Genomic DNA, 219,879 nt, shown 5'->3' on the forward strand with positions numbered 1-219,879 from the left:
GTGCACAATGATTAGTGAAAACCTCAACAGTATAAAAAAGGACTAGTCAAAAATGAAGCATACATGATGTTGGGAGATCTGGACAGCTACATGCAAAAAAATGAAATGATCACCAACTTACACCATACCCAAAAGTAAACTCAAGACGGACAAAAGACTTGAATATAAGTTGTGACACCATAAAAATCCTAGTGGAGAACATAGGCAGGAAAATTTCAGATATTCCATGCAGCAATATTTTCACCGATATGTCCCCTAGAGGAAGGGACATAAAGGAAAGAACAAACAAATGGGAATTCATCAAAATCAGAAGTTTCTGCATGGCTAAAGGAAACATCAGCAAAATGAAAAGGGAACCAACCATAGGGGAAAATATATTTGCCAATGACACCTCAGACAAGGGTTTGAGCTCCAAAATATATAAAGAACTCACACAACTCCACTCCAGGAAGACAAACAATCCAATTAAAAAATGGGGAAAGGACCTGACAGATACTTCTCCAAGGAGGATATACAGAGGGCCCAGAGACATATCAAAGGATGCTCAGCATCACTAGCCATCAGAGATGCAAATTAAAACCACAATGAGATACCACTTCACGCCAGTCAGAATAGCTATCTTTAAAAAATCAACAAACAACAAGTGCTGGCGAAGTTGTGGAGAAAAGGGAACCCTAGTACACTGTTGGTAGGAATGCAGACTGGTGCAGCCACTGTGGGAAACTGTATGGAAATGAAAACTAAAACTAAAAACTCAGAAAACTAAAAATGGATTTATCTTTTGATCCGCCAATTCCACTGCTGGGATTATACCCTAAGAATCCCAAAACACCAATTCAAAAGAATCATGCACCCCAATGTTCATGGCAGCACAATTTACAATAGCCAAGTGCTGGGAAGAGCCTAAGTACCTATCAGCAAATGAGTGGATCAAAAAACTGTGGTACATTTACACAATGGAACACTGCACAGCAGAAAGAAAGAAGGAACTCCTACCCTTTGCCACAGCATGGATGGAACTGGAGAGCATTAATCTAAGTGAAATAAGCCATGCAGTGAAAGACAAATACAATATGATACCATCTATAAGTGGAACCTAATCAACAAAACAAACAAGTAAGCAAGATAGACCAGAGACATGGAAATAAAGAACAAAGTGACAGTAACCTGAGGGGGAGTGGGAAGGGAATAACAGGGGAAAGAAGTAGAAGGGTCTTCAAGGAACATATATAAAGGACACATGGACAAAGACAACTGCGGGAAGGATTGAATGTGTGAGGTGGGGGTGGGTAGGGCAGGGAAGAGTAATGGGGAGAAAAATAGGGACAACTGTAATTTCACAACATTGTAAAAAATGAAGGAGTCACTAAGTGAAATGAAGAATAATTTAGAGAGAATCTACAATGGAATAAATCAATGATTTGGAATATAAGGAAGCAGAAAACACCCAAGCAGAAGAGCAAAAAGAAAAATAAAATCCAAAAATATGAAGCTAGTGTAAGGAGTCTCTGGAACAACTTCAAGTGTACCAATGTTTGAATCATGGGGGTGCCAGAAGGAGAAGAGAGACAGCAAGAAATCAAAAACCTATTTGAAAAAATAAAGATAGAAAACTTCCCTAACCTGGTGAAGGAAATAGACATGCAAGTACAGAAAACACAGAGAGTCCCAAACAAGATGAACCCAATGAGACCTACACCAAGAGGCATCATAATTAAAATGCCAAAGGTTAAAGAAAAAGTGAATCTTAAAAGCAGCAAGAGAAAAACAGTTAGTTACCTACAGGGGAGTTTCCATAACACGGTCAGCTGATTTCTCAATAGAAACTTTTCAGACAGAGAGATCGGCAAGAAATGTTCACAATGCTGAAAAGCAAGGGCTTACAACCAAGATTACTCTATCCAGTAGAACTGTTCATTTAGAATTGAAGGACAGATAAATAGCTCCCCCAGACAAGAAAAAAGCTAAAAGAGTTCATCAGCACCAAATCAGTATTATATGAAATGTAAAAGAATCTTCTTTAATAGAAGGAAAAGAAAAAGATAAAAAATATGAACAATAAAATGGTAATAAATATGTATCTATCAACAATTGAATATAAAAAAGCAAAATAAAGAAACAAGCAGAACAAAACCAGATACACAGACCCAGAGAACATTTTGTTGGTTGCCAGATGGGAGGGTGGTTGGGGGATAGGTGAAAAAGGTGAAGGGATTAAGAAGTACAAATTGTCAGTTACAGGATAGTCATAGGATATAAAGTACATCACAGGGAATATAGTCAATAATATTCTAATACCCATGTATGTTGTCAGATGGGTACAAGATTTATTGGGATGATTACTTAGTTATTTAATGTCTAATCACAGGGGTGTACAGCTCAAACTAATAAAACAATGTATGTCAACTGTGATTGAAAAATTAAAAAATAAAGATATCACCAAATCAACCACAGTGATTGATAACAGATCCTTCTTTCCAAAATGAGTCAGCAGTAGACACTTCTGATGAGCATGAGCATTAATTTCTACACTGGGCTGAACTACAGTACCGGCCAAAAGCAAAGATATTGCTGGTAGACTTTGTACAGGTTAGTAAATGGTTTGTAATGAGGGTTATAAAATATGGAAGACTCATCCATCTACACCTCTATCACCCCCAAACCTAAGATTCTAGTGCCGCCAGCTTGAGATCCAGTGCCCTAAGTCATGATCTTGCATACTCTACCTGATAACTCCTGACAACTGACTGAGCAGGATAGACAAACACGGTTTGAAAGACAAAACAGTCAAAAACTAAAGTGGACCTCATTGGTTTGGCCTACCATGGCAGAGATTGCAAGCTATCCACCATTACCCATTCCTTTATTTTGGCATAAAAGAGCATTATGGCTGAAAAGGCTGCATTTTCTCACTAAATGCCAATACCCCCCACCCCCATCCCAGGTAATGTGGCAAAATCCTTGCCCTGGAATGTGAGTGGAAGGGCCATGCACCACATCCAGGCCAGCAGCTTGAGTAGGTGACCTTTCCACATGTGTACCACAGCAGGTGTCACCCTGCCCAGGTCTCCGCATTCAGTTCTATGTGCTGAAGGCTGCTTAGGGCCAACCCGTCACTCTGCCTGAGAGCTTTTCCCAGTACAGGAAGCATGCTCAGCCAGTGCAGAGGGCAAGTTGGAAGGGCTCATAAATGAATGTCCTTAATGCCAGCACCCCAACTAAATCCCCAGAGACAGGGAGGTAGTGGACAGATGGTTTCCTAAGGACCTCAAATGGGATAACTCTGAGGCACGTCTGTACTGTCTCCCAGAGATCCGTGCAGTGATTACGCTCCAGTTGCCCACAGAAGTAACTTCCTTGATTATATTCCCTTCATTGACTATCTTCCCACTGCTGTTACGCTTCCCCCATTGCCCTAGAGATGCTTTCTGGGATCACCCTCCATAAGGATAGACTTGAATTTGAACACTTACTTCAGAATCTGCTTCTGGAGGAACTCAAACCAAGATAACTCTCCTATAGGCTGAAATCCACAGATACCCAGTTTCAACCACACCTATGTTGACAATGTCCTAGGGCATGGCAGAGTAACAAAGGGAAGAAGTCTCGATCCCCAAGTGATGGCATGGAAGAGAGTCACCCATCAACCCAGAACTGCTCGGTTAAAAAAATAACCTTTCTGCCATAGCACTTTTCAGAAATTTTTTTACTGCAGCTGTACCTTGCCTTAGCTAGTACACCTGCCCAGCATTCACTTTTTGTCTGGTTATAGCACCCTGCTTTTCTGCTAGGGAGGTGTACTCCCACCACTCCCAGGCCAGAGGTACAGCTGCCCTGCTCTCTCTACCCCTGCTTCAGGGGAGTCAGGAAGCATATCGCTCAATCCTGGGCAAAGAGTGCCCCATATCTCTCAGAGCAAGGTGATTGGCTCAGGGGCAGGCCCAAGAGCCAAATCAGGTTAATCAGGGACTAGAAACATCAACCGAAGATCTTTGGTTAGAATACAAACCCTCCTCCTGCTAGGTTGCTGCACTGTGGGACAGAAGTCCAAGGGGCGTGATCGTACAACTTTCACTTGAGCCAGGCTGTGAAAAAAGCCACCTGGGGGGAAACCTGATAACAGAAAAAAAGATGAAGGATGATGACATATTTAAGCACCTACATCTGGCCACCCCTGAAGTGGGAACAGCCCTCGACTTATTATCTAATACATTCACTTTTCTGTTAAAGACATTTTAAATTGATTTTCCATCACTTGCAACCAAAAGAGTTCTGTTTAATAAAAATCTGACCCTAAAGAGAACATCACATCAGCTAGTTCACAATTCCCTGTGCAAAACAACCCACAGGTCAGATGCCCCAGCTAGGGTAATTTAGATACTCCTTTATAGGAATGTTCATTTTTATTGTCTAATGACCCAGTTAACCATGGAAAGCAAATCAACCACCTTCTAGCCTCTCTCTTCCCTGTATCAAGTGTTAGGAGACACAACACAGTGCCAGCAATTTGCCCATAGAGCCAGAGTTGAGCCCTCAACATAAGCTCTGTCCCTGTAAGCTGCACTTCATCCCATCGTGCAGCTGTGAGCTCCTTTCTCTGGCTGCCAACTGCTGGCCTCTGGTATCACCTCATCTGCTCACAGACACAGAAAGCTGGCCCTTAGCGCTCTGAGGATGGTTCCAGGGAATGTGGGCAGCGCCCCGCAGGTTGTAGGTGCCCTCCAAAGTGGTAGATTTCCTTCCTTTTGAAAGAAAAGTGCTCATTCGAAAGAGAAGTGTTATAGGATATGCTACTGTCCAGACATTGTCATAATGCCTGGCCCACAATGAGAGGGGAGAAAGCGGAGGGAAGGTGGGAGGAAAAGAAGGAAAGAGGGGAGAAAGGAGGATGAGGAACACAGAGATGGAGAAAATAGGAAAATGGCCTCATCATCCAAATGTTTCCCTCGACCAAGGAGCAGCCTGGTCCCAAAGCAAGATTTTCTTTTCTTCCAGGGTGGAAAAGGACTTGAGGCACTCAGGCCAGGCAGTGCCCAGGGGTCAAGGGGCAGGACAACATGGTGCAGCTGACCAGGACTTCACTCAGTTCAGGGAACAAGATAACCACCTCTCCCCATCACGATGGTTTCCTGAGGCTACTGGGTCCTTTGGGCCATTCCTACTGCCCCTCCAGGCATGGGAACACCCTGAAACTTCCTCACCATCCCCTCCCCCTTGGCCTGCTGCCTTCCTTTGGCCCTATCATGGTCTCATGTTGGTTTATTGTTAACCTCCCAGGCCTTCTAGGAGAGGAGATGCAGGTAGTTAAAGGTCACTGTACTCCGCAGTCACATGCTGCTGCTGCAGTCCTTACCAGAAGCGCACTTGCATATGCCAGTGAGCATTCCTTACACGCCAACATTTGCTACACATTGTATCCAGTACTGGACTCAGGGAAGGGAAAAGTGCCTTCAGCCAGTAAGTCCCAGACTCAGGAAGCCAGAGGCGTCTCTTCAGTAACCCCATGGCCACAAAAAGTGACCAAAATATTTTTGAGTTACCTATTGATTTGACTCCAGGCACCTCTGTCCATCAGTGTGGAAGTCAGTTGTTCAGTGCTATCTTTTCATCAGCTATCTGTGCTCCTACCCAGGACTTAAGATTTGCCTCTTCAAACCTACCCACTGATACAAAATAATCAACTCCCAAATAACCTGAAGTTGAATGTCACACAATAAGCCTGAGACAAGGAACTATATAGCTCGATACTTTCCTGTTTTGTTATTATAAGGAAAGTTTCACAAGGACATTTCCTTTACTAAAATAATTCTTGCAAACTCTTTTGGGATAATAAAATTAATTTTTCTTGATTAAGTAGCATTTCAAGTGGAAGTACTTTTATTTCAAGGCACCATAACATGATGGTTTTTCTAAGAACACCTCTGCCTCCATATGTGAAAATCCTATAAGAAGAAGAGTCCTGCACAGTGACCACAGCCACACTTTAAATTTTGTTAATGTGATTGTGTTCAATAGAACATGAGTTATGGGGGAACTGACACCACTATTACAATTGACAGCCTTGGAAGAGATCCCCCTGCTGAGGCCCCAAAAGGACAGAGATATAAACTGAACACTTGTAATTAGAAAGAGCCAATGGGTCCCTCAAAACCAAAAATCCATGTAAACGTGTCAGCACTGGCATCTCTCCCTTTCTCCTCCTCATTTCTCCTCCTCCTCACTCAGGTTGGCATTCCCCTGGAGTGTGGTTGTTAGCTTGTTTTGCAAAAGGGCTGCCAGTTTTTTGGATGTCTTTTTGAGAAATGCACTGCCCGGGTGGGTACTGTTCACATGCAGGTACAGGTCCTCCTGGGTGGGGCCTGTGTAGCCACAATCCTCACAGACATAGAGTTTGTCCCGGCGTTGCTTGTAGGCATACTGTTGCTGTACCCCGTGGATTTTCTTCAGGTGGGACTCCAAGGAGCAGCGCTGGGTGAAGGCTTTGTTGCAAACATCACATTTGTAGGGGCGAATGCCTGCAACGGGGAAGGGCAGACACATCACTGGTTGGTCATGGTTAACCCAGAGCCTTCCAACTAAGAAACCATCGAAAATTACCATCTATAACCTAACTGCAAAAAAACAAACTGCCCAATTCAAAAATCAGGCAGGAAAACTGAGTAGATATTTTTCCAAAAAAGACATACAAATGACCAACATGAAAAGGTGCTCAGCATCAATAATCATCAGGGAAATGCAAATCACAATCACAATGAGATATCACCTCACACATGTTACAATGGCTATTATCAAAAAGACAAGAGATAAGAAGTATTGGCAAGAATGTAGAGAAAAGGGTACCCTTGTGTGCTATTGGTGAGATTATAAATTGGTGCAGCCACTATGAAAAGCATTATGGAGGTTCCTCATAAAACTAAAAATAGATCTACCATATAACCCAGCAATTCCACTTCTAGGATATATATCCAAAGGAAATGAAAATAGTTTCTCAAAGAACCTTCCCATGTTCATGGCAGCATTAATCACAATAGCCAAGATGTAGGAAACAGCCCAAGTGCCCATCAGTGAATGAATGAATAAAAAAGATGGCATTTATTTATGCAATGGAATATTATTCAGCCACAATAAAGAAGGAAATCCTGCCATTTGTGACAACATGGAAGGAACTTGAAGGCATTATGCTAAATGAAATAAGCCAAACAGAGAAAGACAAATACCATATTAGTATCATATATATGTGGAAAAGTCAAACTCATAGAAACAGAGCAGAAAAATGGTTGCTAGGGTTAAGTGTTGGGGAAATAGAAAAAAAAAAAAGTCACCATGACCAAGGATTCAAAAGGAGGAAAATGATTAGGGCAGGAGACAAAACTGTCCACAAAAGTTTACAATATCCACATGAGGAAACAAAATAAAAATGGATGAAAACATAGCAAAAATATACAAACTGGTTTGGGGAGGGGGGATTTTCATTCTTCCCACTTGTATACCTTAATGTTTTGATTTTAGAGTGAGCAAAATAAAAATGTTTTTTATCTTAATTTGGGTTTTCTAGGAAACATACTCTCCAACAAAGATTCCTGTATGAGTTATTTGGGATGGGACTCTAGGAACCACCTGTAGGGAAATGAAGAACTGAGACAGGAATACAGAAAGAAGCCCCAGCAAGGCAGGATCATTGAACCAGTCATTGCTGTAGGCAACCAGAGTCTAATCGGCTGAGCAAGTCAGGAAACACTGTAGAACACTGACCTCTGAGTTACTTTTCCCATGGGAGCTAGGTCTTTACCCACCAGCTCCAGCAGCGCTATTGAGGTCTGCCCTTGGGTGGCACTGATTTTCCCTCCCTGGCACTTCTAGCCTGCCTCATGTAGGTAGAGTGGGCTCCAGCAAGAATACAAGAATAGGGTGCAATGTGGGCAGTTGCTGTGAGGATGGGTATGCCTAGAAATGGCATGGGCTGGGGCAAGGGCAGGACACTCATGGCAGTTGCCACAGTTATGAAAACATTTCTAAACTAGATCTTGTGCTGGCTTTAAAATTGAACTAATATTAGTGGGGTTTTCCTTCTAGATGGAGAGTTCACATGTGCCAAATATACCAGGGTGCTCAGCCTTACTAAAGCACAGTCACTCCTATTTCCACCATCAGTACTCATCCCAACTGTGGGAGGCTGAGTGTCAGATAAAGAGACTTAAGTAAGGTATAACTTAGGGTTTAAAGTTAGGGATCCTGGCTGTAAAGAAAGCACAGAATCACATAAGCATGAAGTCTGGGAGAGGATGAATATCAAACTCAGGGTACATGGAGCAGAAAGGAGGCTGCAACCACAGTCAGACTATCTCAGAGCCTAGAGGCTAGGAGGGTCACTACTTCGAGAAATCCCCAAAGTCTCAGGCATAAAATTTAACGGTACCCCAAAAACTCATCAGTCAAGTAAATATGTTAAAGTCAAAATACACACCAAAAAATCTATGATGACAAGTTATCAAAATTTTAAATGACAGGATCTGACAGTACCATGAAGAGCCACACTGGAGCTTGAGGTGAAAAGGAAAGTGTGCACCCCTATGCTGATACTCTCTCCCTATATAATATTTACCTGTTGAATTAAATGTATCGGAGTAACATTGGTTAATAGCATTACATGGCTTCCAGGTGTAAAAGACTATAATTCAATATCTGTGTTATTTCATTCATGCTCACCATCAAAAGTCTAATTTCCTTTCTGTAGCATATATTTGACTCCTTCACCCACGTCACCTTCCCCTCATTCCCTTTCTTCTCTGGTAACTACCATTCTGTTGCTGTATCTATAAGTTTGTTTTGTTAGTTTGCTTGATTTTTTTTGTTTTATATTCTAAATGAGTATAATCATACAGTTTTATATATTTTTAAATTATTTCTTCCCAGGATGTCTGAGTTGTTGAAAAAAATATCAAAAATTTGAAAATGTTTTGTCAAATTTGAAAAAATTGAAAATATTTGAAAATTTGAAATTAAATGAAAATAAAAACACAATGACCCAAAGTCTGCAGGACACAGAGAGAGCAGTTCTAACAGGAAAATTCAGAGCAATAGAGGCCTACATTAAGTAACAAGAAATACTCAAATAAACAATCTAAACTTACACCTAAAGGATCTTGAAAAAAACAACAAACAAAGCCCAAAGTGAGTAGAAGGAAGGAAATAATAAAGATCAGAGCAAAAATAAGTGAAATAGAGCCTAAAAACCTCAATACAAAAGATCAATGAAACCATGAGCTAGTTCTTGGAAAAGATAAACAAAATTGATAAACCTTTAACGAGATTCATCAAGAAAAAAGGAGGACCCAAATTAATTAAATCAGAAATGAGAGAGAAGAAATAACTAACACCACATAAATACAAAGGATTACAAGAAAATACTACAATTACATACCAACGAATTGAACAATCTGGAAAAAAGTAGATAAATTCCTAAAAACACACCATCTTCTAAGACTGAACCAAGAAGAAACAAAAAACTTGAACAGATTGATTACTACCAGCATAATTAAATCAGTAATTAAAAACTCCCATCAAATACAAGTCCTGGACTGGATCACTTCACAGGTGAATTTCCAATCATTCAAAGAAGAATAAACCCCCTATTCTTCTCAAAAAATTCCAAAAAATTCAGGAGGAAGGAATGCTCCCAAGCACATACTACTCAAAACAATCTATAGATTCAATGCAATCCTTATCAAAATACCAATTGCATTTTTCATTGACTAGAACAAATAATCCTAAAATTTATATGAAACCACCAAAAAACCCCACATGGAATATTACTTAGCCATAAAAAAAGAATGAAACCTTATCATTTGCAACAACATGGATGAACCTAGAGGGTATTAGGCTAAGTGAAATAAGACAGACAGAAAAAGACAAATACCATATGATTTCACTTATATGTGGAATCTAAAGAACAAAATAAATGAACAACAAAACAGACAAACTCATATATACAGACAACATACTGATGGTTGTCAAATGGGAGGGGTATTGAGGGGCTAAGTGAAAAAAGTGAACGGATTAAGAAGTACAAATTGGTATTTACGAAATAGTCATGGGGATGTAAATTACAGCATATGGAATATAATCAATAACATTGTAATAACTATGTATGGTGCCAGGTGGGTACTACACTTATTGGGGATACTACTTTGTAAATTATATAAATGTCTAAGCATTATGCTGTACACCTGAAACACAGGTACACATAAAATAATATTAAATGTCAACTGTCATTAATTTTTTTAATTTAAAAAAAGTAAGTGTATTACAATTCATGTTTAAGATGTTTTATTTATATAATAATGGACTTTACATAATAATAATGATTTTACTATGCTTGCTTTAATGGACTCATATTTATCAAAGATATTTTCAAAATCTATTTTTTTAACTTAACAGTATGCCTGGAGTTTCTTCCATTTTGGTGTTTACAGCTCAATTGCATTCCTTTTTAACAGCACCATGGCATTTTGTTGAACAGCTGTACCCATATCCCACCTTTTAAAGACTACAGAGATTGAAGGAACATTGCTTCAGCCCATACCCTCACATCATGTCATACTGCCTCATACAGCCGGCTCTAATGTGGTCCATGGGCCAATGGTCAAACTGCATCACCTCCAAGCTTGTTGGAAATACAGAGTTTTAGGTCCCACTCCAGAGTCACTGAATGAAATGCAAAAGCTGTGGTTCTCAAACCCAGAAGGCTTGTCAAACAAAACACAATTTTGAAGCCCCTTTGTGGTTCTGGGGTAGGGCTGAGACTGCATTTCTTTTATTTTTTTTAAGGTTTTATTTATTTTTATTTGTTTATTTTTAGACAGAGGGGAAGGGAGGGAGAAAGAGAGGGAAAGAATCGTCAATGTGTAGTTGCTTCTCACACAACCCCAACTGGGGACCAGGCCTGCACCCAGTCATGTGCCCTGACTGGGAATCCAACGGGCGACCCTTTGGTTCACAGGTCAGCACTCAATCCACTGATCCACACGAACCAGGGCTGAGACTGCATTTCTAACACATTTCCCAAGTGATGCTGAAGGTGCTTGTACAGGAACTTCAGCAAATTAAGCGTAAGGCAGTCATGCCCGCCACACCTCCCAATGTCTTTCCTCAAGGTTCAATATCACCAGTTCCTTAATGGTGGTTTGTGGATGAGATAGGGTTCCAAGAGAGCCCCTTCTGTTCATAAAGATTTTTAAAGTATATAGATGATAAAAGAAGTCAAGATGGAGAAGAAATATTCCCCTTATCCCTGTCCAACAACCTGAACAAATCAAGTCACTCATTTTTCTTCAGTCCTGAAACACATTATTTCCTTTAACACTGTGATAAAAACTGTGTTGGATCAGTGTTATGGTGAGATGTTACTCCAGCCTACTGAAGCAGAATGCAGGCCTATATTATATTTCACACAGAAAAACTGCCAAAAGTTAAGAGCCATTTTGAAATAAATTGAATGAATGAGAGTTCACATCTTTGGAGCTAGTTATCTACAAATGTAAGGGCAGTGAGAACTTTCCAAAGGAATAATATGCCCACATACATGGCAGCTGGCTCCCCCGACCTTGGACAGATGAAGCAACAAATCTGATTTCAAATCCACAGCCCATCAAAATAGAAATTTACTCAGAGACCAGTTGCTCCTTTCAATAGTGAATAGAAAGAAAACTGTTTTAAAATATCTAAACTAAGCATGTGGGGAAGCCAGCACACTTATACCAGGCTTTCACTTGGATGCAACAAACCTCCAGATTCCTAGAAATAGATCTTCCAAACTTACAGTAATTGTCTGGAAGTAGCTGCACTACTTTGCCTGATCCCTATACCCTGGGAGAAGCCAATATGCCAGGACCAATTCCTGTGAGCACAGCATCTTGCCTCCTTTCTCTCTCCACTCAGTGGGTCAGCCAAGCATCTTCTTTGGACAAAGCACCCCACAATGCCTGCACAGCAAAGGCTAGAAGATGTCAGAGGCCTGCCTCTGCCAGACATCCAAGAGAATGGGGATGACCGCAGCATGGGTTTCCCCAGCCCCCCAGGGAGGGGTGGGAATGAGCTGGCTTGAAAGATGGGTGACTCACAGACACAGAGATGGAAAGGGAACAGTAGGCCCTGAAAACTCTAGTTATAGCATTCTGACTTTCATCAATCTGCTTACCCTCCCCTCTCTGTAAACACCGCATTCACACCTCACTCGTTTGTTGTAGGCAGAGACTGTCATGCAGCAGCCCTGTGGTGACCCTTTCTGGAGCTGGGAACAAAGCCTCTGCCTCCTGAAGCCCCACATCCTCCACAAATTCATGGTGGGAAGTAAAGGTGGCCTCACAGGCACCCTGGACAAGGGGAACCAATGCCAAGGCCTCCCCGGCATTGGGGCCTCACCCAATTTAGTGCTTTTGAGCAAAGGCCAATCTTGTCCATGTCTGGAGTGGGATACCGAAAAACACCATCCCTGCTCCAGGACTATTAACCTACTGACACCTAGTGAGCAAGAAAGTCCAAGGCCAATGAAAACCCAGGCATTACGTCTACTACTCATTAACTGAGTCAGTCCATGGTCAGATTGTTGGAAACCTCCCACAAGCTTCAGTTTTCTTACCTGTAAAATGGAGATAATATTCATACTCCTTTGTAAGGCTGCTCTGAGGATTAAACGAGACGACACATACTACGTACTCAATGGGACACAGCTGCAAAGCTGCAAGAGCTTACAATGCAGCTCAAAATAACACAAATATGCTTCATACATAAACTGGCTGGTGGGGACATGAGTATTTAGTATGTCTTTAAATTATACCTATATGTATGTATTTTTGAATTTGTATGTACTTTGGGGTGTATTACTTATTTCACAGGAAAAGGTGGGGGATAATTTTTAAAATGGTGGTCACCAAGTGGAGAGAGAAGGGGAGAGGCTTCCTTCACTGTCTGCTCTTGAATATTGTGTTGTAGTGTAACAGGGAACAGCCAGGGTCCCCCCAAAGGGGATTTGTAATGGCATCCAGAAATTGGGGTGTCCAAGAAAAATATAGGATATTCTCACCTCCCCCACAAGGTGGGCTGCCACGGGGAATGGGAGACAAGGAGCAGGGCTATTGAGAGCATTTTGCATGTCAATAGCAGGAGGTTGGCTCCATACTTCCTATGCAAAGATGGTTATTTTGCATATCAACAAAAATTTTGCATATCATCTGGGAAAAGGGAAGGTTTGCATAACTTTAATCCAGGAGGGAACTGGGAAGCAGCTCCCCCTGTTACAGCAGCGCCTGCAGAAGGAGTCGGAGATGGGGTTTCGGGGGAGATTCACGCAGGGTTTTAAAACGGGGTGCGGCAGCCATGCTAGAGGCTTTTGACCACGCGGCTTAGGAAGCAGGATGTAACTGGGAAGGGGAGACAGGGCCTGCAAGAGAGAGCACGGGACACCAACTCTGGGGAGCAATGTGAAGACCATGAGGGAAGGAAAGGGGAGAAAGGACTCTTCCTAGTGGGCCATGTGCTACCAGGTTTTGGATTAAGAACTGCAGATCACGGTGACACAGCTGATTGGCTGGGGACACTGCGAGAGGCCTGCCTAGCAGAGCACCAGACTTCTGTTCTTTTTCTTCTGAAGGACGGTACCCCTGAGTGGCCTAACTGGGTAAAGGGGGAAAGGCAGGACTGTGTGCGTTGGTGGGTATTTTAAAGGGATTTTGAGGTTTTTGCAGCAACATTTAGCCATTTTGAAAAAGTAATCCTTTTTCATGAAACTGCCATTGAGAGCCATAATTTTTAGGGACGGCGGGCAAAGGACCTAGAACCCAGGGACCCCGGGGAAATAGTTGGGGGCGTTGTTCCAGTAATAGCATCTGGGGCTCCCCCAACAACGGGTCCATTTTTCGGTGACAGTAGGCCTGTATTACCTAGTCCAAAAAAATACTGCGTTAGGTTATCAAAAAGGGTTTCTGCTTTTCAAATTTGCTATTTCTACTACTGAAATCAAGCTTTAAATCACTAATGAAAATTCTTCATTATTGGTGCCTTCTGCTTGCTTTCCTTGCTATACCTAAGTGCTCCTTTACTGAACTTTATCCAAACATGAACATCCGTGAGAAACTTTACAGGCCTCCTTGTGGGAATGGATATTTAAGGTGACCTCCTTGGAAAGTAATATGGCAATACTCATAAAAAAAATCCACAGGTAGGCAAAAGATATACAAAAATATTCATGGCAGCGCTGTCTGAAATTAAAATAAATAAATAAATAAATAAATGGAAAATGCTGAAATTGGAAATAAGTGTCTTCATCTGGGAGAAGGGAAAATCATGCTGCCTCCATATTTGAAATTATGTCATAATCTTATTTAAGAAATACTCTGACAATTAAAGTAAGAAGTGTCTACCTGTGCAGATGTGAAACAGTCTCCAAGATATACAGTATGTTAAAAAAGCAATGTGTTCTTAAAATTTCTGGAAAAAACTTTTTGAAAAATGAAGTGGTGGTTCACTTTTAGGAGTGAAACATAATCATGAGAAGGAAGGCTTACTTTTTTTTCTGTTATTTTCCCCTGTTTTTTTTCCCTTTCATGTTACCTTTTTAGCTAAAAAGTAAGTCAAAATAAAATAGAGGAGGGATGGTTTGATGAGTGAAGGAGGCAATCCCATAAAACAGTGTTCAACTGGCTAGAAGTGAAGGACACTTTATTCTTTTTCCTCCATCTGCTCTACTCCAAACTTCTCCCAATCTGCATTTTTCCCAATCCAGTCAACCCTTACCTTTAGGCTCCAAACAAAGACACTATTGTTTCCTATTCAATCAAAATGGGATTTGTTTGCCTTCTGTCCCTCTCAATGTGGCTTATGGAAGACAAGACAGAAGTAATCCTAGGGGGTGAAACAAATACTCCCCTCTGTCCATTGTCCCCTCCCTATTTCCCAGATCTCAGATGGGAATATCCTCACCATCTCTCTTTGGAATTCAGAAGGCCCCCCAGGAATGGTAGGAACCTTGAACCAACTCCTCTAGTACTGTCAGAGTTGTAAAGTTACAATCAACAGGGCATCTATCCCCTGGCACCCTGCCCCCAGAAGACTGAGCTGAGGATCATGCAGATGTGCGTGCCTTTTTCAACTATCTATAGTGGCTTATACTTTGTTCTCTATAGCTTTTATATTGGCTGAAGTCTTTTATAGAATAAGAAGCCATTATACAGAGGAGAAAAATTAAATACTTTCAATAAAAGCTGTACTTGTCTGATGAGCCTGGCACATCTGGTCATACCAGTAAACAATGCCCAGACCATGTCTGACATGTGGCCCTCAATAAATGTGATTCTGAGTTTCTGACATGTTCCCAGGTGCTGCTGGTGCATGGACGACACACACTTGGAGTAGTGAGGGCATAGACAGAGTGCAGAGTCTGGCACAAGCAACTGTTGGTAGTAGTATTTTTTAACCAAATACAGATCTCCCCCCACCAAAAGCAAACCATTCCTTCAACGGATGGCTATTCTTAGAATGCATCCCAGCTGGTTCAACCTAAACACTTAAATTCAAAAGAATATTCTCTAAATTATGATGTTTTTCCATGGCCTGTGAACTGAATATACCTTGGTTTCTTTAAAGCTCGTATCTCCACCTCCTCTCCATTTTGACCTGAGGGAGACCAACAGCCACAATTTCCCATGTTGGCCTCAGCAATCCTGTCATCTTAAACAGAGCAAGTCCCTCTAATAAGTATGTACTGGATACTGTTGGTCCCCACTCCAGACCCTTATTCCAAGCCAGCGCATTGTTCCCCAGCTATCACGTTTACTGAGCTAACAATGCCTGGCTGCCCCCTTCTCCAAGGAATGGGCACTGAGTAGTTGACCTCCCAGGGAAGAGGCAGCCCTCAGCCAACGCCTGACTGACGTGGTGTGGAAATGTTTACGGGTTGCCTGTAGACAGGAAGAGGCTGTGGTGCTGTCCATGCTTGGGAATCGTAGTGGGGTAAGGCTGGGGCTGGACTCCAGCTGAGGGCATGGACCTGCTCCATCCTCCACCCTGTCCCACTCCCTCCTCCGTTATAGGTTTCTTCTGAGTGCTCTCCCTCAAGAAATCATTTTTATAAGAATCGTTATCTCAGAATCTGCTTCTAGGGAACCCAGTGTAAGGCAATTTGAATTGAAAATAGCCATTCGCTCGCTGAAATATTTTCACAAACTGTTATGGAGTTTTTTCTGCTCTAGTTTCTCTCTTCTAGTCTTAATCAGATATCATTTGGCTAGCATCCCTGTTCCCCATCTCACACACACTCCTCTGATTTACTCTTCTCTTGGAGAAGTCATATCCAAAAAAGATGTCTTAATCTTTTCTTTCATCTGCTTGAATATTACGGTAAGACATTTTCAGGCTCTGGTTTCCGTGGATCTTTTCTAAGATGTTCCCTTGTGTTTTGAGTCTTTCCTTAGATGCCCTGTCCCTTCAGTAGTTACAGGGCACAGCAGGAGATGCAGGTGAGGGGGAACTAATCCTGATTCTCTATCCCACTACCTTCCCCTACCTCATCAATACTGTAGCTAAAATCTCAGAAGGGTCCTGGGATCCCAGAGAAGTCTTTGAATCAGCTGTGGCCTGACTAATCAGACTATGAGCAAACATACCCTTCACTCAACTGTCTACTGTGTTTGTGTTAACAGTGTTGATTTCTTTGCTTCTGGTCTAAATACAATATTCACTTAATAGTCAAAAGCAAAAATCCAACATTCACATCTCAATCAAAGCCAAGACCAACACAGAATTCTGGTGAGATATTTTGGAAACAGGGAGATTGTTCAATAAACTAAAAAACGGTCTTAAAATCCCAAATTTTTGCTCATTTTACAGATATTCTCTTTTGCACAGAGCTCAAGAGGTGGCAGGGGCAGGTCTCTCGCACCAGAAGGCCAGGCTTGTTCCTCTAGCTCCGGGCACAGCAGCATCCCCCAACTAATTTGTCAGTAAGCCCATGTTTCCTCTTTCTGGTTCATTATTACTTGAAGGCACATTTCCGTCAGAAAATAAACGAGGGCAGGGAAAACAGGTTGAAGATATTTTCATAGTTCTATTGTTGATCACTTTAAAAGTCAAAATTGTGATTAAAATTTTTAAAAATGGTTATCTGTAGATTTCAATGATCTTAGTGCTGTCCAGCAGAAATTAGAATGCAAGCCACTTTGTAATTTTAAAATGTCTAGCAGCCTCATTAAAGTAAGTAAAAAGAAACAAGTGAAATTAATTTTAATGATAGATTTTGGTCTAATCCAATATATTCAAACATTATCATTTCAAAATGAAATTAACATTAAAATTAAGACACTTTACATTAAGCCTTCAAAATCTAGTACCTGTTTTATAGTTACAGCATGTCTCAATAGAACCTTGGGAAAGCATCAGATGGAAGGCATTTTTATTCACCAACTTCAATGATTTCAGCTTCTCCTATAAGTCACTAGAAGTATCACCTTTTAGTAGCAGCGGATGGAGAAGCCAGCAGTCTGGGGTGAGGGGCATGGAAGCCATCCCCTTTCTTGCTCACTCTGTTGGCAGAGGACATCTAGGCATCCCTGAATACACATGTTCAGGATCCTCTGCAACCTGCTAAACCCCAGGCTAGAGTGTGCAGTTTGTACCAGGTCTGAATTTCCTCCTTTATTTCATCTTCTTGCAGAACAAGCAGGCTTCTAGAAACTGAAATGGGGAAGGCTGGTGAGACCCCAGTCTTAGGGATAATGCTTAGGAAGACATTGGCAGGCAAAGGGGCAGAGAAGGGGATTATATAGAAGATAGAAGAATATAAACTTCAGAACCAGCCAGTCTGGTTCCCAGTTCCACTGCTTCTGGTTGTTTAGCTCTCTGAGCCTTTTCTCATCTGTGAAGTGGGAGTAACAACAGCACCGACTCCTCAGGGTTGTTTTTGATAAGGTGATAAATACTGAGGGCCTGGTATGAAGGAAAGTGACTATTCATGGCTTGCTGCCCTCTGAGGAAGTTGTGTAACCCTTTGCAGGGTCTCCATTCTCTGCCAAGCCACTCCCTTCACTTGCTAACCCTTTTACTTCCTGCAAGGACACTATCAACCACCCACCCAAATCCCCTCAGCCTACCCAACTCTCCACTCAAATCCCCTGAGCCTCCAGCCAGGTTATCTGAGGTAGTTCCTGTAAGGCCAGTGGCTTCCTGCATCTCCTGTCTGAAGATGTTCCCCAGGAAAAATAAGAGGCCTGTAAGGGACTGGGGGTCGAAGACTGCCTAGGACTTGAAGGCCCCAGAATAAACCCCCAAGCAAGGAGGGGTGGGAGTTGATAGATCAATACCTTAACTTTCTCACTCCTAGAGCAATTCTGTAGTGCATATTATGTATTTCTTCAGAGGAACTCCAGTGGGATTGAGTGCCAATAGCCCACAGTGGTAGCCTGCTCATTAACTCACTCATATTGACTGTCTTCTCCTCACTGTGCCTCCTGGCACCGTCTCCCAAATAAACTGCTTACACAGTCAACTAACTCAGATCTAGAGTTCTTTACTACTATACTAGTGATTCAATTTGCAAGCTCTCCCCTGAGAAGCAGTTAGTTCCTAATATTTCCTGGTTAATTCTCCATTGATGGCACTGATGAGGCAGCTCCATCAATTGTTTACTCCAAATGTACCTTACCAACAGCAAGCAATGCTCCCTGAGCCCCCTTCACTTTATCTTAAAGGACAAAATGGAGGAAGTGACCCTAGAACCTACCAGGAGAAGAAGAAATAGGGCATGCCCTCAAGGACATCCTCAGAGATGAAAAATTGAGAAATCCTCCAGGACAACTAATGACAAATGACTGCACGAGTGGCCCCCAATTCTTGCCAGCCCTTGGATCAGTTTTCTGAGCCTAGATTTGCATTCACTTGATGGGTCCATCGATAGCCTTGGGACCTGCCCCCACTTATAGGACCATCCATCACCCCCACCCCCCGCACAGGACCCTCCCCAACCTGACACTCCCTAAGCATTCTCTGTCCCAACCTAAGGTATCAGCCTGGCCACATAGAGGCCAACCTTCTACAGATTTAAGGACTGAAAAAGAAGCCTTACACCCAGACTCAAAACAGTACACACTATAGGATTCCATTTCTGTCATGTTCAAAATCAGGTGACAGCAATTTAGGCTGTTAGAAGTCATGATATAGGTGCCTCTTGAAAGGAACAAGATAATGTTGAAGGGGGAACAAAGGAGGGGACAGTAATTTCCAGGGTCTGGAAATATTCCCTTTCTTGGCCTGGGTGCTAGTTATATGGTGTTCACTTTGTAAAAGTTCCAAAATTTGTTGAATTATACACTTACAATTTGTGCACTTTTCTGGATGTATGTTATATTTAAATATAAAATTCCCTTCAGAAAAGTTTTTAAAAAAGAAGAAAGAAAAAGGAAACCTTTTAGTATGCCAGCCCATCCTCTAAGGTAGAGGACTCTCCCCAGGCCAGGGAGGCAACTTATGGCCACTACTCTAAGAACAAAGAAGCATAGGGCCACGAAAAAAAATCTGAATTGGAGGATCTGAGAAGAGTCCTGTGGGGATCTGGAGGGAGCCATAGACATTTTCCCACCCCCACTAAAATGCCAGGAGAAACCCTAAACTCTGAAAAGGCTTCAGGATCAGGAGCACTATATACAGTAAATTCTATGAGGCTGTAGACAGAATGGGTAGCAACCAGGGGAAGGTTGAATGGGTTAGGATGGGATAGCCTTAAATGATATGAAATGGGATAGGATGGGATGGAATAGGATGGGGATTTAAAGATGGGGTCCAAATATTGAGGGACTTTACAGGAAGCCCATCATGACAAGGAATTTGGATTTCCTCCTGCCCAGAGTTGGAGACTTTTTTAGCAAGGAAGTGGCATCCTCAGAATTCTCCTCAAGGGATCACTCTGGCAAAGGTGTTGACCATGGACCTCAAGGAGAAGCTTGGAGGCCAGATGTTTCTAAGATAAAATAAATGAGGCTGTCGTCAACCAGAAGAGCTTGGAGAGAGGCCCATGAACACCCCCAGGATTCTGCAAAGGACCCAGATTCACACTTCATGTGAAGGGAAACTGAGGAAGGCTGAAGAGGAGGAAGACACTTGCCTGCCAGGCTCAAGCAGGAGGCTCAGTCAGCTCTGAGTAAGTGAGCACTTTCTTCTCTTTTTGAGTTCCCTCAAGAACATGATGTTATTTGGAGACACGTTTACTTCCCAAGAAAGGTGCATAAAATAGCATGAGCAGGACCACAGGAACCATATCTCTGCAGTCAGACAGGACTAAGGGGGCCAGACTATAATATCTCACAGCATTGCATCAGGTATCACAATTCCCAGAACACCTCCAGCCAGTGACTTGTCTTGAGCTGTGCTAAAACTTGTGTCATTATCCCCCATTTTACAGTGGTGAAAACAGGCTTAGAGAGGGGGCTTGCCAGGCCCAAAGTGACACAACTGGGAGGTGGCACAGTCAGGAGATAAATTTAGTTGGGCTGATCCAAATGCCCCAACCTGTGATCTTTCCAGAAATGCGACATTGTTTCATGCTGTCAACCTGGTTCTTTGGTGGGGAAGAAACAAGAGGAACTGTTGGTCAGAAAAACAAAACTAAAATTAAGCACACGCCCCTTCCTCACCTGTATGTGTGCGGACGTGCCTCTTTAGGTCGAAGGTGTCATTGAAGCCCTTGCCGCAGAAGGTGCACAGGTGCCTCTTCACCTGATTGTGGCACTTAAGGTGACGGTTGAGCATACGCTGTAGGCGGAAGCCCTTGCCACACAGGTCACAGCTGTGAACTGCCGAGTCGCTGCATGTGCCTGTGGTGAACTGGGACAGAGAGATAGGCCGTGAGGACTACAGTGCAGGGGAGCACATTCCAGAAGCTTACTCTGGGAGTCCGCCTCCCTAAGTCTCTATGCTTGACCTGGCTGGGGCTTCTGCCTCATAAAACTTCCAGCAGGTTTTGGCTTTGGGGAAGAAGGAACAACTGGCAGCTCCACCCAACATTCATTCTCGCTTTCTTCTTTAAAAGAGACCTCTGATTTCTAGCAGGACACTCGGCCCCAAGCTAAACATCTTCATTTCCCAGCAAGTCATGCTCTATGACTACCTGGCTGATGAAATATATTCTCTCTAAGAGGGGAGGATGTTGCCCCCCCCCCCTTTACTCCTTCTCTGGACAAAAGAAAGCCAGGGCTGAGGATGGAAGAACAGAAAGAAAGGAGTCTAGGTCCTGATGACATGAAACCTGTGATAGAAAGTCCCCAAAGACAGCCACAATCAAATCCTTCCTCCCTGAGCCTGCATGCTGCTATATCCATCAAGAGATGGGAACTATTTCCTCTCCCTATGGATCAACAGGATGCAGAGATAAGGTGCCAGTTCCAGGTATTAAGAGACCCTGCAGCTTCTACCTGTCCATTTAGGAAGCCACCTGCCTTGCTACAACTCCAAGACCACCATGCTATGAGGAAGCCCAAGCAACCATGTGAAGAGCAAAAGGCCTCATGGAGGAACACAGAGTTGTCAGGTATGAATAAAGCCTCCCTTGACCCTCCTTCCCAGCCTTGGTTGCCACCGGCTGAGTGAGTGACCGCAACTAATGCTGCCCAGAATAAAATTGACTAGCTGAGCCATGCCCCAGTTTCTGATGTACAAAATCAGTAATAAAGAAAAGACCATTTTTGGGAAGTGACTTGTTACGGATCTCACAGCTTCATTAGCAGCAAAACCACAACCAAATCGCAGGTTTTGGGCTCCCACCCCAGTGTTCTCTCAGCTGCGTTTGCCAACTCCAAGAAAGTAAACTGAACATATAATTATGTGGTGAAAAATACCAGATATAATATATTCATCGAAGGTGTCGGCCCTGCCTGGAGTGGCTCAGGAGATTGAACACTGGCCTGTGGACTGAGGGGCTGGTTGTTTGGTTCCCAGTCAGGGCAAATGCCTGGGTTGCGGGCCAGTTGGGGGTGTGCAGGAGGCAACTGATAGATTTAAAAAAAAAAAAAAGCTTTCCGAGTTACCAATCAGATCCTTTAGAAGAATGATCCAACTGCTCTGCCAAAATCCTACTCATAAAAGAGCCTAAAAATTTTATTTTCAGACAGATACCATTAGCAAGAAGAATTGGACCTTTCTTGGCTCGAAATCTTCCTAGCCTCAAATACCCTTCTTCTTTTGTTCACCCTGGGTGTTGCCCTCTGCTGATACCCAGCTCAACTGTTCCCTGCCTGACACAACTTCTCTACCTACTGCAGCCCCTGCCTGCACTGTTCTCTGGCCCACAAGACCAGTGCCTCTCAAACCCAGAGTGCACACATATCTCTTGGGGGTCTTACTAAAATGCAGGTTCTGATTCAGAAGGTCTGGTGGGGCTGACACACTGCATTTCTAACCAGCTCCACTCTTGAGACATGAGGCTGGAGCCCTGGCCTTCAGGCAGTTCAGTACTTCATTCCACCTCATTCCAGAGGGTTCCATTACACACAAATGCCTACTCAGAATTCATCAGTTGTCCTCAGCTAAGTGCCCCAAGTAAGCAAGTGTTTGTGCACATTCCTATCCCCCAGGCCCAGACTCAGGTCTGTGCACTTTCAGAAAGTGTTGATGGGCAATGGGTTCACAGGTAGCAAGAGATACAAAGAGACCTGAAGGATGCACAAAACTCCAGAATTGGGTTTTCCAGTTAGCCTCCTCTGTACCAGTTCTCCTTATTTGCTCATAGCTTAATTTGTCTCAGCTGGCTGACTAGTGCCTGATCTATAACTGTCCCTGTGCTCAGAGCTGGAGGGAGTACAATCACCAGGATTACTTGTCCCCAAGAAACTGCCAGCCTAGTGGGGGAGCAGACCAGTCAATAGGCCACTGACATCTGGGAAGCCCAGGTGCAATAAGCACCTCGAAGGGGCACCCACCCAACATATGATAAGAGGGAAGGTGCCTCTAGAGGAAGTGAGTTCCTTAGCCAGGCAAAAATGAGGAGAAAGAAAGGAGGAATGGCAAATAATAATCCAGGAGACGGTGCCAGGAAACAGGGGGACTATATATGTTTTCACAAGACTACCCTGAGCCCCAGAAAAGCAGTTAATGAAGAGATCTATGATAGCAGAGAAGGGCAGGGTCTCCCTTAGGGCTCTACCTATTGGGGAGGTAAGCTTGACTCTGTTCAAAGAGGGTGGGGGGCGGGGACACTGGAAGGAGGACAGGTACAGGGGTTGAATTTGATGACTCAGTTGGGTGGCTGTCCTAGGCCCCCAGCTGCTTCACACCCCACCTCTGCCACGTGTTCCCAAGAGGGATAGGACCTGGCACTCAGCTTCAAGGAGACCCAGCTGTGCCCAAGGCTTTCATATTCCTATCACTAGGACAGGTCATAATCTCCTCCAACAATTGTTAGGCAGTCCCCATTCTGGTCTTGCCTCCCTTGAAGAGATGTGAAAAGACTAACAATGGTCCACGTCTTGGCAAACTGAGTTTTTGAGTCTCTCAAGGCCTAGGCTACAAAGAATAAAAGTCATTTGAGAGGTAGTGAGGTGCTAATAAAATAGAATATAGACAAGTGACACTGGTATGTCTCATTAAAAGCATGTAGAAAGCTAGAGCTATCTTTTGCAAGTCCTGTAGAATATACCTGAGGACTCACCAACTACAGTTCAGACCTGACCTCTTGTTTATTTTAATTTTGGTAAATTCCTATCTTTAAAATGTTTAGCATGTAATATAACCTTCTAATATAGTACAGGATGAAAAATTTAAAGTAACTGGCATTATTTTCTTTGAAAATAATAAAATCTTGAAGGACAGAAGGAAGGGAGATTAGTGACAATTTAAGTGAGTCTGGAGCCAGTGGATCATCTGACAAAGATATAGAAAACTTTTTAACAAGGGGAGAAAATAACTATGGGGAGAGGGGATGGAGAATGAGAGCACCCCACTCCCAGGGAGAGCCTTCCTCTAGTTTACTTGGAGCCAAAATAGAAGTTCTCAAAAGGTGCCTCAGGAAAGGCAATTTTTTTTCATTTCTTCACCTTCATATACACTCCCATTTCACAGTATGGAAAACTGAGCACAAAGTGGCTCATTTAGGGAATTCCCCTAAAGTGCATCCTCCAGTTTGTGAAGTGCTACTTGCCACCTATACACATCTATGACCAATCTAGCCACCACATGTTAAATTATATTCAATGCTTTAAGAGAGCCTGTTGAAACAAGATGTAAGGCTAATTAAATGGCAAAAGATTATGGCTGATGAAGCCAGATTCTGCCAGGCTAGTTCACTTCTCAGAAGGGAAGGAATGGACGTGTGTAGAATAAATTCCTACATGTGAAATTTATCCCACAGAGTTAATTTCACATGTTTTCTGCCTTGAAATGTGGTCTCTAATAGCAAAAGACTGGAAACTACCTATATGCCTATCAAAAGGAACTTGTTTTTTGGTTTTGTTTTGTTTTGTTTTTTAATATAATCATTTAATCAAAGCAACTGGAAAAAGAAAGGAGTTTCAATTGCCAGCCATGTGAGTGAGCCCTCTTGGCTGTCTAGGCCAGTCAAAGCCCTCAAAGAGTCCAGCCCCAGCTGTCGTCTGACTGCAATAGCAGGAGAAGCTCCAAGGAAGACCCACACAGCAGAGAGGAGTCATTCCACAGAACTAGAAGACATAATGATACATTATTTTAAGGTACTAAATTGGAATTATTTGTGAAGCAGAAATAAATTAAATAGAATAGTAACAGATGTATCACATCCTCTCCACAACAAAAGATCCGCCACATTTCTGAATATTCTATCCCAAGATGGGATGCATAACACAGAAGACACATCTGATTCCTGGAATAACATCCTGCGAGCCAGAGGACCAGCAATCCCTCCCAGGGCACAGGTCTGCTCACTAGGCCATCTTTATCATGTTTACACAGGTTTATACCTAACACTCTACCTCCTAAAGTTTCAAAACAGGGTTAAGCAATTGTGCTGTGTTACTGTACTCTGCAAGTAGTAGACCAAAACTAGTTATACCTTAGTAATTGTTGTTACAAAATGAGAGTGGAATGTTGAGAGAAATGCTAAGGATCAAATAAAAACCTAGACCCAGTTAGTTGTATGATGTCATATAATATCCCCAGGCCATAATTTCCCATATGTAAAAATGAAAAAATGATACTAGATGAGCTCCTCAGCAGAATAAGAAGCTAAGAGCAGAGTCTGTTTTCCAACTTCCTAAGTTCAAATGCGGTTATGCCATTTACAGACTGTGAGATGCAGACAATTTATTCGACCTCTCTAAACTTTAATTTCATCACCAGTAAAATGTAGACAATGATGATTTGCGTTTTGGGACTATTAAAGAATTAGATAAGAAAAGCTACTTAAAAAGAAGTGGTGCTGGATAAATCCTAACTCTTATAGTTAGACCAGCTCCAAAATTCTGTGATCCTAACTAAAAGTCAATTGGTTAAAACCCCTTGTTTATCCATTTGGCTTTTGAATTTTTCTCTCTCTGATAAAAGAAAAAGGGGATTAACCTTCAGTGTGAGCCACAAATCCCAAATCCTTTATCTAAAACGGAGGTCCAAAAAGCTCTGAAAACTGACATTCTCTCCCATCTGCTTTGGCAATAAAACTTGCCCCAAGAGGACACAGAGGTACATACAGACTTTATCCCATTTGGTATCAATATTCATGTTTTTTGATATGGAAATTATTCATGTGTTTAATTACAGGGTACTGCTCCAGACCTGCCACAGGTGGCATTTACACCATGCTACCTTCTGAAAAGTTTAATAGTCTCACTCTTAACCAAAATTAACACTTAGCAAAAGCTTATTAATGAAGTGAGAAAGCTACCGTGGAGGGAGGGAGATGACACGAGTCTGGAGATTCATTTAGGGCAAGGAAAATGAAGACAGAGCAAGCAATTCTCCAGCCCCATGGCTGGCACTGTCTTGCTTGCTGTCCTGTTTTCTGCAGTGTCTCGGCTTTCACACAAAAGTCCCCTCTAGTTTTTCTAAAATACAGGCTTCTGCAGCAGAAACAAACCAATCATTGTATCAGTGCTGCTGAAAACTACAGGAGCATTTGGGGAGGTAGGGACTTTGCCTGGCCCTCTGACCAACTTCAAAGCTGGCTAAAGTCACTTACCTGCCAAACTTCTAAAGTAAAAATTTAAAAAAAATCCTTTATTTTGTCTTGGTGCTTCCACCAAACAAATTTGTTAAATTAATGGTCCTATTTTCTATGGGAGGGTACTTTGAGTCCAGCCTACCTTCTGATGGTCAAATGGACAAGATTTCAACCAACACATTTGCTATGCTGATTGCTCAAAGCATATTTCTCCAATTCCTTTGGGGTAAAAATTCCCCTTCTAGTTCCATGTACTATTTTCTTAGGCTTCACTGCCCCTCTATATAGCAATGGAGAACTTTCTCAAATGTAGAGATGGTAAAGGGAATATATCTTTACAATCCAGAAAAAACTGAGGCTCAAACAGCTGTAAGCTGTTCATGGCCATATGACTTACAGGTGCCCACACTGAGATTTTGAATGCGGTTTGTCTGCCAAACTTGTGCCTATAGTTGAACTTTAGGGGAGAGGGAGGGAAGGACCCTGTTGTTTGCCACATACAGTGAGAAACAGCTTGAAATTCCTTTATGTCAGACTGTCAATGCTCATGGCTAAAGTGTTAAAGATACCTCCCATGATGTACTACAATAACATTAGAAGAATAAGGACACATCAGAATAACATTAGAAGAATAAGGACACATCAGTTGGGTTGGTCTTTGCCACTAACAACTATGAGCAATTCAACAAAACCTCTCCAGTTTTTACCTTTCTCACCTTCCAAGTAAGGAGACTAGACCACATAAGCTTTAAAGGTCCCTGCAGTGGATCCTATGGATACTCACTCAGCCTCTATTCCTACTCCTCTTCTGAGCCTTCTTGTACTGCAGAGGCCAGTAAGATAGAAACTACATTTCCCAGACTCCTAGATGTAGCCCCGTAGGAACTTGGATTCCACCAGTTGCATTCATTATCGGGAGATTTAAATTTGGACCTGGGTTAACTGAATAGGGGCAGGCATGTGGCAATTGTTTTGCACTCTGCATTAGCAGAAGCATCATGACGCATGATGAGCAGGCAGCCATATAGAGGCAGCAGCTGCAGGTCCCTAGGTTGCACATTTCTGCAGTGCAGCTCAGCCTAGTCTTTCTTTAGTCCATCTAGTGCCCTATAATTAACCATTCTATGCTTAAGCTAGCTACAGTGAATTCTGTTTTCCGTAACTAAACTCACTCAGTCCCTTCTAATAATAAAAACTCACTTCACCTGCATTAATATTAAAAGCTGATGCAGTTAACACATATTGTTCTCAGATTCCTCCTTTTTTCTCCTTTAAATTAGTTTAAACTTTTTCGAACATCCATTCCAAGCATTTCCCCCAGATCTCCCTTTTCTTCTTATTTCTTATTTCCTCCAAATGTTATCACTTACATCTAAGGACTGTTGATTCCTTCTTCCCTGCCTGTCCTGTTCTTTGTTGACTTATGTCCCCCTATGAGTCAGGAATTGCTGTACCAGGTGCTGAAGATACAAGCCCAGTAGGGGCTTTCTCCCTGCCTTTGGTGTTTTGAGATCAAGAGGGGTCAGGTCTGCCAAATGTGTAGTTAAGGAGATGATTAGTGTGTTACAATGGAGGCAAGAAGAGGGGCACCCAATTCTGTCTTGGGAGACAGAAGACAGTTAGGGATAGTGTTTATGTTCTCTTCCAAATAGCAAATGGATGGGTTTTTATAAACTACTTAAATCCATGACTCACAACAATATTTAAAAATAAACTAATTGGCCACCACTAGAAAATTCTGGTGAACCAACTGATTATCCTGAAAACTGGTAAATAAAGGGAATCTTATTTTACCTTTCCTAAATGAATTATCTCACTGAGAAACCGAACAGTAGATAAAGGGAAGTATCTCCCTATAGAAAATTTCAGCTAATAAATAAGGGACAGAATTAGCATATTACTGTTCTGAAAACTCTAATAACCTAAAATATTTAGACCTTGAGTATCAATGGTTGCTAACATCACAAAGAGACAACCAAACATTATGTACCTCTTGATGAAAATAGACACTTCCCACTGTGACAGATTTTAGCTAAAATAAACCCAAATATCTACTTGTCCAACAGAACTTTGTGTGATGACAGAAATGTTCTAACCTGCATTATACAATACAGTAGGTAATCATCACACATGACTACCAAGCATTTGAAATATGGGTCATGCAAATGAGGAATTTAATTCTTAGTTTTACTTAAATTTAAGTATTTACATGTGACTATGGCTACCATTCTGGACAGTGCAGCTGCAAATCCAACTACCATTTAAAGAAAACCTAGGGGAATAAGAAGCGTTAGACACCAAAGTGATGCATTCTACAAAATCCAGATTGCTGGGAACTCTGCAAAACAAATTAACCATTTCTTCAGCACTTAACTAAGAAAGAGAGGGAGAAAAAATGTATAAATTAAAATACTTGAAAGACATATCAATCAATTACAATGTTTGGACATTATGTAGATCTGATTCAGTAAACTGAAGAAAAAGTATGAATTTATGAGACAATTAGTAATATGAACAGCATTGTCAATATGAGTGTAATAATGTATTTGGTCTTTGTCTATTAAAGACACATTCTAAAATATTTATGATGGCCGAAATTTGTCTTGAAGTAGTGTCAGGGGGTGGATGGGGGATAGATGTGCAGGACTGGCCATGAGTTCATTGCTGCTGGAGCCAGGCGACAGGTACTCTGCCTTTGAAAACCTCCATAATAAAAAATGATGGAGCAAGAAAAAGACTATTCCACCTTCACACATCCATCACTACTGGAAAACCTGGGCTACAGAGCCAGGTAAAAGGCCAAGGATACTTTTGAAGGAATCCTAAACTCAATTCTTTTGAAGAACCCTTGGGAGAAACCGAGGGAAGAGAGAAAAGAATGGGATGGCATAAGAAGACATTGACTTCCTAGTCAGCACTTGCACCTGGGTCCCACCAGCCATTCTGAGTCAAGAATAAATCACATCAGTCAACAAAATGATTTAACTTCAGAGTTACTTTGTTTCTGATAAGCTTTATAAGGACAGTGGTGATTGGGGTTGGAGGTGGGGTGTCTCTACCCCCACAGCTGGAGACCTGCAAATGGGTCCAGCACAAAAGGGATTTAAAGTGACCTGAACCTCTGGCATGAACATTTTCCCAGAGGTATATCATCTTCCCACCCCGATTTGTTTTATAAATTACAGAATCCTCAGTAGTAAACAAACAATATCACAATCTACCCTAAGGCACGCAGTCAGAAGACAGCTAGGCTAGGGAAAAAAGTTTTCTTAACTGGAAACTTTTTTAAAAGTTAAAAAAAAGTCTATGTATTTACTTTTAGACAGAGGGGAAGGGAGGGAGAAAGGGAGGGAGAGAAACATTAATGTGTGGTTGCCTCTTATGTGCCCCCCCACCCCCACTGGGGATTTGGCCTGCAGCCCAGGCATGTGTCCTGATTGGGAATTGAACTGACAACACTTTGGTTTACAGACTGGCACTCACTCCACTGAGCCACACCAGCCAGGGCTTAAGTGGAACCTTTGACTCCTCTCCAGAGCAGCACAGTCAGGTTAGCAAATCCCTTGTCCCTACTGTAGGCAACAAAATGTTGCCATAAGTCATTGTCAGCTAACCTCCTATAGGGCAGTATATGCATGCACAAGAAGTTTTAAACATTTTTACACCCATTATCTCATTTAATTTACACATTTCTGAGAGGCTGATTCTATTATTTCTCCATTTTACACATCAGGGAACTGAGGTTCAGAACAGGTCACATATCCCAAACCACAGCTGATAAGATAGACCCAACTGAGGTTTCCCTCCTCAAAAACCTTTCAGAGCCCCACCTCCACCCCAAGAAAACTTCCACACTTCTTGGCTTAGCCTCTTTACCATCCCACCCGGTACTAGCTGCATTTTGAGCTTCTCATCTTCAACTTTCTCTGACCCCAGCAGTTTCCCATCCTGTAGCCACCATAGTAGAGTCCTCTCCTCAATCAAGTTTTGGGCTGAGCCCACACCACCCTAAAGCCTGCTTCTCCCCTTCTCCATAGGCCTCAAATCCACGCTAAGAAACCTTGCCCTACTCAGAACTTATCACATCTTTACGTGTGCTTCTGTATTAGCATTCCCCTTCCCATAGTAGAGTTAATAATACATATCTGAGTCTCCCCACCAACCCAAATAATTCTAGCTAGAGTTCCTGGGTACCTGACCTTCCATTCTTAACTCATTTATCCTTACAACTCTGTAACTATCATTATTATCCCTTTTTGAAAGACAGGGAAACTGAGGCCAAGAGGGATTAGCAATTTGTCTGAGGCTACACAGCTAAGAATTGACAAAGCCAGAGCCTAGAGGCTTAACACTGCTGTGGGAAGATTCTGGAACACTACGGTGGAAGCATTTTTATCTCCCCACTCTCTGGCACACAGCAGGCATTCCATACTATCAAATGGGATGCTGCTTCTCTCTGCAGGCCACACTTGCCTTTCCTCTGGTTCTAATAGCCAAGTGCCAAGTGTCTTCAAGTCATTGAAAATAAGTCGTTAAAGTAATGCATCATGTATGGGCTCCATTCTTGAGAAGCTTTTCACATCTTCTGGTTAGAAAACTAATTCTTAGAGAGTTCAGCATGCTTTGCATAGAACTCTAGAGTTACATAATGTGGTAAATCACAAGCAATTTGGCCAGTCAATTGAAAATGGCCAATATCACAATTAATCATTCTGGAGGCTCGAAGCATCTTAATGCCAAGATGTCTCCTATGTGGGTGGAAACTGAGAGGGAGAAGGAACCTGACTGTCCTCCTCAGTAACCAATTAAACACTCCTCCTTAAACTGTGTTAACAGTAGAGAGACAAACTCTATGCCCCACCCCATCCCTGGGAAAGCACATAGCTGGTGATCATGGAAGTAAAATCGGTTTATCCATTCCAGTAAACCAGGGCTCCAATGGTGCTGTTTGCCTGGAATAGCAAAGAAAGCTCTTGGATTTTTCTCTAGAGGGTAATCTGGGCATCCAGGGGCAAACTGTCTACAATCCATTCCAAAACAACGTGGCAATTGTCCTTCCATCCTGGTGATAAATATGCAAGTGGGACACTAGAATTTCCTGGAGGGCAGAGCTACCAGCCTCAGGCAATCTGCGCCCTCCCACTTAACCCCATCTAGTCCACAAAGCCTCAGGCTAGCTGACTTTGAATCTCAGCAGAACCCTTAACACTAAGTAGCATGCCCTAGCTGGCAGCATCCTTTAAAGACGTCTTTCCCTAAGGATTCCAGCGCAGGCCTCCGGCCTCAATTCATAACCAAATACACCCCAGCCCACCTCCAGTCAAGCCCTAGGTGCAAGGAGTCAGAAATATGCATAGGGTCTCCCTCTGGAAAAGTAACGGAAACTTTCCTAAAACACAGCAAACGCTAGGGACCTCCCCCAGGTCCCCTTGCTCCCCGCCCGCGCCAAGCTCTTGGAGCCAGGAATACGCATTGTGGGGAGCCGGCCACTCCCGGGAAGAGTAACGGAAGCTTTCCCAATCCTCAGCAAACGCTTCAGTTCCTCTCTCTATCCTTCCCTGCCCCCTCCCGCAACCCAGGGCAGGGACTGCAGGAACGCCCCCAAATTATCACCTACACCGAGGGCCTGGGGCCTGCAAAGGGTCACTTTCTGGCCCACCCGGCTAGGAACTGGGTTTATGTGATTCTTAAACCACCACTCCCTGACTCCAGCTGGCTGTGAGTCAGTGGAATGGGATTCCTTAACCTAGGGGGTAGCGGATATCTTTGAGCAGGCAGTCACAGAAGCACAGATCGGCGTCCGGATAAGATGTCACCTACAATTCTAGAAGACTGGGCGGTGGCAGGGGTGGGGGTGGGGGGCAATAGTGGGAGACTGAAGCGTGATGTTGGAGAGGAACAAACACTACAACCCGCTGGGGCGCGGCACTGAGGCAATTTGCAGTTGAACTCATTTATTCATCATTTTAATTCAAGAAAATTTGAGACAGAACAAACTTAAAGTGACCAGCAAAGACCTCTTTTCTAACGGGCACTCACTCCACAATTGGCACTGGGAATCGCTGTTATTTTGAGAGGCCCACTGTGTGCCAAGCTGCTGCCACTGTCCCCAAAACGCAAGAAAGGGTATGATATTCAGAATTCACGTAGCGCTAGGAACTGAGCCTCAGCGGGTGGAATTCCGATGTCTGCGTCTCTACTTTCCCACCACTGGAACCCCGACTGTCTGGTAATTCCTTGGGCCTTGCGCACCGAAGAGGAAGTTTCACCTGAGCCTTTCAGGTAGTTCCAGAGGCCACCAGGAGGACTGTGACCTCTCGGGAAGCTGGCCTCGGGGCCCTAGCGGCGCAGATGTCTGGCTCCCCAGTCGGCGGGAGGACTCGCGGAGGCGCCCTGGCCACAGCCCAGGGGCAGGTGCAGGAACGGCGCGGCGGGCACGCTGAGTGCCTCGGTGCCCGGGTGCGCGGGCGGGCGCGGCAGGGAAGGGCGCGGGCCCCGGGAGCCCGACGCCAGGGTGTGGTGCAGGTGGTGGCGGGGGCAGAGTCGGCACCGTACCTTGATTTTCGACCTGGCGACTGGGCGCTGCTTCCCCGCCAGGTGTCCACCGGGGCCCTCGGCGTCTCCACGCTCCAGGATTTGGCGCTCGGGGGCGCGCGGGGACGAGTTGCTCTCGGTGCCTCCAGGCTCCCCCGCGCTGCTGCTGCCGCCACCGCTGCTGCTGCCGCCGTCGCTGCGGCAGTCCTCGGGGGGGTCGCAGGGCAGACGGCCCAAGCCCACTGCGGAGGGAGGGGCCGAGCCGGAACAGACACGCGGCGTCAGGCCTGGGCGCCCGGGGTAGTTTGACCTTCGGGCGGTGCCGCTGCCGCCGCCCTGCCCCGGACCTGGGCATCTCGCCAAGTGGGCAACGCCGAGGGGGTAGGCGAGTGAGCCCTCAGCTCGGCTTCCCGAGTGAGCTCGGAGTTCTGGGGGCCGCTCCTCGGCCCCGGTCCTCGCGCCCACGAGGAACTGAAGGACCCCCGCGCACCAAGTTTCCTCTCCCTGGGATGGGGGTGGAGGGTCTGGCATCTACCCACCCAGCCCCAGAGAGGACCACGGATCCTTGTGCAATCCCACGACGATGTGGACTGGGGGTAGCCCCTGCTGGCCTTCAACCTCACCCCCCTCCTGGACCACCTCGACTCGGACTGCAGCCAACGGTCCCGCCGCCGGGCAATTAGCGACGCCCACTAGGGGGAAAGGGGAGCACGATGCCTCGGGGTTCCCAGCCTCTCACTCTCAGTCTTCCCGCGTCTCAGAGACCTCCTACTACCCCCGGAAGAGAAGCAGGGGTTGGGGAGTCCAGGCCCAGCCCGTGAGCAGAAGGGACCCGGTCACCTCTACCCGCACGCCAGGAGCCCCGCGCCCAGGCCCGGCCCCCGCGCCGTGCTCACCTGGGATGTAGGTGTCTGCCCTTTCCTCGTCCGGGAGCTCATCCCAGTTGCGGACCGAGACCCCCGGGCTCCTCCTCTTTACCAGGAAGACTTTGGGCATGGTGGGGCCCCCTCCCCGGACTGCAGCCCCCTCTTCCCGGCTGCTCCCCGCTATGGGCGGCGGCGATGGCTGGGTCCCCGGCTCCTGGAGGCCAGAGCCCACCTTCCCGCCTAGCTGGTCTCTCCCTCCGCCCCCTGCCGCAGCGCCGCCCCGGCCTCTCTCCCGCACTTCGGGCGACTCCCAGCTTCCCGGCTCGGCGACACCTATGCCTTAAACCGTGGGTGAGACCACGCTGAGGAAAAAGTTTCATAAGGTGGAATAGAAAAGGCACCAGGAAACTTAGGAGTGAGCATGCGCCCTGCAACATAACGGTGTCAACAAGCTCGCTACCTGTCCGACCGGTTCCGGCGGCCGCGGCTGCTTGTTCCAGCCCTTCCTTAGGCATGAATGTTTGCAAAAGAATTTAACGTCTGATTCTCCCCCCTCCCCTTTTTTAAAAAGGGAAGGACTTTTTTTGATCAGCCTCCAACACCATTCCCCATCACCGGCATCTCGGGCGCGAACTATGAGGTAAACCCCAGGTCCGTTTCCTAGGGCATCCCTCCTGAGAGCTGGAGCCTCTCGGGAATGCCCTCCCCCACCGCCCCCCGAGTGTTTTTGTCTCCGACAAGCAAGCCAGAAAATGGCTCAGTTCCTCTGGACTTTGAGGCTCGTTCCCTTGGCTTGTTGAAACCTTGGCGGGCGGTAGGGAGAGGCTGCGGGAGAGGCCCAGGGCTGTGATCTGGTAAAGGGGGCTGTTCGGGTTGGGGGTTTAAGCTTCCATCAACTACAACAGTGCCCCCAAATAAACACAGTAATACTAAGCTAAAAAAAATTCAGTGTCTTTAGAACACATTTATATTTCGTGCCGTACAATGAAAGAAAAACAAGTCGGCTTGTTCCACCAAAGCAGCTTCCACCCCAAGACCTTGCACTGCAAGAGCAGCATCACCACAAATTATAGCACGATGGAAATAAAAGCCAAGTTTATGTTATGCAAACGCAGCTTAGGAACGAATTTCTTATCCTCGCCTACTCCCATTATAGCCTCGTCTAACCGTCTCCTCCCCAAATTCTGAGGCTAGGAAATACCTTTTCAGGAAGCCAGTAAAGATGGCTACAGCCCCTTACTGCCCCAACTGCGGAGGTGGTGGAGAGTTTGTATTTATTTTTTTAATTTTGGATTTCCCTATCTTCCTTTATACCTGAAGCGGGGAGGGAGAGAGAAAAAGATACCAAGTTTCTAAGAGAAGTCTGCCCGCGTTGGGGAATACGCTACCCTCCCATGGCCCCTGCTCCGGTGCGCCCAGGGGAGCACAGCTCTGCCTCCAACGCTGCGGTCGGCGCACCCCTCCAAGGGGGCGGTCAGACGTGTGCCAGCTCCGGGGACCGCGGGGCTGCGTCTGAGCAGGAGTTCCCTGGAGCCCTCCGCTCTCCCATCCGCCGGACTCACCTGTCTGTAACCTGAGCTGCTCCGCGCCCAGCCCACAGGCCTGGGGAAAGTACACAGCGGTTTCCCCGTCCTCTTCCGCCCTGGAATAGCCTTTAGGGACACAGCCTCCTGGTAACGGATTTCTCGGCTCCCCAGGCGGGCTCCCGGGGAAGGCAGAGGGGGCGCAGCTCTCTCCCGACTACGGAGGCAACTGACGCGCGTTGCCTCCGGGTCTGCCCTCAAGGTGTCGCCTTCTCTGGGCTGTACCCTGTCTGGACTCCAGATTTTCTCTGAGAACCACCAAGAATGAAAAAAAGACTTTGATCTGGGTAGCCGGAGCGGGGGTGGGGTGGGAGGCGGGAGAGTGAAGAAGGAAAACATTTGTACTGCAGCGTAAGGAAACGAGTCTTCCTTCTAATCTACGAGGCTGATACCGCAGCTTCTGGGAGATTGCGAATGTACTTTTATCTGCCAAAAACCTAGAAATTTGTTAGAAAGAAGGAACTTGGTTGAATGAAAGTAAAAATAAAACAAAACTACAAAATCAGAATTATCCCTTATTTCATAAATATCTTTGAAACTTCATTCACTTTGTTCAAAATTCCTTATTTTATAAACACAACTCCATTAACAGCTTTTTTTTCCTTTTACTGGATTTCAAAGTGATGAGTGACTGAATCACTTTGTCCGTTATTTAAAGATTATAGAGTAATGAAATATAAAACTAAACACCTCAAAAATGCAACATTTAGGTAATTGAGAATGAAAAAGAATATGGATAACCTCACTTTTATTCAACGACTGTTGGATGCACACCAACTATGATATTTACTGCGTGTTTCTGAGCGAAAAGAATTCGAATGTGTTATTTTTCTGTCTCGATAGGCTTGATAGGAGTTTATCAATATTATTAACATTTTCAAAGAACCTATTTTGCCTTTGATGACTTTTCTCTATTTGTAAAGTTAGTTTTTTAAAGTATTATGACAGGAGTTCATAGAACACCCCATAACATTGGGATAGGAAATGAACCTAATTCTGGAAAAATCTCAAATCTTGGAGCTGGAAGAGACAGCTGACATGAAATGGTCTACACCCCACCCACTACTGGGGAGAGAAGATGGCCCTGCATAGAATACTTGGCAGGTGTGTATCCAGTCCTGCTAGAATACTCCAGTGCTGGGGAGCTCACTTTTTCAAAAAGCATACTATTTTCTGATTAGACAACAATGATGTTAGAAGGCTTTTCATTCTTTATGGAAATCTGTTTCCCTGTATTTTTATCTCCCCTCCCCTTTTTGCTCTCAGGGACTACTGAGACTATGCCTGGGCCTCCTCTTCCTGGTAGTTCTTGAAATCCATGAAAATATCCATCCTCATTCTCACTTAAGACTTGTTTTCTCCAGTAATGTGTAGTCAGGTTGAAAATAGACAGGTACAAACCTGCTCAGTGACATCCTTAGAGCGTATGGTTATAAGAAAAGGTTAGGGTCAACTGTAATTGAAAAATAAAAAATATTTTTAAAATAAAATAAACAAATTAAATCTAAAAAAAGTATAAGATGTTGGGGAAGTATTCATAAATTAAAAAACTTTTTATTGAGGTATAACATAGTGTTAGAAAAAATGCATAAATCATAAGTATACAGCTAGATAAATTTTCACAAACTGAATTCACCTGAGGTGACAGCACCCCAAAACAAGACAAAGCTGCCTGCTCTCATCACTCTTTTCAATGTTAGACTGGCTTCCTTGAAGGTATGGTAAGACAAAAAATAAATAAATAAATAAATAAAAGGAAAGAAAGATATAAACATTATAATGGAAAAAACAAAACTCTCATTATTTGTAATTAACATGATTGTCTATGTGAAAAACTCAAAAGAACCTATAAATAATTAGAATTAATAAGAATTTAGCAAGGTTGTATAGAAAATCTGTGTATATGAGTGTGTATGTCAATTGTACTTCTACATGTCAGTAAGAGGAAGATAAATGAAGTCTAATGAAAAAATGACCTACAGGCTGATAGCGTGAAAATGACCTGCACCCAAAATTCAAAGTGCTTTGAAATAAAAATTTAAAAATATTGTGCAAGCTCTTTGTGGATTAGATTAGAAAACATATTATTGAAAGACATTTAAAAAGATACTAATCAATGGAAATTTTACCATATTAATAGATTAGAAGACTTTGAAGAAGTTAGAAACCCCCAAATTCATCTGCAAATTTAATACAACTCTTTAAAATACTTGAAAAGAGATATTTTTGTGGGACATGACAAATTTGTTCTAAAGTTTATATGAAAGAACAACCAAATATCCTGAAGAACAACAAGGTATGGAACTTGTTCTCTCAGATATTAATAGTAATCAAAATAGCACGCCATTTGTGCACAGCTAAACCACCAGTGCAGAACAGAGAGGCCAGAATCAGATCCACACATGTATGGACATTTGATTTATGAAAAAGGGCATTGTAGAGCAGTGAGGAAAGATGTGCTACTCAACAATGTGGATGTGGAACTGGAACAGTTGGTTATCTATTGGGTGGGAAGAGAAAATAGAATAATACACACATATCAATTTATGGTGGATTTAACACTTAAATGTGTGTGTACACCAAAAGAAAAAAGAAAAAAAAAAGAAAGAGAGAGAGAGAGAGAGATAATGTAGAAGAATATCTTTATGAGCATAGGATAGAGGAGAATTTCTTAAAATACAAAAACCAAACCATAAAAAACTTGATGTTTGACTACAGAAAATATTTTTTTTCTTTTATTTCCATGGATGTGAGAGAAACATTGACTGGTTGCCTCCCATATGTATCTGACTGGGTATCTAACTCACAACCTAGGTATGTGCCCTGACTGGGAATCGAACCTGCACCTTTTTTTTTTTTTTTTAGTGTATGGACCAATGTTCCAACCAACTGAGCCACCCAGCCAGGGCTGACTACAGAAAAATTAAAAATGACAATCAAAAGACACAATAAAGAGTAAGCTAAGCAAAAAACAGAGGACTTTTTGCAGCAATTTATCTTACAAATTATTAGAATCCAAGATATATAAAGAACTCTAATAAATGAACAAGAAAAAGACAAACTCAGTATAAAGATGACAAAGAAACATGAATAGGCATTTTCCAGAAGAGAAAACATGAATGGCTCATCAACATATAAAAAGATGCTCAACTCACTAGTAAACAGGAAAATGTAAGTTAAAACAACAAAGAAATACTACTTTATGTTTACCAGACTGGCAAAATTTTAAAGTCTGACAATACTAAGTGTGGATGAGGATTTGGAGCAATGAGACTGTTCACACATTGTTAGTTGGCATGTAAACTGAGTCAAATATTTTGGAAAAGATTTTAACTTTATTTAGTAAAATTGGATATATACATATTAAATGAGCCAGAAATCCCACTCCAAATTTTGTAATCTAGAAAAAATCTTGAACTTTTGTATCAAGACTCATGAATAAGAATATTCATAGTAGCCTTGGTTGGTGTGGCTTAGTGGATAGAGTGCTGGCCTGTGAACCAAAGAGTTGCTGGTTGGATTCCCAACCTAGGGCACATGCCTGGGTTGCAGGCCAGGTCCCCAGTAGGGGGCGGGTGAGAGGCAGCCACACACTGGTGTTTTTCTCCCTCTCTCCTTCCCTTCTCCTCTCTATAAATAAATAAATAAATAAATAAATAAATAAATAAATAAATCTTTAAAAAAATTTTAAAAAAGAATATTCATAGTAGCATCATTCCTCACACTAAAAAAAATGTAAGGCCTCAACACAACCCAAATGCCCATCAATAACTAATTGGATTAATATATGGTAATAAATCCATGCAGTGAAGATTCATGGTCCATAGCCACATACATTAACTTAGGTAATCTCAAAAACATATTGTTGAATGAAAAAATAAAAGCAAGCTACAGGATTGGACTATGAGATCCAAACTATTTTTAAAAAACAGATCAAAGTAAGCCATATTTTCTTTAGGAACATAAACCCATATATTAAAACCATTAAATAACAAGCAACTTGGAGGAATGTCTGGAGAGCTCTGCTAAATAAAAAAAGCAATCCCAAAGGTTACCAATTGTATGATTCCATTTAAATAACATTCTTAAAATGACAAAGTCATAAAAATGGAGCAAAGATTAGTGGCTGTGAGAAGTTAAGAATTATAAAAGGGAAACATATAAAAGGATCCTCTTGGTGATGGAATCGTTCCATATCTGTGGTAGATGATACTTGAACCTACCTGCATGATACAATTGTATAGAACTAAATACACACATACTTGCACACACACACAAAATTAGTACAAGTAAAACTTGTTAAATCTGAATAAGACATCCTGCAGGTGATTTATACTCCAGTTCTGAAAATTTTACCACTGGGAAAACTGGATGAAAAGAACATAGCTGCATGCAGACTGAATGACTTTGAGACTTTCCCCCTGTTACTTCACCAAATCCTCTCCTTTAGAATCCTGGCAGGCTCTGTGACAGCTTTAACCAATAGGATAAGTGATGTGCCAGGTTCCAGGCTATAAGAGATCAGAAGTTTCCGTTTCCTATTTCCTTGAATGCTCACTCTGGGGGAAGCCAGCTGTTATGTACAAAGTCCCAAGTATCCTGAGGGGAAGACCAAGCTAGGTATTAGGTTGAGGCCACATGGGGTGGGGGGTGGGGGGGAGAGAGAGAGAGAGAGAGATGGAGAGAGAGAGATGCTTTACCAGCTCTAGCTGCTCCAGAAACTCCAGTCTACAGCCCAGCATGCAACTGAAGACAACCAACTGACAGCAAACATTCAAGGGACCCCAAGGAACAGCTGCCCAGCTGAGACCATCAACCCCTCAGAATCATAGGAGATCATTAATAGTGTGTTTAAGCTTTTCAATTTTGGGGTGGATTGTTTCACACCAGTACCCAGGAGAGGTTAGACACCATTCTTATTGTCACTTTAGAGATGGGGAGATGGAGAGAGTGCTTTTCTAGTAAGAGCAAGCCAAGATGTGGCCAGCCTGATGTGAACCCTTGCTATCTGATTCCAGTTGTCCTGGTTTGAAGAGTTTGAAAAGGGGTGTGGCCAATATTGCCATAGTTGAGAGCAGAAAAGTGTTCCTTGACTATGAAGTCCTACGGAACTTAGCCTGAGCACCTGGGCAGATACAGGGAGCATGGTTAGAGGAATGAATGGAAAGTAAGGATGTAAAACAGCAACAGAGATAATTCCTTCAAGATGTTTGACTATGAAAGGAAGGAGAGAGGCAGGTTCTTATCTGGAAACAGTGTCCAGAATAAGAAGGATTATTATTTTTTAATTTTTATTTGTTTTTTTTACTCCTTACCCGAGGACATTTTTCACTGCTTTCAGAGAAACATCAGTGCAAGAGAGAAGCATGAACTAGTTGCCTCATGTAAGCACCTGGACCAGAGATTAAACCTGCAACCCAAGTATGTTCCCTGATCAGTAATCAAACCTGCAACCCTTCTGTTACAGGACAATGCTACAACCAACTGAGCCACATCAACCATGTCAGGAAGAATTTTTTAAAAGATATTATTTATTTATTTTTAGAGAGAGGGAAGGGAGGGAGAAAGAGAAGAAGAGAAACATCAATGTAAGAGAGAAATATCAATTGGTTCCCTCTCAGACTTACCTCAGCTAGGAAACGAACCAACAACAACGCATGTGCCCTCACCTGGAATCAAACCTGTGACCATTCGTTTTGCAGGACAGCTCCCAACCAACTGAGCCACCCTGGTCAGGGCAGGATTATTTTTATTTAACCTTTTTATTATGAAAAATTTCACATATACATAAAAAAGAAAGGTTAGCATGATGAAGATCCAGATATGCATCACCAGCTACACTAATCATCAAATGGCCCTCTCTTCTTTCATTTATGCCCCCACCACTGAGAATATTTTGAAATACATCCCAGATATATAATTTCACTTGTTAATAATTCAGTGTATATCACTGAAAAACAAGAACACCTAAAATATATCACAATATCATTATTTTTGATATGTCTCATAAATCTCTTTTCAATTCTTTTCCCCCTTGCAAATTAATTTGTTGAAAAAACCAAATTGTTTATCTAGTAGAATTTTCCACAGTCTAGATTTTACTGATTCTATCTCACTTACGCTAACATGTTCTGTAAATTTGTTGTTGGATCTAGAAGGTTGATCAGACTAAGGGTTGATTTTTTTTTTTTTTTTGCAAGGATGTATCAGGTGGTGTTGAGTTCTTCCATCAAGAAACACAAAATATCTTGTCCCTCTTTTTTAGTGGTTTTAGCAGCCATTGATGAGCATTGCCTACATCCATTATTTCATTAGGGACTTACAGATAGTTGACTCTAATTCTATCACTCCTTTATTATCTGAAATACTATATAAAGAAAAACTCTCCCTTGTCAACAATTTATTCTTGAGATAGAAAAAGTAACATAATGCTTTATTCTAGAAGGGTCATTTTAATAGTGAGGAAAACTTCTGAGTCTTCTTGGCTGCATTACTCTTCTTGTCTCCTGTCATGTACTAGACACTAGTCCTGCATTATATCACTGTATCCCAAGTACCCTTGACTCTTTGGCCCTCTCTCTTTTTGTCCAACTTATCTTGGAAAAATCTAATCTTGAAAGAATTGCATCCTCGACCTTCTCTGGGCCTGTTGCTGAGCTGGCAACTGTTGCTGGAGAAAAATTACAAACCAGGTCCGGCTGGTTTCGTAAGTCTGAAGTATATCCTCAACACAGCTCCACAGCTCAACTCTATTACACTAAGAGTGTACCATTGATACTTGAGATACGGCGAGTGAGTATAAGAAACTAAATTTCTGTTTCTATTTCATTTTAATTCATTTAAATATAATTGTCTCCTGTGGCTAGTGGCTGCCATATTAGGCAGCACAAATTATAGAACATTTTCCCAATTACAAAGAGTGCTATTAGGCTGGTCCAGTAAACTTGACTTCCTGTTCTGTAAGTCAAGTAGTTCATGCCTTCTTCCCTTGTCTCAAATCTCCTCCTTCAGTTTCTCTACTCTTCCTCATTCTTCCTTGAAAATATAGAATGTAGAAGCTTTCAGAACAAAGACTACAGAAGCTTGTGCAATCTCCTACCTCTAATCTTCTAAACCTATGAACACTTGTAACCATGGGGTAAATGTCCATTCTTCCATCAGAGGCCAAAATCCCCATGCTGCTCCAAATTCAGCCCCTTTTGAATTATCAAGGACTTTGTTTCTCTATTTATTCCCTTTCCTTCTGCATCACCCATCATCCCCTCTATCAGATCATTTCCATCAGGAAGCAAATATGGTTACCTCTTATCCTTAGAAATCATCCTTCATCCTCACTTTCCTCCAGTTCTTTGATGCCTACTCATAGCCAACCATATCAAAACTGTTTATTCTGGCAGTGGTTCTCAGGCTAGAGGCATCAGCATCACCCAGGAATTTTTTAGAATTGCAAAATCCTAGGTACCATCCTAGACCTACCTACTGAGTCAGAAACTTGACACAGAAATCTAGGTTTTACAAGCCCTGCAGGTGATTCTGATAACCCTGTGTGTTTGAGAACCACAATACGTGCTCTGCAATATGTACCCACACGTAACTTTCTGTTCATTCTTCCTTTCATGGAAAACCCTACAGCTTGGATTTTGTTCTCAGCTCTTCCTCAGTCCTTAGTCCTGGCTTCTTTCATCTTCCATATCTGCATTCTTTCCCACAAAGGTCTTACTTATTCCTTAGTGTTAAATTTTATGACCTTCAAAGTCAGATGTACAACCCATGTAAGTCTGAAAAAAGTCTTGATATTCTCTCCTAAATCTCTCCTTCCCCATATTTCTGCCCCAGGCTTCCTGATCTCAATAAATAGCACTTAGCAAGAAAATAAAAGTCGTCTTTGATTCCTCCTTTTTCTCAACACCCCTCCACATCCTTAATTCCTCTTTGCTGTGTAATGTATTGACAGGTTTGGGGATTAGGACATGGACATCTTTGAGGAGAGTATTATTCTGCCTACTGCACCATCCTCCAGAGGTGCAGCATAACTCTCTACTCCTTAAGTGTGGGTTGCACGGTGACTTATTTCCAAAGAGGATCATGTGGAACAGGAAAACATAAGAGTAACTTCAGTGGAGAAACCAGACAAAGATTATCTCAAGGTCAACATCAAGAGTGGCAAGTTATTTGGATAATATACACTGTTGGTAAGATGTGATGAGAACAGCGCTTTACTTCTATGGTCTTTTCCCCAAAAACCCATAATCTGAGTCTAATCAGTAGAAAAACCTCAGATAAATTCCAAGAGAGAGATGTTCTACAAAATACCTACTTGTATGCCTCAAAACTGACAATGTCATCAAAAATAAGGAAAGTCTGAAAAACTATCACAGTCAGGAGACATAATGACTAAATATAATGTTATCTGGAGTTTTACAGAGAAAGTTTACTGACCACCTCTTTCCTCAAAGCCTGTGGTTTGGCTTAGGGATGTCAAACTTGAGTGTTCATTAGCATCCCTTATGAACAAACACATTGCTGAGTCCCATTCCCAGATTTATGATTTATTCCATCTGGGGTGGAACCCAAGAATTTGCTTTTCTAATAAGCTCCCAGTGATACTAATGCTGCTGTTCTGGGCTTATCTTTGAGAACCACTGCTCCACCCTCACTATATCGGTATTTAACATAAAGCCATTTCTTTCAGTGCTCTTTGACAGTTATAGCTGAAATAGCCCCAGGCTACATGGTAATTCTGACTGACTTCAACCCATTAGAAAATTCTGCAGCTGCAGCCCATGAGCTCCAAGTCTCTGCTACTTGTGGCTGTAAGATGACAGCTGCACCAAGAAATATCTGGGAAAAGGCAGAGGCTTAGCTGTTGCAACAAAGAGACCCCAAAATATAACAGCTTAATTAAGAAAGAGGTTTTTTTCTCTCACATCACCATTCTAGATTACCCAGGATGACGGTGTGATTCTGAAGCACATGGTCACTGTGGCTATGCCATCCCCCAACATGTGATTCTGGTCTGCACAGTCTAAAATGGGTCCTTGCCATCTCCATATTCAGGCACCTGAGAAAGAGTAAAAGCCAAAGTCCACGGCAAATGGCTCATCATATGATGGAGATAACCAGAAAGTCTCCTCTCTTTCACTTCTGCCTATTTCCCATTGGCTCAATACGAGAGGTTGGGAAATGCAACCTCTTCTTAGGTAGCTTGTATCCAGGAATGTGGAGAAGAGATTTGAGAGGACAACTAGCCAGCTACCATAGAGCACTCACTATTTTCTGGTGACTTAAGAAAACAAAGGCTTCATTCTTTCTCATGCTATATTTCCATGCTCAGTAGCTAGAAGCTTGCTCCAGCTTGATGTTGTCCTCATCTTTGACCCAGATTGAAAATGAAGTGCTATATATTTCAAATTTTCTTTTTAAATACTTGTATTAAAATACAACATGTACAGAAAAATGCACAAATCAAAAGCATATAGCTCAGCAATTTTTTTCACAAAGTGAATATACCCACATAACCAGCTCATGGACAAAACGATAGCATGGACAAAACTTGAAAGTCCTCTCATAGCCCATTGAGAATCATCCTCCTATCAAGAATAACCACTGTTATGCTAAAACCATAGATCAGTTTTTATTGCTGTGCAATGCTCCACTGATAATATATTGTTTATCCATTCTACTGTTGATAGACACTATTTGTTTCTAATGTTTGACTATTACTAACAGTGCTTCTGTGCACATTCTGATATATGTCTCCTGATTAACATATATTGCATTTCTCTTGGATTTTTACCTTGGAATGGTACTGCTGGGCCAGAGGGATAGCCTTATTGCCAAACATTTCTCCAAAGTGGGTGTACCAGTTGACACACCCACTAGCAGTGTGTGAGAGCTCTGGTTGCTCTACATCTCCACCGACACTTAGTACATCAAGCACTACGTCTATTTTGATTGGACATTGATGGAACACACATATACACAGGCCAATTTACATTTTCAAAAGCCACAGGATGTCCAGAAAGATTCACAACGTATGCAATGTATGTTGAGTATGACACCTAATCTGGTGCTCTCATTCTCTGGACCAGGATGCTGAAATTGGCAACAAAATATATTATAGCACAGATATAAAATCTAGATATTTTATGTAAAACAAAGTCTGGCTATTTGGCTTCTGAAAAAAAAAATAGATGATCTAGCAATACAGGGCCCATGTTCCCTCATGGCTATAATTGGCTGGAGTGGATCATGTACCAGTGGCTCCCAATTCACTATTCCCACCATTCTCTGTCTTTCATAACTGACCCACTTTATTCATTTACCTTATCTCCCTCACCATAGCAAATATATCATTGAGTTTCAACACATGTAGTAGGCTTTCCAGCTTCCCTCCTAACCCTGATCAAGTCATCCAACGTGACCAATCAAGACACGCCTTACCCTTGTTAGGATATGAGGAATGTATCAGAAATATTTTCTGCCCCCAAATATCTCCACTATTACAAATTTTACTTTGTATTAAGAATTGCTCTTTTCTCACAGTCATATCTTAAACAGAATAAAAACTATTGGCAATGATGAAACTGTAAATTGTCCTTTTGATCATGAATATCTTCTGCTTCAGATATTTCTTGCTGTGTAACAAAGCACCCCGAAATGGCTTAAAACAACATTTTATGAGTTTATCTCATAGTTTTGCCCAGAAACCTGCCACTTAACTGGCACTTGTCACATTGAGGCAAAAGTTCCTTGAGAAAACACACAAGCCCTTGTTTGTTTAAGCCACTGCATGTTAGGTTTTCTGTGGGTTGCAGTCAATATCTAGTTTTTCTAACAGCATACACAGAAAGCGAGGCCTTTGGTTTGGAGGATGGAGAAATAGATGCTGCAAAGCTTCCCAAAGTGTGGGGTGAGTTTCCTTAGAAGCACAGCCAAAAATGGGAATTCTCCAATTTCTTTTTCTTTTTTAAATTTTTATTTATTTATTTTTAGAGAGCGGGGAGGGAGGGAGATAGGGAGCAGAACATCAATCGCCTACCGGCTACCTCTCGTACATCCCCAACTGGAGAACCAGCCTGCAAGCCAGGCATGTGTCCTGACTGGGAATCGAACCTGAACTCAATCCACAGCTCTTCTCTGCTTTCTTTATTGAGGTTGTGCTCACAGGAAAATCTTGTAAGGGAGTGAGGGGAGCAGGACTGGGCAGGAGGAAAAGCCAAAGGAGGATATGGTTTCAGGTGAAGTCACTCTCAGCCTGATCTCCTGGGTTGCCTAAAGGTATATAATCGCAACATTGTGAATGTCTGCCTTGAGACAACAGAACTGGGCTTTTGTACCCCTTAACAGTCAGCATTGCCTGTGAACACTGGTGCAGTGCGTTTGGGGACCCTGGTGATAAAAACTGTGTGGCAGCTCTAATGGCCCAAGGGCCAGCGCGGGATAGGGTTGCAGGTGTGAGCCATTAGCAATGCACCTGCAGCAGCCCTGGGACAGTAAAAAAGATCCCGGAGATCTGAGCAGAGCACCAATAGCTTCTGCTACAAAAGACGACTAATTCTCTCCATGATTTATGACAAACCCTAAAATCTAATTTGCATACACATCTGTGAGAATGACTAAATGTACAATCACACTGACCAGGATGTTTCCCAAATGCTGGTGAAGACAGGGAGCAATCAGAACTGTCTTACATTGCTTACTCAACCACTTAGGAAAAATATTTGGCTGTATCTAGTAAAGTGAAATATATGATGAAACTATGACCAAGCTATAGCCCTCCTGAAAGTACACTCAATAGTTGTGTAACTCATGGAGGGTTATCAGCGGGGAGGGGGAGGAAGGAGAGTGGAGGAAAAGGTATGGGGAATAAGAAGCATAAATGGTAGGAACAAAATAGACAGGGGGGAGGCTAAGAATAGGAAATGGAGAGGCCAAAGAACTTATATGTATGACCCATGGACATAAGTGTGGAGGGGGGGATGTCTGAAGGGTGCAGGGAGGATGGGAATAAAGGGGACAAAAAAATAGGACAACTGTAATAGCATAATTAATAAAATATACTTGAAAAAAATAAAATAAATTTTCCTTTAAGATTCAAAAAATATATATTTGTGATATCTTTGCCTGGTGCCAGTTGGGGTACTGGAGATATCGAGGGGAACACTATGCAAAGTATATGATTGTCTAATCACTAAGTTGTACACCCAAAGCCAATATACAATAATAATTTTAAAAGCTAAAGAAGAAGTATACCCAATAGAAGTGAGTGTTATGTCTACCAAAAAGCATGTAATAATCTCGGCAGTAAAAAGGAAGGTACTAGTGTTGGATATCAAAGGAATTATTTGAATGGAAGAAGCCAGTCTCCAATAGTTACATAGTCCACAATTCCATCTATCAATATATGACAGTCTAAAAAGGCAAATTTGTAGTGATGGAGACTAGATTGGTGATTGTCAGAAATTAGGGGCAAGGACTAGTAGGGAGTTTTTTGTATCTTGATTGTTTGGTAGTCATATAAATCTATACACATATTAAAATTCATAAATGGTACACCAAAAAGTCAATAAATAAACAAGAATAAGTTTTTTAAAAGCTATGTGTACAAATGTTCATAGCAGTTTATTTATGATAGCCTAAACTGGGAACCTCCCAAGTGTCCTTTCAGAAGACTAGGTAAGTAAACTGTGATATGTTTATATTAAGAAACACTGCCCAACACTGAAAAAGAACAAACTACTGGTATATGCAGTAGCATACATAAATCAAGTGAAAGTGGCAAGACACAAAAGAGACAATACTATGTGATCCTATTTACATAATGTTTAAAAACAGGCACGATGAATCTAAAATGATACAAACGTGACCGTGACTGGGACGGGACAGACTTAAGGGTGTGTTGTGGCATGGTAGAAATGTGCTTGATGAACATATTCATTTGTAAAAGTTCATTATGCTATATACTTCAGATTTGTACTTTAACTTGTATAAGTAATACCCCAGCATTTTAATATGCTTACAAAATTTATGGAATTATTTTAATCTGCCTTGTATATGTCTAGGTGGTATTGTACAAAAGCGCTGAACTTCCCTGTGGACTGTTGATTCCTTGAGAGCAGGCTTCCTGCCTTCACTTGACAAACATAGACTGGGTGCTGTGCTAGGTTCTAGGGACCCAAGAGGGCAAAGACTTGGTCTCTGCATTTAAAAAATATACCTGTCACTAACAAAGGAGAAGATGATGATATTTGGAATGCACCAAATCCCCAATTATATTTTGTTCTTTTTGGTAAAAATGCAGCTGCATGAGAACAAATGACCATTTTCCTCAGGAGGAAAAAAGTTCTTAAAAGGACCTGTAACACCGCCACTGGGACCAGATTAGACCTTACTTATTACAGACCACTTCTAAAGGAAATGATTTGACATGATCTATGAGAAAGCATGGATCAGAAATGACCAGAGGAGCAAGGATTTTGTGTGCTATTTACCTTCCAGTAGAGCTTCCTGGGAATACAGTATTCCTTCTTTTCATCCTCATGTTAGTTTGATTTATGTATGCTTTATCTTGTGTTTCCATGTTCCTCACAGAAAGTTCCCAAGTAAAATGGTAAGTTCGTTCATTTTAAGAAAAATCTTAAACCTTGACTCACTTATTTAAGGTTATTTATATTTTAGGTTTGTGTGATATTCTTTTCTTTACATTTTTATTTTTCTTTTTTAAATTTATGAATCATGTTTTTTCTATTACAGTTGTCTCAATTTTCCCCCCTTTACCCCCTTCTATCCATCCCACTCTCACAGTCAATTCCGACTCTGTTGTCCATGCCCATGGGTCATTCATGCATGTTCTTTGTCTAGTCCCTTCCCCTTCTTTCCACCATTGTCCTCTTTCCCCATCCCCTCTAGTCACTTTAAGTTTGCTCCATGTCTCTGTGCCTGTGGTGTATTTTGTTCGTTAGTTTATTTTGTTGAATAGAGTCCACTTATAGGTGAGATCATATGGTATTTGTCTTTTATTAACTGACTTATTTCACTTAGCTTAATATTCTCCACTTCCATCCATGTTGTTGCAAAAGGTAGGAGTTCCATCTTTCTTTCTTCCTTTCTTCCTTCCTTTCCTTCTTCCTTCCTTTCTTCCTTCCTTTCTTCCTTCCTTCCTTCCTTCCTTTCTTTCTTCTTAAATGCAGATTGATTTCATTTATTTTTTTAAATGTCAAAGTTAATTATAAAATATTAAAAAATTTAAAATCATTATAAAGTCTCAGTGATTAAACCAACATAACACCAGCACAGAAATAATCAATTAGATCAATGAAATATAATGAACTGTCTAGAGACAAACATATATATCTATCTAACAATATAATATATGATTAAGTTGGTATTTCAAATCAATGGGCAAAATAAGGCTTATTCAACAAATAAGGTGCATGGACCACTACTACTTAAAATAAAACAAATATTCAGGTGATTTAAAAATCAATATGTAGAATCTAAGGAGTTTTAGCAGAAAATAGAAGTGATATTTTTCATGACCTGAAGTAAAATATTCAACCCCAGGAGCTATAAAGTAAAATATTGAAAAATGACTATATTAAACATTTAAGACTATACAGTAATATACATTTAAAAAGAAGTTAAAGGACAAAGAATAGAACAGGAATATTTGCAACATAGCTAAAACATGGTTAACAGGGTTTTTATGTTTGTCTTTTTTTTTTTAGGGAAAAAATTTCTACAAACTTCTAAACAATAAATGGATAAAGAATACCACTTGATATTTGGTAATATCAAGTATTGGCAGAGGTGAAAGGAACTGGGTATTCATAGACTCTTTATCTTCATCTTAAAGCAGTCCCTTTAGCATATTTTGCAGTGCTGGTTTGGCAGAGGTATATTCTTTTGGCCTTCTTTTGCCTGGGAAATTCCTTATTTCACCTTCCAGTTTAATTGAGAGCCTTGCTGGGTAGAGAGTCTTGGTGGCAGGCCTTTGCTTCTCATGACTTGGAATATTTCTTGCCATTCCCTTCTGGCTTGCAGTGCTTCTGTTGAGAAGTTAGCTGCTAGCTGTTTCAGGGCTTCCTTGTATGTTACTACCTCTTTATCCTTTGGTGCCTTTAGGATTCTCTGTCTCTGATATTTGCCATTTTAATGATGATGTGTCTTGGAGTGGGCCTCATTGGGTTCCTCTTGAATGGGACCCTCTGTGCTTCCTCGACTTGTGTGACTTTTTCTCTCTTCCAATTAGGGAAGTTTTCCATCACGACTTTTTCAACAGGTTCTCTATCCCTTCCTCATCCTCTTCTCTTTCTGGTATCCCTATTATATGGATATTATTACATTTCAGGTTGTCCTTCATTTCCCTAAATGCCTCTTCATTCTTTTTGAGTCTTTTTTCATTTCCTTGCTCTTTCTGGGAGCTTTTTTCTACATTGTCCTCCAGCTTGCTGATTCGGTCCCTCAGCTTCCTCTAGCCTGCTTCTGATTCCTTCTACTGTGTTCTTCAATTCAGAAAGTGTATTCTTCATTTCCTCTTGTCTCTTATTGATAGTTTCTATGTCCTTTCTCATCGTGATATAGTTTGCAGTAAGTTCCTCATAGTTTCTCTGTAGATTTTGGTAATTCTTTCTGAGCTCACTGAGCTCATTGAGCTTCCTTAGAACTGTTGTTTGGAACTCAATATCTGAGAGTTTACTTGCCTCTATTTCATTTAGTTCTCTTTCTGGGGATTCCTCCTTTCTCTTTGACTGGGGCGTATTTCTTTGTCTTCCCATTGTTTGTGAGACTCTCCTTTTTTGCTTCTGCGTCTTACGTTGATCTGTTTTGATTTCCTGACTCTGTGGTATGAACTTCTGTGGTAGGAGAATGCTGTATTTACTTTCTGGATCTGCCTGTGATGATGTCAGATGTTGACCCTGTCTGACCTTAGGGAGTCTGTTTGAGACTTCCAGGAATCTGCTGTCTGTGGCTGTCTCCTTCAGTGTTAATCTAGCCACTCCGCACTCAGCAGGCCTCCTTAGACAGCTCAGGGCGGGGTGAAGTCCCTACTGGGGGTGAGGTTATTGGGTCCTCTCTGGCTGCTGCTGTTGGGGGAGGAGTCAGCACTGGGATCCCGCCGGCTACTCTCTCCATTCTGTCCCCAAAGCCTCGGTCCCCAATCTCTCCTCAAGTGTCTCCAGATCTCTCTGTGTCCCCTTTAGCCAGATATCTAATATCTGCGGCTGCCACTCTGCACTCAGCAGGTGGCTTAGACAGCACAGGGCAGGGTGGAATCCCACCTAGGGGCGGGGCTATTGAGTCCTTTGACGCTGGTGCCATTCAGGAGTGGGTCTGCCTGAGCAAGATGGCTGCTGTCGCATGGGAGAGGAGTCAGCACTGAGATCCTGCCAGCTATTCTCTCAGTTCTCTTCCCAAAGCCTCTTTCCCTAGTCTCTCCTCAGGTGTCTCTAGCCCACTCTGCCCCTGCCTTTGCCAGATCCAGCATAAGTGGCTGCAAATAAAAATTTATGCGTTGGTTCTTTAAATGGTTCTTTACGTCTCTAGCTGCCTGTCTCTGGCAGAGAGCACCCCTGCCACTTTTTGCAGCTGGCTGTTTTCTGTGTACTTTTTGGGCTCTGGTGGTTTGGGCTAGAGATCCTCACTTTTGGTTTAGACCTTGCTCTTCTCAGGGGGATCCAACTGGCCATTTCAATATCCTTCTGGTGCTGCTACCAGTGGGCACCCCGCCCACCTTGTCAGGTCTCTACCGTACCCCTTACCAGTTAGGTTGAGCTAAAGCCGATTCTTTTGTCTCCGAGGTTATAAGGCTCCTGTCTTGTTGTTCAGTTGTTTGTTCCAGGAGATTTCTCTCCAATTTAGTTGTAATTCCAGGCTGGTCCTGAGAGGAGGTCAGTGTGACTTCCACTTACTCCTCTGCCATCTTTAAAATCCTTGTGTGACATTTTGATATGATTTTTACACTTGTCTTTTTCCAAGCTCTCAAATACATAAAGTGCAAAAAACAATCATTTCAAACAGAAGAAAACTGAGACAACTATACATTATAAATGGTATAAGCATAGTGTTTATAAAATTGGTTACTATTAGAAAAGAATAGGTGTTACATATATTTTCATAATTTTATAACTCACTTATTCCACATAGATCTGTCCTTCATCCTTTTCAATTTAGCTTATGTTGCCTTTTTCAGTAAAAAAGAGGAAAAAATATTTGTATTTGCTTATATATACTTAAAGATTGATAAAATACTAAGAAATTATCCTGGGGCAGTGAGGTAAACTGGGCAAATGAGAAAAAGAGTTCTCACTGAGTATCATCTTATACTCAGAAACTTTGTGAAATTTACAAATTTGTTTTAAAATTACTCAGGATTTGTTTTAATCAAGTATGGTAAGTCACAGACACAGAAATGGCTGTTACAAAGGAAGAAATTTATACTCACAGTTCCCTAGAAACAGGAAGTACAACATGCAAGACCACTCAGGGAAGCACCAGGGTTGGTCAGGAGGCAGTGGGAGAGAAAAAGGAAATGTGGTCAAATGCCTTTTGTGATTTCCAAAGGAAGGAATGGGTGAGGTAGGGTGAGCAGGTTGAAGGTTAGCTAGTTGATCATTACTGTAGGGCCTGGGACAAAGGCTGCCCTGGGTTTGCTGGTATCTGACCTGAGTGTGAGAGCCTGTGAGGTGTGAACTCTGGATTAGTGGTTTGCATATGAAAGGCACAATTGCACATAAATCCTTTGTTACCTCTAGGAATTGGCTAGCCAGCCTAGGGAGGGAAGGGAAGTATTTCTAGGATCAGCAAAGCCACAAGATGTCAAAGCATCAGGAAATATAGAAAACAAAAAATGATTACTGTGCTATTGCTTGTGAAATGATTTAATATTAACATGAGTGCATTTTCTTTCTCTTGAGATAAGTGCCTGATTTATAGCTCCATCTTCTTTGATACCCAAGGTGGCACCCACTGGCCAGGTCTTCAATATTACATGATGGCTCCTGGCCATGGCTAATTGGTCCAGAGTAAGCCCAAGACAGACCAATGAGACTCTCTCTTTGGAAGATCTGATACTTTAAACAGAGACACAAGTAAAACAGTTTCTGGAGGCAGTAACAGTTACTTTTCATGCCTGACTGTCCAATGTGGTAGCCATGAGCCACATGTGGCTGTTGAGCACTTGATATGTGGCTGGTCTGAATTAAGATGTATGGTAAGTGCAAATTACCAAATTGTACAGACTTAGTACAAAAAGCAAAAAGTGAAATATCTCAATAAATTTGTATTTTGAGTATGTGCTGAAAGGATTATATTTGGATATATTAGGTCAAATAAAATATATGAAAATTAATTTCATCTCTTTTTATTTTGCAAATGGTACTAGAAAATGTACAATAACACCTATGGCTCATGTTTTGTCTCTTGGACAGCACTACTGTAGACAAAAGAGAGATCTGTGAACATTCATTGAAGACTTTCTAATTTCTTCCCTCTTTATGCCTTGGCCATTTAGCTCTCCTTTCAGTTATTTGAAAATCTCATAATGCTTCATATATATGTGTATATAAACTAGCTGGAGTTCATTTCTATTTTTTGCCACAAAATTAAATCATAGGATATTGCAAGGGTTCAGAAAATTATTGGGTCATCTTGGGTTTGAACCAGTTAGAGAGGGGAGACCATGTATTAAACATGTGGACTAAACACATGTATTGATCCCCACTCCTCCCTAAATCCACTAAAATAACTACATAAGGATTAAAAAAACAAACAAACTAGCAAACCCTATTAGGACACAGAGAACAAGGAAAGTGACAATACAGTTTTGAAAGATGGAAAGTAGACAGTGGGAATGTATTAGTAGATTAGAGAAAGCTGTAAACAAATGCTGCAGTGTGGGACAAGTTTGTGGGGGAAAGCAAGGGGATAAAAATGAAGGAAGCTGTTTTGTTGCTTCGAAATACTGGAAAAGTTCACAAATTAGAGGTACAAGAGACTGCTAAAGATGGGGTGTATTATCTATTGCTAAGTAGCAAATTACCCCCCAAAGCTTAGTGGCTTAATAAAAATATAATTATTTATAATCTGTCATGTTTCCTCTTTGTCAGACATTCACACAGTACAGTGTGAGGATGGCTCGTCTCTGCTCCATAGTGTCTGGGGTTCAGCCAAAAGACTCAAAGGTTAGGGCTAGAGTTACCTGAGGGTTTACTTACTCACATAGGCATGTGAGTTAATGCTGGCTCTTGGTTAGAATCTTAGCTGGGGCTATTGGGCAGAACACCCACATGTGGCCTCTCCATGTGGTATGGATTCCCCCCAAACTGGGTTTTGTGGTGAGCATTCCAAAAGAGGAGAAAGGGCCAAGATAAAGTCCTATCACATTCTTTGACCTGACTTGGAAGTCACAGAGCATCACTTTTGCTGCATTCTGTTGGTCATAGCAGTTTCAAAGTGCCACCCAGATTCAAGAGAAGAGAACATAGACGCACACCTCTTAATAGAGGTATGTCAGCATCAATTTGTAAACAGTGTTTGTGGGTTGGGATATATATTGGTGTGGCTATTTAGGATTTGCCATGGGTTAAGGATTGGGGCATATTACAGGGATATCCATATAAAGAAGGAGCAGTTAGAATGCTGAGGCTGCTCTCCTATCCCATGCTGTCCATCAACTCCTGCCTAGCCCAGGAATGGATAAACCAGAGAATCTTTCTGCTCAGGGACACCAGGCACAGATTCGGTCTTAGTAGAAACAGGAAAATTGACTGCCAGACCTATTATCTCAAAGGCAGGACATTAGAGGATTCTTTTGTGAAGAAATTCTCAGCAAAAGAGCAAAGAACTAAAGGTATAAACATTCAGGTTTCCTCAATTAAATGAAGAGTGAAGTATTATAAAAAAAGACTGTTCATTGACAAAAAGGGGAACTTCTAATTCTAAAATAACAGCGTCAACATTTATTTTTTCTGATATGAAATATCTAAAATCAACAAGGAGACCAAGAAACAGAAATGCAAATTCATCATCGGAAAAGCTAAGACTGCTCTGAAACCTTAAATCAAAATATGGGATTCAAAGAGCGAGAGGTCAATCTCAACTACAAAAAAAGTATAAATAGAGAATACATAAAATTGCAGAGGTCAGAAAATAACTAACATAAAATAATTCCCCAACATAAGTGTTAAATTCTGAGATACTAAGAGCAACAGCCTCCTGTTTGCAAAAGCAGGCAAGGGTTATATAGGCTGTTGGTGGTGTCTTCCCTGAACCCTTTTGCTGGAAGTCTTGAGACATATTCTTTCTCAGGCCTTCCATCCCCATGATTGGAATCAAGAGGGGATACATTTTCCCTAAGACTTCCTTACCTCCATGGATGATGATCAGGAGAGATCCCTAGACCCCCAATCTTGTCTACACCCAATACTCAGCCCAATCCGGGACTTCTATGAGTATGCTTTTGACTTAGGTTTAAGAAGCCCTAGAGGCCCAGCTTAGCCCTCGTCTCTGTACTCCAATCCTAGAAAGGCCCTGTACGTTCCTTGTTCTGTCTCTTTCCCACCAGTGCCTGCTCATGAAATTTTCCTTCTACTGTGCAGCTAAAACTTCTCTACAGGATCCTCCCCTGCCTACTCCAGTGGAAGCCTGAATTCCTTCTGAGACATTGTATCTCCTGCAACCCTACCAAGGGTGGCTGTTTGTTGTTTTTTTCTCCTCCCACACTGGGCTGGAAGTGATAGGTGCCCTTCTCACTCCTCATTGCTGCTTCCAAGTCATTCACCCTCCCTCCTCCTCAAACCTCAGCTTTAAATATAATCTATGAGCATGCATTACCCACTACCTGAGCAGTTGCTCTCATCTGTTCCCCTGAGACATTCTCCCCACCCCTTCTTGATAATTTTAGCTCTTGGCTCAAAATCACTCTAACACTATTCTTATCTTAACATTGGGTGATTTCAACAGACATGTAGGCGATCTTTTCAACCTTTGGCCTTTCACTTTCTTGAAATTTTACAACGAGTTTGGCCTTTATCTCCCTCAGCCACTCATTTTTATGGTCACTCCTGAGACAGAGCTACTTAGTGTGAGCTGTAGGCCAGTGCTAGTAGGCACCCTCTTATTAGTGTTCCACATGAAATAAACATGGAAAATCTAAAGTAAGCATTTAGAAACTTTTTTTAGTTTAAAAATATTTTTAAGTATATTTTATTGATTATGCTATTACCGCTGTCTCATTTTTTCTCTTCCCTTGCAGCCCCACTCTCACAAGCATTCCCCCCCACCCCGACTTAGTTCATATCCATGGGTTATACATGTGAGTTCTTTGATTTCCCCATTTCCTATAGTATCCTTAACCTTCCCCTGTCTATTTTGTACCTACCACTTATGCTTCTTTTTCCTTGTACCTTTTCCCCACTTCTTCCTCCTTCACCTCCCCGTTTATAACTGCAGTGATCTCCATTTCTGTGATTCTGTTTCTGTTCTAGTTGTTTGCTTAGTTTGTTTTTGTTTTTGTTTTTTCTAGGTTCAGTTGTTGATAGTTGTGAGTTTGTTGTCATTTCACTGTTCATAGTTTTTGATCTTCTTTCTCTTAGATTAGCCCCTTTAACATTTCATATAGTAAGGGCTTGGTAATGATGAACTCGTTTAACTTACCCTTATCTGGGAAGCACTTTCTCTGCCCTCTCATTCTAAGTGGTAGCTTTGCTGGATAGAGTAATCTTGGATGTAGGTCCTTGTCTTTCATGACTTTCAATACTTCTTGCCAGCCCCTTCTTGTCTGCAAGATTTCTTTAGAGAAATCAGCTGATAGTTTCATGGGAACTCCTTTGTAGGTAACTGTCTCCTTTTCTCTTGCTGCTTTTAAGATTCTCTCCTTATCTTTAATCTTGGGTAATGTAATTATGATGTGCCTTGGTGTGTGCTTCTTTGAGTCCAACTTCTTTGGGACTCTCTGAACTTCCTGGATCTCCTGAAAGTCTATTTCCTTCACCAGATTGGGGAAGTTGTCCTTCATTATTTTTTCAAATAAGTTTTCAATTTCTTGCTCTTCCTCTTCTCCTTCTGGAACCCCTATGATTCAGATATTGGTACTTTTAAAGTTGTCCTGGAGGTCCCTAAGCCTCTCCTCATTTTTTTGAATTCTTATTTTTTCATTCCGTTCTAGTTGAATGTTTATCTCTTCCTTCTGCTCCAAATCATTGACTTGGGTCCTGGTTTCCTTCCCTTCACTGTTGGTTCCCTGTATGTTTTTCTTTATTTCACTTTGCCTAGCTTTCACTCTTTCCCCCATTTTGCAACCATATTCAACCATTTCTGTGAGCATCCTGATTACCAGTGTTTTGAACTGTACATCTGATAGGTTGGCATTCTCTTCATCACTTTGTTGTTTTTTTTTCCTGGAGTTTTGAGCTGTTCTTTCATTTGGGCCATATTTCTTTGTCTTGGCTCTCTTGTTACATTGTAAGGGGTGTAGCCTTGGGTATTCATCAGGGTGGGGCAACCCACAGCTGTGTTGCGGCACTGCCCATGAGGGAGAGGTCTAAGAGGGAACTATGCCTCATGCTCAGCTCTCGCCCAGATTTCAGTCACTTGCCCTGCTACCCACAGGCAAATTGGGCCCTTCTAGTGCAGATTCCCAGATGGGTGGGTTTGTGCACTTTTTGGGAACCTGCGGGTCTCTCCAACAAATTCTCCTGTGAGGCTGGGAGTTTCCCCTGCTGCTGCAATTCTTACAGGTTTTTACAGCCAGAAATATTGAGGCTTTCTTTTCCCATGTTGGAACCCTGGGTTATGTGGTCTGTCTTGCTCCCCAATTTATCTGAGCACAAATGTGGAACCATCTGGTCTCCCAGCCGCTGCCTTGTTGCACATGCTCTCCACCCTGGCTGCCTGTCTCCGCCCCTCCTACCAGTCTGGATGAATGTTTCTTCTTAAACTCCTTGGTTGTCAGACTTCCATCCAGTTATATTTTCTGGCAGTTCTGGTTGGTTTTTGTTTTTAAATTTGTTGTTGTCCTGCTTTTGGTTGTGTGAGGAAACAAAGTGTATCTACCTATGCCTCCATCTTGACCAGAAGTTTGCATTTAGAAACTTTTATAGCAATTTGACATTACTATGACATCCAACCATGTGATCAGTGCCTTTTTGATCTGTGTATTTTACATGTCTTTAAAACATTTTTTTATTTGTTCTAGCTGTGTGTGTGGTTTGTGACAGATTGGCTGAGAAGAAAAAAGAAAAATCTTGGTTCATCATACAGCTGGCTTAAAAAGCTCTGCCTAGCCCTTGTCAGTACCAGTAACTGCTTCCCTGACATAACCTCTGTTTTCATGAATTCCAATCTATTATCCCTTATTGGATCTTCAATAGTCGTTTGACCCACCTGAACCTCCAATTCATTAATCTTGTTACTTTTGCATCATCTTTTTTGCCCTTTGTCCCATCCTTCCCAGTTTGCTTTCCATGACCAGTATTCATCACACCTTCCCCTTCCTTATTTTTCTTTTTCACTTCATCATACTCATTTGGCAAAAGCTCAAAACTAATTAAACCAACCTTTCCACCTATTCTGGGTCTGTGCCCGTGAAGCTGAACAAGCTGGACAAAAACATTTTAAATACCTATTAAGAGCTTCAGTTGGATCCTTATGCTGTCCAGTATTCGTATTCTACTTCCCTTGTCCATTCACTCCCTATTCTCCTAGATGGCTATTTCATATTTCATACCTTCTCCTTTCTTTTCAAACAACGAATACCTCATTCTCCATTTTCTCTCTCAACTGATGACATTGCTTCATACCTCAGGCATCTTAGATTCTTAGCTTGTAGCTTCTACACACTCCCACTGCTACATCTAATGTAGCTTTATCATCTGTAGTCACATACTCTGTTACCATAGATGCTCTAAATACTATTCATGTTCTTATATGAAGCCAGTACCTCTCCTTGTATCAGATTCCATCCTCTCTTGCTTACTCCAAGAAATCACCCCAGTGTTTCCTTCTTTACTGAGTCATTCTTTTCTGGACAGAACTATGCTGTTCTTGCTCATACCTTAAAAAACAAAGCAAAACAAAAAATTATCTTAATATCACTTTAACCATCATCTACTAGGCTATGTCTTTACTTTGCAGCTAAACTCCTCTGAAGGTTGTCTTTGCTACCATCTTCAGTTTCTTACTGCATTCTCTCTGAAATCCACTCCAATCTGGCTTTCACACCCACAAAGAAAATTCCTGAAATAACTCTTTTCATTATTGCCAAAAACCTCCACATGGAGAAATCTAGCGTTCCGGGATTTCTTAGGAAGAAATGTTAGTCCATCTCTGTCTTGATCTATTAGAATTTGACATAATTGATCAACTCTCTTCTTCACCAAATCTTGGGACATCTGGTCTCTTGGTTTTCTTTCTGCCTTACTGGCTGTTCTCTTCAGTCACCTTTGCTGGTTCTTCATCTTCAAACTTTTCAGGCTAGAGTGTCCCAGAATTCTGCTTTTGGTCTTTTCTATTTACACTTATTTTCTTGGTAATGTCATTCAATCACATGACCTCAAAATCCTATATAAAAACTCTCAAGTTTATATATCTTAACAGACTTCAGTCTTAAATTCTAGACTTGCGTATCAAAATGCTTACTCAACATCTCCTCTTAGTTGTCTAAGTAGACAACTCACATTTTCTATGGGGATGTTGAACCATTGATCTTTGCTCACAAGGTCTCGTGTCCACAGCCTTTTCCATTTTAGTGGATGGTGACTTCATTCTTCTAACTGTTCAATCCAAAAAGCTTGCAGTCATCTTTCATGATCTCTTTCTCTTATACTCCACATCCAAATCATGTGCAAACCTTGTTAGTTCCATTTTAAAAACATATCTAGAATTCACCCACTTATCATCATCTCTGCTGCTGCCACCCAGGAGCAAGCCATCACCATTTCTTGTCTGAAATGGCAGTCTGCCCACCATGGTCTATTCTCTGCCCAACTGTCAGAGTGATGTCTTAAATGGTAAATCATATTGTGCTAGCTGTCTTCTGAAAACCCAGCAATGACCTCCATTCTATTTAGAGTAAAAGCCAAAATCCTTCCCATGTTCTACAGGAAAGTAAGTGATTTGGCTCCACCATTACCACTTTGATTCCCTCTCCTATCATTCTTTACCTGATCACTCCACCCTAGCCACATGGTCCTCCTTGTTATGCTCCAAATACATCAGGCATAATCCTTCTTGGAACCTTTACATACACCTGCTGTTCCCTCTGTCTGGAACATTTCTTTCTCAGATGCTCACATGGCTCTTTTTTCAGCTCCTTCACATCTTTGCTCAAATATTACAAGTCAAGATGCTTACCCTGATCACCTTGTAATTGTAATCTAACTTTCTCTCCTCACCAGTACTCCTAATCCTCCTACCTAGCTCTGCTTTTCTTATCACTTTCTAACACACAAGGCAAGCTATTTCTTTATGTTTATTTGCATTATCTATTTTCTCCACAAGAATCCCTTAAAGCAAGATTTTTGTTTATACACATGTTTCCCAACTACCTAAAACAGTACTTGGCCCATGATAGGCACCAAGCACGTATTTATTGAATAAATGCATGAATAAGATAAGAATGAAGGCAACACAATGAAAAATCATTAGAGAATTTTTATTTGTAAAATCAATTTATCAGTGAATGTGGGGTAGATGAGAGGATGAAGAGAAACTTCCAACTGTGAGCAGTATCAATGTTGGTTGAGGAGAGATAAAGGCTAAAATAATTCACTAACCATATATCTTTTGTCATAGTAGGAGACTTCAACATTCTACTTTCAACTGTTATAGATCAATGAGGAAATAGAAGACTTGAACAACACTATAAACTATTAGACCAAGTAGACATGTACAGAACACTACACACAACAGCAGAATATACATGTTTCTCAAGTGACTTCCTGAACATTCTCCAAAAGATCATGTGTTGTGTTACAAGTCTTCACTAATTTTAAAAGATTAAAATCATACAGAGTATCTTTTATGCCTACAACCGAACGAAATAAATCAATAAAAAAGAGAAAACTGGAAAATTAAAAAATATATGTAAATTAAATAACCAATATGTCATGGAAAAAACCACAGTGGAAATTAGAAAATACCTTGAGACATATGAAAACAAAAACACAACATTCTTTTATTTTTAAATTTTTAAATCATGTTTATTCTATTACAATTGTCTCACTTTTTACCCCTTTGCCCCCTCCACACATCCCACCACCAACCCACCACCAATCCCGCTCCCACAGTCAACTCTGTTGTCCATGTTCATGGGTCATTCATACATGTTCTTTGTCTAGTCCCTTCCCCTTCTTTCCACCATTGTCCTCTTTCCCCATCCCCTCTGGTCATTTTCAGTCTGCTTCCTGTTGCCATGCCTGTAGTTTATTTTGTTCGTTAGTTTATTTTGTTGAATAGAGTCCACTTATAGGTGAGGTCATATGGTATTTGTCTTTCATTAACTGGCTTATTTCACTTAGCTTAATATTCTCCAGTTCCATCCATGTTGTCACAAAAGTTAGGAGTTCCATCTTTCTTTCTTTCTTTCTTTCTTTCTTTCTTTCTTTCTTTCTTTCTTTCTTTCTTTCTTAAATGCCGATTGATTTTATTTATTTTTTAAATGTCAAAGTTAATTACAAAATATTAAAACATTTAAAACCATTATAAAGTCTCAGCAATTAAACCAACATGACACCACCACAGAAATAATCAAGTAGATCATTGAAATATAGAGAGCATTCTAGAGACAAACTTATATATCTGTCTAACAGTGTAATATATGATTAAGTTGATATTTCAAATCAATGGGTAAAATAAGGCTTATTCAACAACTAAGATGCATAGATCACTATTACTTGAAATAAAACAAATATAGAGCCCTATTTCTCACATTATACAGGAAATATTCAGGTGAGTTAAAAATCAATATGTAGAATCTAAGGAGTTTTAGGAGAAAATACAAACCAATATTTTTCTTACCCTGAAGTAAAATATTCAACCCAGAAGCTATAAAGTAAAATATTGAAAAATGACTATATTAAACATTTAAGACTGTACAGTAATATACATTTAAAAAAGTTAAAGGACAATAGAATAAGAAAGCATTTGCAACACATATAAAAAAGGGTTAATGGTTGGTTTGGTTTTGTTTTTTTAAGGAAAAAAATTCTACAAACATTTCAAAAAATGGATAAAGAATACCAAACAGTCATTTAAAGCTTTTTAAAAAAATAGAAATAGGCATGTAATATACAAAGACAGATTTAGTTTCAACAAAAAATAAAGGAACAATTAAAATAACATGTCACAATCAGATTAATACATATTAAAAATATTGGTAATATCAAGTATTGGCAGAGGTGAAAGGAACTGGGTATTCATAGACTCTTTATCTTCATCTTAAAGCAGTCCCTTTAGCATATTTTGCAGTGCTGGTTTGGCAGAGGTATATTCTTTTGGCCTTCTTTTGCCTGGGAAATTCCTTATTTCACCTTCCAGTTTAATTGAGAGCCTTGCTGGGTAGAGAGTCTTGGTGGCAGGCCTTTGCTTCTCATGACTTGGAATATTTCTTGCCATTCCCTTCTGGCTTGCAGTGCTTCTGTTGAGAAGTTAGCTGCTAGCTGTTTCAGGGCTTCCTTGTATGTTACTACCTCTTTATCCTTTGGTGCCTTTAGGATTCTCTGTCTCTGATATTTGCCATTTTAATGATGATGTGTCTTGGAGTGGGCCTCATTGGGTTCCTCTTGAATGGGACCCTCTGTGCTTCCTCGACTTGTGTGACTTTTTCTCTCTTCCAATTAGGGAAGTTTTCCATCACGACTTTTTCAACAGGTTCTCTATCCCTTCCTCATCCTCTTCTCTTTCTGGTATCCCTATTATATGGATATTATTACATTTCAGGTTGTCCTTCATTTCCCTAAATGCCTCTTCATTCTTTTTGAGTCTTTTTTCATTTCCTTGCTCTTTCTGGGAGCTTTTTTCTACATTGTCCTCCAGCTTGCTGATTCGGTCCTCCGCTTCCTCTAGCCTGCTTCTGATTCCTTCTACTGTGTTCTTCAATTCAGAAAGTGTATTCTTCATTTCCTCTTGTCTCTTATTGATAGTTTCTATGTCCTTTCTCATCGTGATATAGTTTGCAGTAAGTTCCTCATAGTTTCTCTGTAGATTTTGGTAATTCTTTCTGAGCTCACTGAGCTCATTGAGCTTCCTTAGAACTGTTGTTTGGAACTCAATATCTGAGAGTTTACTTGCCTCTATTTCATTTAGTTCTCTTTCTGGGGATTCCTCCTTTCTCTTTGACTGGGGCGTATTTCTTTGTCTTCCCATTGTTTGTGAGACTCTCCTTTTTTGCTTCTGCGTCTTACGTTGATCTGTTTTGATTTCCTGACTCTGTGGTATGAACTTCTGTGGTAGGAGAATGCTGTATTTACTTTCTGGATCTGCCTGTGATGATGTCAGATGTTGACCCTGTCTGACCTTAGGGAGTCTGTTTGAGACTTCCAGGAATCTGCTGTCTGTGGCTGTCTCCTTCAGTGTTAATCTAGCCACTCCGCACTCAGCAGGCCTCCTTAGACAGCTCAGGGCGGGGTGAAGTCCCTACTGGGGGTGAGGTTATTGGGTCCTCTCTGGCTGCTGCTGTTGGGGGAGGAGTCAGCACTGGGATCCCGCCGGCTACTCTCTCCATTCTGTCCCCAAAGCCTCGGTCCCCAATCTCTCCTCAAGTGTCTCCAGATCTCTCTGTGTCCCCTTTAGCCAGATATCTAATATCTGCGGCTGCCACTCTGCACTCAGCAGGTGGCTTAGACAGCACAGGGAGGGGTGGAATCCTACCTGGGGACAGGGGTATTTGGTCCTCTGACGGAGTGGTCTCTGCCTGAGCAAGATGGCTGCTGCCACATGGGGGATGAATCCGCACCGATATCCCGCTGGCTACTGTCTCATTTCTCATCCCAAATCTCCTTCCCCAGTCTCTCCTCAGGTGTCTCTAGCCCACTCTGCCCCAACCTTTACCAGAGACCAGGGCTATTGGCTGCAAATAAAAATTTATGTATTGGTCCTTTAAATGGTTCTTTGATGTCTCCAGATGCCTGTCTCTGGCAGAGAGCAACCCTGCCTCTTTTTGCAGCTGGCTGCTTTTTGTGTACTTTTTGGGTTCTGGTGCTGTGGGCTGGAGATCTCCACTTATGGTTTAGACCCTACTCTTCTTCGGGGAATCCAACTGGCCATTTCAATATCCTTCTGGTGCTGCTGCCCGTGGGCACCCCGTCTACCTTCTCAGGTCTGTACCGCACTCCTTACCAGTTAGATAACGCTAAAGCCAATTCTTCTGTCTCTGAGGTTATAAGGCTCGTCTCTTGCTATTGTTCAGTTGTTTATTCCAGGTGATTTCTCCGCAATTTAGTTGTAATTCCAGCTTGATCCTGGGAGAAGGTCAGTGTGACTTCCACTCACTCCTCAGCCATTTTGATTTCCCAATCTCACAACATTCTGTAATGTAAAGAATTCATTTAAAGTAGTGCTAAGAATGAAATTTATAGCTATAAATGTATACATTAAAAAAAGAAAGATCTCAAATTAATAACCTAACCTTATACTGAAAAGAAGAGTGAACTAAACCCAAACCTAGAAAAAAAGAAGGAAATAATAAAGATTAAGGCAGAGATAAATAAAGAATCTAAAAAATCATCAAAACCAAAACTTGATTGTTCATAAAGATCAGTTCAAACCTTTAGATTAACTAATAAAAAAAAGTGATAGAAAACTCAAGTCATTAAAATAAAAAAGTTGAGATTTTACTACTAATTTTACAGAAATAAAAATGATTGTAAGAATACTATGAATGTTTATATGCCCAAAGATTGGATAACCTAGATGAAATAGACAAATTCCTAGAAACACACACTCTAACCAAACTAAATTATGAAAAAATAGAAAATCTGAACAGTACTATATTAAGGAGATAGAACCAGTAATCAAAAGCCTACCAACATAGAAATGCCCCATAGAGATGGCTTTACTGGTAAATTCTACCAAATACTTAAATAAGAGTGAACAGCAAGCCTTTCCAAACTCCGCTGAAAATTGAAGAAGACGGAACACTTTATAACTCATTCTATGAGGCCAGAATTACATGGATACCAAAACCAGATAAAGACATGACAAGAAAAGAAATTTACAGACTAATATCCCTGATGAATATTGATGTAAATATCCCCAATAAAATACTAGCAAATTTAATTCAGCAGCATATTTATAGATTATACACTTTGACTAAATGGGATTTATTTTTGGAATGCAAATGGTTCAATATATGAAAATCAATCAATGTAATGTATACCACAGTAATAGAATAAAGAAAAAACCTTCATGACCACTTCAATTAATACAGAAAAAGCATTTAACATTTTAAACACTCTTTATTGATTTAAAAAAAATAATAAGCCCTGGCTGGTTGGCTCAGTTGGTTGGAACTTTGTCCTGTACACCAATCGATTGTGGGTTCGATCCTTTGTCAGAGCACATATCTATGTTGTGAGTTCCATCCCCAGTTGGGGTGCATATAGGAGGCAACTGATTGGTGCTTCCCTCTCACATTGATGTCTCTCACCCGCCACTTCTTCTCCCTCTAAAATCAATAAACATATATTTGGTTAAGGATTAAAAAAATTAATAAATTACATATAGAAGGAAACTTCCTTAAAACAACAAAGGCCATGTATGAAAAACCCATAGGTAACATCATAGTCAGTGGTAAAAGTCTGAAAGCTCTTTCTCTAAGATCCAGAACAATACAAGGATGCCCATTTTTGCCACTTCCACTCAACATGTACTGAAGTATTAAGCTAGAGCAATTGGCAAGAAAAAAAAGGCATATAAATGGTAAAAGAAGTAAAATGATCTCTATTTACAGATAACATGATTTTATATGTAGAAACCCCTAAAGATTCCACATTCAATAAAACATAAATAATAAATTCAGCCAAGTTGCAGGATACAAAATCAATGTTCAAAAGTCAGTTGCATTTCTACACATGAACAATGAACAATTCAAGAAAGGAATTAAGAAAACAATTCCACTTAAAATAGCATTAAAAATAATAAAATACTTAGGATTAAATTTGACAAAGGTAGAGACTGGAAACTCAAAACATTACCAAAAAATTTAAAGAAGACATAAATAAATGGAAAAACATCTCATGTTCATGAATTGGAAACGTTGATATTGCCAAAGTGACAATATACCCAAGGTGACCTACAGATTCTAGGTAATCCCTATCAAAATCCAAATGGCATTCTTTGCAGAAATAGTAAAACCAATTTAAACATTTATATACAATCTCAAGGGACCCAGAGTATCAAGAACAATCTTGAAAAAGAAGAACAAAGTTGAAGGATTCAAATGCTCTGATTTCAAAACTTATTATAAACCTTTAGTAATCAAAGCACTGTGGCTCTTTCTGGTATAAGGACAGACATATCGACAAATGAAATAGAATAGAGAGCCCAGAAGTAACCCATCATATCTAGGATCAATGATTTCCAAAAAGAGTGCCAAGTTCACAACAAATGATGATGAGAAAATTTGGAAAAAGTAAAGTCTTTTCAACAAATGCTGCTGAAAAAAATGGATACTCACATGCAAAAGATCGAAGTTATAACATTATCTGTATGTTTATAAAAATTAAGTCAAAATGGATTAAAGACCTAAGTGTAAGAACTAAAACTAAAGATTCTTAGGAAAAAAGCATAGCGAAGAATTTTCATGACCTTGGACTTGGCAATGATCTCTCTTCTTTTTTTCTTTCCTTTTTTTCTTTTTCTTCTATTTTTACCTCCGCGCCCCCCCCCCCACCAGCATCACCCCCTCCCTCCAGTTCTTTGGCTTCTCCATTTCCTATGCTATTCTTAACCTCCTCCTGTCTATTTTGTACCTACCATTTATGCTTTTTATTCCCTGTACCTTCTCCCTCTTCCTCCTCCTCCCCCAAGGCTGGGAGTTTCTCCTGCTGCCACAACCCCCACAGAATTTTACAGCCAGCGATTTAGAGGCTTTCTTTTCCTGCGCTGGAACCCTGGGTTGTGTGGTTTGTCTCACACTCCAGCTGTTCCTCCCAGTTTATCCGTGCACAAACGTGGGTCTACCCGGTGTGCGAGCCACTGCCTCACCCACGTGGTCCTCCTGCTGCTGCCTTGCCACATGTCCTCTCTGCCCAGGCTGCCTGTCTCCACTCTTCCTACAAGTCTGGATGAATGTTGCTTCTTTAATTCCTTGGTTGTTGAACTTCCATACAGTTTGATTTTCTGGGAGTTCTCATTATTTTTTGTTTTTAAATTTGTTGTTGTCCTTCTTTTGGTTGTGTGAGGAGGCAAAGTGTATTTACCTATGCCTCCATCTTGACTGGGAGTCCAGATTTGGCAATGTGACATCAAAAAACAAAAGAAAAAGTAGATAAATTGGATGTTATCAAAATTAAAAAATTTTATGCATCATAACAAAATGTCCAGTATCACTAGTTCAAAATCACAATGAAATACCACTTCAAACCCATTAATAAGACTACTTTGAAAAAATAAAAGAAAATAATAAACGTTGACAATGATGTGTGGAAATTGGAACTCTTGTACAGCTCTCATGCATTCTTCATAGGTATGTGAAATGATGTGCCCATTATGGAAAACAATACACACGGTGGTTCTTCAAAAAGTTAAATATAGAATTACTGTATAATCCAGCAAAACCACTTCTAGGTGTATACCTGAAAGAATTAAAAACAGGGAGTCAAGCAAACACTTGTACAACGGTGTTCTTTGAAGCATTATTAATACTAGCCAAAAGGTAGAAACAATCTAAATGTCCATTGACAGTTGAATGAATAAACAAAATGTGATGAATATATACAATAGAATATTATTTAATCTCAAAAAGGAATGAAATTCTGATACATGCGAAATGATGGATATATCTTGAAAACATTATGCTACATGCGAAAAGCCAGATGTAAAAAGTCAAATGTTGTCCTGGCCAGTGTGGTTCAGTTGGTTGGACATTGTCCTGCAAACTGAATGGTTGCCAGTTTGATTCCTGATCAAGGCACATGCCTGAGTTGCAGGTTTGGTCCCCAGTCAGGCGCATATGGAAGACAAACAATCAATGTTTCATTTTCACATTAATGTTTCTCTCTCTGTTTTTCTCCCTCCTTTCCCCTCTCTCTAAAATCAAAAATAAAAATTATACAAGTCAGATGTTGTATAACTCTACTTACTGAGGTTCTTAGAGAAGGCAAATTTATAGAGAGAGAAAGTAGAACACAAGTTACCAGGGCTTTGTTTGGTAGGAAGGTGGAGTATGGCGTATTATTAGTTAATGATACAGAGTTTCTATTTGAGAAGATGAAAAGATTCTAGAAATAGAGACAATGGTTGCAAACTGTTGTGAATGTATTTAATGTCACTATTATTTACCACAATCAAGAAGATAAAATATGAGATGGTAGTATTGAGAAAAGAAGTTAAATTTCAAAAGAGCATCTCAGAAGTTAATGCCAAATGAAATTTGTCAGAGCGTGCACTCTAAGTACTGCTCTCAGTGTAGAATAGACACTGCTGATAATAAAGCTAGAGATCTAGAGAAGAGAGCTTTTAAAAAGTAGACAAAACATAATTGAAATAATCAGAGTTTAAATTAATTAGAAAGAAAATGAGCCCTGGCTGGTGTGACTCAGTGGACTGAGCGCCAGCTGCAAACCAAAGGGTCACCAGTTTGATTCCCAGTCAGGTCACATGCCTGGGTTGCAGGCTAGGTCCCCAGTAGGGGTCATGCAAGAGGCAATCACACAGTGATGTTTCTCCCTTTCTCTTTCTCCCTCCCTTCCCCTCTATAAAAATAAATAAATAAATAAATAAATAAATAAATAAATAAATAAATAAAATCTTTAAAAAAAAAAGAAAAAGAAAACAATAGATGTGAAAATCAGGCAGAAAAAAAATCCAGTATACAAATAATTGGTGTCTCTAAAAAAGAACAAAAAATATATTTATCGATGTAATTTAAGAAATGTTCCAGAACTAAAAGAAGTAGGAATGTACAAAATAAATGGGCACATCATGTCCAAGAAAAAAATTGACTCAAAAACATATTCTAGTAATTACTGGATTTAAAAGATAAATAGCATAGTTACAACAAGCATACAAAATAATTAAGTAGCTGAAAGGGAAAAGTAGGCTGCTCTCAAGTCTGCACAGCTATTTAATATTAGGCAAGAGATGAGCAAAGTCTATGAAATTTTCATGGAAAAAAGTGTGACCAAAATTTTATACCCAGCCCAATTATGCTTTAGGTACAAAGCCAACACAAAAACATTTTTGAGTGTGCAAGAATTCAGGAAATATAGCCCTGACTGCTGTGGCTCAGTGGGTTGGGCATCATACTGCAAACCAAAAGGTTGCCAAATTGATCTCTATTTAGGGCACATGCTTGGGTTGCAGGCTAGGTCCCTGGTTTGGAGCATGCAAGAGGCAACCAATTGATATTTCTCTTACACATTGATGTTCCTCTTTCTCCCTCCCTTCCCCCCACTAAAAATAAATAAATAAAATTTAAAAGAAAAAGACTTCAGGAAAATTTTAAAAGAAAAAGAGCTCTTTTGTGTGGGGCGGGGGGAATACAGCGAAATTTTTTGATGGTGCATGACAAGGTAGAGCTTCTTAAACCCTTCCCATCTTCAGGAGGTCTAGGATGGAAACTGGAGGTCAGGAGATTCTCAGTGTATTGGGGGACGTATTTGGGGCAAGGACTCCCCAGCGCCTGAGGACTTCTCTTCCTATTGTTAGGGCTGGTAGTCCAGGGAGCTCTTACTTCTTGGAGACCATGTGGACCATAACATCCACCACCCTGTTGCTGTAGCCAAACTCATTGTCATACTAAGAAATGAGCTTGGAAAAGTGGTCATTGAAGGTAATGCCAGCCCTAACATCAAAGGTGGAGGAATGGGTGTCACTATTAAAGTCGCAGAAAACAATCTGTTACTCAGTATAGCCCAGGATGACCTTGAGGGAGCCCTCTGATGCCTGCTTCACTATCTTCTTGATTCATTGTATTTGGCATCTTTCTTTGGGCAGTAGGTCAGATACAAAATGACACATTGAGGGTAGAGGCATGGAAGGCTGCGCCAGTGAGCTTCCCATTCAGCTCAAAGGTGCTAGCTTGCCCACAGCCTTGGCAGTGCCAGTAAAAGCCAGGATGTTTTGGGTAGCCCCTCAGCCATCATGCCACAGGTTCTCAGAAGGGCCATCCACGGTCTTCTGGGTGGCAGTGATGGCATGAACTGTAGTCATGAGTCTCTCCATGATGCCAAAGTTGTCATGGATGACATTGGCCAGGGGGACCAAGCAGCTGGTGGTGCAGGAGGCATTGCTGACAATCTTCATAGAGTTGTCATAATTGTCATGGCTCACACCCATCACAAACATGGGGGTATCTGCAGAAGAGACAGAGATGGTGAACCTCTTGTCCCCACCCTTCAAGAGAGCCCCAGACTTTCCCATGGTAGTGAAGACACCAGGGGACTCTACAGCATATTCAGCACCAGCAATATCCCATTTGATGTTGGCAGGATCTTGCTTCTAGAAGATGGAACTTAACTTTCCATTGATGACAAGCTTCCTGTTCTCAGCTTTGACTGTGCCTTTGAATCTGCCATGAGTAGAATCATACTGGAACATGTAGACCATGTAATTGAGGTCAATGAAGGGATCATTGATGGTGACAATATCCATTCTGCCAGAATAAAAAGCAGCCCTGGTGACGAGGTGCCCAGTGCCGTCAAATCCATTCACTCCAACCTTTATCACCATGTCTCAAGGTTGAGGTTGGCCCTAGGCAGGAAGACATGGATATCTGTAGAACAGGAGGAGGAGAGAGCCTATAACCCTTTTTTGAATATGCTAATAGGTAACAGAGAAACAACACAGAAAGAATTGATAATGACCATGAAATCCATTGAAAGTGGGACTAAATTGAAAATAAATGTAGGAATTACACTTATAGAACAGAATGCAAATAATGAAAATTCTGGCAGTGAAAAATGATATAACTAACAAAAGTTGAGAAAAAGAGAGAAGCTGGAAAATAGGGTGAGTACACTGGTTCCCTCTATATTTAAAGCTGGTTGTCAAAACTGTCATTTAAATTGATAAATCAAGTATAGTGGTCTGTATTTCAAACTTAAAAGGCAAAGATTGAAAACAATATTATCTACTACAATTGAGTGATGGGGAAAGTGGATTTGTCAATTCCATAATGTTTATAGAAGTGAGTGAAAAATACTCTTAGAAAGATCCCAGGAAATAATGCATGTTGTGACAAGAAAAATATAACTACTAACTGTATTGTAAATGTAGGAAACAACCTCACTGTTGGGGATGGGGGAAAAGGTGCTGATTTAGTAACTTTGGAATCAGGAACTCTGTAAGACTAAAAGCAAGGGAACTGAAAAAGGCATGGTACTATAGTTGATAAAGTGATATCCCATGAGGGTTAGTGTTAACAATTCTGAGACAGTTTTACAAGTATACTGAAACTGAACAATTCAATAAATGGATGGTGGGTGATGGGAGCCAGGTTTCTTACCGTTGGAGTGGGAATTTGCAGATAAACAAGGGGAGGAGACTAGAATGATCCATGTGGCAAAAGGTTAGAATTGGAGACATCATGTTTAACTTAATGTAGATTCATATGATTACATATAGAGAACTATTTGTAGCTATGTGTCTGTACACAGATTAGGATATGCACATATATTTATTTGGTCTGTCATCTGACAGGGCCTAAACAAAATAACACTGTAGTGACAGCAAGCACATATAGGGCCCAAGTCTTGGTTTTTAATACCATTCTTCAGTTACAAGGAACCAGGGATCCTTGGAGAAATAGCTAATTCTAGGACTGGGTCAGGAAATATATAAGATGAGCCTGGACAATCTTGTAGTGCTATAAAGTAAGGAAGTGTGAAAAAGGAAAAACCAATATTGTTTGGTCAAAGGGTACAGGAGCTGACTTAAAGCTCCCAGTGGTCAAAGCTAGAGCAATTTGAGCAATAAAATAAAGTAATATTGTATTATAACCTAAATATAAAAAAGTATCATGAATTTAAACTTATATAAATGATTGAATAAATTAATTAAAAAGGGAAGAGACAAATATCCTGTGCAGAATTCCAAATCAATTATGTAACTCATCCATTGAATTCCATAATCAATTCCAAGGCCAGGAGAAAAACTATGTAGGACTTACTGCGAGAAAACTTATTGTCTCCAATATGTCACCTTCCTAAGGGATTTTCAATAACAGTTTCGGCTGTGATTTTTGCCTTACATGCTGATGGCTGACTTGAGAACCTAAGCCTGAAGAAGATGGGTTCTCATCAGATTAGTCATCTGTAGAGTCTACTATAGGATCATGCATGAGACAGGGCTCTGTATTTGTTTTTTAAATAGTCATAATAGTGCATTATAGGGTGCGATATGGTGTGCTATTTCCACATTCATTAGGTGCTGAGATTGTATATAATATTTACTCAAAAGTTGATCACTGATGTCAATTCAGCTGACACCCTCCACCTTATTCCTAAAAAAAACACCCCTCAAGCCTCTTCTTCTTTTCTTAACCTCATCCCTTACAACCTTCTAATTCATTGCCTTATGCCTCTGCCCTCACTTGTTATGGTGGTGCCCATCATCTATTCCACTTTCCATCTACCAATGTGTTCCTATTAATACCTCCCACTAGAGTACTGATGATTAATATTCTCTAAGACAGAAATGACTTGGAAACCAGCTTTCCCATAAAAGCTGTGAGGACCTGGCCCTGATTCAAGCCCACAAAACACAAGCCAAATTACACACTCAGTGGTGAAGGCATTTTTCAAGTCCCACCCTTGTATGAGTGAAAGTGAACAAGCATTATGTGACCATGTTGATCAAACACAGGGAGATGACTGTACTCCCCTCCTTTTAGTTTTCATTTCTTGGTTCTTCTCCAAGTCTTCTTTTTGATGTTTCCTCTTACTTAGGAGAGGCTGAAGGGGGTGGGGTGGGAGGGAAGGCATAGGGTGGAATGCTATTGTAAAGAGTTTGGGGCTTTACCTTTTGGAAATGGGGAGCCACTGAGAGGTTTTAAGAAAGTTGGCTTCATATTTTTGTCTTAGAAAGCAAGTTCAATCTGATGGCAGTGGTTCTGTCTCTCAGGGATTTTACGTTAGAAGAATTATCGTGCAGGCAATCAATTTCAAAAAGACTTTTTTGAAACAAGATTTGAAAACATTTGAAAACAACTCAGTAAGGGTGGAGTTTTCTGAAGCTCCTCAGACCTCCAGTACACCTGAGTTTGAGTTTGAGCAGATTTGCTTCTAATGTGTCCTGTTTTAACAGCACCACTAGCCTCTTCTCTAGCTCTTATCAGACCTGCCAATGAAGGGACAGTAGTGTGAATGTAGCACCATTGTCCTTTCCAGGAGAGCAGTAGTCACTCTGGTCACATCTAGGTCAGTCCAAAGCTGAGAGGAATGGGGGCTGATGTGATCTCAGGATACCAAGAGACTAGAATAGAATAAAGTCAGATACACAACGTTTAGAAGTTCTGACCTAAAAAGCACATTATGGTAAATTAGCCATGCTTCCTAATCTTTGTCCTTTCCTGATAAACATTAAAAAGGGGATATGTATAGCTCACTGGGATCTAATTGAAGGAGCTTAGATAATTTTAGATGGATTTGGTGCATAATAATTATTCACATTTCCTGTATATAATATTCTCATTAAAAAATACAAAAAAAATCATGATACTATATATTATGAGAAGAAAAATATAAACAGTATTGGGGTAAATTTAAATATTGAACTTACATAAAATTTTCTGATAACAAGTCTGTAACTTTTTTAAATGAAAAACTAGACACAGGGAAAGAAAATAACAATGAACTTTATAAGGCACTGTATTGCAAAGTGGAAAATACAAGTCTTAAATAAAACTTTTTAAATTGTCAGCATAAAAAAAACTAGAGCTACTTCTCTGAGTAATGTTTTATTTTTTAAAAAGATTTTATTTATTTATTTTTAGAGAGGGGAGGGAGAGAGAAAGAGGGAGAGAAATATTAACGTGTGGTTGCCTCTTAAGGCATCCCCGCCCTGGGGACCTGGCCTGCAACTCAGACACGAGTCCTGACTGGGAATTGAACCAGCAACCCTTTGGTTTGCAGGCCAGTACTCAGTCTACTGAGCCACACCAGCCAGAGCCTGAGTTTAACTTTTTAATATCAAGTTGTATGTTTAAAATGTCTGCACATAATTTCTGATCAAGATGTTTTAAATGATAACCTCTTTAATTCTTGATAGTTATCACGGAGAAACCTCCTTGGTGAAATAAATAATGATAACACATAAAACCATTTGGTCAATTCATAATTTTGCATATGATTTTGCAAAGAAGTTGGTCACACACATAGATATGAGAACAAAATGTGTGTACCACTTGATCAATTTTTATACACACCTAGTACCAACAACCAGGTCAAGCAATTGAATGATACCAGCATCCAGAAGTCCCATTTGCTTTCTCCCAGTGAATACTTTTTTTGCCTTTTCCAACAAGGTGACCACCATGCTGACTTCCGTAAGTGGAATTTATACAGGTATATTTGCACATGTTTTTTGCTACTCACATGTGTGCTGTTCTGCTGGGCCTGTATCTAGGGGTGAAGTTACTGGATTATAGGCTTTGAACCAGTTCAGCTCCAGCAAATACATTAAAGTGGTTCCAGTGGCACTCTTATCACAACTACAGAGTGTTCCAGCTGTTCTGTGTCTTTGTCAACACATGTTATTGTCAGTTAAAGCCACTGTTTTTTAAATAATGATTCATAAATATATAGCAGTCAGAAATTATATTGAACAGATCTAACAGTTCTTTCATTAACAATGGTAATGTTGACAATTTTTTCTGACAATATGACTGGATTTGAATCTGAAAGAACTCAATCACACACCAAGTATTTGGAAATAACAAAACTCTAACCCACAAGCCAGGACAAGCATCTGGAGAGGTGAGAGTGCACATGTTGGGATGTCAACAAAAGACCCAACTGCTGCAAACAGATAGACTTCTCCTAATTTTTTGAAGACAAGGATTCAGGGCCACTGCCCCCAGGGTAGCAACAGAGGTCCTCTTCCTGCCCCCAACCGCCATAGTGAATCTTATGACTCATGGAGGTGGGGCCACTGGAAACTTACTGGCTGGGGTGCTGAGATGCTACTAATTAGTCATTTCAACCAGCAAGCCAAGAGGTAGCAGACATATCACTGTCCCGATAGTACGGAGAAGAAAACTGAGGCCCCCAAACTTAAGGGATTGTCCCCTAAGTGAATCCAGAAGTCCTGCTTCCCACCTCTTTGTTGCAGCAGAGATTGGCTCAAAGAGGCCAATGTCTGAGAACAATATCCTGAGGGAGGGCTGCAAGGCTCTCCTACCAAAGGGAGGAATGGAAGACTCCAAAGCAGAACTACAAAGGGCCACAAGAATGGGCAAGTCTCTCAGAAGTTCATTTAAGGCATCACCCCCGAGGCAAATGCTGTTACCTTAGAACATACCTAGAGAGTTGTTGTCCACTTTTCTGTTCTCTTGTTTATCTTTCTTTCCTCTCACATCTGTTTATCTCCTCATATCGCCCTCCCTCTCTTGCCCGTCTCTCTTCTCCCATTTTTTAAGTAGCTAAAATATAGAATTGGAAAATTCTAAATATACACATTCTCGTAGTATCTATTGACTGAAGATATGTGTTCTCTGTTTCAAATGTTTAAACCAGGCAAATTTAATCTTTTATGTCTTTTGAAAACAAAACTAAAAACCAATCAAGCTGCTCTATAACTTGTGGCCTCTGGCCATGTTTCCTACCTCTCTGTGCCTCAGTTTCCTCACCTGGAAAATAGGGGTACTAATAGCATGTATTTTATAAGGTTACTGTGAAGATGAAATCAGTTTATATGTAAACAGCTTTATTTTTTCACATTCTTTTAACAGCTTTATTAAAATAATGATATACCATAAGATGTACCCTTTTAAAGTTTACAAACCAGTTGTTTTAGTAGCTCCACAGAGTTGTGTACCCATCACCATGATCTAATTCTAGAACATTTTTATCACCCCAAAATGAAACCCATTAGCAGCCTTCATCTCTTAACACCCCCAGTTCTTGACAACAAGTGTTTAATCACAACTTACTGTCTCTATGACATTGCTTATTCTGGACATTTTATATAAATGGAATCATACAATACCTGGTCTTTTGTGAATAGCTTTTTTGTGTTCTTAAAGATTTTATTTATTTTTTTAGAGAGAGGAGAAGGGAGTGAGAAAGAGCAAGAGAAACATCGATGTGTGAGAGAAACATCGCTTGGCCACCCCTTGCATGCCTCTAAACGAGGACCTAGCCTATAACTCAGGCCTGTCCTCTGACCAGGAATGAAACCAGCCACCTTCCAGTTTTCGGGCCAGCACTCAACCCAATGAGCCCCACCAGTCAGGGCATGACTATGCTTCTTTTATTTAGCATAATGTTTTCAAGATATCAAGGTTCATTTATGTTATAGCTGAACTTCATTTCTTTTCTTTTTTTTCTGAGTCTGTGTGTATAAATGTAAATAATTATTTTCTTCTTGGTACTTTTAAAAATATCTAAAATTTATTTTGTTTACAGCTTTATTGGGGCAAAACTTACAAATAAAAATAGTACATATTGAAGGTGTACAATGTGATCGTTTGATATATGTTGGGAAATGATTACTGCAATCAAGGTAATTATACACATCCATCACTTCACATACTTTTTTTGGTGAGGTGAGAATACTTAAGATCTACTCCCTTAGCAAATTTCAAGTATGCACAGAGTATTATTAACTATAGTCACTGTGATATACATTAGATCCCCAGATTTATTGATCTTGTAACTGAAATAGTCAATAGGTATATGAAAAGTTACTCAATATTAATAATCATCAGAGAAATGCAAGTAACGACCACAGCCACAATGAGATGTCACTGAACACCTATTAGAACGGGTATTACCAAAAAGACAAGAGGTACCAAGTGTTAGCAACAATGTGGAGAAAAGGGAACCCTGGTGTGCTGTAAATTGGTACACTGTAAATGTAAATTGGTATAGTCACTATGGAAAACAGTAAGGCAGTTTCTCAAAAAATTAAAATAGAACTACTTTATGACTCAGCAATCCTTGGACATATGTCCAAAAGAAATGAAATTGAGATTTCAATTCTAATTCCCGTGCATTCCCATGTTTACTGCTGCATTATTCAGAATATCCAAGATGTAGAAACCTCAGTTTCTACACTTAGGATAACCTAAGTGTCCATTGATAGATAAATGTATGAAGAAGTTGTGGTATATATACACAATGAAATATCATTCAGCCATCAAAAGAATGAAATTCTGCTATTTGTAACAACATGGATAAACCTAGAGGACATTATGCTAAGTGAAATAAGCAAGGCACAGAAAGACAAATACTTTTTATATGTGGAATCTAGAAAGTCTTAACACGTAAAAGCAGAGTGGTGTGGTGGTTGCCAGGGGCTGAGGGGTGAATGGAAATAGGGAGATGTTAGCTGAAGGATAAACAGCTCTCAAATGTGTGCCTGAATATGCTAAGTGTTTGCTAATATTATGAAGTAATTTTTTTTTCTTTTTACCCTCCTTGTGGGTGAGTGGACCTCAATTTTAAGTCTTATACCTTGTAGTAGAAACTCTACCTGTACTTATTTCTGTGATTATTTCATGAGCACCTTTTCACCCAGAGCCTTCAATGGTTACAGAGGACTGTTCCATTTTTCAGCATTAGAGATAGTTTACCGCTGAGAGGAGGAGAGTGAGAAATTTAAAACCAGCCAGCACCTGGTTCCTGGAAAAGAGTTGCTGGAAGATTCTGACAGAGCACTGGGTCTTGAATCTTTTGTGTCGGGCAGTACTGACTCTAGAGCAGTAGATCTAGACCCACACTTAACTTTGGGGGAACAGTCTACTGCTGTCTTAGCTGTGGCTGCTACAACCAAAAATACCATAGAGTGGGTGGATTAAACAACAGAAATTTATTTCTCAGCGCTTTGGAGCCTGGGATATCTGAGATTAGGTTGCCGGCATGTTACTGAACAGAAATTGGTGTTTTGCTGCCCACCGCCACCCATAGGCAAATTCCAGAGGCAGAGCTTTGGGAGAAAAGGAAAGAGGTCTTTTATTCAAAAGCTGCACAGTCTGGGAGGATGGCAGGGTCCTGCTTCAAAGCCCATCCCTTCCAGAGCACCCAGAGGAAAACCCAGCTGCCCCCTGCCAGACCAGTCCAAGGCTGTGCCCAGAGTTCCTTCTCCCATTCAAAATACTGTCCTTCTGGACTGGCAAATGCAGCTGCACGATCATCCAAGCAGCTCAGCCTCTTTCCTCGTCACTGTAGCGCCTCAGGCTCCCTTCTTTTCAGAGCTGCCATGGGCCACATGGCTTCTGGGACCAGCTGATCTAAAGATGGTTCAGCCCACTGAAGCCCACCTGGTAGGGCCCAGAGGAAGAGAGCATGTTTCTCCCTTCCCTTGATTTAAATCTCCAGCTCAAGTTTCTCCACACTCTGGGAAGGTTCAGTTCCCCCAAGCCTATCCATCCTTTTCCCAGGCTAGACTGATAGGAAAGCACCTCCTCTTGCCACCATATTGACCTGCAGGATATACATGCAGCTGCCCCGTGGTCCCTCCCACATCCAGGGAGGGAGAGCAGATAGGAGAGCTTTTTCCTCTGTCGCTCTTGCTAGCCTCCCAAATGCTCAGGCTCAGGACTTCAGGTAGTGTTAACTTGGTTACCAGGGCAGCAAAGCTGCCCCTGCCTCAGGGCAGGTTCCCTCCCTCCCTGCGTCTCTGTTCCAGCTGGCCAAGCTACTGGTATCAGGCATGGTCAGGTTTTAGTGAGGGTCTTCTTCATTTGCTGATGGCCACCTTCTAGCTGCATCCTCACAGGGTAGAGAGAGTGAGCTCTAGTCTCTTTCCCTTCTTAGTACACTAATCCCATTGTGGAGGAAGCTACCCTCATAGCCTTATCTTAACCTAATTACCTACTAAAGATTCTACCTCTTAATACCATTCCAATGGAGGTTATGATTTGAACATAAGAATGGGGGAGGGGTGTAGACACAAACATGCAGTCCATAATTGCTACTTGTAAACTGCTTTTTTAAATTGTGATTCTTTGATATGCCAGTCTGTCTTCTTTGCAGGAAATGAGCTGCTTGAGGGATGGCATGGGGGTGGGGGTACCTTGAATCCACTGCTCCTAGCACATTCAGTCAAACTTTGTTGGGGAAAGAAAAAGCCAATCAGCAAGTCTGGACTTGTATTCATTAGTAGAAACTCTTCAAGTTGTCCCAGAAAACTGCTTTTGTTTAAACATACTGCACACACTTAAAAATATACTTAGACTAAATGGAAATTATTTTAATGAAAAAAAAGTTGGTTTCAATGTTCGATGGCATGTAGTCATTCTCTCATAACCCAGTAACTTGAGACAATAATATCACAATACATTCTGCCTAGCTTTATAAATATTTAAACAGGTTATCCACTTTTTAATTTGACATTGTTACCATTTAAAGGATCTCTCAAAAGTAGAATAACAAAATATTTCAAGAACACAAGTTGAAAAAATAGCGATCAAGAATGAAAGACCATGCAATTCTCTGCGGCACAGTCCAAGGACATATTGAAGTTTCATTGCCTTAGACAGAAAAAATATTTTGAGAAGACCACAATTAAAAGTAGTCTAATACAGTTTTAATTCTTTACAGAAATATGCATATACACCCCAAATTAAATTGCTTCTAACTTCAAGGTTTATTAGGGCAGGGACCATGTTTTCCAATTCAATGGTACATTTTTCAGACTGAGAAACATGTTGGGGACAAAATGACATTTGAAAAGGGTATTTGAAAAGTTTTATTATATTACATTTCCTAAGAGCAATATCACCTCATGCCATAGGCTGGAATAGCAAAGCGCTACAGAGGTGAATGTAGATGAAGCCCTTGGGTGAGGGTGAGATCGAGCCCAAATTAATATTGTCCAAAGTTGTTTCCACAGGAAGAAGTTTGTTCTCTTTGAATTCTAGTGAGAAAGAATAATTTAATGACAGTTATCTCTTTATTAAAAAGCCAAACATGTTTCTATGCCTTGGACAGGACCTTAAGCTACGATATTTTCGAGGCACTCCATTCCCATCATTTATGTTCCTAGTGATGTGGGCTCATGAATCCTGTCTTAAAAATTGAAGGCACTGAGGCTCTAAGAGTGTAAAAGTGACCTCTTAAGGACTACATGGACAAGGAGGTGGCCAGCCCTTTTCGTAGCAGCAGGCAAGACGGTGTCGCTGCCCGGCTGACATGCTCTTTAGCAAGAAGGCTTTTCGATTTTAAGAAAAATCAGACTGATCGGCCACCCTACAGCGTCGAGTTGAAAGCAGGTGACTGTGTCTGCATTTAACTAGCAAAACTCACCGCCTGGTGGTACCTTCCCTGCCAAAGAAAAAATGAGGAGTGAGTTTGGTGAAGTTGGTATTGAGCAACAGCACCTGGGTCATTAAAGTAGCCCAGTGGGGTGATTCCCCTTTCCCTCCAAGTCCTACGGTCCCTGCCACTGCTGGTGGTAGGGTGATAAAATGAAATGGCTCAGGCATGGGACCCCTCCACGCCATCTCCAGAAAGGTGCTGGGGCCAGCTTTGGGCCCAGGCTCTTCCACAGAATTTGAGTTGGGAGTGTTTTAACTCTGTCGCTCGCAGGTTAGAGGGACATCCCTCCTTTCCCCGGGCCTCAACCAAAGCCGCACTTGCCAAGGAGCTGGGGCGCCATTCGGCTCTCGATTGCTCGCGCCTGGCAGTGGCGGCGGGTGGCGCTCGCAGTGTCTGGAGCTCTGCGTTCTTCATATCGGGTCTGGCTCGCGCCGGCATCTGCGCCCGCAGGCTGCCGTTCTGGGGCGTCGCGGGTGTGGGAGAGAGCGGCCGCGGCGGCCAGCGCGGGAATGTCGAGGAGTTCGCAGCTGGTGCTGGGCCTGTCGGTGGTGCTGACGGTTACCACCGTGGCCGGCGTGCATTTTAAGCAGAGACAGGACCAGCAGGTCGGTGTCACGTGGCGGTCTGTTTCGGGGCCTGCTTGCCTGCGCCCCGGGCCCTCCGGTCTCTTCCCGTGGTTTCCAGTTAGTCCGCGTCTTTCTTTCTCTCCCTTTTCCTTCGCTGCGACGCGGCCCGGCACCCTCACGCTTTCGCCACCGCGGTCGGCTTGCTCCGCCCTGGGCGCTGCAAGCTCCCAGGCCGCGTGCCTGCCCGAAACTCTGGCCACCCTCTCCTGGCCGGCGCCTTGGAGCCTGGCGCTCCGCGCTGAAGTTGTGTGGCTCCCGCGAACGCACTCCTGTGGGGTGGTCAGCGGTCCTGTTTTCAAGTCAGCCACCCTGTCGTGAGACGACTTTTCAGAACGTTCAGAATGGGACCGCAGAAAAGTGGAGGAGGGGATACATCAGCAGGATACCAGCCTCTCCACCTCCCAGGCCCAAGGTTGGGTCCTACTGTGTTTAAATGCTAGTAAGATTTTATCTCGTGATAAAGAAGCATCCCCACACTTGGCCTTCGTGCCTTTGGCCGAGGTAGTTTGGTGAGATGCCTGTATGCTTTTTTTTTTTTTTTTTTTTTTTTTTAATTGGAGGGGGATGGAATTTAAGGAGCAGTTTTCTATGAAAACTAGATTCAGGGAACGTTAGCAATACCAGCCACCAAATTATCTTTTTTTTTTTTTTGTACATCTAGAAATAAGACTTAACTAGTCAGTGGACTGATCGTCCTTTCTGTGTGTCTCGACCCATATTTTCTTTCTCATTCGAGTTAGCAAACATTTAATGACTGATGACTATGTGCCAGGCACCGCATCAGGCACTTTTGGGAACTAAAGATAAGGAAACACAGTTGTTCCTTCCTGAAACTAATGCAAAAATAGTGCCGAATGTTGAGTATGAGAGCGGGAATTAGGTCGTTGATGAACTGTCACAGAGCACGTTGGTGCAAGTATTGGTTGAGCTTTGTCTCTCTAAGGTGGAAGTAATGACCTGAATCAATAGTAAAGTCATTTCTTGCATTGGACTGTGCTGTGTGCTCTGTATACAGCTATGAAACAGATGAGGGCTTTGTCCTCCGTGTTCACCGTCTATGGAAATCAAGGGAAAGGAAGCCTGTGAAGATAAAAGAATTCTGGGGAGGAAGGAAAGGGATGATTAATGATGAAAGGGCATCAACGAGACTAGAGATTTGGGATTCTAAGAGGGTAGCATTTATAATAGAGGCAGGAATCTTCCTCCTCTAAAAAGAGAAATACCATGATCCCAAGAAAAATTGAGATGGAGTAGAGAATGGTGTGTCAGGTGTAACTCTGAGGTCAGTGAACAGAGAATTCCAGAGTGTCAGGTAGGGCTGGGTTATTAGAACTTGGTTCTGAAACCTAGCTACACACCCAATAGTCCTGGGAAGTTTTTACAGTGCAGCTGAGGCTGGGTCTTACTCCAGTCCTGTTAAATCAGAATCTCTTGGGGATGGGGATCCTGCTTTCGTGTATTTTAAAAGTGACCCAGGGGATTCTAATATGCAGCCAGGGTTGAGGATCACTGTGTTAGAGGGCGGAAGAACAGAAAGATTAAGATATTTGGAAGTTAGAGATGAAGAAAAGATTGACCAGAAAAACCTGTGTTTATGTTACATTGAATCATTTATTGTGGGCTTATTTTCTAGCAGTGGGAAAGAGTTGGCCAAATGATTGATATGGTGGATATGTAGGAGGATTCAAGGGGAGCAAGAAATAAAATAATGATTTGTTTCTTCACAGCCTACCACATATGAGGCACTGCACTAAGAACTTTGTATACATCATCTGTAATCCTCATAGGAACCCACAACACAAGTAGTACTTACATGAGGAATCAGAGTTCTAGGTGTTAGAATTGGAATAGTGAAGAGGTCTTAGTGGCTTGTAAGGTAGTAAAAGTGCATGTCACAGGAAGATGACGGAGGCAGTCAGCCATACACATTGAAACTTGGAGGAAGATAGCAAGTGATGTATGGAAAGCAAGATCCTAAGTATATGCTAAAGTCTCAAAAGGCAGGGTAGGATCTCAGGCAGGTGTGGAATGATTCCAGGGGAAGGCGCGGGCTTTAGGAGGTAAAGTGAGTGTGTGGGTATGTCATGGTGTAAGGACCACAGGATAGGAAGAATTCGGGAGGGAGGAATGGAATGAGCACCTACATTTCTGTCTCTGGAGGTCTTGCCAAGGGTTCAGGGATCAAGAGAGTTGGTTTTTAGTTGAGTTATTAGTCTCATGACTCTCTCTTCCCCCATAACATGGAGTGAAGTTCTAGGCCTGGAGGAGGTCCTGCAGGTAGGTAGATAGTTGGTGAGTCTTTTAAATAGACATGATAATAATTACAAAGAAAACCCCAAAACATATTCAGACCCTGCGACCTATCTCCATTAATTCTGCCTTACAAAGTTGCTGTTAAAAACTTACTAGAGCATTTTGTGACCTGTAACTATAAAATGTTAGTCATGACTGGATTGATGCTTTAAAAAGTCTCATCTTAGGTGCCAGGTCCATATTCTGGAATTTTCTACCTTTCTTTAGTGCTTATCAAAGTAACTACTATTAATAGACCTTTATTTTTCTGTCTGTGAGTAGTATTTTATTCTTCTGTGTTATGTAATTGACTAAGTAATTCTGTATAATTTTCACTTTTTCTCCTTATGTATTAGAAGCTGGGTTTTTTACTTTCTTGTAGCACCTTACAGCTTGTTCATATTTTAGTAACCTCTTTTTCTTTGATGTTTATTATTCAGCTAGAATAATTGCTAGGAGGAAAGTAGTTCAAAGAATTACTGTAGTAATTTCTATCAAATTTTTTTAAGTGTCATATATCAATTAAACTTTTAAAATTCAACACAATGGCAGTTTTTTCTTTTTTAATTATTTTAAATTAAGTGTTCTATACTGAACATTCAGGAATTTCTTAAAATATGAAAAATATACTGAATATTCTGAATATATATAGTGAATATTTAAGAATTTCTTAAAATATGATATAAAATATGATAAGATAACATTTAAATACTATCATTTAAGTGATAATATTATAGCACACTACCAGATTAATTTGATGGTTTCTTTATTACATTTTATGTTTATTCAGAAAGTTAAAATAGAGTCTGAAAGTTTTAAGTGTATTTTGGTAATGCTGTTACTTGGATTTGAATGGCACAGGATGGGAACCACCTGTTCAGGTGTTACTGAAATCTGTTTGTTATGTTTTTAGAGGCTTCGTGACGGAGTGATCAGAGACATTGAGAGGCAAAATCGGAAAAAAGAAAACATTCGTCTTTTGGGAGAACAGATTATTTTGACTGAGCAACTTGAAGCAGAAAGAGAGAAGACAGTGTTGGCAAAGGATCTCAAAAAACATGACTTAAAATGAATGTGAAATATTGGTGGGACAGATAGTGTTGAATGTGTGTGCATGTGAGTGTGTTGATGAATAGTAGCTTAGTGAGATCTTCAACCTTTTTTTGGTCACTGTCCTTTTAAACTCAGTCAAATAAAAGGACAGTGAATTACATAGTCTAAATTACTGTTTTAAAAAGTCATTATATCTGAGTAGAGAAGTAGGCACTCTTCTGAAGAGTTTCTGTTTGTGTAATCCTGATGAAAGCCCCTTTAAGTGTGGTGTCCAGAGTTTAGGATTGTGATAAAAAGCACTTCTGACCCTGAGAGAAAAAAAGGGATGGATAGTAACATCCACCTGAGTAGTTTGATAAGTCGCCATGATGATGAAGCCACAAGAACATCTACCTCAGAAGGACTGGAGGAGGGTGAAGTGGAGGGGGAGACTCTCCTGATTGTTGAATCGGAGGACCAGGCATCAGTGGACTTGTCTCATGATCAGAGTGGGGATTCCCTGAACAGTGATGAAGGAGATGTGTCCTGGATGGAGGAGCAGCTGTCCTACTTCTGTGACAAATGCCAGAAATGGATACCAGCCAGTAAGGAGCTTTTAGTTTCCTTTGATTTGTCGGTTTCTACGTGGTTTGTTTTTCTAACCTATGAAGGAAACGTGAATGTCAGGAGAAAGATACTGGACAAAACAGGTATTATTGCTATGAAGGAAACGTGAATGTCAAGAAATGTAAAGTGGACCTAAATAAAAAGATAATTATCTTTAATTTTAGTTTAGTTAACTACAAATTTATATAAATCAGATATATTTATACTAATAAAAACTGTCAACATATATCAAGTTGTTAAATTAATGTCCTTGATGGTAATTCAATAAAGATTAGAAAATTGGAAATCCTGTGTTAAAGAATTAGCCAAATTTTTTCAACAAGGCTAAGTTAAGAATTTGAAGCCAAATTCTAGGCCCAGTGTAGAATTAAAATTCAAGTTCATAAAAATTACTCAATGTTTAATTTAATGGAAAACTCCAGCTATTGTATGCTGAAGTAAGGCTAGAATTAGTAGAGTAAAATTGTTTTGCGCTTATTTTTTCTAGGACTGTTTTTGTTTTCTGCTTGTTGGCCTCTTTGATAATGCTGGCAAGAGAGAGATATACACACATGCTTCTCTGATACTTTAGTTTTTCAACTCAATCTTGTCAACTGCTAGCATCCTAGTTCTTAAGAAAGAGTATGCTTTGCCAGTCATCATGAGTATTACCAAGAAAAGGATTTTTCCATTAGGCCAGACCAGTAAAGACATATGCAGTAGAGGAATTCTCTGTGTAATAGAATTTGTAATTAGGTCAGAGAAAAGTGTGAGTGTGTGTGTAATTGCGAAGTGGGGCATTTTCTGGTATGTGGAAATGTTTTTGTTAAAGATTCAACTATTCAGATTAATAGTTACTACTAATACATAACTTTTTGTAGAAAGTTATTACATCTTGGGTGGTTTTTTGCCTGTGAGCTCTTTCTGCTTATTAATTCAAGGTCTTACCTAAAGATCTCAGTGGCTTTCCCCTTGTCCTCACAGGATACATTTTAAACTGTACTTTATGACTGTGCCCTTGCTAACTTGTTTAGCCTCTCTCTCTAGATGCCTCTTATCCTCACACATAAAGAGAGCTATGCTGGTGAGCTTTTATTGGGTTGGCCAAAAAGTTCGTTTAGTTTTTTCTATATGATGGCTCTGGTTGTGCTTAGTCTTCCTTAACTTCATCTGAAATAATTTTGTTAGGTTGTATTGTGACAGCTGTCATATCAGCGTGCATTAAAAAAAAAAAAGAAAATTGTTGAATTTTTGTGTAGCCATTTAATAATGAAGATGGAGGAAAATAAGCAAGATTTTTGGCGTGTTGTGCTTTATTATTTCAAGAAAGGTAAAAACGCAACCGAAATGCAGAAATAAAAGATTTGTGCAATGTATGGAGAACATGTCAAAAGTGGTTTGCGGTTTCTTGGCACTATTGACATTTTGGCCAAATAATTCTTTGCTGTGGGGCTGTCTTATGCACTGTAAGATGTTTAGCAGCACCCCTGGCCTCTACCCATTAGAAGCCAATAGCGGGGGATAGATGACATACTCAAAATATCCAAATCAATAAAGTTAATCTTTATTGAATATGAAAAACGTCTCTTTTATGGAATAAACTAAATGGACTTTTTGGCCAACCCAATAACTTTCTATAAACAAGTTTTTTTAATCCTTAGGATTTAGCACATTGTAATTTCCTTTCTGCAGTATGCATCACTATAGCTTCTGAGCCCCCCCCCCGCCCCTCCCCTCCCCCGCAAGCACCTCGCTTCCCTAGGCCAATTCTAATCATCTGTAGAGCTCACTTTTTCTAGGTCTCCTATCTTTCCAAATTGGGTCATGCACCTCTTTTATTTACTCTCACATTGCCCTTAGAGTTATAGTGATTTTCATGTCTTACAGAGCATGTGCCACCTGGAGAACTTTAAAAAATGCAGACCTAGGCCCCACTTCAGAGACTGGTTCATTTCATGTGGGGTAGGCCAAGGCATTAAAAGCAAAAAACAAAAACCTCCCTAGGTGATTCTGCTGTATGATGAGGATGGAGAACCACTGTGCTGTTGTGATTACCTGTTTCCTCGTGCTTCCCTTACAGAATTTTTAAAGCTGCTGAGAGCAGTTACTGTCTATGCCTGTTTTGGGCATAGTAGTCCCAGTTCCAGGCCCAGTGCTTGATACTCAGTGGGTGTTCAGATATTGTTTGAATGTGTGAAGAGACCTATATGAGTCAGAAATGTTAACAGCTGGAAAATCCAGTAAGCAGTAATACCTGTTTTGTCCAGTATCTTTCTCCTAAAAGTTAGGGGACCAGTGATCTTAAGTGGGCACACACTTGATGTTGGAAGAATAAAAATCTTTCCCCTCTACTCCCTCCCCTGCCTCCTATTGTGGACTGGCTGTAAAGAAAAACAAAAAGAAAAACAGCATGGAAAACTTGGAAAATCTGGTTGATAAAAATTAAGCCTTTAGGTTACCACTGCTCTATGATAAACCTTTTTGTTTTTTTCCTAGGTCAGCTGAGGGAACAGCTCAGTTACCTTAAGGGTGATAATTTTTTTAGGTTTACTTGTTCCGATTGCTCAGAAGATGGCAAGGAGCAGTATGAAAGGCTGAAGCTAACATGGCAGCAAGTGAGTAAAAGGCTCTTCCTGTAACATTCATGAGGTTGGTCCCCCAAGGAATATACTGGAATATTGGGAGAAAGAGGAACTTCTATGAGCTTTTGAGCTGTTTTGAGGGTCACTTTTTATTTACCCATGAAAATTGTATACTGAATGTGTGGAGAAAGTTCATGGTACTCAGTGCTAACTTACTGAATTGGGTTTGAGATTCCTGAAAACACACGATTTTTCTTTTTTTAAAGATTTTATTTATTTATTTATTTATTTTTAGAGAGAGGGGAAGGGAGGGAGAAAGAGGAAGAGCAACATCAATGTGAGAAACATTGGTTGCCTCTCATATGTGTCCCAACTGGGTACCAGCCCCGCAACCCCGCCATGTACCCTGACTGGGAGTCCAACTAGCAACCTTTTGCTTTGGAGGATGATGGCCAACTGAGTCACACGGGTCAGGGCACGATTTCATTTTTATATAATACTGAACTCTGACTTTAATTGAAAATGAGGTTCACATTTTTCTGGCAGCCTTTTTTGGAACAATGAAACATTTTTAAAAATGGAAAAATGGTCCACTGGAAATAGATTAGGAAGATATAATGTGGCTGATTATAGAAACCAGCACTATCCAGCTTTCCTGCATTTGAACTCAAACATGTTTAAATATTTTTTGCTTAATGAATATTATGTCCACTTTTAATCATCCACAATACCAATACCATAATCCAGCTGCATAGCCTGAACAGTAGCTTTTTATTGATCTTTGGTTGTATTAATTATTTTGGTTTTGTTTTTATATTAATATGTCTATAGTAAGCATAATGTATATACTGTGTTTAAATTCTAAAAAGGAATGGATTATACATACTCAATATTATGTTTATTGATTCAACAATTGTTAAGTACCAGGCACTGTTGTAGGCCTAGAGACTACCGGGATGAACTAGACACCTAAGACACCTGCTTGCCCCATGCACTGACATTCTAGATGTTTATTTTAAATTATAATTAAACAAGTTAATTACCCATAGTACTTTTTTGCTATCAAGGAAATAAACAGGGTAACAAGAAAAGATTGTAAATTATACCATCTAAGCCACTTCAGGTATTCCTTGTAAATTGTAGTTGGTTTAACAGACTTAGATTTATCTTAATTATCAGCTTTATTAGGACATCTCATAAGGAAATCTGTCAGCGGTGAATGGAGGGAGACTTTTTGACTTGTCTGAAAATATATGAGTAGACAATGAAGTTTCTATTGAGGATATATTCTCATGAATATTGTAATTTCAAAATTTTTCTCAAAGTGTACATGTGACCTGCTCTAGGCAGGGTCAGATTAATGTTAATAGATCATTCCAATGTGTGCACATGTAGGCAGATTTGCATTTGGCTTGCAAATAGCTTCTCAAAAGCTGTAAAATGGAAGAGCGAATATATGTATTTTGTTATTTTTCAGGAATATGAGTATTCTGTGAAGGTTTTTTTTAAAAGAACAACTAGTTTTTGATTGTATAGCTCAGAATATAACATTGGCTCAATTTGCATGCTTAATTAGACTGACAGCACTTGAAAATTATTTTATTCCAATGACACATTGGTGGTGGATAATACTGGTGTGATGAAATGATAACTTTGATCAGATGCATCTGGCTCTTGGCAAGCTGTAGACCAGTGTTTCTTGTTGCATCTTAAAAACTCAGTCTCTCATTGAAATGCTGACAGAGACTCAGTTGGTCTTGAATAGGTTTCATTGGAATGTGGGTTTTCTAGGTTTTTAAAAAATCTTAGACTTTGTATTTGTTGCTTTATCAAAGTAATAAATGGAAATGCTTGCTTGTATTACTAAATACCAAGGTCTGGTGTCCTGACTGAAAGTCCTCTTTCTGCCACACCCTCCTTTTGTCTCCTCTCCTCTTTGGTGACTTGTGAACAACAGTTTGAAATATAGGAGAAACTTTATTATGTACTAGGGAAGGAGAGTATAGTTTTTACATTCTTGTCCTGGACAATCATTCTTACTTTGCAGGTAAAGAAAGATACCATGATTGTTTTCAATATACTCATGCCTGCTGTTGCTGTGCCAACCCTGAACTAGGTTCAGGGGATACACTGGTTCGCAAGGCTGGCCTGTTACTGATGAGTGTGTCTGATTGCGTGAGAGCCAAAAACTAAACTGGGATGCATTCTTTTAGATTATGAATTCCAGGAGAGAAGGAAAATCATGTCCTTTATATATTGAGTTTGTAGGTTCCTCAATAAGTATTGTGATAATAGGTAGTTATTTTCAAGTATGTATGTGAATTTTTAACTTTTTAAAGTCATGAAATGTTTGATATATGAAAAAATACAGATTGGAAATAAATTAATAGACACTTATGTATCTACCACTGAGATTAACAGTGAATTATGTTTCTGAGGTACTGTCGAGTGAGTGGGCAGAATTTTGATTCATTCTTTCCTTAGAGTATTTCTTGAAAAATAACTTAAAAATTGTGGTAATATATACATACCATAAACATTTAAAGTTTTAAGCATTTTTAAGCATACAATTCAGTGGAATAAAATGTAATCACATTGTTTGGCAACCATCACCACTATCCATTTCCAGAACTTTTCTTATCATCCCAAACTGAAACTCCATATCCATTAAACAGTAACTCCCTATGAACAATAACTGCTCAAAGGAAGATGCCTGTTGGTTGATGTAGACCTGATGCAAAAATAAATGAAAAGAATTTGAAAAATCTGTTTGTGGGGTTATTCGTCAGGCTGTCCAAAAGTTTAATAAGTTTAAGGATGGGGGAAGTTGAAACTCAGTGGAAGCATCAGAATGGCCTTGAGTCATAGACGTTGTCATGGGACTGTTGGGAGTTAAAGGTGTGGATCCAGATATTGGGGGGATTAACTTTACTAGATTCCTTACAGCTAGCTTCAGATTACTCCTTATGGAAATAAATTCTGTGCTGAGAATATCCCAATATTATCCTTCCTTTATCCCCTCCGTTCTCCAGCATTACCACCTAAAATATAAGACAGATTTTCCCTTCTGAAGATGAACACCCTTAATCATGCCTTTCTCCCAATCCTTTTTTCCTTTGTTTCAGGTTGTCATGTTGGCAATGTACAACTTGTCTCTGGAAGGAAGTGGACGTCAAGGTTATTTCAGGTGGAAAGAGGATATCTGCGCCTTTATAGAGAAACATTGGACTTTTTTACTAGGGAATAGGTAACATGATTTTTAAAGTCTTGAACAAAGATGTGAAGAACAAAGAATATAAGATTATAAGCCTAGTGCAGCCCTCTAGAGCAGCAGTTTTTGACCTTTTTCATCTATCTGGCACACTTATACTAATCAATAAAATTCTGCAGCACACATGAAGATATATTTTTTGCTGATCTGACCCCAAAAAAAAGGTATAATTTTGATTCATTCACACTGGATGGCTAGTGTTGTGTTGCTGTTATTACTCATTTTTTAAAATTTGACAATCTAAGGGAAAAGAGGTCAGTACCCCTGACTAAATAGTCAGATATTGCATGTTTTAAAAATTCTTGTGGCACACTGGTTAAAAATCGCTGTTCTAGAGAATTGGAATATGCGTTTGTTTGTGGCAATTACAGAGAATTTTGTAATTCAGAAAGTGTTGTCCTTACAGGAGATCAGAAGAAGAAAAATAGTGGCAGTTATTGACTGTACCCATTTATATTGCTCTTCATTAACATATACTTGTTGTTAGTATTTGTTTTTATTAACTGGAAGGGAGAAACAGTTTTATACTTTTTGGAATTACAGTGTTTAGCTAAGTCTAGGTACATTAATATACATGTGGCTAATTCATTCATTCATTCTTTTCATAGTCATGCTTTCAGTTTGCTGCTGAGTGCACTTCTCCTTGGTGGCTGCTTTGGTTCATCAGACTTAGGGATGTTAGTATGCAGACATTGAGACCACATGGTTTAACTAAATGTTCATGTGGATCAATAAGACCTTTATTGCTATTTAGGGACTAGTGAGTTTGCAACTGCATTGGCGAATTCTGTTTGAGATCCTGATTGTTAACTGCCATCTGAAGTCCTCTGTGAGATTCATAAATCTTGTATATTGGGTCGGTATAGATGAGATAAAGGCTCTGATCACATCATGTCAGAGCTGGGAGTTTGCACCTGTCCTCACTCGGAACTTGCTGCAGCCTTTATGTCCAGTGCTGAGAAGTCACAGTTCTGCCGATGTTGCTGGGAATTCAGGGAAGGCGTTTGTAAGGAGGGGTGACCTTCTGGAGACTTGCCATGAGGAAAGAATAGAAGAGATTCAGTACATTTTTACAAAAGGAGTTATTTTTATTCTGGAGTATTTTGGTGGTACTAAGAAAAGAAGTGACAGTATAACTGGTTCTTTTTCTCAAAGAAAGGAAATCTGTTATCTTAGTTTAATGATAGCACTATTTGTGGAACTCAATATATCCCATTTATAAGAAAGGAAAAAAAATGATAAAATTAGATCTTGGAATGTTTTCACGATCTCTCAGTGCTGTTCTGTTTAATGGATTGTCTTCTGGAAGAAACTGGATTTAAATTGCCTATTTTTAAGGATATTGCCTTTATTTTAACAGAAGTTATTCAGTTTCATTTGTTAATTTCTACAGCCTGTTCTTTTTAAGTATGTCTGAAAGGCATTAATTATTTTCCAGCTACTGTGTAGTTTAACCATTAAACTAGTGTTTTTGGCCATAATTACGCATCACTTGACTTACTATTTACTTTTTTAAATCAAGCCACTTAAAAATACATTGACTTTATAAAGAAAATTCACACCACCTTGGAAAATGAAAAACTCCTATTATGTGTCATAAATAGGATAAAGCTATTAAAATAAGTATACTGGAAATAAAATACCATTAAGTTGTAGTGAAACCCATGGCCCATAGAGGCAATCTGAGACCCTCTTTTTTCATCAAAAGGGGAGGCTACATGTGTTAGAATTTCAAACAACAAAGTTACTCCTTGATTTAACCTGAAGGAGTAAAGGAGAATTAAAATTTACCCTGTGATTCCTTGTCACTCAGTTTCCCGATGAGCGCTAACCTATATTTTGGAACTCTGTTTTAAACATCAGTGATTGGGAGGTCACCTGGAACTGCTCCTTGATGTGGTCACCACGTGCTCGGATGTCTCTATGTATGAACATAGACAGCATCATTACACCCCAGAGAACCAACTGTGAATAACTTTTGCAGTCAGACTATTTTCATAACTTCTAAAGATGTGAATTCTGCTATTCATAGAACATATTTTAAATTCTTAACAATAATAACCATTTCTTATTTGCCATAAGAACTAAGAGAATAGCATACTGTGTAATGAAGTTCTAAATTTGAACTCATTTTCTTTCAGATATTTACAGGCTTTGCTTTTATGCCCTTGTTATTTTTTTTTTTTTACTTTTTAATTATATTTAATTGATTATGCTATTATAGTTGTCCTGATTTTACCCCTTTGAACCCTTCCAGTGAGCGTCCTCTACTCCCTCGGGCAATCCCCCCACCATTGTTCATGTCCATGGGTCATGTGTATAAGTCCTTTACTCTTTCTTACACTGTACTTTACATCCCCATGGCTATTCTGTAACTACCTATTTGTACTTCTTAATCCCCTCACCTCTTCAACCATTCACCCCCTTTCCCCTCCCATCTGGCAACCTTCTGGTAACTAACTTTTTTTCTTTTGCTTTTAAGAGTCTCTCTTTATCTTTAACCTTTGGCATTTTAATAGTGATGTATCTTGGAGTGGGCCTCTTTGCTTCCATTATAATTGGCACTCTGCTTGGACAGGCATGTCTATTTCCTTCACCAAATTAGGGAAGTTTTCTTCCCCAGGGAATCTCTAGCCCAGCAGAAGTAGCTGCCATCTCAGATTGCTTTATAGCTCATGCAGGGTAGCCCGCGGCAGAACACAGGTGGGAGCTGATTTTGGCCTGAATCACCTGGTGAACCCCAGAGCCTATGCACTGGTGGATAGCTATAGACCACATCAGAGTACCACTGCCCTGCCCCATATAGCAGATTCTTCACAGATGGTAGAGGTTGTTAGTCATTGGTCACAGTCAGTGTTTGCAGCTGACTGGCCTGGGTAAATTCCTCCTATTGACCTGCTAACAGCATCAAGGCTCAACTAGAAGAGGAGAGTGTAGTCAGCTCACACAAAGGGTACACCTCTAGTACCCAGCTTGGGTAATAGGGGAGACTCTGCCACCGAACTGTACAGGACACCTACTACATTAGGCCACAATACCAAGACACTGAGTCAAAGCATCTCTACCTAATACACAGAAAAAAACACAGGGAGACTGCCAAAACAAGGAGACAAAAAAACATGTCCCAAATGAGTAAAGAAATCAAAACTCCATAAAAAGAACTAAAGGAAATGGCGATAAGCAATCTATCAGATGCTGAGTTCAAAACACTGGTTATAAGGATGCTCAAGGAACTAACTGAGGACCACTACAGCATAAAAATGATCAGTCAGAAAGGAAGGAAACACTAACTGAAATTAAAAAAAACAATTTATAGGGAAACAGCTGTAGAATGGTTGAAGCCAAGAATCAAATCAATGATTTGGAACATTAAGAAGCAAAAAACAACCAATTGGAACAACAAGAAGGAAAAAGAATCCAAAAAAAAAAAAAAAAAAGGGATAGTATAAGCAGCCTCTGGGGCAACTTCAGGTATTCCAGCATTTGCATAAGAGGGATGCCAGAAGGAAAAGAGAAAGAGGAAGAAATTGGAAATCTATTTGAAGAAATAATGAAAGAAAACTTACCTAATCTGGTGAAGGAAATAGATGTGCAAATCCAAAAAGCACAGATGGATGATCCACACAAGATGGATGCAAAGAGGACTACACCAAGACACATCATAATTAAAATGCCAAATGTTAAAGAGAGAATCTAAAGAGCAGCAAGAGAAAAGCAGTTACTTATCTAGAGGGGAATCCCAGTAAGACCATGACCTGATTTCTCAGAAGAAACTTTGCAGGCTAGAAGCGATTGGCAGGAAATATTCAAAGTGATGAAAAGCAGGGACTTATAGCCAAAATTGTTCTACCCAGCAAAGCTATCATTTAGAAGTGATGGGCAAATAAAGAGTTTCCCAGACAAGGAAAAAAAAATAAAGGAGTTCATCATCAAACAATTATATGAAGTGTTAATAAGACAATTAAAAAGATGATCCAAACTGTAAGCATTAAAATGGCAATAAATACATATCTATCAACAATGGATCTAAAATGGAAACAAAGCAAACAAGTAGAATTGAGACAAAATCATGGCTACGGAGTTCATTTTGATGGTTGCTAGATTAGACAGGAGTGTAGGGGAATGGGTGAAGAGGTGAGTGGATTAAGTGTGAGTAGGTAGTTACTGAATAGCCATGGGGATGTAAAGTACAGTACAGGAAATGTAGTAGCCAAAGGACTTATACACATGACCCATGGACATGAACGATGGTTAGGGGATTGCCTGAGGGAGTAGGGGGTGCTTGGTGGAGGGAGGCATGGGGAAAAATATTTGTACAATTGTAATACCATAATCAATACAATATAATTTTTTACAAAAGAAGTATTTAACAGGGCAATTGATTCTTCTGCTTGCTTTCTTAAGAGCTGTGTTTAATTCATATATCAAAGCAACTCAAGTTTAATGAAAATTAACCTGTAGAACTCTATGTTGACTGTGGTAAGAAGTGTTTTATGAGTTTTGTTTGAATTATTTAATACACTCAGCAACCTAGCGAGGTACGTGCTATGATCCTAATTTTAAAGATGAAGAAACTGAGTCAGCTAGAAGGTGGTCAGCTAGAAACTGAATCAGCTAGAGCCAGGATTTGAAGCCGGACAGACTAGAGCCTCTCCCTTGATGTATGTTCCTTCAAAGACTGCAGGTTTTGTAGCATATCATAAGCTAGGCTTCATAGGATATATATAGAGAGTGTATTTTCTATATAATGATATAATTAAAGTACCAATAATTTTTAAATTCTTGGACTGCCTAGGAAAAAGACTTCGACCTGGTGGAGCACAGTAGCAGGTTGCCTCAGTGTGGGAAGTCCTATGTACTTCCGTTCAGGCGCTCAGGAATTTGGAGAACCAGGATGGTGGAAACTTGTTCACAACAAGCCCCCAACAATGAAACCTGAAGGAGAGAAGTTGTCTGCCTCTTCCTTGAAAGTAAAAGGTACTATTGCGAGTGCCATATAGAAGGTGCTAGCTATACCAAAGTCAAGCAAATATGAGCTTAGGCATACCTCATCTGCCTCCGGAGTGAGTCGTTTGCCGATTTATTGTGACACTTTTTTTGTATGCCATAAATAAATATTACATTAAAATATTTGATAATTTCTTAATCAAGTTACCAGTCATTAAAATTTCCTTTAATATCTGAAAGGTTCTCTATTTTAATCTGATTTCGTTTTAAACATTTTTAAAAAGATAGGTATTATTATGCTATTCATTTGTCCCAGTTTTTCCCTTTTTTGCCCCCCTCCCGATACCCCTATTCACTCCTGCAGTGCCCTTGCTTAGTTCATGTCTATGGTTCGTGCGCATGATTTTTTCAGCTTCACATTTACAATACTATTCTTAACATCTCTCTATTTTGTACCTACCAATTTATGCTTCTTTATTTTTTACCTACCAATATGCACCTTTTCTCTCATTCTCCCCCTTACCCTTCCCAGCTGATAACCCTCCAAGTGATCTCCATATCTGTGATTGTGTTCCTGTCCTGGTTGTTTGCTTGGTTTGTTTTTGTAGACTCCGTTGTTGATAGCTGTGAATTTGTTGCTATTTTAATGTTCATAGTTTTGATCTTTTTCTTAAATAAGTCCCTTTAACATTTCATATAGTAATGGCTTGGTAATGATGAACTCCTTTAGCTTTACCTTGTCTGTGAAGCACTTTATCTCCCTTCAATTCTAAATGATAGCTTTGCTGAATAGAGTACTCTAGGTTGTAGGGTCTTACTTTTCATCACTTTGAATACTTCTTGCCAGTCCCTTATAGCCAACAGTGTCATTTTAGAAATCAGCTGACAGTTATGGGAATTCCTTTATAGGTTAACTCTCTGCTTTTCTCTTGCTGCTTTTAGGATTCTCTCTTTATTTTTAACCTTTGGCATTTTAATTACGATGTGTCTTGGTGTGGTCCTCTTTGGGTCCCACTTGTTTGGGACTCTCTGTGCTTCCTGGACTTGTGTGTCTATTTCCTTCACCATATTAGGGCAATTTTCTTGTGTTATTTTTCAAATAAGTTTTCAATTTCTTGTTCTTCCTCTTCTCCTTCTGGCATCCTTATGATTCAAATGTTAGTACATTTGGAGCTGTCCCAGAGGCTTCCTATTCTATCCTCGTTTTTTAAAAATCTTTTTTCTTCTTTCTATTCTGATTGAATGCTTTTTATTTCCTTATGTTCTAATTTGTTGATTTGATATTCAATTTCATCCCCTCTACTCTTGGTTCCCTGTAGGTTTTTCTTTATTTCACTTAATGTAACCTTCATTTCTGCCTGGGCCTTTTTTTTATGCTGTTGCCGTACTCAGTATCTTTAAGTAACCTTATAAGCAGTGTTTTGAACTCTGCATATCATAGGTTGGTTATCTCTATTTTGTTTAATTCTTTTTTTCTGAAGTTTTGTTTTGTTTTTTCAATAGGGCCATGTTTCTTTGTCTCCTCATTTTGGCAGCTTCCCTGTGTTTGTTTCGGTGTAATAGGTAGAGCTACTTTGCTCCCTGTCTTAGTAGCCTGGCCAGTTGTAGAAAAGTGGACCTGTAAGTTGTGTGGGACAGAGCCTTAGATAATTTGCAGGGTGGGTCAACCTCTTTTATTGTTTTGTGACTCTGTGTGAGGGGAGCGCTTGGAAAGGAGACAGTGCCACTGCCTGGTTTCTGGAGGTTTGCCTGGGAGGACGCTGTCTCCCAGCACATGCCCTGTTTCCAGTCTCCTTGCCTTCTCCCTGTATGCCACTTGTACCCTTACAGCTATTGCCCTGGTGCTGAATCTCAGAGGGAGTGGGTCTGTGTAAATCCTAAGTCTTTGCAGGACTTTTAAAATGATAATCTGAGAGTTTCTTCTGTGCCTCAACCCCTACTCGTTTTCACAGCCAAAATTTATGGGGATTTATCTTCCTGGCGCTGCAACTCTGGGCTGCTGGGTGGTCTGGTTTGGCCTGGGATCCCTTGCTCTGAAGATATATCACTCCCAGTTTTTATCCACCACATGTGAATGTGGGACGGCCAGTTCTGCTGCCTCTCCGCGCGGCCTCCATGGCACCATGCCCTTCTGCACCTCTCTGCCTCTCTCCACATCTCCACTTCTCTTGCCCATCTAGATGAATGTGGTTTCTGTAAATCCTTGGTTGTAGGACTTCCTTGTAGCTTGATTTTCTGACGGTTCTGGGTGATACTTGTTTTGTAGACTAGATATATTTCTGTAATTGTGTGAGGAGGCGAAGAGTGTTTACCTACACCTCCGTCTTTACCGGAAGTCCTATTTTTAATCTTTTTACTATGGAAAATTTTAAACATGCAAACGTGCAGAGAGTAATATAATGAATACCCACATACCTTTCATCTACCTTCAAATTTTACATTTTAATTTTTTATTGTTATTTTTTTAAATTGAATTTATTGGGGTGACATTGGTTAACAAAATTATACAGGTCAGCTTTTACATTTAAAAAAATATATTGGGGAAAAAATCAAATAGGATTAAAGGGTATACAGTCTGGAAGGTGCCCCTCTGCATGCACCCCTTTCTGCATTTTCACTCCCCAGAGTAACCACTGTTGACTCTTGTGAATGTCTATAGAAATCGTCTCTGCACATTTAAACATTTTGTTACTTTTTAAGAAAAACTGTAAAGGGACTCATGATACTTGTTCTTTAGTTTTCCCCCTGCTTACAATTATATCTTGGATATATTTCCATTTCAGTACATGCAGATCTTTTATTTCATTGCATTCCATTGAATGGCTGTATGGTAATTTATTGAACCCCTGTTGATGGACATTTTGCTTCTAGAACATTTTGCTGTTGTTTTAAACAATATTACATTTGTGTACTTGTGCAAGTTTTTTTGTGATAAATTCCTGGAAGCATGTTGCTATATCAAAAGCTATGCTCATGTAAAACTAATCAGTATTGCCACATAGCCCTCCAAAAAGTTGTAGTAAAATTTATGGTCTGGTATGGAAACATTTATTCCTCCATATGCTTGCTGAGCATTATCAAACTTTTAATGTTTACTAATTCCAATAGGTGAAAGATAGTTGTTTAAATTTGTACTATAACTTTTTTTTCTTGTTAAGAGATCTCTGAGTCCTTATACAAGGCATTCATTGAACATTTCTCTATTTTGAATGTGGTAATAGGTTTACAATAATAAATTAGGAAAAAAACCCTAAAGTTGAATGTTTATTTAAAAATTTAGAGGGAGTTCCAGTCAAGATGGCAGCACAGGCAGACATGACTCACTCCCTTGCAAAACCACATCAAAATTACAACTAAAATGTAGTACAACCATCAGTCAAAACCGTCAGAAATTGAGTTGAATGGAAGTCTGGTAACTATGGAATTAAAGAAACCACATCCATCCAGACTGGTAGGAGGGGTGCAGATGTGAAGCCATGGAGCCAGCTGGTCCCACACCCGTGTGTTGTGGATAAAAATTCAGGATATCTTGGGAGTAAGGAGTCCCAGCCTCACACTAGACCCCCCAGCCCAGGGTCCCAGTGCCAAGAATATAAGTCCCTACAACTTATGGCTGCAAAAACCAGTGGAGTTTGCATTGGTGAAAGAAACTTCTGGAGCCCCAAGCAGTGCCTCTTAAAGAACCCACACACAGACTCACCTACTCAGACTTAATTCTTCTGAACTCCAGCACCGGTGTAGCAGCTTGAAAGGTGCTGGTGGCATAGAGGGAGAAAATGAAGTATCTGGCATCAAGGCGAGCAGAGGCCATTGTCTCTTTTCTGAACTCTCCCCCTGCTAAGCTGCAGAGCCAGCAAGCTGGTGCCATATCTGAGACTCCACAACCTGACTGCAACTGTTTGACCTCCCTTAAAGCTCCCTGGAGACCACCCCACCCAGCTTATGGGTCCACCCAAGCTACTTTTCCATATGACTAGCTGGTCTTGGCTCATGCTTCACAACTTCCAAAATCCTCTCAAAAAAAGGAACAGCTGGCCTCAGTGAGCCCCAGACCCAGCACTAGCTGCAGCCAGCCTAGATTCACAACTTAGCTTTGCCAGGGAATCTCCAGATCCAGCACAAGTAGCAGCTATCTGCAGATTGCTTTATTGCTCATGCAGGGTGTCCCGGGAAGAACACACACAGGGGCTGACCTGCCCAGCACCACTCAGAAAATCCCAGAGCCCATGTACCCAGTGGGCAGCTGCAGACCATGTCAGAGCAGCACCACCCTGCCCCTGCACAGCTGATCCTCCATGAAGGGCAGAGGTTGGTGATCTGTGGTCACAGCCAGTCCTTGCAGCTGACTGGCCTGGATATATCCCTCCCATTGACCTGCCAACAGCAATCAAGGCTCAACTAGAAGAGGAGGATGTAGTCAGCCCACATAAAGGGTGCACCTCGAGTGCCCAGCTTGGATGATAGGGGAGGTTGTGCCACTGGACCCTGCAGGACACCAAGTACATTTGGTCACCCTACCAAGACAGAGAGTCAAAGTAGCACTACCTAATACCTAGAAACAAACACAAGGAGACTGCCAAAATGAGGAGACAAAGAATTGTGCCCGGAATGAAAGAAAAGATTAAAATTCCAGAAAAAGAGCTAAATGAAATGGAGAGAAGCAATCTGTCAGGTGCAGAGTTCAAACCACTGGTTATAAGGATGCTTAAGGAACTTAGTGAGGACCTCAGCAGAACAGAAAGGTCCAGTCAAAATGAACGATACACTAATTGGCATAAAGAACAATATACAGGGAAACAACAGTAGACTGGATGAAGCCAAGAATCAGATCAATGATTCGGAACATAAGGAAGCAAAAAACAACTAATTGAAACAACAAGAAGAAAGGAGAATTCAATAAAATGAGGATAGTGTAAATGCCTCTGGACAACCTTAAGAGGTCCAACATTCGCATCATAGGGGTGCCAGAAGGAGAAGAGAAAGAGCAAGAAATTGGAAATCTATTTAAAAAATAATGAAAGAAAACTTACCTAATTTGGTGAAGGAATAGACATACAAGTCTAGGAAGCACAGAGTCCCAAATAAGACGGATGCACAGCATTCCAAGCACTCCATAATTAAAATACCAATAGCAAATGTGAAAGATAGAAAATATAAGAAGCAGCAAAAGTAGTTACCTTCCTAGAGGAGAGTTCCCAGAAGATTGCCAGCTGATTTCTCAAGAGCAACTTTGCACACTAGAAGGGATTGGCAAGAAACATTCAAAGTCATGGAAAGCAGGGGCTCTCTCTACTCAGCAAATCTGTCATTTAGAATCAAAGGGCAAATAAAGAGCTTCTCAGAGAAGAAAAATCTAAAGGAGTTCATCATCACCAAACCATTATTTGAAATGTTAAAGGGGCTTAATTAAGAAAAAGAAGATCTAAACTATGAATAATAATATGGCAACAAATACATTTCTGTCAACAACTGAATTTAAAAAGCAAATTAGGCCAACAAGAAGAGCAGAGTCAGAATCATGGATACTGAGAGCATTTTCATGGTTGCTCGATGGGAGGAGGTGTGGCAGAATAATGAAGTGGTGAAAGGATTAAGAAATATAAATGGGTAGTTAGAGAATAGCCTTGGTCATGTAAAGTACAGTATAGGAAGTGGAGTAGCGTAAGAACTTACACACATGACTCATGAGCATGAACTGGTGTCGGGATTGCCTGAGGGAATGGGGTGTTGTGGGTGGAGGTGGACAGAGGAGGAAAAAATCAGGACAACTGTAATAGCATAATTAATAAAATATAATTAAGAAATTTAGATATTTATTCTTTTCCAGCAGCTTCAAAACCAACTTTAGATCCCATCATTACTGTAGAGGGACTTAGAAAACGGGCGAGTCGCAATCCTGTGGAATCAGCCATGGAATTAAAAGAGAAAAGGTCTCGTACACAGGAAGCAAAAGACATTAGAAGAGCACAGAAGGAAGCAGCTGGCTTTCTTGACAGGAGCACTTCTTCAACCCCGGTAAAATTCATAAGCCGAGGCCGCCGGCCTGATGTGATTCTAGAAAAAGGAGAAGTGATTGACTTTTCATCCTTGAGCTCCTCTGACCGCACTCCACTGACCAGCCCATCTCCTTCTCCTTCTCTTGATTTCTCTGCCCCTGGGACCCCAGCCTCTCACTCAGCCACACCCAGCTTGCTTTCAGAAGCAGATTTGATTCCAGATGTGATGCCACCACAAGCCTTGTTTCATGGTAAGTCTTAACCTTTTGTGCATGTTTTTATTTTATCTATGGCCCATGATTTAGAAGTGTATGATTTCACCTTGCATGTGGTGTGCTTTGCATTTCTTTTGTTCTGTTCTATACTCTGCACAGATGATGATGAGATGGAAGGTGATGGAGTCATAGACCCAGGGATGGAGTACGTCCCACCCCCTGCTGGGTCAGCAGCTTCTGGGACAGTGGTCGGGGGCAGAAAGAAGGTCAGAGCACCTGAGCAGATAAAGCAGGAGGTAGAGAGTGAGGAGGAAAAACCCGACAGGATGGACATTGACAGCGAAGACACAGATTCCAACACATCTTTGCAAACAAGGGCCCGAGAAAAGAGGAAGCCACAGCTGGAGAAGGACAGGAAACCAAAAGGGCCCAAATATACCCCTGTGAGCATCTATGAGGAGAAACTGCTCCTGAAGAGGCTGGAAGCTTGTGCCAGTGCTGTTGCCATGACACCAGAAGCTCGGAGACTGAAGCGTAAATTAATTATCAGACAAGCAAAAAGGGAGAGGGGATTACCACTTTTTGACTTGGATCAAGTAGTTAATGCTGCTCTTCTGTTAGTTGATGGGATTTATGGGGCCAAAGAAGGAGGAGTTTCCAGCCTTCCTGCTGCCCAGGCCACATACAGAACCACCTGTCAGGACTTCAGAATCCTTGACCGATACCAGGTGAGTTAGCATATACTCTCAAACTCAGGGTGGGAGTGGAGGTGGGGCAGGCAGCACCAAAGAGTAGACACAGTTATGCTGTGACTATTAAAGTCCTGAGTAATTTTGGGAGAGAAAGGAGAAAACAGCAAGAGAGAAAAACACAAAAATTGTTGAGCTTAATTTTTTGAAATAGTTCAGTTTGAATATCCTTCATACATCTGGGGTTTTTCCCTCTTTTGGTATTCCAGGTGGAACCTAGACATTTTCATTGTATCATTTAGTCCCTCAGTATAGCTGTCCATGATTTGTGTCATAGCTTAGATTGATAGTTGTATTTAAGAACATTAGTGTACCAGACCCTGTGCTTAGCAGGATCTGAAAACATGTAAACATCTGTGTGGTTAGGAGAGAACATGGAGACGTAGCAGCCAAGGGATCAGTGTGATGCTGCCAAGGGATCATTTTGGTGTTAGTGTTGCTTGAGGTGATTTAGTGGAACCCAAGTCTTAAGTGTGCTCCTAGAACAATGAATTCCACTTGGAACTGCCAGACCACATCTTCACATAGCAGGAATGAGAGGTCTTATATTCCCTGTATCTTTGCTAGCACTTGCTCTTGACCAGCCTTTTGTTTAGCTAACTGAGAGCTGTAAAGTGAAAACTTATTTCTAATTTACATTTGTTTGATTATCGGTAAAGTTAAACAATTTTCATGTCCCCCAGTTATTTCTCTGTGAGTTGCCTATTTGGATTATTTGCACATTTGCCTCTTTTTTTTTTTTTTTTTTTTAAGATTTTATTTATTTTTAGACAGAGGGGAAGGGAGGGAGGAAGAGGGGGAGAGAAGCATCAGTGTGTGGTTGCTTCTCACACGCCCCCTACTGAGGCCTGGCCCACAACCTAGGCATGTGCCCTGATTGGGAATCCAACTGGCAACCCTTTGGTTCACAGGCCAGCACTCAGTCCACTGAGCCACACCAGCCCGGGCACATTTATCTATCTTGTTCTTCTTTGGCGACTCGTGGGCTCTTTTTTTATTTTTCCCACTGTTCTAATGTTATTCAGTAATACACCACATTTAGGGATTTTTGTTTCATTGTGCTCAGCATTTTGTGTGTGGGCCCTTTCAATTTGAAACTCTCCTTGAGTTACAGAAAGTCTTCTTAATTTCCTATCTTCTGTTTTCTCTATTCTGTCTTTTCAGAACACCACTATTAGACCAAGAGTTAGCAAACTTTTTCTTTAAAGGGTCAGGTAGTAAATAATTTCTGCTTTGCAGGCCACACAGTCTCAGTTGCAACATTGCTGTTGTATTGTGAAAGCAGCACAGGTTAAGACATAATGTATGGGTGTGGCTGTGCTCCAATAAAACTTTATTTACTAAAACAGGCTATATTTGGCATACTTGGCATATGTGCTATAGTTTGCCAATGACCCCTACTCCAGATGGATTCCATTAATTTTTTTTCTCTTATTCCCCATCTTTCCTGGGGAGTAAAACCTGCCTGCCTGCATCCTAGGAGCCAAGTAAGGGGGGCCAAGAGCCAACCCATCAGCTGGTAAACTTCCACTGAATGTCCCTGTTTTTAGGACAATACTCCCACCCTTGGCTGTGTCTGGTGTCCGTGTGTCCAGAATCTCTTTTGAGCCTCTGCAGAGTGTAGTTGTCTTGCAATGGAGGGGAAGATCATTTCTGGATATGAGCAGTGAGGCCTTTGATCCCTTAATTAAAGAGACTTTCAACTTTAGCAGGACGTGGTGTACACAGTTGCTGTCCTTTTCTGAGGCTCTTGCCTATAAATCATGCTGCTTCTGGCCTGTCCTCACTGCTGCCTTAGGTTTTGGCTCTCTGGTCTAAGTCATTTGCCTCATTCATATGCTTTTGTTGCCATCATCTTTTCATCTATTCTTTGTTCTCATGGGTTTGTCATTTTAATGTCTGTATTTTGTTTTTTTTAATTATGAAATGTGTCATACCCATAGAAGAATGCATAGAACATACGGGTATAGTTTATAGAGATTAATAAAATAACTGCCTATGCTTCTAGCTCCTGGGTTAAGAAACAGCATTACAAACACCTGAGAAATCCTGTGCACTGCCTGCTGCCTGCCAGAGGGAGTCATTTTCTTACTCATTCTTTTACTTTTTTATGTCTGTATCCCTAAGCAATATATTTTCAGTTTAAAAAAAAAACCGAAGTGGGAAGCACTTAGTTGTGTAAGGAAATTGCCTCGCAGATGAAGGTTTCCAGGAGAATATAAGCTAAGTAACCTTTATGGGTCATTGTTGTAGATTGAATTGTGTCCCGCAAAAGGATATATTAAAGTCCTCACCCCCTGTATATGTTATTGTGACCTTATTTGGAAATAAGCCTCCTGTACATAAAATTAGTTAAGATGAGATCACACTGCAGTAGGCTGGGTCCTTCATGCAATATAACCAGTGTCCTTAGAAGAAGAGAAGAGACACAGAGACAGTCACATGGGGAGAATACCACATGATGACTGAGGCAGAATGATGTGTTTATAAACCAAGGGATGCCAATGATTGCTGGCAACATCAGAAGCCAAGAAAAAGGCATGGGACAGATTGTCCCCCAGAGTGTTCAGAAAGAACATGGCCATGCTGACACCTTGATTTCTGATTTCCCACCTCCAGAACTGTGAAAGAATACATTTCTGTTGTTTTAAGTCATACCATTGATACAATAGCTCCAGGAAACTCATACAGTCATGTTCTGGTTGCACCTTCCATGAGCCCATCCTGGAGAAGTCACTGGTCAAGGTCATTAGGGAATCGTGGGAAACATACCATCTGAGATGCAGTGTATACCAGACAACATGACAGAAGTCTGGGCCATGAGAATCTGTTTTTCCTTCCTGAGCTGACATGCTTCCTTTCAGCTCATAGGAGGTCAGAGCAGTTATTTGTGGAACAAGCATCCTCAGCTGAGCCAAGGAGCAGGCATGGATGGAGTAGAGTCTCAGAGTACATGGTGAAGCCAAGCAAGGCACAGAAAGCTTCTGGGCCATTACTCCTCAAGGTTAAAAAATGGTTCAGTAGTGGCAGGGATTTAGTGATAATACCCTCAGTATGTTGGCCCCTTGAGTCACACTTAGCACTCTACTGGCTGCCTTTTGTGTGTGACCCAGTGGTCCTGGGATCACCTTTCACTGGAGATTCATTTGTTCCTTCTCTGTATTGAATCTCCTGTTTCTTGTGCTCCATCTTTACCTTTCTGTACATTTACTCTCTGTTTTAGTAGAGCACATAGATAGTGGCTTCCTAAGGAAAGCTGTCTGGGAAGTAAAATGTGAGGCTTTCCATGTTTGAAAGGCCTTGAACTTAAGCCAAAGTCCCAAGCCAGCATTGGGTAAAGTTGAGAGCCAGTTTAACAGCAATGCTGGAAGCAAGTAGATAATGGAGTAGTTCTCTGTTGAGGACCCCGAATATGTCTTCCTTGAGGTCTTTCCTCTTGTCACAGTTGCCATAAAGGATTGTTCAGACTCAGGACCCTGGTTGTCAATAGGGGAAAGGGGATCTTAGCCTTTAGCTTATACAGCACTCACACCTTAATGCTATGTGAGCTGCCCAGTCCAGAGGCCAGGTCATACCTCATCTAGAGATCAGACCTCCGGACATCTGTGGGGAGGAGGGCAGCCATCTGGCAGCAGGGAGTTGAGGTGCGGTATGGGGATCTTGCTGTTGTGCACAGAACTTTATCTTTCTTTTGGTGAGCATGTGTCCTTGGACTGTGAATTTCACAAAGACTTCTCAGTTTTTCCTGCCCAGCTAGTAGGGATGGGATGGCTAGAGGGAACTGCAATTGGGTATTTCCCTTTCCATGGGTTGTTTAGGTGCTGATAAAAACTTCAGTGTGCTCACTTTGGCCACGCATATACTGAAATTGGAACAATACAGAGATTAGTATGGTTCCTGCACAAGAATGATAGGCAAATTTGTGAAGCATTCTGCATTGGTAAGGCATTATGCTAAGGGAGGTAAATCAGGCAGAGACAGGCAAATAAGTGTTTTATCTTACTTATATGTGGAGTTAAAAACAACTCATAGACAGGTCAGACTTGTGGTTACCAGAAGGTGGGAGAAGGGGGCATTGGAGAAAGGTGGTCAAACGGTACAAATTTCCAGGTATAAGACAAATAAATACTAGGAATGTAACATACAACATGATAACTGTAGCTAATACTGCTGTATGATATATAGGAAAGTTGTTAACAGAATAAATCTTAAGAATTTTCATCACAAGGAAAACTTTTTTTTTCTTTTTTATTATATCTATATGAGAAGATGGATGTTAGCTGAACCTATTGTGGCAATCATTTCACAATAAACATATACCAAACCATCATCTTGTATACCTTAATCTTATGGAGTGATATATGTCAGTTATTTCTCAGTAGAATTGGGGGGAAAATGTTTCTAACAAAATACTTTAAAAAAAGAAAATAATAGGGTAGATTCCAGCAAGATGGTTTCTCTCAAAGACAGGCCTTGTTAAGAAGAACAGAGTACATTGTACTCTGATGTATTTCAAAATGACTACTTTTCCCCTCTTGCCAGAAGCATGAGGCAGTTTTTCTTTGCTCTTTACCATGAGAACCTGATAGAGCTCCAGGGAGAATCAAGAAAACACAAAAATGTGTCCCCCTCCCCCCGGAGTTTTGTCTCTTGAATTTGTCCACACTGAACCTCCAGCAATTTCGCAATTGCAGTTTAGGTTTTTCTACCTGGCACTTGTTCCAAGAGCTTTCTATTCATGGGTTTCTGCTCTAGTAGTAGATTGTGATTCTCTGTATCCTTCTGTCTGTCTCTCCGGTTTTATGGGCAGCAGTTTGTCCTGTGACCTCAATTTTCTGATGGATCTAAGAAGTTTGATTTTCAGTTTGTTCAGCTTTTTACTTGTTGTTAGGATGTAATCTATTTATATGCCAGACTGGAAACTGGACGTTCTCTTCTGTGCTTCTTTAATCTGGGAAGTTCTTCGTCATTGCTTCTTTAATTTATTCTTTATGTTTTTCCTCTCCTTTTGGACTCCTAATATGGATATTGACACCATTACTTCTTTTCTTTACCTCTTCCTTTGCCTTTCTTTTCTTAATCCTTTCCCAAGGATATGTTTATTGATTTTAGAGAAAGAGGAAGGTAAGGGGGGGGGAGGGAGGGGGAGAGAGAGAGAGAGAGAGAGAGAGAGAGAGAGAGATGTGAGAGAGAAACATCTATTGGTCGCCTACCATTCATACCCTGACCAGAGATCAAACTTGCAACCCAAGTATGTGCCCTGGCTGGAAATTGAAACCACAACCTTTTGGTGCATAGATGACCCTCCCAAACAACTGAGCCACCTGGCCAGGGCTTTTCCTTTTATTTATTTTTTTCTTTTTATTGAACGTATTGGGGTGATGCTGGTTAAGAAAATTATACAGATTTCAAACGCACAGTTCTATAACACATCATCTGTATACTGTATAGTGTGTTCACTACCCCAACTCAAGTCTCTGTCCATCGCCATTCAGCCCCTTATACCCTCCTTCAGCACCCTCTAACCCAACTCCACCAGCAATCACCACACTGTTGTTCCTGTCCATGAGGTTTTTTTCTCTATTCTACCCTCTCACCCGGTCTCCTTCTCAGACAGCAGTCAGCCCACTCTCTGTCTGTGAGTCTGTCTCTGTTTTCCTTGTTAGTTCATTTTGCTCATTAGAGTCCACATATGAGTGAAATCATGATACGTGTCTTTCTCTGTCTTATTACTTGTCTTTTTCTGGCTGGCTTATTTCACTTATGTAATGGTCTGCCATTATGGTCATCAGGATGGTCACCAGGTCCATCCATGCTGTCAAAAAGGGTAATTTCCTTCTATTTTACAGCTGAGTAATATTCCATTATGTAAATGTACCACAACTTTTTTTCCTACTCATCTACTGATGGACACTTGGGCTGCTTCCAAGTCTTAACTATTATAAGTAACACTGCAATGAACATAGGGGTGCATATATTCTTTTGAATTAGTTTTTCAGGTTTATTCAGATATATTTTCAGAAGTGGAATCACTGGATCACAAGGCAGTTTCATTTTTAATTTTGGGGGGTAAATCCATAGTTTTCCACAGCGGCTACACCAATCTGCATTCCCACCAACAGTGCACAAGAGTTCCCTTTTCTCTGCATTCTTGCCAGCACACGTTTTTTGATTTATTGATAGCCATTCTGCAGATATGAGATGATATCTCATTGTGGTTTTAATTTGCATTTTTCTGATGATTTGTGATGTTGAGCATATTTTTATTGGCCACCTGTATGTCCTCTTTGGAGGAGTGTCTGTTCAAGTCCTTAGTCCATTTTTTAAATTGGATTGTTTGTGTTTTGGTGTTTTTGTAAGTTGTTTATTAATTTTGGATATTAACCCCTTATCAGATACATCATTGGCAAATATGTTCTCCCAGTCATTGGGTTGTCTTTTCATTTTTTTGATGGTTTCCTTTGCTATGCAAAAACTTTTCAATTGATATAGTCCAATTTGTTTATTTTTTTCTTCTGTTTCCCTTCCCAAGGAAATATATAATAAAAAATATTGCTACAAGTAGTGTCTGAGATTTTACTGCCTATATTTTCTTCTAGGATTTTTATGGTTTTCAGCCTAACATTTAAGTCTTTAATCCATTTTGAGTTTATTCTTTTGTGTTGTATAAGGAGTCTAGTTTCTTTTTTAAAAAAAATTTTATTTTAATTTCTTTTTTCTTTTTTTTTAAATTTTATTTTAATTCATTTTTCAAATACATTTATCTCTGCCTCCCCCCCACAACTTTCCCTTGCCCCCTCCCTCCATCCCTCCCTCAGCTTTTCCCCTTTGGTTGTGACCATGAGTCCTTGCTTATATGTTCCTTGACTTTCCCCTTCCCTTCCTTTTCCCCAACCCCCCACCCTATTTCCCTCTTGTCTCTGTTGATTTCTTTTCCTTTCGGTGTTGCTGGTCTTATTTTCCTTGCATCTTTGTATTGTTGGTTAGGTCCCGCTTATAGGTGAGATCATATGGTATTTGTCTTTCGCCCCCAGGCTCATTTCGCTTAGCATAATGCTCTCCAGTTCCATCCATGCTGTCGCGAAGTTTAGTAGTTTTCTTTTTCTTTCTGCTGCGAAGTATTCCATTGTGTGTACGTACCATAACTTTTTGATCCAATCATCTACTGATGGGCATTTAGGTTGCTTCCAACACTTAGATATTGTAAATTGTGGTGCTATGAACATTGGGGTGCATAGGTTCTTTTGGATGGGCGTTTTGGTGTTCTTACGGTATAGTCCCAGCAGGGGAATCACTGGATCAAACGGCAGTTCCATTTTCAGCTTTTTGAGGAAATTCCACACTGCTTTCCACAGTGGCTCCACCAGTCTGCATTCCCACCAACAGTGGACTAGGGTTCCCATTCCTCCATTGCCTCGCCAGCACCTGTTGTTTGTGGATCTGTTTATGATGGCCATTCTGACCGGTGTGAGGTGGTACCTCATGGTGGTTTTGATCTGTATTTCTCTGATGGCTAGTGCTGCTGAGCATCCTTTCAAAAGCCTCTGGGCCCTCTGTATCTCCTCCTTGGAAAAGCGTCTGCCCAGGTCCTTTGCCCATTTTTTGATTGGATCGTTTGTCTTCTTGGAGTGGAGTCGAGTGAGTTCTTTGTATATCTTGGAGATCAAACCTCGATCTGATGTATCATTAGCAAATATATTTTCCCATACGGTTGGCTCCCTTTTCATTTTGCTGATGTTTTCTTTCGCCGTGCAGAAGCTTCTTATTTTTATGAGGTCCCACTTGTTTATTCTTTCCTTTATGTCCCTTGCTTTTGGAGACATATCAGTGAAAAAATTGCTGCGTGGGATATCTGAGAGTTTCCTGCCAATGTTCTCCTCTAGGACTTTGATGGTGTTGCGACTTATATTTAAGTCTTTTATCCATCTTGACTTTATTTTTGTGTATGGTGTCAGCTGATGATCCAATTTCAATTTTTTGCATGTAGCCGTCCAGCTCTCCCAACACCATTTGTTGAAGAGGCTGTTATTGCTCCATTTTATGCTTCTGCCCCCTTTGTCGAATACTAGATGTCCCTAGAGACCTGGGCTTATTTCTGGGCTTTCTATTCTGTTCCACTGGTCTATGGGTCTGTTCTTGTGCCAGTACCAGATTGTTTTGAGTATGGTGGCTTTGTAGTAGAGTTTGATGTCCGGTATTGTGATCCCTCCTACTTTGTGTTTCTTTCTCAAAATTGCTGCGGCTATTTGGGGTCGTTTATGGTTCCATATAAATTTTTGAAGTGTCTGTTCTATTTCTGTGAAATACGTCATTGGTATCTTAATAGGGATTGCGTTGAATCTATAAATTGCTTTGGGTAGTATGGACATTTTGAGGATATTAATTCTTCCAATCCATGAGCACGGTATATGCTTCCATTTATTTGTGTCTTCCTTAATTTCTCTCTTCAATGTTGTATAGTTTTCTGCATACAGGTCTTTTGTGTCTTTGGTTAAATTTATGCCTACGTACTTTATTTTTCTTCTTGCTATATCGAATGGTATATTTTTCTGATTTCTTCTTCTTCTATTGCATTGCTGGTGTACAAAAACGCCTTTGATTTCTGAATGTTGACTTTGTATCCTGCTGTTTTGCCAAATTCACTTATTAGGTTGAGGAGTTTTTTGGTAGAGTCTACGGGGTTCTCTATGTACACTATCATGTCATCTGCAAACAATGATAGCTTTACTTCCTGCTTTCCTATTTGAATGCCTTTTATCTCTTTCTCCTGTGTGACCGCTGTGGCTAGGACTTCCAATACAATGTTGAAAAGAAGCGGTGAGAGTGGACATCCTTGTCGTGTTCCCGATCTTAGTGGAAAAGCTTTCAGTTTTTGCCCGTTCGAGTATGATATTGGCTGTAGGTTTTTCATATATGGCGTTTATTATGTTGAGGAATGCCCCATTTATTCCCATTTTGCTGAGTGTTTTGATCATAAATGGGTACTGTACCTTATCGAATGCTTTTTCTGCATCTATCGAGATGATCATGTGGATTTTTTCTTTTATTTATGTGATGTATCATGTTTACTGATTTGCGTATATTGAACCATCCCTGCATCCCCGGGATGAATCCCACTTGATCGTGGTGGATAATCTTTAAATGTATTGCTGGATGCGGTTTGCCAAGATTTTGTTGAGGATTTTAGCATCTATGTTCATCAGGGAAATTGGCCTGTAGTTTTCTTTCTTTGTAGGGTCTTAGTATCTGGTTTTGGGATTAGGGTGATGTTGGCCTCATAGAAGGAGTCTGGGAGTCTTCCCTCCTCTTGGATTTTTTGGACTCGTCTGAGAAGGACAGGGGTTAGCTCTTCCTTCAATGTTTTGTAAAATTCTCCTGGGAAACCGTCCGGCCCTGGGCTTTTGTGTGCTGGGAGTTTCTTGATTACTGCTTCAATTTCCCCAACTGTTATCGGTCTGTTCAAGCTTTCTGTTTCTTCCTCCTTCAGTGTTGGAAGATTATACTTTTCTAAAAATTTGTCCATTTCATCAAGATTTTCAAATTTCTTGGCATATACTTGTTCATAATAGTTTCTGATGATCATTTGCATTTCTGTGGTATCCGTTGTTATTTCTCCTCTTTCATTTCTGATATTATTAATTTGGGTCCTCTCCCTTTTTTTCTTGATGAGTCTGCTTAAAGGCTTGTCAATTTTATTTATCTTTTCAAAGAACCAGCTTCTGGGTTGGTTGATCCTCTGAATTGTTCTTTCCGTCTCTATGTCATTCAGTTCTGCTCTAATCTTGACTATTTCCTTCCTTCTACTTGCTCTGGGATTTATTTGTTGTTGTTTCTCCAGGTCTTGAAGTTGTAGTGTTAGGTCTTTTATTTGAAATGTTTCTATCTTTTTTAGGTAAGCTTGTATTGCTATGAACTTCCCTCTCAGGACCGCCTTTGCTGTGTCCCATAGGTTTTGGACTGTTGTCTGTTCATTTTCATTTGTTTCCAGAAATTTTTTGATTTCTTTTTTTACTCATTGTTGACCCATTCATTGTTTAATAGTCTACTGTTCAGTCTCCATGAGTTTGCAAGTTTTTGAAGTTTCTCTTGGAGGCTGATTTCCAGTTTCAAGGCCTTGTGGTCTGAGAAAAAGTTTGGTATTATTTCAATTTTCCTGAATTTGCTGAGACTTGCTTTGTGTCCTATCATGTGGTCTATCTTTGAAAAACTGCCATGAGCATTTGAAAAGAATGTGTATTTTTCTTCTTTGGGATGTAAGGTTCTATATATGTCAGTTAAGTCTCTTTGATTCAGTGTGTCATTCAGCACCACGATATGTTTATTAATGTTTGTTTGGAAGATCTGTCCATTTTTGACAGTGGGGTGTTGAAATCCCCTACTACCAGTGTGTTGCTGTCTATATCTTTTTTGAAGTCATCCAACAATTTCCTTATAAACTTGGGGGCTCCTCTATTGGGAGCATAGAAGTTTACAATGTTGATGTCTTCTTGATAGATTCTTCCTTTAAGTATGGTAAAGTGCCCCTCTGGGTCTCTCTTTATGGCCTTTGTTTTGAAATCTACCTTGTCTGATACAAGTATGGCAACGCCAGCCTTTTTCTCATGCCCATTTGCTTGGAATATTATTTTCCATCCCTTTACTTTCAATCTGTGTAGGTCTTTTGCTCTGAGGTGGGTCTCTTGTAGGCAGCATATGTGTGGGTCATGTTTTCTTATCCATTCAGCTACCCTGTGTCTTTTGATTGGGGCATTTAGTCCATTCACATTGAGAGATATTACTGATAGAAACCTACTCATCTTTACTCTTTGTACCTGTGTTTCTCTCTCTCTCATTCTTTTCCTTCATCTGCTTAAACCAGTCCCCTTAGCATACCTTGGAGTGCTCCTTTGGTAGAGATGTGTTCTTTCAGTCTCTTGTCTGGGAAACTCCGTATTTCCCCTTGTATTTTAATGGAGAGCCTAGCTGGGTAGAGCAGCCTTGGCTGTAGGCCCTTGCTTTTCATGGCTTGGAATATTTGTTGCCATTCCCTTTTGGCTTGTAGTGTTTCTGTTGAGAAGTCAGCACCTAGGCGTATCGGGGCCCCCTTGTATGTTACTTTCTCCTTCTCCCTTGCTGCCTTAAGGATTCTCTCTTTGTCTTTGACATTTGCCATTTTAATGATGATGTGTCTTGGAATGGACCTCTTTGAGTCCCTCTTGAGTGGGGTCCTCTGTGCCTCCTGGATCCATGAGAGCCTTTTTCTCCTCAAATTAGGGAAATTTTCCATGATTACTTTTGAAGAGGTTCTCTATCCCTGCTCCTCTTCTTCTCCTTCTGGTATCCCTATTATACGGATATTATTGCATTTCAGGTTGTCCTGCATTTCCCTAAATGCCTCTTCATTCTTTTTGAGCCATTTTCCCATTTTTGTTCTTTCTCGGAGCTTCTTTCTACCTTATCCTCCATCTCACTGATTGGATCCTCGGCTTCATCCAGCCTGCTTTGGATTCCTTCTACTGTGTTCTTCAATTCAGAAATGGTATTCTTCATATCCTCTTGTGTCTTCTTGATAGTTTCTATGTTCTTTTCCAGGGTGATATAGTTTGCTGTAAGATCCTGATAGTTTCTCTGCAGTTTCTCATAGTTATCTTTGAACTGGCTGAGCTCATTGAGCTTCCTTAGAACCATTGTTTTGAATTCCATATCTGAGAGTTCCCTTGCCTCTATTTCATTGAGCTCTCTCTGTGGGGAGTCCCCTTTTCCACTCATTTGAGGGGAACTTCTTTTTCTTCTCATTTTTGTGAGAGTCTGTTAAGTATTTTTGTCCTTTACTTTTCTTTCTGGGCTTGCCTCTGATGATGTCAGTTGTTGACCCTACAGGGCCTTGGGTTGTTTGTTTGAGCCTTTCAGGAGTCTAATGCCTGTGTCTGACTCCTGCTTGGAGCAGCTCTGTGACCCCTTCGGTCAGGACTGGGCTATATTTTCGGATCTCTCTGCACTCTCATGCCGGCTTCTTGAGCGTGCTCCCAGCGCGGCAGGATCCCCCGCCTGCCTGGGCTCGCATGTGCTTGCCCCAGACCAGGGGGCTTATTCATGACCTCGCGTACTCATCTGGCCCCCCTGGCCGGCGAGCTCCACGGCACTGGTCAGTTTAGGGTCTTCTATTGTGTATTTTCCCCACTTTTGGCTCTTTGGGTGCATTGCTTGCTCTCACCAAATGGGGACTACGGAAATGGGAGGAAGTCAGCTCCAGGACTCTCCAGTTAATCGTGTCTCTGGTCTCTCCTCCAGGGACTCTGGGCAGCTGTACTAATTTTGTGGGCCGCTCCTCAATCCCAGGCGTGCGGGTCAATTTACACCTGCCCTTGCCGCTCTGTGCACTCCCTCGCAGGCTGTGTCGGTGCCAATCTGTGGGAGGCCTTGCCGGCCGGTGCAAGCATTCACCAGCCTGTGCGGGTCACACACACGCTCGCCAACGCTCACCGGTCACTCGGTGCAAGTGTGCACGCCTGCTCTGGGTGTTTTTGGGGTGTCTATGTGTGCTTTTCGGCTTTTGGCTCTTTGGGGGTGTGGCCTCTTCCCGCGCAATGGAGACTACGGCAAGGAGGAGGCGTCGGGACTCCCCGGTTTCTCCTCCCGTTCTTTCCCCAACGCCTCCGTTTCTAGTCTCTCCTCAGGGGTCTCTGGGCAGTTCTGTGACCCTTTCGGCCAAGGATCCACCCCCTGTTCTGCCTCTGTTTCCATCGCAGGCAGTCTGGTTCCTGCGTGCCCCTCTTCTGCCTCTTTGGGGGTGCGCCATTCCAGCCCACAATGGAGACTACGGAAAGGGGAGGGTGTCGGGGCTCCCCGGTTCCTCCTCCCGTTCTTTCCCCAGTGCCTCCGTCTCCAGTCTCTCCTCAAGGCTCTCCCAGCCAGTCTGCACTCAGCCCTGCAGCTCACAAGCTTACAAGCTGTGTGCGGAGCGCACAAAAGGCAGGTTAATTGATTCCCTTATGCCTGAGCGATACCGTAGCTGCAGAGTGGGAGGCGTGCCATCACCTGGGCTCCACTGGCCGCCACGTCAGTTCTCTTCAGCAAGTTTTCCTCACCAGTCTTTTCCCAGGCACCAGCCCACCCCGCTGCTGCCTCTACCCAGAGATCAAGAAGGGTGGCCGCCACTGCAACTTTTGCGTTGCCCCTTTAAATGTCTCTTTGCATCCCCGGCCACCTGTCTCTGGCAGAGAGCGCCCCTAAGCTTTTTGGGGTTATGTTTTGTCTGTATTTTCTTGGTTTTAGCTGCTGTAGTTTAGGGGTCCCTGTTTATGATTCAGACCCCGTTCTTCTCTGGGGAAGCTAACTGGCTGTTTCAGTGTCCCTCTGGTGCCAGTGCCCGTGGGCACCCAGCCCACCCTCTCGAGCCTCCACCGCAGTTCTCACCCCTTGGGATGTGTGAGAGTTGAATCCACTGTCCGCAGCACCAAGGCTCTTCTCCCACTATCGCTCCACTGCTTTCCAGGTGATTACTCCACTATTTAGTTGCAATTCCAGTTTGGTCTTGGGAGGAGGTCAGCGTGACTCCCATTCACTCCTCCGCCATCTTCTCTCCTAGTTTCATTTTTTTGAACGTATCTGTCCAATTTTCCCAACACCATTTATTGAATAGACTTTCTCTGTTGTATTGTATGTTTTTGCTTCCTTTGTCAAATATTGACCATTAAGGCATGGGTTTATTTCTGGGATTTCTATTCTTTTTCATATATATGTCTGTTTTTCTGCCAGAACCATGCTGTTCTGATTACTATGGCCTTATAGTGTAGTTTGATATCTGGTAGCATGGTACTTTTTGTTCTTCTTAAGACTGCTGAGGCTATTAGCGGTCCTTTGTGGTTCCATAAAATTTTTTGGAATATTTGTTCTAGTTCTACAAGATATACCATTGGTATTTTAATAGGAATTGCATTGAATTTATAGATTGCTTTGGGTAGTATGGACATTTTAATGATGTTAATTCTTCCTATCCCCGAACACAGTATATACTTCAACTTATTGCATCTTTCTCAGTTCTTTCTTCAGTATCCTATAATTTTCCAAGTACAGGTCTTTTACCTTTTTAGTTAAATTTATTCCTAGGTACCTTATTTTTTTGTTGTTGCAATTGTAAATGAGAGTGTTTTTTTTAATTTCCTTTTCTGATAGTTCACTATTGGTGTATAAAAATGCCACCAATTTCTGACTATTAATTTTGTATCTTCCTACTTTACTGATTTTATTTACCAGTTCAACTAGTTTTTTGGTGGAGTCTTTAGGGTTTTCTACATACAGCAGTGGTGTCCAACCTGTGGCCCATGGTCCGCATACAGCCCAGGGTGGCTGTGAATGAGGCCCAACACAAAATTGTAAATTTAATTAAAACATTATGAGATGTTTTTGTGATTACATGTCACAGTGTATTTATGTGTCTATGTGTGGCCCAAGACAATTCTTCTTCCAGTGTGCAGTGTGGCACAGAGACACCAAAAGGTTGGATGTCCCTGATAATACAGTATCATGTCATCTGCAAATGACAGTTTTACTTCTTCTTTTCCAATGTGGATGCTTTTAATTTCTTCTTGTCTGTTGCTGTGGTGAGAACTTCCAGTACTGTGTTGAATAAGAGTGGTCAAAGTAGACATGCCTGTCTCGTTCCTTTTCTTAATGGAAAAGCTTTTAGTTTTTGCTTCTTAGGTATGATATTGGCTCTGGGTTTGTAATATATGGCCTTTATTATGTTTAGGTATGTTCCACTTTCCACCATTTTGCTGAGAGTTTTTATCATAAATGGGTGCTGGATTTTATCAGACGCTTTCTCTATATTTATTTATATGATTGTATGGTTTTTATTTTTCATTTTGCTTATGTGGTTTATTGCATTTACTGATTTGCAGATATTGTACCAATCTTGCATCCCCAGAATAACTCATACCCGATGATGGATTATGAACTTTTGAATGTATTGCTGGATCCAGTTTGCTAATATTTTGTTGTGGATTTTAGCATTTATGTTCATAAGAGATACTGGCTTATAGTTTTTTCTCTTTGTAATGTCTTTATCTGGTTTCAAAATTAGGATAATGCTGGCTTCATAAAATGAGTTTGGGAGTCTTCCCTTCTCTTGAAATTTTTGAAATACTTTGAGGATAGTTATTAGTTTTTGAATGTTTGGTAAAATTTACCTGTGTAACCATTGGGTCCAGGATTTTTGTTTGTTGGGAGTTAATTACTGCCTCAATTTCACTAGTTGTGTTTTGTCAATTCAGATTTTCTGATTCTTAAGAGATTCAGTTTTGGAAGATTATATGTTTTTAGGAATTTATCCATTTTGTCCAGCTTATCCATTTTGTTGGCATATGGTTGTTCAAATTTTTTTTTTTAAACAATCTTTTGTATTTCTTTGGTGTCAGTTGTTACTTCTCTTTCATTTCTAATTTTATTTATTTGAGCCCTCTTATTTTCCCGATGAGTCTGATTAAAGGTTTGTTAATCTTGCTTATCTTTTCAGAGAACCAGCTCATGGTTATATTGCTCTTTTGTATTGTCTTTTTTAGACTCTATTTTGTTTACTTCTGCTCTGATCTTTGTTATTTCCTTCCTTCTACTCACTCTGTGCTTTGTCTGTTTTTTTTCCTCCCAGTTCCTTTAAGTGTAAAGTTAGATTGTTTATTTGAGTTTTTACTTGTTTCTTGAGATGTTATGAATTTCACTTTTAGGACTGCTTTCACTGTGTCTCATAGATTCTGGGTTGTTGTGTTCTCATTTTTATTTGTTTCAAGGTGTCTTTTGTTTTTTCCTTGATCTCATTGTTAACCTGTTCATTGTTTAGTAATGTGTTATTTAGCTTCCATGTCTTTGTGTGTTCTTCAGGGGCTTTTTGTGTGTGTGTGGTTGATGTATAGTTTCATACCATTGTCAGAAAAGAGGCTTGATATGACTTCAGTCTTCTTGAATTTATTGAGACTTGTTTTGTGTCCTAATATGGTCATTCTAGGAAATATTCCATGTACACTTGAAAAGAATGTATATTCTGCTGCTTTTGGGTGAAATACTCTGAAGGTATCAATTAAATCTATCTGATCTCTTGTGTCATTTAAGGCCACTGTTTTCTTGTTAACATTCTGCCTAGAAGATCTCTCCATTGATGTCAATAGGATGTTAAAATTTGCTACTATGACTGTATTTCTGTCAATCTCTCCTATTATGTCCATCAAGATTTGCTTTACATATTTAGGTGCATCAGTGCTGAGTGCATAAATGTTTACAAGGGTTATATCCTCTTGTATTGATCCCTTTGGCATTATGTAATATCCTTTTTTGGCTCTTGTTAATGGCCTTTGTTCTGAAGTTTATTTTGTCTGATATCAGTGTTGCTATCTCAGCTTTTTGTTTTCATTTACATTGCTATCTTCTTCCATCCCTTTACTTTTAGTCTATCTTTAGTTCAGAGAGTGTCTCCTGTAGACAGCATATATATAGGTCTTATTTTCTTATCTATTCAGCCACCCTATGTCTTTTGATTGGAGCATTTAAGCCATTTACATTTAAAGTGATTGTTTATAAGTATGTATTTATTGCCATTTTATTCTTTGAACTATCTTCCTTTTTTTTTTTTTTTCCTTCTTCTTAACCCAGGCCCTTTAACATTTCTTATAATACTGGTTTGGTGGTAATAAACTTGTTTAGCTTTTTCTTGTCTGGGAAGCTTGGTCTTTCTCCTTCAATTTTAAATGATAGCCTTTTTGAGTAAGATAGACTTGGTTGTGGGTCCTTGCTTTTCATCACTTTGGATACTTCATGCCAATTTCTTCTGTCCTAAAATGTTTCTATTGAGAAATGAGCTGACAGTGTAATGGGAACTCCCTTGTAGGTAACTAACTCTTTCTCTTGTGGCTTTTAAGATTGTCTTTTTGTGTTTAACCTTTGCCATTTTAATTACGATGTGTCTTGGTGTTGGCCCATTTGGGTTCATCTTGTTTACGACTCTCTGCACTTCCTGGACTTGTCTTTTTCCTTCACGAGGTTAGGGAAGTTTTTAGTCATTATTTCTTCAAATAGGTTCTTGATCCCTGTTCTCTTTTCCTTCTTGTACCCCTGTGATGTAGATGTTGTTATGCTTTATGTTTTCCCAAAGGTCCCTTAAACTATCCTCATATTTTAAAATTCATTTTTGTATTTCCTACTCTAATTGTTTTTTCTCTATCTGGTCTTCCAAATCACTGACTCAGTCCTCCGCTTCATCCAATCTACTGTTTATTCTTCCCAGTGTATTCTTCATTTCAGAAGTTGTATTCTTCATTTCTTACTGGTCCTTTTTTTATGGTTCTGAGTCCTTTTTAATGCTGTTGTCGTTCTTGCTAACTTCCTTGAGAATCCTTATAATCATTTAAAAAATTATATTTGATAAATTGCTTGTCTCCATTTCATTTAGCTCTTTTTCTGGAGATTTCTCCTGTTCTTTCATTTGGGGTATGTTTCTTGTCTCCTCATTTTGGCTGTCTTTTTGTGTTTATTTCTGTGTATTAAGTAGATCTGCTATGGCTCCCAGTGTTTGTGGGGTGGCCTTATGTAGTAGATGTCCTGTGGGTTCCAGTGGTGCAGTCTCCTTGATCACCTAAGCTGGGTGCTCCAAGAATGCCCCTTGTATAGGTTATGTGGGCCCACCTGTTGTAATTGAGTCTTGCTTGCTATTGGCCCATTTGTATGTGGGATTGACCCTCAGGCTGGCTGACTATGAGGCTCAACCCCAGCCATAGCATGCCAGCAGTTCTGTAAGTGCTGACCACACAAAGCAGAATATGCCTCAGTAAGCTTTCGTTCCTGCCAAGATCTCCTTTTAGATATGGCAGTTGTGTAGTTTCCTGGACCCTGCTCTGATGTCTTCTGATGCAGGCCACTGTGTTTATTGATTCTGGGCATTCTGGGTGGACTGTGGTGCAGGCTGATGTAAAGTGCTGCCTGTGACTGGCCCTTGGCAACCTGTTTGGAGTTACAAGTGATCCAGTTTGTGGTTGCCTCTGTTGGTCCTAGCTGCAGACAAGAAGGCCCAAACTGCATACCAAGGCTGGCTTTTAATAGCACCAGGCCTGGGGGCAGATCAGCAAAAGTCCCAAGGCATCCCTAGCCTGCAGCTGCCTTTTAGGCTGTCAGTGAAAGAGCCTCTGGCTGTACTGCTCAGCAGGGTGTAAGCTCCTCAGGGTGCAGGGAGAGGGAATCCAGAGGATGGGGATATTTCCCCCAGGCTGATGCTGGTTGAGGAGGGCCCCACACAATAACTGTGACATCTTAGGCATAGGGAAAACACGCAGCACAGAGATCCTGGCAACTTTCCCTCAGCTCTCTCCCCAGAGCCACAAACCTCAGACTCTCCTCACACTTCTCTAGTCCTCTCTGCTCTTCCTCTGCTGGAGCCCAGGGTGAGTTGCTATGAACAACATTTTGTGCATTAGTACGTGAGTTTTAAGCAGACTCCCATCTCTGGTAGGTAGAAACCTCGCTGCTTTTCACAGCCAGATATTATGTAGATGTCTTTTCCTGGCTCTGGTGCTCTGGGTTAGGGAGCCCTGCTTGGGGTTTAGACCCCATGCTTCTCTGGGGGAACCCCCCCCACAGCACCCCATGCCCCCCACAGCTGAGGTATCCCTTTGGAACCTCAGCTGCTATCCGTGGGAGCAGGGCCAGTGCTTTTCGTGTCTCCACCCTTCCTCCCAGTCTCAATGTGGCTTCTTCTGTAAATCATTGGTTATAAGACATCTCTTCATCTAATCTTTACTTAGTTATTCAGGATGATCGTTCTATAATTTAGTTGTAATTCCAGTTTGGTCCTGGGAGGGGGTGATTGTGGCTTCTATATGCTTTGCTATTATCTTGGCTCTCCCTTCCTTTGCCTTTTTGAAGCAATCCCCCACTTGGTTCCTAACATCATCACTGAATATTTTATTTTAGTGATCTTGTATTTAATATCTGATAGTGAATAAGAGATGCTTCATGACTACTCATTTCTGTTTCCAGCGTCCTTCATTACTTTGGAACCTATTATGCTTTTTAAAAACAGCTTGATTAAGATATAATTCATATACCATACAGTTTACCCATTTAAGTATACAATTCATCGTTTATAATATAGTTACAGAATTGTATAACTACCACTATAATCAATTTAGAACATTTTTGTCATCCTAAAAAGAAACCCAGACTTTAGCTGTTATTGCCCTACCCTCCACACCCAGCTCCCATTAATGTATTTTCTGTCTCTATAGATTTGCCTATTCTGGACATTTCACATAAATGGAATCACATAATATGTGGTCTTTTCTGACTGCTTTCTCTTTGCGTAATGTTTTCAATATTCATCCATGCTGTAGTATATATTAGTACTGGTACTTTTTATGGCTAAATAATTAATATACTATTGTGTGGATATACCACATTCTATTTACCCATCTATCAGATGATGGACATTTGGGTTGTTTGTACCTTTTGGCTATTATGAATAAGGCTGTGAACATTTGTGTACCAGTTTTTGTGTGGACATACATTTTCACTTTTGGGTATATACCAAGGAGTGGAATTGCCCAGTCAAGTGGTAGCATCATGTTGAACTTTTTCAAGAACTGCAGACTGGTTCCCAAAATGGATACACTATTTTACACGCCCTCCAGCATTGTATGAAGATTCTGATTTTTCCACACACCCTTATTAATGCTTGTTATTATCTTTTTGATTATAGTCATGTTAGTGGGTATCAAGTGGCATTAGCTTTTTTGCAGTAGGTTTGCCACCAGAACATAGGTGTTCTGAAAACCACCACTAATCAGAGCCAAAATGGGAAAGGAAAAGATTCATGTCAATACTGTGGTCATTGGACACAGAGATTCCAGCAAGTCTACCACTACTGGCCATCTGATCTACAGATATGGTGGGATCAACAAAAGAACCATCAAAAATTTGAAAAGGAGGTTGCTGAGATAGGGAAGGGCTCCTTCAAGTATGACTGGGTCTTGGATAAACTGAAAGCTGAATGTGAGTGTGGTATCACCATTGATATCTCCTTATGTAAATTCGAGACCAGCAAGTATTATGTGACCATCATTGATGCCTCAGGACACAGAGGCTTTATCAAAAACATGATTACAGGCACATCTCAGGCTGACTGTGCTGTCCTGATTGTTGCTGTGATATTGGTGAATTTAAGCAGGTATCTCCAAGAGTGGCAGACCTGTGAGTATGCTCTTCTGGCTGACACACTGGGTGTGAAACGGGATTGTCAGTGTTAACAAAACAGATTACACTGAGCTGCCCTACAGCCAGAAGAGATATGAGGAAATTGTTAAAGAAGTCAGCACCTACGTTAAGAAAGTTAGCTACAACCCTAACACAGTAGCATTGGTGCCAATTTCAGATGGAATGGTGACAATATGCTGGAGCCAAGTGCTAACATGCCTTGGTTCAAGGGATAGAAAGTCACCTAGAAAGATGGCAGTGCCAGTAGAACCATGCTGCTTGAAGTTCTGCATTGTACCCTGCTACCAGCTAATCCAAATGACAGGTCCCTGTGCCAGGAAGTCTACAAAACTGGTAGTATTGGTACTATCCCTGTGGGCTGAGTGGAGACTGGTGTTCTGAAACCTGGCATAATGGTCACCTTTGCCCCAGTCAGCATTACAACTGCAGTAAAGCCTGTTGAAATGCACGATGAAGCTTTGAGTGAAGGTCTTCCTGGGGACAATGCTGGCGTCAGTGTCAAGAATGTGTCTGTCAAAGATGTTCGTCATAGTAATGTTGGTGACAGCAAAAATGACCCACCAATGGAATCAGCTAGCTTCACAGCTCAGGTGATTATCTTGAACCATCCAGGCCAGATCAGTGCTGGACATGGACCTGTTTTGGATTGTCACAAAGCTCACATTGCTTGCAAATTTGCTGAACTGAAGGGGAAGATTGATCATCATTCTGCGAAAAAGCTGAAAGATGGCCCAAAGTTTTTGAAGTCTGGTGATGCTGCCATTGTAGGTATGGTTCCTGGCAAGCCCATGCGTGTTGAGAGGTCCTCCGACTATCCTCCTCTAGGCCGTTTTGCTGTTTGTGACATGAGATGGACACTTGCTGCAGGTGTCATCAAGACAGTGGACAAGAAGGCAGCTGGAGCTGGCAAAGTCACCAGGTCTACCCAGAAAGCTCATAAGATTAAATGAATATTACCTCCAACACCTGCCACCCCAGTCTGAATTAGCGCTGGAAGAACGGTCTCAGACCTGTTTGTCTCAATTGTCCATTTAAGTTCAATAGTAAAAGATTGTTTAATGATTACAATGCATCATAAAAAACTTCAGAAGGAGAGGAGACTGTTTTGTAGACCCATGTGGTTTTTGTGTGTGTGGAAGTTTTTGTTAGTTTTAAAATCAGTACTTTTTAATGGAAACAACCTGATCAAAAGTCAGTCACAGAACTTTGAAACCCATTAAAACAAAGTTTAATGAGGAAAACAAAGTGGTATCTTTTAGTTTTGATTTGCATTTTTCTTTTTTTTATTTTTCTTTTCACTTTTTTAAAATTTATAAATTATGTTTATTCTATTACGGTTGTCTCAATTTTTTCCCCTTTACCCCCCTCCACCCACTCCCAGCCCCACCACCCACTCCCACAGTAATTCCCATTCTCTTGTCCATGTCCATGGGTCATTCATACGTGTTCTTTGTCTAGCCCCTTCCCCTTCTTTCCACCATTGTCCTCTTTCCCCATCCCCTCTGGTCATTTTCAGTCTGCTTCCTGTTTCCATGCCTGTGGTTTATTTTGTTCGTTAGTTTATTTTGTTGAATAGAGTCCACTTACAGGTGAGATCATATGGTAATTGTCTTTCATCTGCTGGCTTATTTCACTTAGCTTAATATCCTCCAGTTCCATCCATGTTGTTGCAAAAGGTAGGAGTTCCATCTCTCGCTCTCTCTTTCTTTCTTTCTAAATGCAGATTGATTTTATATATTTTCTTAAATGTCAAAGTTAATTATAAAATATTAAAACATTTAAAACCATTATAAAGTCTCAGCAATTAAACCAACATGATACCAGCACAGAAATAATCAAGTATATCAATGAAATATATGAGCATTCTAGAGACAAACATATATATCTAACAATATAATATATGATTAAGTTGATATTTCAGATCAATGGGGAAAATAAGGCTTATTCAACAAATAAGGTGCATGGACCACTATTACTTGAAATAAAACAAATATAGAGCCCTATTTCACACATTATACAAGAAATATTCAGGTGAATTAAAAATCAATATGTAGAATCTAAGGAGTTTTAGCAGAAAATAGAAGTAATACTTTTCATGACGTGAAGTAAAATATTCAAACCCAGAAGCTATAAAGTAAATATTGACAATATGACTACATTTAAGACTGTACAGTAATATACGTATTAAAAGTTAAAGGACAAGGTTTAAATAGGAAGATGTTTTCAACACATCTAAAACATGGTTAATAGGTTTTTAATTTTTTTTAGGGACAAAAGTTCTACAAACCTTTAATCAATAAATGGATAAAGAATACCAAAAAGTCATTTAAAGCTTTTTTAAAATAATTGAAATGGCAAGAAATATACAAAAACAGGTTTAGTTTCAACAAATAGTAAAGGAACAATTAACACATCATTGTCACAATCAGATTAATAAGTATTAAAAATATTGGTAAAATCAAGTATTGGCAACTCTGAAAGGAACTGGGTATTCATAGAAATGTTTTCTTATCTTAGAGCAGTTCCTTTAGCATTTTTTGCAGTGCTGGTTTGGTGGAGGTGTATTCTTTTAGCCTTCTTTTGTCTGGGAAACTCCTTATTTTGCCTTCCATTTTAATTGAGAGCCTTGCTGGGTAAAGCAGTCTTGGTTGCAGGCCTTTGCTTTTCATGACTTGGAATATATCTTGCCATTCCCTTCTGGCTTGCAGTGTTTCTGTTGAGAAGTCAGCTGCTAGCCATATTGGGGCTCCTTTATATGTTACTATCTCTTTCTCCCTTGCTGCCTTTAGGATTCTCTTGTCTTTGCTATTTGCCATTTTAATGATGATGTGTCTTGGAGCAAGGTTCATTGGGTTCCTCTTGAATGGGATCCTCTGTGTTTACTGGACTTGTGTGACTTTTTCTCTCCTCCAATTAGGGAAGTTTTCCATCATGACTTTCAAACAGGTTCTCTATCCCTTCCTCATCCTCTTCTCCTTCTGGTATCTCTATTATATGGATATTATTATGTTTTAGGTTGTCCTTCATTTCCCTAAATGCCTCTTCATTCTTTTTGAGTCTTGTTTCATTTTCTTGCTCTTTCTGGGAACTTTTTTCTACCTTCTCCTCCAGCTCGCTGATTCGGTCCTCAGCGTCAACTAGCCTGCTTTTGATTCCTTCTGCTGTGTTCTTCAATTCAGAAAGTGTATTCTTCATTTCCTCCTGTCTCATATCGATAGTTTCTATGTCCTTTTTCATGGTGATATAGTTTGCAGTAAGTTCCTCTAAGTTTCCCTGCAGTTTTTGGTTAATTCTCTCTGAGCTCACTGAGCTCATTGAGCTTCCTTAGAACCATTGTTTGGAACTCAATATCTGTTAGTTTATTTGCCTCTATTTCATGTAGTTGTCTTTGTGGGGATTCCTCCTTTCCCTTCGGTTGGGGGTATTTCTTTGTCTTCTCATTATTTGTGAGACTCTTCTTTTTTGCTTCTCCTTCTTCAATTGATCTGTCTTGATTTCCTGACTTTGTGCTTTGAACTTGTATGGTAGGAGACCACTGTTTTTACTTTCTGAATCTCCTTCTGATGATGTCAGATGTCATCCCTGTCTGATCTTAGGCAGTCTGTTCGAGACTTACAGGAATGTACTGTCTGTGACTGTCTCCTTCAGCTGTTAATGTAGTCACTCTGCACTCAGCAGGCCACCTTAGACAGCTCAGGGTGGGGTGGGGTCCCTCCTGGGGGCAGGGTTATTGGGTCCTCTTGTGCTGCTGCCATATGGAGGAGGAGTCCACACTGGGATTTCACTGGCTGCTCTCTTCGTCCTCTCTTGATTTACATTTTTCTGGTGACTGTTCACTGTGCTTTCAGAAGTTTCTTGCCGATCTGATCATTTCTGGCTTTCCCGGTGCATTTTGTTTACTTTATCTTTTGTTGTGTTTTACACTCCTTATTTACATGTCTTGATTTTTTTCCCCCTGTGAATGTATATTCCCTTAGTCTTACCAGTCACCTTTGCTGGCAGTATACACCTGGAGGGAGGAGAAAAGACTGGTTTCTGGCTTGTCACCCTCTTGGCAACTTCTGTAAAGTGGCTGGCTCTGGGCTCAATCATTTATCATCCTCACTTTTTTCCGCAATCAGGCAACCTCACCTCAAAGAAACTCCCAGGACATCTGGCCCCCGTGCTCCTTTACAGTTCACCTCTGCTGTCACTGCCTGGGGTTAGAGAATGCACAGGGGCTGTTCCGAGGTTGTCTGCTTTCCACCTCAGAAAGGTGTTAGCACTGTTCTGATATCACTCCTCTAGTTGGTGCTTCCTGGCAAAGTTGTTTGCCAGGAATCTATCCAGAGCAGAGGAAGTGGTCCAATCAGGAAACATCCCCATTCCCATTGTGGTGCAGGGCCTGTCTGTGCTCTAGACTGACCATTACTACCTCACCTTTGATGTCCCTTGAGGTTTCCCACAGCCTTTGTGTTCTGTCTTCCCTCTCACTTTTTGACCTCTCCCAGACTGGGTTTGGGGAAGGGACCCAGTAGCCCATCTAACTCCGTGTTTCGTTTAGAACCAGAAGTGTGAAGAGCTCTTTTACCATTTTCCAAAGTTATTTGACTTTGGGACCATTTTCCCTACCATTTTGTCATTCAACTAACGTTAAATTGAATATTTCATATGTACCAAGCACTGTTCTTTTGGGCGATACTGCAGTGAATTTAGACAGACAAGGTTTCCCACCCTTATGGACTCTGCCTTTTGATATGAGGAGCCACAAGTACTCAAAAGTATAGGAGGGAGTGTTGGGGCCATATTTTGAAACTATATACCACAGCTTTTAATTTCACTTTGAAACCTATTTTAAAGTCCTGGGAGAATTTCAGAGTTTACTTTTGAAAGTTTTGGTGTCTAGTTTGGGAAGGTAATGAGAGCAAATTATAAAAGAAGGAATATTTGCTCTTCTTCCAGTAAAGTTATTTGCTAGGCTAAGAGCAAACTGATTCTACAGAAACAACTCAAGTTTCTAAACTTTATCCAACCCTTGGTAAACCATTTTGTAAGTGTGTCTTTTAATAGTTAATTTGAACTCTTTGCTTTAAACCCTTATTGCACATGTTCTATTACTACATGACTGAAGGCCCTGGAGTGGCACTCACTGAGAACAGACATCTTCAGTCAGGTGCCCAGGGTGAAACCTACCAAGTCAGTTGGGATGCCTGCCTACGGAGCAAAGACCATATCCTCATTGACTCTGGCGGGGCTTCTCCACTATTGTGATTTGTTTTGGGGATGATAACTACTTTTATGTCACTGGAATATGTCATTGGAATAGAGACATTTTAATAAATCAGTATATAGGTACTGCAATAATTGGCCCTCATGGCTGTTTGGATAACTGTATACATTACCTTCACGAAACTAGTGCTGGTTAATATTTGTTGAATGGACTGAAGGTGTAATTCAGATAAAATGAAACCAATAGAAGCTGTAAATCCTATGCTCAATACTGCATTTCACTCACTTATACGACTTTAAACACTTTAAACTGTAAAATTTTTTAAATTATTTTGATTTAGGATGAGTTTTTATATTTAATTTTATACAAAGAGGACTATGAATTTTTTTGTTGAAACAAACTTTTAAAATATGTGATGTAAAAATACCTTTTTGATACATAAAAATGTTGTAAGGACTGATTATTTGTGGAAATTAAACCAGTCTTTTGAATAATTTTGTTTATATATAACCACTGTGTCTTTCTCATAGACTGCCTTGCCATCCAGGAAAGGATTTCGGCACCAAACCACCAAGTTTTTGTATCGTTTGGTGGGTTCGGAAGATTTGGCTGTGGACCAGAGCATTGTGAGCCCTTACACTTCTCGGATCTTGAAACCATACATCAGGTATATGGAGAAGAGCCATGATGTTGATTATGTCACGAGAAGTAATATTTGTGGTTTCTACCCCCCGCCCCCCAATTCCTCTCTCTCAGTGTGAATACGAAAACCTGTCAGCAGGAGTCAGCAAAGACAGTCTGTGCTTTGTGTCTAGCCTCAGCCTTGACTTGTTTCAGTTGTACTTTTTTGCAGAAAGGATGATCCATTGATAGAGACAGAAGAAGCAAGGATAAGTTAACTCTGTTGGATTTCATTATAACAGTCATACTCCTTGTTTTATTTTAAATTTAAAATTGTATATATTTAGTAGTCTGTAAAATAAAAAAAATGGGAGAGATGTCCCAATTGGACCTATAGTTGGACTGGATGTTGGGACAGTTTCTAATGATGAATCTAGACTGTGCTGAGAAGCAGGGCTGACATGAGAAATCCCCAGTGCTATCTTGGCTGTGATTGACAGAGCTGATGGGGGCTGAAAGGATCTTTCCGGGAGCATTTACTGCTTCCTGCCCTTTACACTAAGTGACCAGTCTTTGTTGACCATACATGCTCTGCAGCTCTGTAGTCACCTGATCACCCTTGCATAGCACTGCCTCCCAGGCAGACTCATGGAAAGGCAGTATGTGAGCCTACTCTGGTTACCCTGGTTACTGGTTGTCCCCAGCTTCCCTGGCAGTGTTGAATCTTCTGTGCCCTGGACTTTGTTTTGGTGAGAGCATTCATAGGGCTAAATTAGGATGCTGTTTCTGTTTCCTCATTCTGTTCATAAGGCTCACCAGCACCAGTAGAGTTCATGGTGGGTGCAGAGGAGTTTGGTCTAATGTAATGTTTAAAGAATGAATTTTAAATTCATATCCAAAAGTACTATTGCTGTTGTCAAGCTAGTTATCATATAAAGTAGTACAAATTAGTTCAAAATTTCAAGCAGATCAGAGAGTTTACATGAATCAAATGGTTAGGAGTAACACTGGGTATGTTTTTGACTTGAATTTGTTTATCTTCTGTGGTACTGGAGGCGTGATTATGAAACAAAGCCACCCAAACTGCAACTCCTGTCACAGATTCGTTCCCATCTGCACAGAAGTGACCCTCACTGGACTCCAGAACCCGATGCACCTCTCGATTACTGCTATGTCCGGCCAAATCACATCCCAACGATAAACTCTATGTGTCAGGAGTTTTTCTGGCCTGGTATGTTCTCCCCTTTTCAAACTGGGCAGGACAGTTTTCTGTATACTTAAGTTTAGTAATTTTTGAAATTACTCTATGCCATGTGACCCTAATACCTTTACTCATGATTTTATGCAGTTTGTCTCTACTAATACAGAAATATTAAAATATAAATACCTCTTTTCTTTCCTAAGATCAAGAATAAGCCTGCATTTAAAGTAATAAACAGTGTTTTTGTTTGTTTCTCTTCCCTGTTTTCCTCTGCTTCCAGAATAAAAGATTCATCCTGTTTGCTTCTACATATGTTTAGATACCAGGTAATGTCTATCAGCCATACACAGACTGGTATCCAGGGCATTTGGACACTTGATTTTGCTTAATAATTCTGTGTGTTGTTTATTTAGCTGTTCCTTAGAGAGTGATAGTATAGTCAAAAAATGTTTTTAAAAAGCCAAATACCCCAATCATAGACTTTAACCCAATATGATTTGTCATTTTATCAGCCTTAATATACTATATCTGAACACCCAAGCCATCAATTAAAAGAGCACATTTTCATTGTTAAATATAATTTAACACACTTTTTGTGGATCTGCTTTACCACTGTGCTTTGAAATATAAACAAAATATTATGTCTTCTAGAGGTTGGATAAGACTTCATCAGGATGAGACCTTTGTCATCTTTTTTGTCTGGTAATCATGTCATAGTGCATGTGGTGGCAGAGCTGTGGGAGCGGTATGGGGGCTGAAAGGATCTTTCCGGGAGCATTTACTGCTTCCTGCCCTTTACACTAAGTGACTTCCTTACTTACACTGTGCAAGGACTCATTTTTTATTTCACCTTTTTATTGTAAAATGTAGCATTTGTACAGAAGAGCTTATAAATTAAGTATGTCTGAGGTAAAGAATACAATGATGTGGATACTCTCAGGGGATTTATACTCCAGCTCTGTGAGGTCTAGGTACAGTCTCATCTTAAACATTGTAAAACTGAGGCCAAGACATTTAGAGATGTTCCAGCTGATACACGTGGCCAGGCAGGCTGAATTGAAAACCAGGTGTGTCCAGTTCTGAACATGTTCGCTCTACTAACCACTCTATCCTGTCTCTCCTCTTTTAACATATGTACTTAGGAAAATGATGTTAATTTTGGTATATTCTGAAATTCACTTTTAGTTTTACGATCTGAATGTGTGGTGTGTATGGTAATATCTTCGTCTCGTTTTGTTTTGTTTTTTAGCATGCAGGTGCAGCTGTAAGTACAGACTGAACAGCTTCGTGTTCATTAATTCTAAAAGGCACATGGTTTTGAATCTCCAATTGTTTCTTTTCTTTAGGCATTGACCTATCCGAGTGCTTGCAGTACCCAGACTTCAGTGTTGTTGTTCTGTATAAAAAAGTCATCATTGCTTTTGGCTTCATGGTTCCCGATGTGAAGTACAATGAAGCTTACATTTCATTTCTGTTTGTCCATCCTGAATGGAGAAGAGCAGGGATTGCAACTTTCATGATTTATCATCTCATTCAGGTGTGTTGTTTGTGCTCATTTTCTATACACTTGCTTCTGGGCTCTTTGGGAGAAGTGGAGGGGGGTGGATCAGAGCAGGGCCCTCCCAGCATGGCCCAGCGGAATATGAGACTGAGCGTCAATGCCAGTCACCATCATTCTCCACAAGATGGGTTGCCCTTGGGTTTTTAGAAGCTGCCAGTGTGTTCTGGTGTGTTACATGATACCAATTTTTTTTATTATATTGTTTTTTTCTTTTTTTATAGTATATATTTAAAAGGCAGTATCTTTTGTATGTGAATTTGTAATAGAAGATGCATATTGCACTTTTTTTTTACTTCTGTTGGTGTGTACTGTTTATATAGTTTGTGCTTCTTGTGATGAACATAACTTTTCTTTACAAAAGACAAAACAAAACACACAGACAAAATCCGCCCCTCTGAAATATGATTGCTATTTAGATCTAGGTTTTAAAGAAGCCAGTTTGTGAATATGTATAGTAAATAAATGAGAAAATATCAAAAGTAAAAGCCGGAAGCACTTACACTGTCCACATTGGTAACGCTGCTTCTCTTAGAATCAATCAGTGCCACCATGACTCAGACAAGGAAGTGGAACTAAGATTTTTAGTTTTTAAGTATTTTAAAACATCTTACCTAAGCTGTATCTATCAACAGTACATATTTTGTGATTCTTGATTGCTTTTCGTCTTACTATCACCATATAAGCTGGTATGAACCTTTTAAGACTTGATTCTAATAACAAATTATAATCCATCCTTTGATAATATCTATATAACCTTTGAAGAAAATATACCATGTATTTATATACTAACATCAGAAAAACATGCAAGGATTTTATTTCACCCAGAATTTTTCAGGTAACTTATTTAGAAACAATCTGGTATAGTTGATTTTGTGTTACTGGTCTAGATTCTTTTTGGTTTGAGATTTTTTTTTTAATTATTGAGGTATAATTGACATACAACATTATATTAGCTTCAAGGGTACAACATGATTCCTTTTTTGTATATACCGCAGAATGATCACTACATTAAGTCTAGTTAACATCCATAACCAAACATAGTTTTAAAATTTTGTTTTTCTTATTACAAGACCTTTTAAAATTTATTCTCTTGGCAACTATAAGAGATTTACAAATACTTGATTTGTATCAAGTATTTAATACAGTATTATTAGCTGTAGTGCCATACTATACATTCCATTCCATTCCATGACTTACTTATTTTATAACTGGAAGTTGGTATTTTTTGATTCCCTTTACCTGTTTTGTCCACCTTCTCACCCCACTTGTGGCAACCACCAGTTTTTGTATCTATAAGCTTGGTTTTTAGAATTTCTTTTAAATGGAGGATGGAGTTGATAAAATGTTGTTTTCCCTATTTTTAATGAAACTTGCTCAGTAATTCCAAGTGTTGGCCAGAACCTTGAGAACTGTCTTCTAGAAATTGCTTTCTTCTCACCTCTCTCAACAGTTAACATGTGCTACCTTGTGTTGTCTTGAAATGAGATCTTCTCAGTTATTTCCACCATGCCCCCTTTTTCTCTGCCTACTCCACTCACAGAATTGACCTCTACTCTGTGTTCATTCTTCTAACCTAGCAGAATGCCTACAGGATTTCTGCCTTTCCCTTCACTGGCAAGGGCTTGAGGGCAGGGCACAGATGACAGTGTGATGTGTGTGCTTGACACAAGGTCTGGTCCAGTCAATTCTTACAGAGCATTTCCTGGGTGGGAGGAAGAGTTTTCATTTTTGTATGTGAGTGCCTGGCCCCTAGCCAGACCACACAGCCAGGCCCAGACACAGTCCTGCTCAGTAGTACTCAGTGATGGTCATGGTCAAACTGCATATTTGCAGTAGAAGGAATACTAGCCTTACCACAGGACACACTCTTGTCCTTGGTATAATAGTAGTTCTTTCTTGTCTGACAATGACTTTGGATGTAGAGTGTGAATTCAACAGAAAATAGAAGGCAGCTGTCTACTTTTGACAGAGCTCTTAAGTAGAGGCCTTGGGAGAACCAGGAAGTAAGTATGAACTCTCAGGGACCCATCACCATCAGTATTTCAGTGCCTTCTTCATTAAAAACAAGTTGTTTATTTATACTACTTTTGGGGTACTGTAGTCTGTGTAGCTAATTAAAGAATCTAAGCACTTGCTTTGTATTGGTAGAATGATTATTACTCTTTCCCTAGGATTGAGCCTAAATACAAGATGAGTGGAAAAATACAAGATGAATAGGAGAAAGCCTGAGGGAAAAACGAGTAGGTGAAGAAACTCTTTTAAGTAGGTAGGTAGTTTTGGAAGCTGGAGAAGTCAGAGACTCAGACTTTACAACACCTAGCAACAGCTGGAAACTGAATGACATTTTGCCACTGATCAAAACATTCACTGAAGGATTCATCAACATTAAGGAAACTAATAGTATATGGAGTGTTGTATCCTAAATACAAAAATCTCAGTTCTGAGAAGTGAATTCTGTCAGTTTTGGGGAGGGATGGGAGATAGACTTTGCGATTCTGAAGGTCTATATAGATTCTTCAAGTTTTAGAATTGAATGAAAGTCTTAATATTTCACATATGTCACATTATTTAACATCTAGTCTTTAAAAGCATGGCTTACTTGTTCACTATTTCTTCAAGATTGATATAGTGTTTGGTATAGGTATGTTTGATATATTTCAGTGTAATTGAATTATAAATAATATGGTTAACAATAAAATATCTCCCTTGGCCCTTTGCTTCAGCGGAAAAAAAAAACACTCCATATACTATTAGTTTCCTTAATGTTGATGAATGCTTCAGTGAATGTCTTGATCACTGAAAATGTCATTCAGTTTCCAGCTGTTGCTAGGTGTTGTAAAGTCTGAGTCCCTGACTTCTCCAGTTTCCAAAACTACCTACCTACTTAAAAGAGTTTCTTCACCTACTCGTTTTTCCCTCAGGCTTTCTCCTATTCATCTTGTATTTTTCCACTCTTTTGGCAGACCTGCATGGGCAAGGATGTAACCCTTCACGTCTCAGCAAGCAACCCTGCTATGCTACTGTACCAGAAGTTTGGATTCAAGACCGAGGAATATGTTTTAGATTTTTATGATAAGTATTACCCCTTGGAGAGCACGGAGTGTAAACATGCTTTCTTCCTGAGGCTCCGACGCTGATGTGACTTGATACAGCTCTTCACGGAGAAACACATATACTGTTAGAGACAGGTCTTCACATAGACCTTACTCATTTCACTGTGAGTTCTAATCTCTACGATTAGACATTCATTCAGTCTCCAGCCGAGCTGAGAAAAGAGGTGGGCGATGGAATGAATAGTGAGCAGCCCAACAGCAAAATCGCTTTCCAGTTCTTCCTGGTGAGGCCATTGACCCACATCTTGGGACTCCACAGTTAACTAACACTGAAAGATGTTGCTCTCCTTCCACCGGACAGTTTTTAAGAATAAGAGTATCTAAACTGATATTCTTGGTGAGAGCGAATCTGTCCATCCTAATTTAAAGGATGAGCAAATGTGATTGCTGTTAAAGATTCATACAGTGTCTGAGAGGCACTATCCTGTCCTGGGATGATGAGGGATTATGAGATGGTTATCTAAAGGAATGCCAACCCTTTTCCCATCCTTGATGTGTTGTCATTGAACCTAGCAGGACTTCTAAGTCACTGAGGTACTGTTGTCTCTGTCTGACTTTGGTCACAGTCAGAATAAACTAAATGTTGTGTCTTCACATTGCTTCACCTGTTCTGTTAGCATCTCCCACCAAGGGCTTGGTCTGGGAATAGAGGGTCTCGGTTTCCCCATGCCTGTGAAGTTGGCTTGGTGTTGAGTGGCTGAGTGGCCTGCATTTAGATTGATTGCACCACTGGGTGGAAGTGTGTAGTGGTGGAAGGAGAATTGGTGTAAGGAGAAAAGACTTACATTGTCTTTAGGATCAGGCTGTTTGGTGTGTGGGGGGTGTCGGAGACAGACTCTCAATCAGCTTTTGCGGGATCCAGCAGGAGCATTTCCGAAAGTATTAGCTATTCTCAAATAAAAATCTTTGCTTGTAACAGCCAGATCTTCAGTCTAATCATTTTGCTTTCAAACTTTAATTAAGAGCAATGGCTCTTAGCTTTTTGGGAATGGATCCCTTTGAGAATCCAAAGAAAGCTGAATACTCTCTAGAAAACTGTCAGACACATTTTAGTTTTGCATCAGAGATCTGTGGACCCCAAGTTAAAAGCCTCTGTTCTACAGGCTATAGTTAGAGCCAGCTGGAATCTTTTTTGTTCAAGGGAAAAGCATTGCGCCCTCATGTGACCACAGTGTGAAAGTTGTCACTCGTCTCTTGCCAAGGTTCCGGGCTCCCCAGCACTTGGCCCAGGACTGGACAGAGTCACTCATTTGCCAGGTTCACTAAAGCAATGATAGCCTGCCTCCAGAGAGTGAATCCTCTGGACTCTGTCACCTTCCTTCCCTTCCAGAGAGCTAAACCAGCACTTCCCAGCCTGACCCTGCAAGGACCCAGCAGAGAGGGTGGGATCAGCTGTAACCTGACACTCACTCATTAACTCTTTAGGTGTAACTGTTTTAATGTTAAAATAATGGATTTTTTTTTTTTTTACCCCGAAGCTTTAGGTAGTGTCGACACTCCAGGAAGATGCGCAGTTTGAGCCTCTGCACAGAGATGCTCCTAGGTTACATGGACATGCACCACAGAGCTGCATGCTCCTTTTCCTCAGCAATGATACTCCAGGGCTCAAGACAGACCTGTCTTCACTTAATCTTTTTAGATTTTTTATTTACATTTTATTCCATAATCAAGATAAATCATAATTTAAAAGCCACGACATTTTCAAAAGGTAAAGGAGACTTTGTGTTACAGCTGCATCAGTAAAACAGACATAGGTCTAAAATGCAACACTAAACAGATGTGCTTGTCCCATGGTGGAATAACTATATAACAGTTACACATACAAATTCACTAAAGATTGAGACCAGGCAAATAACCTTTTGAAACAAACTTCCCAATGAATAGAGACATGTTGCAAATAATTTCTATTAATATTTTACTGCAAGATGGAAAAATCTCCAAAGTACAGTATTTTGCCTCATGTTTCTATGTACATTATACATGGGATTATTATTCCCATGGTATGTAATCATTATACCCATGTATAATATACATCTTTATTTGTCCCTCAAAAATTTGGGCAAAAAATTGCACATTATAAACAGCAAAATTCGGTAACTACTAACTCAAACTGCCCCCCCCTTTATTTAATGCACCTGGTCTTGGCATTTGTCTTCCTCAGGCACATACAAATCTATGCTCAGAAATGCCACCCTAATTCCCCAAGGACCTCAGCAGAAACTGTTAATGAGCCTGTATGCAGTCCTCATGTAGAACCTCCAGGGAAATCAAGAGCCCAATAAAAGCAGCAGCATTTCTTTAAACAATTGTTTTAACTGTAGAATGAGCTTTGATAGGCCATGTGCATTTCATAAACTGAAATATTGTCTTAATATCTTTCTGTTTTTTTCTCGGAAATGTTAAATAGGTTATTTAAGTAAAAAAAAATTTGCAGAAACAATGAAAAACAAAAATTCAAAGAGTTTATGCCAAAAAGCAAACCAGTCCTTTGCAGCGTAATGAATTGTTTCTGGGCTATGAAGCCATGTAAAGGGCAACCAGGCAGTAGATGGTCCCTCCCATGGTGGCTCAGGCAGCCCTCATTTCAGGTGGATAGACACACCATTGATGTCTGGAAAAAGTTTTGCAGCTCAGGAACTTTGTTTTTCCCAGCATAATATACACTATAATTGGAAATCAGTTTAGTTGGTGTGGCAAATATGATAGGCGGTGCTTATGTGGAAACCATAGGCTTTAATCCCTGTGAGCTATCAGTGTGAAAAGCCCACACTCTGGCCAGTTTCTGTGTGATGCCCTCTGTCTATTCACAGCCACTCCCTGTCTTCACTTTAAGTGACACCTTATAATTCAGGTCATTTTGAGAGAAAACTTCAAGGTGAAATGAGTAACAGTTGAAAAGGAAACATACTACTATTATGTTTACATTTGGTCAAAATGTCTAGTACTGTAGTTAAACTGAGTGTGGCTAAAGGCTAAATTATGTTAAAAAAAAAAAGGCATTAAACTTCAAGTGGGATGAAAAGCAAAGGCCTGATCTCAGAGGTTCTTGGAAGAGTAAGAATTATTAGGAACTTAGGTCTCTGGGGTTTAAGCTTTGGGTGGTGGCCTCGTGTCTCCATATAGCAGCAGAACACTTGGCATTTCCAGAGACAGAGTTAGAGTGGAAACGAAAGTTTATAAGACATTGAGCAGACACAATCTAGGTGCTAAAAATATGAAAATAATGGCATTTCCTACTGAGCTCTTAACTTCTCCCAAAGACTCCACGAGGTGGTGCTGTAATGTTCTCTATTTTATGGAGGAGAAGACTGAGGCTTGAGAGGTTGAATAACATAGGACAAAGAGTGGGGACTGCTCCCATCTGTGCTGGCCCTGTCCAGTCTGTGTGTTGTGTGAAATGGAGGAGGAGTTCTCCCAGGCCAAAGGGTCCTTGGACCCAGAATGGGGACCTGTGATTCTGAGCTGAGCCAGTCACCTCCCACCTTCAGTGTGTATGGATATTTCTTTGTTGGTCTCCCAGGTAAGGGTTCATACCTTGAGGTGGTTGTGTGCAAAGGCAAGTATGAGTATGATTGTTTTTCAGGGGAGGGGCCTAAAGCTTCAACAGATGTTGAAATGGGTGTGTGAGCCAAAAAGTAACAAACTCAGGATTGGAGGAGGGAAATTTCTAGAGCAGGCTGGATGGTGTGGCAAAGTTGCAAAAGGAATGACTCAGCAACTACCTTTAATATGTTTTGTTTTTCGTTAACATAATTTCAGGTTCGATGGAAAATTTGCAAAAGAGGACAAAGAATTCCCCAATACCCTTTATCCCTGTTCCCTAAATAGTATTTTACACATTTGCTTTTTTCTTGCTCTCTTTACACACCTCATACACACGTGCACACGCTGTGCTGAACCATTTAAAAGTAAGTTGCAGATACCATGTCCCTTTACCCTTAATATTATGGTGTGCATTTCTTAAAGTAAGAAATGTTCTTAACCTCGCCACAGTACAATGGTCAAAATCAGGTAAGGTGACATTGACACCATGGTGTTACCTGATCTACAGACCTAATTCAGATTTCATTAGTTTTTCTAACACTGCCCTTTATAGCATAAGAAAATCAAGATAAGTGTTGTGTTCAGTTGTCAGACTTCTTTAGTCTTACAATCAGAAACTGCCCTGGTCTTTGTTAATGTGGACATTTTTTACAAGTACTGGCTAGTTGATTTGCAGAGTGTCCCTGAACTTGGGGGTGCCTGTTGTTTCCTTCTTTTCAGCATTCTGTTAGGTACTTTGGCAGAAATACCACAACATGATGCTGATTTCTCATCCCATGATTTAGGAAGCACATACTGTCACTAGTCCCATTTCTAGCAAATTTAACTTTTGATTTTTTAGTTTCTGCAAATAAGTATTTTGTGGGGAGATTCACTGAGTTGATGTAATATCCTGTTACTCCTCAGACTTTCCAACACTGGTTGTAGCATCCAGTCTTCTTTTGGTCTGCTAGTGTGAAGAAGAAAGCTGTCCAGGCTTCCTTTAGGAAGCACCTTTTAGAGCTGGGTTAGCAATGCTTGCCCTTTTTTTGCATGGCCATACACTGAGCACTGAGCTCAAGTGAGAGCCAGGTACTTGAAGTAGTAGGCCTTTCACATCTGTTACCCTTCAGTAAAATGCTGGCAAGTATTCCTGCATTCCCACTGCCACTACAGGACAGAGCAGCAGTGTCATAGGGAGGTGGAGGTACTTAAGTCTGGCGCCAGTTAGTGCCTTGTAGCTTGTGCATCTCAGCATTTACCAGATCTGATGGCAAAAAGAATAATGGATTTCTTAGCTACCTAATACTATGTAATAAACCACCACATAATCTAGTGCTTTAATACCATAGTAGTATATTTTCTCTTGGGTTGTGTGAGTTTTCTGGGTGGTTCTTTCCACATGGTTCCTCTTGGGTCACTGGGGAAGCAGCCAATATCTGGGATCGCAGATGGTGGTGCTGGCCAAGGGTCTTGGTCCTTTCCCAGGTGGGCCTCTCCGTGTGGTTGCTTAGACTGCCTCATGGCATGGAGGCTGGGTTCCGAAAAGAAGCATTCTTCCAACATTCTAGAAAAACAAACTTCAATTGCCAGTCCTTATCAAGCCTTTGCTTATAACATGCTTACTACTGACCCACTGGCTGGAAGCAGTAACATTCCCAAGCTTCTAGTCCATGAGGGAGTGCTTCAAAGGGGACAAATGCCAGGTATGTGGTTCATGATGGAGAGCCACCAAAGTATAAACCACAAAAGGCCATTATAGAAAAGTCATTCAAAGCTCTTAACACCCAGATGAGAGCAGCACAGCTTAGACTAGTTCCCTTTTGGGGACTCTGGGTAGGCCATAACTAGTGGATGCCTCAATCATGCTAGGAATTTTAGTAAGGTTGCTACTAGTGGTCATAGCACAGGAGCCTTGGGGTGGGCACAGTCTTTAGTTTTTTATTTTGTTTATGGGTCAGTCTCAAATGGGAATGAAACAGAAGAGTGAGATAGCTGCAGATAAGGTGAGGGAGCCTCCCCCTGAGGCCTGGCTGTGGCTCCTCTTCGGCATCTGAAAAGACCTCCCCTTATACCCATTCCTATTCTTACAGTAAATAGTCCCTCCCCCCTTTTAAAGTTTTATTGAAAAATGATTTACATACTATAAAATTCACTAATTTTAGGTGCACAATTCAGTGATTTTTAAAGTAGATTATTATAGAGTTTTATAATCACCCAATTCAGTGTTGGGACACAGGGCTGAAAAGATCCCTGGTGCTCATTTGCAGTCAGTCCCACTCATACCCCAGCCCTAGATAAACTAATCTGTTTTTTTCTCTATAGATTTGCCTTTTCAAGTCAACATGTCTAATGACCTTTGTTGGCTTTACCTCAAGTTGTGGTTTCTGTTATCAGCCATCAAAGAGGCTTCTCTAACACAAAAGAGCCAATCACTTCAGATATTTTGGTGTAAAGTGTTTAAGGCCTTTTGTTTTACGCACACAAGCCCTTGCAGATGACAATTTTTTTCATATACTAATTTTTAAAATTAACTGTGATCATATTTGTTCTATTATGTATATATTTTTTTCTATTTTAAGTGATCACAAACAGCATTCCAAGTTATCAAACGTTTTTTAAAAACATGTATGATAGGATTGTATTTTATTACAGGAGTGTACCATAATTATAAAAATTCCCCTTGTTTTCAATTTTACTATTGTAAAGAATACTGTATTAAACATTCTTGAAGCTAAATCTGGATGAATATCCATGACTGTTTCTTTAGAACACATCCCTAGAAGTGGAATTGCTGTATTAAAGGAGCTATAACGTCTCAAAAGTGCAATCAATAGTAATAATGCCCATTGTTACCCTGAGTGTTTCTCATGTGTGTGCCCCATTCTAAGAGCCTTGAACAACTCAGAAATGTATTTAAATCTCACAACATCTCACTGAGGGGGTTACTACTACAACTCTCATTTTTTCCCAGTGAAAAAAAATGAGGCACAGAGAAATTTACAGTAACTTGCCCCAAACCTCACAACTAGTAACTGACAGAACCTAATAGTCTGGCTCTAGAACCTTTACTTTAACCACAAGAATTTTTTTTTTAATTTATAATTCAATCCATCGTACTTTATTTACAATTTCTACTTTTGTTTTAATAGACAATTTATGAAGTTCAAGAAGAAATTTCAGGACAAAGTTGAAAAACTACAGTTTTCATTTTAAAAATTACTAATATAAAGCTACAGTAATCAAGGCAGTATGGTGATAGCATAAAGACAGATAATATCAAATGTTGAAATAGAATTGATCCCAGAAACATAATTAACTATTCAATGAGAAAAGATGGGTCTTTTTATCAAATGGAGTTGGGACAACAAAATATTCACATGCGAAAATATAAATTTTTATTCCTACTCATATAAAAATTCAAAATGTATCATAGGCCTAACTCTAAAAATTAAAACTATAAAACTCCTAGAAAAAAATAGGAGTAAATCTTAGTGATCTTGGATTAGGCAATGGTTTCTTAGATACATCAAGAGCACAAGTGATTAAAAGAAAAAAATTAGTAAATTGTACTTAAAAACATTTCCACTTCAAAATACACCATCTGGAAAGTGAAAAGATAACCCACAAACTAAAAGAAAGTAGTTGGAAATCATTTATCTCATAAGGTACTTAATGTATAGAACATATAAATAACTCTTACAACCCAACAATAAAAAGACAAAAAACTGCTCACATGGGTTCACTGGTGAATTTTACAAAATATTTAAGGAAGAAATTATATCAATTTTTTTACAATATTTCCAGAAGAAAAGGAATAACTTTTATGAACCCAGCATTATCTTAACACCAAAACGAGCCAAAGACATTACAAGAAAACTATAGACCAGTGATTATCAACCTTTTTCATCTCATGGCATACACAAACTAATTACTAAAATGCTGCAGCACTCTAGAAAATATATTTTTTTGCGAGTCTGACTAAAGTATAGTTCTGATTAATTCACAATGAACAACTATTGTGTTGGCTGTTGACATTTTTTAAATCTGAAAATCTAAGGGAAAAAAGAGGTCAGTGCCCCTGACTAAATAGTCAGGTATTGCATGTTTTAAAAATTCTTGTGGCACAACAAGAATTGTTGCAACATTGCTTGTATAGATTAGTATTTCTCATAAATATAGATGGAAAAATCCTCACCAAAATATAAGCAAAGAAAAAAATCCAATTTATTTAAAAATTATACAGCATGACCAAGTGGGATTTGTCTCAGTATGCTAGATTTATTGGTTTAACATCAGAAAATCAATCAATGTAATTCATTACATCAACAGACTAAAGAAATTACATGATCATATCACATAACACAGAAAAAGCATTTGGCAAAATCCAACACCCATTTATCATAATTCAGCAAAGTACAAATAGAGGAGAACTTCCTGAACTTGGTAAAGAATATCTACTAATGGCCTACACTTCAACATTGTGCCTAATGGTGAGAAACTAGAAATTTCCAGCTAAAATCAGGAAGAAGACAATGTTCTCTTGCACCATTCTTTTAACACTGTACTAGAAGTTCTAAATAATGCAATAAGAAAATGAAACAAAAGGTATACATACTGGGACAGATAATGAAACTATTTTGCACATGACATTATTTTGAAAATCTGAAAAAACTGGCCCTTCTATCCCTCAGAAGGAACTAATAAGTGAATAGCAAGACTGCAGGGTACAAGGTCAGTCAGTTATGTTCCTATCTGCCAGGAATGAACTAGTAGAATTTGAAATTAAAAACACAATACCATTTACATTAACACTCCCCCAAATGAAACACTTAGGTATAAATCTAAAAAAAAACACATACAAGATCTTTATGAGGAATATTACAAAACCATGATGGAGGAAATCAAAGAACTAAATAAATGGGAAATGATTCTGTTTATGAATAGAAAACACATTGTCAAGATGCCATTTCTTCCTAATTTAACCTATAGATTCAGTGGAGTTTCAAAATCACAAGTTATATTTTGGATATCAACAAACTGATTCTAAGTTTTATATGAAGAGCACTTCCAGCCAAGATAGAGGTGTAGATAGATACACTTTGCCTCTTTGCGCAAGAAGGATAACAATAAATTTAAAAACAAAAAACCAGAACTGTCAAAATCGAACTGTATGGAAGTCCGACAAGCAAGAACTTGAAGGAGAAACATTCATCCAGACCAGTAAGAGGGGCAGAGACGGGCAGCCAGGGCAGAGAGGATGCATGACAAGGTGGCAGCTGGAGGACCAACCTGGCTCACATTTGTGTACAAATAAACCAGGAGGGAACAACTGGGGAGGGAGACAGACTCTGCAACCCAGGGTTCCAACGCAAGGAAAATAAAACCTCAAAACCTCTAGCTGTAAAATCCTGTGGGTGTTGCAGCAGTAGGAGAAACTTCCAGCCTCACAGGAAAGTTTGTTGGAGAGACCCACAGGGTCCTAGAACATACACAAACCTACCCACCCAGGTATCAGCAGCAGAAGAGCGGAATTTGCTTTTGGGTGGCATGGGAAGTGACTGAAAGCTGGTGGAGAGCTGAGCAAGTGACACTGTTCCCTTTTGGACCCCTCCCCCACATTGCCCCATCGTAGTGAATACCTAAGGCTCCACCCCTTAAAATGTAACAGGGGCTCGGAGACAAAAGACAAAAAAAAAAAAAAAAAAAAATGGCCCAAATGAAATAACAGATCAAAGCTCCAAAAACAGAACTAAGTGATGAAGAGATAGCCAACCTATCAGATGCAGAGTTCAAAACACTGGTAATTTGGATACTCACTGAATTGGTTGAGTGTGGTCGCAAAATAGAGGAAAAAATGAAGGCTATGCAAAGGGAAATAAGAAAAATATACAGGGAACCAACAGTGAAGGGAAGGAACCCGGGACTCAAATCAACAATTTGGAACAAGAGGAAGAAATAAACATTTAACCAGAACAAAATGAAGAAGCAAGAATTAAAAAAAAAAAAAAAAATGAGATGCTTAGGAATCTCCAGGACAACTTTAAATGTTCCAACGTCCGAATCATTAGGGTTGCCAGAAGAAGATGAGGAAGAGCAAGAAATTGAAATTTTATTTGAAAAAATAATGGAGAACTTCCCCAATCTGGCCAAGAAAATAGACTTCCAGGAGATCCAGCAAGCTCAGAGTCCAAAAGAAGTTGGACCCAAGGAAGCACACACCAAGCACATCATAATTACATTACCCAAGATTAAAGATAAGGAGAGAATCTTAAAAGGAGCAAGAGAAAAGGAGACAGTTACCTACAAAGGAGTTCCCATAAGACTATCAGCTGATTTCTCCAAAGAAACATTGCAGACAAGAAGGGGCTGGCAAGAAGTATTTAAAATCATGAAAGATAAGGAGTTAGATCCAAGATACTCTATCCAGCAAAGCTATAATTTAGAATGAAAGGGCAGATAAAGTGCTTTTCTGGATAAGTCAAGTTAAAGGAGTTCCTCATCACCAAGCCCTTATTATATGAAATGTTAAAGGGACTTATCTAAAAAGGTCAAAACTATGAATAGTAAAATGAAAACAAACTCACAACTATCAACAACTGAACCTAAAAGAAAAAACAAAAAAACTAAGCAAACAACTAGAATGGAAACAATCACAGAAATGGAGATCACATGGAGGGTTATCAGGGGGGTGGGAGAGGGAGATGAATGGGGGAGAAAGTACAGGGAAAAAGCATAAATTGTAGGTACAAAATAGACACAGGGAGGTTAAGAATAGTACAGGAAATGGAGAGGCCAAAGAACTTATATGTATGACCCATAGACATGAACTAAGTGGGGCAGGGAATTCTGTTGGGAGTGGGGTGTGCAGGGTGGAGGGGAATAAAGGTGAGAAAAAAATGGAACAACCGTAATAACACAATCAGTAAAATATTATAAAAAAAGAAAAAGAATTTTATATGAAGAGCCAAAAGACCCAGAAAGGCCAACACAATATTGAAGGAGAACAAAGTTGGAGTACTGACACTATACGGTAAAGCCACAGTAATTAAGACACTGTGATATTGGTGAAAGAAAAGACAGATCAGTGGAACAGACAGAAGCCAGAAATAGACCCACATTAATATAGCCAACTGATTTTTGACAAGAAGCAAAGGCAATGTAGTAGAGAAAACATGTCTTTTCAATAAGTGATGGAACAGTGAGATATCCACATAAAAAAAAAAATCTAGACATAGAACTTATATCCTTCACAAAAATTAAAATGGATCATAAAGGTAAAGTGCAAAACTGTAAAACTAGAAAATCTGGGAGAAAATATAGATTTTTCAGAATGATGATGACTTTTTATTTACAAAGAAACAATCCATGAAAGAAAAATTTCATAAGTCAGACTTCATTAAAACTAAAAACTTCTGCTCTGTAAAAGACACCATTAAGAGATTGAAAAGACAAGCCTAACGTTGAGAGAAAGTCTTTGCAAAGCACACATCTGATAAAGGACTGTTATCCAAAATATTCAAAGAAAATCTTAAAACTCAACAATAAGAAAATGAACAACCTAATTTAAAAATGAGCAAAAGACTGAACAGACACTTCACCAAAGAAGGTATATAGAGAGCAAACAAGCGCATAAAAAGTTAATCCACATTATATGTAATTAGGGAACTGAAAATTAAAACAATGATATACCACTATATACCTATTGGAAAGGTTCAAATCCTAAACCATGACAACAGTAAATGCTGATGAGAATGTAGAACAATAGGAGTTCTCATTCACTGCTGGTCAAAAATGCAAAATGGCACAGCCACTTTAGAAGACAGTTTGACAGCTTATAAAACTAGATGTATTCTGACCATAGGATCCAGCAGTCACATTCCTTTGTATTTACCCAAATGGGGTGAAAATTTATGTCCACACAAAAACCTGCATGTGAACTTTTATTCATAATGCCCAAACTTGGAAGCAATCAAGATGCCGTTCAGCAGATGAATTGATAAATAAACTGTGGTATATCCAATGTGGCATATTTTTTGACACACAAAAAAATAAGCTATCAAGCTCGAAGAGACATGAAGGAAACTTAAATGGATATTACTAAGTGAAATAAGCCAGTCTGAAAAGGCTATATACTATATGATTACAAATGGAAAAGGCAAAACAGAGGATAAAGTAAAAGATCAGTGGTCTCTAGGGGTGGGGGTGAGAGGAACTAATAGGCAGAGCACAGAAGATTTTTAGGGCAGTGAAATGACTCTGTATGATACTCTCATAGTGGATATGTGTGATTATATATAATTGTTCAAACACATGAAATTCACAACACCATGAGTGAACACTAATGTAAACCAGGGATTTTGGTTGATAATGATGTGTTGATGTAGGTTCTGCTCTAATGTTCTGCCCACGTGTAGAATGTTGATAATGTGGGAGGCTGTGTGTGTTGGGGGACAAGGTCGGTCTATGGGAAATCTCTGTACCTTCTCAATTTTTCTGTGAATATGAAACTGCTCTAAAAAATGTCTATTAAAAAAGCCAATTTAAACAACAACCCAACTTAAAAATGGGCAAATGATTTAAAAGGACAGTTCTAAGAAGATACACAAATGGCCATTAGCACCTGAAAATTGCTCAGCACAATTAGTCATCAGGGAAATGCAAATTATACTTACTAGGATGTCTATAATAAAAAAGACATAGTAATTAAAAACTTCCAGTCAAGATGGAAGCATAGGTAAACACAGCTCACCTACTTACACAACCACATCAAAATTACCACTAAAGTATAGAAAAACCATCATCCAGAGCCATCAGAAATCAAGACAAATGGAAATCTGACAACTATGGAATTAAAGAAACCACATCCATCCAAACTGGTAGAAGGGTGGAGACATTGAATGGGCTGGTCCCATATCTATGTGAGCTGGATAAAAATTCAGGAGGGACATCTTGGGAGCAAGGAGTCCCATACCCAACCTCGCTCCCCAGCCCAGGGTTCCAGTGCCAGGAAGATAAATTCCTGTAACTTCTGGCTGCAAAAACCAGTGGGGATTGAGTCAGGGGAAGAAAATTTTGGAGCCCCAAGCAGTTCCTCTTAAAGAACCCACACACAGACTTACTCAGACTCCCTCTGAGCTCCAGCATGGGGGGTAGCAGCTTGAAAGGCACCAGTGGCATAGAAGGAAAAACCGAAGTGTCTGGCATCAAGGCGAGAGCTGGGGGGCAGCTTTCTCCTAGACAGAAAGGTGGGCAGAGGTCACAGTGCCTTTTCTGAATCCTACCCCAACAAAGCCACAGAACCAGCTGGCTGGTGCTGTATCTGAGACTCCATCAAACTGGCTAACAGTATTTGTCCTACCCTGACAATCCTCAAAGACTCCTTCCCACCCAACTTACAGGCTTCCCCAAGCTGCCTTTCCATATAAGTGGCTGGTCTTGTCTTGTGCTTCACAACTTCCTAAAGCCTCTCAAGCAACAGACGGCCTCAGTGAGCCCCCAACCCCTGTACCTCTTGCTAAGAGGCCTCAGGCCCGGCACAAGAGGCAGCCAGCCTAGATTCACATCCTGGCTTCGCCTAGGAATTTCCAAGCCCAGCACAAGTAGCAGCCATCTCAGACTGCTTTATAGCTTAGGCAAGGTGGCTCCAGGCAAAACACAGGTGGGGGCTGGCCTTGGCCTGCATCACCCAGGAAACCCCAGCGCTGTGCACCCAGTGGACAGCTACAGACCACATCAGAGCACCACCATCCTGCTCCTGCACAGATGATCCTCCGCAGAGGGTGGAGACTTGTGGTCAATGGTCACAACCAGTGATGTCATTTGACTAACCTGTGTAAATCCCTCCCATTGACCTGCCAACAACAAGGCCCAAGTACAGAGAGGTGAAAGATAGTGGAGGAGTGAAAGGGAGTCATGCTGACCTCCTCCCAAAACCAAACTGGAATTGCAACTAAATAATGGAGTAATCACCTGGAAAGCAGTAGAGCGATAGTGGGAGAGGAGCCTTGGTGCCGCGGACAGTGGATTCTACTCTCACACATCCCAACGGGTGAGAATTGCGGTGGAGGCTCGAGAGGGTGGGCTGGGTGCCCACGGGCACTGGCACCAGAGGGACATTGAAACGGCCAGTTAGCTCCCCCTGAGAAGAACGGGGTCTGAATCATAAACAGGAACCCCTAAACTACAGCAGCTAAAGCCGAGAAAGTACAGAAAAAACGCAACCCCAAAAAGCTTAGGGGTGCTCTCTGCCAGAACAGGCGGCTGGGGATGCAAAAAGACAATTAAAGGGCCAACGCAAAAGTTGCAGCGGCAGCAACCCTCCTTGATCGCTGGGTAGAGGCGGCAGCAGGGTGGGCTGGTGCCTGGGAAAAGACTGGTGAGGAGAACTTTGTGAAGAGAACTGACACGGCAGCCGGTGGAGCCCGGGTGATAACGCACTTCCCACTCTGCAGCTACCATCTCGCTCAGGCATAAGGGAATCAATTCACCTGCCTTTTGTGCGCTCTGCACACAGCTTGTACGCGTGTGAGCTACGGGGCTGAGTGCAGACTGGCTGGGAGAGCCTTGAGGAGAGACTGGAGACGGAGGCGTTGGGGAAAGAACGGGAGGAGGAACCGGGGAGTCCCTCCCCGTTCGGTAGTCTCCATTGTGGGCTGGAAAGGCGCGACCCCAAAGAGGCAGAAGCGGGGCGCGCATGACCCAGACAGCCTGCGATTGAAACGCAGTCCGCACAGGGGGTGGATCCTTGGCCGAAGAGGTCACAGAACTGCCCAGAGGCCCCTGAGGGGAGACTAGAAACGGAGGCATTGGGGAAAGAATGGGAGGAGGAACCGGGGAGTCCCGACTCCTTCTCCTTGCTGTAGTCTCCATTGCGCGGGAAGAGGCCACACCCCAAAGAGCCAAAAGCTGAAAAGCAAACATAGACACCCAAAACACCCAGAGCAGGCGCGCACACTTGTGCCGAGTGACCGGCGAGGGTTGGCGAGCGTTGGCGAGCGTGTGTGTGACCCACGCGGGCCGGCGAACGCTTGCACCTGCCGGCAAGGCCTCACACAGACTGGCACCCATACGGCCTGCGAGGGAGTGCACAGAGGGGCAAGGGCAGGCGTAAATTGACCTACCCGCCGCGATTGCGGAGCAGGCCACAAAATAAGTAGAGCTGCCCAGAGTCCCTGGAGGAGAGACCAGAAACAGGATTAACCGGAGAGTTCTAGAGCTGATTTCCTCCCATTTCCGTAGTCCCCATTTGGCGAGGGCAAGCAACGCACCCAAAGAGCCAAAAGCGGGGAAAACACACAATAGAAGACCCTAAACTGACCAGTGCCGCGAAGCTCGCATGCCAGGGAGGCCAGATGAGTACGGGAGGTCGCGAATAAGCCCCCTGGTCTGGGGCAAGCACATGCGAGCCCAGGCAGGTGGGGGACCCTGCCGCGCTGGGAACGCTCTCAAGGAGCTCTCGTGAGAGCGCAGAGAGATCCAAAAAAATGGCCCAGCCCTGACCGAAGGGGTCACAGAGCTGCTCCAAGCAGGAGTCAGACACAGGCATTAGACTCCTGAAAGGCTCAAACAAACAACCCAAGGCCCTATAGGGTCAACAACTGACATCATCAGAGGCAAGCCCAGAAAGAAAAGTAAAGGACAAAAATACTTAACAGACTCTCACAAAAATGAGAAGAAAAAGAAGTTCCCCTCAAATGAGTGGAAAAGGGGACTCCCCACAGAGAGAGCTAAATGAAATAGAGGCAAGGGAACTATCAGATATGGAATTCAAAACAATGGTTCTAAGGAAGCTCAATGAGCTCAGCCAGCTCAAAGATAACTATGAGAAACTGCAGAGAAACTATCAGGATCTTACAGCAAACTATATCAGCCTGGAAAAGGACATAGAAACTATCAAGAAGACACAAGAGGATATGAAGAATACCATTTCTGAATTGAAGAACACCGTAGAAGGAATCCAAAGCAGCCTGGATGAAGCCGAGGATCGAATCAGTGAGATGGAGGACAAGGTGGAAAAAAGCTCCCAGAAAGAACAAGAAATGGAAAAACGGCTCAAAAAGAATGAAGAGGCATTTAGGGAAATGCAGGACAACCTGAAACGCAATAATATCCGTATAATAGGGATACCAGAAGGAGAAGAAGAGGAGCAAGGAATAGAGAACCTCCTCGAAAAAGTAATGATGGAAAATTTCCCTAATTTGAGGAGAGAAAGGCTCTCATGGATCCAGGAGGCACAGAGGACCCGACTCAAGGGGCACCCAAGGAGGTCCACTCCAAGACACATCATCATTAAAATGGCAAATGTCGAAGACAAAGAGAGAATCCTCAAGGCAGCAAGGGAGAAGGAGAAAGTAACATGCAAGGGGGCCCCGATACGCCTAGGAGCTGACTTCTCAACAGAAACACTACAAGCCAGAAGGGAATGGCAACAAATATTCCAAGCCATGAAAAGCAAGGGCCTACAGCCAAGGCTGCTCTACCCAGCTAGGCTCTCCATTAAAATAGGAGGGGAAATACGGAGTTTCCCAGACAAAAGAAAGCTAAAAGAATACATCTCTACCAAACCAGCACTCCAAGATATGCTAAGGGGACTGGTTTAAGCAGATGAAGGAAAAGAATGAGACAGAGAGGAACACAAGTACAAAGAGAAAAGATGAGTAACTTTCTATCAGTAATATCTCTCAATGTGAATGGACTAAATGCCCCAATCAAAAGACACAGGGTAGCTGAATGGATAAGAAAACATGACCCACACATATGCTGCCTACAAGAGACCCACCTCAGAGCAAAAGACCTACACAGATTGAAAGTAAAGGGATGGAAAATAATATTCCAAGCAAATGGACATGAGAAAAAGGCTGGCGTTGCCATACTTGTATCAGACAAAGTAGATTTCAAAGCAAAGACCATAAAGAGAGACCCAGAGGGGCACTTTATCATACTTAAAGGAAGAATCTATCAAGAAGACATCAACATTGTAAACTTCTATGCTCCCAAAAGAGGAGCCCCCAAGTTTATAAGGAAATTGTTGGATGACTTCAAAAAAGATATAGACAGCAACACACTGATAGTAGGGGATTTCAACACCCCACTGTCAAAAATGGACAGATCTTCCAAACAAAACATTAATAAACATATCGTGGTGCTGAATGACACACTGAATCAAAGAGACTTAACTGACATATATAGACCCTTACATCCCAAAGAAGAAAAATACACATTCTTTTCAAATGCTCATGGCAGTTTTTCAAAGATAGACCACATGATAGGACACAAAGCAAGTCTCAGCAAATTCAGGAAAATTGAAATAATACCAAACTTTTTCTCAGACCACAAGGCCTTGAAACTCGAAATCAACCTCCAAGAGAAACTTCAAAAACTTGCAAACTCATGGAGACTGAACAGTACACTATTAAACAATGAATCGGTCAATAATGAGATAAGAGAAGAAATCAAAAAATTTCTGGAAACAAATGAAAATGAACAGACAACTGTCCAAAACCTATGGGACACAGCAAAGGCGGTCCTGAGAGGGAAGTTCATAGCAATACAAGCTTACCTAAAAAAGATAGAAACATTTCAAATAAAAGACCTAACACTACAACTTCAAGACCTGGAGAAACAACAACAAATAAATCCCAGAGCAAGTAGAAGGAAGGAAATAGTCAAGATTAGAGCAGAACTGAATGACATAGAGACAAAAAGAACAATTCAGAGGATCAACCAACCCAGAAGCTGGTTCTTTGAAAAGATAAATAAAATCGACAAGCCTTTAAGCAGACTCATCAAGAAAAAAAGGGAGAGGACCCAAATTAATAATATCAGAAATGAAAGAGGAGAAATAACAACGGATACCACAGAAATGCAAATGATCATCAGAAACTATTATGAACAAGTATATGCCAAGAAATTTGAAAATCTTGATGAAATGGACAAATTTTTAGAAAAGTATAATCTTCCAACACTGAAGGAGGAAGAAACAGAAAGCTTGAACAGACCGATAACAGTTGGGGAAATTGAAGCAGTAATCAAGAAACTCCCAGCACACAAAAGCCCAGGGCCGGACGGTTTCCCAGGAGAATTTTACAAAACCTTGAAGGAAGAGCTAACCCCTGTCCTTCTCAGACTATTCCAAAAAATCCAAGAGGAGGGAAGACTCCCAGACTCCTTCTATGAGGCCAGCATCACCCTGATCCCAAAACCAGATAAAGACCCTACAAAGAAAGAAAACTACAGGCCAATTTCGCTGAAGAACATAGATGCTAAAATCCTCAACAAAATCTTGGCAAACCGCATCCAGCAATACATTAAAAAGATTATCCACCACGATCAAGTGGGATTCATCCCAGGGATGCAGGGATGGTTCAATATACACAAATCGGTAAACGTGATACATCACATAAATAAAAGAAAAGACAAAAACCACACGATCATCTCGATAGATGCAGAAAAAGCATTTGACAAGGTACAGCACCCACTTATGATCAAAACACTCAGCAAAATGGGAATAAATGGGGCATTCCTCAACATAATAAAGGCCATATATGAAAAGCCTACAGCTAATATCATACTCAACGGGCAAAAACTGAAAGCTTTCCCACTAAGACCGGGAACACGACAAGGATGTCCGCTCTCACCGCTTCTTTTCAACATCATATTGGAAGTCCTAGCCACAGCGGTCAGACAAGAGAAAGAGATAAAAGGCATCCAAATGGGAAAGGAGGAAGTAAAACTATCATTGTTTGCAGATGACATGATAGTGTACATAGAGAACCCTGTAGACTCTACCAAAAAACTCCTCAACCTAATAAGTGAATTTGGCAAAACAGCAGGATACAAAGTCAACAATCAGAAATCAAAGGCGTTTTTGTACACCAGCAATGCAATAGAAGAAGAAGAAATCAGAAAAATATACCATTCGATATAGCACGAAAAAAGATAAAGTACCTAGGGATAAATTTAACCAAAGACACAAAAGACCTGTATGCAGAAAACTATACAACATTGAAGAGAGAAATTAAGGAAGACACAAATAAATGGAAGCATATACCGTGCTCATGGATTGGAAGAATTAATATCCTCAAAATGTCCATACTACCCAAAGCAATTTATAGATTCAACGCAATCCCTATTAAGATACCAATGACGTATTTCACAGAAATAGAACAGACACTTCAAAAATTTATATGGAACCATAAACGACCCCAAATAGCCGCAGCAATTTTGAGAAAGAAACACAAAGTAGGAGGGATCACAATACCGGACATCAAACTCTACTACAAAGCCACCATACTCAAAACAATCTGGTACTGGCACAAGAACAGACCCATAGACCAGTGGAACAGAATAGAAAGCCCAGAAATAAGCCCAGGTCTCTAGGGACATCTAGTATTCGACAAAGGGGGCAGAAGCATAAAATGGAGCAATAACAGCCTCTTCAACAAATGGTGTTGGGAGAGCTGGACGGCTACATGCAAAAAATTGAAATTGGATCATCAGCTGACACCATACACAAAAATAAACTCAAGATGGATAAAAGACTTAAATATAAGTCGCAACACCATCAAAGTCCTAGAGGAGAACATTGGCAGGAAACTCTCAGATATCCCACGCAGCAATTTTTTCACTGATATGTCTCCTAAAGCAAGGGACATAAAGGAAAGAATAAACAAGTGGGACCTCATAAAAATAAGAAGCTTCTGCACGGCGAAAGAAAACATCAGCAAAATGAAAAGGGAGCCAACCGTATGGGAAAATATATTTGCTAATGATACATCAGATCGAGGTTTGATCTCCAAGATATACAAAGAACTCACTCGACTCCACTCCAAGAAGACAAACGATCCAATCAAAAAATGGGCAAAGGACCTGGGCAGATGCTTTTCTAAGGAGGAGATACAGAGGGCCCAGAGGCATTTGAAAGGATGCTCAGCATCACTAGCCATCAGAGAAATGCAGATCAAAACCACCATGAGGTACCACCTCACACCGGTCAGAATGGCCATCATAAACAGATCCACAAACAACAGGTGCTGGCAAGGCTGTGGAGAAAAGGGAACCCTAGTCCACTGTTGGTGGGAATGCAGACTGGTGCAGCCACTATGGAAAGCAGTGTGGAATTTCCTCAGAAAGCTGAAAATGGAACTGCCTTTTGATCCAGCGATTCCCCTGCTGGGACTATACCCTGAGAACACCAAAATGCCAATACAAAAGAACCTATGCACCCCAATGTTCATAGCAGCACAATTTACAATAGCCAAGTGTTGGAAGCAACCTAAATGCCCATTAGTAGATGATTGGATCAAAAAGTGATGGTACATATACACAATGGAATACTACACAGCCGAAAGAAAAAAAGAAGTACTAAACTTTGCGACAGCATGGATGGAACTGGAGAGCATCATGCTAAGCGAAATAAGCCAGGGGGCGAAAGACAAATACCATAAGATCTCACCTATAAGCGGAACCTAACCAACAATGCAAAGATGCAAGGAAAATATGACCAGCAACACTGAAAGGAAAAGAAATCAACAGAGACAAGAGGGAAGGGGGGGCAGGGAAAGGGAAGGGAAGGCGCAAGTCAAGGAACATATAGCAAGGACTCATGGACAAAACCAAAGGGGAAGAGCTGAGGGAGGGAAGGTGAGAGGGGGCAAGGGAAAGAGGTGGGGGGGAGGCAGAGACAAATGTATTTAAAAGTAAATAAATTAGAAGTTAGAACGGGAAAAAAATGCATATTTTGTTTCTTGAGATGAAAGGCTATACATGTCAGTTAAGTCCATTTGATCTAATGAATTGTTCATTTCCACTATATCCTTGTTGATATTTTGTTTAAAAGATATATCCATTGTTGAGAGTGTGGTGTTAAAATCTTCTACTATAAGTGTGTTGCTGTCCATCTCTTTCTTGAAGTCCAAGATTTTCCTTATATATTTGGGCACTCCTTTCTTGGGAGAATATAGGTTTACAATGTTTATGCCTTCTTGGTGGATTCTTCCTTTGAGTATTATGAAGTGTTCTCCTGTGTTTCCTGTTATGGCCTTTGTTTTGAAATCTATTTTGTCTGATATAAGTATTGGTATACTGGTTTCATTCCCTGTCCATTTGTTTGGAATATTTTTTTCCATCCCTTTACTTTCAGTCTGTGTAGGTCCTTTGCTCTGAGGTGGGTCTCTTGTAGGCAGCATTTGTGTGAGTCGTGTTTTCTAACTCATTCACCTACCCTATGTCTTCTGATTGGAGCATTTAATCCATTCACATTTAAGGTTATTATTAATAAGTACTATTCAATTTTCCTTTGTAGCTGTGTTCTTCTCTTTATCACTCTTTTTCTTCTTCTTAAAGCATATTTTCTTCTTCTTTAGCATATTTTGCAGTGCTGGTTTGGTGGAGGTGTAGTCTTTTAGCCTTCTTTTGTCTGGGAAACTCCTTACTTCATCTTCCATTTTCATTGAGAGCTTTGCTGGGTAGAGCAATCTTTGTCACAGATCTTTGCTTTTCAATACTTGAAATATTTCTTGCCATTCCCTTCTGGCTTGGATTGTTTCTGTTGAGAAGTCACCTACTAGCCATAATGGGGTTCCCTATATGTTACTTCCTTTTCCTCCATGGCTGCCTTTAAGATTCTTTCTTTGTCTTTAAATTTTGCCATGTTAATGATGATGTGTCTTGGAGTGGGCCTCATTGGGGTCCTCTTGAATGGGACCCTCTGTGCTTCCTTGACTTGTGTGATTTTTTTCTCTCCTCCAATTAGGTATGTTTTCCATCATTACTTTTTCACCCAGGTTCTCTATCCCTTGCTCCTCTTCTTCTCCTTCTGGTATTTCTATTATACAGATATAATTAAATTTCATCTTGTCCTGCATTTCCCTTAATACCTCTTCATTCTTTTTGAGTCTTTTTTCATTTTCTTGCTCTTTTTCTACCTTAACCTCCAGCTCGCTGATTCATATCAAAAGTATGATATGCTTTTGATACTTCACCTAACCTACTTTTGAATCCTTCTACTGTGTTCTTCAATTCAGAAATTGTATTCTTCATTTTCCCTTGCCTCCTGTTGATTGTTTCTATGTTGTTTTTCATGCTGATATAAGCACGATTTGCAATAAGTTCCTCATAGTTTCCCTGTAGTTTTTAGCAATTCTCTCTGAGCTCACTGAGCTCATTGAGATTCCTTAGAACCATTATTTTGAACTCAATAACTTATAGTTTACTTGCTTCTATTTTGTTTACTTCTCTTTCTGGGGATTTCTCCTTTCCCTTCAACTGGGGGGTGTTTTTTGTCTTCCCGTCATTTGTGAGACTTCTTTTTTGCTTCTGCTTCTTAAATTGATCTATCTGTCTTTAATTTCTGAAAATTTGATGTGAACTTCTATGGTAGGGGACCACTGTTTTTTTTCTGGATCTGGCTCTGATGAAGTCAGATGTTGACCTTGTCTGACCTTAGGCAGTCTGTTCTTACTTGCAGAAATCTACTGTCTGTGGATGTCTCCTTCAGTTGTTAATCTAGTCAGTCTGTACTCAGCAGTCAGGCTTAGGCACCACAGGGATGGTCAGAGTCCCTCTTAGGGGTGGTTTTATTAGGCCCTCTCGTGTCACTCAGGGGAGTGTTCTGCCTGAGTCAGACAGCTGCTGCCATGAGGGGGATGAGAGAGCTCAGGGATCCTGCTGGCTACTCTGTCAGTTCTCTTCCCAAAGCCTTGTCCCCAGGCTCTCCTCAGACATCTTTGGCCCACTCTGCCCCCACCTTTGCTGGAGACAAGGGTAAGTGGCTACAAAGAAAAATTTATGCATTAACTCTTTAAATGGCTCTTTGTGTCTCCAGCTGCCAGTCTCTGGCAGAGAGCAACCCTGCCACTTTTCACAGTTGGCTGTTTTATGTGTATTTTGGGGGCTCTGGGGCTGTAGGTTGGAGGTCCTCCACTTATGGAGATCCTCTATAAACTAGAGGCCAATATCACTGATGAACATAGATGCTAAAAACCTCAACAAAATATTAGCAAACTGCATCCAGCAATACATTAAACAGATCATACACCATAATCAAGTGGGATTCATCCCAGGGATGCAAGGATGGTTCAGTATTTGCAAATCAACCAACATAACACATCACATAAACAAAAGGAAAGAGAAAAATTACATGACCATATCAATAGATGCAGAAAAAGCATTTGATAAGGTACAGCACCCATTTATCATAAAAATGTTCAACAAAGTGGGAGTAAAGGGGGCATACCTCAGCATAACAAAGGCCATATATGAAAAACCTACAGCCAATTCTTACTCAACAGGCAAAACTAAAAGCTTTCCCACTAAGATCAGGAACAAGGCAAGGCTATCTGCTTTCGCCACTTCTATTCAGCATAGTATTGGAAGTCCTAGCCACAGTGATCATACAAGAAAAAGAAATGAAAGGCAACCAAATTGGAAAGGAGGAAGAACTGTCATTGTTGGCAGATGATATGATAGTGTACATAGAAAACTCTATCGACTCCGCCAAAAAACTATTTGACCTAATAAGTGAACTTGGCAAAACAGTGGGATAGAAAGTCAATATTCAGAAATTGAAGACATTTTTGTACACCAACATTGAAGTATCAGAATCAGAAATCAGGGGGGTAAATCCCCTTTGCTATAGTGACAAGGAAAATAAAGTACCTAAGAATAAACTTAACCAAGGAGGTAAAAGACCTATACTCGGAAAACTACACAACAGTGAGGAGAGAAATAAAGGAAGACAGAAATAAGTGGAAGCATATACCATCTTCATGGATTGGAAGAATTAACATCATCAAAATGTGCATATTAACCAAAGCAACTTATAGATTTAATGCAATTTTTATTAAAATACCAATGACGTGTTTCACAGACAGAACAAGCATTTCAAAAATCTGTATGGAACCATAAATGATCCAAATAGCCACAGGAATTCTGAGAAAGAAGAGAAAAGTAGGAGGGATCACAATACCTGATATCAAATTGTTTTACAAGGCCACTGTAATCAAAACAGTCTGGTACTGGCATAAGAACAGACACATAGATCAATGGAGCAGAATAGGGACCCCAGAAATGAACCTATGTCTCTACTCAGTTAATGTTTGACAAAGGGGGCAGTCGCATAAAATGGAATAAAAATAGCCTTTTCAACAAATGGTGTTGGGAGATCTGCACAGCTACATCCAAAAAAATGAAACTCGACCACCAACTTACACCACACACAAAAATAAAGTCAAGATGGATAAAAGATTAAATAAAAGCTGCAACACCATAAAAGTCCTAGAAGAGAAAATATGCAGGAGACTGTCAGATATTCCATGCAGCAATAGTTTCATCAATATTTCCCCTAGAGCAAGGGACATAAAGGAAAGAATAAACAAATGGGACTTCATCAAAATCAGGAGCTTCTGCATGGCTAAAGAAAACGTCAGGAAAATGAAAAGGGAACCTATTACATGGGAAAATTTATTTGTCAATGATACATTGGACAAGTATTTTATGTCCAAAATATATAAAGAACTCACATGACCGCACTCCAGAAAGACAAACAATCCAATTAAAAAACTGGGCAAAAGACCTGAACAGACACTTCTCCCAGGAGCACATGCACAGGGCTCAGAGACATGAAAGGATGCTCAGCATCACTAGCCATCAGAGAAATGCAAATTAAAACCACAATGAGATGCTACTTCACACCAGTCAGAATGGCCATCATAAACAGATCAACAAACGAGTGTTGGCAAGGTTTTGCAGAAAAGGGAACCTTAGAACACTGTTAGTGGGGATGCAGACTGGTGCAGGCACTGTGCGAAACAGTATGGAACTTCCTATAAAAACTAAAAATGGAACTGCATTTTGACCCAGCAATTCCACTGCTGTTCTTATACCCTAAGAGTACTGAAACACCAATTCAAAAGAATCTGTGCACCCCAATGTTCATAGCAGCACAATTTAGAATACCTAATTGCTGGAAGCAACCTAAGTGCCCATCAATAAATGAGTGGAATAGAAAACTATGGGACATTTACATAATGGAATACTGTGCAGCAGAATTAAAGAAAGAGCTATTATCCTTCATGACAGCATGGATGGAACTGGAGAGTATTATGCTAAGCAAAATAAGCCAAAGACAAATACCATATGATCTAACCTATAAGTGGAACCTAATCAACAAAACAAACAAACAAGCCAAATATAACCAGCAACATTGAAATAAAAAACAGACAGTAACCAGAGGGGAGGGAGGTGGGTAACAGCAGAAAAGAAAGGGAAGGGTCAAGTCAAGGAACTTGTATAAAGGACCCATGGACAAAGCCGAAGTGGGGAAGGATTGGGGGTGGTAGATGGGGTGGGTGGGGCAGGGAAAGTGGCGGCAAGGAAATGGAGACAACTGTACTTGAACAATAATTTGAAAAATTTTAAAAAGATTTATTTAAAAACAAAACAAAACAGAATACAAGGATTTAATCTGGTATATGCACCCATAGGAGTCACGTGCAAGAAGAGAGACAAGGAGGTTTTTTAGTGGGTAACAGGAAGTTGAGGGGAAGGGCCATTATAACCATAGAGCTCTGTTGTAACCACAGAGTTCTTTCTGTAGGGGTTTTCCAACCAACAAAGTGTACAAGAGCTCCTCTTACGGGATCACTCAGTTTCTGTCTTAGTTAGGGCCTCTCTAACAAATTTTGACAAGGTTTACTGTAATGTTATTTATAAAAGCAGAAATCTTAATAAGGAACAATAAGAGAATAACTAAGAAAATAGAGTCACTAAAAATTAGTCTCGAAACCCATTTAGCACCTTGAAAAATATAACCGTGATATAACATGAAATGATAAAAGTAGGACACAAAACTCCATGTGCACGATGATTACGCTATAGTTAAAAAATAAACTTATCCTCTAAATGAAAGCAAATTTAGAGAGTACAGTTATATTTTCCATTGTTTTAAAAATTTTCCATATTTTGTTTGTATTAATTTACATACAAAACATTTGATTTATTTTAAAAAAGCACAACTACCTAGATGCAGAATGGAAGATGAATTGAAAATAAGACTTTGAGAAGGCTGGCACAGTAATTAGGACAAAAGCTGCCCAGAGGAGGTGACAGAAAAAGTGTGAAGAGGGCAGGTCAGAGTTACACATTTGGAGAGCTGAATGGTGAACTTGGTCCTGATTGGCCAGGATGGAGAAGGGAGGAGTAAATCAAGGCTCAAGATTTGAGTTTGGGCAATGCATTGACTAGTGAGTGATGCTTCTCCTGAGTTAGAAACACAACAAGGGGAGAAGACTGGAAGCAAAAAGGGCCTGGGATTTCTTTTTCTTTCTCTTCCTTTTAAAAAAATTAAAAGCTTTATTGTGGTATAATTTCCATATCATAAAATCACCCATTTTAAGTGAACAACAATGATTTTTAGCATATTTCCAGAGTTATGCAACCATCACCACAATCCTATTTTAGAACATTTCCAATAAGAAACATTGTACCCATTTATAGCCACTCTCCATTCCTATCTCCACACTCGATAATCCCTAACCTGTTTTCTGTTTTTGCAGACTTGCATTTTCTGGATATTTCAGATAAAAGGAATCATACAATGTGATTTTTTGATTCTGGATTCTTTCATTGAGCATAATGTTTTGAAATGTTTTGATGGATGATATTTTGTCCACATTGCAGCATTTATCAGTGCTTCACTCCTTTTTATTGCTGGGTAGTATCCCATCGTATTTATATACATTTGTTTATCCATTCATCACTTGATAGATACTTGGATTGTTTCAATCTAGGCGCTCTTGTGAATAATTCTGCAATTAACATTAATGGGAAAGTCTTTGTGTGAACAGATGTTTTCACTTATCCTAAGAGGATTGCTGAGTCATACGGCCCCCTATGTTTAACATTTTGAAAAAGTACCAAACTGTTTTCAATTTTACATTCTCACCAGCCATGTATGACATTCTAATTTCTGCAAAGTCCAGTCAACACTTACTATGTCTTCTTTTTTACATTATATTTTATTGATTATGCTATTACAGTTGTCCCATTTTCCCCCTTTGCCAGTCTCCACTCAGCACCCCCCACTCCCTCAGGCAATCCCCAGACCATTGTTCATGTCCATGGGTAATTCATAGGTTCTTTGGCTACTCCATTTCCTATACTGTGCTTTACAGTCCCATGGCTGTTCTGTAACTACCTATTTGTACTTCTTAATCCCTTCACCCATTCTCCTCCACCCACTCCCATTTGGCAACCATCAGAATGCTCTCAGTACTCAAGATTCTGTCTCTGTTCTTCTTGTTTGCTTAGTTTATTTTTTAGATTCGATTGTTGATAGACATGCATTTTTGCCATTTTATTGTTCATACTTTTGATCTTCTTTCTCTTAAGTAAGTCCCTCTAACATTTCATATAATAATGGTTTTGTGATTATGAAATCCTTTAGTTTTTTCTTGTCTGGAAAGCTCTTTTTTTGCCCTTTGATTCCACATGATAGCGTTGCTCGGTAGAGCAACTTAGCTGTAGGACCCTGTTTTCATAACTTTGAGTATGTCTTACCAGTCCCTTCTAGCCTGCAAAATTTCTTTTGAGAGATCAGCTGACAGTCTAATGAGAACTCCCCTGTAGGTAACTAACTTCTTTTCTCTTGCCGCTTTTAAGGTTCTCTGTTTTTCTATCACCTTTGGCATTTTAATTATGAAGTATCTTGGAGTAGGCCTCTTTGCATCTGCTTGTTTGGGACTCTCTGTGCATCCTGGACTTGCATGCTTATTTCCTTTACCAAATTAGTGAAGTTTTCTTTCATTATTTTTTCAAATAGATTTTCAATTTCTTGCTTTCTTTTCTCTGCTGGCAGCCCTATGATGTGAATGTGGAAACACTTGTAAGTATTCCAGAGGCTACTTATACTATCCTCATTTTTTATTATTATTTTTTTCTTCAATTTTTTTTTTAACCTCATGTTCCAAATCATTGATTTGATTTTCGGCTTCATTCACTCTACTGTTGTTTCCCTGTAAATGGTTCTTTATTTCAATTAGTGTTTCCTTCATTTATGACTAAATCATTTGTATGCTGTTGAGGTCCTCATTAAGTTCCTTGAGAATCCTTATAATCAGTGTTTTGAGCTCTGCATCTGATAGCTTGCTTATCTCTATTTTGTTTAGTTTTTTTTCTGGAGTTTTGATCTTTACTTTCATTTGAGCCATGTTCCTCTATCTCATTTTGGCAGCCTCCCTGTGTTTGTTTCTATGTATTAGGTAGAACTACTATGACTCTGTGTTTTGGTAGTGTGGCCTAATGTAGTTAAGTGTCTTGTAGGGTCCGGTGGCACAGCCTCCCCTATCACCCAAGCTGGGCACTTGAGGTGTGCCCTTTGTGTGGGTGGAGTATACCCTCCTGCTGTAGTTGAGCCTTGTTTTTTTTTTTTTAATTTATTTACTTTTTAAATATATTTTTCTCTGCCTCCCCCCCACCTCTTTCCCTTGCCCCCTCTCACCTTCCCTCCCTCAGCTCTTCCCCTTTGGTTTTGTCCATGAGTCCTTGCTATATGTTCCTTGACTTGCACCTTCCCTTCCCTTTCCCTGCCCCCCCCTTCCCTCTTGTCTCTGTTGATTTCTTTTCCTTTCAGTGTTGCTGGTCATATTTTCCTTGCATCTTTGCATTGTTGGTTAGGTTCCGCTTATAGGTGAGATCTTATGGTATTTGTCTTTCGCCCCCTGGCTTATTTCGCTTAGCATGATGCTCTCCAGTTCCATCCATGCTGTCGCAAAGTTTAGTACTTCTTTTTTTCTTTCGGCTGTGTAGTATTCCATTGTGTATATGTACCATCACTTTTTGATCCAATCATCTACTAATGGGCATTTAGGTTGCTTCCAACACTTGGCTATTGTAAATTGTGCTGCTATGAACATTGGGGTGCATAGGTTCTTTTGTATTGGCATTTTGGTGTTCTCAGGGTATAGTCCCAGCAGGGGAATCGCTGGATCAAAAGGCAGTTCCATTTTCAGCTTTCTGAGGAAATTCCACACTGCTTTCCATAGTGGCTGCACCAGTCTGCATTCCCACCAACAGTGGACTAGGGTTCCCTTTTCTCCACAGCCTTGCCAGCACCTGTTGTTTGTGGATCTGTTTATGATGGCCATTCTGACCGGTGTGAGGTGGTACCTCATGGTGGTTTTGATCTGCATTTCTCTGATGGCTAGTGATGCTGAGCATCCTTTCAAATGCCTCTGGGCCCTCTGTATCTCCTCCTTAGAAAAGCATCTGCCCAGGTCCTTTGCCCATTTTTTGATTGGATCGTTTGTCTTCTTGGAGTGGAGTCGAGTGAGTTCTTTGTATATCTTGGAGATCAAACCTCGATCTGATGTATCATTAGCAAATATATTTTCCCATACGGTTGGCTCCCTTTTCATTTTGCTGATGTTTTCTTTCGCCGTGCAGAAGCTTCTTATTTTTATGAGGTCCCACTTGTTTATTCTTTCCTTTATGTCCCTTGCTTTAGGAGACATATCAGTGAAAAAATTGCTGCGTGGGATATCTGAGAGTTTCCTGCCAATGTTCTCCTCTAGGACTTTGATGGTGTTGCGACTTATATTTAAGTCTTTTATCCATCTTGAGTTTATTTTTGTGTATGGTGTCAGCTGATGATCCAATTTCAATTTTTTGCATGTAGCCGTCCAGCTCTCCCAACACCATTTGTTGAAGAGGCTGTTATTGCTCCATTTTATGCTTCTGCCCCCTTTGTCGAATACTAGATGTCCCTAGAGACCTGGGCTTATTTCTGGGCTTTCTATTCTGTTCCACTGGTCTATGGGTCTGTTCTTGTGCCAGTACCAGATTGTTTTGAGTATGGTGGCTTTGTAGTAGAGTTTGATGTCCGGTATTGTGATCCCTCCTACTTTGTGTTTCTTTCTCAAAATTGCTGCGGCTATTTGGGGTCGTTTATGGTTCCATATAAATTTTTGAAGTGTCTGTTCTATTTCTGTGAAATACGTCATTGGTATCTTAATAGGGATTGCGTTGAATCTATAAATTGCTTTGGGTAGTATGGACATTTTGAGGATATTAATTCTTCCAATCCATGAGCACGGTATATGCTTCCATTTATTTGTGTCTTCCTTAATTTCTCTCTTCAATGTTGTATAGTTTTCTGCATACAGGTCTTTTGTGTCTTTGGTTAAATTTATCCCTAGGTACTTTATCTTTTTTCGTGCTATATCGAATGGTATATTTTTCTGATTTCTTCTTCTTCTATTGCATTGCTGGTGTACAAAAACGCCTTTGATTTCTGAATGTTGACTTTGTATCCTGCTGTTTTGCCAAATTCACTTATTAGGTTGAGGAGTTTTTTGGTAGAGTCTACAGGGTTCTCTATGTACACTATCATGTCATCTGCAAACAATGATAGTTTTACTTCCTCCTTTCCCATTTGGATGCCTTTTATCTCTTTCTCTTGTCTGACCGCTGTGGCTAGGACTTCCAATATGATGTTGAAAAGAAGCGGTGAGAGCGGACATCCTTGTCGTGTTCCCGGTCTTAGTGGGAAAGCTTTCAGTTTTTGCCCGTTGAGTATGATATTAGCTGTAGGCTTTTCATATATGGCCTTTATTATGTTGAGGAATGCCCCATTTATTCCCATTTTGCTGAGTGTTTTGATCATAAGTGGGTGCTGTACCTTGTCAAATGCTTTTTCTGCATCTATCGAGATGATCGTGTGGTTTTTGTCTTTTCTTTTATTTATGTGATGTATCACGTTTACCGATTTGTGTATATTGAACCATCCCTGCATCCCTGGGATGAATCCCACTTGATCGTGGTGGATAATCTTTTTAATGTATTGCTGGATGCGGTTTGCCAAGATTTTGTTGAGGATTTTAGCATCTATGTTCTTCAGCGAAATTGGCCTGTAGTTTTCTTTCTTTGTAGGGTCTTTATCTGGTTTTGGGATCAGGGTGATGCTGGCCTCATAGAAGGAGTCTGGGAGTCTTCCCTCCTCTTGGATTTTTTGGAATAGTCTGAGAAGGACAGGGGTTAGCTCTTCCTTCAAGGTTTTGTAAAATTCTCCTGGGAAACCGTCCGGCCCTGGGCTTTTGTGTGCTGGGAGTTTCTTGATTACTGCTTCAATTTCCCCAACTGTTATCGGTCTGTTCAAGCTTTCTGTTTCTTCCTCCTTCAGTGTTGGAAGATTATACTTTTCTAAAAATTTGTCCATTTCATCAAGATTTTCAAATTTCTTGGCATATACTTGTTCATAATAGTTTCTGATGATCATTTGCATTTCTGTGGTATCCGTTGTTATTTCTCCTCTTTCATTTCTGATATTATTAATTTGGGTCCTCTCCCTTTTTTTCTTGATGAGTCTGCTTAAAGGCTTGTCGATTTTATTTATCTTTTCAAAGAACCAGCTTCTGGGTTGGTTGATCCTCTGAATTGTTCTTTTTGTCTCTATGTCATTCAGTTCTGCTCTAATCTTGACTATTTCCTTCCTTCTACTTGCTCTGGGATTTATTTGTTGTTGTTTCTCCAGGTCTTGAAGTTGTAGTGTTAGGTCTTTTATTTGAAATGTTTCTATCTTTTTTAGGTAAGCTTGTATTGCTATGAACTTCCCTCTCAGGACCGCCTTTGCTGTGTCCCATAGGTTTTGGACAGTTGTCTGTTCATTTTCATTTGTTTCCAGAAATTTTTTGATTTCTTCTCTTATCTCATTATTGACCGATTCATTGTTTAATAGTGTACTGTTCAGTCTCCATGAGTTTGCAAGTTTTTGAAGTTTCTCTTGGAGGTTGATTTCGAGTTTCAAGGCCTTGTGGTCTGAGAAAAAGTTTGGTATTATTTCAATTTTCCTGAATTTGCTGAGACTTGCTTTGTGTCCTATCATGTGGTCTATCTTTGAAAAACTGCCATGAGCATTTGAAAAGAATGTGTATTTTTCTTCTTTGGGATGTAAGGGTCTATATATGTCAGTTAAGTCTCTTTGATTCAGTGTGTCATTCAGCACCACGATATGTTTATTAATGTTCTGTTTGGAAGATCTGTCCATTTTTGACAGTGGGGTGTTGAAATCCCCTACTATCAGTGTGTTGCTGTCTATATCTTTTTTGAAGTCATCCAACAATTTCCTAATAAACTTGGGGGCTCCTCTTTTGGGAGCATAGAAGTTTACAATGTTGATGTCTTCTTGATAGATTCTCCCTTTAAGTATGATAAAGTGCCCCTCTGGGTCTCTCTTTATGGTCTTTGCTTTGAAATCTACTTTGTCTGATACAAGTATGGCAACGCCAGCCTTTTTCTCATGTCCATTTGCTTGGAATATTATTTTCCATCCCTTTACTTTCAATCTGTGTAGGTCTTTTGCTCTGAGGTGGGTCTCTTGTAGGCAGCATATGTGTGGGTCATGTTTTCTTATCCATTCAGCTACCCTGTGTCTTTTGATTGGGGCATTTAGTCCATTCACATTGAGAGATATTACTGATAGAAAGTTACTCATCTTTTCTCTTTGTACTTGTGTTCCTCTCTGTCTCATTCTTTTCCTTCATCTGCTTAAACCAGTCCCCTTAGCATATCTTGGAGTGCTGGTTTGGTAGAGATGTATTCTTTTAGCTTTCTTTTGTCTGGGAAACTCCGTATTTCCCCTCCTATTTTAATGGAGAGCCTAGCTGGGTAGAGCAGCCTTGGCTGTAGGCCCTTGCTTTTCATGGCTTGGAATATTTGTTGCCATTCCCTTCTGGCTTGTAGTGTTTCTGTTGAGAAGTCAGCTCCTAGGCGTATCGGGGCCCCCTTGCATGTTACTTTCTCCTTCTCCCTTGCTGCCTTGAGGATTCTCTCTTTGTCTTCGACATTTGCCATTTTAATGATGATGTGTCTTGGAGTGGACCTCCTTGGGTGCCCCTTGAGTCGGGTCCTCTGTGCCTCCTGGATCCATGAGAGCCTTTCTCTCCTCAAATTAGGGAAATTTTCCATCATTACTTTTTCGAGGAGGTTCTCTATTCCTTGCTCCTCTTCTTCTCCTTCTGGTATCCCTATTATACGGATATTATTGCGTTTCAGGTTGTCCTGCATTTCCCTAAATGCCTCTTCATTCTTTTTGAGCCGTTTTTCCATTTCTTGTTCTTTCTGGGAGCTTTTTTCCACCTTGTCCTCCATCTCACTGATTCGATCCTCGGCTTCATCCAGGCTGCTTTGGATTCCTTCTACGGTGTTCTTCAATTCAGAAATGGTATTCTTCATATCCTCTTGTGTCTTCTTGATAGTTTCTATGTCCTTTTCCAGGCTGATATAGTTTGCTGTAAGATCCTGATAGTTTCTCTGCAGTTTCTCATAGTTATCTTTGAGCTGGCTGAGCTCATTGAGCTTCCTTAGAACCATTGTTTTGAATTCCATATCTGATAGTTCCCTTGCCTCTATTTCATTTAGCTCTCTCTGTGGGGAGTCCCCTTTTCCACTCATTTGAGGGGGAACTTCTTTTTCTTCTCATTTTTGTGAGAGTCTGTTAAGTATTTTTGTCCTTTACTTTTCTTTCTGGGCTTGCCTCTGATGATGTCAGTTGTTGACCCTATAGGGCCTTGGGTTGTTTGTTTGAGCCTTTCAGGAGTCTAATGCCTGTGTCTGACTCCTGCTTGGAGCAGCTCTGTGACCCCTTCGGTCAGGGCTGGGCCATTTTTTGGATCTCTCTGCGCTCTCACGAGAGCTCCTTGAGAGCGTTCCCAGCGCGGCAGGGTCCCCCACCTGCCTGGGCTCGCATGTGCTTGCCCCAGACCAGGGGGGCTTATTCGCGACCTCCCGTACTCATCTGGCCTCCCTGGCATGCGAGCTTCGCGGCACTGGTCAGTTTAGGGTCTTCTATTGTGTGTTTTCCCCGCTTTTGGCTCTTTGGGTGCGTTGCTTGCCCTCGCCAAATGGGGACTACGGAAATGGGAGGAAATCAGCTCTAGAACTCTCCGGTTAATCCTGTTTCTGGTCTCTCCTCCAGGGACTCTGGGCAGCTCTACTTATTTTGTGGCCTGCTCCGCAATCGCGGCGGGTAGGTCAATTTACGCCTGCCCTTGCCCCTCTGTGCACTCCCTCGCAGGCCGTATGGGTGCCAGTCTGTGTGAGGCCTTGCCGGCAGGTGCAAGCGTTCGCCGGCCCGCGTGGGTCACACACACGCTCGCCAACGCTCGCCAACCCTCGCCGGTCACTCGGCACAAGTGTGCGCGCCTGCTCTGGGTGTTTTGGGTGTCTATGTTTGCTTTTCAGCTTTTGGCTCTTTGGGGTGTGGCCTCTTCCCGCGCAATGGAGACTACAGCAAGGAGAAGGAGTCGGGACTCCCCGGTTCCTCCTCCCATTCTTTCCCCAATGCCTCCGTTTCTAGTCTCCCCTCAGGGGCCTCTGGGCAGTTCTGTGACCTCTTCGGCCAAGGATCCACCCCCTGTGCGGACTGCGTTTCAATCGCAGGCTGTCTGGGTCATGCGCGCCCCGCTTCTGCCTCTTTGGGGTCGCGCCTTTCCAGCCCACAATGGAGACTACCGAACGGGAGGGAGGGACTCCCCGGTTCCTCCTCCCGTTCTTTCCCCAACGCCTCCGTCTCCAGTCTCTCCTCAAGGCTCTCCCAGCCAGTCTGCACTCAGCCCCGTAGCTCACACGCGTACAAGCTGTGTGCAGAGCGCACAAAAGGCAGGTGAATTGATTCCCTTATGCCTGAGCGAGATGGTAGCTGCAGAGTGGGAAGTGCGTTATCACCCGGGCTCCACCGGCTGCCGTGTCAGTTCTCTTCACAAAGTTCTCCTCACCAGTCTTTTCCCAGGCACCAGCCCACCCTGCTGCCGCCTCTACCCAGCGATCAAGGAGGGTTGCTGCCGCTGCAACTTTTGCGTTGGCCCTTTAATTGTCTTTTTGCATCCCCAGCCGCCTGTTCTGGCAGAGAGCACCCCTAAGCTTTTTGGGGTTGCGTTTTGTCTGTACTTTCTCGGCTTTAGCTGCTGTAGTTTAGGGGTTCCTGTTTATGATTCAGACCCCGTTCTTCTCAGGGGGAGCTAACTGGCCGTTTCAATGTCCCTCTGGTGCCAGTGCCCGTGGGCACCCAGCCCACCCTCTCGAGCCTCCACCGCAATTCTCACCCGTTGGGATGTGTGAGAGTAGAATCCACTGTCCGCGGCACCAAGGCTCCTCTCCCACTATCGCTCTACTGCTTTCCAGGTGATTACTCCATTATTTAGTTGCAATTCCAGTTTGGTTTTGGGAGGAGGTCAGCGTGACTCCCTTTCACTCCTCCGCCATCTTCCAATCAAAATATGCATTCTTTTCAAATGCACATCGAACATTATCAAAGACAGACCACATGATAGGACACAAAGCAAGTCTCAATAAATCAAAAAACATGGAAATCAGAATAATCATTTTCTTGGACCATAACGGCTTGAAACTGGAAAACAAACTCAAGGAAAAAAACACAGAAACATTCAAACCAATGGCGAGAGAATAGCATGCTATTAAATAATGAATGGGTCAACAAAAAGAGAAAGAAGAATTCAAAAACTATTTGGAATGAAGTGAAAATGAACATACAACAGTCCAAAGCCTATGAGACACAATGAAAGCAGTCCTGAAAGGGAAGTTCATAACAGTACAGGCCTACTTATAAAGATAGAAGCATTTCAAATAAGCAACCTAACCCTCCATCTAGAAGAACAGGAGAAACAACAAAAAACAAAGCACAGAACAAGTAGAAGGAAGAGAATAATTAAGATCAGAGGAGAATTGAATGACATAGAGACTAAAAGAACAATTCAAAGGATCAACCAATCCAGGAATTGGTTCTTTGAAATGATAAATAAAATTGACAAACTTTTAAGCATACTTATCAAGGAAAAAAAGGGAGAAGACCCAATTAAATAATATCAGAAATCAAAGAGGAGAAATTACAACTGATACCACAGAAACACAAAGAATTGTAAGGAATTACTATGAACAACTATATGTCAAGAAATTTGAAAACCTGGCTAAAATGGACAAATTTCTAGAAAAAAATAATCTTCCAACAATGAATGAAGAAGAAGCAGAAAACCTGACCAGACTGATAACAGCTAGTGAAATTTAAGCAGGAATCAAGACACTCCAGGCCATAAAAGCTGTGGACTGGGTGGCTTCACAGGAGAATTTTACTAAACATGTAGGGAAGAGCTAATGCCTGTCCTTCTCAGAATTCCAAAAAATTAAAGAGGGAAGTCTCCCAAACTCTTTTTATTAGGCAAGCACCATCCTAATCCCAAAACCAGACTCTACCAAAAATGAAAACTACAATATTGCTGATTAACACAGATGCTAAAAACTTCAACAAAATATTAGCAAACTGCATCCAGCAATACATTAAAAAGATCATACACCATAATCAAGTGGGATTCATCCCAGGGATGCAAGGATGGTTCAGTATTTGCAAGTCAACCAACATAACACATCACATAAACAAAAGGAAAGAGAAAAATTACATGACCATATCAATAGATGCAGAAAAAGCATTTGATAAGGTACAGCACCCATTTATCATAAAAATGTTCAACAAAGTGGGAGTAAAGGGGGCATACCTCAGCATAACAAAGGCCATATATGAAAAACCTACAGCCAATTCTTACTCAACAGGCAAAACTAAAAGCTTTCCCACTAAGATCAGGAACAAGGCAAGGCTATCTGCTTTCGCCACTTCTATTCAGCATAGTATTGGAAGTCCTAGCCACAGTGATCATACAAGAAAAAGAAATGAAAGGCAACCAAATTGGAAAGGAGGAAGAACTGTCATTGTTGGCAGATGATATGATAGTGTACATAGAAAACTCTATCGACTCCGCCAAAAAACTATTTGACCTAATAAGTGAACTTGGCAAAACAGTGGGATAGAAAGTCAATATTCAGAAATTGGAGGCATTTTTGTACATCAACAATGAACTATCAGAATCAGAAATCAGGAAAGTAATCCCATTTGCCATAGCAACAAGAAAAAGAAAGTGCCTAGGAATAAACTTAACCAAGGGGGTAAAAAACTTGTACTCAGAAAACAACACAACACTGAAGAAAGAAATAAAGGAAGACACAAATAAATGGAAGCATATACTGTGTTCATATATTGGGAGAATTAACATCACCAAAATGTCCATATTACCCAAAGCAATTTATAGATTCAATGCAATCCCTATTAAAATACCAATGACATGTTTCACACACATAGAACAAACATTTCAAAAATTTATATGGAACCATAAACAACCCTGAATTGTCTCAGCAATTTTTAGAAAGAAGAGAAAAGTAGGAGGGATCACAATACCTGATATCAAACTGTATTACAAGGCCACAGTAATCAAAACAGTCTGGTACTGGCATAAGAACAGACACATAGATCAATGGAACAGAGGAGGGATCCCAGAAATGAACCCATGGCTCTGTGGTCAATTAATATTTGACAAACAGAGCAGAGCATAAAATGGGGTAAAAACAGCCTCTTCAAGAAATGGTGTTGGGAGATCTGGACAGCTACATGTAAAAAAATAAATCAACCACCAACTTACACGATACAAAAAAATAAAGTCAAGATGAATAAAAGACTTAAATAAGAGTCATAACAACATAAAAGTCCTAGAGAAGAACATAGGCAGGAAACTGTCACATATTCCATGCAGCAATATTTTCACCAATATGTCCCCTAGAGCAAGGGACATAAAGGAATGAGTAAACAAGTGGGACTTCATCAAAATCAGAAGCTTCTGCACAACTAAAAAAAAATCCACAAAATCAAAAGGGAACCAACCATATGGACAACTTATTTGCCAATAGTATATCAGACAAGGGTTTGATCTCCAAAATATATAAATAACTCACATGACTCCAAGCCAGGACAAACAATCCAATTATAAAGTGGGCAAAGGACCTGAACAGACACTTCTCCAAGGAGGACATACAGAAGGCCCAGAGGTATACGAAAGGATACCCTTCATTGCTAACCGTCAGAGAAATGCAAATTAAAACCACAATGAGATACCACTTTACACTGATCATAATGGCCATTATAAACAAATCACCAGACAACAAGTGCTGGCAAGGTTGTGGAGAAAAGGGAACCCTAGTACACTATTGGCGGGAGTGCAGATTAGTGCAGCCACTGCAGAACAGTGTGGAATTTCCTCAAAAAGCTAAAAATGTAACTTTTTTGACCCAGCAATTCCACTGCTGGAATTATACCTTTATAATACCAAAACACCAATTCAAAAAAACCTATGAACCCCAATGTTCATAGCATCACAATTTAGAATAGCTAAGTGCTGGAAACAACCTAAATGCCTGTCAACAAATGAGTGGATCCAAAAACCATGGTACACTTACAAAATGGAATACTGTGCAGCAGAAAGAAAGAGCTGCTACCCTTCATGGCAACATGGATGGAACTGGGGAGCTTTATGCTCAGCGAAGTAAGTGAGGTGGTGAAAGACAAATGCCATATGATCTCACCTGTAAGTGGAACGTAATCTAAAAAAGAAATAAGCAAGAAAAATATAAAAAGCAATATTAAAAGGAAAATCAAAGTGACTACTGAGAGGGGAGGTAGTAGGGGGGTAACAGGGAAAAGAAGGGGAAGGGAAAAGTCAAGGAACATGTATTAAGGACCCATGGACAAAGCCAATGTGGGGAAGGATTGAGGGTGGGTAGTGCAGGGGAAAGTGGTGGAGGGGAAAGTGGTGGAGGGGAAATGGAGACAAATGTATTTGAACAATAAAAATAAAAGTAAAGTAAAAATTAAAAAGAAATGCAAAATTAGTGAATATGTAGAGATAATACTGAAAAAAATGCAACAACAACCACCCTATCTATTACCACTGAAGAAAGATTGCTAAAGATGGAGAGAGAATGTGGGTATTTTAAGGACAGGAAAGAGAATATGAGATGAACATTGATAAGAAAATTGGTTTTGAGAGGGTAGATGAGGGAGAAACAGTAAGAGTAGAATGGAAACAAGTTGTAGCAAGAGGGGAAACAATGTTTAAAATGAAAATAATAAAAGGAAAGAAGATGGTAAAATGGGTAAGAGAAGGGAGGGACAAAATATGTGAATTGAAATAAACTGTAGTGTAAAATCTAGTGACTTAATATGCACAAACTTGATGGACAAGAAATGAATGATAAAAAGCTATGCAAAAAAGCAAATATCGCAAATTATGGAAAGACCACAGTGCCTTCCATCTCAGTAGCCTCTAGTATGTACTGCTGTTTTTTCTTTCTAGGTCTTCCTCTGGTGATGTCAGATGTTGTCCCCGTCTGAACTTAGGCAGCTTGTTTGAGAATTCCAGGGATCTACTGTTTGTGGCTGACTCCCTCATTTGTTAATTTAGTCACTCTGCACTGAGCAGTCATGCTTAAGCACCACAGGCTAGGGCAGAATCCCTCCTGGGGTCAGGGCTATTGTTTCCCTTCAGGCTGCTGCCCTAAGAGGATAGTGGCCTGCCTGAGCAAGATGGCTACTACCACGTGGGGGATGACTCAGCACCAGGATCCCAGAGTCCACTTTCTCAGTTCTCTCCCCAAAGCTTCTGTCCCCAGTCTCTCCTCAAGTGTTTCTAGTGCACTCTGTTCACCCCTGCCCTTGCTGGAGCCCAGGGTAAGTGGCTGTAAATTAAAATTTATGTGGTGGCTCTTTAAACAGCTCTCTGCATCTCCAGCAGTCCATTTCTGGCAGAGAACAACCGTGGTGCTTTTTGCCACTGGATGTTATCTGTGGACTTCGGGCTCTGGTGGTCTAGGTTGGGGATATCAGCTTAGTCTTTAGACCCCACACTTCTCAGAGGGATCCAAATGGCGGCTTAAATATCCCTCTGGCACTTCACCTGCTGCCTGTGGACACCCAGCCAGCCTTCTTGTGTCTCTACTACACTCCCTACCAGTCAGGTTGTGCTGAAGCTGATTCTTCTGTCTGTTTGAGGTTTTAAGGCTTCTCTCTATTTCTCCATAATTTAGTTGTAATTCCAGATCGGTTCTGGAAGGAGGTTAGTGTGACTTTCACTCACTCCTCTGCCATCTTGGATCTGAAAATCTGAGTTTCTAAAGTCTAAGTTTAATCAAATATTTTATTAAACCAAAAAAGGACAAAAAAAGAGATTTGAGGAAGAAAATCCAAATGAGACAAAAAAAGAAAAATCCCCCACCAAGAAATAGCAAAATGTTAGACCCAAATCCAACTAATAATTACATTAAATATAAATGGACCACATGCTTCAATCAAAAGACAGAGATTCTCAGACTAAATATAAAAGCAAGACCCAACTATATCCAGTCTACTAGAGGTACAATTTAAGATTAATCAACCCACATGGCTGGATGTCTTCATCTGGCAAAGGTATTTTAGGATCACCAGGTCTTGGCAATTGAGGGAAAAGTTATCAAAATAGAGCAGTTCTCTCTAAAAATATAAGATTCAAGAGGACGGGACATAGAATTTAATGGGAAGAGTGTCAAAGAATGGATGACCAATTTTAAATTTCTATTTTCTTGTTTTTCTTACGTTTATTTGTTTGTTTGTTTGCTTGTTTATTTTTTAGTGGCTACTCTTTTTAAAGCAGCCACAAGGATAAAACTGCCTATATTGTAGGTGGGTTATGAAGATCAGAGTTGAACATAATGCAGATATTGGGCAAATGAATAAGTAGTTAATAGTATGATTATTATATCTGCTAAAATAGTGAATGATCTGAATGTGCAGTCTGATCAATTCTTTTATCTCTAACCATGTAGCATTTCTGCACAAGATATTAAAAAGTTTATTGTCTCACATGAGGTGCCCCTGAAGCAGATCCTGGTTTGAGGACTTGAGTGTTAGTAATTTATTAAGGATGTGCTCACTCAAAAGACTACTGTGGGAGTATAAGCAACATAGGAATGGGCAAGCAACTCTGTCCTTCAAGTTAAGTTTTGTGACTTCAGCTTGGGGGAACCCAAAGGTGTGAATTGTGCCTCAAAGTTTCTCTGAATCACAGAAAAGAAACTCTGACATCCTTCAGGCCTTGATCATGGGCTGCACTAAGTTAAGGATATTAATTCCCAGTTTTATCAACCTGAGTGTGGAAGAAGTAGCCCTGGTAGCCTGAGAACACCTTGCCAATGAATAATCTCAGGTGTGAACCATTGGAAGTGCACTCCAATGAGTGCACCAAATGCACTCCAAATCTGGGCAGAGCCCTGACAGGGTCTACTAAACTTACTACTATCTATTAGGATAAATAGACATTGGGCTCTCAGCTAACACCATTACCAGCTTGGCTCCTAGACATTGGGGCGTTCCTTCATGTTTGTTAGAAAAGGAACGAGCATCTGTTGAAAGTTCACCATGTGCGAGGCCCACAGTAGGTAATTTAAAAAAAACATTTTCTTGTTTAGTCTTTAAGCTACCATAGGGAAGAAATTTTTATTAGCCTAATTTTAAAGATGTAGAAAGAGCTTCAGAGAGACTTAGGTGCTTTCCAAGATCACATAGCCATGTGTCTTACTCCCTATCTGCTTCCTGATGATTTGCTTGGGCAATAGATGATTGTTAGAAACTCTCAAACAGCCTGGAGGCTGTCTTATCAACATAGTTTTACAACAATGAACTTGCGGCCATCCAATGCTGCTATATGTGTTTCCTAAGGCTGCCATTACTAAACACCATAAATTGTGTGGCTTAAAACAACAGCAATTTATAACCTTACAGTTTTGGAAGCAAGAAATCTGAAATCCAGGTGTCAACAGGGGCATGCTCCCTCTGAAATTCTAAGGAAGGAACTATTTCATGACTCTCTCCTAGCTCCTAGTAGCTTTGGGTGTTCCTAGGCTTGTAGATGTATCACTCCAGTCCTCCATATTACATGGCCTTCTCCTGGTGTGTCCGTGTCCAAATATTCTCTTAATATAAAGGCTTCAGTGACCTCATCTTAACTTGGTTAAATCTGCAAAGACTCTATCTCCAAATAAGGTCATATTCTGAGGTATCGGGGATTAGGACTCTTAACACGTTTTTCACGGCAGCTGGGGTGGGGAGACACAATTTAATCCATAACAGTTGTCCACACTTCCAATGACTTCAGCACATTTTTTTTTTCATATGGTCCCAGTTTCCCAGAAATGAAGGCATAAAATACTATAGAGATGTAAAGAAACACAAGAGTTCTCTTATACTCTTTTAAAAAAATTAAAGCAATACTTTCTTTGCTGCAAACTCTCCGTGGCTAGGAAAATGGTGTCTATGCCAAAAGCCTCAAGTTTAAAGTCCATTTTAAGCCTGGCCTGACTAGGAAGTCCTATTCTTACTATGGGTCTTCCTATTGGCTAACAAGACCCCCAAAAATCAGTTTGAGGGACCAAGAAAATAGGTGGTATCTTTGTGTCAGGCTAGATTTATACCCTCTCTTAGCCCTATGATGACTCATTAGGATGGCTTTCCAACCTCAGTTTTCTGTTTGTTTTTTCTTTGTTTTGTTTCTCGTTGAACACCACCTGGCTCTTTTGCTGGCTTCCATAGGAAGAATGCCCTCAGCACCCTGTCTCACACTTCTGACAAGCTTACAGTGCATGGAGGCAGAGCAGCAGGCTGCAGAGCCTCAGGAGAAAATAAACCAGTCTCTAACTTCTTCACCCCATCCTCCAAAAGAAGAAAACCTTCAAGTTGAAGGGTGGCAAGTACTGCAGTGCAATTGCTCTGGTATCATCCACGTTTTTCTTGGCTGGATGGCAGAGCCCAGGAACATCCAGGCAACACTTGTAGGGAAAAATCCCTGTATTTGTTCACTTTGCTTTCTTATTCTTTTTCATCAAAATTTAAACAGTGCTGAGGCTGAAGATAAGCAGATCCACAGGAAAACAGCAATAACAACAACCACCTGGAAAATAAGTTGGCAAGGCCCACTGGCTGGGCTGGCAGGCTCAGAAGCCCTCCAGGGGTGGTGACTTTGGACTCTTACTCAAACCCCTCCTGTGTACTGCCATCTCTTCCTTTACCTTTCCCATCCTGTTTCTGCAATTCAGGTTCAGAATTGAGCGCTATTTTGAGCCTAAGACCTGAGTTGGGCAAAAATGTGTTCTAATTACCTTTCCAGTAATCCTAAAGAAGAGAAACCCAAATTCAGTTTTTTTGGTAAGTCTTCTGAGGCTAAGGAAGAAAAATTCTAGTGTGGAACATGCATCCTCAGAGCTGTTATGTTATGATCTACTCTGTCATGTACTTTTCTAAATGTTACTTAAGTAAACCAAAGAGCAAAATAAGCCCTGGCTGGTGTGGCTCAGTGGATTGAGTACTGGCCTGCAAACCAAAGGGTCACCAGCTCGACTCCCAGTCAGGGCACATGCCTGGGTTGTGGGCCATGTTCCCAGTAGGGGCTGCGTGAGAGGCAACTACACACTGATGATTTTTCTCTCTTTTTATCCCTTCCTTCCCCTTTCTCTGAAAACAAATCTATACACACATACATACATACATACAGCAAAATAAAACTGCAGCACCTAAATTAATTACAGGGTTTCTAAAGGTGGTGATATAAAGGTCTGGGATATTACTTTAGTTCTGCCATGCAGATATCAATAACTATGTTTTGTTTTATTGATGGTTAATTAGACAGCAATATCATTTGCGTTTCTCTTCCAGGGCAGGAGCAGAGAAAATACAAGATGAGCCTGAAGCATTTTGTGGTGCCAGTAAGGAAGGAAATACTTGAAAAAGGTGGGAACATGTCAAAAGGCACAGGTATCAACCTGAAAGAGCTCCTAATGGCCAAACCTGGAACCATTGAAGCAACAAAATAAATAACAATAATGTTGGATTGTAACCCATACCATAGAATAAGCATCCATGAGTACATACTGATCATAAAGTAAATAAATGAGGGATAGAGGATCTCTTCCTTCTAGAAGAATTCTAATTAATGTAGAAAGAATGAGGAAAATAGAAAATCACCTTTAGGGAATCATAGTAATAATTGTCAGATTGATTGATGAATGCTAAAAGTAGTTAGCAAAATTTGAGAAAAGAAACCAGAATATTTGCAATCTCAGACAACTCTCCCAAGAAACTTATTACTTACAAAAGGGAAAAAAAGTAATTTTACAGTGGATAAATTTAGCAGTCACCATCTCAACCAGGCAACTCACCAGTGAGTGCTCAAGGCAACTCACCAATAAGGTTTGTCAACATGATGTTCCCCAAGTCTGATGGACTGAGAAAAGCACAATGTCATAAGAGGTATTCCTGCTAAAATGTATCACCTCCATCTGATCCTTAGACAAAACCAAATTAAAGAATATTCTACTAAACAACTGACCGTTTTTCCTTAACAATGTCAAAATCATGAAAGACAAGGAAAAACTGAGGAACTGTCACAAACCTGAGGAGATTAAGGATACATGATATTTCAATGCAATCATTAGAAAACTGTTGAAGTCCAAATAAAGTCTGCAGGTTGGTTAAATGTATTGTACCAATGACAGTTTCTTAATTTTTATATGGTTATACAAGCTGTTAATATTAGGGAAAGCTGGATTAAGAATAAATGGGAGCTCTGTATTTTTTTTTTTGGCTGCTTTTCTCTAAGTCTAAATTTTTTTTTAAAGGACAGAATACATATAAAAGTGGTCTCTTTTAGGTTGCATAGAAAAAGATTAACTTTAGGTTCAGAATAGTCTGGTTTTATAAGGTGCCTGTTTATCATGGACTCGGGATGTATGGAGAAAGGCAAACTTACATGTCTATGGAGAAAGACCGAAAAACCACCTGTCAAGGTAACTGAGACTTTCCTTCCTGTTTTGCTCTTTATTGACTCAATATTGCCAAGTCATTTTGATTTTCCAGGTTTGCAAAAATGAATCCCTAGCTCATAAATATTACAAATAATTATAATGTTTTTGCATGGAGTGATGTGGCTTATATCATACTTTGTTCTAAAAAATAAGGCAATACAAAAACCAGTTGATGTGAATTTTGTTTACCTGAAATCACATGTCATGTTGACCCTATAACTTCTTCTGGCCTCACATTGGTGCATTAATGTCCTCAGACCAGATCTGGAAAAACCACATTTTTTAAAAAAGATTTTATCTATGTACTTTTAGAGAGAGGGGAAGGGAGGGAGAAAGAGAAAGAGAAGGAGAGAAACATCAATGTAGGAGAGACACATTGATCAGTTGCCTCTCACATGCCCCAACTGGGGATCTGGCTCACAACCCAACATGTGCCGTGACTGGGAACTGAACCAGTGACCTTTGGGTTCGTAGGCTGGTGCTCAATCCACTGAGTCACACCAGCCAGGGTGAAAGACCATATTCTTTAATACAATGGTTTGGTTACAAGATCCAATTGATGGGAAGGAAAGTAGAGAATAAGGGATATTTTTCCCTGCTATTGAAACAATTAGGACCTTCTGAGGGGGGAAAAAAATCAAATTTCAAGTACTAACCAGAAAATTTTGCAGGCAGATCATTGTGGTTATGAAAGTCACAACAAAAAATAGCATGAAATTTGGACACTGCTTTTGTATTGCATCAATGAAACAACTGAAAAGAGTGGAATATTCCTCACTTCTACCTTTTGTGTTCTTTTCAAAGAAACCTTTATTTTTAGAGAAATTGTATTTTTAAAAACAGGTCCTATGTGTTCTTTCTTGGTCTATAAATAACACCACTGGTTGTGTAAGGAAAATGTGGCTCCAGCCAAAGCTACCACGAACAGGTGCGCTTACTGTACACTGTGAAAGGTACCCAGGGGATGGGAGCTGAAATCTATCCTCCTCTCCGCTCCCAAGCTGCATGCCTAGGGGAGTATATCCTCCCAAAGGAATGGCTCATTTTTTCTAATTACAAAAAGATGCTGATTGCACTCATGTTGGCTCCAACCGTAGGTATGGTGTGCCTCTGTGACTTGTGGGGGGAGCAGATTTGTAAATATAAGTTTGGTGTGGCAAAAGGGATACTGATGACCTATGACTATTGAAAACTCTTAACCATTTTATGGCACATATTCCCTTCTAAATCTAATGTTTTTATTGAAGAAGTAAGCCCCTATATTTCCCCAGAAATGCACTCTCACTCCTTATGTATCCTTCAGAAATTTTCTATACACATGCAAATATATACTTGTGTATACACACATTAATTTATGCAAATGATAGCTTAATATTATATCCCTTGCTTTTGAACAACTTTAAGTAATATTTTATTATTCTGATAAAATATACATAAATATAAAATTTACCATCCGAACCATTTTTAAGTATACACTTCAATGGTATTAAGTATATTCACATTTTTGTACAATCATAACCAATATCTATGTTCTTTCATCATCCCAAATTGTACTACACCAATTAAACAATAACTCCCCACACTTCCTTGCCTCAGTTCTTGGCAACCACAATTCTACCTTGTCTCTATGAATTTGACTATCCCAGGTACCTTTTATAAATGAAATCATACAATTATCCTTTTGTGTGTCTTATTCCACTTAGTGTAATGTCTTCGAGGTCCATCTATGTTGCAGTATGTATCAAAATAACATTTCTTTTTTAGACTGAATAATATTCTATTGTACATATATACCACATCTAGTTTATTCATTCATCTGTCAATGAACATTTCAGCCTTTTGGCTACTGTGAGTAATGTTGCTATGAACATGGGTGTACAAATCTCTCTTCGAGACTCTGCTTTCAATTCTTTTGGGTATATACTTAGAAGTGGATGATACAATAATTTTATTTTTAAGTTTTTGAGGAACCACCATGCTGCTTTCCTCAACAGGTGTGCTATTTTACAATCCTACCATCAGTGCGCAAGGGTTCCAATTTCTCCACATCCTCACCACTACTTGGTATTTTCTGTTTTTAATAGTAGCCATCCTAATAGGTGTGATGTTGTATCTCACTGTAGTTTTGATTTGAATTTACCTAATGATTAGTGATGTTGAACATTGTTTCATGTGTGTATTAGCCATTTGCATATCTTCATTGGAGAAATGTTTTCCCAGTACCATTTGTTGAAAAGGTAGGTTATACTTTCCCCATTGCAGGGTCTTAGAACCCTTGTCAAAAGTCACTTGACCTCATGGATGAGAATTATTTCTGGGCTCTCTATTCTATTCCAGTTGTTTATATGTCTTTATGTCAGTACCACACAGTTTGGATTACTGTAGCTTTGGAGTACATTTTGAAATTATGAAATACAAGTCTTCCAAATTTGATTTTTTTTCTTTCTTAAGATTGTTTTAGCAATTTGGGGTCCCTTGAGATTATCTATATGAATTTAAGGATGGATTTTCCTACTTCTGCAAAAAGCATCATTGGTGTTTTGAAAGCGGTTACATTAATTCTGTAGATCACTCTGGATAATATTAACATATTAAAATATTGTTTTCTAATCTGTGAACACAAAATGTCTTTCCATTTATTTATGTGTTCTTTAATTTTTTTAGTGATTTTTTGTACTTTTCAGTGCAAGTCTTTCACCTCCTTGGTTGGTTCCTAAGCATTTTATTCTTTCTGATGCTACTGTAAATGGAATTATTTTGTCAATTTCCTTTTCAGATTGTTCATTGTTAGTGCATAGAAATGCAACTGATATTTGGGTGCTGATTTTTTTTGTCCCGCTCTCTTTTGCTTTTAAAAACTGTATGCATTGGGACTTTTCCACACAATCAATACTTAGATGTACCTTATCATACCCTGGATAACATTTCATGGTATGGATATTCTAGCCTGTTTGTGTCCCTGAGCTGAGAATAGTTTTAAAATAGTACCCACATAGTTACTGCTATCTTGTCTCTTAGCCCACAAAGCCTTTTAAGAGAAGCTTTGCCATTCCCCATTCTATAGAACACACTTGGCCAGTCTCCTATAAAAAGGACAGTTGAGTTGTTTCCAGCCCAATACTATTATAAACAATGTTTCTCTAACATTTTTGTTCACTGAATATTGCCCTCAGGTAAGGTGAATTTCTAGCAGATGAAGAGTTACTAGATCAAGGGGTACATGCATTTTGATTTTTGATAGTTAACCCCAAATGGCCCTGGAAAGAAATTTCAGCCATGTACCTCTGATCAGGGTGCCTCTATCCCTACATGCTTACAATGTGAATTATTGATTCTTAAATTTACCAGCTCTTTAAAACAACAACAACAACAACAGTTCTTTATATATTAAGATAATTGGGCCTTTTGTCATATGAGTAGCAAATGTTTTTTTCCAAGTTGGTCATTTGAAAAACCTTTTCTTTTTAAATTAATTAATTTATTTTTTCAAATACATTTGTCTCAGCCTTCCCCCACCACTTTTCCCTGCCCCCTCCCTCAATCCTTTTAAAATAAGTATTTTTCCCTAAATAAACCTTATCTGCACATAAAGGTAGCAGTCTTTTCTTTATGGCTTCTGGGTTTTAGGACTTACTTAGAAAGATCTTCTCTACTTGGAGATGATTTTTTTCAAAATTTGAGTTATCATCTGGTACTTTTATGTTTTTAAAAGTACTTTCATCCATCTGGACTTGACTTTGGTATAAGGAATAAGGTATGGCTCCAGCTGGCACTCAGCTGTCCCAAAGCCATTTATTGAATAATCCATTTTTTTTCACTGCTTTGAAATGCCACCTTTCCATATGTATATGGGTCTATTTTGGGGCTCTCTAATTTGTTCCATTGATTTAGCTGTACATTCATATGTTACTTCAAGCTTCTTTAATTAAATATAGTTTTATAATTCTTTTTATTATTTGGAAAGAATAGTCTCTCCCTATTAGCCTTCTCTTGAAGCATTTTCTTAGCTATTTTTGCATGTTTTCCTTTTACATGAACTTTAGAATCATCATGTCTAATTAAAAAGTAGATATATTTCATTGGCTTTGCATTAAGTTTTTAGATAAATTTAGGGACAAAAAATATAATATTAGTTCTTCCTATTTGAAAATAGGTTATGTCTTGCTATTCATTCAATTTTTTAAAAAGATTCTTGTTAATGCTTTAAAGTTTTGATTCATATAAATTCATTTTAATTAAGCTCATTCTTAGGTATTCTGTCTTTTTTGAGTACTGTAAATGAGATCTTTCTTCTATTATATTATTCTATTAGGTTCTTTGCAAATCAAAAAGTGATTTTTTGTATATTAAATTTACAGTTAGCCATATTAATCAATTTTCTTATTTCTATTCATTTTTCAGTTGATTCTATTGGGTTTCTCAGATATGCAATCTATTACCTGCAAGTAGCAATTTTACTTTCCCCTAAAAGTTAATTACATGTTTACTTTTACTACATAATTTCGCTGCAGGGCTGTTCAAGGAGCTCCTAGTTCTGTCCTCCTAGAAGTCTCTGTCTATAGCTGGAATATACCAGCTCCAGATTGTTCTCTCCATTCTAAGTCCTAGCGGCTGATTTCCCACAAGCATAAAAGTTAACAGAAAAGATTTTTAAGCAGAGAAATGACAGGGTCATATATGGAGCTACAAAATTCACCCTGGCCACAGAATGAACAGACTACCTAAGGGAAGGGCAGAGGCAGTGGACTGGTAAGCAGACCAGCACAGCCCTCATGATGACAGAACCCAGCAGTTGGGACATGGACAGCAGCCAAACCTGAGTGAGAATAAGGAGGTAGAATTGGTTAAAGTTGTTAATATATGTCACATATTGGCATTTGAAGCTCAGCTCTCCTAGGATCATTTCTGATCACTTACAGATGGAGGAACTGGAGCTCAGAGCAGTAATGTGCTAGCAGGTGGTGGTACCCATATTGGACTTAGCTGTTGAATCCCTGTGTGGCACTGGAGGACGAGAGAAGCTGCCACTGAGGGCTGGGGGCTTTGGGGACTGCCACTCAGCAGGATAACCAGCTGGAGCAGGGGAGATCTGGGGCTAGGGAAGAAGAATTCTATACTGAACATGCTGAGCAGCCAGTAGGGTCTCTGCTGGACACTGAGACACCCATCCTTTCTGGAACCCTGGGGATGACTAACTCAAGGATCAGGTGTCATTCAAGTTCAGCTGTAGCAGCTGAACTTCTTCACAACTAGCCATTTCCCCTGCAACATGCCCTGAAGTGCTGCTCCACCTGTCATACTGATCTTCCTCATCACACCCACCCTGACCACTTTGCCACTTAATTGCTGGGAGACTGTGGCCAAGTTTTGTATCCTCTTTGTTCCTCAGTCTCCCCTTCTGTAGAATGTATATGTTAATGGTACCTGTTCAAAAGGTTGTTATGAAGATTAAATTAATTAATATTAATGCACATGTAAGTACTATTTAAGTGTTTGTTAAGTAAATAAATGTAAGGAGAAAATTTTGTATGGTATATACTATGAGTATTAAGGGGGAAGGTCAATTTTATTTTGGAGTTGGAATGGTGTAAAAAAGATGATTTTGGGGTGTTCTACTGAATCCCCTTGCTATAGGCCCAATAGACCCAGAATTCACCTCTCCTTGACAGTTTGGTGTCCGTGGGGAAGTAGGCCATCTGATGGTTCTAATTTTTTTTTAGCTCCTTTTTCCACTGACAGTTATGCCAGGTCTTTTATAGTCATGTGTTTTTGATGTGCTATATTTTTATCCCTAGAAAAACTTTTTATGAGGTGTATAAACTCATGGAAAAGCATACATTGTAAGTATACAATGCAATGAATATTCCCAAACTGAACGCACCCTATCACTAGCACCAGATCAAGAAACAGAGCATGGTCAGCCCCTTCTGATCACTCCGCAACCCCAAAGTAACCACTGAGTGGACATCTAACTGCATGGATGCACCCTGCCTGCTCTCACATTTGATGTAAATTGAATCTCATGTGCACGCTCTGGCTTTTTGAGCTCCACACAATGTGTGTGAGATACATTCATGCTGTTGGGTGTAGCAGGAGTATGTATATTCTCATTGTGTGAATGTTTCTGTCATATATTTTCATTGTTATAAAAGATTATGTTGTGCGAATAAACCACAATTTATTTATCCATACTTCTGTTGATGTACATTTGAGTTGTCTCTAGTTGGAGGATGTACAAGGAGAAATACAGAGCACATTTCTTGGGTGACTCCACTCACTCATTTCTCTTGCTAGATCAGAGCTTTAGGAAATAGTGTGAAACAGGTTTCCAAATGGTTATACCAATTTCCCCCTGCCTGGAGTTAGTCAACTTTAAGAGGTAGAGACCTTTCTTTAATTGTTCCTGTACTTGAATAGTTCAAATGAGTCCTGGTGTGGGTTTGTAGTGATCCCAACTATCTTCATATTTAACAGAGTATCATAAAATGCTGCCCAAGGAATGTAATTTGTTTTCCACTTACTAATAGTAAAAGAGATAAGTTAATTTATTGACCCAAACACCCAGAGAATAATGGAAACTAGCATTCTTCCAAGATCAGATGAGATCAAGCGCATTCAGTTTGGTATGGCTGTAGACAGAAAACTAGCATTGTTTTGTGTTATGTGTCTGTGTGTTGGCTGTTGTCATTTTTTTGTTGTTGACACTTTTACAGATGTTCTGTTTTTCCCCCTCTTTGCTCCCTCCACCCAGTTCCCACCTCCCCCAACACCTCAACCTTCACCACATTGTTTTCTGTGTTCATGGGCTATGCGTATATGCATATATGTTCTTTGGCTAATCTCCTCCAGTCCCCCCACCCTGGGATATGTCAATCTGTTCTATGTATCTACACCTCTGGTTTTATTTTGTTCATCAGTTTATTATGTTTATTAAATTCCATATATGAGTGAGATCATATGATGAGGTATCACCTCACGTGCCAGAATGGCTATTATCAATAAATCAACAAACAACCAGTGCTGGGGAGGATGTGGAGAAAAGGGAACTCTAGTGCACTGCTGGTGGGAATGAAAACTGGTGCAGCCATTGTGGAAAACAGTATGAATTTCCTCAGAAAAATTAAAATAGAACTGCCAGTCGGTTAACCCAAAGATCCCACTTCTGGGAATATATCCTAAGTATCCTGTAACACCAATCAGTAAGAATATATGCACCCCTATGTTTATAGAAGCATTATTTACAATGGCCAAGATCTGGAAATAGCTCAAGTGCCCATCAGTAGATGAGTAGCTAAAAAGCTATGGTACATTTACACAATGGAATACTACATGCCTGTAAAAAAGAAGGAACCTTTACCCTTTGCAACAGCATGGATGAACCTGGAGAACATTACTCTAAGCAAAAAAAAAAAAAAAAAAAAAAAAATCAGTCTGTAAGCTAGCATTCTTAAATCTCTCTTTACTGTGTTCTGTTAATTAACAACATGCTGGTCAAGATCTGGGGCTCTAGAGTCAGCCAGCCTCCTGGAAGCATGTACTGGCTGCTCTACCAGCTAGGTGGGTATCCTAGTGCAGGGGATTTAATCCCTTGTGCCTCTGTGTCCTCATTTGTAAAATGGGGATACAACAGTACCTACTTCATGGGGTGGTTAAATGAGATTTTCTATGTGGTATCCTTTGAATAAGGCATGACATATCATAAATATTCAATAAACATTAACTGTTGTTTTGGTATCCTCAAAAGAGGATCAATAATTTAAAATAAGAATCAAGGCAAAATGTATTAAAACAATGCTATTAGCTGCTTTGCTTATTACCACACTGACCTCTCCTAGCCAGAGCCCAGTTACTCAGCAATACCACCCAAAAGAGTAAACAGAGTGGGTTGTGGGAAGCCAAGTATCCACATGATGGCTCAGGTTCAAGGCTGGAGCACAGCTTCTCACTTACCCCAGCACAGGGCAGTGGGTCCCAAGTTTGATGAGCAGATTGTGCCAGCCTACTGCTGGTTAGGGCAGAAGGAGGTCCACTGCAGGCAGGTCCTAGACATGAGATGTGACTGAAGGACCACAGGAGCAGAGGCAGAACAGACAGGAAAAAGATTAAGAAGACCTCAACCAGTTCAGGATTCCCACCGTAGCAGAGAACAGTAACTGACATTTTATGTGACAATCCCAAGGCATCAAGAAAAAGACAAATACATATTAACTATTATTTAAAAAATAAGAAAAGAAAAAAGGTAAATAATGTCTCTAGCCTCTGGCTACAAAGTAAACAATAAATATTTTTTCTGATAAAGAGAATTTAGTGTTCTTCAACACATACATTATAAGGAAAAAAAGATAGAGAGCAAATTTTAGGACACTTAAAAAATTATATTATAATTGCAAAGTGAGGTCCCTATTTGAATCTTGATTCTTTTTTAAAAATCTGCTAAAAATTGTCTGAATTTGTGACACAATTGAACATGTGAACACAAGTGGACATATGATATTGAAAAATTATGATTAATTTTTACATGTAGGACAATTACATTTAAAGAGAATCTTCTCTTTTAGAGATACATACAGAAATATCTAGAAGTGAAGTGATGCAATGACTGGGATTTGCTTCAGAATTCAGTGGATGGAGAGTCACTGAGTAGGCTGTGGAGGGGCAAGCAGGCCACTGCTAATGAAAGACGGGGCTGGGTGATGGGTACTATGGAGTCATTCAACTACAAACTATTTCTATGTATCTTCAAAGTTCTTCATAAAACAGATTTTTAAAAAGACTTTATTTATTTTTAGAGAGAGGAGAAGAGAGGGAAAAAGAGAGGGAGAGAAACACCAATGTGCGAGAGATACATTTATTAGTTGCCTCTCACACACCCCCAACTGGGCAACCAGCCTGCAACTCAGGCATGTGTCCTGACTGGGAATCGAACCAGTGACTTTTCAGTTCGCAGGCCAGTACTCAGTACACCGATCCACACCAGTCAGGGCATAAAACATTTTTTAAACACTGCTCCAATTCTATCCATGCTCTCATGAAGGGTAGAAGTTCTTTCTCTCCTGCTGCTGCTGGAGAGTATTATGCTCCAGGCAGTAGTGAAATGAGCCAGGCAGTAAAAGACAAATACCATATGATCTCACCTGTAAGTGGAACCTAATGAACAAAACAAACAAGCAAGCAAAATAGAACCAGAGACATGAAATAAAGAACAAACTGACGGTGACCAGAGGGGAGGGGGAAAAGAGATAATGGGGCAAAGAAGGGAAAGGGTCAAGTCAAGGAACATGTACAAAGGACCCATGGACAAAGACAATGGCAGGGGTAGGGGGGGATTGAATGTAGGAGATAGGTGGTGGGTAGGGCAGGGGAGAGTAATGGGGGAAAAGTGGGGACAACTGTAATTGAACAACAATAAAAAAAATTTTTAAAAAAGCTGCTCCAAGAGAAAGTAGTAAGAAAATATGTAATGTATTTAAAAATTTTTTCCATCAAATTGCTTAAAAAAAGAAAAATGGAGAAAGGAAGGAAAAAAGGAGAAGAAAGAAAGAAAGAAAGAAAGAAAGAAAGAAAGAAAGAAAGAAAGAAAGAAAGAAAGAAAGAAAGAAAGAAAGACAAAGAAAGAAAGAAACCGAAGGAAGAAAGGAAGGGAGGGAGAGAGGGGAAGACAAGATGAATGTAGAAAAACAGTAATGTGTTTTACAAGAGAATGTTAATCTAAAATATTATTTAGGAAGTTTTTGTCATGAGGAGGAGTAGGGGATGAAGTCCTCAGAAACCTAGAAGAACTCTTCAAAGAGTTTATTCCTCCATCTGAGATTGCAAGTAAATAACTGTTTGTGGATTGTCAGGGACCCAGGCATTGGCCACTGAGTATTGCCCTGCTTCTGCCACACAGCTGTGACCATGTTACTAATGTTCTCCAGGTACCAGATTAACACCCACTTCACTGTATTATGAAGAATAAAGAGAATAATGGATGAAGGTGCTCTTGCTTCATGTAGGAAACCAAAAGGGGCATAGGGACAGATTTGCTTTTGGAATGATGCTTTGAGCAGGCAGAGCAAGCAAAGGCAATTTGTTTGCTTATTTATTTATTAAATTTTATTTTTTAATTATAGTTTACATTTGATATTATTTTGTATTAGTTTCAGGTGCACAGCATAATGGTTAGACAATCATATACTTTATAAGGTGGCCCTCCTGATATTTCCAGTACCCACTGGGCACTGTACATGGTTATTACATTATTATTGACTATATCCCCTATGCTGTACTTTACATCCCTGTGACCAGTTTGTACTTAACCCATTTATTTCTTTCACCCAGGCTTCCCAGCCCCCCTTCCCTCTGGAAGTTCTTTGAGAAGCATACAGAACCCTAATATTGTAGTACAATAGTGCCTCCCTTATCCGTGGGGGATATGTTCTAAGACCCCCAGCGGATGCCTGCAACTGAACATTATATGTACTATGTAAATGGGCCCCTTAAGTATTTCTGGGGCCAGGCCTACATTTGTGAAATGATGAGACTCTGCTACGGATAGCTTGAGCACCTTTTTGCTAATTGATTCAGGCTGCACCTAATCAACTTAGCTAGGAACTTAGAATTTCAAAATGGCCAAATAGACTTTGAATAGTGCTTTTATAGTTCACATGTAAGGTGGTGGGCCACTGTGACACAAAGCTTCATTTACTCGTCTGTGAAATGCATATACAACTTCAAAGTGGTAGGAAAAAGATGGATAGGTCCTCGGTAAGAGGTCAAAGGAAGCTGGCCCTGAGTAATTCTCCTTTTTGAGTATGCCCCAGAAACTTCTGCTCCTGCCTTTCTCACTGTGAGGTACTGGGTGATTCACCTGGTTCATTTGGGAGCAGCACCAGGAGTCCTGCCCATCTTCCCAGAAACTCAAGATCCCAGGTTTCACTCTCTAACTCTTGGTGTTGTCAGCCAAAATTCCCAGGTTCTGGCTGCAAACTGTGAGAGAGCAGAGTACTCACCAGCTCCTTCCCTTGGGGCATTGTTAGAGCATTAGTCACCTAAGAGAGCCCTTGAGCATTTATGTAGTTAATGTAGCCACAGAAGTGTTCCATGCCAGCAATTCCAAATTCTGTCATCTCCAGAAAGCCTCACTGAGCCGTTGCCATTTACTCAAAAGTACAGTGCTTGTAAAAGCACAATGCTAGGAACATGGGCTGCGTGCCAGGCTCTGCCACACTCAGACTGCCCTTTATTTCAAAGCCCTCCCAAAATCATTTGGGCTCAGGATGTCACTCCCTCGTCACGCCCAGATTCTTGACTGATTTATTAAGTTTTATGGGTAAAGTTTTTCTGTATTATTTGCTTGGCTCCTGTTCAGAGATGATGACAAGAAGTATGTGAGAAGAAGTAGAGGTTCAAAGTGGAGGCTCCAGTCACATGTGGTCCCCAGAGCTGCTCCTGCAGTTTTCCAGAAGCCTGCTGAATGGACTGGGGGCAGATGAGGCTGGGGGTGGAGGTGAGTCATTTACCTAAAGATTTGGATACATGGACAATTTGAGGGCAATGCTGAACATTCCCACAGGTCAGGCAACAAGGAGTGTCAGTGACCGTGGTGAGCAGAAGAATGTTTGCCCCTTCTGGAGGGCAGCCCTGCCCCTCCAGCTGTTGCTTTGTGGGAATAAGTGCCCAGCTCTGCTAGATCTTTTAATTTGTCAAAAAAGGCCGGGAATTTTGAGTTGTACAATTTCAAGATTTTTCGTGTTGGCAACTATTGTTAGAAAAACACTGTATAAGTGCATGAAAAGGTACTCAACATCACTAATCATTAGGGAAATGCAAATTGAGCTATGATGGAATACCACTTCATACCCATTAGGATGACTATTATTTTTTAAAAAGTGTTGGTGAGCATGTGGACAAATTGGAGCACTTATGCATTATTGATGCAAAAGCCAAATAGTACAGCTACTGTGGAAAACAATATGATTATTTATCAAAAAATTAAAAATAGAATTACCTATGACTTAGCAAGTCCATTTTGGGATATATATTTAAAAGAATTGAAAATGGTCTCAAAGAGTTATTTGTGCATACAACTTTATAGAAGAATAATCCACAGTAGCTAAAACATGGGAGCAACTCAAGTATTCACTGATGGATAAATGGATAAACAAAGTGTGGCATATACATACAATGGAATAGTACTCAGCCTTAAAAGGGAAAGCTATTTTAGCACATGCTACACCATGGACAACCTTGAGGACAGTATCTATGAGAAATAAGCCAGTCACAGAAAGGCAATACTGTATGATTGTGCTTATATGAAGTACTTAGGGTTGTCTAATTCATAGAAATTCTACAGAAAGTATAGTCGTTTCCAGGCACTGGTAGAGGGGAGGTTGGGAATTAGTGTTTAAAGGGGAAAGAGTTTCAGTTTGACAAGATGAAGAGTTCTGTGAGATGGATGGTCATGATGATTGCACAACAAAATAAATGTACTTAACACCATTGCACTATATACTTAAAATGGTTAAGATATAAATTTTCTATTATGTGTATTCTACAACAATAAACAAATTGGAAAAAATGTAAGTACAGTGCAGGCCCAAGAAAACTTACCTTGGCACTCAGTGGAGCCTCAGGCTGCTAGCGTGTCCCCTCTGCTGTGCGTGATCCTCATGAGCTGGCCCACTGGATCCACTTCCCTGCCCAGTGGGCTCTGCACAGTCTCAGGGGCTATGCACACCTGGGTTTGAATCTGGCTCTGCTTCTTACCTGTTATGAGATGTTGGATTCTTTTACAGGTAGGCTGGGGATTATAAAAGCTCTATGTGCCCATATTAGTTTTTTAATTGAAGGTTTTTGGAGGTTGTGACCCCAAATATCTCAGTCCAGAAGCCCTGGATTCACTGGTCTGGTTTGACATTTACTGCTGACTGGAATATGCTCTGTAGGATTCTAAGGTTAGCTCAACTCCTCGCCACAGAAACTGGTTATGGACACTCTGTTTTGAAATGGTGCTTTGGAACTACAAACTATCTTTGAACCTGTGCTTAACAGTTTAAGAGGAAGGCAGCAAAATCTCCAATGCAGTCTGAAGGAAGACCTTCAACGGGGCCAAATGAAACATGAAAAAAGAGGAGGAACAGGATGTATTAGCAAAACAATTTTTAAATAATTTCTCTTCACAGTTTTCTTGTAGAGTTTAAAATTTTGTTATTGCCTGTCTTCTCTGAGGATTGCTTTCCTTGACAGTGTAAAATTTAGTAAAAGCAAATTAGGACTTTTTTGTAAAAGTAAGTTTTTGAGTTATATTCTTAAATGTCCATCTTTTCTTGGACAGGCACAGAGGATTCAAAAACAGGTAGGTTGTGCAGGGTCCTGGTCCTCAAGATTATAGTCCAGAAGAAAGAAAATGAAATATAATTTTTTAGCAAGAGGGTGCAATCAGGGCTACTTAGGATGGATAAGTGATCTAGAGGGAGGAGAGAGGTCAGGAAAGTGTCTGCTGGAGAGGCTACCTGAGCTGACACAGGAGTTAGCCTGGAGTTACCTGAGAGTGACCAGGAGTTAGCCTGGAGAATAGATGGGAGTGGGGAGATGGAGAAGTGCATGAGGAAGAAGCCCTCATGCCTGCACTACAAGGCCTAAAATCAGGGTCCAACATTAGGTGCTTCTTTTGACATCTGGTGATACTGGGAAATACTCAAATGCCCTAACCACAAGTTCCCCTCCACACCCTGCTCCCAGGGAAAATGTCCATTGCAAAGCAACCCTCCTTGTCAAGGGGACCAGTCACAATTCCTGATTATGTCTCAGCAGCGGGTTTCAGTTTCCTGTCAGCCCCTAGAATTGTTCAAACAAGCCAAGGCCATACTTCCGCATGAGCCAGAGGTCACCCATTCTTTTGATATGGTAAAGTCAACCTCCTCAGGAAGCAGGTTGTTCACTCTGTTTCCAAGTGCAGCCTTAGTGTGGCCCTGCATAGTGCTGGTGTCCTCTTCACTGGGTGGTGAGTATATGTGACCAGTAAACTGCTATTAGTCTCATGTGTCCAGGGCTGTGTGTGTACTTGTCTGCTCATAATCAGAGGACAGTATACCTCCCCCAGCATAAGAATGACAGGAAGGGATGAAAACAATACCCATAGAGATGTGCATGGAGAGCCATAAATCAACATTGCTAGAGGATTTGGTGAGGCCAGAGCAAGGGGATAGCTGCCTGCTAAGGTAGTGGAGGGAGACCAGCTCATGAAAGTCCTAGTGCCTTTAACTGAGCAGTGTGGACCATAGTGGCAGGAGCCTCTGGAAGGTGTTGAGTAGGGATGAGACCTGGCCATATCTGAGTTTTAAATACTGTATTTTGCCATTTATAATGTGCTCCCATGTATACTGCGCACTCACGTTTTTGGCCCAAACTGTCAGGAAAGAAAATATTTTGTTTTAATTTTTTAATTCAATTTTTTATTTATATATAAAACTGATTATAATATTCCATATTATTTTGCATATGGATATAGTTATTGCTTTCTAGAGTTATACTTTTAATGCATAAGCATAAATAAAATAATTAAAAACATTTATAGAGATATGGAATTAATGCTACCCATGTATAATGTGCATCCTTATTTTTTCCCTCAAACATTTGGGCAAAAAAACACACATCATATGTGGCAAAATACAGTAGTTGATTCTGGCCATTGTGTGGGCTGGGTTTGAAGGGGATGAGATTACGGGCAGCAAGCCTAAGTAGAGACTAGCTACTGAAGATGTCCAGGTATGAGCCAATGAACATCTCAATTAGGACCAGGAGTGTGGGATGGAGAGGAAAAGAGAACCTTGGGAAGTGTTTATGACATAGAAAATGTAATCAGTGTGGCTCCATTTAATCAAAAGGCAGCAAAAATGTATGGACCCCGTCAGTGAAAAAATTAATATTAAGCAAGCTTTTGGTGGATCACAGAAGGACTGCAGGGTAAAGTTGTGCTGGGTGAATTCTCCCCAAGGGCAGCCAGCAGTAAGATGAGTGAGGTCAACAATACAAAGATGCAAGGAAAATAAGACCAGCAACACTGAAAGGAAAAGAAATCAACAGAGACAAGAGGGAAGGAGGGAGCGGGGGCGGGGAAAAGGAAGGGAAGGGGAAAGTCAAGGAACATATAGCAAGGACTCATGGACAAAACCAAAGGGGAAGAGCTGAGGGAGAGAAGGAGGGAGGAGGCAAGGGAAAGTGATGGGGGGTAGGTAGAGACAAATGTATTTGAAAAAATAAATTAAAATTAAATAAAAAAAAAAAATGAGTGAGGTCTGTGGGGCTCACCTCGCACTCCGCCCACAAAGCATAATAGGAGGGTTTATAGGAAGTAACAAAGAAATCTGAGACAAAGATATGCCTCCTGCCCCAAGGCAAGTTAAAACTGATTTGTAAACATGAAAGATGACTGTGATCATATGCAAATTGCTGATTCAGGCTGGGTGTGCAGTTTTGAAATGGCAAGATGCCACTTCCTTCTGTTTTCTCACATGAGATAAGAGTTGGCTTTTTTGGAAAAAAAAGAAAAAACAAACAACTTTCATTTCTTCCCTTAGGGCAAGATTAACCTTCAAACATGTTAACTCAAGTATGAATCAACCAATGTATTTAAATTTAGGATCTCTTTTATCAAGGCTAGGGAATGTTACCACGCCCCTCTGGACCATGATTTCAAGAGAAAAATTTAGAAAGATGAGAAACTCAGTGAATGAAACATTAAAGAACTTCGTGTCACTGGCTCTCAACCCTGCCTTTAGAAATATCTGGGTAACTTCTTAAAATAGTTAAACCCAGCTCCATCCCCAGAGGTTGCGATAAAGTTAGAGGGGCAGGGCCCAGCATCTGCATTTATGTTATCATCCTCAGAAGAGCTATAGGCAAAGTGCTTGCAAGGTTGTTAGCTCAGACACAGGTGAAAGAGGAAAAACATATTGGGAGACCAGCAGGGAACATTACACATTAAAGGACTTTTGAAATCACTAATTTCTTTCACTACCTTATTTTATTCACATGTTATTCCAAACGGAGTAGAAAAAAGATGGTGGAGGAGTAAATGAGAGTCACACTGACCTCCTCCCAAGACCAAACTGGAATTGTGATTAAATAGTGGAGAAATCACCTGGAAAACAATGGAACAATAGAGGGAGAGGAGCCATGGAGCTGCGGACAGACAGTGGAATAAACTTTCACATATCCTAACAGGTGAGAAGTGCGGTGGAGGCCAGAGAGGGTGGGCTGGGTGCCCACAGGCATCAGCACCAGAGGGACATTTAAACAGCCAGTTGGATCCCCCTGAGAAGAACAGGATCTGAATCATAAACAGGGACCCCCTAGACTACAGCAGCTGAAACCAGGAAAACACACAGACAAAACGCAACGCCGAAAAGCTTAGGGGTGCTCTCTGCCAGAGACAGGGGGCTGGAGGTGCAAAGAGACATTTAAAGGGCAAACACAAAAATTTGCAGTGGCAGCCACCCTCCTTGATCTCTGGGTAGAGGAGGCAGCAGAGTGGGCTGGTACCTGGGAAAAGATTGGTGAGGAAAACTTTGTGAAGAGAACTGAGACAGTGGCAAATAGAGCCCCGATGATAACTCACCTTCCACTCTGCAGCTACTATCTCGCTCAGACATAAGTAAATTAATAAACCTGCCTTTTGCACGCTCTGCACAAAGCTTGTGCGCATGTGACCTGGGGGCTGAGTGCAGACTGTCTGGAAGAAATAGAGGATCCCTGGCCAAAGTGGACAGACAGCTGCATAGAGACCCTTGAGGAGAGAATGGAGAAGGAGGCATTCGGGAAAGAACGGGAGGAGGAACCAGGGAGTCCCCACAAGATAATGCCCAAATTTTCCCCAATTAAAAGACACAAGATAGCTGAATGGATAAGAAAACATGACCTACACATGTGCCGCCTACAAGAGACCCACCTCAGAACGAAAGACCTACACAGATTGAAAGTAAAGGGATGGAAAATAATATTCCAAGCAAATGGGCAAGAGAAGAAAGCAGGGGCAGCAATACTTATATCAGACAAAATAGATTTCAAAACAAAGGCCATAAAAAAGAGACCCAGAGGGACACTTTATAATACTTAAAAGGAAGACTCTATCAAGAAGATATAAACGTTGTAAACTTATCTGCACCCAACATAAAGCACCCAAATATGTAAGGAAAATCTTGGACAACTTCAAAAAAGATATAGACAACAACACATTGATAGTAGGGGATTTTAACACCCCACTGTCAAAAATGGACAGATCTTCCAAACAAAACATCAATAAGGATATTGTGGAGCTGAATGATGCACTGAATCAAATGGACATAACTGACATATATAGAACCTTACATACCAATGAAGAAAAATACACATTCTTTTCAAAGGCTCATGGAAGTTATTGAAAGATAGACAACATGAGAGGACACAAAACAAGCCTCAGCAAATTCAGGAAAATTGAAATAATACCAAGCTTTTTCTCGGACCACAAGGCCTTGAAACTGGAAATCAGCCTCCAGGAGAAACTTCAAAAACTTGCAAACTCATGGGGACTGAACAGTAGACTATTAAACAATGAATCGGTCAATAATGAGATAAGAAAAGAAATCAAAAAGTTTCTGGAAACAAATGAAAATGAACAGACAACAGTCCAAAACCTGTGGGACACAGAAAAGGCAGCCCTCAGAGGGAAGTTCATAGCAATACAGGCTTACCTAAAAAAGATAGAAACATTTCAAATAAAAGACCTAACACTACAACTTCAAGACCTGGAGAAACAACAACAAATAAATCCCAGAGCAAGTAGAAGGAAGGAAATAATCAATATCAGAGCAGAACTGAATGACATAGAGCTGAAAAGAACAATTCAAAAGATCAACCAACCCAGAGCTGGTTCTTTGAAAAGATAAATAAAATTGACAAGCCTTTAAGCACACTCATCAAGAAAAGAAGGGAGAGGACCCAAATTAATAATATCAGAAATGAAAGAGAAGTAACAACTGATACCACAGAAATACAAATGATCATTAGAAACTACTATGAACAATTATATGCCAAGGAATTTGAAAACCTTGATGAAATGGACAAATTTTTAGAAAAGTATAATCTTTCAACACTGAAGGAGGAAGAAACAGATAGTTTGAGTAGACCGATAACACCTGGGGAAATTGAAGCTGTAATCAAGAAACTCCTGGCACACTAAAGCCCAGGACTGGACAGTTTCACAAGAGAATTTTACAAAACATTTAAGGAAGAGCTAACCCCTGTCCTTCTCAGACTATTCCAAAATTTCCAAGAGGAGGGAAGACTCCCAGACTCCTTCTATGAGGCCAGCATCACCCTGATCCCAAAACCAGATAAAGACCCTACAAAGAAAGAAAACTACAGGCCAATTTCGCTGAAGAACATAGATGCTAAAATCCTCAACAAAATCTTGGCAAACCGCATCCAGCAATATATTAAAAAGATTATCCACCACGATCAAGTGGGATTCATCCCAGGGATGCAGGGATGGTTCAATATACGCAAATCAGTAAACGTGATACATCACATAAATAAAAGACAAAAACCACATGATCATCTCGATAGATGCAGAAAAAGCATTTGATAAGGTGCAGCACCTATTTATGATCAAAACACTCAGCAAAATGGGAATAAATGGGGCATTCCTCAATGTAATAAAGGCCATATATGAAAAACCCACAGCCAACATCATACTCAACAGGCAAAAACTGAAAGCTTTCCCACTAAGATCGGGAACACGAGAAGGATGTCCGCTTTCACCATTTCTTTTCAACATGGTATTGGAAATCTAGCCACAGCGGTCAGACAAGAAAAAGAAATAAAAGACATCAAATAGGAAAGGAGGAAGTAAAACTATCATTGTTTGCAGATGACATGATAGTGTACATAGAGAATCCTGTAGACTCTACCAAAAAACTCCTCAACCTAATAAGTGAATTTGGCAAAACAGCAGGATACAAAGTCAATATTCAGAAATCAAAGGCATTTTTGTACACCAGCAATGAAATAGAAGAGGAAAAAAAAATACCATTCGATAAAGCAACAAGAAAAATAACGTACCTAGGAATAAATTTAACTAAGGAGGTAAAAGACCTGTACACAGAAAACTATACAACATTGAAGAAAGAAATTAAGGAAGACACAAATAAATAGCAGCATATACCATGTCATGGATTGGGAGAATTAGTATCATCGAAATGCCCATACTACGCAAAGCAATTTATAGATTCAATGCAATCCCTATGAAGATACCAATGACATATTTCACAGAAATAGAACAGACATTTCAAAAATTTATACAGAACCATAAACGACCCTGAATAGCTGCAGCAATTTTGAGAAAGAAAAACAGAGTAGCAGGGATCACAATATCAGACATCAAACTATATTACAAATCCACTATAGTCAAAACAATCTGGTACTGGCACAAGAACAGACCCATAGACCAGTGGAACAGAATAGAAAGCCCAGAAATAAGCCCAGGTCTATATGGGCAACTAATATTTGACAAAGGGGGCAGAAGCATAAAATGGAGCACTAATAGCCTCTTCAACAAATGGTGTTGGGAGAGCTGGACGGCTACATGCAAAAAAGTGAAATTGGATCATCAGCTGACACCATACACAAAAAAACTCAAGATGGATAAAAGACTTAAATATAAGTCGCAACACCATCAAAGTCCTAGAGGAGAACATTGGCAGGAAACTCTCAGCTATCCCACGCAGCAGTTTTTTCACTGATATGTCTCCTAAAGCAAGGGACATAAAGGAAAGAATAAACAAGTGGGACCTCATCAAAATAAGAAGCTTCTGCATGGCTAAAGAAAACATCCGCAAAATGAAAAGGGAGCCGACCATATGGGAAAATATATTCGCTAATGATACATCAGATAGAGGTTTGATCTCCAAGATATGTAAAGAACTCACTCGACTCCACTCGAAGACGACAAATGATCCAATCAAAAAATGTGCAAAGGACCTGAGCAGACGCTTTTCCAAGGAGGAGATACAGAGGGCCCAGAGGCATTTGAAAGGATGCTCAGCAGCACTAGCCATCAGAGAAATACAGATCAAAACCACTATGAAGTACCACCTCACACCGGTCAGAATGGCCATCCTAAAGAGATCATCAGACAACAGGTGCTGGTGAGGCTGTGGAGAAAAGGGAATCCTAGTCCACTGTTGGTGGGAATGCAGACTGGTGCAGCCACTGTGGAAAGCAGTGTGGAATTTCCTCAGAAAGCTGAAAATGGAACTTCCTTTTGATCCAGTGATTTCCCTGCTGGGTCTATACCCTAAGAATCCCAAAACATCAATTCAAAAGAACCTAGGCACCCCAATGTTCATAGCAGCACAATTTACAATATCCAAATGTTGGAAGCAACCTAAATGCCCATCAGTAGATGATTGGATCCAAAAAGTGATGGTACATTTACACAATGGAATACTATGCAGCAGAAAGAAAAAAAGAACTACTAAACTTCATGACAGCATGGATAGAACTCGAGAGCATTATTCTAAGTGAAATAAGCCAGGGGGCTAAACGCAAATACCATATGATCTCATCTATAAGGGTAACCTAACCAACAATACAAAGATGCAAGGAAAATAAGACCAGCAACACTGAAAGGAAAAAAACCCAGTAGAGACAAGAGGGAGGGGGAAGCGGGGGAGAAGGAAGAGAAGGGGAAAGTCAAGGAACATAGAGCAAGGACTCATGGACATAACCAAAGTGGCTTAGGATTGAGGGAGGGAAAGAAGAGAGGGCACCAGAGAAAGTGGTGGGGGAAGGCAGAGACCAATGTATTTGGGAAAAAAACAAATTAAATATAAAAAAAAAAAGAAAAAAGTAAAAAAAAAAGAAAGTCATGATGGAAAGGTTCCCTAATTGGAGAAGAGAAAAAGTCATGCAAGTCCAGGAAGCACAGAGGGTCCCATTCAAGAGGAACCCAATGAGGCCCACTCCAAGACACATCATCATGAAAATGGCAAATATCAAAGACAAACTGAATTCTTAAGCAAGCAAGGGAGAAAGAGGTAGTAACATATAAGGGAGCCCAATACGGCTATCAGCTGACTTCTCAACAGAAACACTGCAAGCCAGAAGGAAATGACAAGAAATACTCCAAGTCATGAGAAGCAAAGATCTGCAACCAAACTGCTCTACCCAGGAAAGCTCTCAATAAAATGGAAGGCGAAGTAAGGAGTTTCCCAGACAAAAGAAGTCTAAAAAACTACACTTCCACCAAACCAGCACTGCAAAATATGCTACAGGGACTGCTTTAAGGTGAAGAACAAGTTTCTATGACTACCCAGTTCCTTTCAGAGTTGCCAATACTTGATATTATCAATATTTTTAATACTCATTAATGTGATTGTGACAATGATGTTATTTTAATCGTTCTTTTACTATTTGTTGAAACTAAACCTGTTGTATATTTCTTGCCTATTTCTATGTTTAAAAAAGCTTTAAATGACTTTTTGGTATTCTTTATCCATTTATTGATTAAAGGTTTGTAGAACTTTTGTCCCTAAAAAAAAACATATTAACCATGTTTTAGATGTGTTGCAAATATTTTCCTATTCTATTCTTTGTCCTTTAACTTTTTTATATGTATATTACTATATAGTTAAATGTTCAATATAGTCATATTATCAGTATATACTTTATAGCTCCTGGGTTTGAATATTTTACTTCAGGTCATGAAAAGTATTAGTTCTATTTTCTTCTAAAATTCCTTAGATTTACATACTGATTTTTAAGTCACCTGAATATTGCTTGTAGAATATGTGAAATAGAGCTCTATATTTGTTTTATTTCAAGTAACAGTGGTCCATGCATTTTATTTGTTGAATAAGGTTTATTTTTCCCATTGATTTGAAATATCAACCTAATCATATATTACATGGTTAGACAGATATATATGTTTGTCTCTAGAATGCTCATTATATTTCATTGATCTACTTTATTTTTTCTGTGCTGGTGTCATGTTGGTTTAACTGCTGAGACTTAGTAATGGTTTTAAAATTTGTTAATATTTTATAATTAACTTTGACATAAAAAATGAATAAAATCAATCAGCATTTAAGAATGAAAGAGAGAGAGATGGAAACCCTACCTTTTGTGACAACATGGATGGAACTGGAGAATATTAAGCTAAGTGAAATAAGCCAGTTGATGAAAGACAAATACCATATGATCTCATTCTTAAGTGGACTCTATTCAACAAAATAAAATAATGGACATAATAAACCACAGGCACAGAGACATGGAGCAGACTGAAAGTGACCAGAGGGGAGGGGGAAAGAGGACAATGGTGGAAAAAAGGGGAAGGGACTAGACAAAGAACAAGTATGAATGACCCATGGACATGGACAAGAGAATGGGAATTGACTGTGGGAGTAGCGGTTTGGGGTTGGGATGGATGGAAGGGGGTAAAGGAAAAATTGAGACAACTGTAATAGAACAAACATGATTTATAAATTATAAAAAATAAAAATGTAAAATAATAAATCCTTTCAGCTACTCTGTGTTTTTTGATTGGACATTTTAATTATTTTACATGTAAAATAATTCTTCTCAAGTACAGACTTAACTAATGCCATCTTATTGGGGTTTTGGGGGACTGTTTTGTAGTTATTTTGTTCCTTTCTTCCTCTCTCTCTGTCTTCTTTTGTAACTAAATAATGATTTCCCATAGTGGTATACTCTGATTCTCTTCTATTTATCTTGTGCGTATCTACTCTAGATGTTTGCTTTTGTGGTTACCTTGAGGCTTACATAAAGCATCTTATTGATATAACAGTCTATTTTAAGTAAGTAACAATGGCATATAAAATCTCTACCTTTTACTCCCCACTCACATTTTGTTTTTGATGTCACAATTTATATGTTTTTATATTGTGCATACATTAACAAATTATTGTGGCTATAGCTATATTTAATACTTTTGTCCCTTAACCTTTAAACTAGAGTTATGTGATTAACATGACGTCATATTACAAGGTTGAAGTATTCTACATTTGACTATATATCTACCTTCATCAGTGGGTTGTGTATTTTCATATTACTAATTAATGGCAAGCGAAACTTTTAAGCCAGGAAGTTCCTCTTGGCACTGAGCATCGCTGACCAGGGGGATAGGATGGTGTGACAAAACGGAGCTGTTTTTCCTACTCTTTTTGTGTAGTTTTTCCCATATTGTTTTGTTCCACTGTGTTAGTGAAGCTTCTTAACTGGACTCCTGAACTCTCCAGAGTTATTTTTGTTCATGAATAGGTGTCTAATTGTTGATCTTTGTCAAGGGATGAAGCCTGGAGTCTCCTACTCCACCATTTTGGTTAATTATGCATAAACTTTATAAAAAAAATACCTTACCGATTTTTTTCACTTAATAAATTGCAAACACAGGGATTTAAATTTAGATAATATTATTTATTTAATAGATATTTACATATCTCTTACATATTACTATATGTAAATAGAATAAAGAAAACAGATGACTAGTGTGTAGGTACCAAAAAGCCTAGATCTTCATATAAGTTTTGTTCTTAAATTGCTATGAGTTAGGATGAGTGATCTCATTGTACTATGTTAGTATTATTAGTGCTTATTTTATAGTGCCTATAAAAGGCTTAATAAAAAAACATTAAAGTAATTATCTTATTCCTTAGTTACTCTTTCTATATAACCGTTATTAAGGAAGAATATCTTCCTCAGGGCATTCTGGAAGTTAAACAAAATATAAATAATAGTGCAACATATAAATATCAGAATAATTGTTTCAAACTTCAAATTTTATTTTCATTTTGTAATTTACTTGGGGAACAACAAGATGCAGTTAAAAGAGTGGCTTTTTAATAGAGACATGCATTTGCATAAGAACTTAGTCCCAACAACTAGCTGGCACCCTCACCATGTATCTTAACCCACCAATGTAAAGGATTTTATGGCTGGTCTGGATTTCATATGCTATTGAGTATGAAGGTCCATTTCCTGTGGAAGGCCATCCTGTGGATGACCAGTAGGAGTACTGGCTGGAAGTTTCATATATGTTCATAGGCTTACTGATAAGCAGTTTTCATTTTAGGGGGCAAAAGCTGCAGATGCTCCACGTCCTTAAATGAGAAGGCTCTGCCGCAATATGGTAGGAGTCTTGCTTGGCTTTCTCTAAATAGTACATCAATTAAAAAAAATTAAAGTATTTTATTTGTAATTATACCAAAACATCTACATGTCTAAGAAAAAAATGGATACATCAATTTTTGTGAAAGAAGAGTGCTCTTACTTTATTCTCTTCACCTAGTTCTCAATTTCCTCATCAGTGAAATGGGGATAACAACCTTCATTTGTCAGGATGACTGTGAGGAGTATGAAAGACAGTGCCTGGCACAGAGTAAGTAATCAGTAAGTGGATCAACAAGTGATAAGTTCAAGATCATATAATTTTATTAGGAAAACATGATGCTTGCTGGGACATGTGCCCACAGCTCACCTTTGGTGAAGGCTCAGTGTTCTCTCAGCGGTGGTCTTCCCAGGAGGCCAGCCCATACAGTAAGGCTTCTGATGCTGCTGCCAGAGGTGGAGCTTTTGCAGAGAATGAGCTGCTACCACTGCAGACCTAAGGTAGCAGCCTGGAGGTACAGAGTAGGTGGTGATACTCCAATGAGAAGTTTGGGAAGGAGTGAAAAGTTGAATGAATGGGGTGAATGCAGGTCCTTTCATTTCAAATTTGTTTCAATGTCCCTCTGGAGAAGACTAAGCGGGGCTTACTCCATTATGCCTTCTAAATACCATACAGGACTGGGAGCTGGCACTTGACTTGCAAGCTTTCAGATAGCAGAGGTGCCTCGCATATAAGTTTGGGGATTATAGGGAAAGGACAAGATGAGTCTCTGACATACTTTCTCTCCTTCTTTTATTTATAGAGGGCAGGAGCTAGGGTCTTCTGGAAGGTCAGTGTGGTAGCTTTAAAGTAAGTCCACAGATTATTTGAAATGCTTCCCCTCCAAAGGTGGACCTAACAACCTGCTTCTAATTTACAGGTCTGTCACTTTTGAGACTAGATCATACAGCTTCTGCTAGCTCTCTCCTTTCTCACTCTTCAAACACAGATATTATGTTATAAAGAAGTCCAGGCCACATGCACCCTTGTGCCCTGTGTGAATTCCTATTCCCCAGAACTTGTGAGAAATAAGAAATGATTACGGTTTCTTTAAGTCATCAAGGTTAAGTGGAATTGGTTACACAGAAGTAGATGGTGAATACAGCCAGTTTGTTGTGACAAGTTAGAGCATCTTTAAAACAATTCCATGATCAGACCTAATCACTAATATTTAAACCTAGGTTGTAGATGACTGTCATGTCATCCATTTATTTTCCAAAGGTCACTGAAAGCCTAGAGAAGAAAAGCATTTTTCAGTTTGATAAGATTCTTAGTGATTCTCAACAGGGTATCATTCATTCCCAGAGGGCATTTTAGAAATTTGTGGAAGCACTGGGGATGGAGCCAGGGAGTATAGATATGCAGTAATGTGCAAGGAAGTCCTGGAATGTAAAGAATTAGGTCATGTTCCACACAGTCTCCAAATGTTCTTTGCCTCCTGACTTCTGTTGGCCAGTGTGAGGCCCTGAGAGGAGATTGAATAAAGGATGAGAGGTCAGAGTACTTACTATCTTGGTTTCTTCCCCACCCAGCAGTGGGTTAGCAAGATTACAGCTCTTATGGGGAACCCGCTCCTTCAGCTCCATGACTAAGTTCCATCATTCACTGCCTCCCCTGAAACTTCAGGAATTGCTAGCCCCAAGAATCTCAACCTTCCCAATCATTTCCCTGAAGCTTGCCTATACCTCCATGAAACCTTCTACACTTCCTCCTTCAAGCATGCCAACTGTTTCCTGTTGTTGGGCCTGGTGATACTTCATTTGTCCACCATTTCCTCTTTAGAAGTACATTTGTCCTAACATCTTATTTCTGCTTATGTTAAGATTAATTCTCTATTTCTCTTATATGCAAATAAGTCTGGCCTATCTTATCTGATATCTTTATTCTATCCTCCACCTTTTACAATGTTTCCATACTTCTCATCTGATTCTGAACCTTTTGCTTACTTTTAAATCCACTTATTAATTATAAGTAGGTATAACTATATAACCTCTACACACAAGTGTAAGCATTTACTCTTTTATTATGTTTTCTAGTGTAGTCATGCTAGAGCAACTACATATTAAAATACATATTACATTGTTTATTTATAAATTAATGTTCTATCTCTTTATAATTTAAAAATATATGTACATTATATATGATGTATATATAATGTGCATATACATATATTATAATGTATACTCTCATTATATATATTCAATTATATATGTTTAAGTAGGGCATATTACCTATAAATTTTATTTCCAGACAATAAGGGGATTTACCTAGTATTAATTATAACAGGGAGCTGTTAGACCTCATAGAATTGAGGACCTCTGACATAAATGTTCCATAATATTTGAAAAAGATTTAACAAAATGTCCTCCATATCATTGGCCTTGACTACCCCACAGACCCCTTGAGCAACTGTAAGATTTTGTTGCCTTCCAGAGAGAATAGCAATTGATCAACCCACAAAAAGCACTCTCAAGTGCAAGAAGTTTTCGTTTGAGTCCCCTCCCACTTGAATGATCCAGAAACACGGTGGGAATTCTGAAACCCACCTAACCACCTAGAAGCCTCAGAGTTGCTCAGGTTGTTGAAGTTAAATTCTGCTATAGTGGAAATGGACAAACAATGTGGCTTGCTTGGCCCATATTTACTTAGCTTGCCTTTCACTTCCCAAGACATTGTAAATATGCACTAACCTAGACGACAGTGGTGTAGACAATGTTGTGAGGACCCTCTGAAGTCAATTGCTAGAAACAAGAATGATCACACTAGGACACACCAGGACCTCTGAAGAGAACCAGGTTAGAGATAGTTGTAAAGAAAATGCATCATTCTAACACACCATCCTACAGATTGACTAGCATTCTTAATTCTCTTAACCTTCTATGCCCTCTTAAAAAAAAAAAAAAAACCATTGTGATGATGTTGGGAACCATCCCGCCTGTAGCTTCAAGGGACTGCAGCCTCGCTGACAGGTGAGAGGGCCCCAAGGCTGGAGCTGAGCAAGGAGGCCTTGGGAAAATAGGCTACTGAGGAGACAAAACCTGTCCCTCTGGCAGGGGCACAGCCCCTGCCTCCCTCACATCACCCTGCTTGGCCGTGGAGCATGGCTGGTTAGTCAATGAGGTAAGACCCCTCGATGGAAGGGGAAACCTAAGACAGGCACAGTTGCATAGGGGCCATCAAAGGAGGACTTGGGGGACACAGAGAAAGGGCAAAAGACCCTCACCCCTTGGCTTTGATATGACTGGAATCCTCATTCTATCTGAAAGAAGTTTCCTTATATCCTGGCTGCTCTGCTCTGCTCACCTGGCTCAGGCTTGAAACAATACTAGAGACAACCCTAAAATGGATCAGGTGATTTCTGGGGGAAATCAGGCCTAGAAGTAAATTCCTTGAAGCATGCTTTGCTCTTCCCTCAAAACTTTGATAACGGGCTCATGTTGGGAGGGAAATTTACATTATTCACAGACCCTGACCCTAAATCACTTGGCGCTCTTATGTTTGCTCATCTTGGACCATGCAAATCGGTGTGTTCCTGCCATTTGCCTTCCTCATACATCACCTATTCTCTGTAAACATTATCATACTGATGTAATGAGATTACCTGTACATTCCTACTACTTAGCCCCCATGGATAACCCTTTCAATAAAAACCATTGAACACATGGGTTTGGGGCATTCTCCACTAGAGGGAATTGCCACCCTCTTTCCTGGCAGACTGAGAAACATCTGAAACAACTCATTTTATTTCCTCATCCGCGGTGACCCAGAGCAGCTCTGAGGTGTGGAGTCCACCTCCTCCTCATGATCTCCTTCAGAAAGATGCCGGTTGTAATTAAACCAGACAGGCACAAAATAAATGAGCTTAGATTGCACTAAAAGCAATGACTGTTGTAACCATTGCAGCTTCATGAATCATTTTCTTCCAGAGAGCTGAGCTGAGAATCACTTGCAGACATGATCTCATTTATCTATATGACAAAGCTATCTATACGTGGAGTATTATCATCCCAATATGCCATTTCCAGTTAGGAGTATCTCAAGATCACCTGGGAAACTGGCCACAAAGTTGAGACTTAAAACTTAGTGCTGCAATTTTCACTTTGGTCCCAGACATGTTAGAACTTGTTGCCACTAGCTGCAAGGAGCATGAGGCATTTAGAAAAATGTGTATGATTATTGCCATCAGAATGTGAAAACACAATTATCAAAGACTGGGTGATTGAAACACTCTCCAAAAAAGGAAACAGAAAGGATTCTAACACATCTCTTAAAGGAACTGTAGAATATCTCTCTGGCTAACACACATGGCAAAAGCACTTGGGTCTTCCAAGTGTCACATTATGAAAATAAAAGGGAAAAAAAGGATGAAATCAAGAAACATTCCTGTTAACAAAATAGTGAGGATATGGAAGAAGTTTTCTCCTGTTGCCCCCCTCTACTAGAGGTGCTACAATATTCACACGAGAGAGAATCGAAGATAGGGGAAGAAACATTTAGAAATGACTTGCCTGTTTAAACATTTAATTTGAATCCCCAATTCACTGAAATCTTCTTTGTATTTAGTGTATCATTTAGTGACAGCCAAGAATCTGAAGAGTTGGGGTTTTCTCAGTTAATGCATATACCCTCAACACATGTGAGGCACTCATGACCTTTTGTGGTTGACATAAAGGTCTACCTTGAGCTGAAAATATCCCAGCTTATTGTTAATACGGAGCTATTTCCTAAGTCAGAAAAGTTAGTTAACAAGAACTATAATAGAACACAGTTTTAAAATAAAATTGAAAGCATCTCTAACGCACCAAGTTAAGAGTTTTGTTTCCACCTGGCCCAGTGATACAAAGCTGTGCTAGCTCACCCTTCAAGACTTTAGGGGGTCTTATGGAGTGGGATGGAGCACTAGACCTGCCTGGAGGACAGGCACTGTGCAATGCCTGGGTGACCTTGTACAAACCACAGTTCCCAAGCCTCGAACTTTCATTGTAAAGTAATGGGGCCAAACCAGAAGACCTCATAAGCGCCTTTCTTGAGCTCACACCTGCTTATATATGAATTTGTTTGATTTGACTGTACACTTTTGGGGGGGCCAGCTTGTGTACCCTTTTGTGATGTGTACCTCAACATGACCAGAGAATTTTCTGGTTGAACTTTGTGTACCAACAGCATGTTAAAGACCTTTCAACACTCACTACCTTAACATGAATATTTACTTCACCGATTCCCCAAAGAGACTGTGAGCATCTTGGGTGCATGAGCAGGTTCCCTCCCGTTTGAATCCCAGCAGCCTGGCTAAGCAGGACACAGTAAGCACCCAATACATGGCTCTTAGCTGTCTACATGTTATAGCATGTTATTGAGGTAATATAAATATATAACTAATATATCAAACTAATATAAATGACTATATATGTGGGAGATATAATATTTATTTTTAAAATTAATCTACTTAAATGTTTATCATCTAAGATGACCTTTGTGTTTCATTTTAAAAAGTTTTCAGGCAAGAAAAATTAATTTGACATCTATGAAGTTAAACAGTCAAGATAATGGGAATCATTAATGTTTTATTTTTTTTTTAGACTCTTGAACTCCAGGGAATTAAAAATATATCATATAAACAAGACTGAATTAGCTTTTGTAACAATTGAAGAAATATACAAAAGGTAACCATTTAATACCTGACCACTTGCTGGAGACCATCCATCAATTCTGTAACTCTGAACTGTCAATTCATTTAGTGATTTTTCTTCTTGGTGCCTGTCTTTCTAAAGATAATCACTTTATAGTCAACAGCACAGGTCCTTTTATTTCATTTTGTAAAGCCACAGTCCAAGAGAACCCCAAAATGTCAAGTGTACAGGAAACTTTCTAGTGAAAGTTTTGATTTTTAATAATCTGTGTTTTCTGGCTAGCTAACTAACCAATGGCCCACCAGGGCAACATGAGTCTCCTCCCTTCCATCCCTGAAGCTCATCAAAAGTTTCTCAACAGTCCCTGAAATCACGTATCTTGCTGTTCTTATCTTTCCATTTCAAGGTTTCAACCAACTCTTGAGGACTTTCAGAGTATCAGCTCTCAGGGCGTTAGGAGATACGATGACCCCAAACGCAGTAAGGAGCCACTGGAGGTTTACAGGTAGTTCAAGTAAATGGTCAGGTCTCTGTTTACAGATAGCAGAAGAGCAGAAAATGGAAGGTGATGAGCCTTCCAAATGCCAAAACACTAGCTAAGAAGTTTTTGCCTTAGTCCCTGGGAGAAAGGACAAGGGAGACAGTCTATATCCAAGGCTGAGGCAATGGAACAGAGAGAACCTGACGGATTTAAGAATCTAGGTGGTCGAGAAATCAGGATGGTGGAGGAGTGAATGGAAATCACACTGCCCTCCTCCCAGGACCAACCTGGAATTACAACTAAAATGTGGAGAACTCACCTGGAACAAACAACTGAACAATATACTGAGAGAGGAGCCTTAAACGTCAGACAGACAGAAGAAATAGCATTAGCACAGCCTGACTGGTAAGGAGTGCGGTAGAGACTTGAGAAGGTGGGCGGGACGCCCACAGGTGGCAGCGCCAGAGGGATACTGAAACGGCCAGTTGGACCCCCCCTGAGAAGAGCGGGGTCTAAACAATAAGCCGGGATCTCCAGCCTATAGCACCAGAGCCCAAAAAGTACACAGCTAACGACCAGCTGCAAAAAGCGGCAGGGTTGCTCCCTGCCAGAGACTGGCAGCTGGAGATGCAAAGAGCCGTTTAAAGGGCCAACGCATAAATTTTTATTTGCAGCCACTTACCCTGGTCTCTGGCAAAGGTGGGGGCATAGTGGGCTGCAGACACCTGAGGAGAGACTGGGGAAGAAGGCTTTGGGGAGAGAACTGAGAGTAGCCAGCAGGATCCCGGTTTTGACTCATCCCTCATACAGCAGCAGCCGTCTTGCTCAGGCAGACCAACTCCCCTGAGCAGCAGCAGCATGAGAGGACCCAATAACCCTGCTCCCAGGAGGGACTCTGCCCCACTCAGAGATAGACAGACAACCATGTGGTAGTTACCAGAGAAAGGTGTGAAGGGTTGGCAGCAGGTTAAGGGGACCAAATATATGGTGACAGAAGAAAATTTGACTATGGGTAGTAGGTATACAATGCAATATACAGGTCATGTATCTGGTAATATACACTTGAAACCTATATGACCCTATTAACCAATGTCACCTCAATAAATTTAATTTAAAAACATTAATTGCAATGTTTCTCACTGTACAAAAGGGGGTTGCAAACAGCTCAAAAATCAAAAGAAAAATAAAGCAAAAAATCCTATATGCATTACTTGTAAACCATAATCTAGGGGTAATTAATCTCATTTTACAGATGAACACAAAACAGTGAGTAACCTTCCCAGGGTCACACTAACAATTTAAATCAAGAATTGACTCTTAACTACTTTGCTCTAGTTTTGCAAAATTGGTATTATATTAGTCATGCTATTTTAAGGATTTTATGTATTATTTACTGGAATTTATAGGAAGAGGAAATTAAATGACTCTAAATGATCTTTGAACATCAGCTAAACATTTATAATATGATCCCCCTCATCTAAAGATAAGGAAAATAAGATTACAAAAAACATAAAGCAATGGAGTATTTTTTTAACCATGTATTTCAATTTTGACAGTACCTATTGATTTCTGGCTGTGAGAAATGTGGAAATCGTATATATGTATACCCTCCCCCCCCCAAACACACACACACACATTTCCCTAATGCTCATCTTTTGTGAAGTATTTTTATTCTGGGAAAATGTACATAGTTTACATTCTATAAATTACACTGTAATTCCTACACATGCTTAATCTTGGATCTATATTAAATTGGATGCTATTCTCAGTAATATTCAAGTTATTGCAGCTTTTCTAAATGTGAGGTCTTCATTAATGTCAAGGTTCTGTGGCTGGACTTAAGCAAATAATTTTTGTGATCGTTTTGATGTTTAAAAAGACAAGAGACTGAAGTTATGAGTTGTTTCCCTTGATGGGAGGCATGGGTTAGGGAATAGAGCTTCTTTCCCTTTTGAGATTTAACCAGCTGTGTGACCATGGAAAAGACATCTCTCTCCTTTGGGTCCCAGTTTCCCCTTTTCTAATATTTGTGCTTGAACTAATCACCTCCAAAGTCCTATGCAGGAATGGAAATAGGTGGTTCTCTGACCTTTGACCCAGTATACTCATCCACTGAAAGCTCTGTTCCTGTTTTCCAAGCCTCCTCAATATCACTGAACAGCATGGGGCACCCAAAACAGCAATTCATTCCTTTCTCTCTCAGCCCTCTGACAATTCAGGTGGAGAATGGGAGCAGACCAACTTCTCAAAAGCCAGGGTTCAGTTCTCCGGAGACCAGCCTTCTTTCTGAACAATATGGGTGGCCAAGGCCTCAGAAAAATTCCTTGATTTTGTATCTTGCCAAATATTTGTAAGTGAAACATTTAATTGTATTTTAAGTATGGATATCATCAAAAGTAATGACTCATATTCTTATAATCTATGGTAATTTACTGCTCTAAAATCAAACACAGATAATTAACAAAGCTAATTTTGTGCATGTGGGGCGTTAGGTTTTTCACATAATGTTAAGGATTCTCAGAGCATGAACTGATTCATTCATATTTATTAAGGGTCTATTATGTGCTAACATTGCTTGTTTACACCATTAATATGACATATCCTTTCCCCCATTGAAGTTTATATTATATGAACATTTTAAGACAGTGGGCTGAAATGGGAAACATTTCACATGTGGAACCATATTTGAGCTAACCAAAAGTGTGGCCCTTATAAACACCACGTAGTATCCAAATGAAATTACTTCGGATGTAGGAAATCAGCTATCTGTTCAGGAATTTTTCCCCCCAGCAAAATGGGGTAATTGAGAAAAATGACTGTTAAATAAGGTAAATATATAGATACAACCTTCTGAAAAGAAAGTCAAACAAGAAAGCCAGTTCTGTTTCTCTCAGGCGAGATGTAAGTCAATCTCAGGCGAGTAATTCGGTGGAAGGATATTTGTTTTCAGCCTAACCAGGGAAGCTACATCACCGATTATGGTGAATAGCCCAAGTTCTAAAATTAGGCTCTCCAAGTTGGAATGCCAGCTCTGCCACTCCCCAACTGAATGACTTTGTGGAAATTTATTAATCTACCTAGGTGAGTCATGTGAGGAACTATTAGAATTGTGGCCTGGTGTATAGTAATTGTTCAATAAACATTCTCTGTCCTCATCAACATGATGATCTTTATAATTTTAATTGGCCCAGTTCCTGATTTCTTTTAATCCTAACTAAATTTTGTTTTACTTTTTAAAATTTTTTTTACTTATTTAAATGTATAAATCATGTTTATTCTATTAAAGTCTCAATTTTTACCCCTTTACACCCCTCTACCCATCCCACCCCCACCCCTCACTCCCATAGTCAATTCCCACTCTGTTGTCCATGTCCATGGGTCATTCATACATGTTCTTTGTCTAGTCCCTTTCCCTTCTTTCCACCATTGTCCTCTTTCCCCATCCCCTCTGGTCACTTTTAGTCTGCTCCATATTTCCGTGCCTGCGGTTTATTTTGTTCGTCAGTTTATTTTGTTGAATAGAATCCACTTATAGGTAGATCATATGGTATTTGTATTTTATTATTGGCTTATTTCACTTAGCTTAATATTCTCCACTTCCATCCATGTTGTCACAAAAGGTAGGATTTCCATCTCTCTCTCTCACTTTCTTAAATGCAGATTGATTTTATATATTTTTTAAATGTCAAAGTTAATTATAAAATATTAAAAAAATTTAAAACCGAATTGAACCTGAGATGGCGGAGGAGTGAAAGGGAGTCACGCTGACCTCCTCCCAAAACCAAATTGGAATTGCAACTAAATAATGGAGTAATCACCTGGAAAGCAGTGGAGCGATAGTGGGAGAGGAGCCTTGGTGCCGCTGACAGCGGATTCGACTCTCACACATCCCAACGGGTGAGAATTGCGGTGGAGGCTCGAGAGGGTGGGCTGGGTGCGCACGGGCACTGGCACCAGAGGGACATTGAAACGGCCAGTTAGCGTCCCCCCGGGAAGAACGGGGTCTGAATCATAAACAGGAACCACTAAACTACAGCCGCTAAAGCCGAGAAAATACAGACAAAACACAACCCCAAAAAGCTTAGGGGCACTCTCTGCCAGAGACAAGTGGCTGGGGATGCAAAAAGACATTTAAAGGGCAAACGCAAAAGTTGCAGCGGCAGCCACCCTCCTTGATCGCTGGGTACAGGCGGCAGCAGGGTGGGCTGATGCCTGGGAAAAGACTGGTGAGGAAAACTTTGTGAAGAGAACTGACACTGCAGCCAGTGGAGCCCGGGTGATAATGCACTTCCCACTCTGCAGCTACCATCTCGCTCAGGCATAAGGGAATCAATTAACGTGCCTTTTGTGCGCTCCGCACACAGCTTGTGCGCTTGTGAGCTGCGGGGCTGAGTGCAGACTGTCTGGGAGAGCCTTGAGGAGAGACTGGAGACAGTGGCGTTGGGAAAAGAACGGGAGGAGGAACCGGGGAGTCCCGACTCCCTCCCTGTTCGGTAGTCTCCATTGTGGGTTGGAAAGGTGCGACCCCAAAGAGGCAGAAGCGGGGCGCGCATGAACCAGACTGCCTGCGATTGAAACGCAGTCCGCACAGGGGGTGGATCCTCCGCTGAAGGGGTCACAGAACTGCCCAGAGGCCCCTGAGGGGAGACTAGAAACGGAGGCATTGGGGAAAGAACGGGAGGAGGAACCGGGGAGTCCTGACTCCTTCTCCTTGCCGAAGTCTCCATTGCGCGGGAAGAGGCCACACCCCCAAAGAGCCAAAAGCCGAAAAGCAAACATAGACACCCCCAAAACACCCAGAGCAGGCGCGCACACTTGCGCCGAGTGACTGGCGAGGGTTGGCGAGCGTGTGTGTGACCCACGCGGGCTGGCGAACGCTTGCACCTGCCGGCAAGGCCTCACACAGACTGGCACCCATACGGCCTGCGAGGGAGTGCACAGAGGGGCAAGGGCAGGCATAAATTGACCTACCCGCCGCGATTGCGGAGCAGCCCACAAAATAAGTAGAGCTGCCCAGAGTCCCTGGAGGAGAGACCAGAAACAGGATTAACCGGAGAGCTGATTTCCTCCCATTTCCGTAGTCCCCATTTGGCGAGGGCAAGCAACGCACCCAAAGAGCCAAAAGCGGGGAAAACACACAATAGAAGACCCTAAACTGACCAGTGCCGCGAAGCTCGCGTACCAGGGAGGTCAGATGAGCACGGGAGGTCGCGAATAAGCCCCCTGGTCTGGGGCAAGCACATGCGAGCCCAGGCAGGTGGGGGACCCTGCCGCGCTGGGAACGCGCTCAAGGAGCTCTCGTGAGAGCGCAGAGAGATCCCAAAAAATAGCCCAGCCCTGACCGAAGGGGTCACAGAGCTGCTCCAAGCAGGAGTCAGACACAGGCATTAGACTCCTGAAAGGCTCAAACAAACAACCTAAGGCCCTATAGGGTCAACAACTGACATCATCAGAGGCAAGCCCAGAAAGAAAAGTAAAGGACAAAAATACTTAACAGACTCTCACAAAAATGGGAAGAAAAAGAAGTTCCCCCCAAATGGGTGGAAAAGGGGACTCCCCACAGAGAGAGCTCAATGAAATAGAGGCAAGGGAACTCTCAGATATGGAATTTAAAACAATGGTTCTAAGGAAGCTCAATGAGCTCAGCCAGCTCAAACAGAACTATGAGAAACTGCAGAGAAACTATCAGGATCTTACAGCAAACTATATCAGCCTGGAAAAGGACATAGAAACTATCAAGAAGACACAAGAGGATATGAAGAATACCATTTCTGAATTGAAGAACACAGTAGAAGGAATCCAAAGCAGGCTGGATGAAGCTGAGGATCGAATCAGTGAGATGGAGGACAAGGTAGAAAAAAGCTCCCAGAAAGAACAAGAAATGGAAAAACGGCTCAAAAAGAATGAAGAAGCATTTAGGGAAAAGCAGGACAACCTGAAACGCAATAATATCCGTATAATAGGGATACCAGAAGGAGAAGAAGAGGAGCAAGGAATAGAGAACCTCCTCGAAAAAGTAATGATGGAAAATTTCCCTAATTTGAGGAGAGAAAGGCTCTCATGGATCCAGGAGGCACAGAGGACCCCACTCAAGAAGGACCCAAGGAGGTCCACTCCAAGACACATCATCATTAAAATGGCAAATGTCAAAGACAAAGAGAGAATCCTGAAGGCAGCAAGGGAGGAGAAAGTAACATACAACGGGGCCCCGATACGCCTAGGAGCTGACTTCTCAACAGAAACACTCCAAGCCAGAAGGGAATGGCAACAAATATTCCATGCCATGAAAAGCAAGGGCCTACAGCCAAGGCTGCTCTACCCAGCTAGGCTCTCCATTAAAATAGAAGGAGAAATATGGAGTTTCCCAGACAAAAGAAAGCTAAAAGAATACATCTCTACCAAACCAGCACTCCAAGATATGCTAAGGGGACTGGTTTAAGCAGATGAAGGAAAAGAATGAGACAGAGAGGAACACAAGTACAAAGAGAAAAGATGAGTAAGTTTCTATCAGTAATATCTCTCAATGTGAATGGACTAAATGCCCCAATCAAAAGACACAGGGTAGCTGAATGGATAAGAAAACATGACCCACACATATGCTGCCTACAAGAGACCCACCTCAGAGAAAAAGACCTACACAGATTGAAAGTAAAGGGATGGAAAATAATATTCCAAGCAAATGGACATGAGAAAAAGGCTGGCGTTGCCATACTTGTATCAGACAAAGTCGATTTCAAAGCAAAGGCTATAAAGAGAGACCCAGAGGGGCACTTTATCATACTTAAAGGAAGAATCTATCAAGAAGACATCAACATTGTAAACTTATATGCTCCCAATATAGGAGCCCCCAAGTTTATAAGGAAATTGTTGGATGACTTCAAAAAAGATATAGATAGCAACACACTGATAGTAGGGGATTTCAACACTCCACTGTCAAAAATGGACAGATCTTCCAAACAAAACATTAATAAACATATCGTGGTGCTGAATGAAACACTGAATCAAAGAGACTTAACTGACATATATAGACCCTTACATCCCAAAGAAGAAAAATACACATTCTTTTCAAATGCTCATGGCAGTTTTTCAAAGATAGACCACATGATAGGACACAAAGCAAGCCTCAGTAAATTCAGGAAAATTGAAATAATACCAAACTTTTTCTCAGACCACAAGGCCTTGAAACTCGATATCAAACTCAAAGAGAAACTTCAAAAACTTGCAAACTCATGGAGACTAAACAGTACACTATTAAACAATGAATGGGTCAATAATGAGGTAAGAGAAGAAATCAAAAAATTTCTGGAAACAAATGAAAATGAACAGACAACTGTCCAAAACCTATGGGACACAGCAAAGGCGGTCCTGAGAGGGAAGTTCATAGCAATACAGGCTTACCTTAAAAAGATAGAAACATTTCAAATAAAAGACCTAACACTACAACTTCAAGACCTGGAGAAACAACAACAAATAAATCCCAGAGCAAGTAGAAGGAAGGAAATAATCAATATCAGAGCAGAACTGAATGACATAGAGACAAAAAGAACAATTCAGAGGATCAACCAATCCAGAAGCTGGTTCTTTGAAAAGATTCATAAAGTGGACAAACCTTTAAGCAGACTCATCAAGAAAAAAAGGGAGAGGACCCAAATTAATAATATCAGAAATGAAAGAGGAGAAATAACAACTGATACCACAGAAATACAAATGATCATCAGAAACTATTATGAGCAATTATATGCCAAGAAATTTGAAAATCTTGATGAAATGGACAAATTTTTAGAAAAGTATAATCTTCCAACACTGAAGGAGGAAGAAACAGAAAGCTTGAACAGACCGATAACGGCTGGGGAAATTGAAGCAGTCATCAAGAAACTCCCAGCACACAAAAGTCCAGGGCCAGACGGTTTCCCAGGAGAATTTTACAAAACATTTAAGGAAGAGCTAACCCCTGTCCTTCTCAGACTATTCCAAAAAATCCAAGAGGAGGGAAGACTGCCAGACTCCTTCTATGAGGCCAGCATCACCCTGATCCCAAAACCAGACAAAGACCCTACAAAGAAAGAAAACTACAGGCCAATTTCGCTGATGAACATAGATGCTAAAATCCTCAACAAAATCTTGGCAAACCGCATCCAGCAATACATTCAAAAGATTATCCATCACGATCAAGTGGGATTCATCCCAGGGATGCAGGGATGGTTCAATATACGCAAATCAGTAAACCTGATACATCACATAAATAAAAGAAAAGACAAAAACCACATGATCATCTCGATAGATGCAGAAAAAGCATTTGACAAGGTACAGCACCCACTTATGATCAAAACACTCAGCAAAATGGGAATAAATGGGGCATTCCTCAACGTAATAAAGGCCATATATGAAAAACCTACAGCCAATATCATACGCAACGGGCAAAAACTGAAAGCTTTCCCACTAAGATCGGGAACACGACAAGGATGTCCGCTCTCACCGCTTCTTTTCAACATCGTATTGGAAGTCCTAGCCACAGCGGTCAGACAAGAGAAAGAGATAAAAGGCATCCAAATAGGAAAGGAGGAAGTAAAACTATTATTGTTTGCAGATGACATGATAGTGTACATAGAGAACCCTGTAGACTCTACCAAAAAATCCTCAACCTAATAAGTGAATTTGGCAAAACAGCAGGATACAAAGTCAACATTCAGAAATCAAAGGCGTTTTTGTACACCAGCAATACAATAGAAGAAGAAGAAATCAGGAAAAATATACCATTCGATATAGCACGAAAAAAGATAAAGTACCTAGGGATAAATTTAACCAAAGACACAAAAGACCTGTATGCAGAAAACTATACAACATTGAAAAAAGAAATTAAGGAAGACACAAATAAATGGAAGCATATACCGTGCACATGGATTGGAAGAATTAATATCCTTAAAATGTCCATACTACCAAAAGCAATTTATAGATTCAACGCAATCCCTATTAAGATACCAATGACGTATTTCACAGAAATAGAACAGACATTTCAAAAATTTATATGGAACCATAAACGACCTCGAATAGCCGCAGCAATTTTGAGAAAGAAACACAAAGTAGGAGGGATCACAATACCGGACATCAAACTCTACTACAAAGCCACTATACTCAAAACAATCTGGTACTGGCACAAGAACAGACCCATAGACCAGTGGAACAGAATAGAAAGCCCAGAAATAAGCCCAGGTCTCTATGGACATCTAATATTTGACAAAGGGGGCAGAAGCATAAAATGGAGCAATAACAGCCTCTTCAACAAATGGTGTTGGGAGAGCTGGATGGCTACATGCAAAAAATTGAAATTGGATCATCAGCTGACACCATACACAAAAATAAAGTCAAGATGGATAAAAGACTTAAATATAAGTCGCAACACCATCAAAGTCCTAGAGGAGAACATTGGCAGGAAACTCTCAGATATCCCACGCAGCAATTATTTCACTGATATGTCTCCTAAAGCAAGGGACATAAAGGAAAGAATAAACAAGTGGGACCTCATAAAAATAAGAAGCTTCTGCACGGCGAAAGAAAACATCAGCAAAATGAAAAGGGAGCCAACCATTTGGGAAAATATATTTGCTAATGATACATCAGATAGAGGTTTGATCTCCAAGATATACAAAGAACTCACTCGACTTGACTCCAAGAAGACAAACGATCCAATCAAAAAATGGGCAAAGGACCTGGGCAGATGCTTTTCTAAGGAGGAGATACAGAGGGCCCAGAGGCATTTGAAAGGATGCTCTGCATCACTAGCCATTAGAGAAATGCAGATCAAAACCACCATGAGGTACCACCTCACATCAGTCAGAATGGCCATCATAAACAGATCCACAAACAACAGGTGCTGGCGAGGCTGTGGAGAAAAGGGAACTCTAGTCCACTGTTGGTGGGAATGCAGACTGGTGCAGCCACTATGGAAAGCAGTGTGGAATTTCCTCAGAAAGCTGAAAATGGAACTGCCTTTTGATCCAGCGATTCCCCTGCTGGGACTATACCCTGAGAACACCAAAACGCCAATACAAAAGAACCTATGCACCCCAATGTTCATAGCAGCACAATTTACAATAGCCAAGTGTTGGAAGCAACCTAAATGCCCATCAGTAGATGATTGGATCAAAAAATTATGGTACATATACACAATGGAATACTACGCAGCAGAAAGAAAAAAAGAAGTACTAAACTTCGCAATAGCATGGATGGAACTGGAGAGCATCATGCTAA

At 40.5% G+C, this 219,879-nt stretch overlaps 3 protein-coding genes, 1 non-coding gene and 1 pseudogene across 7 annotated transcripts; 3 read left to right on the plus strand and 2 right to left on the minus strand.

Moving 5' to 3' along the window:
* Nucleotides 1–6,149: 6,149 nt before the first annotated feature.
* Nucleotides 6,150–33,691, minus strand: OVOL2 (ovo like zinc finger 2). The gene is made up of 4 exons (XM_054573515.1): nucleotides 33,592–33,691; nucleotides 32,717–32,937; nucleotides 20,676–20,865; nucleotides 6,150–6,515 (listed from the first exon to the last, which is right to left on the minus strand). Exons 1-4 carry the CDS (start codon nucleotides 33,689–33,691, stop codon nucleotides 6,202–6,204), a joined length of 825 nt encoding a protein of 274 aa, XP_054429490.1. The 3' UTR covers nucleotides 6,150–6,201.
* Nucleotides 33,692–70,034: 36,343 nt separating this feature from the next.
* Nucleotides 70,035–71,036, minus strand: LOC129070548 (glyceraldehyde-3-phosphate dehydrogenase-like; annotated as a pseudogene).
* A 10,167-nt stretch (nucleotides 71,037–81,203) lies between these two features.
* On the plus strand, nucleotides 81,204–84,796 carry LOC129070896 (protein PET117 homolog, mitochondrial). Its single transcript, XM_054574105.1, has 2 exons — nucleotides 81,204–81,390; nucleotides 84,617–84,796. Exons 1-2 carry the CDS (start codon nucleotides 81,295–81,297, stop codon nucleotides 84,773–84,775), a joined length of 255 nt encoding a protein of 84 aa, XP_054430080.1. The 5' UTR covers nucleotides 81,204–81,294; the 3' UTR covers nucleotides 84,776–84,796.
* Nucleotides 84,797–85,072: 276 nt separating this feature from the next.
* KAT14 (lysine acetyltransferase 14) lies at nucleotides 85,073–178,237 on the plus strand. Of its 4 annotated transcripts, none has more exons than XM_054574103.1 (10): nucleotides 85,073–85,340; nucleotides 87,838–87,956; nucleotides 91,049–91,170; nucleotides 95,990–96,171; nucleotides 101,969–102,388; nucleotides 102,512–103,080; nucleotides 129,073–129,209; nucleotides 130,219–130,394; nucleotides 131,711–131,901; nucleotides 178,189–178,237. In XM_054574103.1, the coding sequence occupies exons 1-10, from the start codon at nucleotides 85,082–85,084 to the stop codon at nucleotides 178,213–178,215; spliced, it is 2,202 nt and encodes a 733-aa protein (XP_054430078.1). In that variant the 5' UTR covers nucleotides 85,073–85,081; the 3' UTR covers nucleotides 178,216–178,237. The 4 variants fall into 4 exon arrangements, with proteins under 4 accessions (XP_054430078.1, XP_054430075.1, XP_054430077.1 ...); XM_054574100.1 differs by lacking the exon at nucleotides 178,189–178,237 and adding an exon at nucleotides 134,889–135,953; XM_054574102.1 differs by lacking the exon at nucleotides 178,189–178,237 and adding an exon at nucleotides 134,889–135,953 and having other exon boundaries at nucleotides 101,972–102,388.
* LOC129071026 (U6 spliceosomal RNA) lies at nucleotides 106,938–107,043 on the plus strand. Its single transcript, XR_008529187.1, has one exon. It is a non-coding gene; the product is annotated as a U6 spliceosomal RNA (small nuclear RNA).
* Nucleotides 178,238–219,879: the final 41,642 nt, after the last annotated feature.

This window comes from Pteronotus mesoamericanus, unplaced genomic scaffold (genome assembly GCF_021234165.1).
Source record: "Pteronotus mesoamericanus isolate MK-2021 breed Mesoamerican mustached bat unplaced genomic scaffold, CSHL_Meso_final contig_25, whole genome shotgun sequence".
Classification (NCBI taxonomy): domain Eukaryota; kingdom Metazoa; phylum Chordata; class Mammalia; order Chiroptera; family Mormoopidae; genus Pteronotus; species Pteronotus mesoamericanus.

What these genes read in the sequence shown, in the direction of transcription:
- OVOL2 (XM_054573515.1), bottom strand. Translation starts at nt 33,691, where the DNA reads ATGCCCAAAGTCTTCCTGGTAAAGAGGAGGAGCCCGGGGGTCTCGGTC. An exon ending in TCGCCAGGTCGAAAATCAAG is followed by an intron (nt 20,866 to 32,716) that starts GTACGGTGCCGA and finishes TCTCTGTCCCAG; the next exon opens with TTCACCACAGGCACATGCAG. An exon ending in GCACGTCCGCACACATACAG is followed by an intron (nt 6,516 to 20,675) that starts GTGAGGAAGGGG and finishes TCCCCGTTGCAG; the next exon opens with GCATTCGCCCCTACAAATGT.
- LOC129070896 (XM_054574105.1), top strand. Translation starts at nt 81,295, where the DNA reads ATGTCGAGGAGTTCGCAGCTGGTGCTGGGCCTGTCGGTGGTGCTGACG. An exon ending in AGCAGAGACAGGACCAGCAG is followed by an intron (nt 81,391 to 84,616) that starts GTCGGTGTCACG and finishes TTATGTTTTTAG; the next exon opens with AGGCTTCGTGACGGAGTGAT.
- KAT14 (XM_054574100.1), top strand. Translation starts at nt 85,082, where the DNA reads ATGGATAGTAACATCCACCTGAGTAGTTTGATAAGTCGCCATGATGAT. An exon ending in ACTTTTTTACTAGGGAATAG is followed by an intron (nt 91,171 to 95,989) that starts GTAACATGATTT and finishes TGGACTGCCTAG; the next exon opens with GAAAAAGACTTCGACCTGGT. An exon ending in TCAGGAGTTTTTCTGGCCTG is followed by an intron (nt 130,395 to 131,710) that starts GTATGTTCTCCC and finishes TCTTTTCTTTAG; the next exon opens with GCATTGACCTATCCGAGTGC.